This window comes from Homalodisca vitripennis, chromosome 6 (genome assembly GCF_021130785.1).
Source record: "Homalodisca vitripennis isolate AUS2020 chromosome 6, UT_GWSS_2.1, whole genome shotgun sequence".
Lineage (NCBI taxonomy): Eukaryota > Metazoa > Arthropoda > Insecta > Hemiptera > Cicadellidae > Homalodisca > Homalodisca vitripennis.
The window spans coordinates 100961377-101192984 of NC_060212.1; the positions used below are offsets into that span (position 1 = coordinate 100961377).

At 34.3% G+C, this 231608-nt stretch overlaps 3 protein-coding genes across 5 annotated transcripts; 2 read left to right on the forward strand and 1 right to left on the reverse strand.

Moving 5' to 3' along the window:
* Positions 1 to 13415: 13415 nt before the first annotated feature.
* LOC124364651 (transmembrane 9 superfamily member 2) lies at positions 13416 to 75575 on the reverse strand. Its single transcript, XM_046820280.1, has 15 exons — positions 75160 to 75575; positions 67883 to 67950; positions 62965 to 63058; positions 49091 to 49226; positions 48255 to 48376; positions 46437 to 46560; positions 45576 to 45730; positions 44584 to 44760; positions 38092 to 38236; positions 36376 to 36553; positions 33388 to 33547; positions 31556 to 31707; positions 31272 to 31383; positions 17269 to 17440; positions 13416 to 16037 (listed from the first exon to the last, which is right to left on the reverse strand). Exons 1-15 carry the CDS (start codon positions 75304 to 75306, stop codon positions 15970 to 15972), a joined length of 2010 nt encoding a protein of 669 aa, XP_046676236.1. The 5' UTR covers positions 75307 to 75575; the 3' UTR covers positions 13416 to 15969.
* A 7639-nt stretch (positions 75576 to 83214) lies between these two features.
* LOC124364652 (probable cytochrome P450 28a5) lies at positions 83215 to 163152 on the forward strand. Of its 3 annotated transcripts, none has more exons than XM_046820282.1 (10): positions 83215 to 83352; positions 126611 to 126799; positions 140644 to 140832; positions 143470 to 143602; positions 145197 to 145393; positions 148516 to 148634; positions 151256 to 151474; positions 152083 to 152189; positions 153183 to 153333; positions 162003 to 163152. In XM_046820282.1, exons 2-10 carry the CDS (start codon positions 126615 to 126617, stop codon positions 162182 to 162184), a joined length of 1482 nt encoding a protein of 493 aa, XP_046676238.1. In that variant the 5' UTR covers positions 83215 to 83352; positions 126611 to 126614; the 3' UTR covers positions 162185 to 163152. The 3 variants fall into 3 exon arrangements, with proteins under 3 accessions (XP_046676238.1, XP_046676237.1, XP_046676239.1); XM_046820281.1 differs by lacking the exon at positions 83215 to 83352 and adding an exon at positions 95924 to 96027; XM_046820283.1 differs by lacking the exon at positions 83215 to 83352 and adding an exon at positions 120915 to 120931.
* An 18186-nt stretch (positions 163153 to 181338) lies between these two features.
* On the forward strand, positions 181339 to 214538 carry LOC124364654 (probable cytochrome P450 6a13). Its single transcript, XM_046820284.1, has 10 exons — positions 181339 to 181480; positions 189683 to 189871; positions 194019 to 194207; positions 197805 to 197937; positions 200255 to 200451; positions 201879 to 201997; positions 207174 to 207392; positions 207989 to 208095; positions 212568 to 212718; positions 213351 to 214538. Exons 1-10 carry the CDS (start codon positions 181407 to 181409, stop codon positions 213530 to 213532), a joined length of 1560 nt encoding a protein of 519 aa, XP_046676240.1. The 5' UTR covers positions 181339 to 181406; the 3' UTR covers positions 213533 to 214538.
* Positions 214539 to 231608: the final 17070 nt, after the last annotated feature.

Here is a 231608-nt window from a genome sequence, read left to right on the forward strand (position 1 = left end):
GTTTTTTATGATACTTTGTCTAAGAAAGTTATGTGTTTTAAACTTGATTCTAATGTTGCACTTCCAACCTACCTACTGTTTTAATTTTCACAGATAAACCCAGCACATAAGATATTGACATAAACGCATATTTATCTCTGTTTTGATATACTGTCTAAAGAATGATTCTTCTTCTTTAGTACAATACGTATTTAATTTTTTTTAACTAGTGTATGTACGTAAATCAACATTATTAAGGAAACCGATACGACCTTCTTAACATCGCGTCGCTGTACGTCTATCTGTAATCCCTTGATGGGCTAGAAGGGTTCTAGAGTTCTAAAGACTTGAAACTTTCAATAGTTTCCCGATGATCTAAGGAAAACTTCTACTGATTTTGGATTGAAGAAATAAAAGGCAGAATGACCGTCTGCACAATTACTGTTGTTATCCCGATAGTAAAAGTTATATCTTGAATGACGATACTTTTCTGTCAAATCACATTTTAAAATACACAACCAATATCTTATGTATAGAATGTAAAGGCCCTTTCGGTTCTGTCGGGTTCTTCAATATTCTGTATTTCTAAAACGCAAGCAAACGTTATTTCCCATTATAGATTCAAGATGTCTTTATTAGTCTTAAGCAGCTAAACACGTTCCAATAAACTTCGACAAATTATTAGGCAGTAACGAGTCATCACAATTTAAGCACTATATTGTGGAATTTTTAAAATTAACAAGAAAGTTGAAAAAGACACGAGAAATCACACTAACCCACCATAACTGTGACAGTAACCACGTACCGATGTAAGACATCTAGAGCAGTTGTCTAGAGTAGGTTGTGTCCACCATAGTAAATGTGTTGAAAGACTTAATATCTTCAAACTATAAAACAAAACTTAAAATTTAATAGCGATCCAGACTTAACTATTATGAAAAAATTACAAACTTATAAGGATCCAAAGGCGTATCTAGGATGTCCTAAGAGGGGGGGGTTACCACTAGAAATGTTCCGTACCTCCCGGGCAAGCTGGGTATGGGAGCCCCCCCCCCCCCGAATATGTTAAATGCTATTAATGTTAAATATTGTGAGTTTGACAACCGTCTAAGAGCATTATTATTATTATTATTATTTTATGCAAAAATGTACCATTTTGGAGACTGCCTGATAACACAAAAGAAATTCAGGAGCATGACGCTGTATTAATGAGAATAACAGAGGCTCAGGAAAATGGCTATATGTTAAGAACTAAAAGAAACATCCTCCACATTTTACCTAGAATTTATACGTTCTAATATGGGCTTTCAAGATACATATCTTTTACATATATATTACATATACTTCACTTGAAAATATGGGCGTGTATTTGTATTACTTTAAATAATATGTATTTGACATTTAATTTTTTTTTTATTTCAGACCATGTTATACTAATAAAAAAATTATGGTTGCCTGTAAAGTCGGTTTTACGGGCGAAGATTTTACGTGACAACATCTTTTTCTCGGTAGAATATTTATTGATATGAATATTATTAAATTGCACAATAGGAACAAGGAATTGAATGAAAATAAGAATTGCACAAATTTTAACTATAGAAATATATTTTGTTTACTAAAACATTGTACATAATTTGAAATTAATTAAAATTTGTTATTGTAAATGGTAAAGTTGAATAAAACATTTACTAAAATTGGAATTTGAAATTCTTGCTAAACACAGTTAAATTCTAACTCCGCGCGTGGTGATTGGTCGGTTTAGTTCGTTTGTTTGGTCGCACTGTTATGACAGGTTAGAGGATATAATTTGTTATTTTAAATGTTTGACTAGCAATACGCGCTGTTTCTTCTCAATCGACTGAATTACGATTGATTGCAGAGTGATTTAAACTAATAATTTACTTAACACTATCAACATTTGTCAATAGTATGACATAACCTATAAACTCAGTTTCTCAACTTTTGTGTCAATCTAACAATTAATCAATCAATCATAGTTTACGATAATGAAATATCAGTGTACAATTATTTACCTTTATTGTTGTAGTTGTTGTAAATGACGAATCTAAGCACTCCACATTTTCACGAATAAACATAGTTATCTGCTTTATCCCGTGCGGCGGACTCGCAGTTATCTGCTTTATCCCGTGCGGATCCCGTGCGGCGGACCCACTGGACGGGCATCGTAACGTTACCGGGCGTTACACTTTTTCATGAGTGACTCCGAGCCGCAACCTAATTTAAGACGTTGTCACGTCAAAAATATTGGAATATAAAATAGATGTACTAAAAATTATATATTTACTATGTATACTACACAAATTTCAAGGTATTAAATTATTAATTGTGTGTTTTTCACCGCGGCTGAGCGGTTGACGTCCACTGCGTGCATTGCACATAGTCGCAGCAGACGCTCGGCGATGAACAAATATAGACATAAAAAATATGAACTTCAAGTTAAATATTATTTACAGAGCACGATATTTCGTTATTTTGTTTGTGTGAGTTTGGGTTTTCATGCACAAACTGTGGCAGAAATACGTTATAGCGATCGGTTAATAACTATCGTTATAATTAATGGACGTACACGTATATAAATCAACGAAAGAGAGAGAGAGAACATCTTTTATTCACAATCATCAAGATTTGATAAGCGTCAATACAGTCTTCAAATTTCAAATACATGTTGAGTTAGACTAGACTTGCAAAAGCTAGGTCATTGTCCTTCCAAGAGAGAAACTCATTCACTGCGTAGAATGGCCGCTGCACAAACCACCTCCTCAAGTGTCGTTTGAAGGTGAACTCCCTTAAGTTCTTCAGCTCATCCGGAAGGAGATTGAAGAATCTGGAACCTGCGTAGGAAGGTTTCTTCGCAAACAGCGCTGTGCGATGGGAAAGAAGGTTGAAATTGTTCGCATTCCTGGTTCGGTGCTGGTGGATAGATGAATTTATCGGTGAGTTACTATTGCAGGCTTCCATTATAGTTGCCAAGATGTAAGCTGATGCCACGGTTAGGATTTCCCACTTACGGAAGGTTTCCCTACAGCTTTCACGGAATCCCAGTCCAGCCATTGCTCTAATCGCCCTCTTCTGGATAAGTAGGATTCTCTCCAAATTGAAGCAGGACGATCCACCCCACAAAGCGATCCCATAGGTCATATGGCTATCAAACAAGGCAAAGTAAGTCGCTCTGACTGCCTCCTCAGTTCCCACAGCTACAATTCTTTTAATGGCAAATAAGGCAGTGCTAAGTCTCCTGCAAAGACAATCTATATGATTCTTCCAAGAGAGGTCAACATCCACAACAACACCCAGGTGTTTGGTGTTGTTTGTGATCAGAAGATTTGGGATACCACATATTAGCTTTTTCTTTGGTCCAAACAGCAACTGCTTTGTTTTTTCCTCGTTTAGAACCAAGTCATTCCTGGAGCAGTAGTCAGAGGCCACACTCAAAGCAATGAAGGAATTGACCTCAACTGAATCCACATTCTTCCCTGATGATAAGATGACGGTATCATCGGCATACATATAGCAATTGCCATAGGGGTTGACATAAGATGGTAAGTCATTAGTAAACAATATAAACATAACAGGACCCAACACTGATCCTTGAGGCACACCTCTGCGTACAGGCAGAGGACAGGATCTTGACCTGCACAACTTCCCCCCAGTGACGTGAGAAATTTCCACAATTTGTGACCTGTCTTCCAGATAGTCAGAGAACCAGCAGAGAGCCCTTCCATCTATTCCCAGGAAGCTCAGTTTTGATAGAATCAATTCGTGGCCTAGGCAATCAAAAGCCTTACTCATGTCGACGAAGATCCCGGAGACGGAGTAGCCATTCTCTATGTTGTTGATGATGTCCTCTAGAAGTTCCACCCAACCTGTCAGTGTCGACCTACCCTTCATGAAACCATGCTGACATTTGGTAAGAAGGCCATTTATATTGAGGTGTTGAAATAGTCTTGTTACGACAATCTTCTCGACGATCTTTGAGAAAGTTGGAACCAACGATATTGGCCTATAGTTGCCCATGTCCTCTTGTTTCCCTCGTTTATGGAGAGGAAAAACCTTAGCCACTTTTAGTTTAGAAGGGAAGCGTCCCTGCTGAAAGGAGAGATTGCATATGTGTACAAGTGGCACCAGAAGCTCCTCCTTGCAGAACTTAACCATTCTGGAAGAGATCTCGTCCAAACCAGCAGAGGGTTTTTGCTTTATAGAGTCGATCGTCCTAATCAATTCCGCCTCGTTTGTAGCTGTAAACTCATTCAGTCTTACTAGGCCGTTGTAGACTTCCTCGACAGTTGGATTAGGAGGTGAGTGACCTGAGGCAACAGCCGAAGACTGAAGAGTTTTTTCCGCAATATCGACAAAAAACTGGTTAAAACAGGAAGCAATTTCATTAGGATCCGTGATGTTCACTTCGTCAACAGACAAGGATTTTACTTCAGTTTGTGGGACTTTGTTAGGGTTTCGCTCGCGGTTAATCACATCCCAGATGGCCTTGCTTTTATTATCGGATGTGCTGATGTGGTTGGAGTTAAAGGTGCGACGAAACTCTTTTAATTTTAGGTCATATGACTTTTTTAAGGTGTTCGCTCTTATTTTATCTCCATGACCTCCACTGAGAAGATATTGATTGTTGGCTTCCAAGAACCTTCTCTTCAATTCTCTGACCTCTTCACTGCAGAAAATTTCTCTTGTTTTGTTTCTCCCACTCCTAGATTTTCTCGGAGGACAAGTAAGGTCAAGGATCAGTGTGACTGTTGCAATGAAATTGTTGTATGCATCGTTCGTGTCACTGCAGCCTAATACAAGATCCCAAGATTCCAGAGCCAAACGATTTTTTAACTGGGTCAAGTTGGTGAGATTGGTGATTCTTCTGGATACAATGGTGGGTTTCTTGAGAGAGATCGGTAGCTGCAGTGAGCCCATATTGACCGCTGAAAGATAAATCTATTTTGTTTTAATGTCATCATACTAGAGATAACAAGGACTCTATTGCCATATTAGACATTCTTTTGGGTTACAGTCTTAAACAAACAATTACAGGCGTCAAACTGAGATCTGACAGAGGAGGTACGGTATAGACCACTTTTGTTAATCTTTCACATAACAAATTTGGCTCTTATTTAGCAGTTTCTTAGAAGCAAGCACGTTGATCCTGAAAAAAATAAACTGGTAATTTTTAGTATTAAAATTATCGAAAAACATTGCAACACAAAAATTGGAATAAAGTATTCAATGAAATAGATGTTGAAATACAAATAATTATTTTTTTTTTACTAGCAGTTACCCGCGGCTTCGCACGCAATTTTCTGTTGAAAAACTGGACAACATAACTATGTATTCTTTTTCTATGACATAATAAACAGTCTAGAGATAATCGATAATCACTCAAAGCTATTCCAATCTCCTGATCCAATTTAGATTTAAGTGTAAAGAACAGAGGTTTGGGTCCTGAAGTCGTAAAGTGAAACAGTTTTTATAAGATTAGTATTTCCCTCCCACATTCCATGATAATTTATTGAAGTTCTTCGATGGCTTCAGTAACAAGAAGAGTTAGCCTTTTTATCCCAATGACGAAAGTGTATCGACAACTAAAAAATTGCTGCGGTCAATATGGGTATGTTCTGGTCGTTTAAATTCACCCCCGGTGTTTTGGCATAAGTCGCCCGCCATTATATTTTTATTTTCATTAGTAATGTAAACAGATGTTTCAGAAAGTTTGTCGAATTATAGCTGTCAACAGCTGTTTAGTGCCAGTTTAATTTGAATTATGAAACGTTATTACATCTCGTTCTTATTATAACATTCGAATGTAAACAAACTAATTTTTCAATTTTAATTCGGCTTTATTTGGTGAAATGAATGTGTTATGGGTGGTAAAAAGCACTCTAAATGTTAATTCAGACCAAAAGCTATACCTGTTCTAAATTTCAGCACAATCCGTTTAGCAGTTTCAGCGTGATTCGAGGACAAACCTCCAAACATCCAAACATTCAAACTTTCGCATTTATAATATTAGTGGGATAGCCAAAGTTTCTTGGCCAGAAAATTAGAAATTAACAGACGAGAACTTCAAGATGCTTATAGTTTACTTATCAATGGCCCACAAGAATTAATACTTATTATAAATTAAAGAAGTATGAACATAAAACTTATTGCTAGAGTACAATTTGACCATGCCACGGGCTTCATTGTTGCTGTTGGAAATCTAGAAAACTATCACTAATTCTGTTTATTAGTATTATTTGTTTTTATTTTGTTACTGAAATTATGTAAAAAAAATGTCTTTGAGTGTGTAAAATAAAAATAACAAACTTAAAGCCAGTTAGTATTTAAGTTACCACGATATTTCTTTACTTTGATTATGGACTTACAGTTATTGTGAACATTTGATTAAAATAGGTTAAAATAAAAAAAAATTAAATGGGTAATTTCATAACCTCAGATATGTCATCTAAGTTATATACATTACACCAAAAGGTTGAACATTCATTATTTTATTTTTATAGTTAGGTCAATTATAAAACACGTTTAGACAAGCATCTAATTTTGTATGCGTCTTACACAATTTTGGATGAAACAATACCGCAGATATGCATAACAATAACAGCAAGTAAAATTTAATCACTTTTAAGAATTGTAATATTTCTAAATGGTAAAATCAGCAATCTAGAGGTTTTTTTTACTTATATTCTATTTTTGTTAGTACTACCACTAACTGTACGAGCACGAGTCACTAATAAACGACTAGCGCCAACAACGAAAGCGATGAGAACTACGTTAAGCTGTAGGCGTTCATGGCCTCTGCCCGCTGTCTCTCTCGCCCGAAGCGCGGGAAGTGAGGTCTGTATTATATTTTTTAACCTCGATTGGTCGCAGACGGACTCGTCATTCTTATGACGGACTCGCCTTATGAAGCACGAATCTTGTGGTTTACTATAGGCTATGTCAGCTGTTATACAATGTTGATATAATTAAAATATCAAACGAATTAAAACAAAACTGAACTATGTTACATTGTTTGACTAGAAGTACACTTTCAGTTTAACACTAGTTCAAATAAACCTTGAATATTTGTATCAATGGGGGAGGGGTTACAATCCCCAATCCTCCCCCTCCTTGATATGCATATGAAGGTATCAGAATGGTTTAATAGTGTTGTAATAGTTAAATTATAGAAATGGAACAGTACAAATAAATTCAATCAATTTTTCCTTTCATCAGGGTGAAAGAAGGGGGAGGGTGCATGAAGAGGTAGTAGAAAAATGTGAATCTATGTCAAATTTCATTTTTCTAAGATATTGGGAAGTTAAAAACTAAAATATAGTTCTGATGATTGCTACCCCATTTCATCAATGTTTGATCATGTAACATTAAGTCATGAGGCATACATGTACCAGATTTCAACATTCTGAGATATTGGGAAATTAGAGAATTAGTGATTCGTGAGTGAGTTGGGGCTTTGGCTTTCATGTATAGAGACACAAATACATTTTCTAGAAATTCTTGCATAAAGACGAATGAATGCAATGGTAAGAATTCTATAAAATATACCTTCAAATCTATTTTTATTACAGAAAGTTACATGTTAGTATTTTACCTTTTTACTTGTAAAATCTTTATTCCATCCAAAACAACGATGTATGAATTGTTCCTGCATTTTTCCATTATGGTCTTTCCACGTAAGTTCATAATCAATATAATTCCAAAGTATTCAACATTTTAAATCTGAAAGTGTAATTAATTTATAAAAGTTTAAACCCAGAAATTTAGAGAAAGTACAGATTTTAACTCTCCATTTTAAAGCATATCTTAGAATGTCTATGTAAGTGTACACACAATTGAAGCCTTAGTAAAATATTATTATTATGCAATTAGAGTACCGTCTTGTAAACAGACATGACATGGAATTGAACAACCTCTTACACAATATCAGAGTATAGAAGCAAATATAGAAATTGTAATAGAGGTTACTACAAACTTTAGGGGCTTCTCCTCAATTGGTTGTTGAGAGCACAATAGCTTCAATCATTTTGCTGTGTTACTTCGCAGCAGTTGCAGTAACAACGGATGTGAGTCAACTTGCTAATGGATCAGTCAAAGTAACAGTTGTAAATAACACTTTACTTGTTGCGATTTATGAACTGTTGAGAGCTTGGTACTAAATGTAAACAGACAACAAGCACAGGCTGGACCACCAGTGCCACGTGCACAAACACAAACACGCAACATTGAACGCATGACAGGCTTGCCAACTTTGCCATTATCATTGGGAAAGACCCAAGAACGAATGAAATCATTGGATATAAGATTCGTGGAACTGTGTTTATGGAGTTGGAAACTTTTCATTCTCCTACATTGAGTATTCACTATACGCCCATTAACTACAAAGTGGCTTTCTTTCAAGTGGCAAATTTGTTCAATATTTCACTTAGTAAACTATTTATAAATTACCAGTAGTTACCCGCTGTTTTACACACAATTTTGTAGGCTTTGCACCTGTATGAGAACTTTCACTTCAAATGAATGATATTTACATCGTCAATGTTGAATTTGCCTTGTTACTAGGATCAGCTACTCCAAACATAACACTTGATAGTAAACAGACTGAAAATTCAAACTACTACAAACTTTTTGATTTGCACATAGACCAACAGTTAACTTGGAATGACCATGTTTGCAGGACATATATAGAATACCATTCTTCTGAAATATTCAAATATTGAAAACAATTTATCACACATACAGGTATATTTCTTTTAGAATTTGTCTGTATGGTTCAACTAGTAAACAAAATCTTGATCTTATAGTTAAACAAAAAAAGAGTTAAAGGAATTATAAACAAATTACGAACTGATCAGTCAGCTAGGGTATATTTCAAGAATATACAATTCTGGACAGTATATGGACTATAAATGATACAATTTTGTATATAAAGACAAATGTAATAGAATCTGATGAGCTTCTTGAAATACATCTGTAAAACACTAAGAATAAAAGTCACATCATAATCTAGAGTTTTACAAAATGAAGGCAATATATACAGGATATTTCTAATATACTTCCTTGGTGTGTTGTCCATAGTATAATGTTCTAATAATTAAAACCTTTAAAATAATATTTCCAATACAGGTGTGTGATGATTACTGTATACAAGTACAGTAAAAGCCTCTAACCAGCACCCAATGGTTCAGTCCAGTATCAATCTTGGGAAAATATGCTACATTAAAAAGTATTTGGTTGCAAATGACAGCACCTACGCGTTTAGTTTTGTATCAAAGTGAGTAAGAATACTCTGAAGAGTTCGGAGTAAGAAGAGATCGTACCAAAGGTTACTGACAACGAGCACCCGCCATTTTGTGTAAGTCTGGTGTTTGCCTTAGTCCTTGCTAGACAGCTTTTTAATTCAAAGCAAATCTTTTTTATTGCAATGACAATATTTACATTGTATGGCAAATGTCATGGCTTTTTTTTGGATTTATAACATTCATACAACAATACACACTCACACATACAATTTTACAGTTACGCCTCTTTCATCCATCGCCAATGCTATCTACTTAGTACAGTGGAGTCAGTCTTCTAATTGGGCGGTCTCCCAGTCGAACGCCAAAAACTCACTTGCATTATAGAATGCTTATGACACCAAGAGGCGTTTAAGGCGAATCTTTAACGCTTTAGGCGTTGGGACATCTTTGATTGAATTGGGCAGTCTGTTGAGGAAATGAACACCCACCTGCGAGGGCAGGCGTTCATAAACCATCGTTCTGTGTCTCCCAGTTCAGTAGTTACCTCTCCCACGTGTCTCATACGTGTGTATGTCTCGGCCTCTGGTTAAGGCATATTTACTCATACAAAACAAAGTTGTTTCCAAAATGTAGAGGCACGGCAGAGTCAACAGCTGCAATTTCTTGAAAGCTTCCCTGTACAAATCTCTAAATTTGATTTTGGCGATTATTCTAATTACTTTTTTTTGAAGTCTGAATGCTCTTTGAAACTGTGTGTGTGCGCGCAAGCTCCCCAAAGGACCACACCGTAGGCCAGATGGGGGTAAATCAGTCCATAATACGCCGTAATCAGTACCTGATTCGGGCAGTATTTGGCTAAAGATCTCAGAACAAAAATTCCAGTGGAGACTTTGGTGCAAACACAGTCAATATGCTCATTACAAGTCGGCCCTCAATCAAGGCGCATTCCTAGGAATTTTGAAGAGTTGACTTCTTCCAGTGTGGAGTCATCTATCAAAATGGCAGGCCCACACTGGTTGCCTGCAGTGTGCAAGGCAAAATTGTGTGTAAGTGGTGTAAAGTGCAAAAGTGCACGTTATCACATGGTTAATTGTGACTTACTGTGCTATGATTTCTATACCGTACGTTTCTAAAAGTAAAGTTATGAATAAACGTAAGCAAAAGTTGTAATCATGAAACATTTATAAAAAGGTGAGAATAGGAATATGACAATGGAAGAATATAATATTGGTTCTCCGAAGTTACAGTTAAAATTTCTTTATTCATATATATATATATATATATATACTTAATGTACAATTGAATATTGTCATTGCCTAATTCTAAGTGAATCTTAAAATTATATAAATTTTATTACATATTTAATATTACCATTTTTGTTTTTACAAAACCCTTACAGTACTATTTTTTAAATTAAAATTTTACAATTATTCGTTTATTTCACATAGCATTAAACAAACTTTTTTATGTAGTGTTCGTCTAATGTTTAACAACTAGTAATTATTTTCAATTTTTGAGGTGAATAAAATCATCCAGTAAGTACAGTGTTGCACCTAAAAGGTAATCTTTCAGTCTTTTTTTGAATTTTCAATGATTTCACATTTTATTGCATCTGTTGTATATATTAAAAAAATGTCATACCCATGTACATTAGTTTTTTTCAAAAACATTTATTTTAAAATGATCTGTACTTATATATTTTTTATTTCTCTTGTAAGGATGAACAAAATCAGAATTAGGATTTATAACTTTATTTCCTGTGAGGATAATGGTATTAAAAAATATATTGTCCATAGATTGCAAGCATTTTAAGTCTGGCAAAATGTTATAGGTGAGTTACTTTTTTTATTCAAGCATTATTTTTATTGCTTTCTTTTGTTGTACTAAAATACTGTCTTATTACTTTTTTTTAGTGGAACCAAAAAGACAGATCCCAAAGGATATATGAGAATGAATGTAAGCAAAATATATCTGTTTTAAGGTTTTGATGTTGCAGATAAATGCCATTTTCTTCAATGTGTAAATACCAGAGTTAATTTTTGCTAAAACTTTGCTAATGTGCTCATTCCAACTCAGATGTTGATCTATTGTCAGCCCAAGAAAGCCTGCGCTACTTTTCTTTTATATGTTTTGTGAATTTAGAGTAATCATTGGGCCCTGAATCCTTGTATTTCATGGGGTTTTGAAAGAGATAATTTTTTTATATTTTCTAATTAATATAAGAAAACATTTCATTATGTTCTAGCGTATTTTATGTTATTTTTAGATTAGAGTTGTCAGCACATAGATAGAGCTTTCTGTTATTTTTACATGCTAATGAATTATTTATATCTTACAAATAACATAAAAAAAGTAAAGGCCTCAATATTGACCCTTGTGGTACACCAAATTTTACAGGTAGCATGTTAGAGGATATTTTAATTAGTCTATTGTTGGGAGTTAAACTTGTTTCTACATACTGATACCTGTCATTTAAAAATTAATTCAACCAATCCAAGGGCCCTAAGTTTCTCTTTTAAAATGGGATATTTTACGCTATCACTATTTATGCGTAACAAAGAATAAAGATCACAAAAATTTTTCTTCTCAAACCACTAGTGTAAAATACACTCAGTCTCGGCAAACTTTAAAAAAGACTATGCTACATGAAATTTTGTTGGTGGTTTGAAGGAAAACATGACCCCATGATCATGGAATAAGTTCCGTGAGGATTAGGGAACTGATTGTATGTTTTATGACGGTTATATCACTGATATAAAATTCGTCATGGCATACGTAAGCTTAAAGTAGATGGGGAGGCGGGATCGGCTGACCAAGAAGCTGCTGATAAATACAAAGGTATTTTTGACAGTCTAGTTGAAGATAACAACTGTCAGCATGCCAAATATACAATGATGATGAAACTGCCCTACTTTGGTGTTGTTTGTCGAACTCTACTTTGCCAGCTGGAGGTGAAAAATGTGCAAAAGCTTTAAAAAGAACAAGGACCGTTTTGACAGTTCTATTTTGTGGTAATGCTTCTGGTAGCCACATTTGACTCCTTTTGTCATCGGAAAAGTAGTTTATTGGGGCTCAGGCCAATGCATGGATGAGCTCAGATTTATTCAAGGATCGGTTTTATCACCAATGTGTTCCATCTGTTAGAGATAATCTTAAAAAAACATTGTTCATCTTAAAACACTAAAGTTGTGTTGTTGCTACACATTGTAGAAAATCAGAATTGAGGTACGTGGGAATATTTTTCCACGTACCTCCCAGCAAATGTTACATATATACTCCAACAAATGGATCAGGGAGTTATACAAAACTTCAAAAGTTATTACAGAGCTTCATTACTTCAAAGTTTAATAACTTCAGACTGTATGGTGATGGACTTTCAAAAGAAATTCAACATAAAAAACACAATTTTTGGCATTGCTTTGGCATGGAATAAAGAAAAGCCTACAACTCTTCAGAAGACTTGACAAAAACTATGGCCCAAAGCATATGGAGGGGAAGACTACTACTGTTTTAGCCCATAAGGAAGCAATAGTGAATTTGGTAAAGAACTGTTCTCAGGATGAAATAAGGAATTCACCACAAGAGAAATTTTTAGTTTCGATAGATGTTGATCGTGGAGAGCCTATTGAAGAAGAAATTACTCATGAACTGCTCATAGAACGTGTTAGGGTCCCAGTTGGAGCCTCAAGATATGGAGATGACAAAGATGAAACTGACGATAAATCTATACTACAGCCTATGTGAAGTGAAGCAAGTGCCACTTCATAAATATAAATATTGAAACCAAATACTCATTACAAACTACGTGCAATCAACATGTTTTAGTTTTTCAAGTGTCTAAAACATTTAGCGCTATTTTTGTACTAAATTCTGTAATTCGGCACGTTCTGATCCCCAAAGATACCAGATTATCGTGCTTTTACTGTACTTCAGATAGCCATATAACATAGTAGTGTGCAAATTTTGTAAATTTTATCTACAATGTTTAAAAAAATGTATAATGATTCAAGACATTAAGCCTTGGCAGAAATGTAGCACTGATATTTATCTCACTTCCTGATAACTTAATAAAAGCTCACATCACAAAACTACAGAAATCTCGGCTTCTGGAAAAAGTTACTGTTAATGTAATGATAAATTACAGCATTCAAGTAGTAGGAGTTAGTGAAAACACTTGTAATTATTGTAAAATGTATATTTGTTTTGTTTTTACAAAATCAGTTACATAATCGTGTAACTATTATCACACAACTTCCAGTCACACAGAAGCCAAGTTTAAATCTATAAGTAATATTATTCTATATAAATCAAATGATTTGCACATACAAGTGACTAAATTTAATCCTACTAAACAATGCACAACTGTATTTTAACATTAATTTATCAAATTTTTTCAATAAAAAAAACTGAAGAATTACATAAAATTGCTACTTTACGAGATAAAAACACAAATAAATAATGTGAATAGTGTATTAGGGTTTGTACTCTGTATACATATCATCGAGTACTACATGGCATTTAGTGACACAATTGAAATACCTTTGTTTACAAATGTACCCCCTATATATCTTTTAATTGCTAAACAATACAAATTATATTAATACTACTAAAATGGCTTTGACTGCATACAAATCAAGACTCGCTCACCAAAATTTAGTGAAAAGCAATGTAGTACTGTGGTGGAAAACACTTGTCACTAAAATGTAGGTACATCTCTCAAAATAAAAGTTTAAATAGTAGAAAGATTAAAACATGTATGTATAAGTAAAATTAATTTTTTATGTTTTTAAGTTAGTGCCATTGACACAATTACCCACCGATATTACATTCTCTCAAGTTAGATTTACAGAAAATGATACTGTTAGCATGTATAAATCTATCACAAACACATTTAAATAATGTTTACGTATCAAAAAGAGAATATATATTTCAATACTGAGTTTCTATTTCCCAATGTCCTGAAGTGTGTCATGAAGTATTTGAAACTGAGGAGGTAAAGCTCAGGTGAGCATGGGGCTGCAGTCCCCCCCCACACATCAACTGATAATGTGAATAAAGCGTACATATAAATATTTGCAAAGTAAGTGCACAAAGGTCAATGGAACAGTTTAGGGTAGGGGTTACATTACCAGGAAATGAAAACTTGGAGCTGCTTGGAGGTAAGTCATTACGCAATACAATAGCTCAGGTACTTTCCTCCCGACCATCCGCCACACAGTTTACCCCACCCTTCAGATGTGTCTTCACGTAACACAACAGCCAGGGGCATATCTGATCGGTACTTTCCGACCTCAGATCATGTCCCTGATGTAACACCTTTTTATTTTTGCTTTTGTTACTTAAATTTGATAATAATGTTGAATTAATAAAATAGAACTAACAGATTTTACGTGAACAACTGATGAAACCAAAAATGTACCTGACTACACGATGTTCTAGAACAATACTGATGTTGTTAGGAGGTATACAGGAACTCCAAATTACACAAAATAGCGCAGTCATTATTTTATCAAATTCAAACTTAACAGTGATTTAACTTCTACAGAATGCGACAGTGTATTAACCTTATTTCCGGAAATAGCCCCCAGAAATTTGTCTGCAAAAGATGTCCCTGCATGTGAGTAAGGGAACTTTCTTGTAGTTCTGTAGTTTATAAACGGAAATGTGTTCATTCAATGATCTTGCTCTTAACTTTTCTGAGCCAACAAGAAAAATCAATGTTTACCAGTGTGTAGTGGTAGAGACAGAGGATATCACATTAATCTTGTATGTATGTAAATAGATATATTCATGACACACATCCGGAGGTAAAAATAAATACTGCTATGTTGTGTAATCGATCTTAACTTCGTAGGGAGCATTGTGCTGATAAGGATTGGGAACTAAGGCGTCGTACATCATTGGCACTCTTCTGTTAGAATGCAGTAGTTCACCATTTGGAAGTTAATAATTAGGAGAATGTTTTATCAGTTTCTCAAATTCTTTTAAACAATGAAAAAATGTATCCCAAATTTCGGCCATATAAATCGGTGCCAGGCACACTATAAACCCTCATTAGTGTAATGATATAAACTCAGTCGTGACAGTTAATATATAGATTAGTGCCATTTCCTAAAATCAATTTATTATGAACTGTATCTTCTGAATGGATCTAATCAACACTTTAATCATTTTATTATTTATCCAATTTTATCGAATTTAACAAATCAGCAAGAAAAGAAATTTTGGTTGATGTGACAATAACATTGTGTGCTGTGTTCATATATGTTTTAAGCAACATACAATTAACAATAAATAAATAATACGAAGTACACTTTTACAGTTAAAAAATTAAATGAAATTTTAACTACAACTGAAATTCCTATTTATTATTATTAATTGCTATTTTAAATATAATACTTTTTCTAAACTTTAAATATAAAACGTTTATAAGAAGTCAGTATTATAAATATTATGAAACGTACAAATAAACCACGCAATCAATGTTTTCGTACAATTTTTCTATTATCGCTTTATTGAGAAATAAACTATTTGGAATAGTGAACTGTAGAAGACTACACGACACAATAGCTACGGTTCAGTAACAAATGTGGATACTGATTCGTTGGTAGCCAAATATTTACAGCCATACCTTACAAAAGTTGTGATTTCATCTTTACAGGAATATGTACAGAGAAAGTTCCAAGAATGTTATTACAAATATTTCCTAAGTTAGGCACTTTGGTCAGCCTTTTTAATCCACCTTCACCACACTGTAGATCTTGCGCACAAACCAGAAGCAAGCAAAAAATCCAATTGTACCTGGAACAAAAAAGTTAAATAAGACTAATTTGCCACGCAAAGTACTATCTCGAACATTGTTTACACAATTACTTTCTTGAGATATTTCGGCCTCGTTGAGAGCAATCTTCAGTCAACAGATGTTTCAGTATAAATGAGATTCCACTCTACAAATACCTGTTATTAATTGTTCAAGGTGCGTGAGGGGTGTGGAAATGGCGAGGTCTTCATACTCCAACACATGTCCCAAGACACATGTCCATGAAGCACATGACAGCCATCTACTCTCTTTTTAAGTGCTGTATTTTCGTGCACGTGCACCTGGAAACTGTCGGATCCAATTCTTGTCTTTGATTATTCCGATCAGGCTGAGCTGATCTGGCGGGCTTCTTTCTGACTATCCTTACCACACTCATTTTTCATTTTGTACTACCCTCACTTATCGGGAAAACTTCCCAAAAATCTGGCTCCAACTATACTTTACTATACTAAACCTAAATTTCTTTCTTTATCCAAGCCAAGGAGGAACAGCATATGCAGAGGGCTGCGAGATCAAGGGTGTGCTTGGTCGTTAATATGCGTTTGTGAATAATGATGAATTGAATTTTTTTTAAGTTAAACTGTGTATACATACATAAAAATATGGTCCATTTCCATAGCCATATTTTATATGGTATGTTACAAGGAGGCTTTACTTTTAAGTGAACACCAATGTTTTGGAATCTGTAACTATGTTTTTTATATATCTAATATAAGTGGAATTGTATCATATAAATTATATTTGGATATTTATAACATTGTTCCTCATGTAATTTTCACTCTAATATTAATCTGTTTACCTACATGAATATGTACTGGACTGCCCTAACTTGTTACGCACAGACAGCGGTCACAGTCACTCTAAGTACTGTTCCAAACCAAACCAGTGCTGGGATGTGCCATGTGAGGGAGAAGACATCATTACAATAAGTTACGCACAATACTCTTTTTTTTATCTCTCCACAAATCCCATTTCTTAATCATGTAACTCTCTCGAACCTAGCCCTCTCAGTTTAATATTTACAAGTATTAATTGCTGTAGCTTGCTCCCTATGAACCTCTTTCTATTGTCTTATATTTCTTATCTATTGCTTTGTACAAATTATCGCTCTAACTGAATCTGAAATAACTGATAACTTGAATAATTTACATAAAATTCATCATAATTTGTTATAGAAAGAATACCAGAACACATACACATAAAGCAATTTACCTGTTAAAAGGAAAAACAGAAAGACCATGATGAATGTGTATCCGAAGTAGAGGAAAGTGGAAGCAGCGTCTTCAATGTTCAGCTTGGTGACGAAGTAGTGGATGCAGTACAGGAAGAGATACACTGCAGTGAACCCACTGGTCAGGAAACTCCTCCACCACCAATGGTAGTCCTGAACCAGAGGTTAAATTTAAGGCACTCTCTTTTGTACTTTGTGTAAATGTTCTATAATGCACAAGAGTTACTTTTCTTCCTACTTGGTGACTTCAAATCTATTTGTTAACTCCCTGGTCGATGGACCCTCTCCCTTTTCAGATGACCTTGAGACACTAATATTGTGCGAGAAGATTTAATATCAATTGAATTCAATTCAAATATTCTTTATTCATATAGTGTACATAGCATATAACTTGATATAGTATGTACAAGAATGGTGTCAATCAATAAGTGTATGTTAAAGAATATAAATATAAATAAATCAAACTAGGTCATAAATATTAAACTAGAATAAACTCAAATTTAAAGAATTCAAATGATATCGGAAACAGAACCCACAATATCTACTAAAAATTATTAGTTATTAAAATTGTTAATATTCAAAATATTCATCAAGGCTATATAGTGATCTTTCATTTAAACATTCTTTTAAAATGTAGTTTTACTTTTTTTGTGTACTGGGGTAATTGTTATGAAATTTACCACCTTGATCAGATGGTTTCTTTTTAAAAAGTTCTAAATTATGCTGAACAGAAGCAATTTTTCCTCTATGTCTAGTGTTATAGGAATGACACTTCTGAACTTCATCAGTGAATCAAGTGATTGACTGACAAGCATTATATTTTCAAATATATATATATATATATATATATATATATATATATATATATATATATTTTTTTTTTGAAAATATAAAAACTGCTTTATAGCAAGTACACAATAATTATTTTTTGCTGTCTGAAATGTGATTTGACGGATGTACAATAGTTCAAGTTTAACATTATTCAAATTGCAAGTTTTAGTAATAATAATATTCTATCTAAATTTTCTTTTAAGGTTGCTCTATAAATACTTATACCAAATGTAATAGTTGAATGAATAAATGCAAAATATACCATTCTTAAAATATTTGGTGAACATAATTTAAAGCCTGCAGAGGGCGTAAATACCTGAAGTGATCTACATGTTTATCCCAGCTGAGAATTTCATCAACAAGTAAACCTAAAAACTTAGATTCAGCCAATAAAAATTACCATCTGATCAATGTGTATTATGGGACAATGATTATATTTATTTTGTTTAGTTTTCTCTTGTTAGGATTCAATAGCAGTTGACAGTTACATAGGAATTCATTAATTTTGTTCAAATGTAAGGAAGATTTAAATTCAAGATCACAAATAAAAGGATCAGTAAGCTTTATATTAGCATCGTCAGCATATAGTTACATTGTTGGTACTACTTCCATTAAAAACCTGTGAGACACCATTCTTAACCCTTTGAGTGCCGTAGTGTTTTGCTATATGGTATGCATAAAATGCCGAGTGAAAATGCCTGATTCTGCAAGGGTCTGGTTCGAAATTCATAACAAATTTATTTATTGGTATAATGTCTTGGGTTTTTGTTTTTTTAGATAAATATATTTTCTTTATACATATAATACATTTATCACTTATTTAACATATTTATACAAATAAAAAAAATGATTAACAAAAACTTTATGAGCAAAAACATTTAGTTTTTTATTTTGACACAGCTTAGTGTTATTGAAATATTTTATTTTTTCACTTTTAGTTATTCTATCTTATACTCCATTTAATTCTTTACAAAAAGACATATAAACATTTTTTTCTACTTATAAATAAAGTTTGGAAAATAAATATGAAAATATGAACCACTACAAAACTAGAAATTTTCTAATCTAACCTAACAGTCTGTTATTGTCTACACTGATAATGCTTAAATCTAATGCCTGCAATACTAGGTCTTCAATGTCAGCAATATTTTTACTACTCATTGTTTATAAATATCACTGAACAAACACAAAAACATAAAAACTATACAAACGTATTTAGTAAAGTACTAGATGCTTACGATCACCGTAACTCGCGGCCAAGTCATTGTTCTACTTACACACAGACTAGAACAACATACACAACGGAAAAATTTGAAGATACTAACACTACAAACCCATTTACACTTAAAAACTTTCAATATCATTTGTGAAATAAACAGCAGCGCAAACAAACATGTGCTGGCTCGTCCCCGCCGATTCTAAACACGACTGACAACCGCTCACTTTACAACCGCCGTAAAAATCAGAATCTAACCAAAATGCAACAAAAGTTACGTTGAAGCCTTTGGAATGCGTATGTATAGTCATTGAGCCAGTTTACATAAATACTATATAAAATATAAGCGTTACTGCAGAAGTCGCTAACAGCGATTCTGGCATTTCTTGCATATAATGCGGGATCGCTGACAGCGATGCTCCGGCACTCAAAGGGTTAATAGACAAAAGATTGAGTTGCATTCTGAATATTTATTATTATTATTTAAATAGGGTATTTGGAAAACTGTTTTCTATTAGATAGATACGACTTAAACCATTGCTCCTGGGCATGAGGTTAAACTGCCTAAGAGGACATCTTCTCTAATCCTCAGGTAATAGAGAGGCTAACACAAGTCTCTCCTATTGCAAGACCTTGGTGCATGGTGAAGAGCCATAACTGCCAAGAGCAGAACACCATGGATCTAGACTGGGAAGTCAATAAATATCCCTGGGTGGGTGAAAGTGCGTGGGCCCACTCAGTACAGGGCTGGAGCTGAAGAGGAGTTCTCTAGAAGGGTCCAGTACCGGATGGCGGTCGGCGAGTCAACGTCTGCAAGGCAACGATTTCGGCAGGGCGTTCCCACAAACAGGTTGATGAGTTCATGGTGAAATGTTACAGAATCAAAACACATTACCCCAGGAGGGTAGCCAATCTGGTGAATCCCTCTCTGGTGTCTTGACACCAGGCTGTCTCAAGGATTCTGGGGGAGACAAATTCTGTGATGGGAGGGGTAGTGAGAAGCTGGTGGTAGGCAACCAGGCCCCCGCTTCTCAAAGCACTACTGGAAGAAAAAAATTAGATGAAAGACCAATCAAGGGGGAGGAGAAGGCGTTCGCCAGGAGCGCTAAGCTGCAGCGTTCACCAATTCAGCGGAAGAACTCCTTGCCGGACTTTTTTCCATTGGTGAGCCACACACCTAAGAGGTCTCGAGAAGAATCTCCTACAGAAGAAGACCTAAAACAGCTCTGGAGAGCCAGAGAAGCCTGGGGGCGGGTTATAAAATGGACACAGGAACTGCAGGAACTTACTAGAACAGATGAGAGAATGGAAATAAGAGATGCAGTTAAAGCTCTTGGAAAAGTGGTCAGCTCCCTGGACATGGAATTACTGTTATCACCGCAGCGAAAAAATGTGCCTAGGGAGATGTACAACGAGAAGGAAGTCCAAGTGGGATGCCCACAGGTGGAAGAAAGGGCATCGCAGACCATTTCCATACAGAAAATAGACAAGAGTACTGAGATCCAGAACACAGGAAAGAGGCAGGCTGGTCACACCAAGGGAAAGGAGGTTCGGCGGAAGACTGATGGTAGTAAGCAGGCAGTGAATGATATGCCTGGACGCAAACCCAAATTTAAGCAGTCTGCTCCTAGGAATGCTGGCGTTCCACATGGTACAGAAAATACAGGATCTCAAGATAAGCCAAAACCGTCAGAAGAAAGGCAGGGGTTTCAAAATGATAAAACCCAGGAAGGAACAGACAAAGAAGGCTATCGCACAGTGACCAGGAGAAGGCAGAGACGCCAACAAGACGAAGAGATAGTTGTGGTGAGGACTGAAACCCACAGGACCTATGCAGACCTTGTCAAACTTGTAAAAGACAAGGTGGACCTGGATGAGACGGGTGCTAAAGTAATGTCACTTCGAAAAGCAAATAACGGAGGACTGGTCATCAGGCTGAAAAAAGAAACAGGCAAAGCTGAAGCACTGCGAGAAGCCATTGTAAAACAGGGCATCGAGGGAATCTCTGCAGTAGCTCCCAAGAAGAGGGCAGTTCTGCACATCAAAGATCTGGAGGTAGACGCTACTGAGGAGGACATATTGGCTGCACTTGCAAAAGCTTTGCAGGTCGGTGTCTCGACTCTGGATGCAAAGGTGTCTTCACTAAGACCAGCATATGGGGAAACCCAGAATGCAACAGTAATCCTCCCAAAACCTACAGCAAACAAGCTGGCCCAGGCCGGTAGACTCAAGATAGGCTGGGTACTGTGCAGAGTAAGATTTCGCGAAGAGCGGATACGTTGTTATCGTTGTCTTGAGGAAGGACACATTGCACGTTACTGCAGGGGTACTGACCGGAGCACAGTGTGTTTCTTTTGCAAGAAGGAAGGCCACAAGAGGAAGGAATGCCCAGAAGGGAAACGTAATGATTAGCTTTGTCCAACTAAATGGAATGAAGAGCCAAGCTACAATAGATTTATTGCAAGCCACGGCCAGGAGGAAGAGGTTGGATGTCATCATGCTTAGTGAACCTAATATTGGGACAGCAAATGATCAATCTTGGTCTGTTGATGCTCGCCAAGGGTCCTGTGTAAAAAGCTTAAGTCAGGTTCATATGGTAAAAGGAAGAGGACACGGAAACAATTTTGCATGGATTGAATACGAGCGGTGTATCGTGTGTAGTTGCTACTTCCCTCCTGGCAAACCAATCATGGAGTTTGAAGAAAGCCTAGAAGAACTTGCGGCTTTTAGAAGGAACTGTAGAAAAGGAATAATCATTGGTGGTGATTTTAATGCCAAGGCTGAAGAATGGGGAGAAACGTGCTCAGGAAGAAGAGGAAGGTTAGTTGTTGACTGGGCTGCAGGAAACAACTTGGTCCTGCTAAATGAGGGGAAAGTGCCAACATTTAGAAGAGGAGAGTATCGCTCCATACTCGACCTTACTTTCGTTACAGAAGATTTGGCAGAGAAAGTAAGGTGCTGGCATGTCAGTGAGGAGGAAACCCTAAGCGACCATGAGCAGATATTTTTTGAGCTGTGCATGGACCATGAGGAGCAGACTGCACCGTTACTGCCAAAAGGGTGGAGAGTACGGCCGAGTGACATGGAACCTTTGGAGGAGGCTCTGAGGCGTCACCTTGATGAGATAGATGGCAGATCAGCGCATGAACTGACTCAAGCATTGGATGAAGTGTGTGGGGAAGTATTGCAACCAAGGAAGCCTGGTGCTAGGAGATCAGTATACTGGTGGACCGCGGAGGTGGCAGCCTTAAGATCATCATGTAAGTCTTTGCGGAGGCGACTTACCAGGGCGAGAGGAAGATCGCGACCAGATGCAGCTGAAGTGGATGTGTTGGTGGTGCTGCTCAGACAAGAACGCCAAAGATACAGGAAAGAGATCTTGGAAACCAAGAGACGCAAATGGCAAGACCTATGTGACCTACTTGAGGCAGATCCGTGGGGAAATGCCTACAAAATTGTCATGAAGAGATTTGGACGCAACCTACCAGTGCTAGATAGAGAAACAATTGAACAGTGCGTAGATGTACTTTTCCCTGAGCACCCACCTGTAGTGCATGAGGAAATTGTTGCTCTGGAGATTCCACCTTTCACCAAAAATGAGCTTATCGTGGCGGGAAAAAAGATCAAGTCTAACAAGAGCCCGGGACCTGATGGCATTCCCCCAGAGGTAGTAAAGGTGGCAGTGAGTGTAGTCCCAGACAAGGTCCTTAAAGTGTTAAATATGGCCCTGAGAGAGGAGAGCTTCCTTGCAGGCTGGAAGATGGCAAGACTGGTCCTCATCCCAAAATTGGGTAAGCCAGAAGGCAGACCAGACTCATACAGGCCACTGTGTCTGCTGAGTACTGTGGGGAAGCTGTTTGAGCAACTGCTGGTAGGAAGACTACAAGAAGAACTTGAGAAAACCAATGCTTTGTCTGACAACCAGTTTGGCTTTAGACCTGGACGCTCAACAGTAGATGCTGTGGACATGGTCATCAAGTTGGTACGACGTGCTGTGGGTGGAGGCCGACAATACCGGGAAATACCAGCGGTGGTCCTTTTGGATGTGAAAAATGCCTTCAATAGTGCTTCTTGGCAGAAGATATTGCAGCGGCTGAAAGCGATTGGAGTATCTCCATATCTTAGGCGCATGATTCAGGCGTATTTAGGGGAGAGAACACTGGACCTGGGAAATGGAATGAGGAGGCAAGTTACCAGTGGAGTTCCACAGGGATCAGTGCTTGGCCCAACCCTTTGGAATGTCCTGTACGACACTGTGTTTCGCTTGGCTCTCCCGCCTGGGGTACGAATTGTCGGGTATGCTGATGACTTGGCCCTGGTGGCCAAGGGAAGCACGGAACATGTGCTAATGGAGAGATCCAATGAAGCCATTGCACGAGTTGGGGATCATCTGCAGGAACTGGGACTTGAGCTGGCCCCACAAAAGACTGAGGCAATTATCATGGCTGGAGGGAGGAGACTTCGACCGATCACTTTTCGGGTACAGGGTACGACTGTCACACCGAAGACTAAGGTCAAGTACTTAGGCATTTGGCTGGATAAGTCAAGAACTTTCGTTCCCCATGTTATGGAAACAGCAAGAAAGGCCTCAGTAACGGCAATGGCAATAAGTGGGACTATGAAGAATGTTCGGGGGGCCCCAAGGAGTCAAAGAGGCGGCTGATTTTCTCAGCAACACAGTCCATACTCTTGTATGGTGCACCGGTGTGGGCGAGTGCAATGCAGTTTGGAAGAGCAAAGGAAGCTGCACTAAGGGTTCAACGGCTTGCTGCGATGAGAATCACATCAGCCTACAGGACGATATCTCTCGACGCTGTTTTGGTGCTCGCTAGGACTCCTCCTATCCATCTTCTGGTGAAAGAGAGAACTGACAGCTACCTGGGAGAACGAGACAGGGCGGAGCTGCAGGAAAGACTGAGGGATGCTTGGCAACGAGAGTGGGAGGTCTCAAGTAAGGGCTCCTGGACCAGAAGGCTCATACCAGACATTAGAGTATGGCTTCAAAGGACACATGGGGAGGTAAATTTCCATGTGACTCAGATCCTCTCAGGTCATGGGTGTTTCCGCCGTTACTTGGAGAGGATTGGCAGAAGTAACTCAAGTATATGCCACTACTGCAGAGAGGAAGATACTGCTGAGCACACTTTCTTTTTCTGTAAGAGGTGGACAGAGGAGAGAGCCAATTGCTGGGAAACAACCGGACAACTGATACCTGAGACTTTGGTCTCTCACATGGTGCAGTCGGAAGACATGTGGAACGCAGTCAGTAAGATGGCCTTTTCCATTATACGGAAGAAAATGGAAGATGAGCCGTGAGGACTTGAGGTGAAGAAGGAAAGCATTTAGTGCAAGACACTCACCCAGCTGAAGAAATGCTAAAAGTGGTCCCGGCTTGGTGGGCAGGAAGGACGAGGGTGGGGTTTAGCGGGTCGGCGATCTTTATAACGTAGTCAACCCCGCATGCACTGGAGTGAAGGGAAGAAGAGAGAACCCTCCATGTATCTGATTGCAGATTCCCCATCCTCAGCCCAAAAAAAAAAAAAAAAAAAAAAAAAACTTAAACCATTTTATCACATGTTTTGTGTTCTAAATCAGTTTCATGGTGAACACAATCAAAAGCTCAGATCAGGCCCAAAAAAATATTCCTATTGTCTTTTATTATTTATCAATGAAATCTATAACAGATTCAATAAAATCAATCCTAGCACTCAATACTGATCTGTTGGTTAAAAACACATATTGTTCATTTCTATGAGTCTTCTTTCTAAAAACTCAATTAATTGATTGTACATAGCTTTCTCAAATATTTTTGAAAACACTGAAGTAATGCCAGAGGTTGATAACTACTCAGGTCACTGGTGCTACCCTGCTTGAACAAAGGAACTATTTTTGTGATGTAACTCATGCTATTTTGAATAAAATACACTGTGACCTGTGAGAGATCTCTTACAAGTCAGATAAATTAAACGTTGCTAAACATATTATTCAATAAAGTCAGATTTCATTATCATTTAAATCTTTCAAGTGTTTTGAACAATTGAATTGACTAGGATACGTTACAGCATTTATTGCACACCTTGTTATATGCCCTAGTCAATTTGGTCATTTAAAACAGGTTTCAACCCATTGGGGAACTTGCCTGAGCGTTACTCGTTGTGCTCTTTCTAGATGCTAACGATCACGTATTTGTTTGTTTTTCCGCTAGATCACAGTTTCATGCCCTCGAGCATCGTTATAAGCAATTACTCCGTTTTGATTCGTCATATTTGCACACTGGAACCACAACTAATAGCTTGTTTTGTTATTTGTTTACATTTTGCCAAATGCTCAATTTTCGTCACTTCAATGTTCTGCTTACATTCTTTGTATTGTGTTCTCAATGTCTAGTGTTTAACTGTTTATAGTTGTTGAATGAGTTTTTAGTTCTTCCGCTACTCCATGGAACAAGACAATTTGTCTACTTCAGAAGTAGACAGATACTTGGACAGAGATATTGAGATATCAAAGACTGACACAAAAGTGGTAATGTAAATAGTTTATTTTGATTATCATTTCAATAATAACAATTGAATGTAACAAACATTTTTATCTCATCTCCCAGACAACTAATTTAGAAACTTGTCATAAAATCATAAAAAAGTGAAAAAATGTAAGTTAATTTAGATTGTTTTGTTATTATGCTTTATTATTAACCCTTTGTGTGCCACATGTATTTTCCCAAGGCATATGCATAAAGTGTCAGGCTATTTTTTGCATATTTGTAAGCTTTTGGAAAACAAGCTGTTATAAAATAACTACTTTAGTAGTATGCATGCCTCTCGTAATTTAAAAAAAAATCTTAAGTTTGAGGTTCAAAAACACACTGAATAAGTAACTTGGGCTCAAATAACGTTTTTTAACCTAAAAGTACGTATTGTTTTGAGCATATACTAAAAGTTACAAATATATTCCACAGAAATTGCATAAAATAATTTAATTTAAGTAAAATTCAACAAATTTCAAAAATTCCGCTGTAGAATGAAGATACACTTGTTACTATAGAAACAAGTAAATATCAATATTTTATAGTTAAAATGAAGCAGAGCAATACAATTCAAAGTTGATTATAAATATATTTAAATGTATTTTATATACAGGGTGTATATTATGTCTGGAAACACCCAAATATATCCTTTAATAATTTAAATATAAATTTGAAACCTCTTACAATCGTGATAGAGATTGGGCATCTACTTTTTGGAACAATGTTTTGTTATGTCACACCAACGGGGGACGTCCTGCCGAGGGTATCGTGAATATTCTTAATGGAAGCCTATACCTTGTGATACATAATTTTAAAGGTAATAGCTTACTGAATTGAATGCCACAAACCGCATCTCAAGGGAATTATTCTATCAGAAAATAGAGCATTTTTAGTATTGAAAATTTACTGATGTTCAACAATGTAATTTTAACATGGTTCTTGCCACAAAATGTGTTACACTAATTTTTTAGCATTTTTTTAAATGTTCAATTAAATAAAACAAAAATTTCTTTTAAGCTGGTTCTATTAGCACAAATTTGCCAGTTTTTATTACAGTACAATTATGGAAATACTTATGTTATTGATTTCTTATTACAAATAAAAAATAATGTATGCTGTTAGAAAAGTCTTACAACAAACGTTTTACCTGCATTTGGTGTCAAAGCAATTGTTCGAACTGTGTTCCTTCTACGTTTGACAATGAGCCAATCTTGTGTAAAATGATTCGACAGAGTTGCCTAACATTTCTTCAGTTATCAAAGCAATCTCCTCTATAATCCTGTTTCTTAGGTCTTCCAAATTATGAGGCTTTCTTCTATAAACATTGGATTTTAAATGACCCCATAGGAAATAATCGATTGGTGACAAATCCGGAGATCTTGGAGGCCATTCGATTTCTCCTCTTCGGCCAATCCATTTATGAGGAAACCTTAAATCCAAATACTCTCTTACCTGTCTCCCATAATGGGGTGGAGCACCATCCTGCTGAAACCATACATTATCAAAGTATTCTCCTGATGCAATTTGAATAGCTGGGATTATTTCATTTTGGAGCATATTGTAGTAAAGTTCGGCATTTAAATTTCCATTGATGAAAAAGGGTCCAACAATTTTGTTACCTAAAATTCCACACCATACGTTCAGTTTTTGTGGTTACTGTGAATGGGACTCAGTAATCCAATGTGGGTTTTCACTAGCCCAGTAACGGCAATTGTGCCTGTTAACATTGCCATTTAGGAAAAAAGTTGCCTCATCAGAAAATAGTATGTCGGTCAGAAAATCTCTATTGTCATCACATTTGCGCATCACAAGTTCACAAAACTCAACTCTTCTGTCGTAATCATCCTCACTTAACTGTTGGACTAAATGAACTTTAAATGGTTTGTATTTATTAATTTTCAAAATCTTACTCACAGACATAGGGTGCATATCATGTTGCTGTGCAGCTTTTCTGAGCGATGTATGTGGGTCTTCAATAAATGTTTGCAAAACATCTAGTGCATGTTCTTCATCTGTTGCAGATTGTATCCTACCCGACTTTGGCCGATTACGTACACTCCCTGTCATTTCAAAACGCTCAATAGTTTTTGATATTGTTGAAACACTTATGGGATTCCTTTCTGGGAAAGTGTCATTAAACAAATTACAAACTTCCCGATAAGATCTTTGACGATCGCCATATCCTCGCATCATCAACAGAGTAATTCGTTCTCTTTCAGACAATTCCATTAAAATGCCAAATAAAAACTGAACTACTGTAATTAGATAACTTGTTGACAGCAATGCTTCAGAGACACTGATTAACTCGACAGGAATGATATGACCTTTGTCCATTTGTAATTCCCAAGCTTAGACCTGTCTAGTGAAAGCTCCATGCTCAACAAACTGAAACCTGTAGACCAGATGATTAATAACACAATAATGTTTCTCATAGGCTAGTGACCTTTGTCTCTTTAAACCTTCCTGCTGACTGGAAAACACCAAGTACAGATTCATAAGTAATCAGAGAAAGTGACTCATAAGTTTTATTCATTGTAATAAAAACTGGTAAATTTGTACTAATGAAACCAGCTTAAAAATAAATTGTTTATTTTATTTTAATTGAACATTTAAAAAATGCTAAAAAATTAGTGTAACACATTTTGTGGCAAGAACCATGTTAAAATTACATTGTTGAACATCAGTAAATTTTCAATACTAAAAATGCTCTATTTTCTGATAGAATAATTCCCTTGAGATGCGGTTTGTGGCATTCAATTCAGTAAGCTATTACCTTTAAAATTATGTATCACAAGGTATAGGCTTCCATTAAGAATATTCACGATACCCTCGGCAGGACGTCCCCCGTTGGTGTGACATAACAAAACATTGTTCCAAAAAGTAGATGCCCAATCTCTATCACGATTGTAAGAGGTTTCAAATTTATATTTAAATTATTAAAGGATATATTTGGGTGTTTCCAGACATAATATACACCCTGTATATTATGTTTAAACTATAAGGACAAAGGCGTAAAGTTCACAGAGCCACTATAGTGGCCCGCGGCGCTCAAGGTACCGCATACGGCGAGCCACTATAGTGGCCCATGGCGGTCAAGGTACCGTACATCTCGAGCCACTATAGTGGCTCACGGCGGTCAAAGGGTTAAATGCAGAATATGATACATATCGTTACAAACAAATTTTGATTTAAAAAAGTATAAAAATGTCAGTATTTATAAAAAAAGTTAAATTTCGACCTAATTTGAGTGTACACTGTATTTTTAAGATTTTTTTCTTTATACCATGATAAAGGCCATATAATTATAAATAAAACCCATGTATAATATACTATTTTAGAATTAAAAAAACATGGCATCGGTACGTATAAACAAAAAGCTGCACAGTACCGACATTGTATAAATTGTACTTCATTTTTTAGAGTTTAGAAATTACATATTAATAGTGTAGTTTTCACAAAAAATCTAATAAAGCATCAATATAACACAAATAAATGTGATTAGTAAATATAGAGACAAATATTTGGTAACGTATTTACATTAAAGTTTACATTTACTAAATAATAACCCTAATATATTTACACTGAAAATTCACGTTTTTTGCTTCGACAAAACTAATCACTACATTAATTTTGTAAAGAAATACAGTAAAATACTGTATAAGTTACTATTTTAGTTTGTATTTACTCAAATGCTTGGTTATTGGCACATATACAACAAGAATGGCCCTCACACAACACGGTACTCGTCCGCTACGTCGCGTGACTTGAAGACAAAATCATCGCAGCCCACTATTTTTGGACTAGTTATCCTTATCATGGACCAAAATAAACTTCATTATATGTTCCTTCTTCTATAGTTAATCGAAAAATACTCTATGAGTCATACTTCCTACCGCCAAATCGTCTCCAAATAGACACACGAATGACCTGACATTTTTGAATAATGAAACGTTCTTTAAGTTTTTGTTTTCATTGATTGTTGTAATAACTTGTAAATTCCAAAATAGGTTAAAGAAAGTCTGTCCTTTTTAATACTGTAATTTATTTTTTCCCCGATAAGGAAAACTCATCCCAAAATAGTGGCCTCTTGATAATACCTAAACAACATACGTTTCACAGATAAAATGGAAGAGAAACGACATAAAAGTCGCATTTATCAATAGTTTGCAACCAATTGAATACATCTGTCTGGATATTTGGCCAAAATAATCTTGTTCTATATAAAACATTATCGAAATACGAAACGTCAAAATTAGCGATGCTGGTACTTTATGCACTTTTTGTATCGTCAAAATTAGCGACGCTGTGGCACTCAAAGGGTTAAGTAATCCAATAAAAATTGGTTTTCAATGTAAAAAACATTGTGCTGTTTTGAATTAAAAAAACTATTGAAACAGATAAACAGAAAAGTAATAAAATAATGACAGTTGCTTTTGATTTTTTTTTTCATACTAAAAAACTTGTAAGTATATAGTAAAAAAATTAAATAAAACAATTATTTGGAGAAAGCAACAAACAATATTGTAATACAACCAAATAAGACTAAAATATCCTGAAAAAGTGACTGATTTATCTGTATCCAAGCTCATTTTATTAATATTTTAGTACACGCATGCATTTTTACAAAAATCAATTCATTCAGTCCTAAACCAGGCTAGGTTAATTGTTTCCACAATGGGTTAAAATAACAATAATAACAATGAATAATATGCTTTGCAATGCTTAATCTGACTTAGAACCATTTAATGTTGTTCCCAAGAGTTTAATTCCAAAGGCACAATGAGGGCTGATCAATCAACGTGACAACGTAATTGTTCACAGTGTACACAATATTGATACTAATGATGGTTGAATCCAAAATTATTGGCCTCAAAATTATTTTTAATTTTTTTAAATATGATTTGTGATCAGTTGCTGTCCTCAAATAGGCACAGCTGAATCACGACGATGCACATACACAAATATTGAAAATACGAACTGCAAGCAAAATATTATTTACAAAAATTTGTGAATTACATTAACTACCTACGGGTTTTTAAACCAAGTCTGGCAAAAACATGTTTTATAGATCAGTAATTTGCTCATCTACTGTTGCCTCCAAACAGAGCTCCAATTATTAAAATAAACATAAAACAGATGAATGTCTTGGGCACTTCCATCTCCCTTCATGACTTCGCAGGTATCAATCAACCATTAAAACAGTTGAGACAATGCACAATACTATTTTCTGGTTAAAATTATTCTTGTTTACCGGTTTGACATAATGAAGTTTCACCTGCTGTAGTTTTGCGAGAATCGGAGATGGAATATGAACATGACGTCCAATAATTAGTACCGTGGTAAATCTCAGCAGATTCAAGATTCGACTTCGACACGTCACAAATTTGATACAGGTTTCATAAAATTGTAATTACCTCAGCACACAAGTGGAAGTAACAGAGTAGAATGGTTGTCTCCGAACATGTTATCACCAAGATGACGAACACAAGGAATAGGAAGCCAAACATGTAATACATTTGGTTAGACCTGCACAAAACAGAGAGATCTTTAACTCTGCTAGCTCTAGAAAATAAAATACTCAAAACTAAATGTTCTAAAACAATATATTAAAACGATTAAAACACAGGTTTATACACTAACTTGCTTTTTCAACACATTTTACTTTGGTTAATAATCTGTAAAACTGTAATCAGTCTACCATAAGGAGTTAAGTATGAAGAAGAGTTGGATGAAGATACAGCCGAAGGGTAACACTCCACCCATGATGATGCCAGGGATGGGTTGTGTGTAGACGCTCTGGTCGGGGATCTGACGAGGGATCTGGTTCGTTCGTACTGGATGCTCGATAGCCTGCAATGTTAATCAATTCTATAAAATCTTAATATCTAAAAATACTTTTACAGTTATAGCGTGTATAATAAAACTACAAAACCTTGTAAGTCTATATTTTAAAATTAATAACCTGATTTATCCAAATAGATTAGAGTAACTGTGTGTACTTACTTAGTAATACTAACATAATGATAAGTGTTAACAACACTCGCTAACTTACCACAAAACGCTCGACCAAGCTCTGCAGCTGTTAAACTTTGGCCTACTCTTACCAATACTTACTTGAGGTTATTTTTTTGCACATTATTTTAAAACAGAAAATATTCTCTACAAGGTCTATTCAGACATTTTTCCTCTAAAAACACTAATTAAACTGTTACATAGTAAATATTTTTAAATTTTAACTGAAAAAACTAATATTTAGACTTTGGTAATGTATTTGAATTGATAGAGTTTAATTACATTATTTTTAGGAAAACTAATTGCCAATATAAATAAAATTGTTTTGTCCGATAGTTTACCATATATTTGTGATTTTCTAAATGCTTGTAAAATAATACTAAAAAAAGGGATGGGGAGGGGAGAGGCTCAAAGGGGGACTTCATTAAAAATACATCTCTAACATCTATGAAACACTCAGTTAGTAGGAAATCATTTCCAACATTTCAATTGTTTACTTCTGTTGCCTGAGCTATCCCTTATTCTCGCAACCAATTTCATCTTAAATTCGTTTATTTAAACCGTTTTTATAAATACGGTCTCCCTCTATTTTCCTTCTTTCGTTACTGTCATGACACGATTTAAATTATTGGTTCGTGAACACATCAATCGTACACAATGTAGTAACCACATACTGTCAACCTTCAGTCACAGTTTCACGGATCACGCCGCTTAGGATACGATGTTTGGGATTAATCAAATATTAACACAAGAAGTTGTCAAATTATTTCTCGATTTTATATGTTCTTAGAGACAGAAAGATTATTTCTAGAGGGAGATTCCCAGTCTGGTGGCCATCCTAGACTTACATTACAAATCAAACTTTGCACAATGTTTTCAGATACATAATACTCGTCACTTTCTTATGGAGGGCATTATAATTATTGTCATTATGGACCAGTTATATCATCGTAAATCAAAGATATCGCAATCCTGATTTTATAGGAATTTTTTTGCATAATATCATCATCAAACATTTAACTTTTCAGTGAAAAGAGACATCAGGATTAAAAAATCAGCCTTTAGTCAAACAACAGTTCAGAAAAACAGCTAGACTAAATTAGCCACAATTTTAGCTTAACACAAGACAATAAATAATTAAAACTAATGTGGATTTAGGATTTATAATTTAGTATTATTTTAAAGCTTCCAGATCTTCTTCTCCTTTGGTCTTTGGTTAAATGAACAAGAAAATTGTAAAACCGAAAATATAAAAAAAATCTTGACTTGTTACACCTTTAACAACTAGAAGTGAATGAAAACCTCATGTAAAAATTAAAACCCTACAGTAAACTGATGTTTTACCATGTCAACATAACAACCTATATACAACTATATAGGTAGAATTACATCTATATTTTTATGACAACTAAAGTTCTTGAAAACCACATTTATTTATAAAATCTGTATTACTTTTATATTACTGATCTGTAGCCTTTATTAGTACAAACTGGCATAATGAGAGACAGAGTAAGTTACCCGCTTCCTGAAGCCGAAGAAGGAGCCGATGAATGTGAGAGGGACGGAGACACAGAACCAGAGGGACAAGAGAGCGATGAGAGTGGAGAAGGGGACAGCGGCCGAGCTGTCCTTACCCCACAGCACCAGGTTCATCACAAAGAACAGCATGAACACAATTCTGCAACATCATAATCATTTCTCCCTTCACTATCTTACTATACGATGGCCATTACAAAATGGTTATAAATTAATTGTGACCATTTTATATAGATTTTACAAACCTTTACCCCTTTATCTGGAATAGAGATTGGGACAATTTTGAAATTTGAATAGCTGTTTTATTTATATCATGTGTTAATCAGTTTTTGCCATTTCATAACGAGAGGTTAGAGACAAGGTGTCATTAATATTGTCACATAAAACATTTATTGCTAATCAGCACTTATGGATCCCAACGCTGGTCCTGTAATCACTCATGTTGGAAGAGAATACATAACCACTCACTGTAAGATGTTTGTGAAAGAATTACCTCATTACACTCCTAGTTCTAGAGAAGCGCTCAATCTATCCATGTAATACTTTGATATTTTGTGTGTTAATCAGTTTTTGTCATTTCATATCGAGGGGTTAGAGACAAGATATACAGTTGTAGGAAATAGAATGACTGTATTTTTGTAGTTTAAACCGTGCAAGATAATACACTAAAGACAACAAAACACTGTTGCCCAGTTCACACAGTCATTTTAAAATATCTACACAACACAACTGCAAACTACGATACAATAGTCAAAGGACATGTTACGACAGGTTCGAAGACATAACAAACAAGTTTGGAGAATTACATAGTCTTATTTTTCTCAATTATTTTAAAAAGGTTTCTGACCTACACCATCAATTTATTCTCCTACTCTTGGAAAGGGATTTTTAATTCCATCAAAAGCAACCCTATGTAATTTTATAACCATTTTTTAACACTTTGCGCTCGAAAGATCAGCAGCACTGGCCTCACAAACGTTGCAGAAAGCTCGTGTTAGTTTGTCCTCGTAACTAACACAGGCTCTTGTGCTCTGTGATCTGAGCCGAGCATTCGATTGAGTGCCGCATAAGATACTACTTAGCAAGCTAAATTCCTATGGAATCGAAGGAACAGTTCACAAAACTATTTCCGGCTATCTCGAAAATAGACAAAAGAGGGTATCGCTTCAGGAAGTAGAGAAGTCATGCATGGAGTGCCACAAGGTTCCATCCTGGGACCTTTGCTCTTCTTAATTCTTGTGAATGATTTAAGACTGGGAGGCAGGGCAGTGCTGTTTGCAGATGACACTACGCTCCTGTCCAGAGGAAAGCTGATACACTCCCGTGTTTCAGGAAGCCGAGGACTTGTTAGCAGATGCCAAGAGGTGGTTCACCACAAACAAACTAAAATTAAACGAAGAAAAAACACAACTGATATTCTGTACTCTAAAAAATGGAGATGTCATAGAGGACTGTGATGAGGCCATTAAATTACTCGGTTTCTGGCTGGACCCGAAGTTAAATTGGAATTGCCACATAGACAAAGTCTGCACAAAACTCTCCAGGGTTATCTTCTTGCTGAGAAAACTGAGAAACGTGGTACCAGAGCGGTGCCTGGTAACGGTGTACCATGCACTTTTTCACAGCCACCTAGCCTATGGTATTCTGCTCTGGGGCCATGCATCAGCATGCAGCAGAATACTTGTTCTCCAAAAGAAGGCACTACGCATCATTACATCTTCAGACCATCTGGAGCATTGTAGGCCTATTTTCAAACGCCTCAGGGTATTAACGGTTCAAGGCCAATATGTAATGAACTCGCTTATATACATAAAGGAGAATGAATCACTGTTTGGGAGAAGACAAGATGTCCATGGCTACAACACCCGCCATGCAAAAGACCTAAACACCCTAAAATGTAGACTTTCAAAATCGTTGAACAGTTTTCCAATAGCAGCGGTCAAACTATACAACAGCCTACCGGAAAGCATCAGAAATATGAACACTATTAAGTTCAAGGAAGCCATATGGTCCAGACTTACAAGTAGGCCTATCTATGCACTCAAGGAACTTGAAGATGACCCACTGTTCTAGTCCTGCCACCATAAACCTTTGTAAATAGTGTGTATAGTTTTAAATACTTGACAAAATTGTTCTGAATAAATTGCAAACAGTTTTAAACAAAATTGACACAGTCTATCTGGTTTTATCAGTCAAAGACGAAGACAAAAAAAAAAAACTCGTACGGCCAGTACAGATTGCTGTGTTACTTTCATTGGCAGCTCGCGACCATATTTGTTATTTGTTTCTCCAGATCGGAATTTTTTTTCAATTTCCTCTGCTTTATTTGCATAGTAATTTAAAATGTTTAAAGAAGAAATGAAATATAATTTAAAATTTATTTTTAATGAATCTTTATTATACAAAGATAATCGCACACATTTGGGAAATTTAACTCTATTACGTATATCATTAACAAAGATATGTAAATAAAATGTTATAAAGTAGGATTTTACAGTTATGTTATACTCAGACATGAACTATTTTACACAAAAAATTTTCTCAGTTTTTACACTTTTTTAAGGAACAAAACTTCTAAAAATAAATACCTATGTGTAGTCAAGAATAGTTAGCACATGTCTTCTACTAAAATTTTCTAGGTTTCTATCCCTTCTATCACTTCAGTGTATAGGCCCACTACGTGTCATTCGTCTTATTTGCACAGTCAATGTTTAGAGAAGAATTATGGGCTAGTTAAAATTTACTGCTTTATTTAAAAATAAAGCTGCTCAATAGGTTACAACACTCACAATTCACTACAAAACAAAGAGAATATTATAAAATAACAGCTATGTTAAGTGGCGAGTGGTGCTGGCCTTAAAAGCTTCAAGGGAAAATTATAAATACTGCCTTCGAGTGCATAGGGTTAGAGGACAGTTGAAAATTCTGATTAATTCAAGTGTTAAGAGAAGAGAATGAGCAAAAACTTACCCGGGTGTGAGCATAGATGTGAGCAGGACATTTGATTTCCACTTCTCCCCTCCAAAACTCTTGTACACTCTGGCAGACACAAAGCCGGCCGGGGTCCCAAGGCATACGTAGAGTATCATGGCACAAGTCATCAGAGCTCCACGGTTGGCCGGTGACAGAAAACCGAGGCAAGCAAATACTGTTGACAAAGCAGACTCACCATCACAAACAAAACTGACCCACAAATCTAGCCATCAATTAAAACTGCAGTTATGTTCGTAGCATCTACCACTCTTCCATGTCTAATATATTTCACCAACCACTTACAAGAAAGCTATAACTAAAACGACAGAGAGTGTATTTTAAGTATTGTTTCATACTATTGTTCACACACTGCGACTACACTGCTAATAACCCAAAAAGAAAACTGAGATAGATTTAACAAAGGGTCCAACAGAAAGACCTCTCTTATCATGGAGTAAAACTACAAAAATAGGTAAAGAAAAAATATTTTTATTGGTAAACAATATATAACATGATATTTCATATTAGTTCATCAAAATACTTGAAAATTACTACATCTGACAACCAATACGTGACACTCAAGTTTCTAATAGCCTTTTGTATAATTTCAGGAAGAATGGTGGTGATTTTCCATGTGATTATATTTTAGATTGATTACTTTTTTACTTCAGAGTCTGTACTTTCTGTAGCTGTCGAGGGTAACCGCTGAGCGATCCTGTCCTTGCAAGCACCTGGTTCGGAAGTCACCTGTAAGCCCTTGGCCCCCAGGATAAGTGTTAGAGAGGGCTTCTAAGCCCTAACTTCACTTGGTAAAAACATGGACTAACAGTAACGGTTAACTCTGGGTGTTACTAAACAATAGTGAGACCTTTCTCCGGCCAATGTTAAACTAATCCATTGAAGACCCCGAAGGAGAAGTGTGGTTCTAACAAGACAGAGCTACATCCCACACTTCTTGTTGATGATTCACAATTTTGAAAGAAATGTTTCCTGAAAGTAGGGTTAACTTCTGGCTGTTTTATAACTGCCAGTAGAACCTATACTGGGTAGAGAAAAATGTGTAACTTTAATATGGGCACTTTGTGTAATGGATGTCCAGAAGCGGCACAACACTAACCACAAATGTCGAGATATTAGGGTATAAAGATAGGCCTAGTATACACTGTGAGGGATGACTGCTGGAATGGGTGGAGCTCTCTTAATGTTAAAGGGATGTTTAAAGCATAAATGTGAGTGAGTATTGTTTCCCTTTCCATGCTTTGATTAGAAAACACTAGAACAAAGCTAGCCTCACCTTCTCTCAAGATGACATGACTGAGATATAGAACCCACTATCTGTCCTCATGGGATCTTAACAGGAGGTGGCCCCAACCCCAACATTACCCATCCTGTAGTGAATATCCTGTTACTCCAAACCTTTTAGAACTAAGAGCAATGAGGCATATCCTTATCAGTTTGTCCTAACATAACATTCCTGGCTGCCTACTTTCATTGCGAAGTGACATTGTCTGGCCACAAAGGTTACCAGGCTTGACACTTTGTGTTTTTTCCTTTGGCATTAAATGAATGCCCAAGAAGTATAGAAACATTGTTCTACGACCTTAGAAGCTCTAACTGAAGCAATAAATCACAAGAATTTACAAGCATTCTTCAAAAAAATTACACAAAGTGCTATTACAAACGCTAATATGAAATAATACGTTTTATACATACCTAATGTGACGAGAGTCATAAAGAACACCTGGACCCCAGAGCCCAGAAAGACAGAGAGAAGCATTCCTTTACGAGGAGGCCTGAACACATCTCCGTGAACCAACTTCCATCCAAACTCTTCTTGAACATCTTCACCGGAGTCAATCTATAATTATATTCAACAAATTCAGCAAATCACGTATGTTTTACTTAAAATTTGATAAGTGAATAACGTAATGGAGAAACAATATTTTTAGAGAGAATCTATGAATTAAAAATTTGAAATCTCCAATTAATTTAAATTACTCATATAGAAAGACAGGAATGTTTGGGTGCAACATCGTGTACAGACTTGCCAATACGGAGATTTCCTGCTAATCAGTTCATTCTTTTACTTGCCCATAATGGAGCATAATTAGGTTTTTGTGCGATTAGGTTTAACAAAACAAAATATTGTTCACATTTTTTTTAACTATTACATATACTTTGCTTAAAGACAATTAGACAATTTCAAAGATTCTGGTTGGGGATAATACTGAGCATAAATTACTAGAAAAAGATATAGTCATAACATAACAACAACAAATAAAAATATATAATAAGTAATAACAAAGAATAAAACAAAAAAACTCAATAAATTTGTAACAGTGGCCTCAAAATGGACACAGGACAAATACTCATCAAAAGGCTTTGTCAAATGAGAAATAACAAATAAATTTTAACAGAAACAACAAATATAAAAATAGTACATTAAAATTGTATTTCACTAGTGCAACTAGACAAATATTCGTCAATTGAATAAGAGACTTTGTCCTTCAACCAAGTACTATTAGAGCTTTTAAACTTAACAATACTAACTGTCCGTACTTTATCAGGCAAGTTGTTGAAAAGTTTAATTTTCATACTTAAATGACTGTTCTTAGTTTTTTCTAGTCTAACATTTACCATATTTAGCTTGCCTTTGTTCCTTGTATTATAATTGTGTATATTTTGTCTGACCTGATATATTTCTAAATTTTCTTACCATTGACTAAACATGAATATATATACATACTTGGCAAAGTCATAATTTGTAATTCTTTGAAAAGGGGCTTGCAAGAAGTTCTGTCAGGTAAACCTTTAATCACTCTTAACGCCTTTTTTGCCATAAAAAAGCTTTTTGAGCAGCAGCACTACTATTTCCCCATGACAAAATTCCATACATTAAAAGTGAATGAAAGAAGGCATAATAGGCATAACCATGTTAACACAGAATCTTAATTTTCTAGATAACTCTTGCCAATATTTTACAGATCATTTGCCCTTGTACATTTCTTTGGAGTGTTATTTTGGGTACTGGAAGTAACAAAACCCTTTATTCTTTGAATAGTAAAAATATTATTTGATATGAGAAAGACGTCAATAACTTTTTATAGAGTATACTGAAAATTTTATACATCTTATATTAAAACAAGTAAGCAGTAAAAATAGAAGAACAATAAATCAGATCAAAGCTGCTTCTAGATCAATCTAGCAGATCATAAAGCACATGAAACCATAGTGCTGGAAGGGACCTTGACCAATCCACCACTCAGCAACACGGGAAAATCAAACCAAACCTCAACCAAAACTTATTGCAGAGGACAAACATATACGAACCAAGGGCAAAATTGGGTAGAAGGAATAGTTTGCTTCAACCCCCAGGAAAATCACAAACTGTAAAAGGACGAGAGTCAGCTTTAACTAATTCCTGACCGAAACCATTAGTGTTTTAAAATGTTAATCATAATATGAATTATATACTGATATTTTAAATGTAGATTAAAAAGGACTGATAAATTTGAAGATGAATATAAGTAGAATATCTAGTTACTGATAAACCCACTACGAGAATAAAAGGCATCAAAAACAGCTACCATGATATCTTGTTACAAGTCCTCTTTCATATCACTGGGGGTTACATACAAAGTAATACAAGTCATTTAGAATGTCAAAAATCCCTATTTACTGGGTATCTCTTCTTACAACACACTGCAGTTTAACATCTAAGTCTGTAATAAAAAATTGTACTTTTTTAAAATAGAAGATTGGTTGCCTGTTATGTTACTTATATAAATATATGTACACACTTTTAAATGAATATTTAAGAATCTTAAAGAAATTATGATCAAAAAAATTCCTCCAATTATTTTATTTCATACAAAGCATAAGTGTTTCTCCAAACTACAAGGTGGATGTACCAGTCATTTTGGTGTATTTTCGGCCATGTTAACTTAAGTACATTTTCTCATGAAAGATTAGGAATATAACTTTAAAATTTCAAGGAAAATTAAATTAAATTTGTAAAAAGACTTTATTTTGTTTCAAGGGTAATGGATTTTGTGTAATATGTTTTAGTACAAAATACTTGTAGGAATGATGGCAAAAACCAACAAAGTATTATTATTGACTTTTTGCATGTGATGAAGAGGGTAGCATACCAGTTGGAAATATTTACACCACCTGCAGTGCACCTGACTGCTATCTTCACAATCTGCGACATCCCGATGTCGGTGTGGAGCACCATGAAAGGAAACCTCATTTTTAACAATATGGATAAAAGTCTGACAGTAAAATCATTAAGTATACCTTAATGATCAGCAACAGAAGGAGCATGCAGAAGTTACATCAGAGATTTTAAACCAATTACAGAGGCAATGAGTGAATATAAATCACAAAAAGTAAAGCCAAGAACTGTTAACACAACTTCTTCCTCAAGAATAATATTCATAACAGCAATTTGAGAAGACCTTCAAAATAAGTTTAACTCTACAAATGAAAAGATTCAGTCTCATCTAATGGATACAGTTGTGAACCTATAAAAATCCCTTATTACATTTGTGTATAAACTAACAGATACATGTAATATCTTTAGGGTAGTTGGTAAAAAATTCAATTGTCCAAACTACTTGAGAAAGTGAAACTGAAATTGAATGTAGTGGAGACAAACACAGACCTAAACAATCAAGGCAAAGGAGAAATTCTTTGACAAATCAGAATCAGACTCATTGTTACATTGCAGTGAAGTAATTAACAAAAAAGAACAAATGTGATTCATCAGTCCCACTTTTCTTCCTCATTACTGAACTAATTAATTATTTTACCATCTCCTGAATCATCACTCCCCTTCCAGGTACCACAAAGGATGGCAAAAGAAGGCAGTGTTTGCTAATTGTTGGTACTATGGCCAGTAAATTACTCTCCAAGTCAAGATTTAATTACATCTTTTCTGATTTTAACCTACAGTACCAGTTCTTTTTTTATTCTATTTTTTAAGAATGAAGACACTCCCTTACACAAACCCCTCCCACTCCCCCCACCCCGTGATCCCCTTTTTCCCCTGTGGTGTAGAGGGCACCAGTGGTGAGAGAGACTTTTTATTTGCCATCATCTTCCATTTTTAACTTTAAAATCGTGAAAAAGAGTACTTTGAATGTTGATCAATTTGTTAAGATGAACAGAAATCCCTATGTTCGGCCATGTTAACTTAAGTACATTTTCTCATGAAAGATTAGGAATATAACTTTAAAATTGTTAATAGTTTTTATGTGACCCTTTGTACACATTCTACCCATGATATGAAGTACATTTAAAGCCATGTGACAACTGCCAGCTGATTGAACATATGTTTATTAAGAAATACTGATTTAATGTTATTCATTGTTACTTTTTGTTGTAGTTTGACATCTTAATATTATAAATGTGAAAGTAAGTTTGTTTGTTATGCTTTCACGCTAAAACTATTCAACCTGCTGTACTGAAATTGTATATAAACATTCCTAAGGTCCATAGGATGAACATAGGCCTCTTCTTATTTCGTAAATCCTTTCGGGCTACGTCCCACTGGTCTTTGAAGTAACAAAATATCCCATCTTGGTAATTTCTGCAGTATTAATTGAATGAGCCTGTCAAATGTAATCAGCTGTTCTGTGTAAACATTTTTTATTATTTTCAATTTGTTTACGTTTATAGTGAGTAAAGTTTTTAATATGTTTTTAATCATTTTAACGCTGTTTTAGGTTTTAGCGATTAGGTAAGTACTAATCTACCTCAGAATATGCCCTAAAACATAAGAAGGTCCGAAATTTAACTGTGAAACTCCCTTTAAAGCAGTTAGCAAGAACTATGCTAGATAAAAGTTCACTGCACTGTTCTTTTGAACTAATGTGCCAATTCCAGTTCTAAAATGTCTAAAATATTTAAAAAGTTTTTCTATAAATTTAAAGTCTGATATAAATAAAATCCGTCTTACTTTTCGTTTGACAGAAGTAGGCTTCTCTTATCTGTGTTATATAAATTTTCTTGATTGGAAAACAAACAAAATAAACAATGGAACAAAACTTACCAAAAACAAAGTAAATTACAATGGCCACAATTATAAACTGTTTAACGTATTTTCTTGATCGTGAAAACAAGGCATCAGAAATATAGTTCACTTCAACCAGCAGTGGTTATAAATGTGCAACGCCTACTAAATTGCATGCAAAGCAGCAGGCAACTGCTAGCAGTGCTATGTAAGAGAAAATGTTGTATAACTTTTACTAAACAATTATTAAAAACCATTATGAAACCTCTTTAAACTACCCTTGACATAAGAAGGCTTCTCAGAGCTGTGTATAACCCTTTAAAGGCTGACAGCACACAAATATGCACATGTTAACTGTTTTACTCTTCCAGAATAAAACAGTTCTTTCTGATTTCTGATTTGCATCTGACATTCTTACTAAGTAATCACATTGTAGGACGAACATCAAAGCTAGGTGTTGAGTAGGGTTCTCCTGGAACTTGAGCAGTAAAGGCAGGGTGAGATTTGGTGGTGTAGAATCGTTGAAAAGTTCAGGGAAGAGTACCCAAAGCACTTTCATTTCAGCGATAAAGAGATGAGTGGTTCCCTCGATGATCGTCACTGACTATCCTCTGGGATTATGGGAGGGATCCCACTATTTCTTTAAGGGATTTTCGATATACCGAATATGAAACCACAGACTTGTTGATTTGATGAAGTGATGTGGTATAGGACCAGACAAGACAGCTCATGATGTAGTCGACAAGCTTCACAACATGAATAATAATTTAGAATGTTAAAGTGTGATTATAAAACATTTTATTGATTGTCTAATATTAGTTTATACACAGTATAACAATAAAACAGTGCAGTTTATATTTATTCTGCACATGAAGTTAACAAACAGCAATATTGTAAGAAAAAGGCAATAGTTGTATGAAATGTTAAAGTAATTTTGTTTAGTTACAACTAATACCAAGTTCATGCCAAATATGTCACATTGGAGATGTGTCAGTTACTTGTTGTTCCTGGCTTGTGCTAGAGCATCTTTCATCAAGTGGTCATGCTCGCTTTAGCACTGACAGATTTCGTTAGCAAAAATTCCATTAGAATTGTAATAAAAATTTCAAAATAGTTATTATCTTTTAAAGTTGGTATAGGCTATTTAAAACAGCTGATACCTATAAAAAGACAAAATCTTAGTTGGTCCCGGCTTATATAGCTACAAAGTGATCACACTAGCTTATGCACTGATGGATTTCGGTACAAAAAGGTACCTTTGGAATGATAATAAATTTGTATAGTGCCATTTTTATAACTATACTAGTTTTTTGACTTTTAAAACATACACCACTTTGTTAGTACAAAAAATAATGTGTTAATAACACAATTATTTTTTTGAATTTATCTCTTGTATGTTTATATCTATGTACCAAATTTGGTTTCTTTACCTTTACTATTTTTAGAGACGGTAATTTTTTATACAAATAGGCAGCTAGTGGCTAAACAACACATTTCTCTGGTATGTTTATACAACATTTTTTGTTTGAATTAATGAGTACTACCAGCCACAGAAGTTTGCGACATTCTTTTTTAAACACACTGTATATATGATATTAAAGTAGTGTAGGAATTTCAACTTTGATATTTGACTCAAAGCAAAGTTAAGAATTTTCAAAAGTAAAGAATAAAACACATTTTCACCAATGTTAATATGAGACAAACTTGTTATGTATAATTGCTAGATGATGATAGAGATACCACAGGCCTTATTTGTTCAAAGTTTAGTATCACGCATTGCATTCATATACACTACATGACAGTTAATATAGTCAAGTTAATAACAGAACAAATTTTATGTTAAAACACTGAAGCATTTGACAAATCTGCGGTCCAGAGTTAATACACTACTCACCAACCATCACCCTGTCCAACACTTGCTTGTGTTTTTTTAAACAATTTGTTCAGTTTTCAACTTGACTGTTTAGTTAATTGCCATATATTGATTAGTTTTTTAATTTTATGTGCCCATTTAACCTTGTGCTTTAAGGTTTTTGATACATGATGAAGATAAACAGATTGCATTCCTCAAAAAACGTAATGTTCTAATTTTGTAAAATATAAGAATGGCAAATGTTTGAAATCTGCAATTCTCTATCATAAGCTACTTTGCTGACTAATGAACTATATGAGGTTGTAGTTATACCGACCTGGTTGTAGCGGGCAATGTCCTTGTGCAGTGTGCGCAGAATGATCATAGCCACCATGCCAGACAGGAATAGAACGATCATCAGGGAGTTTAGGATGCTGAACCAGTGTATGTTTGTGTGTGGCATGGACTCCAGGATATAATCCCACCGTGACGACCACTTCACTGTGTTGTTTTTCTGGTGAACATATGCAAGTTTATATTTCGTAAAGTTATTATGAGAACCTACTCCAATACAAGCTAATTCTGCCAAATCTGCACTTTATGGGTAAACTGATTAAAACAACCAATTTATGAGATGGTAGGAATAGTGAAGGTCAAAAATCGCCAAACATCGGAAATAATTCCCTACTGGCTGAATTTTTTACAGATTGTAACACATTATTAAACATGTATTTTTACAAAACTCTGCGCATTTCTCCTTTGTCACCATTTTATAGAACATTGTAGCTCAAAACTGTCTACAAGTTCTATTTAAACACTTTTCCTCTAAAACCGCTAATTAAAATGTTACATGCCAATACTTGTAAATTTTAACTGAACAAAACTAACATTTAGACTTTGTTAATTTAATACAAATAATGCACAAGTATTATCACAAAAATTTACAGGAAACTATTTGTAGTGCAACTAATAAGTAACAAAATTTAAAATAGTTTATTACATTTTGTCAAATAGTTTAGGAAATATTTGCTTTTTCAAAACGCTAGTGAAATGGTTCTAAAATGGTGGTCGAAGGAAAAGCTCTAGGGGGAAACCAGGGACTTTTATAAAAATACATGTCCAAGTGCTCTAATATCTGAGAAAAATTCACCTAGCAGGGAATTATTTTTGACATAAAACCTTTCTTGACTGGGCTAGGAAGTGCAAGTGAACAAGTAGTACACAGTTATACTTGACTAAGCTCTGACTACTAGTATATGTCTTTGACACACTGACTGACAAAATGCAACTTTTATTGTTTAGTAACAGAAATTTATATTGACAACCTACCTCGAATGTGATGCTGTAAGAGTAAGTGATTTCAATGGTCTCGCCCTCCTTGAGCTTGCGGTCAGGAATAGCCATCGGAGTGAGGGTGTCATGAGGGTTACAGCTGAGATGGTCAGGATCAGGGTGTTTGATACTGCGAGGTGTAACTTTCACGGCTGGAACAGACGCAGCACCTCACTACTATCACCTACTACTGGTGTTGTACACCCAGATACTTGTGAGGACTGTCTCGAGAATGAAATGAGCTATGGACTTGAAATTTTCCATTTTACTTCAGAGAAGCCTGTTGAGTGTCATGTAGTGTTGTGTACTCCTCACTAATTTATATACCTGTGCTATGTAAATAGAATGTACCTTAATAAATTCAAGGCAAGAGAAGATCTTGTGGCAATCTGGTACTCCACACCTGAATACCTCGATACTGCGGCTCTTTTCACTAGTTTCCTATACTAATATTTTAAAATTATTTTAATACAATATTATTAGTATCATCAGGAGTGTTTAAAATACATGTGGAAAGTCACAATATTTTATTTGTATACCTTCAGTCTCTAATAAATGAAGAGTTTAAACACCAAATAACCTACTAAGAGAAGAATAATCATTAAAAGAAGTCTGTATTCAAGTTGAGCTCCATATTACTATTAGTTTGTACAAAGTTGTTGTCTCAGTCCTTTTCGTAGTATCAATACTTTTAGTTTATGTCGGCCGCGATGTTGTGTCAAGCTAAAAACTCGAGAGTGAGAGGCTTATCCAAGTGGTATTTATTTGTTCGTTGTGTTTTGTTCTGTGTTTTTACTAAGAAACTATAGTAGTGTTTAGGTGTACTATTTGAACTGTTTAATGAAGGTATGCACTCACAGACGATGCGGCCTCCGTTGCTACGGAACGAGCTGCCCCACTCCTCCCCCTCACCGCTGTGGTAAGTGATCACCAGGTCCACATGGTTGAAGATGTAGTACGTGTTTGGCTGATTGTACATTTTCTGTTGACAACATCACAACTAGTATAACGGTCAATACCAACAAGTCAAATAATCTTAGCATATTAAACAACATCTTTAATAAAGTTACCTACCATAGCAAATTTTATTCCATTTTCTTGTTTAAATAGGTATTTGACACCATAGTATGCTTGTAAAATGATGTTATGGTGACATATAAATGATATGATATGATATGTAAATGACATTTTGTATATCTATTTTCAATTATTACATGTGTTGATTAACAACTTATTAGCAATTATTTCATAACATATTGCAATGCTGAACTTTAATACAAAATTTCCCAGAATTACACAACTTTCATCGTTTCAATTATAGGTTAACATAACTAACTTCTATATCTCACACAGACGGATATGTTGCAAAGTGAATACTTTTGCATTATCCCTGTACACACTTAAATTCTTCTTTTGTTCATCTCAAGTTTTTGAATGTGTTAGTTTGTACAAAGGAACTTATTGTAGGGTAAGTATACTTTCATTTATAAATCATCAGTCGGACAAAAGAAATATATAATTATTTTATTATTATTAGCTCAAAGCTTAAGTTTAGCTTGGGAGACTGTAGTATAATGAGTTTAGAGAACATCAACATGCCTGGCCAAACTGTTATCGATTCGGGTCCTGAGATAATCGGGAGACTACAGTAATATTAAGCACTTTGGTCACATTCACTCCAGCACACAACAGAAACTTATTCACAGCATTCAACAATGCCATCTAGCAGTTAAACTTTCAACAACATTGCATAAATCATTAGATAGACGACCACTTGTTTCATAAAAAGATAGTAACATGTCTAGAAATCCGCTAGTACCAAGCAAACGGAATGATCTCGTTGGCCCCTGGATTAATAATTTTGGTAATCGATAACTTATTTTATTTACTGTATTACTGAATAATTTTCATAACCGTAGACTCGAGCTGGTACAGCGGCAGTGGACAAGACAATGAGGCAGGGGGATTATGAAGGGTTTCTGCACAATGGAAACATTTGTTTTGAAGGTAACTCCAGGGAAAAAACAGAAGCTGCTTTTAATATAGATATTACTACAGATACGACATGTGGTATCAATCACACTTAAATTCAAAATTATTGTTCATGATAACTAATAAAATAAATATAAATTAAATTTTCTTACATAAATACGCTATTAGTACACTGATGCACCAACTTTGTTCTCTGAATAAACATTCCCATAACTTATAACTTCTACAGCTCCTACAAACTAAAATAACTGTCCTAGACAGTCTAGCGGTTTGAGTGTTCAAGCGAGCAGGTTCGGGCAGCGGTAAAGTAAATTAACAAAATCTGATCAATTATACTGGTGTTAAATAATAAATATTTTAAATAGGGGGATGAAAAATTATGCACCCAAGACAATGACTCCTTAACAAGACCAACGTCAAGTTTATTACAACTCGGCCAAGAAAAAAGTTAATATAATAATTTAATAACAATTATTTTTTAAATAAAGCTAAAATTTTAAAATATAAAACTTAATACACTTGTAACTATTATGTAAAAAATGTAGCCTTAATCAAATTACTAGTTTTAGAGTTATGAATTTTGAATGTTTGTTTCATGAACAAGGTAAATTTGTATGTAATTCTCGTTATTATGGCTATATAGAGTGAGTTCACAACTATTTGGACAAATATCTCTGAACATACACTGATCATGCAGATGTCCTCCGGGTTACGGTGGTCCCGTACATAGCATCCCATGGGAAACCCTGTACTACAGTACTGCCTGCCATCCTCCAGATGATAACACCATGTCACAGGCATATTATCTGCACATTCAAGTTTACATATAAACTTTTGTGTATAAAACAGACAACGTATTCTTTGCTTAAAGATATTTATTACAGATAATACGATTTCAGACATTTGACATTATTATATGTTACAAAAAAATAGAACACTACGTCTCAAGGATTGGAATCTATCCTCTTCATCATGAGGAAACAATTAATTATTCTAAAAATAGGATTTGTTCTTGTAGAACAATTTACTTTTACTCATTACTAGTAATCTACTATTATCAATGTGGTCAAAACACTATACTAATGTTCTGTGTCCACTCTTTTGGGCTACACATAAAATAAGAAACATTATGTCAAAGCTCACTTTCAAAATCTGTTATACACCCCTTAACACCTTCACTGCAGCTCTACACTGATTGAGACCAACTAATGTGAACATGATGTGTGCTGTAAAGCATCTTGGTGCAATCAACTTGTTAAACGATTAATGAAACTATAAAGCAAAATATTCATAAACAACATTACATTCTTACTTTCATACTTCAAAAATGTAGTTTATATACAATATAGTTATATAAGTTAGTAACAGAACTGACTAATTTGATCACCATAACCGTTCAATCAATACAAAGACAATCAGTCAACTACATTTTTATTCAGTACAATAAATGTAGTTTGCTAATTTCAGAAAGGTTCTTTGAATACTGTATTTCTCGACCACATATAAGCTTATTTCCTTACCCACAATCCAATGGTGCTGGTAGTTCAGAAGCATGCCTTTCTTCAAAAGATTCATCTTTGCATCAACGTCGCTGTCGCCGTACTTGTAAGTCCTTGAGCACAGGAACTTGCAAGATTCATTCTTTAGAAATGACAACTGTAACGAAGAAAACAGTTGATACATAAGACATATTATTTACATATCATGGAAATATAAATATGTAATTTAAATAGCTAATTAGTACATATGTTACTTAAAAACGTCACAATAAAGTACCTAATGAAATAATATTATTTACGGAAGACTTATAACAAGATGTTCTTGTCATGATATACTTTGGCCTTTTTCATGCACATCTGAGCTATGGTATACGTCTTTGGGGTGGTTCTAGTTCAGCAAAAAGAGCCTTTATTTGGCAGAAGAAGGCTCTTAGAATAATAAACGGACTAGCCATGTCGGCTTCATGTAGAAACACTTTTCAACAACTTAATATTATGACTCTTGCATGTATCTACATTAGCTGTAACCTGATTTATGTTAAGAAAAACATTAGTAATTTTAATCAAGCAAATTCAATACATGATTACAATACTAGACAAAAGAAAGATCTTGTTAAACCTAATGTTAGGCTTAATAAGTGTTTAGATAGTTTTAAGTATCAACAAATCTTGTTATACAATAAACTGCCGATGTCCATCAGGTCACTTCCTTGTAATAAATTTAGTTGTACTATTGCTAAGTGGCTTAAGAAGAAAGCATTTTATACTGCAGAAGAGTATATGAACTGTGATATGTTGGACTTGACACCTTAATTTTGTTTATAACTTCTTGACGATGCCTATTGTGACTTGTTTACTTAATGGAAAATAAAGTTCTTGATTCTTGATTGAAAGAGTATTGACCATTACATAATTCTACATTAATTTCATGAAACCAATATAATTTTAATATTTCAAACTTTTTTGTATACGAGAGGGTACACAAAAGTTCCCGGAATAGCTCTGCTGAAGGCGGAGCTTGCATAGTACAAATTCTCCCCGCTTGGTTCTTGTAGCACTGCTCTTTGCCAGCTCAGTGCCACCTGTTGCGTTGACCTGACGTGTTCTGTCATCGTGCAGTGATAGTTTTTGCTAGTGCTGTTTTGTGATCGTGCCGTTTTTTGCGATGGAAAGTTTGAGTGAACAGCGTGCAGCTGTGAAATTTTGTTTTCTGCTTGGCAAAAACGCCGCTGAAACAGTTGAAATGTTGAAGACAACTTACAAAGACGACACTATGGGGAAAATCCAAGTGTACGAATGGTTTTTTCGGTTTAAAAATTGTGACACGTCAATTCAGGAAAAACCTCATTCTGAACGACCATTGACTTCCCGAACAGACGAAAATCTTGTGACAGTGAAAGAAATTGTGCTTGCAGACCGACGACATACTATCGAGCAAATATCAGAGGCTAGTGAGCTGTCATGGAGCTCAGTTCAACGGATTTTAACCAAAGACTTAAACATTAAAAGGGTTGCCGCCAAGTTTGTGCCCCGTGCTCTCACTGACTTACAAAAGGAACATAGAATTGAAGCCTGCCGTGATTTGAAGCAGCAACTTGAAGCCGATACAGATTTCTTGTCAAAAATAATTACAGGTGACGAATCTTGGTGCTATGTGTACGACCCAGAAACCAAACAACAATCCAGCCAGTGGAAGACGGCATCATCACCCAGACCAAAAAAATGCTGTCAAGTCAGATCGAGTGTCAAAACAATGGTCATTTGTATTTTTAATGTAAAGGGGATTGTCCATTCAGAATTCGTTCCACCAGGCCAGACAGTAAATCAAGTGTTTTATCTTGAAATCTTAAGAAGACTACGGAACATCATTCGTCGCAAAATACCTGATTTGTGGCAAATAGGGGACTGGTTTTTTTCACCACGACAACGCGCCTGCGCACACACCAATCTCCGTCACCCAAAAATGGCATGGTTTCGCTACCACACGCACCTTACTCACCAGATCTGGCTCCGTGCAACTTCTTTTTATTTCCACGATTGAAAAGGGGCATGAAAGGTCTCCGATTTGACAGCATGGATGACGTTACGAAAAAAACAACAGAGGAACTGGCAGCCATCACTGACGAGGGGTACAAAATATGTTTCGAACAGTGGAAAAAACAATTGGATAAGTGTATAAAGTGCAATGGAGAATACTTTGAAGGTGGTAAGTTTGTTTTGTAAAAAAATATATATATGTATATTTAAAACAAAATTTCGGTTTTTTTGGGTACCCCCTCGTACATAATAGTTGAAAATTATGTAATAGCTTGTTTCAACTAAATAAACTGTGCAAATTGTATTAATAATAAAATCACTTATGCCTTATTAACATAATGAACAAAATTTACTTTCTGTATTTTTGTGGGTGATGAAAAAGTTAACCCTACAAGTGGCAATGCTAAACTTCCACAGTGGCAAGCTCTTTTTGGCCACTTTGCAGACTATTTTTTTTTAATTCACCAAAAATATATTTTTTTACTCTAACCTAGTCATGTGGCATACTGAATTCTTCAGAAAAAGTTGAATTTTCATATTATGACAAAATAAAACGATTCTTGAAACCCGAATTGGACTTATCATGTGAAAAACCAAAAAATTGTGATTGACCGAACTAAAATTGTTACTTTGACACTTTGTAAAAAATAATAAAAACATAGTTACAGAAAATCCATTATATACAAAAGGTAGAAACAATAATTACCTACAAATACCAAAGGGAAAAAAATTAAAATTATAAAAAAATAAATAAAACAATTTTGAAAAATAGCAAAAAAAGTTATTTTGTTGAAACTATTTTGTAAAACACAACCTAAATGCTGTAGAATCTTTGCATACTATATTTTACTTTGAAGAGAAAGAGTTTTTCTACAGATCTACCATCAATTTATTACAGTAAATTATGATTTTTAGTTTTTTGTTTGTGATCAAACTTGAAAATGAAATTTGTTACCAGAAAACAGTGAATAAACAAACTAACACAAGATCGTAAAAACAATGCAAAATTTATTACAAACCAAAAAGATAGACAATGTTATAATAATAAAGAAAGTATATAGTCTACATGTACATGTTTTGACAGAGAAACTTGACAGAACTTGCAAAGTTTTAGTTCTTCAAAAAACCAAAAGTTCTCACTCTTATAAAAAATGCCACTCAAACTATTTATTGATTTTTATTGAATCATCTTGTTTCAAATTTCACTGGCTATTCACTGGTATAAAAAACAAGCTAATAATGTTCCAAAGTTTATTATAACACCACGAAAACCAAAGAGCTCTTTTACGAGTCTTTTGCCATTTTGAGAAATAGCAACGCGTACACTACAAAGAAATTCAATAAATGGGTCCACAACGCAATAACAACGACATACAGATGTCTAAACTGTAGCTAAGAAGACGTAGAACACAGTGGTGCCAACATCAAGCTTCAGAAACGAAATAGTCAATTAGATAATGAAGCCAGTAAATAGGGTAATATATGAAATGTAGGCCGTATTCATGGCGGCGGTGAGTGATCGTAAATTTTTGTCGAAAGTTTATAATTGTTTTGAATGTAAACAAAATTGATATAAACCTAAAGTATTATATATCAAAATGTTCAGCATATATTTCCGCGTTTATTGATACACAATAACACGTGTTACGATAGATCAATTACGAAAAATATTAGTTATACAAAACCTTTGTTCGAAAGACTCGAAACGAGTCTTTTGCCACTGGGGAAACATTTTTAAAAAACTCGAAACGAGTCTTTTGCCACGTCTAGGGTTAAAAGGCCTAAAACAATAAAGTGTTTAAGCAATGGCTTCTGTAATATTTTTGAGTTTAGTAGTTATGTCTAAAATACTTTTTGATTGGTCTCCTTTAAGGATTTATCACCACTAGAATACTTTTACCTCTCACTAGTCATCAATGTCAGCAATGCACCACTTTTATTAATAATATGTTTTAGAATAAACAAACTACTTGCACTACAATAAAGTACACAAGGAATACAACTCCTATCTGTAATTTTAGATATTCAGAAACATAACATGATGTTTGAGTCGTATACTTCAGCAACTGAATCATGTTTCTAGTGAAATATATTACAGGTTATGTCAATTGTAAGGATTGTTCTTGCCATCCACATCAGCAGTTTTATACATATGTTGTTATTTTACACTTCATGTTCTTGTCAATCATATGTAGTAACTTAAACCTTCAATGAGGAATGATTTCTAGGAACACTATCATGAGCTGGTGATCTACAGTCTTAACATAAAAATGGTTCCTAAGAAAAAAAATTATTGCAAACATATATATTTAATATAACACATAATGAAGAATTTATAATTTTTAGTTACTTAGAGGTAAGTTCAAACCTTTTTTCATGTGAGAATTCTCAAAACAAGGATGTATACACTGTGCTACATAATAGTCTGTGCATTTAAAATGATGTGTATATTCTATTCAATTCATGAGTTTCCTTTATTGATCTTGGGGAGTTCAGAAAGTGTATGTATCAGGGGAGTATGTACATGGGTCAATCTAGCTGCAACATTAACACCTAATCTAATAACACTAAGATTACTTGATTGCTGACCATGAGTACAGTCTTAGAAGTTTTGATAAGGTACATTCTAGTGGGAGAGCAGATTATTGTATGCACATGGGTCAATCTAGCTGCAACATTAACACCTAATCTAATAACACTAAGATTACTTGATTGCTGACCATGAGTACAGTCTTAGAAGTTTTGATAAGGTACATTCTAGTGGGAGAGCAGATTATTGTATGCACATGGGTCAATCTAGCTGCAACATTAACACCTAATCTAATAACACTAAGATTACTTGATTGCTGACCATGAGTACAGTCTTAGAAGTTTTGATAAGGTACATTCTAGTGGGAGAGCAGATTATTGTATGCACATGGGTCAATCTAGCTGCAACATTAACACCTAATCTAATAACACTAAGATTACTTGATTGTTGACCATGAGTTCAGTCTTAGAAGTTTTGATAAGATACATTCTAGTGGGAGAGCAGAATAGTGTATGTACATGGGTCAATCTAGCTGCAACATTAACACTTGGTTGTGCCAATCTAATAACACTAAGATTACTTGATTGTTGACCATGAGTTCAGTCTTAGAAGTTTTGATAAGATACATTCTAGTGGGAGAGCAGAATATTTTATGCATATGAGTCAATCTGGCTACAAGATTAACATTTGGTTGTGGCAATCTATTACACTCCAAATTCAAGGTTACATCATTGTAAGTTATTCTTTTATAAACTTTGATGAGATATATTGTAGTAAGAGGAAGCATTAAACATATGGTTCAATCTACAGGCGAGGCTAATTATTTATTAAACATACAAAGAAAATACGTGTGTATAAAATCTTAAACAAATTGTTTGAATTTAATATGAGACATTTTATTTAACTGTGGATTTTGTTCAGCTCTGTAAATTAGATTATATAATAAAACTGGTAGTTAAAATCAAGTCTGAGGTAGTGTAACTAATTGTTGTAAATAATCTGTTGACTATTAACTTCAAATTATTCTTACAAACTTGATTTGTTCAACTTCTTCCAAAATATTAAATGTTACAATAAATCTCTCTAATTAATTATTAATTAATATAATATACAGGGTGCGGCAAAATAACCTCCCTATTTTCATTGCTTTATTGTGAGTAGAGGGAGGCACTCAGAATGGTGGGGATAGCCGCAATCGACGCAGGAGAGGGGGAAGTTTAAGTGACGCTCCGCCCGTAGGCACCAGTCGTCAGTCGCCATCTTGGTGTGGAAGAGTGCACAGAGAGCTTTTGCGGTCAAAGTGTTCATTCGTAACAATGAATCAGTTATCATGGCTCAACGCGAATTCCGAACGCGGTTTCAAATTCCTCCTCGTGATTCAGTACCGGACCGCAAGTCTTTTGTGCTGTGGGTGAAAAACTTCAGAGAAACTGGTTCTGTTGTGAAAAAACGAGGTGGAAGACCTCGTAGTGCTCGTACACCAGAAAACATTAATGCGGTTAGGCAATCAGTTTTGCAGTCTCCTCAACGATCAGCTCGCAAACATGCAGCCGCCCTTCGAATGTCCGACAGTAGTGTTCGTCGAATTCTACACATGGATCTTCATTTCCATCCTTACAAGATGGTTGTCGTCCAAGAGCTGCCTCAACGTGATTGGCAGAGTCGTATGGAAGCGTGTCAAATAATCTTGGAAAGTCTCCCACCAGACGCTGTAGTTTTTTCAGTGACGAAGTGCATTTCCATCTGTCTGAAAGTGTGAATAAACAGAATTTTCGCTATTCGAGTGAAAACAACCCGAAGGAAATCCATGAGAGGCCTCTTCATAGTGAACGTGTGACTTTTTGGTGCACGTTATCACGATGTGGAATCATTCGCCCTCATTTTTTTGAAGAGGATGGCAATGTTGTTACTGTGAACTCAAACAGGTATGCCAACATGCTAGCAGAATTTTTTGAACGTGCTCTACAACAGAGGGCTTTCGAGAATGTGTGGTTCCAGCAGGACGGTGCCACAGCACATACTGCCCGAATAGCAATGAACATTTTGAGGCAAATGTTTCCCGGCCGGTTGATTTCTCGGGGAGGGGACATTGTGTGGCCAGCGCGATCACCCGATTTAACCCCTTGTGACTTTTTTCTGTGGGGTTACTTAAAGGCCGAAGTGTTCAAACATAGCCCCAGAAACCTGCAAGATCTGAAGCAAGCTATACGGGAGGAAGTTCTGCGCATACCTCAAGCCATGCTCGAGAGAGTCCACGACAGTTTCAGAATTCGCTTGCAACAATGTATTGATAACCACGGCCACCACTTATCTGATATTCTTTTTAAAAGAAAGTAGAAAAAACTTCCCATGTCATAGAATAAGTTAAAATGAATACATTTGTTTTTTGGGAAACACTATGGTTTTTATTAGCATTTAAAAATAGGGAGGTTATTTTGCCGCACCCTGTATAATGTAGACCACTATTTTAATAATTAAGCACTGCATTATGTTTGGTCGTACTTTTATTTGTTTATAAAATTCATCTTACTTTTATATGTTTTAGATCAAATACAAGAGTGTTTAATATATGAAAGTTGCCATTTTAAGATCAAATTCAATGACAATACATTAAAAATTCATTTCAGAACAATCCTAACAAAATCTTGTTGTTGTTAGATAAATTATTTTCCATTTATACTGAATAAAATATTTATTAAACATTACAAACATGCACTCCTAGTTTGTTTCAAAAATAAATTTGTTTGACCTAATTTATATTTATGTACACAGTAGTGTAATATTGTTACATTGTGATACATGCAAACAATCACTTATTTTAGATCCACTCATTATACTAAGTTGAGTATTTAGTAAAATATGCGTTTAAATTTATCTGACTTTTTGATGGATGTGCTGAATAAAATATACAACAAAATTAAACATTTATTGTTACCTAGCTAAACAAGATCCACAATGCATGCCAAACTAACAATAATATAATAACTCTCAAAGTTTTTCTGTAAAACAAACTTTACACATCTTTTAGTAACATTTCCCCGGACATATGACATAAATCTATACATATTCCCCCATACCCATTGGAGATATAACTCTTTCAACGATACCATGAACTGGGAACATCCTTCAATAGATATTCCGCTAATACTAAACCATAATTAATATTTATTTGTCAAAAACTGCAGTCTGTAGTTTTGGTGAGAAACAAGACATTTTAAGACTTGAATTGGAAACAACAAAAGTCAAAACTTTAACAAATAGTTGGTTTTAAATTGTAATAAAGCACACAGATACAATAAAGATTATTTGATACAGTATGATATGCCACTTAAATCTGAGGTGGTAGAGTTAATGTACTGTATTATTATACAAACTCTAGTTCTGTGTTATTGATTTATCACCAAGCAATACAACATTTTATATACAACAGTAAAAGTTTCTGTGCAATATGTAAAGGCATTGAATTGATGAGAAAACGTTAGTTTCCATCTCAGTTGCTGTAAAGAATCAAGTGCATTATCAGTCCAAGGTCTCTCAATTTATTGTATTATGGTAGTGCCCCACCATTAATAGATAACACATTATTGACAAGTCTATCGTACACAGGAGTTAGACAGATAATAATCTGTTGGGTTTTTCATAAATCAAGTTAAGTCCACATTTATTTATCCACTTGAATACTATATTTAGTCCTTTCTGACTGTACACATGAATTTCCAACAGTAAAATGAGGGTGAATTTTAAATGTTAAGTAATGTTTATATCATATGTAAGTGAAAAAGAAAACAGTATCAATTATATTACACTCATTTTTATAGGTACCAAAAGGTAGGTACCAAAAGGTAACACTACAGAACCCGACAACTGAGCCTAGTATTGTCTCTGGTACGTAAACATTCTGCTGGTTATAGGAATGATCATCTCAGAAACTTATCAACCTCTTTTTATAACATTGCAAAGAAATTGAATGACTTGACATATGTAAATTTAGTACACAGGGCAAACCAACCGTCTACGATGTATAGCGGCTGAACCGAGAAACCTATTTTCTTCATTTTGACCCTAAAGAATAGGGGAAAATAGTTTTTAACACCGATAAATACCTTAAAATTGCACTTTTAGGACGGTAGAGGTCATTTTGAAAGATTTTCAAATGTAAAGGTAGGTTGAGCCATACCCTATTTTAAAGCTCTATTCACTGATCATTTTGAAAACTTTAAATTTATTTCACTGCTTGTATGCAGGTGATCCAAAATGCCAAAGTTGTACAGTTTCACAATTTTTTTTTACTGTTACATCATTAGTTATTTTAACAAATCCAAATTTTTATTCAAGGTTACCAAAGAAGTACTCTTTCTTAACCAAAAAAAGAGATTAAATGGTTGGTTGTTGCAATTTCTCAACCATCCAAGATAAAGCCATACTTTATATAGAAAACATTTTTAGTGTTTAAGTGAGCTAATGATTCAAGTCATACCTTGCTATTTGAATTTTTTAAGTTTTACAAGTTTAAAATATCCTACATTTAAACTATTTAAAAAGAAAATTGGAAATGTGCTGAAAATTAACAACTGTAACATATTTTTAACGACCCGTGATAATGGAAACGTCAGATGATGAACATATTTTTAGAAAGAGTACTTCTTTTGTACTCTTTGATTATACGTAATCTTGGATAAAAGTTTGGATTTACTCAAATTTTTAACAAGGTAACAGCAAAAGAACTGTAAAACTGAACAACTTTGACATTTTGGCCTCCTTTGTATACAAGAAGCGAAATACATTAAAGCTTTTTATAAAAATAATCAATAAATAGACCTTTAAAATGAGGTATGGTTCAACCTACCTTTACATTTGAAAACTTTCAAAAATTATCCCTTCCTTTCCAAAAGTGCAATTTTGGGTTATTTTTAGGCGTTAAAAACTATTTTTGCGAATTTTTTGGGGTTAGAATATGGGGGTTTCCTTAAAAGAAGAAGGTAGGTTTCTCAGTTTAGTCCCTATACATTGTGGACAGGTGGTCTGCTTCACTCTGTACAGCAATGTTAAGAATTTATCAGAAGATTGTAGATAATGAATACGAGGTGTGTTCAAAAAGTATCGCGAATTTTGAATTTTCGCGGGTTACGTACATTCGAATTTCGATTTTTTTGGGCGTTATGTTGGTACATATGTCTCTCACTTATGTTGACAATTTCCGCCATTTTGAATGTTCAGTCAATTGTTGACAGCTGCTTTGCTTGCACGTGTTTTGGTTCGTCTTCGATTTTTACCTATTCAAAAAAATGGAACAAAGATCCTGTATCAAATTTTGTGTGAAAAACTAAATTAAGTGCGCGGATGCATTCCCAATGTTGAGACTGTGGCATACGGAGAAGCTACTTTGGACAAAAGCAACGTTTATCGGTGGTACAAAATGTTTTCAGAAGGGCGAGAAGATGTGAACGACGAAGAGCGTGCCGGACGCCCGAGCACTTCAACAACAGACGAAAAAATTTATGAAGTGAAGAAAATGGTATTGGCCAATCGTCGAATCACCGTTAGAGAAATTGCCGAGGATCTAGGCATATCGATTGGATCATGCCATTCGATTTTAATCAATAATTTTGGCATGAGACGGGTCGCCGCAAAATTTGTACCAAAATTGCTCAATTTCGATCAAAAACAACATTGCATGAACATTGCTAATGAGATGTTGGAATCTGTCCACGACGACCCGAATTTGCTCCACAGGTTCATAACTGGTGACGAATCGTGGGTTTATGGTTATGACGTGGAAACCAAAGCTCAATCATCTCAATGGAAGCTGCCGTACAAACCAAGACCAAAAAAAGCACGCCAAGTTTGGTTGAATGTGAAAGTTTTGCTTACAGTTTTCTTTGATTGCAGGGGCGTGGTGCATCATGAGTTCTTGCCACAAGGTAGAACGGTGAATAAGGAATATTACCTGCAAGTTATGCGCAATTTGCGCGAAGCAAACCGCCAGAAACGCCCGAATATGTGGAAAAACAAAAATTGGCTTTTGCACCACGATAACGCCCTTGCTCACACATCGCTGCTTGTACGAGACTTCTTGGCCAAAAACAACACACTAATGATACCGCAGCCACCGTATTCCCTAGATCTGGCCCCCTGTGACTTTTTCTTGTTCCCGAAACAGAAGAGGCCCATGAAAGGACGACGCTACGCCACGATTGACGAGATAGAGACGACATCGAAGGAGGAGCTGAACAAGATACAAAAAAATGATTTTTTGAAGTGCTTCGAAGATTGGAAAAAGCGTTGGCACAAGTGTATAATATCCCAGGGGGATTACTTTGAAGTAGACAAAATAGATATTCACGAATAAATAAATAATTTTTGAAAATTCACAAAATTCACAATACTTTTTGAACACACCTTGTATACCTAATTGCAAGCAGCAATGTAATTAACCCTTTGACTGGTGGTTTTTTTTCAGTAAGAGTGCTCTAAAACAGTTTTACAATTTTAGATTTTGATTTTTTTAGGTGATTTGGGTTTACTGTAGTAGATGTGTTATGAAAAACACTCAATGTAAATGTTTTTCAAGTTCTGTTTTGTATTTATACAGAAATTTAACTAATTATGCACAAAAGCTATTATACTTACAAATATTATGAGAATAAAATAAAATATTCAGTATTTTCTCATAAACATGTTAAGGTACAAGTTAGGAACACTACACAAGTCTCTTTAGAAATATTTAATGAAATGCACGAAAACAGTCGGACACATGTTACAATCGCAGCACATCCAAGTCATGACCCTACGCCGCTGCTCGCTGATGCTGGTCTCTCTGTACAAATGCCATACTCGGCTCGGCTTGTCATTCTTATCTGTAGCAGGAATGGTGGTGGGAAAATACTGAGCAGTGAGTCTCAGGGGAGCATCATAGCAAAAATTCGTCTTTTATGCATCATTTTACATAATCAGTAATTGGACAAACACCCACGTTCATTTACTATTTACTCACGGTAACCATAACAAAACATTTACAATCAAGGTAACCGGTAACATTAAAGTGAGGTTGTAATAGATAATAATAATCATGCAAAAGCAACATTTTAGATGACAATTTTCCTCAGCACTTGTTTTGGACAGCTTTGCAATTTTTGACAGCAAAGAGTTTTTGAATGGCCCTACAAGAAAATAAAGTTGTACTAACTTCTAATTATTCAAAACAAAATATATGAATCAAACATTATCTGTGAAAATTCAACAACTATCAATAATAGATCAGGAACTAATTTCTTTTTATTGCAACTTGAACAGTGTTGTCAATGAGATAACTATACACATGAGGTAATTGTTTCATGTTTGCTTAGCAAGAAATGAAAACAAGAAAAGTAAAAGCCGGATTGTATGGTAAAAAATTCAATGAAAGTTCAACTGACAAGCTTATACAGAACAATATATAACAGTACTGAAGTTCTACTATATTTAATTAATGTTTTATAAAAATTAATAACAGTTACCCACAGCCTCACACATTATTTCCTACTGAAAAACTGGAACATCAGAGGCATATTTCTTTTGAATGTTGTTATTACTCTCCTGACATAAATTATAGTCACTGAAATATATTCCAAGCTCATGATCCATTTAAGATTTAAATTTTAATCTGTCTTTATACGCACTTGTGAAATAATTCTAATTTATCTCCAATATTCTATGATTTTTTTATACAATTGAACTATATTAAATCCCAGGAAGACAGAAGTCATAAAGTCAAAGTCATTAGCTTTCAATTAACGTACATACAATGTAATAAATGATGGTGCTCAATGTAATTTTGAAAAGGAGTAAGGCATATTTTAGGTACATATTATTACAGTGTCTATGGTTAAGAACTTCAGATGTTAAGGGAAGTTGGGTATGGTTTTTAATTTAGGCTTAGCGCGCGTGTCAGCACTTCTGGATCGAATTTAATTATACTTCCGATGCTATGATTGAGCTTGTTTGTTGTCCCGATCAAGAAAATATGTACGCAGTTCTGAGAACCACACTTCAGTCAAAAACAAGTAACGTGGGTTTTATAACATTCTTTATATTTGTAGCCAACTTAAGATAGTAACTTTGATGTCTGCATTACTCTACTGATCCAGCATAGGCATAGTAAAGTCTTTGCTCAATAGTGATTGCATAAACAGTTTAAATAAAATGTATTGCTACTTTCAAGCTTACTCTATGCTTTCAAACTATAAATGTACAAATATTTAAAATGGTAATTAAATGGCGTAAACATATAATTGTTTGGGCACATTATATATGTTTACAAAGAACAGTCTTGTTCAAGAAGTCAATTTAGTAAGGTAAATATTATTTGATTATTGAGAAACAAATTACAAATATTTTAATGAGATGTATAGAAATACATATCTTACAACACTTTATACCTATCACAATGAAGATGATCCAGTCAGAACCAACAACCTGAAGATAACTTTACAACACCAATCTACACACATCCAAGTGACAAGTCAATTCAATTATTCAAGAGAATGTGACTATGTTTAAAATCAATTACTACCCTTATAATAGATTTATAGTTTTATTCCATAAGCCACGGTTGCCAATGTGCAGTTTCTGCCTGCATCCATGAGCAAATATCACCATAAGTAGATAATTATATTTGTAAATATTAATTATTTACATAAATATAATTATTTCATGGCTTTGGTGCCATTTCAACAGTGTGCTAATTTGAAAAAATATGACAAACCACCTGAGTTGGATATTTTTCTTGTCATTTAAGGCAAATCGGGTCTCTTAAACATAGAAGTGGCACACAAGCTTACTGTAGTGGCACAGTGTTTTAAAGTATCCGTTAATGTATTTTTTTTAAGCTTATTTTAACTACAACCAATGCTCCACATGTAAATATTATATATAAAATTTCTAACAAAAAAACAGCTTTTGTTGATTTACTAAACAAATGTTTACTTATATTCTTTCATGCTTTAAAAACTATGTGAAATATTTGTTTTTTATTCATCTCTGGATTCCGTTTAATACCTAACTTTTAGCAAAAAAAGAAAATACACATTTGACCCAAAATGTTATGCCATTTTCAGAAATCTATAGTTTATATTACTTAAATATTATGTACATTTTCATAACAATTCAGGTATCTTGAAAACAAACAAATAGTGTAAGTCACCAGTTTTTGCTTTGTAAACTAGCTGATGTAATACACTGCATGCGTTCTGGTGGAGAACTGTGTTACTAATAACATAACAGATGTCAAACAACTCTACCATAACTTTTTAACAGATAATGTTGCTACCACCACAATGTAGGCACTTACCTTATAAGGAGATGGTCTGATTCTCTCACCAAACACGACCTGACCAAGATTTTCTGCTGGGGAATGACTTTCGTCGGTCACACAGAAGTCGAAACTGTAAATAAATTATATTCTGGTGTTAATATTCAATTTTAGAAGTAGGCATTAAAGCTTGGGACTACTTTCTTCACTAACTCTGCACAAATGACTTTAAATTATTTGATGTTATGTAAACTGTGTTGTAATGAGTCTTCACAATAATTGTATTTTTGCATTGTAGCGAGTAGCTGGTAGAGAGCTTTCACTGTTTCGTACCTCATTATGTGGAATTCTCTCCCATATTATCTAGAAATAAGTTATTGATAAGCGCAATTGCTTTGTGGGTGATGTCAGGGTATAGCTGCTACGGTCTTGGCAGGAGTGAAGGTTGGTGGTTCTTGTGGTCACACTTGGGGTAACTGTATATAAGTTGAGTGAATAGAGAATGGAATCTTATAGGGTTAGGATAATTATTAGTAGTCTATTTGTATTAAAAACAAAAGTTTTATAATCTTAATATATTTACTTCATTTTAATATTAAAATGTAAATTTTCATATTAGCCCAACTAGGTAATGTATTATTATAAGTAATATTAGTTTATATGTCAGTTAAATTTTGTAAATAGGAATAATTATATTTTACTTCCTATGTTTGTTTTTAGATTATAAATCAATGAGAGGAAAAGGACCTTTAAGTCTTACCATCGCTTCTATAATAAAGGCAATTTTTTAAATTTCAATTGCCATGTTGCTTTTTTAGTTGTTATTACGCAAGTGTCTTGTTTGCTAATCATTTATAGATGAAGTTGGAGATCGGTTTGTAGTAGAAGAGGGAGAAAGAACACCATAGAGATGAAAGATAAAATATGTAATACACAGCAAGGGAGGGTATTAGCAAGTGAGCATTTTTTCCAAAAAGAAAAGACGTCAGTGTTCAGGAACTTAGTGACCTATCTTCCAGGGCTTTTACGTCAAGCTTGACTGGTAAACACACCTATAGAAGCATGACAATTATTTCCAGTAATCATTAGGATAGATCTTATATAAATATATTATAACTATTAGACCAAACTTCCCTAGGGAAAGGGATGCCAAGGATATAGATTTGATTGAACTAAAAGCTTTACTAGGTCTTCTCTAATTGGCTAGAACCTTGAAATGTAACTATACTAATCTTGAGCCTTGTGGGCAAGTGGTGGTACATGAGTGAAGGGATATAGAATGTCTATGTTATTGACTCGATTTAAATTTTTAATTCAAGCATTTTGATTTGGTGACATCACAGACCATCCAATAAGAAAGGACCAGGACAAGTTGGCATCAGCAAGAGAGGTTTTTGAAGAATTTTAGTTAGGTGCAGAGAAAGTTACTCACCCAGTAAATAGTTGACAACTGATGAATCATTGGAAGCTTTCCAGGCAAGTTCCGGGAGTATATTCAATCCAAACAACCCCTCCCCTCTCCCCAATACAGGTTAAAGTTGTTTGTACTTGCTTACATTTAGTATACTTATAACATGGAAGTTTATCCTGGCAAGTAACCACATGGTCTATCTGATGTTGACATTAGTGCTAGCAGTGTAGATACTGGACGAAACATTACAAAATATAATTGGTGCACATCTAACCCACTTTTAGAATCACTTTTACAGAATCACAACCTAACTTTGGTGGGTACACTACACAAAAATAAGAAGGGAATACTACCTTTGTTTTTAGATGCCAAAGTTAGTATCATCACCAGCCAGTATCATGTTTGGATTTCAAGATGACACGATTCTTGTTCCATATATACAGAAAGAGAACAAAGTCATGCTGCCGTTGTCAACCATGCATAAGACAGAAAGTATTCATGCCAGCTCAGGAGAGGCTAATCAAAACCAGGCATCTCGATGTTTTACAACTTTACTAAAGGAGGTGTAGATGTTCTCAATAAAATGAAGGGAACTACTTGAGTTAGTAACTGATGAAGTAGTATGATACTGTTCCACTATCTGCTAAACACTGCAGCTAAAAATGCTTACATAATTTTATCTACTAAAGTTGACTTTGATTGCAGAGATCTTGAGAGAAGTATCTTTGGAATAATGCAGACACTACCTGAATATGTGCGTAACAACTCACATACTTTGGCAAGAATCTAGTTAGGCTTACTGAGAAAATCTGATAATGACAACGGAATATTGAACTAGGAAGATGTGTCTTCTATCATTATCGTCGTCTTCATTAAAAACCTAATTCTGTTTGTATTGAACAAATAAGTCGTAAGGCCATACAATATAAAATTGTTTCTTTGTTTGTTCGAATTGTTATGTACATTTTTATGGGATGGCACTGTTTTCCTCCTACCCATCTCTCTCCATCAGACACAATCAGTAATATATTTTAAGATATATATTAAGTATGAACACTGTTTAACCCTTCTAGTGCCAACATTCGTGTACACGGACGTTTAAAAAACTACTGAGAAACGCCAACATCCGTACGTACGCATACTGGATTCTACGGAGATAATTTTTTTACATATTATAAATTTGGTGCATTGTACATAATAAACAATCAGAACAAAGCACATTACAAGCAAAAAATATTTATAGCAAAATATTAAGATTAATAAGATGTTTAGTGTAACAACACAAAGTGAAAATGCAGCTTTCTAAAATAACAACATAACTTTTACAGTTTTTAAATATTAATAAAAACTGCTTATGTTTGTATTTTGTTTTATTTTCTCTTTCAATTGATATTATTTTATAGGGGAATTACTTTCTTAAAGTGTTATTTATCACGTGAAACTGAAAAAATATATACTGTCAGCAAATATTTGTATTACTTTTTTAATTAAATTACATTTAAATATAAGATTTATTAATTATTTACCATTGAACTTAACAGTTTTATTTCTAAATAATTTTTTTTCAAGTGATCACTTATTCAGAACTTACTGATAGTGTGAGTAATAAAAATAATAATTTTTTGTGTATGTGTAAAATTTTAGTTGAACGTTGTATATATTGGTATCAGTTAGTTTGAGGAAATATCTTTTTAAGTGCTATTTATTATAAAAACTATAATATTTTTCAAAAATTTGGTAAGTAAGTACCATTTGTGTGTTTTTTATATATAAAATATTACCAATATATGCATGTTTTATGTGTTGTTAAATTGAACATTTATCTTTAAAGACATTTTTAAATTTTTTAATTAAGAGCTTATCGAAAACCGTTTTAATTTTGTGGATATTTTAGTCAAATGTTTTTTTAAAATCACTGAAATTGGCTCGGCATTTTTCAGCAGTACCTTGAGAGAAATCCCTGGCATTTTTCGCATGAATATTTTTACAATGCTTCAGCACTAAAAAGATTAATTGGAATTATGCAATTAGGTGGGGAATAAAATAAAAATTAACCCAATTCATTCATATTAATGACTGTCCGTGTATACAGACACTGGTAGCAAAACTTCTACCACAGTAATTTGTAACAAATTACTTGTTGGTTTAACACAAATTTGTTGGTATATAAACAACTTAATGTAAAACAACACCAAAAAGTAAAAAATGTAGCTTTTTATGCTCGTGTTCAGTTTAATTTTCCCATTCCAGTTATATTATGTTTTATAGTAAAATAGTTTTTTCTCATGTGCTCTTTCCTATGTGAAACTGAAAAAAATATATATCATAAATCAACATTTTTGAAATGATAACTTAATAGGATTTTGGACATTTGCCATCATTATATGTTACCATAAAGAATAACACTACGTTTCAAGGATTAAAGTCTACCCTCTACTTCAGGTGTAAAAGACATAAAGACATTAAAAATTACAAATTTTTGTGGCAATGGTCTGCCACTCCTAAAGTTCAAATAATTAAGTGATACCTGACAAAGTATGAAGTCCAGAATGGAGAGAATGAACCCAAGTCATATCACTACACACTAGTCAAGAAGAGCATAAAAACATCACACCCGAACTAACGAAAGTGAATTAACGTGTATGTTTTTTGTAACATATAATGACGGTGAACGTCTGCAATCTTATTGTTCTTCCAAACCTTCCATCGTTATTTACAAACTTTAAATAGACTATTTTTTCTTTTTTTAATTTAAGAAGTTCATTACATTTTAAAATAGAATTTGTTTTACAGTTTTTAAAAGATAAATTTATGTTTCTTCTAACAATTTAAAAATTAGGAAAATATGCTATTTCAATATTTGTGATTTTAACAGAATTTTTAGTAAAGCATTGCAAAACAGCTAAAATAGGCTTGGTGGCCTTTAGTAGTAGCCCACAGGGTGGAAACCCCCAACGTTCTTGGAAATGACTTGGAAAGTATTTGGCCAGGCACTATAATCTATATTTATTTATTTATTTACGGTAACACCATTAGTACATGGAAAAAACAATAAGATATTCTTATATCCAACAATAAGCTAATGAAAATGATCCACATTATAAATTATTAACAATGCCAAAATAAATTGCTACAACATAACAATAACATATAAAATAGACTATATAGAAAATAACAATAATAGCATAGCAACAATAATAAATAGTAACAGTAATTATACAATCAATTATACATCCATCTGCACTTACACATATACTACATAGGAATAATTTATTACAATAAAAGGGGAAAAAAAGAATCAAATGTATGCATGTAGAAAAGAGTAGAGGAAAAAATAGAAAGAAATAAATATATACACATATTACTATGAGCCAGGTGTCAATGTCTACAACAAAAGAAAATGTTTTTTCAGGTGCATAACACTATCACTGAAAAAGTCATGCTGGGAGGAGATGAGGTTTCCAAGTCTGTGAAGTCTCGGGATAGTGAGACTTATCTATATACGTTATGGTAATTTACAAAATTATATTTGTGAATTCTACTTACTGGTGATATTCATAAGGTATTACTGACTCTTCTGTGTTCAGTCGATTGACATAAAGGACAACATCAGACTGTAACATACAAGTCAGAAAATGAAACATTGAAGTTAGAATAAGACAATACTTTTAGCAGCCATTTCAATGACTGACTTAAAGTGTTTCTTGAAATATCCTATAGTTATAAAAGTATATGAATAAGGCATTTTGTACAGAATGTGTTAAAAATTCCACAGTAATCCTAGCATTTTTTAGACTACATCATGGAATCACTCAACAGCGATACTGTAGCACTATAAGAATAAGGTAAAAATTTGTTATCTTGAAAAGAATTATTGCCAAATACAGCATAGAATTGCCCTTTCAATGTTGTCTTAAGAAATCACAATTCTCATTGCCTTAGACTGCAGTATGATAAACGCCTAACACTCTAATAGAATTAAATATTGATTGGTACACTTTAATTGCTGTCTGATATGTTTAACCTGTAAAGTAATTGTAAGAACTGCGCTGCTCAATCTTAGTATAAATAAAGTTGTATTATTTTCTATGATCTAAAATGCTCATATTTCTCTTACATAAAAAAATATAGCTTCGCTTTAATAAAACTTAAGGCTATAACGTAATTTAGTTCAAGATTACTGTTCCAAATTAGTTCAAACAAAGTTAAATTGTGTATGTGGTATTTGAGTACTGAGCGCTAGAGATGGGAAATACTGTTATTTGTCAATAACCTATTACATAATAAAGTGTTGAGGTATTATGTTCATGTAACCTGTTATTGTGGTAACATGTTACTAGCGGATCTATTCTCAGTATTAGCATCATGCTATTACTGAAATAACATTATACATTAATAATACTAAGTTGCAAGTAAACTATGAGTAAATCTACTTGCGTGTGAACATTTACATGTCTGAGCTTGAATTTAGGTACTACTAGCGGACCCGGCGCGCTTCGCTGCGCATTTCAATAAGTTTCCCGCGGCTTCGCACGCAATTTCCCGTTGAAAACAGTACACTATATTCACTTATTCATTTTCTATCACATTCTAAACATTGCTGAGATAATTGATAGTCGTTCCTTCGTGAGCTTCTTGGGCGCATTATGAAGGTATGTACCACATTCCTGATACTTCTGTCAAAAAAAAAACAACTAAGGTTGATTTTATAACATTCTTTATATTTGTAGCCAACGTAAGATAGTAATTATGATATCTGCATTGCTCTTCTGATCAAGCATGAGCATGGTTTATATTAAATAAATATTGCAGTTAAAGGTGAATTTTTACGTCAAATTTGAATTGTATTATCTGGGATAGTAAAGTCTATGTTTAACAGTGATTGCAGAAACAGTTTAAACAAAATTTGTCGTTTCTCTTAAGCTTACTCTATGCTTTAAAACTATAAGTGTAGTAATTAAATTATATATAAATATATTTTTTGTCGCATTATATATGTTTACAAAGAACAGCTGATTAAAAATTTGAAAAGACTCTTTCACTTAATAACATATGTTTGCTGCAATGCATTTCTTACGGGTATTTCTGTAACCAGTGGGGCGGAATCCTGAATCGGGAAAGGGATAAAAAGTATCCTATAACCTTCTACAGATCAAGACGAACAAATTAAAAAAAAAATTAGGCGAATCCGTCCAGCCGTTTGTGAGTGATGCTGTTACACACGAACAGTTTCATTTTTATATATATAGATCTCAAGGGATGTTTTTTGTTTTTAGCCAAAAGTGCGGGAAGGCCCTACCAAAGTCCGCACTGGTGGATAGGGACATTTCAGATCGGTACTGTACCGACTTCAGATCACGTCCCAGATTGTTGCAACTTCTCCAATGTCATATCATGTTGAAAATGCCCCTGACCATCCTCACACCCCACTTCTGGCGGAAAAAGAAATACATCCTGCGAGATAGTATCCAAATTCAAGCTCAGATCGTGCGAGCACTTGTAAAGGTTACCTTTAACTTTGGTAAACTGCTAGGCTAGTAACTTATTAATGATAACTTAAACTAAACCTACTTTTACCACGTAATAACATTTTATGATGTAATATTTCCATTTCTAGCCTCAAGGAATCACTGGCTGTTACTAGTTATTGAGTAACCTAATATCAGAAAGTTGTTATGAGAATGTCAAATCATTTCGCCCAGCTGTTACTTTAGTAACAGTATCCTACCAGTAATATATTACCTGATTAATTTGTTATAAGCACTAATACTGCCCGTCTGTAATGGTCGCAAGTATAATGGATATGAAATGTTTTATTTGTGTCAGAAACGTTTATCCTTAAAAATAATAAAGTAGGTAAATGTTACACTGTTTTATTTGTTACATTTCATAAATTCATATACCGTATCTAAATATTTGTTTATTTATCATTAAATTATTACTTTTTAAGATATAAAATCAGCCAAACTATACTTTAATTTTAAATACACATAACATAATCGGTTTAAGTAGGCTAGTTATATCGAGGATTCCATACTCATGAATATCGATGATTCGATAAACATGAATATCGTTAATTTTAGTGTTGGACTCTTATTATACTGCTGCCATGCCTTAACCCTTCAAAGCGAGTCACAAATAAATAACCAAAACTACTCCTAAGAGCCATACACCTTAAAAATAAAAAAATTCCCACTTACCAAAACCAATTTTTTTTTATAATTCTTATAACACAAGAGGTAAAAAAAAACGACAAAATATTTGGTACTTTGGGATTATACCGACCACACCCAGACATGAATCGTTATTTCACATTTCGTTTCTACTGATTACTAGATTAGCGTAGAACAATATTTCGTCAATATAAAACAGGAATTGTCTTATCGCAAACCCCTCCCCATCCTCAGACAGAGGTCAAAGTCGAGCGTCTAGTAGATAACGTGATTGCAGAGTCTCGCCGCCCGTTCAGCTGGTGCATCGCTTTGTTGTACTTCCGTGTTTTACCTCTACATTTCTCCAAACACAAAAATTCAACAAAAACAAAGGTACTTTGGGATTATACCGACCACACCAGTATGAAGAACACAAAAATAGAAATTTATAGAAACAAACATGATAGAACGAAAAAAACAACTCTTCAATTACAAAATTACAAACTTACAAGCATTTCCAGGTATTGTGATCGGTATTGTTGTCGCTGTTATCTTATCTTTCTCGAGAATCCTGATTACGGCAGGCCGCGCGGCATCACGTGATTTGCACGGTACATAATTGCCTTTCCATTTCAATTCAATTTATATTTCTGATTAGCCCCTCTAGAATTTGATATTTTACTGATAGGTACTATCTCGAGGGATGTTTTTCTTTCGTCGACATCAGCGCGGGGCAGCACCGAAGGTGCTGTCGAAGCCCGCGCTGATGGCCGGAGGCACTCGCATTTTGGGTGGCGGAATGTGATCAAGAATAAAAACAAGTTTTGAGTGTTTTTTAATAAAGAGTTTAGTTTGGTAAATGTTTGTTTTTGTTAAATTTTTGTGTTTGGAGAAATATAGAGGTAAAACACGAAAGTACAACAAAGCGATGCACCAGCTGAACGGGCGGCGAGGCTCTGCAATCACGTTATCTACTAGACGCTCGACTTTGACCTCTGTCTGAGGATGGGGAGGGGTTTGCGATAAGACAATTCCTGTTTTATACTGACGAAATAGTCTTCTACGCTAATCTAGTAATCAGTAGAAGCAAAATGTTAAATAACGATTCATGTCTGGGTGTGGTCGGTATAATCCCAAAGTACCAAAACAAACATTTACCAAACTAAACTCTTTATTTAAAAAACACTCAAAACTTGTTTTTATTCTTGATCACATTCCGCCACCCAAAATGCGAGTGCCTCCGGCCATCAGCGCGGGCTTCGGCAGCACCTTCGGTGCTGCCCCGTGCTGATGTCGACGAAAAGAAAAACATCCCTCGAGATAGTACCTATCAGTAAAATATCAAATTCTAGAGGGGCTAATCAGAAATATAAATTGAATTGTAATGGAAAGGTAATTATGTACCGTGCAAATCACGTGATGCCGCGCGGCCTGCCGTAATCAGGATTCTCGAGAAAGATAAGATAAAAGCGACAACAATACCGATCACAATACCTGGAAATGCTTGTAAGTTTGTAATTTTGTAATTGAAGAGTTGTTTTTTCGTTCTATCATGTTTGTTTCTATAAATTTCTATTTTTGTGTTCTTCATACTGGTGTGGTCGGTATAATCCCAAAGTACCAAATATTTTTCTTTCGCTCTTTATTGTTAATTTACAGCCAAAAAATGGTAAAATCATAATTTCACTAAAAAAATATAATTTTGACATTCTATGTGTTCATATAAAAAAATTAACAATAGTTGAACACAATTATTGTAATATTTTACAAAAGACAAGCATATAGTAATTTTTATTTAGAGAAATTATATAAAGATTATAGTAAAAATTTATATATAGAAATTAAATCAAAGCAATGAAACTAAAAAAAACTTGAAATTAAAGCCCTACATCACGATAATAATACATAAACTACACTGTACATTGATTAACATCAAAATTGAAAAGATAAATACGCGGATCGAAAATGGAAGGGCGAATAAACATCTAACCTCACGGAAGGCTACAGGCAGACTGAGCGCGCGTCAGTATACGTCGTTGGCTCTGCGGAAGCCTATGAACATCTGGCCGCCCGCTATTTTGTCGCTCGAACAAGAGCCGTGACCTTCAAAGTAGACACGAACGGTTGTGCCTTGTTTAACAGTTTTTACTAAGTTTGTTACCCAGAAATGCTTTTAAATAATATATATATTATATAAAGAAAAAATTGATTTTACATCAGTGGACGTCGTTGGCTTTTAGTGCTAGTTTAGGCATGACGTTTAGTAACGTCATTGGCTCAGAAAGGGTTAATAGCTAATATCCTGAGGGATGTTTGTTTGCAGGCCAGAGACAATATCTTCAGCTGGTTAAACTAACCTAAGTAGGCCTATCTTACAAAAGGTTTTTAAAATATTTTTTTCCTCTTGTTTTTAAATATACTTTTTATGCATTTTCTTTTATAAAAAACAAATCGGTATCAATTTACAATAACGTGACCATGGAAAGGTATGTTCATTTTTTTTTCCTGAAAACTACAATTTTTCCTGAAAACAATAGTGAAGAAAAAGGGTAGGGTCCAATAAGCGGACCCGGTTTTTTTATATCGAAATTGGCAAATCATATTACTTAATCATGTAACCATCGATATAATCAATCGATACTGATTAATTATTTTTAACAATTAACTCAAATAATCTATATGAACAGCTGTAAACACTTTCAAATAATACAATTAACCCTCCAAGTGATACTCATATTACTCTACAGTGATAGGCCTTTTTATGATGATGCGCAGTGTTTTTTGTTTTAATTCATAAAACATATCAAATATACCTGAAATATAACATATTATATATTAAAATGTTCACTATAATATGTACTAAATGGTAATGATACAGAAAAACTTACCAAGAAAATTTTTTCATTGTATTATTTACTAATGACCTTGAAAAACAAATTTTTCCAATAAAAATTATATTTTTGAGGCTATTTTTCACAATTTCCATAGTAACATATTTGAAATTCATTATATACAAAAGATTCACAATTTAAGTTTGAACACAAAGATGTATAACACTTGTAGTTTATATTTACATGAAAATTGATCTTGAATATGTTTTTCACCAGCATAAACAAATCGAAAACTGCCAAAAAAATGTACTTTTCATCAACAAGTTCCATATAATGTTTATTTGTATCTGCTTGAAAATATACGACATAGAGTATCAAGTAAAGGAACTCTTTCTAAACCGTTTAGTATAAAATATAGCTGAATTCCGATACTAGTTATTATTTTACGTCGTTTTTCACGAACGGCTCGGACCGAGCCGTTATCGATTGAGACGGGGTCCCTAACGGCTCGGTCTGAGCCGCTATCACTTGGAGGGTTAAGGTAATATTTTAAATTTCACATAAGTAACATTGTGTATTAAAAATGGCTGTCAATCTTAGGAAGCTTCACGAAATTGCTTTAAAAGACGATAAAACATGTTTTTATGGCTTCAGAATGTTGGGTTAGGACCTAAGAATCCATTATGTGATATTTGTGGAAAGGTAACAAATGTAACTGTCAGAGGAGCTAACATGGTCGTCTTCAGATGCAAAAAAGAAGGTAATGGTGGACACAACTTTAGTAAAAACGATTTTGTTCTGTTTCATTTAGTTAAAGTTATGAGTTTCCCTGATTTTGGTTATGTTCATTTATTATTTGTTACATCATTAAATTCACATTTTAATTTAAAACATATGATTGTTATTAGATTGATAGTCTATGATTCGATATGCGAATATTAGGTATCGATGATTATATTCTTCGATATAAAAAACCGGGTCCGCTTATTGGACTCTACCCAAGAAAAAATTCGTCGGCAACAAAAATCAAAGGAGTTACGATTTTTTGAAATCCTCTGAAAACTCTTGTTTTTGACAGTACCTCTGGCAATTTTACTGAAATGATGCTGACTAGTACGTTAATCCTGTCAACGATGCCTGCCCGCTGCGCAGTGCTGCGCACTGCTTGCTCTTTTAGAAAAAAAATTAACTCGAGCTTGCAAAAGTCGAATCCCAGATCACGTGATGCCCCTGATCCTTAACCCTCCAAGTGTTGTTCGACAAAATTTTGTCGGTTATTTTCCATCCTTAACGCAATAATGCCCGAAAGGCATCAATATAATACAATAATATACTTTCCCCCCAGTTTATATGCACCTGTGATAATAATACTTGGCTATAAATGCCCAACCCATGAAAAAAAGTCCATTTTTCATGGTCACGGTATTGTAAATAAATACCAACAAATAATGTTAAGAAGCTAAAGTAAATATTTACCTAGCCTAGCCTATAGGTTGTGCTAATGACACAGTCAAGAATATTATAAGGATCATTATGGGTGGTGAGTCAAACCCAATCATTTACCATGAATTTTACGAAAGTTATTAATTACTATTTTTTCAGTAATTTACATCTTTTAACAAGTTGTAATTAAAAGATTGGACTCATTAACTAGAAACTTGAGAAACCAAGACAATTCAAATTGTAATGACATGCAGGTAAATCTAAATTAATATGAGATATTGCACCAATTATTACAGTTAGTAACTTATTAAGCATTTCAACGTAAATGCTAATATAGGGAGGAAATGGTGTAAATGGCATACCAGCACTACTGTACTTAAAACTTAGTGTCACTTACTTTGCACGTTTGTGATGATTCCCCAACTTTACAATAATTTACAGGAGCCAATCCTGGTAAATAAAATGATTGAGACAATTGAATATTTGAAATTATTAAAATTAATGCACAGACATTTAGCCTGAATCTGGAATCAATCCTTTTCATCTTGATTGAGTCCCTCTATGCAACGCACACCACTATCTATAGAAGTAACAAGACCACTTTCATCAATTTCCCAATAACACTGAACATAAGTTTCAAAATTACAAATAAATCGCTTCTAAAACATAAATTCACTTGTAAACTACTTATCTACTTAACGCTGAATTTGATCCTCAGGAGTACACAGTTTTAATATTTACAAATTTCGTCCACTGCCGACATCCAGTGCCAACAACACATTCTCATTCTGATTTTCATCGGGCTAATTTTTTGCCAGCAGACAGACAAGGAAAAGTCACAGTTCATACGCACGACAAACCTTACAAATAATGCAGCAAAGTAAAGAGGTAAAGATCTGGATTTACTAAAATCTGCTATTACTAAAAAACAAGCTTATCAGAGATTGATTAATTAACAAGCCAGAAGAAGATATTTCATCGATTACTAAATTATGTTGTTACTTGAAATATTGAGGTTGTGCACTATCTTGCAGTGATACTATACTTTCATATTGAATTACAAGTACGGGATTGTAAAAAAGTATTGAACATCCTATATATTGCATAAATTAATTGTAATAATAATGAAAAATCACAAAATATGTCACACCTGTGTGAGGTCATTACTGTAATAAAGAGAAGACCCAAAATCAATTCTTGTGGAACGCAACATTTGATCAATGTTTTATTTGATCTGATGTCTTAATTTTAAATTTAGACTTGTGTTCAACCAGCTCAAAAATAATTATATTTTAAGGGATGAAAAAATTTTAATCAGACATATTTTACACCTAATACAGGATTCCACCTAACAGCGAAAACCGTGAAACTGTGTTTAAGCAATGACTTAATTTAAGTACCATTAGAGAGGTTTGATTGGTGCTGTTATCTATGTGATTTTAAGGACAATGTCGCTTTTTTAATTATGGAAAGAAAGTGCTGGTGTGTGATAGTGTATCCGGCCCAAATCACGTGAAGTCTGTCGTGGGCGGTGCTAATAAAATAAAAAGTTTGGAAGGTGTGTGTGTGTGTGTGTGTGTGTGTGTGTGTGTGTGTGTGTGTGTGTGTGTGTGTGTGTGTGTGTGTGTGTGTGTGTGTGTGTGTGTGTGTCGGTGCGTTAAAATAAATCAAGATGTGAAAATAAAACTACTGTGAGCTATAAAGTTACAAAAGTGTTATATATTTTGTAGGAACATCTTCATTTTCTAAGGGCCGGCCTGTTGCCATGTACTTAAGTTTTAAGGGCCTTTTGAGAACAATAATTATACCATGAGGCCAGCCAGTTAACAGTTTCAGCAGTTCTACAAACCGAAAACAACAACCAATCACAACTGATCCGTAGAGGTCCTCCTGGGGAAATTCACCGCCCTTGTCGTGACTACCAAAGAAGGCGTAGTGCCGGTAGCGCTTCTAAGATACTTCCTCAGATGACCATGTTCCGTAACTGCGAGAGAAGGAGCTGAAAGGCGTTTAAGTCCTTAGCCTAGATTTGACCCATAACAACAAATAGTGTAATGTACTCGTTTTGTGCAAGACTCCCGCAGTAACTTAAACAACGTTACTAACGCATTAAAATCAATAACTACTCTAATACTGATTAAAGCGAAACTAACATTCTTATCGCTGACTTAAATGCAAACCTAATTAAAACGGACAAAAAAACTAACCGTTACTTGGACGTGTTACATGAGACTGGTTTTACATGCAGTATTTCGGATCCGACTAAAGTCGTAGGGGACTGGGAGACTTCTGTAGACTACATTTTTGTAAAGTACAATAACTGTGATCAGTTTAAAATTTATGTCATAACTAATAATATTATATTATCGTGTTAATTATTGAAATAAATTATCCTCGGTCTAATCTAAACTATTCAAAACTGCATATTAGACTAATATAAATTGCAACATAACATAAACGAGTGTGACTGGACTATTGTTATTGACACAGTTGATCTGAACATTAGTGTTAATCTGTTTTAGCCACTACAAAAGACTTTGAACATAATGGTTTTACAATATTACTAATCCCAAACCGAGACAAAATAAACTGAATTTTTGATTGCAGAAAGCTAAGTACGGTATATAAGAAAAAGAGATAAATTGAGTAAGTAAGCTTATGTGTAAATAACCATTTAATACTTACCTGAAACTTTATTTCTTGACATCCAGGAACAGAATAGAGAGACAAATAAGGACTACAAAGAAGAGCTACTTTAAGACAAAAATTTAAAATAATTCATTGTAATGACGTTAAAATGTTTTGGCAAAGCGTCAAAGAAGTGACTCGAAGGAATAATAAAAATTACGTATTCCGAGTGTGAACCCACTTTGAGGCAGCCCCAAGATTCACACATAGGAATACTACAGATTGGTTGAAGCCCCACCATGTTGGATGTTGAGCCTAAGTTGGCAAGGACATCCAGCTCTTTCTTTCCCAGAGACCTCCTGTTTACCAGTAACCCAACAAGAAGTCAACATGATTCTGCCAAAGGAAGAAACAATTTGATAACAATCCCAGACAAGTTTGGAGTTGAACACACAAGAATCAAACGCCATTAATGCTGCTTGACTATCTGTAAAAATACTAGTCGTCTTACTCTTATACCACGTATAATTATTCTAACGAGCACAATCCATAATGGCTGTGACTTATGGAAAACCCGTGGGATAAGGACCTATAGGGTCCACCAGTTCCCCGCATGGTCTTACTCCCACAATCCCAGCGCCTCTGTCACTTTTTGTTTTAGTGCCATCTATAAACCATGCAAGTCCCGTTGGTGGAAAGAGGTTTATTTCCATCCATCCCACTTTTGTAGCCCGATGCTGACCAAAGCCTCGCCTGCAGAAGACAGTTGTCACTCCTAATGACTATAACCTTGCGATTGTACATTGTAAGAGTCATGGTATGTCTCCCAGGTACCCCAAGACTGTCAGTGAATTTGTATAGTTAGACTGTATTGTAAATATATTTCCGGTTGCCGCCATAAGATTCTGGCCCTAGATTTTCCTTGTATGTAATTCAGTCTGTAATTCTCGGATTCCTATACTGTACTTTTCAAGTTCTAGATCTCCGATCTTGAAGCAGATGTGAGCATGATCAGAGCGGGAAGGTACATCTTCCTTCGAGTACGCGTGGGAAATGTAAAATAACATTTCAGCCCCTAGACTACGGGATATTATATATTTCCGAAGTGACTTACATCTGATATTTGTTTTGGTGCTGCCCCAGGCCTCATTATGCGCGTTTGCATTGCAACCAATCAAAAATTTTACACCACTCCTCCTAGAGTGATCCATCAAAGCAGCCATATCTCTGAAGGGTGTATAATCCACTTTGGAGAATATTTACTTCATTAGTTAAGTATATTTTAATTTACCACTGTTTCACTAAATTAGAAAGATTATAATTGATTTAATTCACGTAATTTATTTAGCGTTAATCTAAGTTAACATACATTAATTTCAGGGTATAGTATCGTTTCCCATAGTATGAAGACATATTGAGAGAGAGAGAGAGAGAAAGATCATCAGGCAATGCATATCCCTATATGAGCAATACCTTACCACTAAAGCCTGTCGGGCAGCGCTCACTCGATTTGTGTTTCGGTGCGGTCTTTGAATTCAAATTCAAATAATTATTTATATCTGAATAGATACATTGTTTACATGTATATCTCAGACGTCAACTTTAAAGCTATGATACAAGCTAATTATCTTTCCTAATACAATTCAAACAGCTAGTGAATACCTAACAAATAAAACTATATGGCGCTTAAAAATTCTTCTAAGGAGTAAAACTCACTGTTTACTAGATATTTGTTTCGTTTTCATATGATTTATCTTGGCATGTTTTTACTTCAGAAGGTAATTTGTTAGAGAACAATAATCCCGCATGACATCTGACCCTCGGAGAGAGTAAGACGATGTCTGAGAATACGGAGATAATCGTCGTGCCTGGTTCTAAACCTGTGCTCCGCATTAATTTTATAACGGTCCGGTGAATTTCTCAGTACATAAAAATGTGCTTAAAAATGTAAGCCCAGTAAAGGTAAACATTTTAAGTGTTCAGAAAACACCCCTGCATGAAGTCAATGGGGGCAAACCTAAAATTGCACGGACTACTCTTTTTGCTCAATAAAAACCCTAAATACGTGAGATTATCCAGCCCAAAATTCTATTCCATAGGACATAAGGGAAAAGAAACAAACATGATACACAACCACCAATGCTTTCTGGTCCATGTATGAATGTAATATCGTGAGAGAAATATGAGTTCGACTTAACTTGCTACAAAGATCTGAGACAAGTTGACACCAAGACACTTCACTATCAACTGTTAACCCAAGGAATTTAACTAAAGAGCATTTCTTAACTCCAAATGTATCTAGAGAAGTTGGTTGAGAAATTTTGTTACGTGTTAGGAATTGAACAAAACCGTTTATCACAGCTAAGCTATAAGTTGTTATTTGATAGCCATTTATAGGTTGTATAAAATTGTTATAGAAATGGAAATTGTGACCTGTACCAGGACTTCCAAACAGCAACGTCTGTGTTTAGGAAAGACTTTACCACAGGAAGGCCTAAAACTATACCATTTATATAATTGATAAACAATACAGGTCCAAGGATACTCCCCCGTTTAGTTTTCATCATCTGAGAACGAGTCCCTGATACCTCTACAAACTGCTGACGATTCGATGGGTACGAACTGAATCATGACAGACATATTTCCCTCGCGCCATAACTTTCCAGCTTGTTGCACAGAATATCGTGATCCACCCTATCAAATTCATTTGATAAGTTGCAAAAAACTCCCAAGAGCATGTTTCCAATTATCCAACAGTTTCAGCACCTCCTCAACAAAATTACCCACTGCCAGCGTTGTGGATCGATTCGCTCTAAACCCGTATTGATGGGATTTTATTTTATTTATTTATTCATTTTTTTTATTATTTCAACGGCATAACCATTTTAACAAGTAAGTTTCAATTTTGTGTTAATATGTTATTCCTATTTAAATGGTCTAGCAACCTATGATAAACTACAAATACTTTCGAATGAGTAAAAAAGAGGGAAACAGGCCGGTAGTTTTTAACATTGCTTCTATCACCTTTTTTGAAAAGGGGGCAATTTTAGCGGTTTTGAAGATATACCTGCAGACATGGATCCATTAAAGAGATTAGAAACGGGTTTAACAATGGGTTTGTATACTTGTCTAAAAAGAATACCAGACATTTCGTCATTACCAGCTGTTTTGATTGGTTTTGATTTCGTTACTACATTATTAAGAAGGGAACTACTGCTACAAGTGACCCTGGTCGGCTGGTGTACCAGCTCACGTAAGTTATATGAATAAAAAATATATTTCTAAGCGACTTTACGTTACTATTATTAAATTTAAGACAATTCATGATCCAAACGCCACATATTAGCAAGCAGCAATTTTCCTTCATAACATGAAAGATAACTTCTGTAATCTGTCTTACCTTTTTTACATGGAGGTATGTACGCACATATGACATAACGTTTTAAATAATTGCCCCTTACCAACATTTTACAATATTGTAATTTTACCGATACAATACAACATTCAAAAATATCCCCATTACAAAAGACATCTACTAAGTCATTTCTATTTTCTACACACTTACCATCAAAACTATAGTCACTAGAGTAAATCGCCACTCCTCCACTCAAAACTGCATTTATAAAATTTTGCAACGCAAGTGAAATTTGGTATGACAAGAGGCTCTTCTCTTTTTAGCCATTGTTCTGAGGAACACAATAAATTTGAAATGTTTGTCCATGAAGAACAAAGCTCATCAATTTTACGACGAACACTTCTGATGTTTAAATGGTACAAAGTGTAGGAACTCTTGTAATTTTAATCAAGGAGTTTAGGTTTAGATTCGGGCGACTAACCTGTGATTCTACATGTATGATCTCATGGTCCGGCTCAATAGTAGAAAATACAGAAAATCTACATTGTGTGTCTACTGTGAAGTTTAGCGCTTCCATTTGGGGTTTTGAGTAATTTTTGGCTTTACAAATTCTAGTTGGTTTTTAAAAATTTGTTTTGCACAAGTTCCATATCCGGTCTAAGTCAATGAATTATTTTATTTTTTGCTTCTATTTCCTCTAATAATTGCTTCCCACTCGTTTCCAGATTCTTAACTGTTATTTTAACTATTTTGATTTCTTCATCCACACGTTCTTTATAAGCTAAAGAGTCTTCAAATACTCGTTTTATTTTATTTGATTTTGTTCGGTTTCTAGGAGGGTTTAAATAAATAATAAATACCCTCGAAGTTATTTCATGCTTTTTTTCAAGCTGTTGTTAGTTTTAGTCGAAGCGTTTCATTAATTTAGTACAGCCATTATTTCTGGGATAAGGTTAACTAAAGCATCATTGGAATATTTTTTGGAAGTTGTCGTCAAAACCCCACGAAGATTTAGTACCAAGTAAATTACTTCTTCATTTATTAACTAATCTTTTAAACCTTCAATATTATTTTCTGCACATCTAATTAATTGCTCTCTGGCGCTTCGAGTTCTCATTTTATTAAGTTCAAACAACTAGTATAATAATATTACAGTTGATACTGAACTTAAATAATAAATAGTATTAGTTAGGACATATTCCTCAAAAATATTACATTTATGCAAGATAGCCAAACGTATAGTTTTACTCAGTGCAACTTCGCAGCCGCCACAGGGACTCAGCCAGAGACCTAGTTCACTTATCTGGCGGTGGCTCAATTAAATTGTCGCTAATCTCATAGATAGCGCAGACAGCCGCTTGCTGTGGCTGCAGTGCTCAATTCCCGCAGCTCTCTGAGGCTGGCAGCCTGTACATGCGCTACAGCGTTGCGCACAATACTGATTAGTTCATATTACCAACCTCGTCAGGTGCTCGACGAAAAAATCTCCTTCTTAATATCGGCCAATAACCTCCAAGATATAATAACATTTAAACGGCGATAGCCACCCATCCGACCCAATCAATCGAAATCTAGCAATCATGCCACTTAGCAGAAATGATATTTGAAATTGTCACTTACTGTACTTTGTAAACCAACAATGTTATGACAATCACTGTTTGTGGATAAAATCACAGACGCGATTTACAATAACATGTCCGGTATGTTTGTTCGGTTGCCAACCCGGACTTGTGCGGGCATATACTCTGATGGTAACACAAACTTTGTAGGTGCTGATGCCGTACTTCGCAAGCTCAGTGGGGTCCCTCTGTGCTCGTCGGAGGCTCAGGACAAGATTCTTAAGTTTACCACATCTAAAGGTGTTACTTTTCGTTTCAATCCCCCTGCGTCTCCTCACCAAGTAAAGTTTATTAATTTACCAATACAGACACAATATTAAAGTTTTTTAATACACATTAATATTACGTAAAAATTGACATTGGAGTTTTATTACACTTACACTTTTCGACAACTTACGCTTTAAAGTTGACAGCCATTATGTATTATTTATGTATGTATGGTTATATATAAGTTTTATTCATGTTTTATTCTAAAACCCAATTTTAGCAATATTTTGCCATTACAGATTGTTTTGCCAAACCTGAAGTTTTTGTTTACAAATATTACATTTGTATGTTCATCCTCGTAAAATTAATATATTTATAGGTACATAAATAAACTTCATAATTCTATAAAGCCATTAATATCATTTTCTTGATGTATTGGGTATAAAAGTATTTCTTATGAGTTTCTAAAAGAACGCATGCAAAACATGAAATAGTATGCTGCAACTTTAGTAACTGCCAGATCTAGGAATCAGGGTTCAGGAGGATTGAGACAGAGAAAGATGTGTAGGTGGGACAGATAACTAATTCCTGGTACTTTAGGCCAGCGGGACTGCGTTATGTCGCAGGGGCGGTATAAACACGAAACCATGTTGCTCATGCGATCTAGCGGCCAGAGTTTGCGATATTGACAAACTTAACGGGCGGGCGACAACGCAATTATAGCGTCGCAGTTGTCAACTGTGTGGATAGTTCGACCACTACAGCTTTCATTGTCAGTATAGTGAGTACCATTGTATTTTTATCAATAAAATGGCACACCTAGAGAAAGTAATCTAATGCAAAACCAATTTTAATAGCACTAATTCCAATAAACAAAACGTTTTTACATGAATTACAAGGAAAAATATTCCACTTTTTTCATTCTAAGAATAATAATAATATTATGTACGCATTATGTACAAGAATATAGGTACAGATCAAAGTAAGGAAGAGAAGACATTAGAGAACCAGTATAGTCAATTTAAATTTCAAATACAGCTTCAAAATATATTCTTTACATAGTTAAGGATTCTACAAATAACTTTTGTGAAATAAAGATTTATTGGAAACATAGGGTCTACAAACACTTGATAAGTTTCTTTCAGAAAATTAATATACAATTTAAATATTTGTTAGTTCAGTTCAACAAGTTGGTATAATATACACTTACTTCCAGAATTTAAAATTGGTTTCTACACAAAAGCTTGAACTTTCGTGACATAAAAGTGATTATTTTTCATCAAAACTTTGGTTGTTTTTGTGTCAACTATCACATTATGAAGTTTTGACACAACTCTCGCAAAACACCCTGTATATAAAATTCACCTCACATGTTTCTAATTGTAACTAAAGATGTTTGATATTTGTACTATAATTAATATAGATATATATTTATTTAAGTAAATACGATATATTTTGAAAGCCCATCTCATAAGCTACCATTTATATTATTTAAAAATAGAAGGATATCCTACAGACTTTTATTTTTATAAATGTATCCGTTTCGTTGAACCACTCCAAATTCCTGTGAAATTGTTTGGTATTTGGCTCGGCAAACTGATTGTAGGACTGTAGGCCCACGCTTAGATTTGACCAGGGCGGCGGACATCACTTTACTGCAGGATAGGACAGTTAATCCACGCCAACACTCGTGGACTAACTGTCCGACTTTTCAAAACCGACCTGGCCGTGCATTGGTTTTTCTACCTGCACTCATTCTTCATTCTGATCAGTGGTGCTTCCACTATATTCGCACAGCGTACTGTTAAGGCGGCAAATATTAACAACATTTTACTCAAATCAAAACTCAAGGTAACTTATCACACATGAATTAATAATTGGAATTTTATTTAAACAAAGTTGAAACAGCACTATATTACTATCTGAGTAACTCTGAATTATCCTAATGAATCATAAGCATATACGAGTATAGTAAGTTTGTATTAATTATTCCTCCTCTTTGTCCACCTTGAGTATAATACTGTGTACGCGACACTTACTTGGCACTAGTACACGTTAATTGAAATGGGCAGTTTATTGTTTTATTAACAACGTTAACTATTAAAACAACCATTTAGTTTACATCTAATATTTATAATTGTATCAAATTACTTTTAATGGCTTACTATATACTAGACTATATAGTACTGCCGGCTAAGGCTGTGTTGTGATTATTTATTCACTCAAGTACTCAAGTGATCATACAACTGCTTGTGATGTGTCCGATACTTCTATGTATATTCATGCAAGTATAGAATAAATAAACTACATTTTTAATGAGCAAAATTCAATACTTACGATAGTTAAACATTTTTTCACAAGATAACCTAGAAACTTTTAATGATATTTATATTCTGTTTATATCCAATATTAATGCAAAAAAATGTTAAAACTCTGCTAGGTTTTTGTTTAAAAAGTTGGTTGAAATATTTTAAACTAAAATAGAATTATATATATATATATATATATATATATATATATATATATATATATATATATATATATATATATATATATATATATATTAATGTAATGGAAGTAACTAAAACCTTTTAAAAATCTCTTTATTAACATACACGTGTTTTGGTTTTTAACCATCTTCAGTGTACATTAACCTTTAAATAAATAGATAATAAACAATTAGATATACACATGTGGACCTTTTAAACATATTATGTTAAATTTAAATGACACAGTTGCAATTTTCTTATTAGTAAAATTTATATTTAATATTTTAATTTGTTCAAGAACTGGATTTGTCTTATTTTTCAGATTACTATTTAAAATGTTATGAGGATCTTTATTATAACTTAGATAGATATGTGATTCTTCTATTGTGTTTAATTTCTCTCCTTTCCTTTCGATATCTAAAATTTTCATGTTCTTTACAATATTTGTGTAGTTATGGTCAGTTTCCAATAAGTGTTCAGAAAAATTCGATTTTATTGTAGACATGTTATTTGTTTTCAAAGCTTGTATGTGTTCTTTAAACATTTTATTTAAATTTCTTCCAGTTTGCCCAATATAATAGCTTTCACAGTCACTACAGTTAGTTTTGTATACTCTAGATTGTTTGTATAATTCTTGTTTGTCATCATTTTGGTTCACTTTGTTTTCAATAAGTTTAAATGTATTATTTCTTGTTTGGTGACTGATGGAGAATTTTGAATTTTCAAAGGTTTTTCGAACAGCTTTGTTTAATTTAGTATTGAATGGTACACATATATTTCTGAATTTCTGTAGTGTTAGGATTAACTAGTATTTTGTTGGTTTTATTGATTTTTCTTGTTTTCTTCTTAATCATTTTGTCTACAATTTAGGGTTGATATCCATTTTTGACAGCTAGGTATTTTATTATTTTAATTTCTTACTTTTATTCTTATCACTCATTGGTATATTTAACATTCTGTTTACCATGAGTGAAATGCTGCTAATTTGTATTTCCAGGGATGGTTAGAGGATGATGTTATTAGAAAATCTGTTTGGGTTGTTTTTCTATAAGTTTTAAATGAGTGATTTCCATTATGATTAGAAATACTTATATCAAGAAAGTTAATTTTGACTTTTTTTATTTCTTTAGAAAACTTAATTGTTGGTGATATAGAATTGAGGAATGGTAAAAAGTGTTCTGCTTGGTTCTCATCTCCATTGAAAAGACATTATATATCATCCACATATCTAAACCAATAAATTATTTTGTCTCTAAATGGATTAGTGTCACTCATTATTTTGTTCTTTTCTAAATGTTGCATTATATATTTGCAAGAAGGCCTGAAAGAGGAGATCCCATTGTCAACCCATCTTCTTGTTTGTAAAAGTCCTAATTGTATTGAAAATAATTTTGATTAACACTTGATTTGGTCAATGATAACATATCGTCAATTTCATTCATATCTAGTTTACTGTATTTTATTTGATTATCTTTTAGGATTTGAATAAAAAGGTATGTCTATAAATAATATATATATATATATATATATATATATATATATATATACATATATATGTAGGCTTTAAATATATATACACATATACATATATATTAGATTTTTTATTCTGTATATGTTTTAAAAGTGTACCTACTTGAAACAGTTGTTAATTACAACGAAATATTGTACGAAAAAATTGTAGTATATATATATATATATATATATATATATATATATATATATATTTATATATAGTCTCTTAGAACAGTTTCAAAAGAAAACTACAATTTTTTCGTACAATATTTCGTTGTAATTAACAACTTTTTCAAGTAGGTACACTTTTAAAACATACACAGAATAAAAAATCAGAATAAATACCGTATATATACTTTTTGTGATTCAATGTTTATTGAAATTAAATAAGGCTATTGCCATTAATACAGTTTAATGTAAATAAAAGTCGTTTGACAGGTATTTGGTCTTCCGATCATATGTTAGTTTGCTTATTTAAACGCATATGTGACAGATACGGCCAAATACAAAATAATTGAATCGGAAAAAAGTAAACGCTCTGTGGTGTAATGGTAGCACATTGACCCGGCAAGTGAGAGATCCGGGTTCGACTCCCGGCGGAGCAAGTACTTTTTGCGATTCAATGTTTATTGAAATTAAATAAAGCTATTGCCATTTATACAATTTAATGTAAATATAAATTAAAACAGACCATAATAAGCTATTCACATAACTTTATGTGATACTTATTACCAATAAAAGTAAGAAAATTGAAATTTCTTTTAAAATAAAAAAAATTAAACCGATATTCTGAGCAAATTTAAGTATGATTCAATTGTCAAATTTCACAAAAACTTGTCCATTTAATAAGCTACTATTTAACATAAAAAAGTATTTATTTCTGTTTCAAATAGCTGGAGAAAAGTGAAGTTGAATGTGGAAAAACATAGAGGTCTGGCAGACCTGGTCTGCTGAAGTTTGACTGTGTATATATAACTGCGTCTAATTTATTTTGTTTCTCCGTTATTACCGGTGTTGTCTGGTAGTTTTATCGAGATCCAGAGCGTTAATTTTGTTTATCGACAGCGCTGGACATTTGTACGTAGTTGAATGTGACGCTCTGTAACTAACCAGATTGAACATAGCAGGCCGCAGTGGACTCGTTATCTGTCAACGCATCCTACGCGCAGGCCAACCGCAGCCGCCGCCGCTCGATTGTCCCCGCTTTTGATTAACTGCTGTACGGTTAGACTAGCTCGGCTGCACCTATCCGCTGCGAAGGTTTATTGTTGCGCCTTCAATTTCTACGCTGCAACTACATATCTTACGTGTATTTTGGGCTTGCAGTTATTTATGTGTAGGCGTTTGACATTTTGTCACCTAAAGTGATTATCTTAGTGAGTCTGCGTAGAAGCAATAAAATGGTGATAATACGTGGAATGTCAAATTGCACTGTCAATTTGATTGAGGATACATTTTCTAGCACGGATGGCTTTGACGTGGAAACGGAGACAGTAATTACAAATCTCTGTCTGGATTTAAAAGAAGTTAGAGGCCAATCATCCTGACATTATATAAACAGATGTATAGTTAAACATAACTAAATTACTCCAGCGTTTGGATGAGGTGATGACTTCTAATAATAATTCTGGAACAGTAATTAAAGATCTTCAGTGTAGCATTTTAACTCTTGAATCTCGGCTTGAACGGGAAAAACAGCAAAGACAATGTGACCTGAATGCTTCATTTAATGAACTGGACGCCGTCCGTGAAGAGAAAGACATTGCAATGAAAGAAAAGTCTATCATGACATCTAATCTAGTTAATGTTAAGTCAAAGTTGGAAAGTTTTTAAGTAATGAATGTTCGTCTTTGCGATTTTCATGATAAAGATAAAATTATAGCTAGTATTAGATTAGAACTAGACGCTAGTAATAAACCAATAGTAGATTGAGTTGACCGACTTAGTAACTAATTTAAAATCCTCAGTTAAGAAAGCAGAGGAAAATTCCTGGCAAGTAGATGGGTCGATGACACCTTGCTTATTTTAAGGATTTTGACAGCAATTCTGAAGATAAATCTTCCAAAGTATTTTTATGGGTCCCTCACTAAGAAACATAACTGGTAAAGCATGCTACTTTCGACGATGTAAAAAAACTCTTAGGAGACTTAAGGTTCTCTGAGAACATTTATGCTTTTTATATGTATTAGTGACAATCCAGTTACATTCAAGCAAGATAATGGGTCACACTGGAGCTTAATGTTTGTTGACATAGCTAGTAAGTTGGTTTACCACTTTGACTCGCTCCAGGGCACAAATTTATCATCTGCAAAAACTGTTGCAACCAAGCTGGGATTTAATATGAGTAATTTCAACGAGCTGAGTTGTACTAAACAGAGTAACAATTATGAGTGTGGACTAAGTGTTCTGGTCAATGCCAAATTTGTTAATGAGGGATTTTGTAAGAGGTTCATACCAGAAAAAGGCTTTTCCTTCTGTGACTGGTATAAACTGTTTATCGAGGGGCCTTATAGTCTCTTAGTTACCAACTATCATGAGTCGTTACTTGTACATCCTACTGCAACTACAGAGCTCTCTGCTGATGGCTCTAATTGTTCAAAAACCAATATAAATATTAGTGATATTGACAATTACTCGTTAAATAGGCATAACAATGTTGAATGTAAAGAGGTATCAGTGAATCATTCTGAAACTTGGAAAAGGGTCAAATGTAAGAGCAAGCGTAGTATTAAGAACAGAGAATGTAAGTTTTCTCTACAGAACAACAAAACAGTACAATGTACAAATCGATTTCATGTACTTTAGTTGGAAGGTAATGATGTAAATGAAACAATTCATCAGGAAAATGGAAAGTTAAGTCCTTAAAACACAAAATGAAAAACCTAAACCATCTGCTAACATTCTAACCAATGTTATTCAAATGCAGTCAACGAAGCTTTTTCTCACTGCAGTGCCTTGCACTCAGATGTAAGAGGGAATGTTTCCAATAGGGTAGATAGTTCAAAGTGTTTAAATAAATCAGAAAACAAAGCACAAACGAGGTCAATGTCAAATGTTTTATTGATCGGAGATTCTCTTTTGCGTTTCTCGGGGAAAAGGTGTGCAGAGGAGGGAGCTATCGTGGATGTAAATCCGGGGTCGAGAATTAGTCATATAAAGGGCAAGCTTGAAAAATATAAGTCTGCACAACCTGAAATAATATATCTCTTGGTAGGCACTAACAACCTTGGTCGTGGCTACAATGGTAGTCCTGGGTATGACGGTGGCTGGGGTAAGCGTGAGGCACTCCATTCGATGGCTGACTTGTTGAGTACGGCTAAACGGACCTTCCAAAACTCTGTTATAATATTGAATAGCGTTCTCACGAGGAAGGATATCAGTCAGAGAGCCCTCTTCTATTACAATGATCAACTGATGTTGATGTGTAATAATTTTAATGTCGAATTCTTTGATGTCACTGAAGAGATAAGGCCCTATCATCTTGCACGTGATGGAACACATCTGAATAGAAGGGGTAATGAGTGTTTTGGTAACCTCATTTTTCTCTCACTGAGAACGATTCATGAAGCAATGTCTAGTGTGTCAAGTGTGTGTCACAACTTTCAGGTATCAGCGGAGACTAATGATGTGTGCCCCAGTATTCAGTCGCCATCCGAGTCAAATCTGTGCCTTGGTCTTCAGTCATCTGCTGATGTGAGCGTAGCACTTTCCAGTCCTCGGTTATCACATGACAAAATAAAGTGATTCCCAGTGCTTCTCATTTTGCTCAACTAAATGATTCAATTCTGTGCTCTTCGAATATTGACCAGTCAGGAAACGACACAGACGTGTTGCCGGCAGTTGTAGGGTAGCACATCCCCCGGAGACTCTGCAGTGGCAGATCCTGGACATCTCGATAGCCCGCCTGATACTGTAAAGATTCTTCACCAAAATGTTCGGGGTCTCAATAACAAGATTGATAATTTTCAACTTTTTATTGACGCCGAAAATGTAGACATAATTTGTTTATCTGAACACCACCTGGGAGATTTTGAGTTTGAGGTTTTGTCACTGCATGGTTACACTGGTGTTACAGCTTTCTGTAGGACAATTTACCAAAAGAGGGGAGTTTGCATCTTTAGTAAATCTTCAATAAAGCACAATGTTTTAGATGCCTCCCGATTTTGTCAGGAGGGTAGGTGTGAGCTTTCGGCAGCGATCTTTCAGTTCAGACAGTGTCCTCTTCTTGTTGTTACCGCTTATAAGCCGGAATCTTTTTCAGCGTCAGTGCAAGAACATGAGATGTTTTATGAATGTTTATCCGATTGCCTTCACACTATTACAAATCCAGCAGTTAGAACTGTTGTTGTGGGTGATTTCAATGTTAATCTCTCTGTTCCTGACATAAAAGTAGATAAGCTTTTATCCATGATGGTATCTCACGATTTAAGCAATAAAGTAAATTCATTTACGAGGTAATTTAAAAACTCCCGGTCCCTAATCGATCACGTATATACTGATCTTTCTGAAGACATTTTCAGTTGCTCTGTCGTGATAAATGCCTTGTCCGATCACCATGCCCAAATTTCACATGCCAGGTGTTTATCTAGTCCTGGTTGCCCCAAGTTTATGCTTAAGCAATTATTTGTAGAGGATAATCTTCGTATTTTTAGACATCTTCTGGGTGGGGAAACATGGCATGATGTTTATGCGGCTAGAACAATGGATGATAAAATGAGCTTATTTATGCCCTCTATAGAGTTTTATTTTATTCAGGCGTTTCCTGAGAAAAGAGTTCGGATTCGTGGGTGTTCTCCAAGTGCCAAAGTGTCTTTAACCCAGGAGTAAATTGAGCTACGTGATTTGGTTGTGCATTGGTATTATAAAACTAAAGACCTGAGTTCTTCTGATGAGAGAAGAAAACACTACCTTTCTTTGAATAGGCAATTTAGGGCTAGTGTGAGGGAAGCTAAGTCATCTAGAGTTAAAAATTTACTACAGACTTCCTCAAATAAAGTAAAGACTGTGTGGGACATAGTGAACGAGCATAGAGGTAAGGCAAGAGTTTCCGCAGATATCCCTCGAACCATCAAGGATAGTAATGAAGTCATTGTTAGGGATCCGAAAGATGTTTCCAACTTGTTCAATGATTTCTTTATTAATGTGTCGAATGCAAGTTCATCTTCCACATCGTTGTCTCTTCGTCAACAACAATAAAGTGCAGGGGTGTCTTCATTTTTCTTTTCACCTGCTTCTGAAGTGGAAGTATCTGGCATCATCAGATCTATAAAATCAAAGGCTTCTTCTGGCTTCGACAATATCATCGAAGCTTCTTAAATCATGCACGGAGTATTTTGTTAGGCCACTTGCCCATTTGATAAATGTTTCGTTTGAAAATGGCGTGTTACCCGTGTTTCCTGACATTTTAAAGTTGTCTATAGTGAAGCCATTGCATAAAAGGGGACTGGTTGATGAACTTGATAATTTCAGGCCTATTTCGATCGGATCGACATTTTCTAAGGTGTTTGAGAAGGCAGTTTTGATAAGGTTAACAGCTTTCCTGAAGAGGAATAACGTTTTGTTTGACAAACAGTTTGGTTTTGTCAAGGAAGGCTCAACTCTGAAGGCAATGTTTACTCTCTTGGATAAAGTTGATAAACCCCTTGATGAGGGAAAGTGTTCTGCTGGTATCTATTTTGATTTAAGAAAAGCATTTTACATGGTTTCGCATGAACTTCTTTTGCAAAAGCTTGACAGAATGGGTGTGCGTGGCTTGGCAAATCATTGGCTGTCATCTTTCTTGAGTCAGCGTAGATAAGTTGTGGAAATTCCATACGTTAACGTAAATACTAGGAAAAGATGCTTTTCTGATGAGCAGATTGTCAAGACGGGTGTGCCACAGGGCTCCATACTAGGACCCTTCCTCTTTATTTTGTATGTGAACGACCTCAGCAGTTGTGTTTCGAGGGGCTTATTGTGTTTGTTTGCTGACGACACATCACTTGTAATTGATGAGTCTTGCCGTTTCAATATGGAGATGAATACGTTTGTTCAGTGTAATTCAATAGTCCAGTGGTTTCAGAGTAATGGTTTGGCCGTGAATGCTGATAAAACTACATTGGTGGACTTTTCGATTTCATCAAGACGCAATGACTCTTTGAGTGTTTGGTTTGGCGATACAGAGGTTTGTTCTGAGCAAATGGTCAAGTTTTTAGGCCTAACTGTCGATAGGAATCTTAGCTTCTCCTTTCACGTACATCATGTCGCACGTAAAGTCTGTGCTTGTATTTGTGTTCTTCGTAGACTTTCATCTTGCACGGGAACCGATGCGCTTCTGACTTCATATTTTGCATTGGTTTATCCCTACCTTTCATACGCTGTTGAAATTTGGGGTTTTGAAAATTGCAGAACAAACCATGTCTTTCTTTTGCAGAAGACAGCGGTGAGAGCTATTGCTGGTATCCGTCAATCAGAATACTGCAAATCACATTTTAAGAAGTTCAATCTGCTTACTTTTCCAAGTATCTGTATTTACCACACATTGGTATTTTTTAAGCAAAACCATTTTCGAGTCACTAATTCCACAGTCCAGACGCTACCTCAGAAATAGTAACAAATTAAATATTCCCCCCCATGCAAACTCTTTTTTCAAACATAACTGTTTTTATAATGCCGTAATTTTTTATAATTCTCTTCCTGTGGACCTAAAGAATGTAAATGATGTAATGGTCTTTAAGAGAACACTGAAGGCTTTTTTAATAGAAAAATATTTCTACACCCTCAGTGAATTTATTGGAAGTAAATAATCTGTATGTATAAGATATAAACTGTACTTGTATTTTTGTAATATTTATGACGCAATCCAATGCATGTTATATGTCTGTTGGAAATAAAGGATATTTGATTTGATTTGTAACAAACAAACAACACTAATACAAGTTGGTAATAATGTTTTAAATACACTAAAAACCACACATTTTTATGAGTAAAATGGAGAAACATTTGTTGTTCAGCTAGTAATGATAAAAGAGAAAATCCTCACACAGTTTTAAAATTTCACATATCATTTTCAAACTGCCTGCTATGTTTCCTAATACATGCTTTTGCTCTTTTCCTCATCGCTCTAACTGTAATTTTTAAAGATAAGGTTTGGCGAAGTTTCTCAAATGCTGCTAATATTCTTCCTCTTAGTTCTGGTTCTGAGTTTACTGGCGTGGAGTATAGGTACTTCATCTCTCATGAATCCCCAGACAAAATATATGATGTAATGTGTATAAGTAAGGTTTGACAATAAGTTGGTACTTAATAACAGAACAAGTTTGACATTTGCCCACTCTTATCAAGCTACAACAATGTACAACTACGAGTATCATACAGAGTTGCCCAATAGCAGAATTTTTCCTGATTTGAACGTAAGTAGAGCATTATCGAGCTTTCCTATCAGTCCAAGCATTTGTTTGGTGTGTGTGTGTGTGTGTGTGTGTGTGTGTGTGTGTGTGTGTGTGTGTGTGTGTGTGTGTGTGTGTTTGCACTACACACACATATGCGCGCGGGCGTTACATCCTTGTACACTACTTATCTTTATTATTTCATTTTAGCTAAACTTTTAAAACATTTTATACGCAATTCATGGATATAAAAACGTTTTGTTAAATCGTTTCTGTTATTGGTGGATTTCTCCCAGCAACATCCTAACTTCCACAATATTTTTGTCAGTACCCACTGATTTCTCTTGGAATCAATTTTCTCTCTTTTTACATTCAATAAGGATTTCAAAATAGGCAGTTCTCATTCTAGTCAATGAAAATCATTTAGTGTTCCCCGAACCATACCCAAATCTAAATTGTTAGATCAAATCAAATCAAAATTGTCTTTTAGTGTATTGACGTTTCCTTACTTTGTTTGGCGTACTATAAGAAGTGCCCACTGGACTTATTTGATTTTACTCCTTTAGAAATCTCTTAACATGCTTTCTGAAATTACCTAACCTTTCTACCTCCTAAATATCGCCCCATTCCCTTATCACTTTATTCGACTCCTTGCCTTCTGCGCATGTCGAGGCCACCGGTCATGCTATACCTGAGGCACAGCAACATGAAACACTCCTCTATCACTACGAGGTAAAAGTGAGATTGTATTCGAGTTCTGAAACCTCTACTGTACAAAAAACTTTGTTGTTAAAATTTATAATAAATATGACGATTAACCAAAATATTTGTGACTGTATTGTGGTTAAAAGAAAATGCTTTCTAAGAGAAAATTCAAATGCAATATTTGAAAAGAAATAATGAATTATTTATCTGGTGTAGGCTGATAAAAATCATATTAAACTACTTTTAATAAAGGCTATTATTTTTCTTAATTAAATTAAATATTTTTAAAACTGAACGAATATGTCTATGATGAGACAGGTTTTTATCCATTCGAATAATGAGGTAAGCTCCATTTCACTTTCCACTTAGTCTAGCGCCTGAAATCTGAAACTCCTGGAGTCTGGAGTCCACGTCTGCCTGAAGACCATATAAAGTCGTAATTCGGCGACGAAGTTCTCTTAATAATAAACTCCTTGCGTAGTGTCTACTTCAGAGACAACTAGTCTACAAAGGAGCTCAGTCTGGTGGCCCAGCAGCTATCCAGCGAAGTCTAGATAAGAGGTATTCTCATTGCCCCATCAGATGCAAAATTGGGTATACTACGATGTTATAGACAGGATCTCTATACACAACAGGGCAACCGATTTTCTACACGTAGCCTACGTAGCTATGTTAAGAATGGTTCTTTCATGCGAATGAGTTGAGTTTGGCTCCTTTATTAAAATACTATCCTGATAAAATACGTTGAAATATCATGATTAACTGGTATATAACCTATAACATTTCTTCTGATTGGGAATTTAATACAGCATTACAATAAAGAGATTTTTATTGCTGGGTTTAAGCATACTTAAATAATATTTTATAGAGGAAAAAATCAAAAAGTGTAAATTCTTGATTCCTATAATCTTATTTTTTCCAACAACAGTAAATCTAATGAGTGTTCTCTATTAAATTTACTTTAAGCACTAAATTCGTACAGAGTGCAATATACAAATTTCTATGAAAAGTATCTAAAATTTATTGCGAAAAAAATTTGAATTGTATTCAATACATTTAATTTGAGCAATTACTGCAAATATTTTTCATTTTAGTACATTAAAAATTAAGAAAACTAATTTAACCAATACTTAAAGTGGTCAAAATAAATTGGCCACTTAAAAAAGTAAAGCAATAATATCGTGCTCAATGACATAAGATCAAAATATACATGTGGCTGTACCATGTGTTAAAATCTGCAAGTCACTTGACGTACTTAACTGACAAATGTGGAGGTAGTTAAACTAAATTGAATGAAGGACGACGATGACAAACAAGGTTAGACTTCACTCACACTGCATTCAACACTGAGAGCTCGTCTGATACAAGCACATCGCATCACTTGTGAGTGGTTTTATTTGTTCAATTCTTTTTGGATAAGTTTATATATGATTTACAATATTTATTTGGAACAATCCCATAGCATTTTCGTTGTTTTTCAATATTTTACAAATAATATTGATTTTTTAATGTAGTCCCGATGTAGAGTACAGTTCAACAAAAACTAATCTTATTTATAAACATTACAAGTAATTGAATGTTGCCACTGTTCTTAAGTCATTGTATGGTATTGTGTAAAAGGTACAGTATTAGCCATAATGAACAGTATTGAAACTGAATTAGCTGTAGTTGCCTTCTCGATCAGCTGATTCAATTGTCGATTGTTGCCACGGCTTCGTGTTCATTACATCTTTCTTATTTGAGGTTAGTTTTTGCTAACATAGTGCTAACAACGGTAGAGAAAGTTTTAATCGTAGAGCATTATTTTTGCTCATACGGAATTGGACTTGCGGGTGGGCCAAGCTTGTCATACACTGCATTACATTTTCAGGAACGTTTCCACAAAAACCCGCTTAGTAATGCTGTGACTCTTAAGTGTTGTTGAAATACTTTAAAGAACAGCTAGTGATTTGACACAGCAAAAGGGCTTTTCCGGTCGCCCAACTACTGTCTGCACAAATGAAAACCACGGAAGTGTTACAAGTGTTACAGTCACCGAAAAGAAGTCAAATGTGAGCTTCTATTAAACTGAATATTAGCAATACGTCAATGCGAAGAATGTTCAAAAACATTGGTGACTATCCCTACAGGATACAAACTGGACAACATTTAAACTGTAGAAAAAACTAACCAGAGTTCAGTGCTGTGCTTCAATGTTCATGTGCTTCATATCAATATGCTATGAAGAACCTAAGTTTCTGAGTGATGTATGGTTTACAGATGAATGCCATGTGCACCTAATGGTTTCATAAACAAGCAGACAACACTTTTCCTTGGATTTGAACGTCCTGACATTGTTGTAGAGAGGCCACAGCACAGTAAGCGTGTAACCGTTTGGTGCGCTGTGTCTGGGGAGAGTGTATTAATAGTGTGACCACACTTTTATGAAGGCAACAATAGAGATACTTTTACTGTAAATCAGTATCGATATAGGGCCATTCTTGATTGTTTTGTGAGAGACCTCAGGAGATTTTGTAGTGCACAAAACCTGCCGTTAAATTCACAGTGGTTCCAGCAAGATGGCGTAACCAATCACACTGCCGTTAACAACATTGCTTTCCACCAACAAACCCTTGGCAACCGTCTCATCTCTATTAGAACAATCTTTCCTTACCCAGCCCACTACCCCGATCTTACAACACCGGAAGACTACGTCTGGGGAATGTTGAAAAACCATCTTTTAACTCAAAGCAAAATAACCATGTGTAGCCTATTAGGAGAATGGAACAACCCCTATTCATAAAAATTATGCAAAATCTACAAGAACGGTACGAGTGTTGCCTCAAACTGAACGGGGATCATATTGAACATTTTAATACCCGAGTTTAACCGATTTTGCTTCCTTTAACTTGTATTTATTGTAAAATCTATCTGTAATGTTGCTGTGTTTACCATAATAAAATATTACCATTTCAGTACTGTTTATTTTGGCTAATACTGTAAATATAACATTTTGGCAGTATATGTTGGCAGTATGATTGAATGATGAGAGTAATTAACAATAGTCTGAGATGAAGTAGGTGTATTTTAATGGATATTTTGACCACATAACGTAGCTATGGTGGGAAGAGTTCAGTTACCGTGAATGTTGAGTTTAGATCCAGTTAACCTTCCGCTTAGTGCAGTGTTTGGAACTTTATGTTGCAACAGATTTGACTCTTGGAATCAACATCAGAAAGAACTATACTACAAAATATAGTATAAACTAGTTGAAGAGGTATTATTTTTATCTTTTCATACATACATGACTCCAGGTTCCAGGAATCAAATCTGTGAAAGCACCACACTGTGCATAAGTGTGCAATAATGTGTATAAGTAAGGTTTAACCATCAGCTGGTATTTTATAACAGAACAAGTTTGACATCTGCCCACTCTTATCAAGCTACAACAATGTACAACTACGAGTATCATACAGAGTTGCTCAATAGGTAGAGTGCCTGCTTTGTGATGTGAAGATAGCAGGAGGAATTTGGGTTAAAGCCGTCTGTGAGAACTTACTGTTTACTTCACGTTACACAACATTTATTAAATTAATGAACATAATTAACTGAATGTTGGTATTGCGGTTTAGATTTTTGTGGATTTATTTTAAATATTAGTGAACAATATAATAAACTGTGTACTTTTATTTATTACTGATTTATTGCACTACTTGGTATTATCTATTCATGATGTTTTATTATTTTAATGGCTAGTTTTTATAATCAAGAATTATCATTTTATCTTTATAAATAGGTATACCTTAAGGTTTTTATCGATTAGCATAAGTTAGTGTAGTTTTAAATTTAAACACATAGAAAAAATAGCTTGTTTAGAACCGTCGTTAAAAAAACTTAACTGCAGAAAACGATTCAAAATTTACAAATTTACCATCTGAATGACAACATAAACATATTAAGTTTTGATATGGAAAATCTTCGAGTAAAAAACAAAAACCTTTGTAATGAATATGGCCCAGATGCAGCTTCTTCTTGACGACAAGGGTTCGTGGAACCTTCCTCCACAACTGTCGGCTTCCATGGGTAGTGATGTTGCTCCTACCTGTAACAGCTTTGAGACTTAATCACTCTTAGATGAGCTTGATAAGAATTGTCCAACATCCGTCTTAGAAATTAATGATTTTAGTAAACTCTCACACAAAAACAGACAAAAAGGAAAAGTTACAAAAAGAAACAATTTAAAAATATATCGATTAGTCTGTGTAGTGATAGCCATGGCCGTGACCTGTATCACCTCTTTGAAAAAGAATTTTGCTCTAAATTGTGCACAATAAAACCATCAACAATTAAACCTGGTGCACCTTTAAGTGAGGTAGTGAATGTAGTAAAAAACGAAACGTCTACATTTAAGGACAATGACTATATTGTTATTATAGGAGGTACAAACGATGTGTCTAGTAGTTGTAGTAATGAGAGCGACATAGTGGCTGTATAGTCTGATCTGCTGGTCTCTGTACCTAACGTGAGGTTTACCATAGCAAGCAGATTTGAAATTAGGCCTTTTTGAAGAGAAAATATTTTCATTAGACGGGGCAATACTAAAATTATAAAGTTTTCCAAATCACACAAAATGTCTAAGTTCTAGACTTGGCTAAAAATGAGCCTAGAAGGTTTAACAAAAGCGGGATTCATTTCAACACAAAAGGGAAATTCATAATTTGTAGAGAGATTAGGTGCATGGCCAATTCATGGGTGAATCGAGAGTTTGAGGAGCTGTCTCGGGACAGGAGACTGTTCCTGGAGAATCCCATACCCCCTTTTACCTGCACAGAGTGGTGGTCCGTTAGGACACCCCGTGGAAAGCATTGCATTGCCCCCAACTACTTGCATATAAAAGGACTCTACTTTAGGAGACGTAATTTAAACTGATAACCTTCCCAACAACCAAATCCTTTCTAATTCTATGTGAAGTTTTTATGATAATAATTTTTTAGGTCATTTGACCATAGTTTAGATCAGTCTGTTATAGTTTATTGCAAGAAAGGTAGTATGGATCAGTATTTTGCATGCAATCCTGATATACAATCTACAAATATCGATTATTTTCAAACACACAGCTTTCCAAACAACTATACTTCAAATGTTCGGTTATTTCATCAAAATATAAGAGGTATAGCAAACAAAGTAGGGGAACTTGGGGCTGTATTGCATGCCAAGAGGGTGGACTTTGTCTGTCTAAGTGAGCACTGGATGACGATTGATCAGGCAGCTTATCTTTCAGTCAGTGGCTACCGTCTTATATCATCCTTCTGTAGGCAGGATCTTATCCGTGGCGGTACTGCTATTCTTACAAAGGAAAACGTTCCCTGGCTTGTGAAACCTCGAGATGACCTAGTACAGCACAGTCAGTGGCTACCATCTTATATCATCCTTCTGTAGGCAGGATCTTATCCGTGGCGGTACTGCTATTCTTACAAAGGAAAACGTTCCCTGGCTTGTGAAACCTCGAGATGACCTAGTACAGCACAGTCAGTGGCTACCATCTTATATCATCCTTCTGTAGGCAGGTTCTTATCCGTGGCGGTACTGCTATTCTTACAAAGGAAAACGTTCCCTGGCTTGTGAAACCTCGAGATGACCTAGTACAGTAAATCTTTCACTGTTTCCGCATGTCGATTGTGGAACGCTCTCCCCGACAACATCAGAAGTATTGACAAGAGCGATCGCTTTGGGGCGGAGGTTAGGGCCTTTCTGCTGCGGGCTCGGCGGGAGTGACGGTTGGTGGTTCTTGTGGTCACACTTGGGGTAACTGTATGTAAGTTGCGTGGATGGGGAATGAATGCTGTTAGGATAGGATAGTTTTATTAGTTGCCTGTTGCATTAAGAGATTTTTGTTAGAGTTTAATCGACATGGTTTATTTTAATTATAATTGGTATATATACATTATTATGTTAAATCCAATATGTAAGTAACTATTAAAGTGATTTAGTTTACGTGTCACTTACAATGTATGATGATGTGTGTATAGGTATGATTATATTTTACTTTGTTTGTTTTGTTTGGAGGTTAAGTGGTAGAGAGGACTTTTAAGTCCTAACTTCGCCTCTGTAAATAAAGTCATTTTTCATTTCATTTCATTTCATTTTTACAGCACACAGTCAGTGGCTACCATCTTATATCATCCTTCTGTAGGCAGGATCTTATCCGTGGCGGTACTGCTATTCTTACAAAGGAAAACGTTCCCTGGCTGGTGAAACCTCGAGATGACCTAGTACAGCACAGTCAGTGGCTACCATCTTATATCATCCTTCTGTAGGCAGGATCTTATCCGTGGCGGTACTGCTATTCTTACAAAGGAAAACGTTCCCTGGCTTGTGAAACCTCGAGATGACCTAGTACAGCACAGTCAGTGGCTACCATCTTATATCATCCTTCTGTAGGCAGGATCTTATCCGTGGCGGTACTGCTATTCTTACAAAGGAAAACGTTCCCTGGCTTGTGAAACCTCGAGATGACCTAGTACAGCACAGTCAGGAACTTCATTTTGAGGTGGCGGCGGTCTCTGTCCCGGAACTGCGAACCCCGATTGTATGTCTATATAGATCCCCAGACGGACAATTGGATACCTTCCTGGACAAGCTTTCTAATATGTTATCTAAACTTTCGAAAGAAAAGAACAGAATTCTTCTCTCAGGAGACTTTAACATTAATATTCTTTAATCGTCCCGGGACACCTTCTCATTCCTGGACCTCCTTAATAGCTTTGATCTTAACACACGATACATGAAATTACGAGAAAATCTAAAAAAGGATGGTCGTGTCTGGATAATATTATCACCAATTTTCATTGCTCTTACTTCAAATCTATTGTTGTTCTTACATGTTTGTCTGACCATGATGGTCAAATCATAATTTTTTCACAGAGGTGCTGCTTACTTCTACTGAAAAGAAAAATGTTCATACGAGAACATTCACAAATCATAACAAAGCGATTTTCAGAAGATTTCTTCAAAGAGAAACTTGGGATAGTGTATTACTGGAACCATCAGTTAAGACCACATTTTCTAAATTCAATGATATGCTCAGAAACTTCTTTGATATGTCATTTCCTATTGTAAATAAAGGTCTGACTAATCCTGGGAGGCCACGGTGGTTGACTGGGGAGGTGATGGAGAGCCGGCGGCGGCTGCAGGATGCATATATTTTGCAGCGTTGCGGTCTCCTCCTGAGCTACAGAATTACTACAGACTTCTAAGGGGCAGTAATCGTAATATTATCGCTGAAAGTAAATCCAAACAGGCCTTGCAATTTATTTCTAATCTGTAAAGGCAACTTGGGAGGTCATTAACGTAATAAGACGTTTTCAAAAGGGGTGTATGAACTGGAAATTGAGAGAGAGATAATTACCGATCCTCTCCTAATTGCTTCATCTCTTAATGATACTTTCGCCAATGTGGCCGATAGATTGGCTCATTCTTTACCCCACCCCCTGCACTAAGCGCTCTCAAAATGAACCCTCTGTCATTTTAAATACCTGCCAATCTTTCTTTTTTTATGTAAGCTACAATGAAATCACACAAGCATTTATTTCAAATCAAACGTAATTTTCAAGTTCTCTTCTACAGGGGTTTGTTTCTGAACTCTCTTTTATTCTCACTCATCTTTAATTGAAGGGATATTTCCATATGATCTAAAGGTAACCAAAATTATACCTTTACCATAAAGTCGGATTAAGTTGGATCCTGATTCCTTTAGACCAATATTTGCAAAGGTATTTGAAAAAATCATGTATCGAAGAATTTATTATTTCCTGAAAATAAATAAATTCCTACCCAAATTCAATATGGCTTTAAACCTTGATCAAACACCGAACTCGCCATAGACAACTCTATAAAACGAATTATATAATCCCTTGATTCTAGACAGCACACCCTCGGTCTTTTTTTGTGATCTCAGCAGGGCATTTGATGTTGTAGATCATCATATATTTCTTGATAAACTTGAAAGATATGGATTTCGAGGTATGGTACTTCAGTGGTTTAAAACTTACTTATTGAGGCGCGTTCAATGCGTTGAAATCTGCAATAATTCCCAGCAGTATTATCAGGATTGTTCTGTTATCAAGACAGAAGTGCCTCAGGAATCTATCCTTGGACCTCTACTTTTCCTTATATATTAATGATCTTCAAAAACACATTGAAAGTTATTTCAACAGAACTATAAAACCTGCTGTCACTCTTTTCGCGGATGACGCTAGCGTTGTTCTAAATAACTGTCACTTTAGAACCCTGTTGTAACATTATACAGCCATATCATCTTTGATTTCTGACTGGTTCTGCACCAATAACCTGTTCATTTTAAAAATTTATGCAAGCTTTTCTATTTTGTATCTCTCCCGGTAACTAAATATACGAACCAGCATTCGAAGAATTATGTTTGTTTAGTCTTAAAATTGTTTGATTGCATCTCATAAATGTCTATCTAGCATTTGGTTGATTATTTCTTTCACGTAATATAATTTTTTCAAATTGGTTCGAAATAATATCATTAACATTAAAGACATTTTCAGTTTTCAATTAAAAATACATTGGAGTAGTTTGTGTTTCTTCATTTACTAATTTTCTTTCTCATTGACACTAAACAATTGGCCCTTAATATTTTATTATCTTTCAACATGTTGTTAATCAAATTTTGTTAATGAAATTTTTAATCTCATCTCTTTCAGATTCCAAATATGAAGAAATATTAACAATTGTTTCATTTAAATTAGATATAATAAATTCTTTAAAATATCCATTAACGGATGATGATGCTTCAACATTAATAATATTTCCCTTTCGTTGTGCAAAGATCTTTTCAAATTGAAAATGATCATATAACTCATCAATCAATTGCAAGGATGTTTCAAAAGCTTTCGAAGATATAGTAAAAAGATGCGATAAAGATCAGTTATAAACCTCCAAATCTACTTCATACAGATAAGGGTTTAGAGTTTAAAAATACAGAATTTAATGATGTTTTGAGGAAATACGTTTAACATTAAGATTTATCATACTGAAAACGAAGAGAAATCAAGTATTGTAGAGAGATATAACAGGACTCAAAATGAGAGAATGAAAGTTAATTTTGAGATTAATAAAAACTTTAAATGGATTGATATTCTTTAAAAAATAGTCACAAATTATAATAATAATGTTCACAGCACAATAAAAATGAAGCCTAAAGACGTAGATAAAGATGCAGAAAAGGAGTTATTAGAGACCGTTTTCAAGTATGTTCATCCAGAAATTCACACGAAAACTAAATTGAAAATTAATGATCATGTAAGAATTATTATTAAAAAACAAACATTTTCGAACAAATATAAGAACAATTGGTCGAGAGAAATCTTTGTGATTTATCAAATTAATAACACAGATCCTGTAACTTATAGCATAAAAGATCTAATTAATGAAGAAATAACTGGAAGTTTTTACGAATATGAATTGAGAAAGTCAAAGCTATAAGTTTTTCTATATAAATGGAGGCCCAAAATAAGTGTTCAATGTGTAAGGAAATAAAAGGTCTTCAAGAATTTTATAAAAAAAGATAACCAAAAATGGATTTGACTATAATTGTAAAGATTGTCATAATAAATATCATAAAGAATTATACAATAAAATGGAAAAATTAACTTTAGAAGAGAATGAATGTCATAGATGCAAAAATGTTAAAGATATTTCAGAATTTCATAATCACCATTATAGTAAGGATAGAAAACAAGCATATTGTAAAGAATGTATGTATGAGAGAAATCTTTTCTAGACCAGTTACACCAGTTCATTGCGTATGTGGAAGAGAAATTAAACAATTCTATAATCTTAAACGTGGTGTTTTTTTTATCAAAATCATTACAAACAAGGTCTGGTTTCATTAAGTCAATTTTTACACTTTGTTTTGTAATTATTTCCGTTTTTATTTAATCTTTAATTTGAAAGTATTTAACTTTATCCTCTAAATATTTCATCTTGTTTTCAAGTTTGTACTCACCAAATTACAAAAAACTTGGTAAAACATTTTCTAAAACCCAATCCTGAAAAATATCTACTTTCTTCATTTTAGATTTCAAAATTAAAGAATATATACCTGGTTCATTAATGAAAATGGCGTTTTTTTTAAGTTTGAAGATAGTAACGATTCGTTACCCCATTTGTTTGTAATTTTTTTCTATACTTTTCTTTAACATGATCAATAATAGCTTTATTTGTATTTTTAAATTCTAATATTTCTGCAACATCTTTCACCTTAAACAAAATTCATTACTTTCGTCAACAATCGTAAAGATAGGTTTGTTATCAAATCTAAGTTGGTTATTAAGTAGATCCACAACTGACTTCATTTAGATAGGGGAAAAAATTAACTAGCAACTTGTAATCTTAAATAAATTGTTGTTTTACTCTCATTATTCAATAAATTTCCTTCAAAGTCTTGTATAGTCAGAACGATTTTTTGAATTATTTTAATATTTTTTCTAATTGGAATCAATTTCATTCGGTTTTTCACTGATTTTAGATACATAAGCAACATTTGGGTAAAATGTGTACAATATTTCCGATTCTTTGTGTAGATATGTTCGGTATGATTTTCGAAACTAGGTTCAACGAGATTACAATGTACTTCACTTACATCGAACGATCTAAATTTTGGCGTTTTATTTCCTAAATATATCTGATTTGGTTCAATAATTTCTTGAACAAACCCTAATAAATCTACTATAATTGCTGAAAACATTATTCTTACTGGTGATTTTATTCGAATTTTGTTAAAGAGATAATTTTGTTGCATTTCAAATTTGTTTTCGTCAAAGTTTAAAGATTAATCTGATTGTTTGAATGTTTTCAGATAATTTTTAAAGGAATTTTTTATTTGATCGAAGGTATAATATCCTTTGTTTAAACCATAATATTTTGTTATGTTCTTTTCACTAAATCCTACACAATAAGGAGAACTTTCACTAATATTTATTACAAAATTATCAGAATAAAACCAGTTAAATCAATAAAATACTTTGATTCTTCCTGTAAATGAATAGGATGTTCTAAGTTTAAAACTAATTTAGAGCTTTCTGAAGTAAATTTTAACAGTTTCATTTTCGCTATTTAAATGGAGAAATTTTTAAAGCAAAAAGATCATATAAAACTAAAAACTTTTGAAGAAAATAAGAAAGATCAACCAATCAGATTGTTAATTATTGGTTCAAGTGGATGTGGAAAGACAACTTTATTATTGAATTTCATCTACAATAGGTTCCTTATTTCCTTCCTTATAGGTCCCTTATCTACAAATTCCTTATTCAAATTTGTATGTTTTTGGTAAATCTTTGGAACAAGACACATGTAAAAAATTGCAAGAAGGATTTAAAAAAATATTGAAAAGAACAGAAAAAATATCACGTTTTTATAATGCTTCTGAGGATATAATTTAGTTAAGCGAATGTAAACCCAATTCTTTAATAGTTTTTGATGATTGTATTTTAGAAAATCTAGATGTTATTAAGGAATATTTCGTAATGTCTCGTCATAAAAATATATCTCGTATCTATCTTTCTCAATGCTTTTCAAAGGATGATAAACAAGTTATAAGAAATAGTTTGAATATCAGTGGCGTAACTAGTTTGATTGCGCCCCAATGCAAGTCTTCCTGGATACTGCTTCGCTACATACGGCATTGTACAATCTCTATCCAATTAGAGAAAGATATATGATATACTAGGTTATTTAGGTTATCATCCTGTCAAAAATGACGGTATTTCTAATTTTTTTTTAATGTTTTATAATCAATGATTATTAAAACTTATGATGTTATGACTTTTTAATGTTTGTATTTCTTGGTTCATATTAGTTTCAAACTTAGTAAAATTTAAATCAATCATTCAATCACCTGGTAATTGGTAAACGTAAACACTAATGTTAAATTTGGCAAAACACCTGGTAAATGTTAACACCAATGATGAATCTTTTGTTTACATTTACATGTTTTGATTGTCAAAGATTATGTACAAACATTTCAATTAGGGCTAACTACAAGACTAGGATCACATTACATACAGTACTTTCAATTCATTATTGTACTTTTTAGAACGATAAAATAAGACTACTTCTTTTTACTTTTTTACATTTATTTTACATTTATCCAGTGACATATAAATGATGTAAGAAGCTCCAACATTATCTTAATGTTAATTTTATGCTAAACATGAAACATAGACATTTTAATTGAGGGTGTTAATTCCTACTCCCACTCCCTGACAAAGCCCCTACGGCTCTTTGTTTCTAGGAACCGTCTAGCTAACCTTTTTACATCTAAAGACCGAGCTCTCTCATGTTCAATACTAATTACACTAAGGTCACACAGTCTAGTATTGGACATAGAATTTCTTAAGTAGTTCTTAATTATTTTTAGTTTGGAAAAAGACCTTTCACTACTTGCCACAGTCACGGGTAATGTAAGAAACATTATGAATGCAGTACATACGTTTGGCACACTTGATGAAATAAACTTATTTTCAATCAATAGATAATCAGCCAGCTGGCTGATTTTGCTTATTTTATTACTTCTGATGTCGTCCTTTGACTATATTTCTAAAGCAAATGACTTCGTTAACTAAAGCATGAGTCACATCAGATTCATATTTTTTTACAAAAGTCAGAGGCTGACTGTACGAGTTGTTCGTCAGAAAACCGTAACAAATTATCTGGGTTTAAAAAACTGAACGTGTCAGTTATACATAACATAGATTTAAACCTTTCGTTTAAACTGTGAAATTAAAATATCAACAGCTCTCACAAATACCCTAACTTTAAAGCAATGCACAGGATCACTAAACTCATAGTCACTAGAAAGTTCGTCAAAAAAAGTCTTTACTTTTCTTTTACGTTTGGAGGTCATTGACGAATCCAATATTCCACTTAGCAGCTAACCTCCTGGCTTGATCTAGGACATCGTCGAATTCTCCTCGCAGTTGGCTCACAGTATTTAAACACTTCTGAAGGAGATTCTTTGCATCGTCTAGATTAACGTCGGACCTCTGTAGGGTTTTTCGACGTGATCTGGATTCTTTCTAAAATTCGACTTTGAAACACTAACATCAAAACAAACTCAAAAGAAGACATTTCCTTTATAAGACCAGTTGCTTCTGCGACTTCATTGTTCTTGCTTGAAGTCAAAATTATTTTCGATAGACACTTCAGCACAGCGACAAAATTTACATTGATTGATAGTAAAGCGTCGTACCTTGACGACCACCTAGTAGGACAGAGTTTTTTCAAGGTTAACTTGATAACACAGGAGTCGGTCAACTCTTTTAAAACATTGCCATCTTGGTAGGCTTTGGCCGAAAAAATACATAAATACTGTTTATTGTATCATAGAATGATGAAATCTCTGAAATCGATTTCACACTGTCGTTTAAAAACTAAATTTAAATTGTGACTAGCACACATGGACATACTCAGCGTTAGGAGACTTTGATTTTATTCTGGTCTGCAGTCCTGTGTAAATTCCATTCATGACAGAAGCGCCATCATATCCTTGACCTCGGCACTTATCAAAAGATATTTTCTTTTCTTCTATAAATTCAACTACAAGATCCTCTAGTCCTTCGGCTGACTGGTCTAGTAACTTGCACAAAGCCTAAAAAGGATTCCATTATCTCAAGCTGATTTAGGTCTGGTTTGTATAAAACATATCTTAAGATTATTGATAAACTGATCAATTTTCGAAATGTCTTGTGTAGTATCTAAAATGAGAGAAAAAAATGGAGACTGTTGAACATCAGTCAATATTTCACTCAAAATCTGATGAGATGTCAAATGAATAAGCTCGGTTTGAATTGAAGGGCTTAAGTATTTTACCCTACTACTATCTTCGTTTTCCAGGTGATTCTTTAAAATAGGGTCGTATCTAGGAAGGAGATCAATAATATTCAGAAAATTTCCTGACTCACTCTTAACATTTTTTATGCTCTCAGATCGATGACCTCTAAGAGCTAGATTACAGGTTGACATTGTTATGATAACATCCAAAATTCTCTTTATTACTTCAACCAGTTTATCTTCTTTGTCATAGAAAAGAGTTTTGATATCTCTATTATTTTTTTCTTATTCCAAATGCGATACATGCATAATATGGCACTTACTCAATTCGTGGTCTTTAATTTTTGTTGACAGATTTTCTCCAATCATTAATTTTCCCAGTAGACCATGCATTGTTAAAGTTTTTATCAAGTCTGTTAGCAAACAGCCAACATGGTTCACAATACACGCCATTTAAAGACGGAGAGTAACAAAGCCAAAAGCGCTCAATTTTTTTGACCAGTTTTCGTTTCGGAAAAATAATAATCTTTCGAAAAGGATCTATTTGTTTTAATGTCTTTAGGGAATGGCCCTTGAGGTCTACACGGTTCGGAGTTCAAAAATCCGAGATTTCAATTCATCATTGTTAATATCTTCTGAGAAAAGAGCTATGTCTGTACTCTCTACTCCACCATCATTGCAGATTATACCAAAGACATCAGTATTTTCTTGTACTGAAATACTTCCGCCAGTTGCTGATGTAGAAGGAGCAGTATATGTAATATTTAAATCAGCAGACTTACTCACATTTTGGTGGACTTCTGAAGTTTGGTTATCGGCAAGAACATTCAATTCGACGATATCTTCTGACGTGGATATTTTACCACCCAAGCCCACATTCATTCTCACCAACACCATCGTCACCTGATTGACTTTGAGAGGTATCAGCAAAATCCCGTTTTTTAAAAAACGTGTCAATCTTTGGTAGTTTCTTCACTTTTTTCTTCTTCTTGTTTTTTCCTTTTTCGGAACTCGGCACCACTAGGTCTTTTGTTTGGTATTTATTTTACAATACAATCCTGACCATGAAAAATGGACTTTTTTATGTTGGGCATTTATAGCCAAGTATTATTATCACAGTGCATATAAACTGGGGGGAAAGTATATCATTGTATTATATTGATGCCTTTCGGGCATTATTGCATTAAGGATGGTAAATAACCGACAAAATTTTGTCGAACAACACACTTGGAGGTTAAGGATCAGGGGCATCACGTGATCTGGGATTCGACTTTTGCAAGCTCGAGTTAATATTTTTTCTAAAAGATAGCAAGCCCTGCGCAGCGGCCGAGGCATCGTTGAAGGACTTAACGTCATCATTCAAGTAAAATTGCCAGAGGTACTGTCAAAAACAGAGTTTTTCAGAGGATTTCAAAAAATTGTAACTCCTATGGATTTTCGTTTGCCGACGAATTTTTTCTTCACTATTGTTTTCAGGAAAAATTGTAGTTTTCAGGAAAAAAAAATTAACATACCTTACCATGGTCACGATTTTGTAAATTGATACCGTCCTTTTGTTTCCGTCCATTTCGTTCAATCACAAACAATCATAACGAAATCCATTAAAAACGCACAAAAATATACGGTAAAAACGGTCCACTGATTTAAATTGTATAACAAATACACAGACAAAATATTGTAATAAAACTCAATAAAACGCAATCGTATCGTAATAACACAACCGACTGACAGGACAGGTGACTATTGTTCCTGTGAGTGCGCAGCGGCCACCCCGCCCCCCGAGACCCCCTCCTCGTATGGACTCGCCCAGGCACCCCGCAAACTCGAGAGGGAGGGGCGGCGGCCTACTACATGCCGCATGACCTTGAGATGCGCAGAAGTTTACGGAAAAAACTGAGTGTGGGGACAGCGCGCGGCTCAGTAGTGTCCCAACATTCAAACTGAACGTATCAGTCCGCATAGTAACATCGCAGATAACCTAGACTTGAGTGGACTAGTTATCATATTTCATTTCAAATATACTTCATGAGAATATTTTAAATAGTGTATTAATAGTTCATACTATGTACTGTTAGAATAACGAATACAACTCGGTGGTCAAATGTTTTGTTACCCACAAATTTAGCTTCATTAAAAAAAAACACACTTTTGCGCCCCCTAGAGCCTGCGCCCCCAATGCACCGCATTGGTTGCATTGGCGTTAGTTACGCCACCGTGAATATGTTGTGTGTTTTTAAACAAGATGATCACTATACTAGAAAAACGTACAATAATTATGTTGGTTCTGATATGCGTTTTGATCAATTTAATGAGTTATGTTATGAAATTTGGAAAGAAGACTATGGATTTTTAACAATTAATCTAACTTTGAAACCTAAAAATTGTAAATATTTTAATACATTTTTTAATATGTCACATGTCACAGTTTGGCGAATTACTAAGTGTTTATTGAATGCTAGACTGAAATAACTATTATGTAAAAAGAATGTATATTTCCCTTTGTACAACTGATCACACTACTGGACAAAGTGATCAGTTCAGATTTCTCGACCTTTTTATTGTATACTTTGTGAATTACAATATGAGAAATAAATTCATTTATTCATATAAACGTGTAATAATCTCGTGCGTTTTTATGTTCGACGTTCACGTTTTCACGTTCCACGTTCCACGTTCACGTTTTTACGTTCCACGTTACACGTTACAAAATCTTCCTAAATAAATGGCGAACGTAACTTCTGAAGAAGCAAAAAACTTGAACAAATCGACAAGAAATTAATCAAAGAATTTAAAGAACAGATTCAAATTGATGAAAAAGAACAAGAATTTATTCAAAAAATTAATCAACCTGTAACATCTGCAATAAAAAATGTTGAGGGCAAAATTGAAAATGTTTTAAATCAAAATAAAAATATGATGGATTTAGTTTCAGTTGTACGACAATTTGCTGATATTTCGATTCCAGAATCTGAAGTAGAAGAATTTGAATTACCAAAATTACCATCTTCAACACCATTTAGACCCCGAATCATTGAAGATTCTACAATAGTTGATCCAATAAGTCCTGGGACAACGGATATAATAATTGGTGAAATTGGTTAAAAAAATTCCTTCCTAGAGCAAAGGATGATAAATTTGGTTTGTATTGGGACAGAAAATAGAAAAGTTTTATGATTGAAAATTTGTCCGTGAATTTTGTTCATAATGATATAATTATTAATGAAAAATGTATGAAAGTACTCAAGGATTGTGAAGATTATTAACACACAATGATGTTCCAAAAGATGATTTATATTCTGTAGAAGATTTGAAAAAGTATACTGAAATTTTATGGAAATGTGATTCAATTTACAAAAATAATGATCCATCAACTAAAAAACCTAAATCAAGTAGAGGTAAAAAATATATGAATTTAATTAAACCAATTTGGGAAAAACAAATCGAAGGATCTGGTGTAAGAAAATACAGTGATAATAAGATTGAATACAGATATATCGATGATTTGACAAAACTTGATGGAATTATTAATTATATTTATGCTCAAGAAAAGGCTGAAAATAACAATTTTTTGAATGAAAAGAAAGGGATTAAAGATTTTATTTCGAACAAACTTGATGAAATGATTGAAAAACCTGATGGAATTAAATATTTAAAACAAATTACCAGCAATAAGTTCATCTATGATTGAAGGTAGTGGGCTTTTGAATGATTTTATCAACAATTTACCTTTTGAATTACACGTAGCCTACCAGGCTATCAATATCTGGGGCCTGGGACAAAGCTTGAAAAAAGACTAAAACGAGGAGATCCCGGTATAAATAAATTAGATCAAGCTGCAATGGAACACGATATTTTTTATGCAAAACATAGAGACACAAATTCTAGGCATATTGCAGATAAAAGTTTACAAGATAAGGCAATGGATCGATTTTTTTAAAATATGCTACGTAGTTTAAGTGAGAGATTTGTTGCTCTTCCAACAGCTGGAGCAATGTTTTTAAAAAGAAAACTAGGAAAGGGAATCAAAGAGAACTTGAAATTTTAGCTATATAAATGGAGAAACAATCTGTGAACGTAAATTTTAGTACAAATCAGAAAGAAAAAATAAAATCTGCCTTTAAAAAGAAAATACCTGTTAGTAGGGGAGAGCGGGGCTATACCGTACAGTGAGGCTAAACCGTACACCCAGATTTTGCGTCTTCATTTCAAGATAGAAGTGTCTGACAAGTGCTGCTGCATCCTAGCGGCAGACAGCGCAAATTTGCACAGGACTGAATTTGGTTGCTAGGTACCTGATAACAAAACTGTGTCGTTGAAAAAACATGTTTTTACTGTTTTTCTTATAGTTTTGGAGCATTACAAAATAAGAGGTAGGTGAAGAACCTTATCTAATATTCTAGTAACTGTAGGATTATAAGAAACTACTTATCTTAAGCTGTCTTTTAATATTTAACAATGGTTGGTTAGTTGTCGGAATTTGAGGTTAGGTTACTAACATTACTCGTGGTACAAGATGGGGCTAAACCGTACACCCCTGTAAGGTCTAGCCCCGTAACTGTACGAGTTAGCCCCTAACGGTTTTTTATGGCAATATTAATAGATTGTAGTTTATGGAGAAAATTCACAAATTTTATAGTTTTGTATTCTTTTTCAAAATGTAAGCTTAACTAAATATATTTAACTTGTTAGCCATAAAAAAAGCTTTATTTGCAGATGGTTCGAAAATATCAAAGGACAGCCCAAAGAGCCAAATGGACGGAGGAAGCAATGAGGGCAGCTATTGATGATGTAGTAAATAACACCAAAAAATTAAGAGAGGCAGCCAGAGCTTACGGCATTCCAGTTATGACATTGAGCGATAGACTTAAGACTCGTGACTCAACAAAGTTACCTTTAGGGCATAAACCTGTATTCACAAAGGAACAAGAACATGAAATTGCAGAACAAGTTTTACTTTTGGCTAAAATGTTTTATGGTATTTCATCTGTTGAGCTCCGTCGTTTAGTATTTGAATATGCTAAGAATAATGAAATTCCAAACAAATTTGACAAATCTTTTAAATTAGCAGGACAAGATTGGCTCACGGGATTTTTGATGCGAAATCCAGCAACCAGTATTCTAAAACCAGAGGCCACAAGTATGAGTCGAATAACCACATTCAATAAAGAAGAAGTTGATCTTTTTTACGCCAACCTGAAACTTGAAATGGATAAACACAAGTTTATAGCCAGTAGGATATACAATTTTGACGAGACAGGGATCTCTACAGTCCAAAAACCAGGAAAAATTCTTGGTCCTAAAGGTGCTAAGCAGTTGGGTGCTGTTACTTACTGGGAACATGGGAAAAATATTTCTCTGTGCTGTGCAATGAGCGCTGCAGGAGAATACATTCCATCGATGTTCATCTTCCCTCGCAAAAGAATGAGCCCTAATTTGACAAAAGGAGGACCCCACCAAATTTACCACTGTAGTAACAACGGATGGATAACTGAAGAATTGTTTACCATCTGGTTACACCATTTTATTCTCCATGCCAAGCCAACTAAAGAGCAGCCTGTTCTCCCTGTAATGGACAATCACAAAACCCATACTACTTTATCAGCGTACAATGTTTGCAAAGAGAATGGAATAATCATAGTAACACTACTACCACCACACTCATCACATCGCCTTCAGCCATTAGACATTACTTTCTACAGCAGTCTGAAAGCGGCATTCAATAAGGAATGTGATAATTTTCTTAGGTCACATCATCATGAGAAAATAACCCCTTATGATATAGCTGCTGTTTTCAATAATGCATATGTTAAGGTTGCCAATATAGCAAAAGGTGTAAGTGGATTTGCGTCGGCTGGAATATTTCCTCTTGATCCAGAAGAGGATTTTGCAGTGCGATTAGAGGTTGAACTGGGAATGCCAGTTATAGAAGATAGAGATATTCCTAGTGGCATGGGTTCAAGGGATACTTCAGTCTCTGGAGTCGAGAACAGTCCAACTTCAGCCCACATAGATATGGATATAGACGAAGACTTAACTTTAAATAAAGAAAAAGATGTATCTCTGCAGAATGCACCAACAGTGCTTTTGCCTACTCCACCTCAATCGAATGCAGTATCATTTAAATCTATATGTCCCACACCTCTTTACTAAGTCCCCAAATAAATCACAACTGGAAGAGTCTGCAAAAATAAAAGAACTTAAGAAAACAATTCAATAACTGCAAGAAAAATTAAGAGCTAAAGTGAAAGAGCATAAAACATCAAAACAAAGCAAGACTAAACCTAAAAGACTTCGGCCTACATCCAAGAAAACAGAATCTGGGAAATATAACAGCTGAAGAAAAATTAAATTTGAGGACTCGTCATCAGATGACAATCTTCCTGACATGAAAGATATTTGCCAAGACGATGAGTTAGATGACAAGGACCCAAAAATGTCATTAATTGAAAAAGGATCCTTAAGACAAGCTTCCGGCTCAAAGGATGTCTGCATGTTGTGTGGAGACAAAGACAACGAGCTCTGGTTTAGGTGCTGCTCATGTGCAGGGTGGATCTATGCGGCTTGCAGTGCATCAGAGTCTGCTGACAACTTTTTTTGTGATTTATGTACCTCGCTTAATGTGTAAAATCATGTCTGTTCTCTTTTAAGTTTTTGATACAACTCATTCCCTTACATGAAATAATAATAATATAATAAACAGTCTTTTGTACAATATTATATTGCACTAATACTATTACCACCCTAAACTGATGCTATTCAACTGTACAGTATAGCCCCACCTACTGTACGAAATAGCCCCGACTCTAGGGGCTATTTCGTACAATGGCACTTTTTTTTATTTCTAATTTTAAATTGTAAAAAGTGAAGTAATTCCAAAATGTTTGTGTGCTTTTAGAACCCAATGAATCAAATTATATGTTGTTTATAGTAATATAATTTCAATTCAATCAATAGCTGAGTAATACAAACTCTCCCTTAAAATAGCCCCGCTCTCCCGTATTCAATTTAAAATAGACCAGCTAAAAAATGGTGAAGATAAAATATTTTTAACGAATAGACAATACAATAAACTCGAAAAACATAAGAAAATCAAAAAAGGAATCAGAATAGAATTTTCTTATAATTAGTTAAAAGAACTTAAAAATGGTGGACTTTTGATGATTTATTAGATTTTGGAGATAATATTCCAGTTGTTAAAAATGTTGTTCCATATGTTTGAAAAGCTGCTCCAATTGTTAAAAAGACGTGATTCCTATTGTTCGAAACATTTTAAATTGGTTAGATAAAGAGTTGGAAGATGTTACAGGATCTGGAAGATGAAAAAGCTTTGAATTACGTGAAATCAAACAAAAAAAAAATTGAAATGAAACCATTAACATTCGGGGAATTTGAAGAAATCTGCAAAAACGTTAAACATTTTAGAGGAATTTTCGTGCGTGATACATTACCTGAAAAAGTTAAGAAGTTTGAATGTTGAATTGTGAATTTAGACTAGATTATGGGAAGTGGAACGCATTGGATTTGTTATTATAAAATTGATAAGAATGCATATTATTTTGATTCGTATGGAAGAATTGAGGACAAACCACCGAGAGCATTGATCCAATATTTGAAAAAAATCAAAACGTTTATTATAATGATTCTCAAATTCAAGACTATAAAGATCCCCCAATTTGTGGTCATTTATGTTTTTTTGTTTTGAATGAGTTGACTGATGGTAAAGATTTTAAAGAAGTTGTTAACAAATTTTACAAAAATATGGATTCACAAAATATTTTTGATGTATTTGAAACACAAATTACAATGTAAGTATTCAAAATGTAGATGAAATTATTCGAAATAAAGTTAATAGTTTGAATTTTGATAGTTTCAGAAATGAGTTTGAAAACAAGTTAGAAATTTTATTGCAAATCCTTCCAGATTCGGGTGTCATTGATATAAAAATTGAAGATTTTAAAGCAGAATATGATAACAAAATTGCAAATTTCATGATTTCAAATGAAGGTGCTGATAAAATAAAAAAATTGAAAAACAATTTGAAAACGGTGCAGAAAAAATATTTACCAATTTAATGTCTCATTTTGAAAAAGCTGATAAAATTACTGATGCGATCAAAGTTGAAAAGAGTTATGTTAGTTTAGCTAATAAGAAAAGAATTGTTGGTGTCCGACCTGGTATTGACAAACATGATGTTGTTGTTAAAGAACAAATTTTAAAACCTCTAAAATTATCAGAAAACATTGATATTGTTGATTTAAATGATCCGAATGTTAAAAATGCCTTAGATTTTAAAGGAAAAAGACTTAGCAGCGTTAGTAGGGGAATTTATTTGTTTGATGTTATTGTAAAAGACCAATTCAAATATCATATTAAAATGTTTGCTTAACTAAGCCAAAATTATGAGAATCATAAACAACATGTTAAAGATTTTACAACAGAAGTCTATGAAAAACTTGAAGAAAGAAGTAAAAGATCTATAGAACATTGACAAAATTAATGAAAAAGTTATAAAAATTGAGCATGATTTTCAAGCATTTCAAGATGATATTCATGAAACCTTCGAAATAAATGGTGAAACGCTTAATAGAATATGTGCTACTCATCAATATAATTTTGATAAATTAACGGATAACTTCAATAAATTTAAATAAGATTTTAATAACACTTTTGAAAACATAGACAACAGATTTAATAGATTAGACGGTTATGATGATTCATTTTAAATTTTTCTGGAAATGATATGCCAGTTGATGGAAAAATTACAATTAACGAGTTTTTCATTAGAGTTCCCATGATTGATTATAAAACCACGAGTAAAATTAGGTTGATTGATGAAATTAAAAAAAGTCAAAACATTAAGTTTAATTTTCTAGATTGGCAATGTATTGAGCAAAAAGATATTTCCGGAACAACTTATTCGTTCAATATTACAAATATTTATAGAAATACGGTATATTCAATTCTAAGTTCATTATTGTTGGTTTTCAAACAGATAGACAGAACAATCAAGAAAAAAATTCTTCAAAGTTCTATAGTTTGAATGTAAAAAATATTAGAGTAAAATTGAATGGTTCTTATTATCCAGATGAATTACAAAATTTAAACATTTCCAGAGGTCTTTTCAGAATTATGTATCAGATGTATCAAGATTTTAATAAAGTTTACTACAAAAATATGGAAATGTATTACAATCCCAAAGAATTTATAGCAAATAGACCCTTTATGTCATTGATACAACAAAGAGTTTGACAAATATTTCTGGTTCAAAGAACGATATAATTATCAAAATGGATTTTCAAAATGCTGTTACAAATGTGATTTGTTATGTTGTTGTTGTCTCTGAAAAATTGCTTGAATATGACATAATTAAGAATGACATTAGAGAAATCCAGTAAATTGTTTGAAAAAATCGTCTTATTCTCTATATTATTCATCGGATAATTTAAAAACTTTATTGAATTGTTAAAGACATTGATAAAAGTATTGATTTTAAATTATATAAAAATTTTTTGAAAAATAGGGACGATATTAGGAAAGAACTACTCCAAGGTCATCTTAAGGGTTGGACCAGAAGTGATGATATAAAAAAAATTACTTTAATATTTATTGATCTATATACCAAATTTCATCAAAAAACCTCCAATAGTTCTCAAGATATAAGAGTATTAAGATAAGGGATGATTGAGGTTTATTTTTAAAATTTTGTTATTTTCATGAAATTTTAAGTAGAACTCGCTTGTTTTTGAATTTTAGGATTTTTCCGATAATTTTTATATTTTTCTCTGAATATTAAGAAATAGGGGATGATATCACCCTTATGGATAAGTTAAATCGAAAGAGTTAAGTATTTACTTTATGTGTACCAAATTTCATTAAAATCGGATAAGTAGTTTTGGAAATATAAAATTATTAATGAATTTATAAACTAGCGCTCCTTGTTGTAAAAGTGAGAACAACTTATATAGCAGAGATTTAGCTTATAGACTTCGAGACTCTCGTAGCTCAGTTGGTAAGACGTTTGCCTTCATAGCCTGAGGTTCTGGGATCAAATCCCAGAGCCTCGGGCGTGCTATTTATTGAGGACATAGTTGTTGTTCAGTGGTTGGGGACAAGGCTTTACACCAGTGGTCATAGTGTAATGACTATAGAACAAGCCGAGTAATAACAACTGTGGTTGGTGCACCATTTGCCAAACCATTACCCTATTCCTTAATTCCTTGATTCCTTCTATTCCTTAATTCGTTCATTACATTCATTATCATTGAACATCATTCATTAATTATTACTAAATGTTAATAAAAACACTACTTTTTTCCAAATTGTTTATTTTTTGGACGAGGCCTTTCGAAACCAAAGGTTTCATCTTCAGGCAGCTCCACAAATGAAGATGAAACCTTTGGTTTCGAAAGGCCTCGTCCAAAAAATAAAAAAATTTGGAAAAAAGTAGTGTTTTTATTAACATTTAGTAATATTTAAAGAATTTTCCAATTGCTCCAAGAGTTTACAATCATTCATTAATACATCATTACACTTACAAACACCTGACATTGTTCCCCAGATTGCTTCTCTCACTCAAAATCTACACAAAATAAAAAAAAAAATATCGAAGACCCGAAGAATGCTCCTAACTATAAACGTTGGACAGTAGCAGTGCAGGGCAATAAATAAGTAGAAGTAGATATGAGAATCCAAAGTGCAAAAACACGCATACTAACAACACTACACCAAAGATACAATCATTCTTTTTGTCTTTAACAATAATTGATGATGTTCATGTTATTCTCTTTCATTCCTTCTACAACTTCAAAAATATACTCTTTCGCTGATGAAAAATTACGATTTCTTCCGTAATAATCTTTACAATCGTAAACATAATATCCTAAATAGTGGAATAATAAAATAAAATCATTTCTTTTTATCTCAGTAGTTGAAATAAACATAAACATTTGCGCTGAAAAATTTATATCTCGGCAGAGTTAGTTCCATAATTTCCATTTATAATAAAAAATCTTTTAAATAAATGAATGAAGTGTATATTGCCAACTGTTACAAATGTCATAATAAGGGAGAAGTTATTGATAAAAGATATTTTGTTTGTAATGATTGTCATCTGATATTGTATGAAAAACCTAAACCTAAGAAAAGAAAAAACAAATTAACACATTTAAATAATCTGATTAGAAAATTGGAAAATGGAAGTGCAAAACAAACAAATTTGTTACAGAACTTAGAAAAAAGAATCAAAATTTTTACTTACCTCTTAGAACCATTGAACACATTAATGTGCTTTTCGAAGAATACATTTGGTTTGTAGATATCAATACACACATTTATTATGAAAAGATATTACCTGTATTTTTTCATTATCTGGATGTTGAGTTTGTCTACGAATTTAAGCCAGAAATCCTCAATGATTTTATAGTACACTTGGAAAAGATAAATAATGAACCTCGTGAAGTGAAGAAATTTGCCCACTTTCGTTCGACTTCTCCAGCTAAAGTTAGCAAATTTCATTATTTCCATATATACATTTTATTCTATGTAAATGGAGTTTTTGAAAGATTTGAATATAGTAGGCGATCTACTATATAAAGAATATAAGAAGATGAATGAATTAGAAGAAAATAAGAAATACAGAATTTTGAAATTGGAGAAAATTAAAGATAAATTCGGGTTTACAATCATTGCAGAATTGGAAGAATTCAAAGTACATTTGCCTAATAGATTTTTAAATCATTTAGGTGAAAAAAAGATTAAAGAATTGAATAAAAATGATAAATTACACTTGATTGTTACTGGAAAGAAGACAATAAAAGATAAAGAATGTGTTACAATTAACTTTGTAGAATAAAGATTTTTCATCAAGATTTCGAAGATTTTCATTAAAACAGTTTAAGAAATTAGAAGCAAACCGCTATAGATACGGTTATTTTTCATTCGTGATTTGCAGATTCATTTATGGTACATTGAACAAGAATTTATATTGAATTTCTGTTGCACCCAAAAGTGGTCTAGAAACCCCATATTTATATCTACTCATACAGGTATACACACATACATACAGGGTGTAACAAAAAGGCTGGACTGTGCAACTCATCTGAAATAAAAAAATCTGAATGCAACTCAATGAATTTAATTTGAAAAAGTTAATAAAACCTTTTTAACCAACACTTAAAATCGTTAAAATAGAGTGGCCACTAAAAAAAAAAAATCATATTCAATCTCATACAATCAAAATATATAAGTAAGACATGTGATTAAGACAATATGGTACATGTATCTCTCTCTATTGAAGTCATATATTTGGATGTACCATATTTTGTAATCTGCAACTCACTTGACTTACTTAACAATCTAAATTGATTGAAGGACGATGACATTAGACGTTAGACTTTACTTGCACTGCATTCTACACTGAAAGAACTTCATCTGATACGAGCAGACCGCAGAACTAGTAAGTAGTTTTTTTCTTAAATTCTTTCTGGATAAGTTTATGTATGATTTTTAATATTTATCTGGAACAATCTCAAAGCATTTTAGTTGTATTTCAATACTTTACAAATAATAATATTGATTTTTAATGCAGCCAATGTAGAGTAAAGTTCAACAAAAACTAATCTTATTTATAAACATTACAAATTAACTGAATGTTGCCACTGTTCTTAAGTCATTGTATTGTATTGTGTAAAAGGTAATATAACATTTTGACAGTATATGTTGGCAGTATGATTGGATGATAAGAGTAATTGACAATAGTCTGAGATGAAGTAGGTGTATTTTAATGGATATTTTGACCACATAACGTAGCTATGGTGGGAAGAGTTCAGTCACCGTGAATGTTGAGTTTAGATCCAGTTAACCTTCCGCCTAGTGCAGTGTTTGGAACTTGATGTTGTCACAGACTTGACTCCTGGAATCTGGAGTCATGTTTGTCTGAAAATATCCAAAAATGTCTGTGCGAGAACCAAAATTGTGCATCTGATGAGACAATGAGAATAGCTCTTAACTTAGATTACATTATATTTTGTAGTCTATTTATCTCTGATGTTGAAACAAAGTAATTATGTCAATTTGAGCTACTTAATCACCAACTTTTTGTGGATATTTTCAGATGAACATTGCTCCCTTCCAATTCCCAAATCTAAGTGGTGCTGTTTTGAACGCTTTCCACTAGGTGTAGAAAAAGCTTTCACACCTTTCATGAAAAAGAAAAAGCTTTCATGAAAATTGGAAGATAGGAGTAAGACACACCACATGTCGCATAACTGCTTCACTGAGTTTTCTTGCAAACTTTCAAATCTATAGCTTATTACATTCTTGCGATGTTCTGCGGACAGGGAGATGGACAGACAATTATTCACAAGAACAAAACAAGAAGAGAGATATAGAATATAGAACTCATTATTTTCTATGTAACAAACTAAGTTTCATGCACATTTTAAAATAATCTATAGATGAAATCTTTCTTGAAATATCTTGCCACTGACACATTCACATTTATGTTCATTAAGACAGGTTTCATAGCAGTGTTAAATAGTATCAGTCCGGTGAGTCATGGAGGGTATACAAGAGTGCTCTGAAAACAAATCTTGTCACTGACACATTCACATTTATGTTCATTAAGACAGGTTTCATAGCAGTGTTAAATAGTATCAGTCCGGTGAGTCATGGAGGGTACACAAGAGTGCTCTGAAAACAAATCTTATCACTGACTTCAAACAATAAACTTTTTTCTCTTTACTCTATGAATAAGATGTCACAAGTAAAATCTCATATGCTTATTCTCAGTTTGTTTATAATTTATTTATACTGATATTTTCTTGTTATCATAGTTACTGATTAAAACAGAGTAAAATATATTTGCTAATATATAATTCAGTGTTGCTAATATATAAATGAAGCATCATGCAATATTTTAAGCTCAGGGTCAGTTTGTTTCTAGATATCATATGAACAGACAGAAATAAAATTTTCCTGTCCCTCAGACTTTGTCAATTAATCAAAGAGTGATGTGTGCCTTCATCCTTTAACACACACACACACACACACACACACACACACACACACACACACACACACACACACACACACACACACACACACACACACACACACGCACGCACGCATGCACACACACACACACACACACACACACACACACACACACACACACACACACACTGTAGTACTTACAATTTGTAATGGAAAGTTTTGTATTTATAAAATCATGGTTCAGATTCAGCTGACTCTGCACACTTTTTTGGTTCAGATTCAGCTGACTCTGCACACTTTTTAATGGTGTGTCTTAAATATAATTTCTTGTTTGTTCCCCAAAAATCCTTAAAATCTCATACACCCCCTGGATTCAGGCACACCGAGCCAATTTACAAATGAGACCCTGATTAAGGTGAAAGAATAGATCTTGTGAATGTGTGACGGATATGTCTGTGTGTACTACAAACAATACCAATCATATGATTTTAGTGCCATGCATGTTGATGTACTTTTTTAATCTATTATATAAAAATGAAACTGTTCGTGTGTAACAGCATCACTCACAAACGGCTGGACGGATTCGCCTAATTTTTTTTTTAATTTGTTCGTCTTGATCTGTAGAAGGTTATAGGATACTTTTTATCCCTTTCCCGATTCAGGATTCCGCCCCACTGGTTACAGAAATACCCGTAAGAAATGCATTGCAGCAAACATATGTTATTAAGTGAAAGAGTCTTTTCAAATTTTTAATCAGCTGTTCTTTGTAAACATATATAATGCGACAAAAAATATATTTATATATAATTTAATTACTACACTTATAGTTTTAAAGCATAGAGTAAGCTTAAGAGAAACGACAAATTTTGTTTAAACTGTTTCTGCAATCACTGTTAAACATAGACTTTACTATCCAGATAATACAATTCAAATTTGACGTAAAAATTCACCTTTAACTGCAATATTTATTTAATATAAACCATGCTCATGCTTGATCAGAAGAGCAATGCAGATATCATAAATACTATCTTACGTTGGCTACAAATATAAAGAATGTTATAAAATCAACCTTAGTTGTTTTTTTTTTGACAGAAGTATCAGGAATGTGGTACATACCTTCATAATGCGCCCAAGAAGCTCACGAAGGAACGACTATCAATTATCTCAGCAATGTTTAGAATGTGATAGAAAATGAATAAGTGAATATAGTGTACTGTTTTCAACGGGAAATTGCGTGCGAAGCCGCGGGAAACTTATTGAAATGCGCAGCGAAGCGCACCGGGTCCGCTAGTATTATCTGAAATGTTAAATATTACTCATGTATGCTCTACTTAAGTTCTTGATGCAATTAATTTATTTAGTATAAATCAAATCACATCATTAATATAATTACACAATTTTAAATATCTGCTATATTTAAAACACATACTATAATATCTAGTAGGTATTATATTATATTATATATATATATATATATATATATAAATTATGTAATGATGTATTCTTTAAAACATACTTTTAAAGAAGGGCATTTGCATTAATTGATAAATTGTTCAGAACTAAAAATACCAAAAACCAAATTTTCAAGAAATTTTCATTTAAAGGTTACAAAATATGTAGTTAAAATGGCAAATACGGATACTTTCAATAATTGTTTAATCCAGAATGGTAGGATTGTGATGGAAACAGGATTTTTCTGGACATTTGCCATTGTTCAGTGACACAAAAAATCAGTAACGTTACGTTTTGAGATCTACTATCTGATCTTTTCTTTAGGTAAATAAGTAAAAAAATCATACCAATGCTTTGTGACATGCATAAGTCAGGAATCACAACCACCATGTTGTGTTTCGACTTCACTTACTCTAAAACATGCACTTAATAAAAACTAAACACAACACTAATTATTGAAACTGAACTACAGAATAAAGGTCACAATATGCTGCATTTGTCGACCAACCACCTACGACTGACTAGAGGCCAATAGTAAATGGCAAGTCACAGTGGAAACAAGATGGTGGCAAAAAAGGAGGGAATAGGAGTGGGCCTTTCTTCATTGTTAGTTCATGCTAGATGAGCATAAAACCATACTGTGACTACAAATTGGTTTATTACAAATATCTAATCTGTTTGATACTTTTGGTTTTCTTTTAAATTCATCTTCAGAATTGGCAACTAAAGCGGCCTAATCTCGACTGATGGCTGACTGATTGGTTGGTCTGCCAATTTAATGTATGTAGCCTCGATAAACTTCCTTTTAAAGAAATGAGGTTCCCGAAGTATTATGTTGACTTCATCCCAATTCATATGATGGCCTTTAGACCAACAATGGTGTGCAATTTTTTACTTTTCTGTGAGACCCTTTCTCATGTTTCTTTGTGTTGTTGTATCCTTACGTGTAATTGTCTTTTTGTCTTGCCTATATATTTCCTATTGCAACTACATTTTATACTGTAAACACGATTTTTGGAATCTTATGTGCCATTTTTGGGTTTTTGTTTTTACGAGACTTTTTCTAAGAGTATTGTAAAAACACACAGTGAATATAGCCTATAGGTGAAAAAATCGGTTTCCATAAAAATCATATATCACCATGCCATAAAATACAATAATACATTTCTTTAAGATATGCTCAGAATGAACAAATTTGTTGAAATAACTTAGTTTTAAACAAATGTCTGTTGTTATAACAAATATGTTATTTATCCTTTTCTTATTTTTGAAAATTTTAGAGCTATATACAGTAACAAAATTTCAAGGATTACTAATGAAACAACACTACGAACTGACCTACAATAATCATGATCATTACCGGTACAATAAGCAATAAAACAAAGACAGACCAATTAAAACTGTGACATTTTGAAACTTAAGAATTTTAATAATGGGTTTTTAACAAAACCTCAAGAATTGGATTATATACTGTTCTTTTAATAATCAGAATCAAGAAAGTTATTAATTTAATGTTTTTATAGTGGTGTTGAGCTATCAATGAAGATGGAAAGTACATCAAACTGTAATAATGTTAATTTTTTTATAATAATACACTTTTTATACTTTGCAAATGTTAAAACAGTAAAGACATAAACTGACCCTAATAATTTGTATTACAAACTTTGTTAAATGAAAGCTGAAATGTTGTTAACCATCTACAAAACCAATTAATTTACTATACACAATAGCTTCAGTGTTATAGACAAATTAAATTGGTGCAAGCTGTTTTGTTCTCATTAAGAACAGAAAAATTTGACATTTGCATTTTTTTTATCAAAAAAGGGTATGATCCACACTGAAACTGTTTACCTAGATTCTAACAAACTAGCAACCTAACACATCTATATGAATACATATATTAATATTATTTGTAATAAGAAATAAAAAACTCTTTATTACAATATCTTTGAGAAATGTATCTTGTCAATTTACAATAATTTCATGTCTGTAATATGTACAATAATACTGTTTACACAAGAGTATATAAATATAGTTGTTTATAAAGTTAAAATGCAAGGTTTTTTAATCTTTCCAGTGCAGGTATTCAGTGCAAAAGGGCCTTAAAGTCAGCCATTCAGTCAGCAATTTCTTTAATCTCTTTCTTGTGATAATCTTCATTTCTGCTGTAGGTTGAACAGCTTCTGCCCTGCATATGACGGTTTCTTTTGGTACAGTGTGACATGGTGTGCCAGTAGACGGTAGTCTGCAGTATGTCTGGTGCGGTAGTCATGGAGGTCGGCTGCTCGAGGAAAGTTTTCCCCATCAATATGTAATATAACTTCCTGGATATAAAGGAATATCACGGTCATAATTCTGAGGTCTGTAAAAGATCCTATGCAGGTGTCTCTTGGTCCCAGGCAATTTAGGATCCTCATCACTTGCTTCTGAAGACACAGAATTCTTTGCAGGTACCCTTGAGATGTTCCTCCCAAGATAGCTATGCCATATCGTATGTGTGTTTCAAATAGAGCAAAGTATGTTGATTTTGTTGTTGCAGTGTTGCTGACAGCTTTTATTCTATTTTATATTGTTATTCTTCTTCTGTTTTATTTATTGGTAACAATAGTAACAATTTATTCAGTAGTATACGGTATAAGTAATATAAAACTAGAAATATATTTTAATATCCTCAACTGATGCCCTGCAGACAGATGGAGACAGTGTTGTTGGTGTTGGTGACCATCCTCACCATGGTCTATCTGTGGTTCAAATACAAGTACAGCTACTGGAGCAGTCGAGGACTACCTCAACCACCAACTGTTCTTGGTTGTGGCAACATCCTCGACTCTCTTCTCATGAGGAAAAACATCGGTCTTGTTTATGATCAGATTTACAGGTGATAATATGAAAATGTTATATCAGGTCTTACTAAAATGTAATTACATCCTATTAAAATTTGATGAAATTTGATGTCAACCCATATATTTTGATAAAGATAAGTTAAAATTATTCAAGAAATATCAAACTCAATAAGATTTTATTTGATCAGGGTTAATGAAGTTTGATGACTGATTAATCAAATTTAATCTGGCAATATAATGAGCTTTTAATCAAACCATTTGTTTTTTAATCAAATTACACTAAATATTTATTATATGACTAATATCTTATCAAGTTTAATCTGGAAATGTATGAGATCTTAACTGAATGTAACAAATTTGTTTTCATCCAAATCAGATTAAATATTTATATTGTACAGTAATTAATAGCTTATCAAGTTTAATCACATGAAATTAAACTCCATTACTTTATGCTTCTATCCAACCAGAATATATCATATTGCTCTAGATTAAAACTGTCCTCTGCTGCAAAGAATCAGAATCTTATTATAAACATAATACATTGAAATGTATACTAAATATCCATGTGGCATCGGTGCTATTGGCGTCAAATATTAAGGGATAAATGTACAGTCACATGTAATAAGTGGTTCTATGCTGACTGCCAAATTGTACCAGTCAGACAAAAGTTGTAGAAGCTTAAATCATCATGTGAAGGACTGGAAATGGGCAAAATGTAAGTTAACTTTTCAAGATATCTCTAAACTTAAAATTAACTTTTCCATAAACACATCACAATGTATAACCGTTAATGATCCTGATTCTGCAAACAACTTGTTAAAAGAATTGGAACAAAGTCTCTTTGAAAATAATCCTTTGTTAACACAGACAGTGAAGCAGAAAAGCTAGGAATGGCTGCCAAAATAAGCTTTGTTTTACTTGATGACAATGGTGCTTTAAAGAAATAAATCATTATACTGAAAGCTGGCCAGTTGAAGAAAAAATCAAAGATAAGAATTAATGAAGCAAAATACTCGAAACCTTACAAAATAAACTTGCAGAAACCTATGCTCAGCTTGATACAGAAACATAGTTATGAATAAATAACCAAAACATTTTTGAAGAACATGACAGTAAACGTGGCAAAATATTTAGAGATTATATTAAAATTAATTATAATAATAAATTATAGAAAATTTGATAATAGGTAAAATCAGACTACTCCATCATCTGAACTTCATTCCCAATATCTGTTGCTTGAAGTCCTAAATATAAATCTTTCTTACTTGTTTAAATAAAAAACAAGATAATTCGATAAATATGTTAAAGATTTTGTTATTGCAACTTCAAACGCTTCCAGTGATAATAAGGAAGCAGGTATTAGCTCAAACATGAAAATCTTCACTGTGAAATCAAAAAATTTGTACACCAAGAAGGAAGGAACCATTCTTGAGAGAACAACATCTGAACCCAGATAAATTTCTCTAAAAAACTAAGAAAGGATTTGGCTGACCTGGTGATCAAACCCAGAAAACCCCTCTCTGAAGCAAATAGACAAAGCTGAACTCAAAAACTGGCTGGTTAATAAGCAAACACTGAACAAAACCCCACTAGGAAAACACACCTCAGTCAATAAAAATTGACAGACCTGGTAAACATGTTTTCAGCATATCCCTTCAGTTTACAGAGTGCAGCAAATCTTACCATCCAGGAATCAGACCTAGTCGCTATCCAACACCAGCCAAAAATGAATCAAGTAAAGGACCCCTGATAATGCAAAATTAAAGAACAAGCAAGAAAATGGAAATTGCAGAGTGAAGGAACTAATTTAATGACATTTAACCACAAGAAAAAGACAAGCTCCTGATGATGCTGATTTGATGACATGTTATCACTCTTATTGTAATAGAGGATGATTGGTACCTCCAACAGCTAATCTCAATTTAATGATGTATGATTCTTCAACCATCAACAATTTTTAAGTGATTCGCACTATGGGTGATGGTAAATGTTAATTTCGGGCAATCTCTCATTGTTTATTCGGTGAAGATAGACACTATGAGGTCCGTTTGACTGCTATTGACCACATTGCTAAGAAGTGGCATGCATTTAAAAATTTTACTGTTGGGGATGAAACATATGGGCAAAGTATTAAAAATGTGACTGATTATAAACATATAATGAGTGCCAATGGCCAGTATGCAGGACATACTGAACTTCAGATTGTGAGTGAGCTATTTTCAAATTGTTTGTTTAGAGTTTTTCAGAAAAATGGTGACATAATTGATAATTATGGTTTTGGAGGAACTATTCATGACTTGCTATTCTCTGGAAACTGAGATAATGGGCATTGCAGTGTCCTGAAGGATAGTTCTAGAACACCTATGAGGAAAACACTTGATATAAGTTCTGTAGTTGTTGATCCTAACATTAAGAGGACTAACGGTAAGGCCGCTCTGACTGGCAGCCGTGAGGTAAAGGCCAAAGCCCAAAAAGAGTGAGAGAGCAGAGTATTTAGTTGTGATAAGAAGTGTAAATGTACTCCAAGGTGTACAGGGTCTGATGCTAATCCAGATGTCAGTCCTTACTCTGTAGGTCGTCTTATGGGAGTTTGTCAGAATTGCTCAGCATTGTATTTCAAACCTGATAAGAATACAGCTGGAAAGTTCACTCTCTGTTGCTATGATGGAAAAATGAAACTTCCATCTTCTACTACTCTTAAAGATATGAAAGAGTTGTTCTCTGGTAATAATGAAAGATCTACAAATTTCAGAGACAATATACACCAATATAATAATGCAATTTCATTTGGTTCTAAAGTTGATTTACTTCTTAACTATGGTCCTCATCCCTTTAGAATCAATGGCATGGTTTATCATCCATTATATCCTGATGATTCCCAAAGTATTTCATATGGTCTGTTATATATTCTTGATTTTGCCAAAGCTAATTAAATGAGAATGTCACATGATACTTACAAACATTTGGCCAAACAGACACTTACCAACTTGAATGATCTGCTTAGTAAATTCAATCCTTATGTCCATTCATACAAAACCATGCATCAGAAAATTGTAGAGGAAAAAGCCCTAAAGCCCTTATACTTATAGAAAATTGTTCACCATTAAATTTTGCTATGCGATTCTACCATAATCCATTTGGATATCAGCAGCTTTATAATGATCCTACTATTTCTGGAATGCTGCGGTCAGTGCAGTGTTTGAAACAGCTGATGGAGCACCTCCTTCTCATAGACACATAACTGTTTATGAAAGAGCAGGTGATTTACAAAAGATAGATAATGGTATGCATTGTGATCCTATGTGCTGCACTTTGATTTGGCCATGTGGCGAAACTGGTTAGCACAGAAATATGCCAATTCAAGGTGTGCGTCAAACTAAAATTCAAAAGACATTTACTATATTATGAGAATATGTTTGATATAGAATTGCAGTAAGAGAAAATGGTCCTGCAGGTGAATTTAATCCAATAATAAATGCTGCAGAACTTACTCAACAACTTTTTGTGGACTATTACTGCTGTATTGAATGGGATAGACTGAAGTACACCTGAATGAAACAAACTAAATTGCATGTAGAAACATACATACGCTTAACAGATGCTTTATGTGTGAGGGCTGAGCATGAAAAGTTGAAAGTATGTCAGATTGTAGTTCTGCCTTCAGCTTTTTTGGGAGTCCAAGAAATATGATGCAGAATTACCAAGATGCTAAGGCATTAGTGAGAAAGTTTGGCAATCCAGACATCATCATAACATTTACTTGCAATCCTAAATGGTCTGAAATGACTGATAGTATTCATTCTTTGGAGACACCAAATAATAGGCCAGACATTGTGGTACAAGTTTTACAAGCTAAAATGGAAGAATTGATATAGTGCAGTCATTGAAGCATTGTTGGTCCGAATTTTTTTACTGTGAACCGAATTGCATAAAATTTTGGAATTAGGTTTCATCTTACCCTTAACTTCAAAAGTGAAAATGATTTGAACTCCGCAACCACCCTGGGGGTGGTTGCCACCCCTTCTCGGGAGTGAATTTATTTTTTTCAAAATAACCTCGGATATCTATAGAAGGCCTAATTTTTAAGCAAAAAATCATCTATAACGTTTTTCGAAAAATCCAATACTTTTCAAGTTTATTGGCAATTGAAAATTCGCAATTGTTACACGTTTTTCATCGGTTTTTTGCAAATATCTCCAAAAATATACGTTTTATCGAAAAGTTTATAAGGAACACAATTGTAGCAGGTAAAACAATGAACAATTTTGTTTTTTATAAAGTATTTTGCAATATTAAGCTAGATATTAAAATCAAAGTTTTTTATTTTGTCTGAAATTTAATCGATGTGGTCAATGCCATCTAGCGGCGAGCAGTGCTTAGGCTTTCTAAATAGTGCTTGAAATAAGCTTTAAAATGAGCACTATTAAAAGTCTTTTTGCACGTAAAATAAGTGAGCTGTATTGCAAATAAGAGGAGCATCTAATGTTTTTTTCTTTTTCAATGGGTTTCATAAGTGCCATTTCCACCAAAATTAAAATTAATCGTATTCCACCTAGAATCAACTTATTATGAAGATTTTAATAGATTGTATCAGTTTGGCTGCTTCAGGACACATATTTTTCAAAAAAGTCACGATTAAAAAAAATTTCAAATTTTTTAAAACACCACCTTTTTTCATAATATCTCAAAAATGACGACACATACGAATAAAAGTGTAGGTATGAAAAATGTAGGTATATTTCTGAAAAACAATTTGGATTTTTTGATTTTTTCTGTAAAACAAAAATTGACGGAAATATGATTGTTTAAAGAGAGCGTGGCAGCGCAATCACAGCCTCTCTTAAGCCCTCTAACCCTTCACTGTTTGAGAAAATGGTTTTTTACTATATATTGCAATGAAGGATGTTGTAGCTCTCTTAATTAACTTTACAATGGTTTTTTATAAATTGTGATAGCATAAAAATTAAAGGAGTTATGGGTCAAAAAACTTATCATAATTTTTTGCTACTTAGTAACTGAAAATTTCGGGACTGTGATATTTGGAGCAATGTGAAAGTACGCAGTATAATAGAGACCCAAAACTATTGTAATGTGTATATATATACATAATATGGCTCATATATTTTGGAAACGTAGGCATGAATACATACCAACTTTCTTATACGTATATATAACATATTTGAGTAAATTTTTGTATAATTTGTAAATATTTTATCCAATAAATGGCAATTTTTTACTCTAAATTAAATTATTTTTAAATAATATGTAATCATATATACAGGGTGATTCATGAAGTTCTCCCCCAACTTCTACAGCACATTGTACTAGTAAAAATAATGAAAAAATGTTATACAAACATAGGTCCGAAAACGCTTCGTTAGCGAGTTACAGCTAGCGAAAGATTTCGCCTGAATTCCTGGGTAAAGAGTAAAATAAAAAGCCATACTGAACTTTTGGAAAAGTTAATTAAGTAAGAAATATCGTGGATTTCTTATGTATTTTTACCTGATAAAGCTAATAAAACAGGTTTTCAGAACTGTACCTGTAGTAGTTTTTTGAGGTATTCAGGGTTAAATGCAAAAAATTGAGGCACGAACCAATGTTTCTTTAAGTTTGATGTACAATAACTTTGTTAAATTGGTAATAAATACATTAAAATCAACAAACATTAATTGTAGAGAATTTAATTTTGAGAAAATTGATATAATGAAGTCTAAAATAAAACAGAAATAAGTACCGAAAAATCGATTTTATTCAGTATAATACATTACTAGTTTTAAGCAAAATTAATCAGGTTGGGCCAACCGTACGCACCTTTTTTATAATAGATGTTTCGAAAATGAGGCCATCATTATCAATACATTTTGCAGCAAGTTTTTGTATTGCTTTTGTTGCGTTTTCTTAATTTTTCAGGACTTCCCTGTATCTGCACAGCCGAATCCATAATACGGGCAATTAATTCATCACGAGAATTCACTTTTGTCTTGTATACAATGTCTTTCATCCATCCTCAGATGCAATAATCCAATGGAGATAGATCTGGTGATCTTGGTGGCCAAGGGTGAGGCCCTCCACGACCAATCCAGTGTCCAGGAAATTGATGATTTAAGTTAGCAGAAACGGCACGTGAAAAGTGGGGAGGTGCTCCGTCATGCTGGAAGTACAAATTTTGTCTGAGATGTAAAGGAACATTCTCTAACAGCTGCGGCAACTCTTCTTGAAGGAAATGCAAATAGAACTCAGCATTTAGGCGTCCAGGTAATATGAAAGGTCCAATCAGCCGATTGTGTGCAAAAGGTCACACCAGACATTGACGCTAAATCGGTGTTGAAAGTTCTGTTCCACTACCTCATGTGGATTTTTCTTCTGCCCATGAGTGTTCATTGTGCAAGTTATTGACACCATCTCGAGTGAATTGTGCCTCATCCGTAAACAAAATACGCTTGTAGAGTTGATTATTAATATTCAAAAAGTTGCAAAACTCCAAGCGAAGCGGACCATCCCCTAGCTGTAGATGTTGAACCTTTTGTTTATGAAACGGATAAAATTTGTTTCGATTAAGTGACCTCCACACCGTTGACTGCGAAACTCCTATCCGCCTAGAAATACGTCGTGTACTTACACCTGGACTGCGATGAACAACATTAATAACAACATCATCATCAAGTTGGACAGCTCGTTCATAATTGGTTCTAGTACTTGGTAGTGATCCTGTTTCCCGAAGAGTACGAAAAGTTCCTGAAATTGTTTTGGTATCTGGAATCCTCCTATTAGGGTAACGTAGTTCATATTCTTCTACAGCAGCTCTAGAATTACCATTACAGTAACCCAAAATAAAAACCATATCAGCGTATTCCTCTGATGTAAATAAGTAAGGCATTTTTTCCGCTGAATAAACAATCGAATTATAACTCACAGAAAAATTGTATTTAATAACACGATTCACAGAAACCCGATCTCCTGCTGTAGCTTGCAAAACACCACTAATACACAGTTCTAACGTAACAGTACAGAATACCATTGTTGATCAGCTGTTATTCGTGCGTTGCCAACTTAGAAATTAATAAAACAAAAAACTGCATTTCGATGATTAGTAAACAATAATGGGAAAAATGTTTGCTCCATTTATTTTCGAACATTTGATGTAAATTTTTATAAAAAAATACAACGTAATAAAACATGATATTTTTATTTACAAACAAATTTATTTAACAGTTAATCTTGTTTTTCTCAATTTATCTCTTCATTAAGGAACAAACATTTTGTTTTTGTTTTATTTTAACTAAATACCGTACGGTATTTCTTTACAGCTAGTAATGTATTATACTGAATAAAATCGATTTTTTGGTACTTATTTCTGTTTTATTTTAGGACTTTGATTATGTCAATTTTCTCAGAATTAAATTCTCTACAATTAATGTTCGTTGATGTTATGTATTTATTACCAATTTAACAAAGTTATTGTACATCAAACTTAAAAAAAACATTGTTTCGTGCCCCAATTTTTTTGCATTTAACCCTGAATCCCTCAAAAACTACTACAGGTACAGTTCTGAAACCTATTTTATTAGCTTCATCAGGTAAAAATACATAAGAATCCACGATATTTCTTACTTAATTAACCTTTCCAAAAGTTCAGTATGGCTTTATTTTACTCTTTACCCAGGAATTCAGGCGAAATCTTTCGCTAGCTGTAACTCGCTAACGAAGCGTTTTCGGACCTATGTTTTATATAACATTTTTTCATTATTTTTACTAGTACAATGTGCTGTAGAAGTTGGGGGAGAACTTCATGAATCACCCTGTATTTACTGTTTTAATTTAGGGGTAGTTTTAAGGGTAGAAAAGCCTAAGAATATGATAATCATTTTCGAGAGTGTGGAATAAATATTTAAATCCTTTTCATTTTATCAAAAAAAATTTAACAATTTTTTTATCAAGGGGTAGTTTTCAAGGGTTTGAAAGGGGGTTAAAAATTTGATAATTATTATAGAAAATATAAAATATTACTAACTCTATACTTACATCTTTTTATATCATACCAAAGTATTTTTTTGTGATTTTTTTTTCAATTTAGGGGTTGTTTGCAAGGGTTGTAAGATGTTCAAGGGTTGAAAATGATTGTAATATGAGGTTACTTGTGTTATATAAAACACTTTAAAAATTTCACCACTTACTATTACACATGTTTTCTAGCGATAAAATGGCTCAATGTCGATTTTTCCATTAAGGGGTTGTTTACACTCCTTAAAAATAATAGGCGGAGTTCAGATCATTTTCACTTTTGAAGTTAAGGGTAAGATGAGCCTAATTCCAAAATTTCATGCAAATCGGTTTCACAGTATAAAAAAATTCGGAGTTAAGACCGTATTTTTTCGCTTCAATGACTGCACTAATATGACTAATTTGTAAAGTGGAGATCTTTGGACAATGAAAAGCGTTTTTGTACACTATGGAATTCCAAAAACCTGGACTGCTAAACATTCACCTACTTTTAATCTTGGAAGATAAATTTTAAGGTTATGAACCCAGAGGACATTGACAAAGTTTTATTTGCTGAAATTCCCAACCTTTCCAATAAAGAACTTCATGAGTTATTAAAAACTCATATGGTACATGAACCCTGTGGTCATCTCAATCCTTTCTGTGTTTGCATGAAAAAAGAAAAATGTAAGAAAGATTTTCCAATTGAAGAAACAAAAGAAAATGAAATAAGCTATCCACTTTATAGGCGAAGAGATAATGGCAAGACCATAACTAAACACATTTAGTGCAGTCATTGAAGCATTATTGCTCCGAATTTTTTTACTGTGAACCGAATTGCATACAATTTTGGAATTAGGTTCATCTTACCCTTAACTTTAAAAGTGAAAATGATTTGAACTCCGCAACCACCCGTTGCCAATCCTTTCTCGGAGGTGAATTTTTCTTTTTCCAAATAACCTCGGATATCGATAGAAGGCCTAATTTTAAGCAAAAAAGTTTTTCAAAAATTCCAATACTTTTCAAGTTATTGGCAATTGAAAATTCGCAATCTTTTCACGTTTTTCATCGGTTTTTTGCAAATATCTCCAAAAATATACGTTTTATCCAAAATTTTATAAAGAATAAAATTGTAGCAGGTAAAACAATGAACAATTCGGTTTTTTATAAAGTATTCTAAGTGCAATATTAAGCTAGATATTAAAGATCAAAGCCGTTTTTTATTTTGTCTGAAATTTAATCGATGTGGTCAATGCCATCTAGCGGCGAGCAGATGCATTTTAGGCATTCTAATAAAAAAGGGTTTTCTGGTGCTTGAAATAAGCTTTAAAATGAGCACTATTAAAAGTCTTTTGCACGTAAAATAAGTGAGCTGTATTGCAAATAAGAGGAGCATCTAATGTTTTTTTCTTTTAAATCAATGGGTTTCATAAGTGCGATTTCCACCAAAACTAAAATTAATCGTATTCCGCCTAGAATTAACTTTATTATGAAGAGTTTGATAGATTGTATCAGTTTGGCTGCTTCACGACACATATGTTTCAAAAAAAGTCACGATAAAAAAAAATTCAAATTAAAAAAAAACCACCTTTTTTCATGATATCTCAAAAATGACAACAGATACGTATAAAAGTGTAGGGATGAACAATTAAGGTATTTTTCTGACAAACAATTTAGTTTTTTTTTCTGTCAAAACAAAAATTGACGGAGATATGATGGTTTAAAGAGCGCGTGGCAGCTCAATCACAGCCTCTCTTAAGCCCTTTAACCCTTCACCGTTTTAGAAAATGGTTTTTTACTATATATTGCAATAAATGATGTTGTAGCTCTCTTAATTACCTTTACAATGGTTTTTTTATAAATTGTGATAGCATGAAAATTGAAGGAGTTATGGTCCAAAAACTTATCATATTTTTTTCTACTTAGTAACTGAAAATTTCGGAGTGTGAATATTTGGTGCAATGTGAAAGTACGCAGTATAATAGAGACCCAAACTATTGTGATGTGTATACATATATATATATAATATGGCTCATATATTTTGGAAACGTAGGCATGAATATATACCAACGTTCTTATATGTATATATAACACATATGAGTGAATTTTATATAATTTGTAAATATTTTATTCAATAAATGGCAAATTTTTACTCTAAATTAAATTATTTTTAAATATATATAATATATATATATATATATATATATATATATATATATATATGTTTTAATTTAGGGGTAGTTTTAAGGGTAGAAAAGTTTAAGATTATGATAATCATTTTTGAGAGTGTGGAATAATATTTCAATCCTTTTCATTTTATAGAAACAATTTTAACAATTTTTTATTATGGGGTAGTTTTCAAGGGTTGAAAGGGGGTTAAAAATTTGATACTTATTATAGAGAATATAAAATATTACTTACTCTATACTTACATCTTTTTATGTCATACCAAAGTATTTTTTTTGTGATTTTTTCACTTAAGGGGTTGTTTGCAAGGGTTTTAAGATTTTAGCTCATACAGCTATTATTAAGACACATACAGAGCTCAATTAAATTTTCAACTCCATTGTCTCTTTTCAAAGTTTACAAACTAAAAGAAAATATGAGGGCTAATGCTGATAAATGTGAATTTGCTAACTTCCTGCTTGAAATTGGTAATGGTCAATACCCTACCAATGGTAACGGTTTAGTGGAGTTGCCTTTGTCCTCGATTTCAGACTCAGATATAGTGAGTGAAATATATGGTCAAATTTCATCATTCTCTCTTGATGCTTCCTTCATACCTTTCAAGCAGTAACATTATGACACCTAAGAATGAGCACTGTGATGAGGTCAATAAAAGGATTTGAGACCTCCTTTCAGGTCATGCAGAACTTATATGAGTGTAAATACTTTAACAACTGAAGATAACAATGAAATGCTACAATTTCCTGCTGAACTCTTAGATAGGGTTGAAATGACTGGCTTACCATCCCATGAGTTTGAGAACCATTTGAGAACTGTTTGTATATGGAAATTATTACTGATAGACAGGTTGGACAACAGAAAATGATTACCTCTCATTGACCATCACCATCTGACACTACTGTTCCATTTTCATTAAAGCGAAGACAACTCCCTATCAAAGAGACAATTCTGCATGACAGTTAACAAGGCGCAGGGACAAACAATCGACCGAGTCAGAGTATACTTACCTAAACCAGTGTTTAGTCATGGTCAGTTGCATGTGGCCCTATCGCACGGGAAATTATTCAAAAATGTTAGGATAGATATTAAACTTCAAGGTCAGCTCGCATCCAATGTGGTTTGGAAGGATGTATTGTAAAATTAGAACGATTGTAGAATTAGTGGAACGAAATGTCAATTGCATTTTTTTATGATGTGTGATTTTTCATGCAACATTACAAATATGAGAAATGATTTCTTGACTAAGTATGTTACTCCTCATACACTATTTTCTCCTTTGACGAGATAAACAATTACTAAAGTGTGCCCCCCTCCTCCACTAATTACAATATCGAGTAATACTGCGGAACAGCACGGGTCCACTAGTAAACAATGAAAGAAGGGAAAGAATAGAGAAAACTCAACTAAAGAAAAATCCCATTTACATGAATAACATTTTTGCTAACACATACAATAGAACCAAACCACGTACTTCAAATACAAAAATCATTATAAATATCTTAAAACAGAAAATATCAACAAGAGAGGATGACATCTCTTCCAAATTGGTCAAACGTAAACTTGAAATCTGCACTCCACTGATTGTTATAAATAAATCACAGCTACAGTGAACTTTTTCCATCAGGCTGAAACCTGTAAAACTACTCAAAATATAAAAATGGGGCATGTGTTGAAGCCACCAGTTATCAGCCAATTTCTCTGATTTTCAAGTTTTCTAAAATCCAAGAGCTAACCAGAATGCTGCACTACCTCAAACGGTACCATCTCCTCATTCCGAGACAACATAGTTTTACATTAGATCACCGACAACTGGAATAGTCCAACAAATTGAAACCATAATTGACAAACTAGAAGGATACATTCAAGTACAAGTATACAAGTATATTCTTGAGCATAAGAAACGTGTTTTAATGTTTAGATAGTATCATCATAAAAGAGCTGCAAATTATGGGAATCATGGATAAAGAAATATACTGATTCAAAAGCTATTTAAGCAACAGAAAACAGATAGTAGAACTTAATCATGCTACAAATAACACTGTAACAAAAGTACAATTCAAACTACTAGAGAGCAGAGGCATGCCACAAGGCTATGTTCAGTCTGTATATACTCTTAACTAATGACTTCCCAAAGTACATTCAGAACCACTGTGAAATAGTGATGTAGGCTGGTGATACAGCCCTTGTTCTAGCGGAAAAGTACAAAGACCAACTAGACATTGTCTCTGTTGCTGTCAACATTGATGAACAATACTACTTCCTCAAGGATTTGGTTTAAAATAAATAAAAAATCCAACAGTAATTGTAACTACTACTCAAAACCAGGCCCGTACTCAGATCGGTTTTTTTTGGACCATTTTACGGGAGCCGGGCCTTCAAGGGCCCCGGGATGGGCTTCATAACATACCTATTTTACAGCCCCTGGCCAAACATCATTTCTGGGGCCTGCCAAAGCTGAATACGGCCCTGCTCAAAACCATTACCACTGCCTCCATACCACTAATTTTGGAATAAAAATTATCCTGGGAAGCTGATATTAATCAATTCGGTTGTGAATTCAACAGCAGCCTTAATACAGAAAAAAATGACACCAATTAGCAGCACTGAAGCATCTATGACAGCACAATACTCTTTGAGTCCCACTTGAGAATTGCCTTAAATAGTCTGGGAAGGGACTACTAGAGCTCTAAGACCATTGGACATATGCCGAGAAGCCATTAAGGAACTAATAGTCCTGACTCTTGTAGAAATCAACATTGAAGAGACAGTTCTCTTTACAATAAAAACAGGGCAAGCGAGGACTAGTGATAGTCACACCTGCATCATCAGACAAGAGCAACTTCCTCCTACATCAACATCATCTCAGCCTATTTCTCAAGGAAACCTTCATATCAAGGAGAAATGTTATTCAACATTCTACCCCAATCCGTAACAGGATTTCCAGAGAAGACTGCCATAAAATCCTTGAGAAACTGGCTGCTGGAGCATCCATCCTATATTATCAGAGTTTGTTCAATGGAGGACACACAACTTTTGCCAAATACTGACACATACACAAATTGTAAAATTATCTTTACTCTGCTATCTAAGAGAGAACGCAATATATATATATATATATATATATATATATATATATATATTTTATAGTCTATTCGACTTTGGAAATGTTCAAGATTTTGTTAGATTAAATATTTATAATGTTATAGCTTACCAGATTTAATCTGAGAATGCAGTGAGCTCTCAATCAAACAATTTGTTTTTTTAATCCAAATGAGATGAAATCACAATGTTCTATCTACTTGTGATCCTACAAAGTAATTAAAGTTGTTCCCTAATAAACTATTTTCCTAACAGTCACATGTGCTTGAAACTTCATTTGACAAACTATATTTTGCAAAATGTTTGAGCCCCTGTTTACATTTTAAAATAATATATTGTATAACCTGTTTAAACTTAAGAATTCTCACATTTAAAATGTCTTAACCCTTTGCAGTTGTAAATTTATGTCAACAGAGTTCCTAACCATGAAGTCAGAGTCAAACACATCTGAGTTGTTAACTTAAGGGTTGACAATGTTTAAAATGGTTAGTGAGATAATATAGTGAGTATTGTTAGAGATAGGTATTATCACATAGTGCACTATTTCCATGATCGTATTATTTAAATACAATAATTACAGTTATTAAGAGAATGTTGTGGTGTGCGACAGAGACTATCCGGACTGTGAGGCGGTCGGAGTGTACAGCATCTACACACCTCGTATGCTACTCCGCAGCCCACAGCTAATTCAGAAAGTCATGGCCAGCAACTTTTCTCATTTCCACGATAACGAGTTTACCGTCTCAAAAAAGCTTGAGCCTTACTTCTATGAAGATCCATTTTGCCTCAAAGGAGAGGAGTAAGTTTAACAAGAGTTATATCCATACTCATAATACTTCATTTAATTTTATCACGAAATGAAATGATATACATAGAAATTAATGTAATTAGTATTAATCGATTTGGTGTTCACCTTTAATTTATAGTTACCTTTAAGTTCAAGAGTTGTCCCAATATATTTACTACTAAACTGTGGTGTACAGTGTGAATGTAAATTTTTAGGTAAAATTTTGATTAGTTATCAATCATTCCAAAGACTTTATATGTATGTCTATTTTCTTATATATTTATTTATATTTCTTTAAAATTCTATTATTATATTGTCTCACATGTAATTTACAACTGAGCAATATTTATTATTATTAATACGTAGTGGTATGTATAAGTAGTGATACTTGCAATAAATTTCATCTGAATAAGTATTCGATAACTAATACTGAATTAGATGTAGATTTTGTGCATACATCGCTAATTTTTCATACATAATATTTAGTAATGTCATACGTCTATTGTGTGCTCTTAAAATTTAATTTAAAAGTTTTCAATAATCCTTACAATATTTTTAATTTGTTCCGCAATTCAAAACTAATGAAATGGTTGAACAAAGTCCCTATAGAAAAGCAAGGTAAGCACTATTACCTGTAGCTTCTCACTCCATTTCTTGTAGTACCTATAGAAAAGGGCATACCTGGCAGATGATTTCATAAAAATGTTTCTATTTTGGAAATACAATATATTTGAAGATACTTCAATTTGGTCTTGTCAACATTAGCATACCGAATCACTGAACCACAATCTCCAGCACTGAACCAGACTTTTACATAATAAATGACTGACAGGAACCTAAGATGGATCACTGTATGTTACAGAGTATTTTTTTTTTTTTTTTTTTTTTTTTTTTTTTTTTTTTTTTTTGAGGGAGAGGCAGGAAAAATGCAATTACGCATGCAGGTGGCCAGTCTGTAGTGTGGGACTCCCTCTAAAAACGGGTTTACCCACTAAAAAACCTCATCTACTCTTTAGGATTCTAACCTGGTATTGTTTATCACATTACTTCAGGCTAGGCCTAAATGTGGCTTAAGCCCGTGGGGCTCGCTCCTTATCCAGCCGCTCGGTCAAGGGATCTGGGCCACTTCGCGGTCCAGATCGGGTTTCTTTTCCAGGAGAATGCCCCGGACGAACTGTGACAAACAATCCCAGTTCCCCTCATCCTCCATAATCTTTTCGCAGACCGTATCCACCGAAAAAACACTGATTTTTCTTGTGGCCTCTAGGCGGGGCCTTTCCCAACGTGGACAGCGGAAGAAGATGTGTTCCGCGTCGTCGGGAACGCCCGGGCAGTAGATGCAATCAGGTGAACCGGTCTTGCCCATCCGGTTCAGGTACGACTTGAAATAGCCGTGACCTGTCAGGAACTGTGTGAGGTAGTAGTCCACCTCGCCATGCCACCTTTCGACCCATGATTTAACCTGCTCGATGAGTCGCGCAGTCCATCGTCCTCGGGTTTCGTGCTCCCAGCTGTGTTGCCACTGCTGGAAGGTTCGGGCACGCTCTACGGATCTTGCTGCGTCCTTGCCGATCTCGCCTTGTCTCTGATAAATCGCCTTCCTCTCCCCTGACAAGAGCTTGACAGGGATGACTCCGGCAACCACCAGGACTCGGATACTGTCCGATAGGCGGAACACACCCGGAGCGCAGCTTGACGCTGAACCCGGGCGAGTCGCAACCTATAAAATTCCTTGGTAAGAGTGTCTGCCCACACCTCTGCCCCATAAAGGAGCACGGACTGGACTGCGGACATCAATAACCGTCCTTTGCTGGACCTAGGACCCCCGACATTGGCAATCAGTTTACTAAGATAAGAGACCACCTTAGCAGCCTTGTCCGCCGAGCGGAAGATCTGATCTCTCCAGCTTAACTTGTTGTCCACCATGACTCCGAGGTGGCGGCACGCGTTGACTGGACCACTTCCCTTCCCACTCGCAGCGGGACGACGGTGTGAATTCTCTTCTTTGTGAGAATCACGATCTCCGTCTTGTTCAGAGCAAGCGGAAAGACCGTGATCGGACATCCAGGCGTTGACCACTCGCATGAACTGGTTCAACGTTAGCTGGGCCAGCTCAACGTTGCGTGCGGCCATGAGAGCCGCAACGTCATCGGCGTACCCAACTAAGACGGTTTCCTCTGGCATCTCGAATCTCATGAGGCTGTCATAAGCGATATTCCAGAGATCCGGGCCGAGTATTGAACCCTGCGCGGCACCAGAGGTGACTCCACCGTCCGCGCTCCGTCTCGTTGGAAGTCACACCAATTGAGTATAAACACTTATGAAAACTAGCTATGAAGAAACTAGATAAAAAGGTTTATAGTAAAGTAACATTTCCAATTTTTTTTGTACCCGTAATTTAAAATAGGGTATAACTGAATATGAACTGAACTGAATATCTGGGGAAGTTAATATTGCAATAAGCAATAGTTAAACACAGTATGAACTGGAAGCCTTTGATGTTGCTCTTGATTCTGTCATCATTGATAATAGTAACTTAAGATAAATAAAATACTCATAGTTTTAGCTAAGACAGCAGGAATTTACCTTAAATGCGTTAACTAACCCCATTTTTTCTTTGGAGACAATTTTCGTGATTTTTATTTTCAGATGGAAACACAATCGAGCCAAGATTGTATCAACAATGACTTCAAGCAGGATGAAGGAGATTTTCCCTTTCATGAAAGAAATCATTCCTCGATTAGATGCTTATCTTCAAAAACACTTTGGGAAAGATTTAGAGGTACATGTAACTATTCTAAGTTATTAGTTTTGTCTACTCTCTCAACTACAATGTCTTTCAATTTTGTTTCACAAAAGGTTTAAATATCTAGATAAAGGAAGTTTATGTGATATTTAAAATTTGTTTTAAATGATAATTCATAATCACATTGTCATTTTGTGGCGAGGGTGAAATCTGAGGCATTCACTTCAACAAAAGGAGGGTTATAAGTTATAGTTGTGATGATAGCATTGGCTATGTCTTTTTTTATTGTTTGGAAGTCTTTTATCCCATTAGGAGATAACGGAAAAGTATTGCAGGAAGTGAAACTGTAAATTTTATCAGAGAAATGGGGAACTTAGTTAGAGTATTAAGCAAAACATGCAAGAACAAGTTTTTTGAGTGAGGCTTGGTCTTTGGGAGTAAGCAATAGGTTTCATCCTCTCTGGGTCAGGTTTGTTAGTTCTGTAGTTCATATGGTGTCCAAGAATACACACAGTTTCTTTGGAAAATACAGACCTTTATTCATTGAATTAGACCATACTTATTAGCACATTCCAGAAATTTTAAAAGGTTTGCACATTCCATAAATTCACGGTCGGATTGGGTTTCTTCACCGACTGCAATGGTGCTGAGGCAAACAAAGTTCCTTTGATGTGCTCTTTATCAATAATAGAATCAATGACTCGTTGAAAACATGAACACCATTTTTAACACCAGAAGGGATTCTGGTGAATGCATACAGGTTTCTATAAACTTCAAAAGCTGTGAATTTCCTCTCCTCCAAAGAAATAGGGATTAGTGATTATTTGTTTGTAAATCAATAATTGAAAAACTTTGAAATTTTTTGAACAAGAGTATCAATTTTTGGTAGATAATTCGCGGTTAACAAGGTGAATTTATTAATTTTTAGAAATAGTCAGTAACCATCCTTTTCTTTTAATTTCCACTCTTGGTAACTAATACTTGTGCACGCCATACAGAGTTACATTGTACAATTTGTAATTTCAATATTCTTGTGCTCTTTCAGAAGATATTGGCCAGTCAGCACTAATTCATCTAAGACAGACAACTTAATTTTTTAGTGTAGTAAAAATTTAACGACTTTAAAACTGCAATAAGAAAATCTTTAAGCTGGGAAGTTACACCATTGGAGGCCATTGCGACATGAGGGACTTCAGAATGGATTTTGTGGTGTCAAAATTGTATGTTAACGTAACTGTGGGAACTTCCTGGGTTAATGGGACAGGTAGCTGTGGTGTTATTTGACAAACTAAAGGTCTTGATATCTCAGAGGATCACTTTGTTGAGAAACAATAGGGGCTTTATAATTAGGTTTTTTTGAAATACAATGGTAAAAGATATCTAGTCATGTAGTAAGTTGAATTTTAATATAGTGTTGAATGTTAACATATTTTTACACAGCATTTTTATTTTAGTTATTTGATGTTAATAAACGTAACACTATTCTGTATATTGTACAAAATGAATAAAGGATACTTTTACTGATTGATAGGTATAGATTTACAGACTTTTGAATGGTTTTAATGGCATTTGGTTGTTAAAACAGGTTGGTTTAGAACTTATTTTATTAATAACACATCGGCACTTCTAGGCAAAGGAATTGGCAACACTGTTTACTATGGACAATGTATCCAATAGTGTGTTTGGCATGAATAGTGACTGCTTCACAGACCCCAATGCTGTGTTCCGCAAGGTTGGCTATTTGTTTACTAAGGAAACATTACAAGTCTGGTGGAAGACCACCATTCTACGTCTCATGCCAAGGCTTCGAAACTTGATCGGATTGAGGTAAGTATTTGTTGATATAGTGAAAGAAAGGTGGATGTGATTAAGTAATAATGTTCATAACCCTGACAGTGCGTAAAATTTAGTTTGCTGATGATTTATATACTTTGTTTCCTACAATAAATACTTGAACATTTTTTGCGGATAGATTTTTTAAACAAACTCAGCAATTGTCCTCATGGTACCACTTACCGAAAATTTCAGCAAAACCTCACTCAATATGACATTCAGAGCCCAAAATCCAAAATCATCCCTGTTCAAATCACCCTCTTTATATATATAAAGTAAAGTATAGATAATGTAACGAAAAGTAAAAAGTGTTATAGACTGCTAATTCATAAAACCTTTTGTAATACGCAATGTTTCTATAAAGTTAAATTGCAACAGTTAAAAGCTTATATTATATACATTAGTTACTGATAGATTTTTACGTATTGAGTGCAAAATGTTTGTAAGTAAATCTATCAACTTTTGATATTCTTCCCATGTTTTCATTATCTTATTAAATATTATGTGTTTATAAATTGACATTGTTCTTATGGAGTAAATCTCAAGGTCGTTTAACTATAGCTGAGGTAAAATCTTTAGTTAAGATCATGACCTTGAGATATAACAAAAATTAACTTTGACAAGTTTTGTAAAGAATACCTAAGAAATTAAGCTCCCAGAAAAGTTAATTGAAAATCTTTTGTAATAAAGTTGTAATTGATAAACCTTATAGCTAGACTTAAAATATATTTGTTATCACTTCTGAATGAAGAAGTAAGTAAGTAGTGTCCATTATCAATAATCATGGTTTAGTAATGATAGGCCCAGGCAAGTTGCTTTATTCATAACTATTATCCAAGGTCTTATCCCTTTAAATAAAATTGTGCCATGACTTAGGGATTAACCAATAAATTTAATATGTCAAGTTCTGTAAGTTGTTCTTATAAATAAATAAAAATACTTTTTTTATATAGACTGTCTCTCAATATACACTGACTGCTTTTCAGAGTAACTCGAGTTAGTCTTAATTCTAGTACTTATTCTATGCTTGACTTAATGTATTGAATCTATAAATAATGTATCTAAATCTAATTGGTAAAAATAAAGAAATCAACAGGCACTTACTACTACATATCACAAAATCCTTAACTTTAGATCTAAAAGTAGACGACTATGTGCTTCTAAGCTATAGGGTAGTTCTTTGTACATTTTGAGGCCAAAATAGGAAAAACTTCTCCTACCGATTGAAATGAAGTTGGCTCTCCTAGTGGCTGCTACATTGTGAGACCAGTTTTGCTTCTTTGCACAAGTTTCTCAAAAAGAAAAATAGGTTCTCCAAATGTTAGGCTCTTTTGGATCATGCAGACTATAATCACTATGCATACCTGCTCTATAGACAAAACATTAGCCGCATCTTAATGAGAGGACACGTGGTCAAATCGTCACAGACAGAATACAAAACAGATGGCTGAGTGTTGTATCCTTGAATCCTGCCAATGTCCTCTCTCAAGACGCTTTCTATAAGCAGGATAGCAATAATAAAGCACAGAGAAAATTAAAAACCACATGAGATGTAGCTTTTCGGGTTCTGACAGTAAATTTCTAAATTCATATAGGTCCCTCTACCCAATGGCGCACCCAGAAATCATCTCTGGGGTGGTGGTGTCCGAATCAGTGGAGAGTCGGTATGGAATTCCTCCAATACCAGTTTTTCTCTATATTTTTGTAATCACAATCTAAAAAACACAAAAAATATTTTTATTTTGCTCTAATACATGGGTGAGTACTAACCAAACTGTAAACAATTTTTAACAATGTAATATAGGTGTATATTTTAATGTGGTAGACATTTGAAGTATATGAGCCAAGTTTATTGTGTGAGAGAGGTCGATGGAACCCGGCTCCGCCAGGGATCTTCTTTAGAAAAAGAAACTATAACACAGTACAGAACAGTACAGAACACAGTACAGTGCTCAGAATCACTCACTACTTTGACAACTGATCACGTCGGGACTACTACAAAAGATATTTTTTGTACCGGTTACTGTACCGGTCTGTAGAGACAGTACAAGTTACAGCAAACGGATAATACCCGGTGCTGGTTACTGATACAGATACCTTTATGATACAAATACTGTACATGCTTACCGCCATTCCTGATAAGTTCTTGGACTAGTTTAGCAGTAGCAGTAGCTGGAACTTGTACCTTACCATTTAGGGAGCACTCTGTAACATATGATATAATATATGAGTCTAAATCAGGGTGAGTACATATTGACTTGGTTACTGAAGTACTGGGTACAGGTAGAAGCCAGTAGAAATAGTAAGAATTAACCTTAATTTTGTGATTGAAGCGTTTGATTGTGATTTATTTGAAAGTTCCAACATTAATGTAATTTTTACTCGAAAATAGACTACTTATAATCGTTCGCCTAAGCGATTTTTGTGATTGTCGGTGATTGATTGATTTGTCAAGAGTCAGTGTAAATAGATCACATCATTGGACGATTTTGGTAGTAAATTGATGTTTGTATCTCCCAAAACCATAACTGAGTTCACTTCAAGGGTGTGCCACCCTCTGTGTCCTTTGACTGGAGAGGCTGGTTCAGAGTTGCCTCCTCCTTCTTCCTATGGGGCATGACTTGGGATTAGTGCCCTAAATGTTTCCTCATCAATTTCAATAGGTGGCCCCTACTCCCAACCTTACCCATCCAAAATATCCTGTCACTCCGGTGGCAGCGCAAAGTTCCCTATAGGGCTAGGTGCAATTTTCTAAGCTTCTTGTCCTAAAAGAAGCCTAAGCCCGGACCCTCCATTCGTCCCCCCCCAATGTCTTGATGCTGATGACACGGATGCATTCAACACATAGACTACATAACTGTTACTTGTTTTTTTAACATCTAATAAACCCAATAAAATTTGGTTCAACATTTATAAACTCGATAATGTATTCTTCTACAGTAGCATCACTAAGTCAAAATGCGCATAAATATGGGACTAAAAACTTACTTTTAATAATTCACAAACTAATGGCATGTCAAACATCACCTTACAGAAACAAATGAAACAATTTGCAACAAATAAAAATTATATTTGTACCTTTTGTGCAAATGTATCTGGAATAATGTATGTTGCAGGTTTGTACCAACTGTAGTTAATGATTATATAGAATCAGTTGTGAAAGAAATGGTCCAATACAGGCTGAAAAACAATGTAAACAGAAATGATCTATTTCAGTACTTCATGAAGAAATCAGGTTTGTTGAAATACTACTACCTCTGTAAATAGATTGTTTTGTTAAATGATACTTTTGTAAGGGTAAATATTACATGGTAATTGGTCATACATGGTCACATTGAAAACACATTGTTGTACAACACAATGTTCAGAACAATGCAATGCTTCAGTTTGTCCACGCTTTCTAAAAGAAGTAATAAATTAAATTAAATACATTTTGGAATACTGATAAAAAGTTCCATAATATTAAAAATCATTGTTTCATTTATTACTAATATCAAAAGGCCATCTACTTCATAAAATAGATGATACAAGACGAAAAAGCCAATTTGTCTTTTGAATATAGTATACTGCAGGATCTATTTAGCAGGGTATTCCATAATTTTGACCCAAGAGATAATGTTGTCAATGAATATTGTTAGGAAGTCAGCTTTTTGGTTACAATACTGTATGCAACCCTCGTGTTTTATTGGTGGATGTTTTGATGTGTTATTTTGTTTGATGTGGCCATATAACGCAACAGTTTAAACACAATTAAACAAGAGTTATATCATATTTCATAATAAAGTTCTTTAAATTTTTGTTTACATGAATCTTTTTAACCAGTACCAGATGTATAATGTAGGTACTATTTCATTTTTCTGTTACTGTACAATCTTCAATTATGCAAGAAAACTTGATACATCATTACTGCACGTATTAAACTGATTTTTTAAGTAACTACCATTTTTTGTCGTGTCAGGAGGATGGCCAGCAAGGAGTCAGAAGAAAATCTTAAATAAGAGCATAGGTCGAGTAGTACATCAAATTAAAGGTCTTTATTATTATAGTACAATACCACAAATACAACCTCAAAGGGTTCACTGTATAACAAATTATGCTGGTTTAAAGTTTGAAATATTTACAATGTAGGTCCTGTTCTAGAGGGTTTAATACTCTTGTCTTGGCTCAAATTGTGAAATTTAAACTTAGTAAATGAATACTGGACTTAAGAAAATGTTTTTAAGGTAGTTAGTGACTTCAGATCCAATGGAGGATGGTCTACAAGGAGTTTAGCAAAAAATGTACATCTTGAGCTATGCTTACGTGCTTTTACCAAACTCCTTATAGACCATACTCCATTTGATATATGGTAGTCATTAACTACCTTAAAAACTATTTCTTAAGTCCAGCATTATCTAATAAAAAAATTAGATAAGCATCAGAGTGGTTTAAAAAATCTAATTATTAATCAATAATAGTAAAACTGAACATATACATAACTGTTATTTAATCCATCAATATATTAATAGCCTAATAACTAATCTGTTAAAGTATTGGGAATATATTTAGACAGCAAATTAAGTGTGTTATTGTAATGTACAAATTTATATTTTTGTATATTACTATTTTTGTATTCTAAATACAGTATTTGATTATGATTTAAAATTGTTTTTGAATGCCCTCACTAGTGTGAACATGTTCATGATATAGTCTGTTATTGCTACTAGTTGCTTTATATATGTTGGATTGTGATATTTATTAGTTTAATATCCTTACTAGTATAAAGATATTGTAGACATACTACTAAAAGACTGTAGTAAAATAAAATAGTATTCTGACTTAGTCTATTGCATGAATAATTTTATGCTCAACTGTAATAAAATAGTATTGATTATTGAAATCGACAATTAAGGCAGCTCTAAATAAATTAATGTAAACGTGTTTCATCAACTCAGTTGTTTATGGAATCAGATCATCTGACGATCCTTCCATTATATACCTGTATATTAGAAATGTAATGGTGTACACCTACAGTCACAGAAAGGCGGTATTCAATCGAACCACTCACAACTACTCTATCGGAGCCCCTGTGAGGGGTGGCGTGCTGGACCATGTCATTAGGATGAATGTGAACCTGACGAACTCATACTAGTGGTGAATACATTTTACAGGCGTATGTTTCCCCTGATGAACGACTTGTGGGCCAAACCGCCCTGTTAGTTCAAATGGCTGATTATTACCTGGCTGTGATGGGGTCGGTTCTGTTAAACTTTGAATCAATCCTAATTACAATCCTCAATTACATTTCACTGTAACTACTTTCAGCTGCCTTGCCATTGTGTCAGCATTTAATATCTGTGCAAGCGCTAGCTCAGCTATTTCTTTCTTTTATTCATAACTATTATGTTATTTTGTGCAACTTGATTCATCAGTTAAATTATGTTTGTTATATAGATATATAAATACTGAGTTTAGTTCCAGTTCACCTCTTAGTGCAGTGTCTGGAATTTGATGCTGTCACACACCTGACTCTTGGAATCTGGAGCCATTTTCATCTGAAAAGATCCCACAAAAGTCGGCGGCAAAGAAGCTCAAAAATGAACTCTTTACATCGTTAGAATAAAAAATTAGCAAGTTCCTAGTTAAATCGCACAATTTAGATTGTACAGACAATTTTTCATAGTTGCGGGAGCATTCTTCAAAGAACCGAATAGTGCAAGTAAAAGTATTAAACTACTTTTAGTTATAACAATGCTCACGCTTAAAATCATAGTTATGAGACTATAAACTTTGAAGCACCACACCTTCTTATCCTCTCAGTGTTTGTACAAAAGAATGGTAGATTAAACAACCAACAATTTCCAATTTGGTTTCCAGGGGATGATTATAAAGAAATGATGTTCTACTCAATGACATTTTACCTGGAAGCATCAGAAACTTCATCAATGCTTGCAAGTCATACACTGTACGAGTTAGCTATGAATTCTCACGTACAGGACAGACTGTTCGAGGAACTTCATGGAGCTTTTGGCGATAAGGAAGATATCGACTATGAAACTCTCAACAATTTGTCATATCTGGATAAAGTTCTTCTAGGTAACTATAAAGTGTTATTCAAGTCAGATATTGTTCTTTTATTTAAAAACTAATGGAAGTGGGGTAACAAAGATATCAATACAAACATAGTCATATAATAGTACTTAGCCTTTCAATGCTAAGTTTCCTTATTATAAATTAAATGCCAACGTTTTGTTGAATTGCTAGTACAATTTTGATCTCTTTAGGATGAGCCTGTATTTGTATTTTTATAACTACAATGGAAGACATCAAAAGTTACAGTTAGAAAAATATTTTAGTGCTTGATTTACTGCAAAAAGTTGACTCATCCTAAAGATGTCCATTATAAAATGGATGGAGCGTTGGAATCTACTTTAAAACAAATGCAGCTTGAACTCTAAATGTACTTATAATAAAAGTTGTAAGAGTGTAACTAAATCTCTATTCATTATAACCTTATACAGTACTGTCTGTGGCACATGTGCTTCCCACTACGCTGCTTAAATTTACCTAGAATTCTGTTGCATTTCTTGTCAAGGTGTAACCTAATCTATGTTCTAGTGTACCTAATGTAAACCATTGACAGTAAATTTGTTGTTTATCGTGCTCTATGTTAAATCTTACAATAAATTATTTCTGTCCAACAGAGAGTCACAGAAAATATCCAGCTATATTTAACTTGATTCGTGTATGTACTAGAACAATTGATCTTGATATTAACGGAAAAACACTGACAGTGGAAAATGGAACTCCGGTACGTATGAGATAGTAATAGTATAATAAATTCTTTGTTTAAAGTTTATTATTGACGATGGATGGTTTGAAAGGATAGTAATATCTGCCATTGTTATGTGTTACAAAAAGTATAACTCTACATTTCGAGGATTGATTATATGAAGTGAGATTAAGCTAACGTAATACTTTCAGTGGAGAATTCTTGAAATGCAAACTTATTGAAGCTTTTGAACACAAAACTAGCAGACAAACTGCTAAGTCAATCGTATTTTGAGGTTAGGTCACTTTGGCTACTAATATTAAAGGATTAAATAGAAAACCTAAAATAATTTAACAATCAGACAATTATAGCATATTATATTACGTAATAAACAAAATAGATGTGCATGAAATCCAATACCCTGTCATAACAGGAAAGAAAACTTTCATCTTAACAAATGAAATTGATGAAGAAGAAATAATATATAAATTGCCAACGCCCTCAACTACAGGTTAACCAGAGCGTTTGAAGCGATCACTTAAGTTTCCTGTAAAATCCTGTAAACTAATGTGGTAGATAAAGAAGCCTTTTTTATCTTTGTTAAAATGAGCATTAAATTAGATTTGTTTTGTTAAATTGATTTTGTTGTAAGCACTCTTTCACCTAGTTTCAAGATACAACACCCTGCATACCAAGGTACTAAATAGTGTTGTACTTCAGGATGGTCTGCAAGGGTGTAGATTATAATTTATTACACCCTTATTAAATAGCATAAGTTCATTTTCATAGTATTGATAGATTCCTTAAAATTTATTATACACTTATTAAATATCATACGTTCATTTTCAAGTTATTGGTAGATTCCTTAAATGATAAGCTTTTAGATAATATTAATATTAGTATTGTAATATTTACTTAATTAAAAATAAAAATAATTTTTTGTCAACTGGGGCCAAGGTACAACGTTCTCCCCTACATCTATTTATGGCATAACACATACAGAAGGCGTAATACTCTGTGTGGTCTATGTAGATGGTAATTCCTGTGTTATCTCTACAACGTGATGCCAAGTATTATCCGGAACCGGATGTGTTTGACCCGGAGAGGTTCAGTGACGAAGTCAAGCAGACGAGACCCCAGTACACATACTTGCCGTTTGGAGAGGGGCCAAGAATTTGTCCTGGTATGTATCTACTTGTGTAATTACATAGAAACACGGTGTTACTTGGAGTAACTACCAGTTTAGTTCTTAAACTACATGATGGTTACGCCTTGAAACCCGTTTAAAATGTGATTACAGGCGATGACTTAAAAAAACTCACAATGTACAGACCATAATCTGCCACAATAACAAAATATTCTATAGCTCATTGCTCAGATATTCGTAGTTTGCATGGAATGTAGGACTTTTAGGTAGGTTTCATAGAATTCTGCCTATTGTAAACGGCTTCACAACGGGATTTCCTAGAAATGTTTGGAATTTTATCTGAATCCATATTCGGAAACCCAAAACCCTCCCAGAAATTTAAAACTATCATAATCAGATCATATGTATGTACATGCATATATAAAGTGATCGTTCTCGCTTGTGTGTAATAGATCTCGTTGTTCAAAGTACTGTAGGAACTGTTATAAAAATTGCAAAATAGTTCTCATCTTGTTTTATACTGTTTTGTTTGTTATTCGGCTTAAAAAATGTTCTACGCCATTTTGTTCATATTAAAGCAAATCATACAATTAGTTTTTCATTGATTTATTATTTGCAATAAGCTATTTACAAAGCTTGGTATTTATAGCTTTACCTAGTTCTACAGATAATTTTTTTATACAAAATAAAAAACGGCGGTTAACAGCTAAAAGGCCACTTGCTCGACTTCAGACTTTTATTGAACAATTTTTCTTTGAAATCATTAGTAGTGTCACTCTTTTGTAAACACCCTGTAAATGGGCTGTTACAAAATAATGATAGCGCACGTTAACTGCCGTAATTGTTAAATTACTCAAACTAAACTTGGTAGGCACACAGGTTGGATGATTTCGTTAGCACTATTAGTCTTACCACTAATCAAGATAGTGGCCATTTTCATTCGATCAGAAATTTTAACTCAACCAATGCCCAACATACACGTAAATCGTGCATTTTTCTATATACTAGGTAATTATAAACTACTTTTATTTTTTAACTTTTTTCGATTTCTTTTAAGGTTTAAAGATGGCATACATAAAAAGTTTGGAATATGATTGGTTATATATAAGTTATTATGCATTGTAACCGAAACAAAGCTGCGTTTTTAAATTCTGACATCAATTATAATATTTGTTTTAAGTGTGTTTTTTTTTAATTTTCGTAAGATTTCTAGATAGCGAGCAAACAAGTTTCAAGTAGGCTACAGTAGTTCTTGTTTTTTTTTTTTTTTTTTTCCTTCTGAGGGAAGAGGACACTTTGTCCCCGCACTTAGTTCTAAAAGGACCTTTGCGCCTCCCTTACTTTAATTTGTGCCCTCAAAAACCGAGGCTTTTGCAAAACCCAATCAGATTTAAGGGCTCCTGTTCTCTGATGTCCTTGGGGCTGAGGAGATATGCTCCCAAGTATCTTTTCCTAGTCTCTACGATGGCAGGACAATCCAACCAAATGTGCTCTGCTGACTCCTCCTCTTCTCCACAGAGTCTACATTCGCTGCTCCGACTAAGGCCTACCTTCAAAAGGTGCTTCCTCAGAGGGCCATGTCCTGTCAACATTCCCAATATCAGTCTTATATCCTCCTTATTCTGGTCTAGGAGAGCTGTCCACCCTTTTGCATAAGGAGAGATAAACATTTTAGATATTCTTAAACCCGAGGCTCTGCTCCAATTCTTGTATCTTGTCCTCTTTTCCCAATCGTTAACCAGAGCTTTAATGTTGGAGAAGGCTATCCCACAACCTGGCTCAGGCCCCACCAATGTGGATCTGCTCCCTTTTTGGCGAGGATGTCCGCTTTTTCATTCCCATGAATTCCTTCATGACCCGGCACCCAACCGAGTGTTACTCTGTTATTTGTTGCTAGCTCTGCTAGAGCATTTCTGCATTCCCAGACCGCTCTCGAATCAATCGAACAGGTATCCAGTGCCTTCAGTGCAGCCTGACTATCAGAGAGTATTAGGTATGATAATCCTTTTGTCCTCAACTGTGTGAGTCTTCTGGAACACGAATCTATTGCCACGACCTCCGCCTGAAAAACTGAGGCATGTCTTCCTAGGGGCACAGCCATGTCAACTCCAGGTCCATGTATTCCATATCCTGCCCTAGAGTCTAGGAGTGAACCATCAGTGAAAAACTTCAGGACTCCTTTTTTAGGGTAGGCCTCCCTTTTAATCCATTCCTCCCTATTTCCGATAGAGACCGTATATGGGTTTTCAAAGGAGTATTTCTTAACCATAGTATCAGATACTTTGGTTAGCATTTCAGCCTCAGGAAAATTTTCCAATATCTTCATGTGGCCTTCTAGGGAGGTAGCATTTCATTGCCTTTGTTCCTAGTAGCTTCATTGCGCTCATCGCAGCTGTTCTCATCACTTCCTGGCCAAGAGGAGTGTAACCCAGAACCGCTTCCATTGCAAGTGTTGGGCAGGAGCTCATTGCTCCCGTGATGCTTAAGCAAGCTAACCTTTGAAGACTCTGTAGCCTTTTTGCAGCTGTTGTTTGTTCGACCTTCGGCCACCACACTAGAGCAGCATATGTGACCATTGGTTTTACTATGGTTTCGTAAATCCAATTTATCATTTTGGGTTTAAGTCCCCATTTAAATCCAAAGAGTCTCTTACAGGCCCCGAGGGCCATTATTGCTTTGGATGTCTTGTTTCTAATATGGGAGTTCCAAGTGAGCTTCTCATCCAGGATTAAACCCAGATACTTCACTTCCTTTGTTTGGTTAATGCTGATTCCCTCCAGGACCGGTTTTGCTAGCTGGAATTTCTTTTTCCTGGTAAAGGTAATCATATTAGTTTTTGATGGGTTGATCCGCAGACCTTCCCCATGACACCAGTTGCTTATGAAGTTCAGTTATGTTTGTATTAGGCGTTCCAGCCTGCCTATGTTTTTCCCTTTAATCATAAGCACTAGGTCGTCCGCATAACATAGTAGCCTTATTCCCCTCTTCTCTGCTTTTCTTAGGAGATCATCCACTACCATCGCCCACAGGAGAGGAGATAAGACTCCCCCTGGGGGCAGCCTCTTTGGGCCGTGATCGCAGCCGATTCGTCCCCGTACTTGGCTTTCACCTATCTGCTTTTTAGGAGGGCTACTATCCATTTGACTACGTCTGGGGAAACTCCAAAACGTTCCATCACAGTCTTCATGGATTGATATGCTACTCGGTCGAAAGCTCCTTCAATGTCCATAAAGACGCTGACTAGGGCTCCCTTTTTTTCTAAGGTATTCTCCACCTCTCTCACTAAACTGTGGAGAGCAGTGGTGGTTGATTTTCCTTCTATGTATGCGTGTTGTGTGGGACTAAGTGGGTGTTCCAGTAATATTACGTCCCTTATGTGTCTATTTATTATTTTTTCCATAGTTTTCACCATGAAGGAGGTTAGGCTTATGGGTCTGTACGAACTGGGTTTTGTTGGATCCCTGTCATTTTTTCGCAAGAACACCACTAGTGCTATCCTCCAGTTCTTTGGTATATATCCTAAGGCGAAACTGCTTCTGAATAGAATGCTAAGGGTATTTAATAAAATATCCAGCCCCTCTTGAAGGGCTGGAAAAACTCCATCCGCCCCAGGAGATTTAAATGGCTTAAACGATCTTATCGCCCATTTAATTCTTTCGTGTGTGAATAGTCTGTTAGACAACTGTCTGGCTTTTGCCACCTCCCGACTGGATCCCCCCCCATATAGAGAATAAGTATCCTCATTACGAGTTAGCTGACCCCCCGGGAAGTGTGTCTCCAGAAGTAGTTCTAAGGTCTCCTTCCTGTTCATTGTTAGGTCTCCATTGTCCTTTACTAGAGTCCCCATTGGATTAGTATGCTCCGTTTGGAGAGTTTTTTGAAGCCTGGATGCCTCGGGAAGGCTGTTAATATTTTTACAGAAATTCCTCCAGGTTCTTCTTTTATTCGTTCTAAGTTCTTTTTTATATTCATTTTGGGCCTGTAGATAAGGGAGACAATCGTCTGTCCTTTTAGCCCATTTTAATAGTTTCCTCGTTTTGTTTCTTAATGTTTCCAACCTCCCAGTCCACCACGGCACATCCCTCTTCAACCGGTTTTGCCTGGGAGGACAGTTTTTCTCGTAGGCCTTTATTATAGCTTGCTCTACTATTTGTGCTGACCTTTCTAATTCAAATTCATTTTTCTGAAAGGGTCCTATTTCTTCCAACTCTTCTGCTAGGGACTCTCTGTAACCTCTCCAGTTGGTAGATTTAGGAACCCTGTGGGTCACGTATCTTTCCCCTATCTCCTCTATGTCGAACCTAATTGGACAGTGGTCCGATAGTGAGGCCTCCTTGGAGACGTGCCACCTTACAATATTTATGTTTTTGAGTCCTGTAGATAGGGTTATATCTAGGACTTCTTTCCTATTTCTAGTTATAAAGGTTGGGCTTGACCCTCTATTCTCTAACACTAGGTCATTGCTGAACATAAACTGTAGAAGTTCCTCACCTCTCTTGTTTATGTTTGTGTTTCCCCAATACGTATGGTGAGCATTGCAGTCGCAGCTGAAAATGAGGGCCGAGCCTCTGTCTCTGCAGCTCTGCAATAGTCTTTCTATTTCTTTCGGTGGGCAGCTTGTTGACGGGTTGGGGAAGTAGGCTGAGGCTATAGTAACCTCTCTGTCCCCTTGCAGTGAAGCCACCTTCACTGTAGCCGCCACCAGATCTCTTGTTATTAGATCTGTAATCGGAAAGGCTGTTATTAGTTTTGAAGTTAGAATACAAGTTCTTGAGTTTTCAATTGTTCGATCATAAATGAGATTACCTACCTGAGTTGTCAGTCCTCTGATGCAACCTCTATTGATCCAAGGCTCCTGGATTAGGGCGATATCCAGGCCTGTTGAGATAAACCTTCTTCCCAAGATGTCAGTTGCGCCCTTTGCATGGTGTAGGTTTATCTGTATTAGGCGCATACTTACGCCTTTTTCCCACCTCCCCCAGGTGGTCCATCCCCATCTCTTCTTTTGGATTGCTTGGAGACTTTGTCCCCTTTTCTTCCTCGAGCCGAGACGGATGGTCCTTTGAGAGAAGGTCCTCTCTTCAAGAAGAGAGAACAGGTTGGTCTTTCATGTTCGACCGCTGCACTGGCTTGTGGAGTAGACCTTTCTGGTAAGGTATGTACAGATTGCTCTGACACCTTCGTGGCCTCCTCCACTTCCATCTCTTCAGCGGTGCTTTTTCCTGTGGTGACCGTCTCAGATTTCTCTGAAGTCCCCTCTTCCCTTGTGGGTTGTTCTGTGTTTCCTTGGTGTTTCTTTTTCAGTCTAAGCTGAACTTTTCCAAACTTGTAGCCGATCTATGGACCTTCCTTCTCAAGCTTGTTCGCTGTAGCGCAGTCGACTGCCAGGGTGAGTAGGACAGACTTCCCCTCGTCGCTTCGCCGCAGAACGTTCCATTCTCCGACAGATAGCTCTTTGTTTTGTCCTTTTAGGAGCTTCATCATCTTGTCGGTAGTATCGTGTGTACTATCAGGAAGATAGACAGTCGCAATTCTCGCACGAGGGAATTTCTTCCTCTGGTACAATCCTTAGACTGGCCTCTTCCCAAGGCTTGAGGGAGTCTTGCTTTCCTTTAAGCCATTCAGCTGTTTCGGTATTTTCGCAGGTGAAGATTAGAACCCCTTGTCTCCTGTTGATACCGTAGAATCTTGGAGAGTAGGGACCCTCCTGTTCTTCCACGATAGCTTCCAGGATGAAGCTCTGGATCTTCTCCATCTGTTCTGTTGTGAGTAGGGTCTCGGGAAAGTTGGAGTGCAAAACCCCCACCCTTATACCAGCTACCGCTTGTTTGTAGGAAGGTTTCTGGGGTTTTCCAGATTGCTCCTTGTGTTCCCCTTGATTTCCTTCGTTCTTTATTTTCTTCCTCTGATGGGCCTCCGGAGTGGATCCATCAGAGTGAGGTCTTTTCGGTTTCTTTCCCTCCTTTTTTTGTTTAATTTTTTATTTCTTTCTTCTGGGATTGGTTTTAAGGCCAATTCCCTGGCTTCTTTTTGGGAGTACCCCCTTTTTCGAAACCAGACCATGCGTTTCCTAGCGGCTCCACATAGCTTAGGCAGTACTGGGAGCTGTCTCTCGACTTTTGCTCCCTCTTCCTTCTGGTGATCGCCCTCCAATATAGCATCTTCTTCATCAGTTTCGACTCTGACCGAGTCGGAGGCTTATGGACTTCTACTAGGAAGTCCGCCTGTTTTTTGGGTTTGTTCAGGATTGCTAGGGTCAGAGCCCATCATCAATCCCTCTGTGTTTCGTGAATTTTCATTCACTTTTTGAGTGCTACAAGAGCTCTCTGGTTTTGTTTGATTGTCTTTAAATTCTGTACTCATTGTGTTCCCACGAGTAGCGGAGATCTAAAGGTCACCCCAAGCATTGTCCCGCTCTACTTGGGGAAGGCTAGGTTTAAACTGGAGGCCGCCAGGTATCCAGAGTTTGCATATTTACGACCAAGCTCTCCCTTGATCACGCAGCCCTCGGCATATGCTGTTCCACCTTGGCTTGGATACAGAAGGAAACTAGAATTAGAATAGTTTAAGATAGATTGTTGGGAAGATTACCCGACAGGTGAGAGTAGTAGGAAAAGAAAATTAAAAATTGTGGGATAGTTTATAGAAAGCCCGCCAGATCAGCTCAGCCTGATCGGAATTGTAAAAAGAAGACAAGAGTTGGATCAGGCAGTTCCCAGGTGCACGCGCACGAAAAGTACAGCACTTAAGAAGAGAGTAGGTGGCTGTGCGTGTGCTTCGTGGACACTCTGGCTTGGCACATGTGTTGGGGTATGAAGACCCCGCCACTTCGCACCCAGTAAGTTCTTGTTAGATTTATAATAAACGTGGCGCAGAGACAATAGTTTTAGATAGCGCGGATGAGTTTGTTAGCCGGTCTTAACCAATAAATCGTTTGAAGACGGCGGTCATTCGAATTAAAGCAAAATTTCATAACATAAGTCAAAATTGATACTTTTCTTCAAATAGTCAAGCAACTGCAAGCAGCAACATATAAGTTATTAAAGTTTCAAGATGGTAAAAGGTGTAAGGACAGACATAATTTGTAATTGATTGTAACTAAATCAAGACCTTGATGTTATAAACATATTTATGTGCGTATAACATTTTTTGTCTAAGGTTTCATAATTATGGAGGTTCTAAATGTTTGAAAGTGTTACGATTATATTGACATACCAACATTGAGAGTTAAGGGTACAAATACACAGTTAATGACGCTACACATATTTGTATGTATCTTAGTTAAATATTAATACAATCATAATTATTGTTCTATTTTTGCTAGCGGCTTTATTATGTAAGATACTACGCATAGATGTGTTTGAAATATTTATCCACTTTTGTTTTCATTCTTAGGTATCATAATATATGTAATTATTAATTAATTACTATACACAGCAATTTTAATTCAATTAAAGTGCAATTGTAATGAAGAAATTAAATTTAACATTAATGTCAATTGAGAAAACTTGGAATATTTTATGTTCAGTTAAGAAAACCAAGGATACACAGTTCATGCAATTCTTCTTGTTTTGAATATAAAATTTATTCACACACAAAAATTGAATAACATGTCTGGCTATCTTCAAAAATTAAATTTTCTTCGTGTAATAAAATGTAACTAAGAATTCTTAAAAATACGTTTTAATCTTCTTTGCAAATCTTGATAAACTGTAATTACTATATAACTTCACTTAAAAAAATTAATATTAAAATTAAATACTTGTAAAAATTGCAACAAATATTAAACTTGATACAAATATAAGGTTTACTCAAAAGGTCAAAATGTGCAAGTCAAGAAATCCTAAAAGTTAAAAATTACTCCAAAAGTCTCATGAAACTAAAGAGTACGTTACACATTGGCCATGACTTTAAAAAAGAAAACTTTAAGATCAACAATTTTCCAAATTATCAGGACAATATATATTTACTATAGACACTGCAAATATTACAGTCAAATTATTTAATGGAATCAGACGACGACTTGATAACAATTGTAGTTGCGGCCCAAACGAGTTGCGCACTTTTTAAGAGAAAGGCAGACGCTTCACTGGTCTATCGTACACGGAGACAGTTCATCAGTTTGTGCCATGAGCGAGTATCGGGCGTCTTCAGTTTGTGGCATGAGCGAGCGAGTATCGGGTGTCCTCAGGTTGTGCCATGAGCGAGTATCGGGCGTCATCAGTTTGTGCCATGAGCGAGTATCGGGCGTCATCAGTTTGTGCCAAGTGCGAGTATCAGGCGTCATCAGGTTGTGCCATGAGCGAGTATCGGGCGTCATCAGTTTGTGCCATGAGCGAGTATCGGGCGCCATCAGTTTGTGCCAAGTGCGAGTATCAGGCGTCATCAGGTTGTGCCATGAGCGAGTATCGGGCGTCATCAGTTTTTGCCAAGTGCGAGTATCAGGCGTCATCAGGTTGTGCCATGAGCGAGTATCGGGCGTCCTTAGGTTGTACCATGAGCGAGTATCGGGCGTCATCAGTTTGTACCATGAGCGAGTATCGGGCGAATGAGAATAGGGAGGGACAGGCCGTCCGTAGCCATCGTTATCTACATGTCCATGTCAATCATATGTCACTCCACTGCCGATAAATCGGCAAAGCTACATTCTATTAATGTTAGTAGCACAGATAAACTGAATTGATTTGCATTTTTTTCTATTCCAGGTATGAGGTTTGCGCTGACACAGATAAAGCTGTTTATTGCCCACGTTGTGTACAACTACAGGGTACTGCGCTGCGAGAAAACACCCGAGAAGTTGACTTTCGCAAAGGGAGCTTCCCTGGTAATCGCTAATGAAAAAGAGTGGATTCGAATTGAAAAGAGGAGACGGGATTTATTGAAATAAAACAAAAATGTATTGGTTTTACAAACTGTTGTATTGGTTGTGGTTGGAATGCTAAGATACAATGTAAGGATGGAAACCTTGTTTGCAGTTTACAAGGTGGTTTCTGTCAGAAACATTACACATACAGAAATACTGTCCAGTGCTACTCAGGTTTTGTATCTTTTCTTAATAGTTCTTAAGATTTAGCAATTCGGCAGAAATGTCATTCGTTTTAATAAGAATTTGTTTGAGCTCATCCTATTCCTTTTTATATTGGAAGATTTTTGGGATTACTAATTCTGGTAATCAGTAAAACGGAAACATTTTTGCAAAATGTTTTGATCAGATTAACTGAATATGGATGGACTGTCCATTCGACTATTTACTGTTTGCCCTAGTTCGAGAAGTAGAGGTCCCTTATTTTATCCATTGATAATGCAAACCCTCTTGGTTGTACTGAAGTAGTTGGAAACCGTTATTAAAACACATGCATGATATAAACTAATAAAAAATACACCATAATATCGAATATGGGTTAAAATGTATTACCCCAAGAGATCTTCATTCGCACTAGTGCTGCTACCTCTCTGACCTTGCAATAGAGTTGGGATCATATGTTTACAGTAGACCTGACAGAAGTAAGGAATAGGCCCGGAGTATTTTTGTAACGTTTAAAATGTTTCATAATGATAATCATCCAAAAAGTGTATTTCTTCGTGTTCACTGGTATACGGTATTATTCTAAAATAGACTATAGCAGGTTATTATTAAATTAAAGTGATTATATAGATGTGTAGTAAACATGCAATTAGACGTAAAATTATTATATTAATATGATTGTATTATAATTTACGAATGATAGATTTTATTGTTTATACGAGAGAGTACAACAATAAAAAGTACAATGAGTGTATTAATTTATGATATTTCCCAGATAAGTTTACTTGAGAATGTTTTGCTATTATTGTTAATATTAGTATTATGATTTATTGTTGTTTTGTTTATTTAACCCTTATAGCGCCAAGAGCATATACATAGGCTCAACTTGTTAAGTCATAAAACACCAAGAGCCTTTATTTAGGCTCTCAACATTTTCATGCAGTACACAACCATTCATTGACTAATATCAATAAAATTAGTAGTACTGATTAATGCATTTTATGTAAAATGTACTATAGCAAGTAGCACTGCATAGACATTCATATAATACTCAAACAAAATAACAATACACACTAAAATGTTTTATCTAAAGACACATGCGTTTCTATGGTAAAAGTCAGTTTTGTACTTTGTTTACTAATAAATATATAAATGGTTAGTATTATTTTACCGAGTTTTCACAGGAATTTCTCAGTTAAATATATTACACTATAATACAGAGGTTTGTTGGGTAAATTATTTTTTCAGGCATTTATTGAGCTCTTAATTTACACACAAAAATGGCAAAAGTATCTAACGATTAAAAGGTATACAATTTTGACAGATCAACATTTCATAAATTCCATAACCTGTAATTGTTCTCCTATCAATAACGAAAAAATGAGGTCAACATCAGTTTATCATAAAATTTAGCGAAATGATAACGATTTATATCTGTGTATCATAATTCGTAAAATTGCATTGGCGCCACAGCGACATACCGCGCGGCTTAGGCCGCGGCGCCCGGCGGGACAACCCGCACCAGTAATTCTTGCGTTACGTGACGCGACCTGCCCAATATGCTTGGCGCTCAAAGGGTAAAATCACCTCTTATGTTTTGCATATCACTATAGGTTATATGAACCATCCGATTTTAATTCACGTAACTTTAATTTCATTTATATACTAGTATATGTATACGATTTATCTGAACCCTCCATCTGTACACTCCTGTAAGAATGTTATAATCTGTTTTTTTACATTTCATTATACCTCACTTTAGGCTGATATATATTCTTTCATTTATTAAACAGTTAATTCATGTATTTCATACATTACAATTATACACGAAAGAATAAAGATTCGGTTCAAAAGTTTGTTATTTTTACGGACAGGTTTATGTAGCTACTTATTTATAAACCAAGATTAATTTACTAACATAACTGAAACTTGTTTTATGGTATTTCTATAAAAATAAAAATCCATACATTAATTAAATTTGTATATGAAACACAATAGAATATGTTATGCCAAAAATGTAGGTACTGATCACTTTCCAGTAATTCTTTACGTCATTGCTCCCTCCACTCAGAGGACAGCTGTTTTCTTCCCAAAAGGCGAAAAACATTTTTATACGATAATTCTGCTTTTTTTATTGGTTTACATACGGGAAGGTTGCGTTTTGAGCGTTAAAGAAATTCTTTACACTGATTTGCATTCCAGATGATGCCAATCTTCCCTAATTACAATGTTTGGCAAGAGTTTTAAAAAAATCCACTTCTGGTGTTCGTGGAATTTTATTTCAACTTTGAATTGGCCATTGATAGCAATACCGAAGCGTTATTGGTACTTGCTTTATCGAACATAGTTACCAGAAGTGCGTGTGCCATTTCTGGGTAGTCCCTATATGCTGTATTAGTACTGCAAACTTTGCCAAAGGTACTAGTTCTGTCTTCGGTATTTTATAAGTAAGAACTTCAGTTTACTTGTTTCTAGATAAATTTTGTCGTCCCTATACGTTAATAAGTGTAACAGTACTACTTTGATTTCTATTGACAGCTTCTTTTACCGCCAAAAAAGGAACAGTAGTCTCCCTTCTCTAAACATACTGATGGGATTTCCCTTTTGTTTTTATCAGGATGCCAATTGTTGTAAGTTTGTAATCTGTCAACATTCTGTCTACCAGAGGAACCGCATAGATGTATTCTATTATACATCGATGAGGAACCGTTGTAAAAGTAAAGGCATAATATTCTGGCACTAATTCATTGGGTTGTTTGTATACAATTCCTGCTTAAGGCTCAAGCGTTTAATATGTCAAATGCCTTACTGTCGTTGAGAATTTCAATTTCCGTTCCGTATTTAGCTGGTTTATTGGACAAGGTAAACGGACTGTAGGTCCACGTCGTAAAACTGTCGGGGTAATATCTTACCTGCTTCTGAAGGGGTGGACAGTGGGTCCCAGGCCGGGACCGTGGACCTACTGTCCGACTCACGGTTTTCTTTTGTCGAGGGTTTGACAGGGGATCTCCGTACTCACTCTGCTGCCCTTGGAACGGATGTTTCGAGATCCATACTCTATATCTGTTAACTATTATTCATTAGGCTACTGTGTCTTTACTAGTTCTTTCTAACTAGCTGCAGTAGACAGCTACTACAGAAAGAATGAAACAAAAAGCTAAATGCATAAATGAAAGTCAGGTTTATTTTCTTAAGTATATTGTTATAAGTAATACACCATTTATAACCTAAGAATTGCTGTAACGATTATAATAGTCTTTTAAAAATACTATTAAAGTATCGTAAAATGCACGGAAAAATCTGGTAATTAGAACAAGAATTTTATATAATACGAGTCTGTTAACTTTTGTTAACAATTTTGTTAAACTGTTCTGTTTAAATGTTAATTTATGATAGCACAATCATATGTGTAATTATTTTACCACTATTTTCAATTTATTTATATTTGGTTTTCAAGGCATAGAATTAGCTTGATAGTAACCACTACTTATTTAACCTTTTCTGCAACCACTGTTGAACACATAGTAAAAAAATATTCAGATAAGAAAATTAAAAGTTTTGGTAATAAAAAACTACTTTTAATTGTACACTTTACCAAATATTGAGTATGCAGTGTTTGGTGAGTACTGTAAAGCTGGTATCAACGAAGCATTTACTATATAACTTTTACTATAAATTTAAAGACTGTTCTAAAACGCAAACTTGATCGAGCAAACAAACAAAGCCAACTAAGGCACAAAATATATTAAATAATTAAACATATAAATTACAATCGTTATAAGTATACACTTTTAGACATATTTCCTAGATCGTAAGAACAAAGAAATCTCAACGTTGGTGTCGGAAATATAAATTAGGCGAACCAGAAGTGCTCATACGACAGCCATCTAAATTGCGTATGAAACCGCGGGAACTGCTAGTTTTAATATGAATTGTAATCGTGACCTTTCAAAACTTTTACATCATTTGCATTTTTTATTAACTAAGATATTCCAAATTTTTAACGGTTTGATTTATTTTAAAGAGGGATAAAACTAATAGGGTTTAAGAAGCTATTAAATAGTTTGTTGTGGGCGAAGTCGCTGGTAACTTGCTAGTAACTAAAAATATTATATACTGTCTTTCCGGGATTTGAACGAACTTAAAATTATGTCGTAGCGGCATACAGGTGTATAGCCATGAATAGCAACTGTAAGTTTGAATGGAACTTAAAAATCTCTTGTGTCCGGTGCAAGTACGTTTATTTTATGCGTCAATGCTTAAAGGACTTCCTTCTTTAGAAATTAATTTACTTTAAGTGGATCTAATGTCCACATAAACATTTCCCATGTAATATGAAAGGGGCATGTCATCTCATCTATGTATCATCAACTAAAATATAATAGGTCAAATGCCTTTAAATACTGTCTTCGTTGTAAATGTAATGATACAATTGTTTAAATCCTAAATTTGCTAAAATATGATGTCAGTTTTGTAAGATAACACTTGGATTCTCATACATGTTTGTGGTTTAGCACTTGTATTATGACAGGATTAAACTTGTCATAGCAAAACCGTGAATACCAAATAACATAGCAATTCACTAAGCAGAACATGTTACATAAAAAAGGTATACAGGTATTTATTTTTATCAGCTAGATTTATAACTTTGTAAATGTACAGTTTAACTTAAAATATAGATATAATATTTACTGTAAGGCTAACATATAAATCTCTAGCGCTAAACAATAATAAAACACACAAAGATGCAATAAACCTTATGTTCATAACATTTCTGTTGAAAAATATTATTTTATTGTTAATCGTCCTTTTAAAATTGTACTTATAATATATAATACATAAATACATATATGAGTAATATACGTTGTTTTAATTTATCACATACCTGGACTTTGGGCAATAGTCCCACTTATTAAATTTGTATAAGTTATTATTTTCTTCAATAGCAGTATCCGTCGGTAAAGTAATTTTCTTCCAGAATTATATTCAATTTGTAAGTCGAAAGTTAACTTATATTTTAGGTTAATCTAGCGTTTCTATTCAATTCAGCATTTGTTTATAAATTGTAATTAATCATGTATTGGTAATTCAAAAATAAGAATTGTTAATATGATATCATAATTAGTTTTCATAACCTTTTGCAAAATTGTCCATACTGCAAGTTGTTTTTAATATACATAAAGTTCGTTGTTAGTACAAATAATCAACAAATTTCCCTAATTGAGTTATACCTATTTTAAAAGTTTAATTTTTAATAATATCTTACCTCCAGATGATACATGGTAGTAATCGGATATACTCGCACTCGTTTGTGTAAGCTAATATGTCTCTGTAGGCAGATTCATTGAATTTTTGGTTTATAGACCAAGAGCCACTATTTAAGGTAATGCAATATTTTGTCTATCTATAATAAATGATCTATTTAAAGTAATTTGATACAATTATAAATGTGATATATTAAATATGATCTAAAGTGTTGTTTTAATTAATAACAGTAATAATAAAACAATCAACTATCCATTTCAATTAACGTGTACTATGAGTGACGTGTCTACTCGCATATACAGTATTACACTAACTATGGATCAATATAAGGTATAATTAAAACAAACTGACTGTAGATGTTTATCATTCATTAGGATATTGCGGAATTACTCAGATAGTAATGTAGTGATGTATGGAATTTGTTCAAATTTGACCCAATTAGCAACCCACTTCATATGTGATACCTTGAGTTTTGGTTTGAGTACTAAGCTGTTGTTTATATTTACTGACTAAGCAGTACGCTATGCGTGTGAGTAGTGGAAGTATCTATATTGAGCGCAGGTAGAAAAATTATTGCACGGCCAAGTCAGTTTTGAAAAGTAACATCAGCCACCCTCGTCAAAACTAGGCATGGACCTACAGTCCTACAATCATTGGACATATATACTTTAAAAGAAAATCCACCGCTGAAACCTACAAGCTGCTTATAAATTGAGGCATTAGTTTGGGCTGTAGTATTTTTTGCAGATTTCAATAGTGGTCCTAAATGTTTCGTACATGCTTAAGCTTATCAACCCGTTACCTTTCTGCTCGCCTTGTATTGTCAAACATTAGACAAGAAAACAGATATTGGAAACGTCTCTTGTTCCTAAAATATTTTGTGAGACATCAGACGAGCCTTCCATCGCTACAGCCGTTGTACATCCCTCATTCTTATCTCAGACTAAAGATAGAAACATCTCTAATCTGTGCTCATATCCAGCCTTCCATCGCTACAGCCGTTGTACATCCCTCATTCTTATCTCAGACTAAAGATAGAAATATCTATAATCTGTGCTCATATCCAGCCTTCCATCACTACAACCGTTGTACATCCCTCATTCTTATCTCAGACTAAAGATAGAAATATCTATAATCTGTGCTCATATCCAGCCTTCCATCACTACAGCCGTTGTACATCCCCCATTCTTATCTCAGACTACAGATATAAATATCTATAATCTGTGCTCATGTCCAGCCTTCCATCACTACAGCCGTTGTACATCCCTCATTCTTATCTCAGACTAAAGATAGAAATATATCTAATCTGTGCTCATATCCAGCCTTCTATCACTAAAGCCGTTGTACATCCCTCATTCTTATCTCAGACTAAAGATAGAAATATCTATAATCTGTGCTCATATCCAGCCTTCCATCACTACAGCCGGTGTACATCCCCCATTCTTATCTCAGGCTACAGATAGAAATATCTATAATCTGTGCTCATATCCAGCCTTCCATCACTACAGCCGTTGTACATATTCCTCTTCTCAGACTACAGATAGATAGAAATATCTATAATCTGTGCTCATATCCAGCCTTCCATCACTACAGCCGTTGTACATCCCTCATTCTTATCTCAGACTAAAGATAGAAATATCTATAATCTGTGCTCATATCCAGCCTTCCATCACTACAGCCGTTGTACATCCCCCATTCTTATCTCAGACTACAGATAGAAATATCTATAATCTGTGCTCATATCCAGCCTTCCATCGTTACAGCCGTTGTACATCCCTCATTCTTATCTCAGACTAAAGATAGAAATATATCTAATCTGTGCTCATATCCAGCCTTCCATCACTACAGCCGTTGTACATCCCCCATTCTTATCTCAGACTACAGATAGAAATATCTATAATCTGTGCTCATATCCAGCCTTCCATCACTACAGCCGTTGTACATCCCTCATTCTTATCTCAGACTAAAGATAGAAATATCTATAATCTGTTCTATGTGCATACTCCATGGATCACTCGTCACTGCTGATTGATCGCACTCTGTCATGTCACATTTATAGTTTATAATATTTTCTTGTTTCATCGAATCATGCACACTTAGTGCGTTTCGTACGACTGTGTGAACAGAGAAATAATGTAAGGAAGCATATACAACGGGCTATTTAATTATATTTACTACATACATCTCATCATTGATAAATCAATGTATAAAGTGAAATTATGACGAAGTTAAATAATGAATGGTTTATTTTGCTTTCGTATTTTAATTGCCTACGGGTCAAAAATATTACGTTGTCATAATATTACCTACATGCTAATATTATTAAAGCGAAGCTAACGTAATATACTTTCTTTACAAACAACAAACAAAAACTAGGTTACTCCATTCAGTATAGCTTACATGGTACAGCTATACTGAACACACTGTTTTAAACCATGTAGAGTATGCATAACAATATCAAAATTGCGATTCGTAATGTTTTGAAAGTAAATTGTACATTATGGCCCTTACAAATTAAACATAGTATAACCAATTTCCAGTTTGAATAACTTTATTAGAAGAAACAACATAAATACTAATCTTACAATGGAGGAGATAAAATAATAAACTTTTTCCACGATAAGCTGAGAACTCTATGGGCAACAGAGTTTATAGTACTAATCTAACTACATGGCCAGTGATGGGGATAGCTCATTATATATTAATTTTAGTGCTACTGCCATTTCTCCAAGTTATGTGCGTAAATTGTGGGACCATTTCTCACAGTTCCAAGTGTTGCTGCAAAGCGTCTGGAAGGAGAGAGATTGGATGTATAAAAAACTTACCAATCAAATTTTATAAACGTTTTTATTTGTTTGTAACGAAATGAGGTAATTGTAATTAATTGTGGTACATGCAAAAGTGGTTTCCTCTTATTATAAAAACAATGTTTCTTCTTATTTTTTCGTAAAGAAAATTTGAATTAATTAAATTGTAAAAAGATTTTTAAATCCAAGTTTGAAACATATATTGTAAATACAGTATTTTATAAATTTTTTCAATTACATCATTAGATAAAGCGTGTAAAATGTAATATATGAAATAATAATAAAATACGGATCGTCCACTATGTAGATGCCGGCAATTTATGCATATTCCATAACATCGACTATGTAGATGCTACTCGCCTTCAGATTCACCTCCAGGCCCCTAAGTGGGTTGTTTGCTAATTACATGTATAAGTAAAAGATGAATTAGGTGATTAGTTGAATTCAGAGATAAGCTGATTCTTATTAGTTAAATAAGTTGATCATGGGGAGCCATTCACCTAGAGTATAATCTGGACAAACCAGAAACGTTCCGGGGGGGGGGGGAGATTACCGGGGGTTGAAAGAGCAGAGGGTTCTTTCCTGGAATGAGTTGAGTTTGTTATGAGCATAAATACACCAAGCGGACAGGTGTACCAACAGTGTTGTAAAGGTTGACCGGGGGGGGGGGGAGATAACATTACCGGGGAGGAGCAGAGGGTTCTTTCCTGGAAGGAGTTGTCTGTTATGAGTATAAATACACCAAGCGGACAGATGTGCCAACTGTTTTTTCATGCCAAGTGTTGTTAAGGGTAACCAGGGGCTTAAATCTATGCAGTTAAAAAATCTACCAGAGGTACAATTATGTTAGAAGTTGACAAATTATTATATTGTACATGTGAACATGTTAAAAAGGAACCTTTATGCATTTAATATGTTCCATCATCTACTAATGTCTTATCTATTAATTACATTTTGACCACAGTGTTAAGATCATAAGGCGATTTTAATTACGAGTATGTTTGATCAATCAAACTGCATCTTTTTTTTCCTTATAAATAAGTAATTCTTTTATTGCGTTGGTATTTACACATAAATACATTGCAATCCTCATTCTTAAGATTATTCTTAAAATACATAACTTCATAATATTATAAAACTATACCTGTACTCAACAAAATTCGCAAGTAGTTCCTAATACTTCAATAATGTTAAGAGTCAGCAACGAATTCCCCTATTGAATAATAGATTTTTCATATTAAGTATTGCCTCAGTTTCATCTATATCTATATATATATAAAAGAAAGTCGTGTTAGTTACACTATTTATAAGTCAAGAACGGCTGATCCGATTTGGCTGAAAATTGGTAGGGAGGTAGCTGTAAGAACTGGGAGAAGGACATAGGATACTTTTTATCCCGTTCCCGATTCAGGATTCCGCCCCATTGGTCTCTAAAAGTTACAGAAATATCCGTAAGAAATGCATTACAGCAAACATATGTTATTAAGTGAAAGAGCCTTTTCAAATTTAATCAGCTGTTCTTTGTAAACATATATAATGCGACAAAAGAAATATATGTTTATATCATTTAATTACTATTTTAAATTTCTTTACACTTATACTTTGAAAGGATAGAGTAAGCTTAAGAGAAACAGCAAATTTTGTTTAAACTGTTTCTGCAATCATCACTGTTAATCATAGACTTTACTATCCAGATAATACAATTCAAATTTGACGTAACAATTCACCTTTAACTGCAATATTTATCTAATATAAACCATGTTCGTGCTTGATCAGAAGAACAATGCAGATATAAAAATTACTATCTTACGTTGGCAACAAATATAAAGAATATTATAAAACCAACCTTAGTTGTTTTTTTTTTATAGAAGTATGGTTCTCAAAACTCCGTGCGTACATATTCTCTCGATCGAGACAACAAAGCAAGCTCAATCATGGCATCGGAGATATAACTAATTCGATCCAGAAGTGATACACGCACAAAGCCTAAAATAAAAACCATACGCAATTTCGCTTTAAAAAATCTGAAGCTTATAATCATTAGACTGTAATAATATGTACCTAAAATATGCCTATTTTCGTTTCAAAATTACATTGAGCGCCATCATTTATTACATTGTATGTGCGCTAATGAATTCTGACTTTTTGACTCCTGTCCACAATGGTCTAATATAGTTCAATTGTATAAAAAAAAAATAGAATATTGGAGAAAAATTCCAGTTATTTCACAGGTGCATATTGAGACTGTTTTAAAATTTAAATCTTAAATAGATCATGAGTATATTTTCAGTGACTATCATTTTATCTCAGAAGGGTAATAACGACGTTCAAAAGAATTATGCCTCCTATGTACAAATTTTTCTGTAGGAAATCGTGTGCGAAGCCGTGGGTGAAAATCAAGAGTTTTCGTTATAAAATACTAGGAATTTATTGATGAACTAGCTGTTACCCGCAGCCAATCGCGCATTAATTGCTTTTACTAAGTGATATAAGGACTTCGGTTCTTAAGATTTGCGTGCGAAGCCGTGGGTAACAGCTAGTTTTCAATAATAGTTCACTGCCGACCGCCTTGGTGTCAGCCGGGATTTTTTTTAACATAGCACCCGCAGATTGAGGCATAATGAAGCCCACAGCCAATCTTGAGGACGGCGGACGAAGTTGGGTATTGTGTCGGGTAAAGTGTTTGTGGATCTGTTATCAGGGATCTCGCAGTGAAAGCGAGCATAGCAAATAACCTCCAGGAGATATAGCCCAGTTACCGTTAACACACCCAGCTGCCTGTCTGCATCCCAGCAAGAGTCGCGCTTTTTAACCCGGCCATGATGTGAATGGCTCTCTTTAGAAGAATGAAGAGTCGTTCTAAGACTGAGGATAATGCTGCTCCCCACAGTGGTTAAGTCTTTTCTCGAAGGCTCCAAATTTTGTGCAAGGAGCATGTCCAGAAAGAGATGTTATCATAAACTAGATTGAGTCATAGTTCAAGATTGAGGCAGAAGATATATTTAAACAATTATTTTGACCTTTGGCCACATTCATAGATATTAAATTCAGGGTTTGTCCGAATACAAGTACAATGAATAAGAGGTAGTAAGTGAATTAAATTCAGAAGATAGATTTGTCTGATACATTATTAAATAACAGGGTTAGTATATAAATCAACACGAATTTGAAATTAGCCTAGTATGTTTTACTACAGATTTAGAGTTTAAGTACATTTTGCATCTCAACCGTTAGAGATACGACAGAAAGCAACAAATTTATTTGTAGAAAATTCCACTTCGGTATATCTTTCTGGCGTCAGTTAAAATTACGAACTGCGTAATTAAACGGTATTAAAAATATACATTAGGTTTTAAAGTAGAAAATTTAGTTTCGCTACAACTTCCCAAAGAATGTGAAATATTATTAAAGAAACTTTAATACATTTTGACGCAATTTTTGACTTTGCTGTGAGAAATATAGCAAAATACAGGGTGAGGCAAACCACCCGTACAGTACGTATAGCGGCCAAACCAAACGAGATAGATTATTCGTAACAACTTAAACCCCCCTATTTCCACCCCAAAGAATTCGGAGAAATTATTTTGAAATCTCTAAAACTCCCAAAAAGGGTAGTTTTTGGGGGGTAGGGGTGGTTTTTGGAAAATTTTCAAATGTAAAGGTATGTTGAGTTATACCTCATTTTAAAGGTATTTCCTTACTGATTATTTTGATGCAAACATTTTGAACCTATCTTGCCGCTTATGTACAGGGTACACCAAAACGTTAAAAAATCAGAGGTTTGTGGGTAAATTTATTGCAACCACCTGCACAAATGTAGAGAGACGATATTTTTATTGAAACATAATAATGAGATGGCTTATCGAAAAATATCATCAAATGCCACCCAACCCCAAAATTTACACATTTTAAAAATATACATAGAATTTTGAAATACTTAACAGCCCCAATCTAAAAAAAATCAAATAGCAACCTAGATGGTGTTATACATCATTAGAAAGGTCTTTAAAAAATAAACATTTTCTACATTTAAAGTTTGTGTCTATCTCCAATGATTTCAAAACTGTAGTACAAAAATAGATCTTTTAATATTTTTACTAAGTTAGTTTGTATTAATATCAAAATCTAATGAAACAAATGGAAAACAAGTTGGACTTTTAAGTTTAATTTGTTTTAAATAATGTAGTAAAAAACACATCAGGATTTCTATCAGTGTAACATGTTTCAAAAGCAATATAACCGTGGTGTTCATGTTTTAACAATCCCAAATACACGAGTTGCCCCTGGAAGAACTTTGGAACCAATTCCTTAGTCTCTTATCTAATCTCTGTTATTATCGTCTCTCTATTCAGTTGTTCTTGTGGCCACGTGGTATGAGGTAGATATTAATTTAAAGTTTTTTAAAGTACGTAGTGTAATTTTTTCTATTTATTTTACAAAAGAAAACTCACAATTCTCCAATAATTTGTGTATTTTACCACGAGGCCTTTCGACATCGAAGATGCCATCATCAGGTGTGAATCAACAATTTAAAAACAAATATCAGCTGAGTAGTTTTACTCAGCTGATATTTGTTTTTAAATTGTTACTCAGCTGATATTTGTTTTTAAATTGTTGATTCACATACATAATTAGAAAGGTCTTTAAAAAATAAACATTTTCTAAATTTAAAGTTTGTGTCTATCTCCAATGGTTTCAAAACTGTATTACAAAAATAGATTTTTTAATAATTTTACTCAATGTATTTATTAAAAAAGTCAGTGCAATGTGCAAGTAAAAAAAAGTTCCAACAGTAAACTCGTCTCTTTCGTTTATGATTGAAAAAATACTGTATCCAATTTTTAAAAGAGTTTTTTTAATTTAAAAAGGTACTGGAAGACTGTAAACTACAATGTATTACGATAAGTGCTGAGTTCTCTCATTAAACAGGAAAATTACCCAGTTATTAAATTAGTACATTTTCAATTATAAAAAGTTTTACACTTAAATTACACAAAATGTATAGGAGAAAACCTGTTGTTATTTAATCATTGATGTGAATGCCATGGAAGGAAGGAATATCCTGTCATTATTAAAAAAAAGTAAACACTTCAAACTGGCTTTGAAAATAAATCTACCATGTTACAGCAGCATCATGGTAAATTATCAATATGATAATTATCAATTATCAAACTAAAACCAACAATAACCTAGTAACTGACTGAGGTCAGTTAAGTGAAGAGTTAAAACCGGTGCTCAAACTGCAACCCATTGTTTTCCAGACAGAGTTTAATCCTTGAGGTGAAGCTATCTACAGCTCTAATTATCTCTTCTCTACTGATCGTGTTTATAGCCTCCCTTATCCGCTGCATCATGTCCTCTCTAGTTGTTGGTCTTGATTTATACACTAGTTCTTTTAGTCTACCCCACAAGTAAAAGTCCATACACGTTAAATCAGGAGATCTCGCTGGGTAGTTCACAGGGCCGCCTCTTCCAATCCATCTGTCAGGGTATTGCTCGTTTAGAATTAATCGAGAATCTTCGGCGTAGTGTGCTGGTGCCCCATCGTGCATAAACCACATACGTTGTAAGATTTCCTCAGGGATTTCAATCAATAAATTAGGCAAGTGACCGATGAGAAAGTTGATATAAACTACTCGGTCTAGGCGATCGTCAAAGAAGAATGGCCCTACAATTCTGTCACCGATAATACCGCACCAGGTATTTAGTGTCCAGTGCCTTTGGTTGTCCACTTCTCGCATCCAGTGTGGGTTTTCAAACGCCCAGTATCTCATATTGTGACGGTTCACTTCTCCATTACTCCTTAACGTGGCCTCATCACACCACAGAATGTTACGGTGAAAGTTTTGATTTTGTTGTAGTTTTTCTCGAGCCCACAAACAAAAGTTCATTCTATGAAGGTAATCATCTCCATGGAGTTCTTGATGTAATGACATCCTATATGGGTGCATTTTATGATCATGAACGATTCTTAAAACAGATCTTTGACTCATACCAGAATCAAGAGCTACTCTTCGTGTAGAATCATGCGGATTCAGTTCAAAGGCTGCCAAAACTTCGGGTGCCCTATCACTTCTCACGGGTCTAGCGAGTCCCTTTCCTTTGTTGTGGTCAGGTTGAACATGACCTGTTTCACGAACTCGACTAGCAAGTCTTTGAAAAACGTTCCTGGAGTGATGTTCGTGGTCTGGGTAACGTTGGGCATAAAGAAGAGCGGCAGCTGAGTAATTTTGGAAACATTCCCCTAACACCATAAGCATCTGGAATGCCTCCTCATTTGAGAACGGCATTTTAGAACAAACAAAACTTACACTACGTAATGAAGGAGGAGGAGCTCTTCTTATTGGAATATCAATTTTCTATTTATTTTACAAAAGAAAACTCACAATTATCCAATAATTTGTGTATTTTACCACGAGGGCTTTCGACATCGAAGATGCCATCATCAGGTGTGAATCAACAATTTAAAAACAAATATCAGCTGAGTAACAATTTAAAAAACAAATATCAGCTGAGTAAAACTACTCAGCTGATATTTGTTTTTAAATTGTTGATTCACACCTGATGATGGCATCTTCGATGTCGAAAGGCCTCGTGGTAAAATACACAAATTATTGGAGAATTGTGAGTTTTCTTTTGTAAAATAAATAAAAAAAATTACACTACATACTTTAAAAAACTTATTCCTTATTAAAACTTATTAAAAAGGATATTCCTTCCTTCCATGGCATTCACATCAATGATTAAATAACAACAGGTTTTCTCCTATACATTTTGTGTAATTTAAGTGTAAAACTTTTTATAATTGAAAATGTACTAATTTAATAACTGGGTAATTTTCCTGTTTAATGAGAGAACTCAGCACTTATCGTAATACATTGTAGTTTACAGTCTTCCAGTACCTTTTTAAATTAAAAAAACTCTTTTAAAAATTGGATACAGTATTTTTTCAATCATAAACGAAAGAGACGAGTTTACTGTTGGAACTTTTTTTTACTTGCACATTGCACTGACTTTTTTAATAAATACATTGAGTAAAATTATTAAAAAATCTATTTTTGTAATACAGTTTTGAAACCATTGGAGATAGACACAAACTTTAAATTTAGAAAATGTTTATTTTTTAAAGACCTTTCTAATTATGTATGTGAATCAACAATTTAAAAACAAATATCAGCTGAGTAACAATTTAAAAACAAATATCAGCTGAGTAAAACTACTCAGCTGATATTTGTTTTTAAATTGTTGATTCACACCTGATGATGGCATCTTCGATGTCGAAAGGCCTCGTGGTAAAATACACAAATTATTGGAGAATTGTGAGTTTTCTTTTGTAAAATAAATAGAAAAAATTACACTACGTACTTTAAAAAACTTTAAATTAATATCTACCTCATACCACGTGGCCACAAGAACAACTGAATAGAGAGACGATAATAACAGAGATTAGATAAGAGACTAAGGAATTGGTTCCAAAGTTCTTCCAGGGGCAACTCGTGTATTTGGGATTGTTAAAACATGAACACCACGGTTATATTGCTTTTGAAACATGTTACACTGATAGAAATCCTGATGTGTTTTTTACTACATTATTTAAAACAAATTAAACTTAAAAGTCCAACTTGTTTTCCATTTGTTTCATTAGATTTTGATATTAATACAAACTAACTTAGTAAAAATATTAAAAGATCTATTTTTGTACTACAGTTTTGAAATCATTGGAGATAGACACAAACTTTAAATGTAGAAAATGTTTATTTTTTAAAGACCTTTCTAATGATGTATAACACCATCTAGGTTGCTATTTGATTTTTTTTTAGATTGGGGCTGTTAAGTATTTCAAAATTCTATGTATTTTTAAAATGTGTAAATTTTGGGGTTGGGTGGCATTTGATGATATTTTTCGATAAGCCATGTCATTATTATGTTTCAATAAAAATATCGTCTCTCTACATTTGTGCAGGTAGTTGCAATAAATTTACCCACAAACCTCTGATTTTTTAACGTTTTGGTGTACCCTGTACATAAGCGGCAAGATAGGTTCAAAATGTTTGCATCAAAATAATCAGTAAGGAAATACCTTTAAAATGAGGTATAACTCAACATACCTTTACATTTGAAAATTTTCCAAAAACCACCCCTACCCCCCAAAAACTACCCTTTTTGGGAGTTTTAGAGATTTCAAAATAATTTCTCCGAATTCTTTGGGGTGGAAATAAGTGGGTTTAAGTTGTTACGAATAATCTACCTCGTTTGGTTTGGCCGCTATACGTACTGTACGGGTGGTCTGCCTCACCCTGTATATGTTAGCTAATTGTAGAGAATATAGTTCCTGATTTGATTCTGGAGTAGGATTTAAACTATGACCTGTAGTTCGGCCGCTATCGGTCTTTAAGTCTGCAGGGAAAAATTGGTAAAATGTGTTACACATTTGACTTTGTGAGCGTTTTTCGGATCAATCAATGGGTATATTCAATCAATCAGGAAACCATTTTTAAGATACGATAATTTGCTGAAACTAGTTAAAAATTAGATTTGACCAACCAACCAACTGTTCGAACGTGAAATTCACTGGAATTTCAATTATGCGAGCGTTTTGTCGCCTAACTATAAAAGGTATAGCAAAAAGTTACTCGACCTTTTTATGTTGTTCACTTTATTCCTCACCAACGATTTTTTCATCAAATTCGAGCTATCTCTAACGATTTGTCAAATGTCAAGTTTGTAGTACTTCTACAAGTGTGTTAGCATTTGTGTCTATATATCAGTCAGTCGGTCAAACTCAAACTCAATCTCAAATTTGTTTTCAATATATTTCCAACAGTTGTACACATGCGAGTCAGTTACACATACAACTGTATAAGTATTTAGATTTAATATGAATACAATTATAGCGAGTTCAGTATTTGAAATGTTCAAACTATAGTCTACAGCTCTATGCTACTCTCCGGGCGTCTGTTCGAACACAAACCAAAATACATATCAAAAGACATTTCATGTCCTTACTCCTAAAAAAAATCTTGGCTGTCCTTGCATTAATCCAATTATTATTATTATTATTATTTATAAGATACTCCAGCAGTAAATGGCAACCCTGTTACTTAAGAAAACCGGCAACGTCGGAAACCCCAAATACAATTATCAAATAAGATAAGTTACCGAATCAGTCCAATACTCAGTAGAGTAAATTTGTCCCAGCATACGAGACGGCAGTATCTAGTTCAGTGCCACAAGTGAGTTCTGTTATACTTGTGTAGCATAAGTGTTTTGTGAATGATATCCCTGCAAAGCATTGGAATTGAAGTTGTGTCAGTGAGTTGGATAACGTTGGTATATCCCTGATATATAGACATACCTGACACTGATCAGATAACGGTAAGCATGTCAGTATGCGTGTATTCCTGTGCAATAATAAGAAACAATAATACAACGCTGTTTATTGCCTAGATGTTGCTAAATTTAAATAAACAATTAAATTTAAAACAATTAGTATATTATCAAAGTACGATTTGGAATATGAATAATAGAATATATAACAATCAATATATAACAAATAAACAAACTATAAAATCAAGTCTAACAATGATATATTATATCGTTATTTTATTATTTCTTAAATTTATATTTAGATACACGCACACGCAAACCCATATACACTCATGCATACATACTCATGTATTTAAATAAGTCATAATGCTGTTTATTCTATTATTATAGCTTACTCTTTGATTGTTCCTATAATTAGTAAACAATAATACACACAAGAGAATTACTACAAAGTACATCCTTATAAATATGTTAAATTATAACACCAGTAACATAATAGTACTAACAATACTATTATCTGGAATGGGCAGTTTCTGGGAAATAATCCAAATGGCTGTACGACAGACAATGCTTCTAGCTCACAGAGGAGCTTTTGTGCAGTGGCGCAGGTGAGGAAGACTAACTTCTCGAATATTTATTTGTTCGGAGAAAGGAGTTCAATAAAGAGCGTAATCGTTGGGTCAGTGATGATCGGGTAGTGACGTTGCGTAGGGCGGGCCGTCCAACAGTGTACCCTAGGTCTCTGCAGTTTCTGGGGTGAGGCAAGGGTAAGGGCAAGGGCATTCATCGAGGAAACCCAATCCTTTATGTTTCCCGTACAGACTGTTCAGATACTCTCGTGCATATGTATGTCACGGCCTCTGGTTAAGGCACACTTGTACATACAAAACAAAGTGGTTTTCAAAATGTACAGACACAGGAGAGTTAACAGCTGCAATTCCTTGAAAGCTTGCCTGCACGACCCTGAATTTTACTTTTGTGATTATTCGAATAGCTTTTTTTGGAGTTTGAATGCTCTCTGAAACTGAGAGCTTGCGCACGCTCCCCACAGGACCACTCTGTAGAACAAATGGGGGTAAATTAAGCCATAATACGCCGTTATCAGTTCCTGACTTGGGCAGTATTTTGCTGAGGATCTCAAAACTTAAATTCCTGAGGAAATTTTGGCGCACACATGGTTGATGTGCTCACCCCGAGTCAACCCTCGATCAAGATGCGTACAATTTTTATTGCTGGGTAAAGCATACTTAAATAATATTTTCATGATCAAAATATCAAAAGTGTAAATTTTTGATTCCTATACTCTTATTTTTTTTCTAACAGTAATTCTAACGAGTGTTCTCTATTAAATTTACTTTAAGCACTAAATTCATACAGAGTGCAATATACAAATTTCTATGAAAAGTATCTAAAAAATCGTGAAGAAATTTGAATATTACTCAATACATTTAATTTGAGCAATTACAGGAAATATTTTTCATTTTAGTACATTAAAAATTAAGAAAACTAATTTAAAGTGGTCAAAATAGATTGGCCACTTAAAAAAGTAAAGCAATAATATCCTGATCAATGACATAGATCAAAATATACATGTGGCTGTACCATGTGTTAAAATCTGCAAGTCACTTGACTTACTTAACTGTCAAATGTGGAGGTAGTTAAACTAAATTGAATGAAGGACGACGATGACAAGGTTAGACTTCACTCACACTGCATTCAACACTGAGAGCTCGTCTGATACAAGCACATCGCATCACTTGTAAGTGGTTTTGTTTGTTCAATTCTTTTTGGATAAGTTTATATATGATTTACAATATTTATTTGGAACAATCCCATAGCATTTTCGTTGTTTTTCAATATTTTACAAACAATATTGATTTTTTAATGTAGTCCCGATGTAGAGTACAATTCAACAAAAACTAATCTTATTTATAAACATTACAAGTAATTGAATGTTGCCACAGTTCTTAAGCCATTGTATTGTATCGTGTAAAAGGTAAATATAACATTTTGACAGTATATGTTGGCAGTATGGTTGGATGATGAGAGTAATTGACAATAGTCTGAGATGAAGTAGATGTATTTTAATGGATATTTTTACCACATAACGTAGCTATGGTGGACAGGGTTGATTCACTGTGAATGTCGAGTTTAGCTCCAGTTAACCTTCGGATTAGTGCAGCGTCTGGAACTTTATGTTGTCACAGACATGACTCCTGGAATCGCCATCAGAAAGAACTATACTACAAAATATAGTATAAAATAGTTGAAGAGGTATTATTTTTTTCTCTTCATACATACATCACTCCAGGTTCCAGGAATCAAACCTGTGAAAGCACCAGTTCCTAGTCTGCACTAAGAGGAAGGTAAACTCGGGCTGAACTCAACATTCACATATTTTCTCCAATTAAATATAAAGGCTTATTCTATTTATATTTAGGTTAGTATTATAATTTATTGTATTTTATTTTATCCATTTAGTGGTCATGTCTTATTTTTTAATTTATGTTATTTTTCTTTATATCTGTTTTTAATTGCTCTTCAACAGTTGAATTTGTTCTTCGATTAATATATTAGTATTATTAACCACCTGACAACTAAATTAATGTTCTTTTCACTCCTTATTCTCAAATTTCAAGGTGAATGCTGCAAAATGGTTGTTTAAATTAATGGGCAATCTCCTTTATTCTTCGTCAACCTATGCTCCAATAATGAACAAGATGTAATACACTCTGAAATTGAGTTGTTACAGTATCAGTGTTAAATAATGTATTACAACTATAATTACCAAATTATAATTTTCAGATTTTATCTTCACTTTAATTCAAACCTAAGCAAAAAAATTGTTCACTTCTCATACATGGAGACGGTCCAGGTCCAATCTCATTTGTAGCTAAATCCCAAAATTTATGAAAACATGTGAAGAATACGAAATTTTTATTGTTTTTGTCAACAAGTTTCATATTGAAAAAAATGCTAGACCAAATAAAAAACTCTTCTTACAAAAGTATTTTATAGCCAAATGTTTTCTTACTTAAGAAAAGTTTAGCTACTGATGTTTATAGTCAGTCATGTATTATCATAAAAATAAAAAATCTAAATTTTATAAAATCCTTGTTTTCAATATCAATATAATGCTGCACAAGAATTCAAAGATTCAGACCTTCGTTAGAACTGTAACTATGCTTTACAGCAGTGCTAATGAAACGCGGAAATTTAAAGCTGAGTGCCAAGTTAGACATGAGCTCATTAACAAAGAGGTTATATGTTAATTGGCCGCTATATAAGAATGGGCAATCAATCTCTTGCTTGCTTCAGTCCGAGATTATTACAAAGTTAGTAACATTGTCACACGTATGTTTGATTCAGATAGATTGCATGTTTATTATCAATGAGGCTTAACGGTTGAATGAGCCATGAGCGAGGACCATGAGAATGCTTTAATTTGTAAAAATTACGATTTTAAATCCCATGGCCGAAATGAACAATAAAGTATTCTATTCTATGTATGATTCAGATACACTGCATGTTTATTATCAAGGAGGCATAACGGTTGAATGAGCCATGAGCGAGGACCATGAGAATGCTTTAATTTGTAAAAATTACGATTTTAAATTCCATGACCGATAAGTGGTGCTTACTGTCTTGAACGATGCACGCAAGGAGTAGAAAAAAGCGTTCACACAAATATGAATACTACACACGTCGTGTAACAGGCTTAGCTGACGTTGTTTATAAAATTTCAGGTCTATAGCTCATTTAATTCTCGAGATGTCCTACAAAGAGACAGACAGACAATCATACAGTAAAACAAATTTCAAATTACCTCGGCAGACAAAAGAGAAATTGTGCTACCCTTTAATGACGCTTAGACAAATTCAATGTTTGGACATGAGCCATTATAGAACTCATCTTTACATTCTACATATATTGCGACATGAAACGTTCAATGGTTTTCCTTAAAATATGTTACATAGCAGTGTTAAATTAATTACAGTTTCTGTGAGCTAGCGGTGGTACTACAACATAACAGTGATATGAAATCTCATCTTCTCACTGACTTTGAACATTAAACTCTATCATTTTGTTCTCGTTACTTTATGAATTAAAATATCACAGATAAAATGTCATATGCTTGTACTCAGTTTGTTTTCAAATTTACTTATTCTGCTATTTTCTTGTTGCTACCCTGGTTAACCAAAACACCAATGTAAAAATATTTACTAATAAGAATAAGAATAAGAATAAAAATATTTATTTGCCATTCGGCCATAGTAGCAATAGACATCGTCAGGTGTTTAATTTACTTAAAACTAAAAAAAAAATACGGTTTGCCCAGGCACTGGAAATTGACAAACTTAACAGTTTAAAAATATTTTAACAACAACAACAATAAAAACAAGTTAAAAATAGCAAAAATAACAAATATATAGCAACAGCCTTGTCACACAACAATAAAGCAAGAGCTTACGTCATCAAACCAGCAAGGTGCGTCAAAAAGCAAAACTCAACAATTCTAAAATGAATATAAACAGTAACAAAAAAAGACAAAATAAATTCAAAAATAATAACAGCCATGTGATTAACAGCAAGTCAGAACAATAACAATAAAAGATACTCGGCCAAACCCCATGGAGTGACTTGCACCATCATCGAGCTACTGAGCACTGGTTGCAAATATTTAAATGAAGCTTCAAGCAATATTTCAAATGTAGAGGTCAGTTCGTTTTCGAGATATCATGTGGACAGACAAACAGAAACGATCTTTCCCAGACACCCGAGTGACAGGCTATGCTAACGCTCAGCCAATTAGTTAAAGAGTGATGTGTGTCAGTGGCGTACTTCAAGTTTGCCGCCAGCGGCCACCTGCCGCCCCTTGTCTGTTTCATGGCCTAAGTTGTATTAAAATCGTAGAAGGTTGAAACCTTTATAACAAACTTTATAAGTTGAAACCAATTTAATCTTGTTATCTTTGTTATACCTGTAATTTATCAACGTTAGTAAAGAATTTTAGCATACCAACGCTTTAATATGAATAGTTTGGATGAACTAAGAATATTTAACAACAATAATCCAACTAATATATTTTAGTCGTAAGTATGCAGGCTGGCAAGTAAAATGAATATTTTTACTCAGGAAAAAGTAAATCAGAACTTTGTATCATTTATAACTTTATGATGCAACTTTCTTCTCGATTAAATTTTTTTGGTTTTAACCATCTCAGACTCGATGGTTAAAACATTTCCCATACGTCTCTTCAATCATCGTCGATTTCGTTTAGGTTTTTTTTATCAGTTTGAGAACAGAAAATAATGACTTTGCTGAACAGTTTGGATGCAGGGATCGCCAAAAGAAGTTTCAATGTTATGTCAACAGCTTATAGACATTAAAATTACATTTCGACGGGCTTGCTCTTTAAGTTACTTCAAGATACAAAATAAATGTGAATATTCTGTAGCAAAATTTTCGGGTGAAGGGATGCTTTTGTTATAAAAAATTTAGTAATTTTTACAGTGATCAGTTCATGTCTCTTTTTCAGGTTATTATTTTTCGCTAAAAATTGGACATCCAAATATCGGCTTAGCTCATAGCATACAGCTTTTATCTTTTCCATTTCACTTTTTGGAGTCTAATAAGGTTGGAGCTTTCGTGGCCTCTTTCTTTCAACTTCATCTCTATATGTACATACCTCCGACTTTAACAGAGCTCCATTCTCACAAATATCGAACTCTTTTCTTATATTATTAATATACTCTGATAATGATCCAAGTGCTACTGTTGACAAGTAGGTTTCAGATTATTGCAGATTTTTACTAGTAATATAAAATCTGTGAGTAGATCTATCTCCCCACAGAATTGACAAAGTGCAGTTTCCAATCTTCATCCTATTTCTTCCAATCTTCATCCTTTCAAGCGTCATCTCTCGCTGACCAACGTGTGTCCATGCTAAACTACACAGCGACTCTTTGAGAAATTGTATGTTGTTTAGGAATCTTTGTACATTTTACTTTTTATTTACGCAAACATACAAACCCAAAGTATCAATTCTACTTCTTTGAAAAAGATATTATAAGTATAACTTTGAAATCAGCATAAATTTAAATAAACTAGTATAGTTTTATCTATGTAAATACTGTGTATATTCTTTACTAGCATTAAATCAATCTTTGTTCCTTTCACGGTTAAGGATATTTGACGTAACCAACTGATTATTATATTTATGTGGACAAAATCATGTATAATACATGCTGGATTAACTACTTTAGTTTGTTTTCTTTAAATGTGTACAAAACGCTTGTATTAAAAAACCCCGTTTACAGGACGGGGAAGATTGTCACGATTGCCAGTTCTATTGTTTTAGACGAAACAAAATAGTCTTTACGAAGGATTTTAATTAAATAATAATAGGTAGTGAAGTCCACATAATAATTAGCTTAAAAACGCCTAATTGAAGACTAACAATATATTCAGTATAAGGTATAATTAACATAAAAGCAAAGAAGCCTTTCCGAACTGTAAACTAGATGTATCTCATGATGGTACGCTAATAGAGCGGTCTAATTTGGCCGAACTCAGGAGCGCCCTCTATGCCAGAATAAAGGCTGGTGAACGGAATCTCACTATTAAGTACCAAAATGGGTCCCCAAGTATTGTCAGGAGTCAAAAAACTAGCTTCGTCTCATCGGCATATCTCAGCCTACTACCAAAATGCAAATGGTTTAAGGAGCAAACTAGATGAACTAAAACTATAGCCATGTCTACACATGATATAATTATTATTACTGAAACCAATCTTTCTACTGATGTAAACGATGCTGAACTATATTTTGGCAACTGTACTATTTATAGATGTGACAGATCACAATTAACCAGTTCCAAATCGAGCAAGGGTGGGGTGATGGTTGCTGTAAAAAACAATGTTCAGTCATCTCGGTTGATATCTGGTGGTGATCACATTGAGCACCTATTGATCAGAATTGAGCCCTCCAAAGGCACTGCCTGGATCCTTTATACCACCTCAATAGCACGTCTCCAATTACAGTAGTCTTCTTTGTTCTATTGAGGAGGTGATAACAGACCGTGACTTTGAAGAAATTATAGTAATTAGGGATTTCAATCTACCCGATGTTTGATTGGGTGAATCCCTATAATTGTCGCCACACTCCTGCCTCTATAGTAATGCTCTCTCTAATGGATACTTATGACCTTCAGCAAGTTAATCATATATTTAATGGAAGGAGTGTCTTATTGGATCTAGTCTTGTGTTCTAATAAAAGAGCTAGCGTCTCCATGGAAACGGATGCTCTTCTGTCCGTAGAGGAGAGTCATCATTCATCCCTCTCTATTTTTCTACCTTATCATTTTAAAATACCAGAGGAATACTCCACTAACTACAAGTTTGAGTTTAAGAGATGCAACTTTCAGAATATCCACAACGCCCTTTCAGGTGTGGACTTAACATCCATATTGAAGAATCCTAATCTCAACGAAGCAACTGACAACTTTCTCTCTACGATTTCCGATGCAGTTCGGCTCAACTCGCCTATTAGAAGAGTTGGTGTATCAAAATTCCCTAGGTGGTTTCCAAAGGTTTCTAGAAATCTAGTGATCACTAAAAATATTATACATAATCAGTACAGGGAACAACCAATTTCCTGCAACTACCTTCGTTTCTCTAGAGCAAGAGCATCTTGCAAGATTTCTGCGAATAGAGACTATCATCAGCATTTGAGAAGAGTAGAGCAAGGTGTACCAGGGAACCTTCGTTTCTCCTGGAGCCATGTAAATGCGATCAGAAACACTTCCACTGTACCCTCACGCATGATTTATAACGGCACCGACACAAGTGTACCGCAAGAGATATGTGAAATGTTCAAGGGATTCTTTTCCTCAGTCTTCTCGAAGCCAAGGTAGCTTTCACTCCGGCTAGTGGTGATCACCTTGGAAATTCCTCATGTCTAAGTTTCAGTCCACAAGAGGTATTCGCTAAGTTAAAAAAAATTGATGAGACCAAAGATTGGGGACCTGATGAGATTCCTCCTACGATTTTAAAATATTGCCGAAGTTTATTAGCTAGGCCAGTTTGTGACCTTTTCAACGCATCACTGGCTACAGGTGTTTTCCCGGAAGCGTTCAAGTCTGCCTATGTTGTTCCAATCCACAAAACGGGACCTGTCGATGATGTCACAAATTATAGACCAATTTCAATTCTAACGTCATTGTCTAAGGTATTTGAGGCATTTTTCCTGGACCGTATTAAGCTAAAGCTAGCTGGCATAATCTGTTCTCAGCAACATGGTTTCGTGAGAGGAAGGTCTACCGTGTCAAATCTAGCACTTTTTCAATCAAGAATCCATGAAGCCTTTGTCTCTAACACTCAGCTGGACGCAATATACTTAGATTTCCCTAAGGAATTTGACACGGTGGATCATACTTGTCTCTTGAGGAAGATGCTTGTCCAGGGATTTTGGAACATGGAAGTTAGGTGGTTGGCAAGCTACCTCTCAAATAGACGACTATTTATAAAATTTGCATCGGCCACCTCTTCGGAATTTGTTTCTTGTTCTGGAGTTCCTCAGGGTTCGTTGTTTGGACCTTAACTCTTCTCACTTTTTATAAATGATCTGCCTGTGGCACTTCAGGGGGATTCCCTCCTTTTTGCAGACGATGTAAACATTTTTTTAATCATATCGTCAGAAGACGACTGCTTGCGGATCCAGGATGATCTACTTATGATCGACAGTTGGTGTGAGACCAATAGAATGGGCTCAATATTAAGAAATGTCAAGCAGTAACATTTCATCGTTGTCACTCATATATAACCTTTGAGTACTTTGTAAGTGGCGAACCCATAACTCGTGTCCAAGAGGTAAAATATCTTGGTGTTTTATTGACACCTTCATTGAACCCTGAGCCCCATATACTGAACATCTGCGGCAGGGCAAACAGGATGCTTGGTTTTGTTCTCCGCTTCTCTAGACACCCGATCCCGATGGTCCGTCTTCAGAGATACGGAAGTGTTGCCGATGTTAAGGACATTTTCCAGGACAGTACAACACTCAAGACGAAGTCTTCAAATTGGAATAGAAATGCATGAATGACTTTTTCTATTTACTTTGTTACCTTTATATTGTTATTTTATGTTGCATATTTATATTGTTATATGCGTATAGTTGTAATATTTGTATAGTTATTTATATTGTTATATTTATCTTGTTATATTTGAATATTACTTTTATTAGAAGTTTATTTATCTCTTTTTTACTACCTCTAATTGCTAAAAAGTAGTCTAAGGTATGGTATTTCATAAATCTTTCACTTGCTATCAAAGATTAGGGTAGGTACCTGCATGTCTTAAGTTATTATCATCAGTTTCTGTTTTTGGCTTTTTCATACTTAGTTTAGTCTGGATTTCGACCATTTAATTTATTAGGATGAATGACTTATTTTTCTTGTTTTGCTTGAATGGGCTCTATATGTCTACTGTTTTTTAATGGTTGCTGTTGTATTGATATATTGTATCTTTTTGTAGGCCTATCTCATTTTTATATTTATATTGTTATACTTGTTATTGCTGGATGTATCTTTAAATTTATATCCTTATACTTGCATGTTACATTTATTTAAGTTTTTATTCATTTCGCACTACTAATTATCAATTGCCGAATAATGATGCCTTCCACTTAAATCAGTCTTTTGCTACCATTGATCAGGGTGTACTTGCAAATATTGTTCATAATATATCAGTCACTATTTTTTATTTACAACTAGGATACAGATTAGCAATGGTTTACATGGTCTAACTATTTCATAATTTTAGTTTAGAATCTTGAGTAGAATTATCTCATTCTTTATCTAATATTTGTAAAAATATTAGATATGTCCGGAGATATGTCCGTTGATATGTAAAATAAAATAAAAATATAAATGTATTTTAATATCTTCAACTGATGCCCTGCAGACAGATGGAGACAGTGTTGTTGTTGTTGGTGACCATCCTCACCATGGTCTATCTGTGGTTCAAACACAAGTACAGCTACTGGAGCAGTCGAGGACTAACTCAACCACCAACTGTTCTCGGTTGTGGCAACATCGTCGACTCTCTTCTCATGAGGAAAAACATCGGTCTTGTCTATGATCAGATTTACAGGTGATAATATGAAAATATTATATCAGGTCTTACTAAAATGTAATTACTTCCTATTTAAATCTGATCTGATAACCTTTGATGTCAACCCGTATATTTTTATAAAGCGACTTTATTAAAATTATTCGAGAAATATAAAACTTAATAAGCATTAATTTGATAAGGGTTAATCAAGCTTGATAATATGATTAATCCAGTTTAATCGGGCAATATAATGAGCTTGTAATCAGACAATTTGTTTTTTTATAAAATTATATTAAATATTTAATATGTTCAAGTTCAAAAAATCTTTATTTATTTAGGAATTTACATGTATTACTACATTTCATATGCCAACATGGCACGTGCGAAATTAAAAAACATAAACAATTTTATACAATTATATTTATCAGAGTCCTTCAGCTAGTTACTAATATATTATCAAGTTTAAACTTGCAATATAATGAGAACTTAATCAAACAACTTGTTTTTTTTGTCAAATTAAATTAAATATTTATAAGTGATTAAGAACACTATAATCGCTTAAAGCGTGTTTTTATTTTAATCACATGAAATTAAATACCATCACGTTCCGCTTCATATCCAAACAGTCTATGCCATATTACTCCATATTTTTGACAATTTTAGTACTAAGCTAGAAAAACTATGACATTTCCTATTTTATAAAAACGAATGATTATAAACAGTCAAACCTGGTTTGTGCTCTGTTGTAAATAAAATAAAATCTTATTAATGAATATATATTGAAATGTCTACTAAATATCCACCTGTACTATTGTAGTCAAACATACAGGGATAAATGTACAGGCCCATGTAATATATGCTTTCATGGTGGCTGGAAAAATGTACCAGAGTAAAGTCTAAAAAAATTGAATCGTCATATTAAGGACTGGAAATGGGCAAAATATAAGTTAACTTTTCAGGATACCTCTAACCTTAAAATGAACTTTTCCATAATCACATCACAATGTATAGTCTTGAATGATTCTGATTCTCCAATCAACTTGATACATGTCTCTTTGGGAATAATTCTTTGTAAACACAGACCTTGAAGAAAAAAAGTTGGAAATGGCTGCCAAAATAGTCTCTGTGTTTCTTAATGACAACGGTGCTTTAAAGAAACACAGAAAGCTGGACTTGCCAGTTGAAGAAAAAATTAAAGATGAGAATTAATGAAGCAAAATACTTGAAACCCTACAATACAAACCCATGCTCAACTTGACAAAGAAACATTGTTACGAATAAATAATCAAAACATTTTTGAAGAACGTGACAGTAAACTTGGTCAAATAAAGTGCTGAGAATCTCAAACAGACATTGCCAATTGTTTGAATAACATTTTTTGTATTATTGCTGATAGGACACTTTTTAACATTGTAAATGAAGAATGGCTAACACATGCAATAGAAACAACCTACATACCTCAAATACCAAAACTAATTTTGCATGAAGCAATCGAGCAAAAATTTTAAACATTATACATATCTTACTAGAGAAAATATCTTCCAAATTAATCAAACAGTACAAGCATGAAATCACCACTCCATTAAGAAGCATTATAAACAAATCACAGCTACAATGAACTTTTTCCACCAGGCGGAAACCTGAATAAATGTACCCAACGTATATAAATGGAGCATGTGATGAAGCCACCACTTATCGACCAACGTCCCTCATTTCCACATTTTCTAAAATCTTAGAGCAAGTAGTGCTAACGAGATTGCTGGATCACCTCAAAGGGTACCATCCTCTCGCTCCGGACAACATGGTCAGAACAAAGAAACTAAAAAAATCAAGAGGAATAATCAAATCCTGCATATCAACCTTTTTCAGTAATGTCAAAAGCATTCTTACACCTGATATTTCATTACATAACACCCTGAACCATAGTCTTCCAATAAACAACTGATAGACGGTGTAGAAGAAGACTTATTATTAAATAGGAGCACGTTATTTACTATACAAACATTCATTGACACTGACGGAACAAACTAACAGGAGAGACAGCAAAACTCCTGCTAAAAAAACTGAACCAGGATATGACTAGGAGAGACAGCAAAAGTGTTGCCCAAAATCTGAGCCAGGGCATGACCAGGAAAGATAGCCTAACTCCTACCAAAAAACTGAACCAGGGCATGACCAGGAGAGACAGCAAAACTCTTGCCCAAAAAACTAAGCCAGGGCATAACCAGGAATGACAGCAAAACTCTTACCCAAAAACTGAGCCAGGGCATGACCAGGAGAGACAGCAAAACTCTTGCCAAAAAACTGAGCAAGAACATGACTAGAAGAGATAGTCAAACTCCTACTAAAAAGCTTACCCCAAAAGAAAGATTTTACACCTGTGGCAACAAAGTTCGAGGCAACCAAGAAACTCTGGAAGAAATTTTCATGAATCACACAGACTACTTTAACAATACTTGCATGTACATGATTTTATGGCTATATGAACATTGTATTAATCAAGTGTCAAATAAACTTGGATTGTAACGATTCATGTAAAATGTCTTGACGCAATTACTGTTATTAAAGAATAAATAAAATACAGAAGTTTGTTTATTGTATAAGACAGATTAATGACAACTGCTTCAACTAATGGGAACAATCATTGAAAAACTGAAAGTAGGATATATAACTACAAGTATATTCCTGGACTACAACAAGGCTTCTGATTGTTTAGATCGTAACCTCATAATAAAAAGGTCCAAAGTTTTGGGATCACTGACAAGTAAAAAATAATTATTCAAAAGCTGTTTAAAGCAACAGAAAACAGATAGTACAACTTACTCATACTACAAATAAGACCGTGACAATTGTAATATCAGAACAACTACCAGTGAGTAGAGGAGTTCCGCTAGTCTCCGTTCTTGGTATATACTCTTAACTAATGAATTCCCACCACTGTGAAATGATGATATTTCCTGATTATACAGCCCTTATTCTAGCAAACTAATACAAAACCCACCTATACACTGATTTGTTTGCTGTTTTAAACATTTGTAAACAGTACTGATAGCTCAATAATTTGGTTTTTCACTACTCCTAAATACAACAGCTAATTTTCATTATTACTCAAAACCATTAACATGGCCTTCCAGAAACAACTACAACAGAATCAGGAAAATACGTAAAACTATCTTTGAACAAATACTTATCTTGGGAACTTGATATTGAATAAGTTCGTGTTAAACTCAACTCAGTCCTTATGCAGTAAACATAATGACAAAAATGTTAGTCACCTACAACACCAGACACAAGAGCAACTTCCTCCTTCATCAACATCATCTAAGCCTGAGAAGAAACCTTCATACCAAGAAGCAATGCTATTCTACCCGAATCCCTAAAAGGATTGCCAGAGAAGATCTTCATAAAATTCTTGAGAAACTGGCTGCTGGAGCGTTCATCCTATATTATCAGAGTTTCTTCACTGGAGGACACACAACTTTGGACAAACACCTAACACATACACAAATTGTAACATTACCTTTACTCTGTTATCTAAGAGTATGCGAAATAAAGATTTATTCCATTTTAGGCTATTATAATTGAGAAATGTACGAGATTTTGTTAGATTAAATATTTTAATGTAATTAAAAGCTCATTAGGTTTAATCTGAGAACACAGTGAGCTCTCAATCAAATCATTTATTTTTTTATTCTATATTTATAAATGAGATAAAATAATTATAATGCAATAACAATAATGAATGGCTTTTAAAGTTTTGTACTGAGTTGTAGTACAACTCATACATATAAGTAAATATAATATTATATTTACTCATAATCCTAAGAAGTAATTATTAAAAGGTGATTCCTAATAAACCATTTTCCCTAACAGTCACGCGTGCTTGAAATTTCATTTCACAAACTATATTTTGCAAGATGTTTGAGCCCCTGTTTACATCTTTGAATAATATAGAGTATAATCTGTTTAAACTTAAGAACCAAACAGTATAATAGTGTGTTTTCGCCTTTAAATGTTTTAACAATTTGCAGGTTAAAAGAATTCTTACTTTAAGGGTTGACAATGTTTAAAATGGTTAGTGAGATAGTATATTATTGTTAGAGATAGGTATTATCACTATTTCCGTGATCATATTCTTTAAATACAATAATTACAGTTATTAAGAGATTATTGTGTTGTGTGACAGAGACTATCCGGACTGTGAGGCGGTTGGAGTATACGGCATCTACACACCTAGTCTGCTGGTCCGCTGCCCGCAGCTAATTCAGAAAGTCATGGCCAGTAACTTTTCTAATTTCCATGACAACGAGTTTACCGTCTCCAAAAAACTTGACCCTTACTTCCATGAAGATCCATTCTGCCTCAAAGGAGAGGAGTAAGTATAACAAGAGTTATATCGTTTACTTAATTTAATTTGATCACAAAATGAAGTGATATACATAAAACATAACGTAATGAGGTGCATAAATTGGTAAATTATATTACTTATTAACAATGAATGCACCTTTATAGTCAAACGTTTTAAGCTCTTCGTGGGACACCCGGCATATAAGCTCCTAACCTAGCACTCTAAGGTTCTTAAGGTGTTTAAAGAGAAGTACATGTGTAAGAAACACTACCAAAAGCTTTTCTGAGCTACTTAAGCTTCATACTTTCACCTCGAAACGATGCGGAAGGTTTCGTTCTGATCTTTTTCGTTTTTTCTTAGCCGACGGTTTTTGGATCCCTTCAGACGAACATGACTCCAGATTTCAGGAGTCAAATCTGCAACAGCATCAGATTTCAGATGCTGCACGTAAGAGGAAGGTGAACTGGAGCTAATCTCAACATTCGCATTGAATCAACCTTTCCCACCACAGTTGCATTATGTGTAAAAGACTCGGTTGCTCCACCGTGCTTTGGGATCGTCATCGTAGTTGCACTCAAATTGTGTACCTGATGAGACAATGAGAATACCTTTTCACCTAGATTGCATTACTTTTTGTAGTCTGAGAAACGATGCGAGGGTTTCGTTTTGAGCTTCTTCGTTCTGTTTTGGATCCCTTCAGACGAACATGACTTAAGGGGAGATGGACGTCCCTATCTCGCCTATGTTAAATTGGTAATATAAATGCCCCATTATCTCAGGAAGTATATAAGGTAGACAGCTAAGATTTTAACCTAGTATTGTAGGCCTAATTATCCATACACCCTACCGATTTTATCTAAATCACTCAAAAACTTACTGTAAAAAAATTCAAATTTTTTAAAGAAATAATTTTATATTTTCAAAGTTTATTATTATATTTCAATAAAAGTGGTAGAGGTTGTGTATTACATCATAAACTACATGCTGTAAAAATTTCATTACTGTAGCTCTACTAGTTTCTGAGATAATGGGTAATTTATAACAAAAATTGCGTTTTTCGGGAAACTCACGGAAACTGTAAAAATTCAACAAAAAAAACAAGCTGATTATGAAAAATGAGTTTAATTTACCTTAAAACATCCCAGGGTTGTAGTCTGTGTCATCCTGGTTTACTTCTTCATCTTGCTTTTTCTTCTTTAACATCCTAGCATGTTTTCTCGCCATTTTCTTGACGGGCTCGTTTGCTTTCTCTGCTTTTAAAACACGCTGGAAATCTAGCTTACTAAGGATGTCAGTGCAGTTTTTTCCCAGGATTTATACCCATTTTCTCCAACACCTTAACCCTAGCCTTATTTCCTTCATTGTAAGTCATCACAGCATCATATGTGCCACACTCTAGAGTTTTCAACCCTACAAAATTTGCCTTCGGAATTCTCGTCCATAAAACTGAATTGAAACTCTCGTTGACATTTTGAGTCTTCCCATGAAGACATTTCTTCAGAAGTTGAGGGTTAGCTAGATGCTGATAAGTTTGCTTGATTACATAAATCACTGCTGGGTCCAAGGAATTGTTGTGGTCATAGGTTAGGTTAGGTACATCAAGTGCTTGCAAATACTTACACCACGATTTATCACAGAGGTTGTGTTGCGGTTTTGCATTTGTAGAAGATTTATGGAAGAATGTCGCCCACACATCTCTTTTCATGCTATCTAAATTGTTTTTATTCCTTCTTATTGCTTGTCCATAGTAATTTTGTAAAGATTCAATTGCAGAATCATTCAACCTACCTTTCCTTCCACCCAAAGCTTTGCCATCTTCAAGTTTTTTTCCCCGATAATCACGTCGCAATTTTCTCAGCCAAGACCCCATCCTCTTTTGGACATGGCCAACGCATTCCAATTTTCCAATTATAAAATCATCACCATAAGGCTTTGATTCTAAGACTTTATGAAACCCCTTCGAATCACCGTCCCCCAAGTAATATTTATATCGGACATTCCTCGAGGCCTCAGATCGGGCGAAAACTTTGAGGGCACCTGCTACTTCCATGCTTCCACTCGCTCCAGTAAAATTCTTACATTTATGGGGAGATTTACTTTTTGTAGCACATGAATGACAGTATTTTGTAAGTACTTCTACATCTATTATCTTACTGGTATCTATACTTGAAACAGAAATAACTCCATTGAGTGACGTATGCCCCCTTTTTTGCCACGTTCCGTCAATCCCTACGCTAAGATCACGACTAGGTAGGCCTACTTCATCTTCATTTTATGTGCAAAGATTTAGGCTTACAGACTCCTCAGTTGCTGAAACCATCGTTTCAGTGGCTACTTCTTTTAGAGGTTTCAGTAGTACATCATTGTATCTTGAAAATTTTTCTGGTGGGTTAGGTAGATTTAGCAGCCCGAACAACGGTTCACCACTAAAACTCCCTTTGCCTATGGCTCTGAGGCCGTATACACATCTAATGTTTATGTCAAAGAATTTATTTGTGTACTGTCTGAAGTGTAAAAAGGAAACTTAGAGCCACAAAAATTACAAGAGATAACTAAATTGCATGCCAGACCCTTCCTAAGAGAAACATTTTCTTCCACGTAAAGTGTTTCTGAATTTTTACAATTTTTGCAGACACAACATTGCATTATAGCAGAAGACAAAAGGTTTATACTTACTATAACATTACTATCACCCTCACTATCATCTAAAACAGTCTCTGCAAGTTTCCGTTTAGATACTGAAATAGGATTGCTAACTAGGCCTACTTCACTGTCTAATTTAGAGCAATTAGCATCTGCAGAAACTCTGTCACTGTCACTAGTACTAGGCCTAGGATTATCACTTGTGTGTGCTACACAATCTAAGCCTACAACACGGTTTGATTTTGAAAACTGGTTGCCACGGAAACTTCGTTTTCTCCACAGTTTCTTACTTTTGGTAATCTTGAATGAGCTATAACTTACTAACTTTCAAAAATAATCAAAACAAACAAACAATGTAAATGAATCACCAAAACAAAGTTTATTTGGTCTGCTAATAACAGCTGTCAATAACAACTACAGAAAAAAGTCACAGACCTACAAAATATAAATGCTGTTACAACAGAATTGTGTACTATAACCAGTGAATCAACTTTGGTTTGCAAGGACCAAGATCCAATAAAATTGTCTTGTAGTGAGTTATGTTATGCACGATTTTGGATTCAAAATAAATACATACCTACATACACAATTAGCATACCAAATTGTTCAGAAAACTCCAAATAATAATAATATGCAATAAAAAAAATTATAATTTTTTTTATTTTTGACGTCCATCTCTCCTTAAGATTTCTGGAGGTGAGTCTGCAAAAGCATCGGATTTCAGATGCTGCACGTAAGAGGAAGGTGAACTGGAGCTAAACTCAACATTCGCATTAAACTGAAACATCTTAAGAATATAATTGTGTAAACAATATATTTAAACTCGTTTTGAACTGGAAGTCTTTGATATTATTTTTGATTTTGTCATTCTTACTAATATTGTGAACATAAATAAAATAGTTTTAGGTAAGGAAGGAGAAATATGCGTTTAGATCAAAACTATCTTCGTGTTTTCTTTAGAACAGTTATTCATTTTTTCAGATGGAAACAAAATCGAGCCAAGATTGCATCAACAATGACTTCAAGCAGGACTAAAGAGATTTTCCCTCTCATGAAAGAAGTCGTTTCTCGATTAGAGGCTTATCTTCAGAAACACTGTGGGGAAGATATAGAGGTACATTGATAATAACTATTAGAGGTACTAATAATTATTCTAAGTTATCGGTTTTGTCTATTCTCTCAACTATACTGTCCTTGTAATTTGTTTCACCTTATGTTTAAATATCCAGTCAAAACAGTTTGTGTGATTTCTAAAATTTGATTTTAAACGATAATTCATAATCACAGTGTCATTTCAAATGCCAATTTACCTGATATTATTTATAGTACCATTCTATTCACCATTGATTGAATCAGATTCTAACTAGTAATTCACCATACTCATTGCATTCAAAATGTCACTTATATTTACAGTATAAATTATTTGGGCCACTATATACATAAGTAATAGGTTAACCATCCTAAAAATCAATTTCAAATGACAAAGAAGCAAATTTAAAATATGCTTCTTCACATTTTCCTTCCATTCCTGAAGTCGTTAATAGAGTTTTATCCTTACAGATGTAATAAACATTTAGAGGAATTTTAAACCCTTCTAAGTAATTACTGCAAACTATACTAATGTGCTAAGTCGACTAAGTTGAGAATACGTAGTGATATCTTTCTTCCAATCATTATAAGTAAATTACACTGAAGACAATATAATTTTACATTTCACTAAATAGTGTATTGTATTTTTAAAATGCCATTCTTTTAACTTACCTTTGTAACGTATTGTTTAAAATGGTGACATAGTCTAGTAGCACAGAAATGTTTGGTCTGCTGATCTATCACCAAAATCATGGTTTCAAACTCATGGAAGACAATTAAATCACTGTCTCTACAAAGTACCAGTGGAACCTTGACCTGAATTAATTACACAGTTCATACAATTGTTCTACTATGTAATTACTGCAGCTTAAAAATGGGTTCTCTGTGAGGTATCACCTGTCTTGTCGATCTGTGCTCTCTCCCTGTATTCTCTTGCTGCCCACACATCTTATACACAGGTTCTCCATTGATGACACCCATCATGTGCGAGTGCTTTCACAGATAACACAACCCCTGTAACAAGCCCGATCACAAAACACCTCTCTCCAGCTTCATGCCTCTAGGGCAACCTCTCTGGAAGAAGGTAGCAATCCTAAAATCCGGTGTGGTGGCCCATCTACTATGATGCTTGTCCTTTGTCCAGGAGTTGATTACTTGACACTCGTCTTCTGGATAGCCTAAAGGGTATCTGAGGCCAGTGAACTTCTCTGATGATGTAATATTTGCCATTGTGTACCAGCGGTCTCATTGCCTCTAATTTCTGTATGTACTGGGTGGGAACCACCACACAGTAAGAATGTTGAGTCGACTCACTGGACCAATGGGCCTTAAGGACCGCCTGGATGTCTGTAAAGGTGCAGATTTTCGAAGGAATCATTACACCTGTGACTTCTGCTTTAAATGCATTGTGGTATTTACCCATAGAAAGATATAACCCCGTACCAGAGCTTTCCTTGTGTATCACCGCACCAGTTCCCATTTCAGTCCATCTGTATATCATACCATATGGAATGAGGGACGTATCTCCTTCCATTGAGCCAATCAGCTTTAGGGGGGAATTCTCACCTCAAATGATCTGCTGGAGTATCTGGTTCTCATACGGTCCAATGGCATATCATGTATACAATTACCAATTACTTAAAGAGTGATTCTGGTGTGACCAAGAGCTCCTGTAGCACACACTAGAGCATCTGTTATTGTAATTTATATGTAGTCTTCCCTTTTATATGGAGATATATTGGCCGTAGATCCAACAGGTAGTCCAGGACACCTCCTGAAATGAATAGACATACGTCCTTTGGAGAATCGCAAGTTATTTACATCTCAGGCTGATCTCCATTTTAGACCACCATACTACATCCCCATACATCTACCTGGTCTAACCACAGAAGTACAGGCACTTCAGGATCTTAGAACATTGAGTTTAGTGTGACAGATTGAACAGTGTACTTATTTAAGATGGTATCATGTCGGTCAGTGGGAGTGGTGGCAGGGGCTACAGTAACAGAGGGTATGTGTTCGACTCTTGATTTGAGTTTAGTGTGCCAGACTTGAACAGTGTACTGAGCCGCTTGCTTTTGAGGAGACTCTAAGGAGTTTTATTGCATCAATAAGGCCTATAGTTTGATTTTCTAACAGTCTTTGCGTAATGCAAGATGATTGAAGGGATTTTCAAAGGAATCTCTAAAAGATGTGCGATCGACTACTATACACACCACGGTCCTGCCACCTGTCTGGCCATTGACTTGAGATCGGACGTTAAAAACGTTCCTAGTTTAAACTCATATAATAAATGGGTTGGTTTGTAACTTATTTTATTAATAACATGTTGGTACTTCTAGGCAAAGGATTTGGCAACACTGTTTACTATGGACAATGTATCGAATACAGCACTTGGTATCAACAGCGACTGCTTCTCTGACCCCAATGCTGTCTTCCGCAAGGTTTGCATCATGCTCACTAAGGAACAATTACAGGTCTGGTGGAAGACAACTATTCTACTTCTCATGCCGAGACTTCGAAACTTTATCAGAATGAGGTAAGTATTTGTTGGTATAGAGAAAAAGATGGATGTGATTAAGTAATGTTCATAACAGTCACAGCCCGCAATATTTAGTTTCTTTTGCTGACGATAATGTTTATACTCTATGTACTGCAGTGAATATTTGAATATATTTATGTAGATTTCCTTATACAAACTGTCTGTTACAATTGTCCTCGTAGTATCACTTAACAATACTTTCAGCAAAACTTCACCGAATATGACCTCCAGAACCCAATGCCACCACCTGTTCAAAAGCTTTGATGTTATATACTATATAGTATATAATGGGGCTTTTAGAAGCAATAAATGTTCTCAAAAAAGACCGTGGTTTTGGTGAAAACCCATAAAAGTATGACATTAAATCACGTTCAGACTGCTTTAATGTCAGAACCTAATCAACTGAAAACAAAAGTTTACATTCATCTACAATATCATTACCCCTTCAAAATTGTACTCGTCATCAAAATTGGGTGTATAAAGTTCACTAGATGTGAAATTGTTATTAATAAATATACAAAATTTCCTATATTAATATTTGGTACAATCCCGACCAGAGGAGAGCGAACCACAATGCGATAAGCAAGACTGTGGGGTAAAAACAGCAATGAAATAAATGATCTTTGTTGAATTGTGAATTGTCACATTTTGGAGAATATGTTGGAATTGTGGCATTTCTCACTAGTAATTCCATTTTGTTATGATACTATAACTACAACATTTTCACGTTTTTGTTTAAAAATAACTTGTATAATAATGAAGGGTGCAACTTCAAGCTTGCACTGTACATCTCTGGTGAACATGCAGTATAGCCTGATAGTCTAAATAGCACCTGAGCACCTGACAATTCATATAAATAGTCCAACACTGGAGTAGAACAATAGTCTGTTCTACTGCACGGACATATGCATTATTTGTAGTACAAAAAAAGAAACATGAATGATTTAAAACTATATTTGTAAAAACTTTCTAAGTACCCAGAAGGCAGGTGATTCACGAATACTAAATCATCTGTATACATTATACGTCTGATTCAACCACATTTGATGGTTATAAAAACTTTATTACAAATTAATACCATAAAGCATACTTATGCTGTTAAAGCATTCAATACATAGTCGTTATGACTATTGCTTGTTTTCTTAATATCTAATAAATCCAATAAAATTAGTTTTCAACATTTTATAAACCCGATAATATAAAAACCTGATTTTATAAACCTCAGTAGCACAAGAATATTAAAATGCACATAAATATGGGACTAAAAATTTGCTGTTAACAATTTACGAACTAAAGGCCATTCCAAAAATTACCTTACAGAAACAAATACAATGCCAGACAGTTTGAAACAAATGACAAATGAAACAAAAAATGATTCTTGTATCTTTTGTGCCAAAATGAATCTAAAATAATGTATATTGCAGGTTTGTTCCACCTGTAGTCAATGATTATGTAGAATCAGTTGTGCAAGATATGGTCCAATACAGGCGGAAAAACAATGTAAACAGAAATGATTTGTTTCAATACTTCATGAAGAAATCAGGTTTGTTGGAATATTACTAATTCTGTAAATAGGTTATTTTGCTCTCGTTGTTAAGGGGTAAGATTGTGATAAAGTATAACTAGATGTGTTGATTTTGCGTTAAGATTATTTTTAATCTTTAGTATGTAAAAGGCTAATCACACACTCACGCACTAACTAAATTTACCAACTTTCCGATGTCTGAGAAATTTCACACATTTATTCCTGATGAGATAAGTAAAAAAAATATAACCTTTTACATGAAGATCAAACAATAGTAGCGGCAACCCCTAGAATAATTATAATTTTAGTCATACATTTCTGATATCCTAGGAAGATAAAATTTGGTATAGCTAATATAACAAAAATGTCATGAATATCTACCATCCATAAGGGGTTTAAATGGGTTGCAACCTCAATATTTTTGTTTTTCCAACTTTCTAATGGCCTAGAAAGTTAAATTTGACAAATATGTGTCTCATTAGCTCAAAACACAGAGTAGAAGTTTTTCATAAAGGCCAATGACATCTAAGTATTAAAATATAATTGTAACCTCTGAAAGAACTACACTTTTTCCTCTTCCTGATGTCCTAGAAAGTTAAATTTGACAAATATGTGTCTCATTAGCTCAAAACACAGAGTAGACGTTTTTTCATAAAGGCCAATGACATCTAAGTATTAAAATATAATTGTAACCTCTGAAAGAACTACACTTTTTCCTCTTCCTGATGTCCTAGAAAGTTAAATTTGACAAATATGTGTCTCATTAGCTCAAAACACAGAGTAGAAGTTTTTCATAAAGGCCAATGACATCTAAGTATTAAAATAGAATTGTAACCTCTGAAAGAACTACACTTTTTCCTCTTCCTGATGTCCTAGAAAGTTAAAATTTGACAAATATGTGTCTCATTAGCTCAAAACACAGAGTAGAAGTTTTTCATAAAGGCCAATGACATCTAAGTATTAAAATATAATTGTAACCTCTGAAAGAACTACACTTTTTCCTCTTCCTGATGTCCTAGAAAGTTAAATTTGACAAATATGTGTCTCATTAGCTCAAAACACAGAGTAGAAGTTTTTCATAAAGGCCAATGACATCTAAGTATTAAAATAGAATTGTAACCTCTGAAAGAACTACACTTTTTCCTCTTCCTGATGTCCTAGAAAGTTAAATTTGACAAATATGTGTCTCATTAGCTCAAAACACAGAGTAGAAGTTTTTCATAAAGGCCAATGACATCTAAGTATTAAAATAGAATTGTAACCTCTGAAAGAACTACACTTTTTTCCTCTTCCTGATGTCCTAGAAAGTTAAAATTTGACACACACATGCCTTATGTTCAACAGACAAAGCAAAGATTTTTCACTTACAGTGGTTAAAATAGGGTTGCAATCTAGAGAATCAAAGAGAAAAATATAGTTCTTCTAGGGAAGAACTATATTTTTCTTTTTTCAACTTCCTAATATCCTATTAAGATACAATGTGACACACACATGTCGTATGCTCTAATCAAACAAAGTTAAAATTTTTCATGAATATTAATCACCCTTAGAGGTTATCATGGGGTGCAACCCCTATAAAACTATAATTTTGCTTCTCTCGAATGAGGCAAATGTTACTACGCCACCAGAGACACCTTTAATCGTAAGTACACCATGAAGATCGGAGTTAAACGCTACTGACCGAAGTAACTTTCAGATTCATATATGTACTGGTATATATTATTTTATCTTATAGTGGCAATAAAACAAACTGTACTTTGGCATTTGAAACATAATTATTCATTCAAAAGAGAAGTACTTTTATATGAGCAAAACCTGAAATAAGTGCCATTTGCAATGTTGTCTAAGTTTTAAATCTCTTAACCGTGCACACTAGAATAATGCGTACCATAAATATACTTACTAAGAAAACTAAGGATTTCGACTTTAGGTTTCCTTCATACTGACTTTAAATAATACACAATATTAGTTCTAATTTTGATGTAAATGATGCCCATTTTCAAACTTATTTGGGATTATATTGCATAACTTGTAAAGATGTGTGTTCTAGTGTATCTTATAGAAACCACTATCAGTAAATTTGCTGTTTGTTGTGCAATGTTTATAAACCTTCACAGTTTTATCACTATACGAGATACAACATTGTTCAAGGTACTTTTCAGTAAAATGGAAAAAGGGGAAAGTGATAGTAGAGGAATGGAATGATAGAAAGGAAACAGGTAAGGACAATATCGACTTATGTTAATTTACCTAGAAATCCCCTGTGTTCCATCTCCACATCTGGGACGTTGTATCCTAACTGACCGTTCAGTGATTACTAAGCTAATTGTAGGGTTATAGAGCATGACGATATATTACTGCCATTAATTTTGTATTTTAGAGATAGGGTTTGTCTCAAAGTCCGCTATCCTGATATTTAGGCACCAATCATCAGCAGGAATCGTACTTACTTCCATCGCCACCTCTTCTGACCATGTCACATATACTACGGTGCTCCTCCTCAGTGTGGAACAACTTTACCTTTGGTCAAGATAAACTTATGTACCAAGTTACAAGTTTGTAGAACCTTTCTATCAAGAGTTACCGCACAGCGGACAGTTAATGGCACGATATTGTGAAGGACTTGTCTTTTATATAGTGTTAATTTAATATCTGTGTTATTTAAAATTTCACATACGTATCTGGTTAGATAATGGTGATATAACTGAACGGTGACTTTAATAACTGTGTTATATGAGAGATATTTAATACTTAGCCGCACATAAAGATTCACAATATCCATATTTACACTTACTGTAGAATAATATAGACGCCTGGGCAGAGAGTGTCTATTTGTACTTGTATTACGTTGTAAGGTATTTTGCATTATGTTTCCCACATTTTGCAAACTATTTAATACTTACTGCAAGTACGTTCTACAAACTTATGACACATCTGAATTGTCGTCCATGATCCATTTATGGTAGGTAGCCTGGTCTATTTCAACGATGGAAAATAAAGTAGAATCGTTATCTCAATCTTATTGCCGAGCACTCCCAGTATCTCTGCTACCTAGATTATTATATTAGGCACTTATGCACTATACGCACCCCACCTATGTTTTTACAAATTGGGCACAGTTGTGAGGGAAAAACATGTGTAGATGAATATGAATATATTTATAACAATGAACAGAGAGGAAAATGGTTACTGTGTATTGGCGTCATCCCAGAAGGCCACGATGTCCGCTAGCAACGCATCAAACCTATCGCCTCCGGTCTCCTCTACTGCCCCCGCCACATGTATTCCGCCAAGTAGGTATGCAGATGATATCGAGCAGTTCCCCTTTGGACCTTATTGCGCCACTTCTCACAACCCCACATTCTTTCTACCCGCTGCGTGTTGGCCCCAGTTTCGGGATCTACGAAATTGTAGCTGTGGTAATAATACAGCACTTTCCAGTTCGCCGGTTTTGTATCCTTTCCAGCAGACAGACATAATCGTACTACCTGGTTCAATATGCTCCAGAATAGCAGCCATAAGTTGTGGAGCTGCACAACGGTTCGGTACCTTAACCAAAAATCTAGCATTGGTTTCCTTGCAGAGTCCGCCAAACACCCATTGTTCAGGCAGAACACGACCACAACATTGTTCTTACGTCTGGTAAACAAGCTCTCGTCTATTTCAACAATTTCCCCAACATTCTTTCTTAAAACAGATTCAACACGTACCTCTTCATGTAATTGTTCCAGTCCACTGTTGTGTGAATAGACAGACATTCCCAACTGTCGACCATACCACTTAACTGAACTTATTAACTGAAATATATTATTATTAAATTTTACATCGGAACAATCTAAGTACCAGATCCAATTTAGATTTAAGTTTAAAGAACAGAGGTTTGGGATCCTGAAGTCGTAAAGTGAAACAATTTTTATAAAATTAGTATTTCTCTCCCACACTCCATGATAATTTATTGAATTTCTTCGATGGCTTCAGTAACAATAAGAGTTAACCTTTTTATCCCAATGACGAAAGTGTATCGTACAACTAAAAAGTTGCTGCGGTCAATATGGGTCTTGTTTTGGTCGTTTAAATTCACCCCCGGTGTAATCTATTTACAGTTCCACAATTGATTTATGCTGTTGCACTAACCAAAACAATGGTGTCATATGTTGGTTTCGGAATCTAATTTAGGTTAAATTTTGATGATTAAAGTGATTTTGATTTTTTACCGATCACTAAATATGTATTAGGGTATATGCTCCAAGTATTAGGGCAATGTCATCTCCATTTGCTTTTCAATAACTACAGTAAAAAGGCCATACACAATGTTAAAGGAACTAACTAGATTAGATTAAGTTATGTGCAAACGTGGATTATACAATAAGGTAGTTGTTATAACAGCGTATAAATAGCATTTCTATTAGTTGGATTATTGATCATTGGCACAATCTAAATTTAAAATTAAATAACTTCGTATTTGCAATCTGCATTACACTACTGAATAAGCCCTTTACAATAATTCAATATTTACTAAAATTTAAATGTAAACACATGTTTCTGCCTCTTTGATGAACTTCAGCTGAAAGTGTTAACAGCTGTTAAGTATCAGTTCAATTTATATTACGTGTTGTAGCGCAATCTGCCGAATCCAATGTAAAACACTCCAATATCTTAACATTCGAATGTAAACAAACTAATTTTTCAGTTTGAATTCGACTTTATTTGGCTAAATGAATGTGTTATGGATGGTAAAAAGCACTCTAAGTGTTAATTCAGGCCAAAAGCTATACCTGTTCCGAATTTCAGCACAATCCGTTTCCTCGAGGATGTTTCCTCGAGGACAAACCTCCAAACATCTAAACATACAAACATCCAAACATTCAAACTTTCGCATTTATAATATTAGTGGGATATGTACACGTAATCACAAGAACACAGATTAACAAGTTGCTACTTAAATATCACAATTTAAATAGAACATACAAGTTTTTATAGTTGCGGGAAAACTGTACAGAAGAACCCAATTGAGCACTTAAAAGTATTTAACCACTTTTAGTTATAACAATGTTCACGTTTGAAATCATAGTTATGAGACTATAACCTTTGAAGCACCGCTCCTTGTTATGCTCTTAGAGTTTGTACCACAAATTCCAACTAAACTCCTTCCAAATGAGATAAATAATACAGCCATTTATATTTTTGTTTCCAGGGGATGATTATAAAGAATTAATGTTCTATGCAATGACATTTTTCCTGGAAGCATTTGAAACATCATCAATAGTTGCAAGTTATACCTTGTTAGAGTTAGCCATTAACTCTCATGTACAAGACCGACTGTTCGAGGAACTTCACGGAGCTTTTGGCGATAAGGAAGATATCGACTATGATACTCTCAACAATTTGTCGTATCTGGATAAAGTTCTTCTAGGTAACTATAAAGAATGTTCTTTTATTAGAAAACAAATGGAAGTGGAGTAAAAAGAATATCATTACAAATACTTTAATACAATACTTTACGTTTTGATAGCAAGTTTTCCTATTATAAATTAAATGCCAACGTTTCGTTGAATTGCAAGTACAATTTGGACCTCTTTAGGACAAGTCTGTGTTTGGAAAGCAAACTAAAATAGAAGACATATAAAGTTACATTTATAATAAACTAATATTTTAGTGCTTGATTTACTGCAGAAAGTTGACTCATCCTAAAGACGTCCATTGTAAAATGAATGGAGCGTTGGAATCTACTTTACAGCAAATGCAGCCCGAACTTTAAATGTACGTATAATAAAAGTTGTAAATGTGTAACTAAATCTCTATTCATTATAGCCTTATACAGTTCTGTCTGTGGCGCATGTGCTTCCCACTCAGCTGTTTACATGACTTAGAATTCTGTTGCATTTCTTGTCAAGGTGTAACCTAATCTATGTTCTAGTGTAGGTACCTAATGTAAACCATTGACAGTAAATTTGTAATTTATCGTGCTCTGTGAATCAGTCTTAATAATAAATTATTTCTGTTCAACAGAGAGTCAAAGAAAGTATCCAGCTGTATATCACATGATTCGTGAATGTACAAAAACAATTGATCTTGATATTAACGGAAAAACACTGACAGTGGAAACAGGCACTCCGGTACGTATGATATAGTAATAGTAAACTATTTAAACTTTGTTTAAAGTTTATTATTGACGCCGGATGATTTGAAAGGATAGTAACATTTGCACTATTTTTAAGGATTTGATGAGGAATATATCAAGTGGGATAAAGCCAACATTATACTTCCAGAGGAGAAATAATTAATTGTTTCTAAACGCAAAATTATTGAGGCTTCAAATACAAATTTAGCAGACCAATCTCTAAGTCAGCCCTCTGTTCAGGTTAAGCCACGTTAGCAACAATATTAACGAAATAATTAACTAGGAAACCTAAAAAATTACAATAAAACAATAAAATTCAAACAGACACCATGCATGATAAGGCTGGAGGCGGCTGCACTCTACCCCCTCCCCCTCAAACTCATGACCATTACCTCTTTCTTTCCTATGTCCTGCCATGATACCACAGGAAATGTCGACATTTGTTTCCTTGTCGATGTTTCACCTTCGTTAGTTCAGTTGTGACGTGTTATTAATTGTGCTCTTGGGTCCTGTGCAGTGACATCGCTTGGGTTCATTCTCTCCAATCTGGAATTCTTGTTGTTGGTCTACAGGACAGGTATCATTTAAACGTACCCTTGAGTGATAGTTATTATCGCACTTTTAGAAGTTTGGTCTATTAGTGTTTTTGACACACGAAGATGTTGGTAAATTTCAATCCTCAAAACGTAGTGTTATCCTTTTTATAACACACACACGCACACACACACACACACACACACACACACACACACACACACACACACACACACACACACACACACACACACACCACACACACAAAAGACAAAAATATCCTCAAATCCCCCTTGGGAAACATGTAAAGAACTCAATTTTGTCTGCATATTGGATTTAACTTAATTACATTTGTGATGTGTCTGACGAATATAGCCTTGCTGACGAAAGGGCCTCACAAAAATAAAAGTTTTATATATTGGTTTTATGTGTTTAAATGTAATTAAGTTTAACAGTAGCCAATATAAGGTACGTCTTCAACATATTGGATTTATATTAAAAATCCATAACCTTAGAACAGTTTGTGATAACATGAATGTTTAATAACGTGTGTGTTTTGTGGAATTAATTTAATTACTGATTTATTTCTTCTGATAATTAATTAACTGACCTCTATTTTTTACTTGAGTAGTGAGAATCATAGACGAGTAAACTGAGAATAGTTTGAAACATACATAATCATAATTAACGAAGTGATTATTATTAATTAAACTAAGAAAGCTATAAACATAGGATTTTTTCTTTTTATAATATAGTTTTTTATAAGTCAAAGCCTAAACAAACTTCTTTATTCCAAGTTACTATAGAATTACTATTTTACTAAATTCTATTTATATAAATAAATAAGAAACAAAATAAGAAAGTGTTATGAAATCGATTATTTTTTAGTGCAATAATAAGACAATTTGGACTGAGGAACATGCCAAGATAAATGTGTTTTCTCCACAAGATCTTACTAAGTACCCTATTTGCAGCAAAACATGGACTTGTATTATTGGATCATACGATTATTGAATTAAGCAAACTAAGAATATATGGAATTTATCCTGCACTCCAAGATCAAAGGAGTGTTTGTTGAGTTACATGCAACGTGTTGAAAAATAACAGAAAACTCTCATTTAATGACATCAGTTCCACTGAGACAAACTTCTAGCACAAACTCGTTTGATTTTTGGAATTAGCTGTTTCTTCTACTGTGGTTAATGTTTCAGTATATCATTTAAAAAAAGAAACATCGCAACTTTAGAAGGGACAAAATGAGAGATACTATGTACTCTGCAATACTCAATGATCTGTATATCCCTAATCACAATACCCGAAACTGTGGATGGTTTTATAGCACATGGCATGTGATAGAGGGGACAAAATGAGAGATACTATGTACTGCAATACTTAATGATCTGTACATCCCTAATCACAATACCCGAACTGTGGATGGTTGTATGGCATGTAATAGAGGGGACAAAATGAGAGATACTATGTACTCCAATGCTTAATGATCTGCATACCCTAATCACTATACTGAGTAATTAGTTTACACTGAACATTATGGATGAAAAGAGAAAATATGGTCAATCCCATTGTTGCCTTGTTGCCTTAAGCGTACAAAATGAATACTGGATTAAAACCGGATACAGTTTCAAAACGTTTCTTTTATCTTTTAGCACAGATAAATCTTATAATAATTATGTTTGAAATTGGCTACAGTAGTTTTTATGGGTGTAATGTTTGGAAATAGAAAATCTTCTGAGACCTCAGTTGTTTTTGCAACAGTACTCAGTACAGTGTACAGTCTCAGGGTTTAACATTCTGCCAACAACAAATATATATGTTCTAATGCTAACATAAACCCCCTCCAGAATCCTTCAAATTGTTCACTGCAAAATTATAAAAAGGGCCTCGAAGCATAAACCGAGGGTTTCCAGTGTTCAAGAATGTGCAGTGACTGTTTGGGGAAATCCTGTAGTAACAAACGTTATATTAAGGCTAACATGGAATCCACACATTGAAAACATTTTATTCAAAGCAACGAAGATTCTTGAGGCCTAAAAAGTACTCTTTGGGTTTAAATGAGGACTGAAATTTCAGAAATGATACATTGAAAGTTCAAAGGTCTTCAAAGGTTAGCTTGCGTAAGCATCACAGGGGTATTGAGCTCCTGTCCAACTTTGGCTCTTGAAGCAGTTCTGGGATATACTCTCTGGGACAAGAGATGGGGATTACAGCCGCATAGAGGTGATGTCCATAAGTGTTTTTATACATATGGATCACGCCTAAACTCAAAGGCAGGGTTTGGTATATATAGACCAGGAGTAAATTTAGCAGTGTCTCTGGAAAAATCACACGCCACAAGTCTTACAAGCCAAAGTCACGGCAATAGAATCATCAAGCCCTACATTAACAACACTGGACGCCTGCTCATTTGACTCAAAAGCAGTATCAGAATGTAAGAATGTACTAGCGGCAAGGAACAAAGTTACCCTTGGTTGGGTGCAGGGCCACGAGGCATTCAGGGCAATGAAAAGGCCAAAATAAGTGCAGAAACCCTTTTGGCATGGTCAAGCCAGGCTGTGGAATAGCGTTTTCTTACAGTAAATTTATAGTAAAAGATTGAGAAAAGTGGATTAGAGCCTTAATCTAGAGAAAGGCCTGTGGACTGTTTTATCGCTTCCTTATGCAAAATGGTGGTCAGCCCTCTTTGAACAAAGTAAGGAGGATATACGACTGGTACTAGTGATGTTGACATCTGATGAAGGTTGGTATAAGCTAGATTGATGAATGCAGACTGCGGAAAAGCAGAACATATTATGGCTAACCTTGTTCTGCAAAATGTAAAATTAGGAAAATATAAATCTTATGGGCGTAGCTTATAGCCCTAAGAATATAAAAGTACGGGAGCCTTCAAATCTGATAGGCTTCTGTAAAAGTCTCATATTCTGAGGGCCTGAAACAGAATCTGTATCGAAAGAGAATGGCTTCGGTTTAGAGAAAAGCCGCTTTGAAGGTCTCTGGCTCAGAGACTGTCCAGTACTAGCTAGCGATACAGGTCATCGCAATTATAATGTCCATCGATTTAAAGGGACAAGAACGAAAGTACGTTTTTGACAGCAAGGAAGAGCTCGGAGTTGACGATGCAGACATGGCAAGTTGGCTGTGATAACGAATCCCGCGGAAGTTAGACGAAAACGTTGATTGCTAACATCAGTGAGTGGCTGGGAGATAGTACGGTGAGGTGAGCTTCTCCCCCATTCAGTTCTTGTCGGGCCACGGTTATTTTAAATCGTACCTGCACATAGTGGGTAAACGGGAGTTGCCAGCTTGCGTTTTTTGAGATTCACCTCGAGATGATGCGGATCATACCTTCTTTAGGTGCAGACGATGGACAGAAGAAAGGTGGTTGGAGAGAGGGAGCGGAAGATCTTCAACTGCAGACTATCATTAGAATAATGCTCCCAGGACAGGAATGCTGGAATATCGTGGCCAAATACGTGGAAAAAGTCCTAAGGACGTGACTGTAGATCGTGAAGAACCAATCCAGGAAAAAAGGAAACCAGATGAGAGCTTCAATAAGGCTCAAACAAAAGTCCTAGCCCGAAGTATTGGGAACACCATTTCGAGGCTATTCCAATAAGAGGAGGGGGTGTTGCCTTACTGAAGGCAACACCCCCTTCGCTTGGGGGTGTTGCCTTGTTCGCTTGGTAACGGTAAGGTCAAGCGTTCGTGCAGTAACGTTTCGTGCAGTTATACATTTTTCACACTCCCTTCGGAAAAGAAATCTTTTAAGTTGGACCAAACAATAGCCTACATATTTATAAGACTGTATTGAAATCAAATCAGTGGTGTCGTAGATTAGTGTAAACAAACATTTTGACACGATGATTGTGTGTAAAGAATAAATGACATAAAACGTAACACTCTGTGTGGTCTATGTAGGTAATAATTCCTGTGTTGTCCCTACATCGTGATGCCAAGTACTATCCGGAACCGGATGTGTTTGACCCGGAGAGGTTCAGTGACGAAGTGAAACAGACGAGACCCCAGTACACGTACATGCCGTTTGGAGAGGGGCCAAGAATTTGTCCTGGTATGTATCTGCTTGTGTAATTACATAGAAACACGGTGTTACTTGGAGTAACTACCAATTTAGTTCCTAAACTACATGATGAAACCCATGTCATGTTTCACCATGTCATGATGTTACACCTTGAAACCCATGTCATTATCAGATGAATATTGAAATAATCGTGTTTTGCTGTCGATTGCCAAAATTATGCGAAGTGAGATGAGAGAAAACTGTAATTCCTAATGGACGTAAGAATTTAGATGAAATTTAAGTATTTCTTTGACGGATTTCGTGGGAATTTATATTATAAATATACGCCCCCAATTAAGTCGCTATTTTGAATGGAAAAAACTAATTGAGAGAGCATAATATGAGATGTTAAAATATTCCAACCCAGCGCTCTTATTAAAGTTGCTCTCTGTGAAATATTTATAAAATCATGTTTTTGTTTTATTTTTGCCAGCGGCTTTATTATTTAGGCTGCGCGTAATGTTTATTTTCAATATTTATTTACTGTTTTATTCATTCTCTCTTGGAGTATTACGTCTATCTACTTGTTCATATCAATAAATAACGTGTCTCTCCACTGCCGATAAATCGGCAAAGCTACATTCTATTCATTATGGCAGTGCATTTGTTTGTTGTTATTCCAGGTATACGGTTTGGGATGGTACAGATAAAGCTGTTTATTGCCCACGTTGTGTACAACTACAGGATACTACGCTGCGAGAAAACACCCGAGAAGTTGACTTTCGCAACGGGAGCTTTCTTGGCGATCCCTAATGAACAGGAGTGGATTCGAATTGAAAAGAGGAAACGTGATGTAATGAAATAAACACAATTAGTTTAGTTTCAAAAATGGTATATTGGTTATGATTGGAATACTATGATAACTGGTGCCAATATCAAACTATTTGTTTAAATGATGTAACATTTAATAATGTGATTTGACAAAACAAGGATGAAAACTGTGTTTGCAGTTATGAATGTGGTTCCTCTTGGGATTGTATCTTTTGAAAATAATTTGTAACATTTATCAAATTCGGCAGAGAAGTCAATTCCGTTCAACAATGAGATTTTGTTTCAGCAACATCTTATTCCTTTTTGTGTTTGGGGACTTTTATTTCTGGTAATTAGTAAACGGAAAGAACTTTGCACAATGTTTTGATCAAATTAACTGATTAAAGATGGACTGTCCGCCCCAACTATAATCGATTCCTTCAGTTTTATTTGACATGTGCGAGATGTAGGGGTTCCATATATTTTCCACTGATAGTGCCCTCTTGGTACGACTGAAATAATTGGAAATCGATATTAAAACACATGCATGATTTAAACTAGTAAAAATAAATAATAATATCGAATACGAGTTAAAATGTGTTTACCCAAGAGATGGAACTAAATGAATGCCACATTCATTCCAACTAGTACTGCTTTCTCCCTGACTTTGCAAGATATTTGAGATCATATGTTTACAGTAGACCTGTAAGAAATAAGGAATATACTTACAGAGTAATTTTGTAATGTTTAAAAATGCTTCATGGTGATAATCATCCAACACGTTCATTTCTTAATATTGACCGGTATACTGTATTACCCAAAATAGGCTATAGAAGATTTATAATTAAGTTATAATAATTTCATTATAAGGAAATGTAGTAAATATTTAATTAAATGGCCCAAAACTATTAAGTTAATCTGATTGTGTACTGTATCTTTTAATGAGAAGTTTCAGTCGTTGATACGGCAGTGTCACTATTCATGTAGGTTTATTTCCTAGGTAAGTTTATTTGAAAATGATGTGCTATTATTGCTAACATTATAAATATGTTTTATTATTGCAATGTTTTGTTTATTTCAATCACCTCTTATGCTTTGTATGTCATTAAATTTTATGTGTACTACAAATTGAAATGACGTAACTTAAATTTCATTTGGTAGAATTTATAATTTATCTAAAACTATAATGTGTTAAAATATAACAAATGAAACTTTTATATTTTAGTATTGAAGCTTAATTAATCCCTTAGATAAATGTGAGTGTTTGTCTGTGGGCAGTCAAAGAGGAGTAAACATATAAAATACGCAACAACACGACGGGTTGTTATGAATATTATCCTCTTATTAGGAAATTCTGTGAGTTTAGGTAATGCTGAACAGCAAGTGGCGAACGAATACATTACGAAGTGTTAACGAATAACCGTAGCGAATGCGTCGTGTTCATAAATGACAGATAACATGAATTTAAAACATATATGTATGTATGTGTATATGTGCAGATCCGTTCATAAAAACAACATAATCTATAACTTTGGTTTTTATTGACGAGAAACTTAAAAGCTTTTGAAAACCTTTACAACTTCATATTCTTAACCACTTGCACATGAAAAGTAAGGAGTTCAGTTCTTGTCAGTCAGTCCATGAGGACAGTCATAAAGATAAGCCGCTAGTGATTGTGCCATCAGGGCGGCCTGCCCGTCTTATCCTGCGCGGTACCGTTTCTTAAAGTAATTATCCTTAAATACAGTTATTTTTTGACAGTTTTTTTGTGTGTGTGTAAATTTTCGTGATTTATTAATAAAGTTTGTTTTTAGTTTGGACCTAATGATATTAATTTGTCATTTTAAATCAGGCACTCCATTTTTTTAGTTTTTTTCATAGTTTTTGCTGTACATTAGTTTAACTCACAATTACTTACAATTTTACCATGAATTGCGGTAAATGTAACCGAGACATTACTATTGCTAAGGATGTAGCAAAGTGTGTGGAGTTCATCCTCAATGGCAAGGCATAAGTCGGACTCGGTCGATCCAAATATTTCAAACATTCTTTTGGCAATACAGAACGAAGTTGCTGTACGCCGAGCTGCAAATAGAGACGGTTTTAGCGCGATGGAACAGCGTGTACTGGGTTACAGGCATATTTTGACGAATTTCATCAGAATGTTTTTTTAGATGCGGAAATGTACTAGAGAGGTTGACGTATGGTTTATGCTACACGGTCAACTACTAGAGAGGATTGTGGAAAGGATGAAGAATGAAATAGTTTCCATTTCTCCAGAAAAAATGTAGCGTTCAGTAGACAACTTCAGAAGGCGGATGGAGCTTCGTATTTCCAACGGAGAAACAGTTCCTGTAAGGTGTTGGTTGCCTTGATGAAGGACCTTTTAAAGTACTAGTAGTGTTTAACTGTCATATTATAACTTTTCGCACTAATAAAATGCTTTCAATAATTTGAAATTGTTAATTTTGCTACAGATCCGAAATCCCTTGAGTTCAAGCCAAAGTTAAAAACACACAATGTTGGTTTTTTACTACCTTTAATTTGGTGTGATGCAAGCCATACGGTTGTACTTAATACTTTTAAGTTATTAACATTTTTTAAAATCGACATTTTTTGAGAACAGAACTTTTATAGTTATCCTTTTGGAAGGGTAGGTACTCAACTATTGTGGGTAACATTTGGTGTTTCATAAGTTGTTCAATAAAGTAACAAAGAACCCTTTTAAAGCAATTTTTATGTATGTTTAACGTCCTGTACATTTACAGCAAGATAAATTGAAAACAATTTTTAATGATCCGTGTCAAGATACCTTTAAAATAAAGTATTAAACGACCCAACTTTAAATCTTTCCGAAAAGTTTCCGAAAACAAACCCCACACTTCCCAAAAATACCCCTTATAGATTGTTTTGGAGGGTTCAAAATAATCTTATCAAATTCTTTGGCCAAAAGATGGGGGTTCAGTTGAAGTGTAGTTTGTGTCTTCACTTGTCATACCGCTACAATCAGTGGCCCAGTTGGTCTGGTTTAGCCTGTATAATATATGAAGGCGATTTTCGTGAACAATCCACCACCCTTAATGTATAACAAAATCGACAATCAACATGTCAATATAAAGAGCTCTGGTTGTAGATGCGCAAAAAGGTTTTAGATTAACAAATTTTGTTTAGAGGCAGTTTAGTAAACTGAGGACTGTTGTGTGCTGTAATGTCAATACTGTGCTGTAGTATTCGCTCATCGGTCTTCTTCATTCATAATCTTCACTCTCAGGAATTGTTGCACATACACCACTCGATACCATTTCATCTGATATGAACTCACCCAGCAACATTGAAGACATTATCAGTGAATATCTCGTGCGCCATCAGAATGGCAATATCTGGCTTGAGTAAAGAAGCAATGAAATTCGTGTATAATGCCCAGTTTAAGTCAATATGGGAATATGTCAGCACTGCTTGGTTCCAGATAGCCACAAACAGCGTATCCAGAAGATTCGATACCGGTTCTTGCTTGCGTGCTGTTGAATGAAACTTAGCTAATATGGATTTTCATTGACAAAGATTGGAACTACTATTCATTTGGACTCTTTACGTGCCAGAAAGCTTGACCTGATGTCATTTCTCCACGAATTACCTACAGGTGAAGTTACCTGCCCGGAGCTACTCAACTTGGGAGTTTTGGATGAGTCGCAGTGTGTCGGTGCTATACACTGTGATTTATCCAAGGTTTTCGATTGTGTCAACCATTCCGTTTTTTTTGGGCAACTGGAAAGATATGGTTTAAACGGTGTAACTCTTTCAATTTTTTCCATACCTCTCTGAAAGGAATCAGGCAGTTTCCACTAAGAAATAAAAGACAATTTTAAAGGGGTTGGAGACAGTCAGGCCAGGCGTACCTCAAGGCTCCATATTTGGCCCTTTCCTATTTTCTACTTACATAAATGACCTTCCTTCCAGTCTGAATGCAAACATTGTTTGCTATGCAGATGACACAACTGTTATGTCAATACCGTGATTCCTATTGCTAGAGTTTTAGCGTTAATGGTATCGGCCCATCAAGGTCTGCTCCTCCCTATGGCTTTATTTTGAATGATAAACTCAACTGGTATAAATATATTGATACCCTATGCACAAAGATGTCTTCAATTATTTTCACATTTCGAGTATTAATACCTGTAGTTGGTAAAGAAACTATCCTTCAAATATACTCAGCTAATCTGTACAGTATGTTACAATATGCTGTGGGATTCTGGGTGTCATCTAGTGAAATTATAAGAGTATTCAGACTCTAAAGAGGATTTTTCGCATTATGTAAGGATCTGGTTATAAGCTTTTTTCACCAACTAAATCTCCTAAGGCTTCCAAGTATCTACATACTTGAAGCTATAACGTTCTTTGAAAATAACACCAATTTTTGCATAAGATAGTTTTAAAATCAGTACAATACCCGCCACTAGGGTATCATGGTCTACCCGATTCACAGATTGACACATGTTGATATGGACATGCACTATTCAGCTCTGCGGCTCTATAACGCGCTGCCTCGACACCTGATAAACCTATCCTGCTCGAAACTTTTTTTTATAAAAAGTTAAAATCATTTTGATAGAAATATGTAAATATACTGTACAAGAATTTCTGTCAGAATTACCAATATGTAAATTATATCAAGCGACCTTCTTTAAGTGTTATTATTTTACCACGTGACTTATAAAAACTGACTTAGCGAAATAAATTGACTTCTGATTCTGATGCTAAGGTTCTGTATTAATTTCTTATATTTTGAATCATTACCATTTAATTGTATTTGTTTATCTGTCTCATAATTACTACTGGTTTCGATATAATCCCGTGGTTATATTGTTAACTTTTTAAGTATTCGTAATAATCATTTTTCAAAGTTTTTTTTTAAATAATGGTAATTATAAAACGGTAATTTTTAAAGATGTAACTAATTAATTAGCAGATGTGTATTTACTAATGTTATTTTTATTCTTTATTACTGTATTATTTTACCTGACGTTGGTGAATGTAAAAAATTAGGTTGGAAAGTTCGAATTGAACAGTTTTAAACGGGTAATTTGATGTAGGTGGTACAGAGAGAGTACGGCGGTTATTGACTCAACCGTTCATCGAGAGTAGGTTAGCAAGTTACAGGCAATCCTGTTCCTATCACAATTGCTGTTACATGTCAGTACTATCCAGTACGTGCCCGCCGCCCGCCGGTTCGCTTGAGCGGGAGAGTTCAACAACTGTCCCCGGCAGAAACAAGGTAAAAATTGTTGAGTTCCTGGAAAATAATACAGTACCTAACGTAATACGTTCGAGAGATAAATAAGATTATTCTTTATATATGGTTTATAATTTTAACAATACAGTTTTTGGTTCCTATCAACGAGGGGTTTAGTCCAATCAAAGGTATTATGAAAGCCTAGTGAAATACTAGATTTTAACACGTTCACGACGACGTAGCCCATCGGGTACACGCGATCTTTTACAACTGCCATCGTGTACTATGCCGGGTACACATTGGCTTCCGTAAAACGAGTCGTGCACCCGATGCTGTGCATTTAATTATTGCGTTTTTTGTTTGCCTGTCTAGAGGTTTTGTTAAATTTGACCCCGTGCGTAAATAAATACCCCAGACTATCGTGTACTCCGTTTTTAGGAAAATTAATTTTTTTAGGTACCCCTTGGGGTACGGAAAACTTTAAAAACATACTAAAATACTTTTTTTTGCTGAATCGCGAAGCCTATTGTACGTACTATTCTTTGTTTGAAATTTATCTTTTACGTTGGAAGGATTGTGAAGGAAACCGGATTTTTCCGGATATTTGCCATCGTTCAGTGAAACAAAAATAAAACCAGTAAACACTACGTATCGAGATCTGCAATCTGATCTCGTCTTCAGGTAAATGTCCGGAAAAATCCTGTTTCCTTCACATAGGTACTATTCTCGTTGTATTTATAGGTTTAACGTAAAAATAACGATTACGGGTTTTTGCCATTATTGTCACAGTAAATGTGACAATTCTACTTGGTTTCGAACACCTGGAAGTTGCAAGTAAGGTTGTAATAATTACTAAAGGCATATAAAGAGGATTTTATGTAGGCAATTCCACTTCGATGTCATTAGTTCTGACGCAAGAATTGTAAGTTTGTCTGACGCTTTACAGCATTTCGAAAATACTTCAAGATCGAGGTTTACGGAATGCAACTGCAAATAGTTGTTGCTTAGGACCTATTTACAGCACTTTACGATTTACCGTTTTCCTTCGATTGTGTTCAATTTGTTTTAAAAGAATTACGAAACTTCTTTCTGGATATTCGGTTTGTCGTGTGTATGTGCGGCCATTGTTTACATTATACCAGTGATCGTCCAAACTTTAATTCAATTCATTAGGCCCGTTAAATATGTTTTCAGATTTAATTGTTTAAAACATTTTACATAAAACTATATGAAAATATTTAAACGTAATTACAGAAGATTACAAATGAAAAATGTTTTAATTATTTTTCCACGATTATCAAATCGTAGAAAGTATTTTCATTGAACGAGTTAATTTTGTACAAACCAAATTGTCTTAACATATCCGTGGTAACTTAACTGAACAACTGTCAATCCACATCACAATCAATCAAGGTCAGGTACTTTTAATTTGATAATCTTCTAAAGACAATGATAGCACATAATTACTAATCGTAGGGTGTAATTAAACGCGCTGTTGATATGTAAAGCTACTTGACCCGGCGTCACTGAAACATTATTTTAAGCCAGATAATTATAACTAATTAAAGATGATAATGGTTCTTCAATTTATGAGCTAAGTAACTGATCCAGTGATAAATTATATTTCTAAGCGGCGCGACGTTTGATTCGATAGCTCAATTTATTAAAATATATTAAGTACGTAGTAGCTTAACGATGTTCGCAATTTCTCATTTAGATAACCATTCCTATATTTAATTTCCAAATGAAAACATGGTTAAAATGGAGTTTAAGTTATGTTTGGCAATGCTGGCATCCAGAGGGAAACTGGAGTACAAATAATCTCTGGCTCACATGCCCCACACATTCACCTTGCACCAACTCTGCAACTTAATGATAGAAGCAAGTTACTCTAACCAAGAAGACCGTGAGTAGTTTAATGATACTACAAGGAGGAGTACACCACAACTCGTGTCGCGTCACAGGCATCTCTGGGGTTCAATGGGAAATTTCGTCCTTAGCTAATTTAATTGTTGACAGATTGGGTGACAAACAATCGTATGGAATATATTTTTGCGTCCTCCGCCAAACAAAACAAAAATCGTGTTAACATAATGTGTATTAGGCTTCAACAACGCTAAGCCAAATTCCATGGTTGAACTTGCAACATCATTGAACGTGGTCTTGTCTATATATATATATATATATATATATATATATATATATATATATATATATATATATATATATATATATATATATATGTAATATATATATACATGAAGTTTTATGCAAAATTTCAAATCTATAAATGAAATCTTCTGATAGATGTCTTACCACATGGTACAATCGCAATTTTGTTCATTAAATTGGGTTTTATTTCGGTGTTTAATATTAAAAGAATGTGTCCACTTTCCGACAAGATTATCTGATACTTGAAGGATTATATAACATTACCTCGCTACCTATAGTTGTCGATGTGATATAACATAACATGGCTACCTACTATATTTGTCGATGTTATATAACATTACCTGGCTACTTATATTAATTTTGATGATGAAATATAGCATTGCCTCACTACCTATAGTTGTCGATGTGATATAACATAACATGGCTACCTATATTTGTCGATGTTATATAACATTACCTGGCTACTTATATTAATTTTGATGATGAAATATAGCATTGCCTTACTACCTATAGTTGTCGATGTTATATAGGTAACATTACCTGTCTATATATTTGTCGATGTTATATAACATTACCTGGCTACTTATATTAATCTTGATGATGAAATATAGCATTGCCTCACTACCTATAGTTGTCGATGTTATATAGGTAACATTACCTGTCTATATAATTGTCGCTGTTATATAACATTAACTGGCTACATATAGTGGTCGGTATTAATAACATTATCTGACTTCCTATATTTGACAACGAAATATAGCATTGACTCGCTACCTATAGTTGTCGATGTTATATAACATTACTAAAAATTATTTAACGATATTTCCTTTAACACAATTTCTTTGTTACCTTTTTTTCTTGCATCTACTTACGTAATTTATAGCAAGGACGTGTAATACCGGATCAATTTGATAGTAAATTAAAACTAATTGTATGTACACTGATTACTAAAATTTGAAAAAAAATAGCAGAGAGCTTCGTAAAAATGCGAAGACATTATAAAATTTAATCTTGAGTAAGAATTTAATCGACGTAAAGCATGAGTGCAAATGTGTTGTATTCGTGTCCTTGCTTTAGCATGATGTAAAGCACGAGTGCATATGTGTTGTCTTCGTGTCTTTGCTTCCGCAGGACGTAAAGCACGAGTGCAGATGGGGTGATTCGTGTCTATGTAAGGCCTAGTCTCGTTTCCTGTTTTGCCACATTCTTGTTTCTGCCGTGACGATCGCCATTTACCATCTGGTACTTTTAAATATTATAGGCCTCTGGTTGGTTCTAAATTTTAGGTCGTTGTGTCCTATCGACGTTGGACCTATAGGTCGTTAGGTCACCTATTGTGGCCGGTATTCTTTAGTTCGATTTTAATACTTAGAGTTTTGGTTTTATTAAAAGCGTGCTTTAGAGGAAATGTGTATAGATTTGGCACATAATTTTTTGTTGTGATTTACATTTCTGATATGATTTGTTATCTTGAACCTAGATTGTAGTTATGTTTTAGGTTAGTTATTATCTGAGGGAGATATGAGATTGCAGATCTCGAAATGTAGTGTTAATGGAATCTCGTATTGTCTTCTGACATAAAATTAAAATATTCGCATTTAAATAATTTTTTGTCAAAGGAAGTAGGAGTTAAGTCAGCACAGATTTTCCTTGAATTATACAAGGGATTTGGCTCTTTTCCGTCGTAGAATTGAGATTTAGAACCACTTTCACATATCACAAGCTTTATTTACTGTCAATTGATTATTCAATTTTAGAAGCTCCGTATGTTATCGATTATGTAAGTGGTTCATCTGTCGATGAAAAGTTTATCTTCCACTAATAACTAAATGTGTGATTAACAGTCAACCCCTTTGGCAAATCGATTCAGGATTCTGGTAACTTGCACCTATCTATATAGTCTACGTAAGTTTTTACGCATATGATTGGGCAGTTGTAGCCCTACTTCAACAATGTGACGAGAATAAGTTTAACATTTTAAGATTAAAAGATTAAAGATTTAATGATATAAGAGTAAAATAGAATAATAGAATAGAAACATTTTTTATTTCGAAAAACATATACACCAAGATATTATATTTATTTGCATTTAATAAATAGTAAATTACCCTTTTACTATACTTACTAAGTGACGATAAAATAAAACAATTTAATTTTAAGCACAGTAGTTGGATAAATATTATTTATATAATTTAAGTAAACTATATATTACATATTAACATATATTCTACAATGGAAATTAGCCTACATGGGCAAACAGCCTGTGCGTAGGCTAGAGTCGTACTAAAAGTTTTAAGTTATCTATATGTCGAAAAAAGTGTTACTGTTACGTGTCGGTGTGTTTTAAGGCATAAAATGTAGAAATTTAGTTGTGTGATGAAGGAGATAAGAGATAATACTGTCGTATTAGACAAAACCATCAATAGAATAAGACCACATACACAAGACCTGATATGACGAGCGCCGGGGGATAAGGAGGGGTCAAGGTCAGGTTGGTCCCCAGTCTGAGTGAATGAAAGTCTCGAATCCTTGGACTCCAATTTGTAACAACAGTTCTGTGACATTATATTTAAATTTTGTAATACTACCTGATTCAAATGAATTTAAATTCTGAAATTTGTTACATATGTTTCTAAATAGAATATGTGAAATATAGTAAGAATTGGTTTTTGAAAATGATTAATCTAATCCAATTACATGAATACCAACATGTTCTGAATATCTTGTTTGGTAAGAGTGCAAAATTTGTGGTAATATTGTATTAGCATTTTTGTAGGTGTGAATTAGTAAATGTTTTATATATAACTGTCGTAGTGAAAGTAGGGAGGATTCCTGAAAGAGAGACTCAGTTGGATAACGCACATTTTTCCTCAACCCTGCCTTTAGTATACTCTTTTGCGTAATGAAAAGAGGTTCAAAAAGCGTTTTACACGCACCGCCCCACGCAATGTTACCGAAGGAAAGAAGTGACTGGACGTAAGCATAATACGCTAATTTTATCTCGTTTCCGTCTAAAATTTCACTTAGTTTTCTAAATGCATAAATATACTTTTTAATTTTGTTAAGGACATAATCAACGTGCTCAGACCATTTTAAGCGAGAGTCAAAAACAACTCCCAGGTATTTGTAGCGCTTTACGAGCTCTATTTCTTTGCACCCACATGTCGAATTCGAGTAACTACCGCACTGATGAATTATTAGGTCTGTCAAATTATATTCTGTACTAGAATGCAGAGAAATAGGTATACATTTTGTTTTGGAAATATTAAATGAAAGAATATTTTGGTCAAACCATTTTTTTAACGTCTTTAAGTCACTCATTGCATTTAATTTAACATCTCGCCAGTTTGTACCTGAAATGAAAATCAAACTGTCGTCGGCAAACAAATAAAGCTTCCCAAATAAATTAATCCTGGAAATATTTAGGGGCAATTATCAGCGAAAATTCCTGTTGAAATACTGGTATTAATTAAATGTGTCAATGGTTTTAAGATAAAGTTAATATTATTTGTAAGAAGGTTAGCCGATACCCCATCCAGTCCCGGGGCAGACCCTTTCCTAAGTGCAGTCACCTGTCGTAGTACATCTTGTTCCGAAACAGTACACAGTGTGAAGTGCGTGCCCAGTGTGTAGTCAGAGTCCCTCACTACTAGCTCCCCTCCTGTGTCTATCTCTGTTGCCAGGTTACTCCAACAGCGGAACAAATTTATTAAAATCATTGGAAACTTTTTTTTGAGCATTGGATTCATGATGGCTCCTGGAATATGCTTTGTAATTGGAAACGAGTCCTTGGTGCTGACTCTTCCAGCTAACTCATTTATAATACCCCAGAATAATTTTGGATCCCTTTTTGTCTCATTTAATTTTGTTTCATATTTTCGCTTTGCAAATTTTACAGAGTTGGTTAAGTGTTGTCTAAGATCAATGTATTGTTTTTTAAATTCACGGTTAAATGGTTGCCTTTTCAAAATTTTACTCATTTTATCCCGTTTACGTATCAGGTTTATTAAATCAGTAGAAATCCAGCTTTTTCTTTCGGATGGTCACGTTTTTTTTATTTCTTTTTATGCTTGTGAAATTTAATTATTTATAATAGCATAAAAATTAGTAGCGCACTCATTGACATTAGTATTCAAATATTAGTATATAGTAGTATATTCAAAGATTGAAGATTAGTATCTTTAAGCATCTGTGGTACGGACGAAACTTGTGAATCTTAACTGTCAGGAGAGATACGTACGGGTGTGGAAACAGACACTCCTTGGATGCGCCCACTTCCACCACTCGGTCGAGAGAGGACTTATATCTTCAGTCTCAATATCAGTAATAAGTTTTACCTACACAAAATAGTCTGTACATCCATTTTTAGTGAATATATGTACAGAGTGTCCCACGAAGAGGTTTAAACGTTTGATTTTATATTATTTGCTCATTTATGCACCGAACGTTTTCAAATTCTACACAATTAATAAAGTAGGTTTTAAAAATATTCTGTAAAATTTAAAGCTGTCTAACAATTTTATTGTAGAAACAGAATGGTGACATATTAAAAATTTTACCATTTTTCTTGCTATAAAAATTCATTTCTTGAATTACCTGATTTGGTTACTACGTTGCAGTTTTAAAGAACGCTCATTGTTGAAAACAGCTGTTTGATTGAATAATATTGTTTGTGCTATAAAAACATAACCTAACCTCCTTCATTACAGTTTTACTGATATTGAAGTTCGAGAAATGGCTTTTAATGTTGAACAAAATTGAAGTGTTGTGCGTGGGATATTGCTTTGGCAACATTACAGAAGCAATTAGACAATTTCAGGTTGCCTACCCAGGAGTTGAACCACCTAGCAATCCAATAATAGCTAAGTGGAAAATCTTTTGTTAGAAATTGGAAGTGTCGTAAAATAGTACTATACAGGATCAAATGAGGAAAGGGAAGTACTAGTATGCGCATCAATGCTCCGCTCTCCAGGTACCCGAAATCACTAAGGAGATTGAACTTGAAATTCATTATAGAGAATAATTAATAAAAACAAAATTAAATTTTACAAAAGTCCCATAGTACATAATCTTCTTGAAGATGATCCGAACAGGAGAGTGGAATTTTGTTCTCGTATAATTGAGTTTTATGAGCTAGATCATAAATGGAATACTCAAATTGTTTTTTTTTTTTTTTTTTTTTTTTTTTTTTTCAGGCGTGTCCACTTTCTACCGCAATGGTGCTGTAAATAGGCATAATTGTAATTATTACAACACAGGTAATCCACATATTCTTGAACAGACTCTACTCAAATCAAAAGGAATAACAGTTTGGGCAGCTGTCAGTTGTAATTGGGTGTTATCTTACGACATTTCAGACAATACAATAACTGGGAATAAATATGAACAGGTTTTAAATGAGCAAGTTGTGCCTCATTTTACGGTTCCAGAAATGTAACAAGCAATCTTCCAACAAGATGGTGTTCCTCCTCATTTCGCAAATCCTGTCAAGCGATTACTAAATGACAACATTCATGGCCGTTGGATCGATCGTGGAAGTGATTTTTTGCCACCCCGATCCCCAGATTTAACTGTGTGTGATTTTTTTCTATGCGGTTACTTAAAGGAACAATTTTATATTCGTATCTTCAAAAACAATCAATTGAAGAGGAACTTCTCCGGATACCGCAAATTTTCTCTGTAAGAGCTTATGATTCATTAGTTAAGCGCTGTTATCAGTGTGTCGCTGTGGATAAATTACAGTTCGAATAACTGTGGACTGTAATATTGTAGGTTTTTTAATAGGCTATGTTCTAATTTTCTGATTGAAATGCTTTATCTTTCTTGAGTATGCCAATAAATAATTTTACAAAACCAAAAATACTGTTTTTAAAGTACAGTTTTTCAAAATAACACCATTTTGTTTCAACAATTGTTAGAGAGCTGAAATTTGTACAGAATATTTTTAAGCCCTATTTAATGAATTATGTACAGTTTGAAAATGTTCGTTGCATAAATGGGCAAGTAATATAAAATCAAACTTTAATCCTTTTCTTGGGACATCCGGTATATATAATTATATATCAGCTGGGAACTGGAAAGTCAATTTGTTCTCAATGTAATATTTTCTTCGTCAGATGAGATTTTATTCAATGATGAGATATCTTAATTAAGTAACTATGTGATTAGAATCCGGTTTTATAAATCGGTCCGTGTTACTTATAATCTACAATGTAATAGAGCAACGTTATAGATGACTCAGTTGATATAATAAAAGAACCCAAGCTACTATAGAAATGCACAAAAGGGATTTTAATCGTTTAAATTTAAACATGCAATACCATTGATTTATACTGTACAAACAAAGCAGTTATGTTTATAAATTATTGATATTGTATAATAGAAAGTGTAGTAGTTCATATGTTTTATTCAAACGTTTACGTGAACTGTTCTAAATACTTGGTATCTCTATTTGTACAACACATAAAAAGTAGAAAATAATTACAATTTAGAGTTACGACATACATTACATTATTTTCCTAGTGATGTTACATAACGAAGAGCAACTAAATACTGTATATCATGTAGTAAAACGTTCCGTGCCCGCTATGTTAAACAATATTGATTAACTTTGCATATCACTGTACGTAAAGCAATTAACGTAACATGCGTAACATAACGTAACATAATAATAATCTAGCCTAAGCAACACTTAATAATTTTAATTGAACTAAACATGCAGACTACTAGCTGTCTAGTTTGAATTATGATTAAATACAATAGTTAGTACAGTAAATATTAACGATTTAATCGACAACCATATCATTCCTTTTGGTCTCGATCCCTGTATAGGACTCAGTTTCGGTGGTCCTTGAGGGAGAGACGTTGATAACCTCTGTCCTAAGATATGCTCCCAGGAAAGGTACATAGGTTCGGAAACAACATAGAAGCAACCTTCTAATGTAGATTTTACTGTACCACATGGAATACATTATAATATGTACATTGTAATATGTCACGAACCCTTCTGTTTCACGTGGCCGAGTTAAACACCCACTTTCGGTGTAAGTGTGAAGATATAAATGAGACAAACTGTACTTGTACATATTAACATAAGCGTAATAGAATATAGTCTCCTACATATGCTGAGTTGGTACTCGAACAGATAGTAAAGCTCTCAATCTACAACGGAGTACGCTCTCTCTTCGAGTACCGTCTCAGCCAATGGTGCGAGACCAAACTCTGCTATTCAGATTTTCCTGGCTAAGATTTGTTGTAGACTACGATTTGCTCTCCATGAGTATTAACGTATTGTATACTGAGTAACAAGAATAACTGTATCCTTACCTTTTTGTTTTTGATGATTCAAACCAGTAGGGAAGTTGCACGTGTTTAATCCTTCCAGTGAAGCAGTTTTTTTTTATTTATTTATTAATGTTTCAGCCTAAAGCTAATTAGTTTGGGGCTGTTTTAGGCGGGTTCGTGGATTACGTGGGCAACCTTCGTGGGCAAAATTCGTGCCAGTATCATTTCGCGGCCATCAACACTTCGAGGTTACCGGCTTGCATGATCTGTCACCATGCTATGGAGTCTAGGAAGTATTTTAGGAAATGTATTTTGGAAACCTTGCGTTGGTGTAAGGGAAGTTTTCAGAGCTATAAGACTATGTTTTGTTTTTAAAGGCTGTGTAATTATTGTCAGAGTTTCGTCTTTGTATAGGGTTTTTTCATAATTTACTAATTGATGTGTTAATAACTTAATTTTTATCAATTTGAGGCCCACCAATTGAGTGTACTACATAAATTTCCACAGCCTACAAAATGACCAGCCTAAAGATAGACTACTTGTCCAAGGACGAGCTGAACTTTGAACTCATAACCAAAGACATTAGCCTTTATAAGGACGTCACAGTGAACCAACTACTAAAACTTTTAAGGCCTTATATAAGGAACAATGTGTGTTATAGTGTTTAATAGTTTAATTGAAAATGTTAATTTGTCAGAAGAATTGCCTTTATATTAAAATAACAATTAGCTGTAAAGATGTTCAGAACTTGATGTCGATAAATCGGTTTCTCAAAGTGATATGAAAATTCAAATACATAAAAAACTGGTTACAATTCGTATCAGAATCGGGGACATCGGAAAATTAACTATGAAACCATATCAGCGTTTATACTTAGATTGGATAGCCAACAGGATAAAATTAGTGCAGTACTTCCAAGAGTAAATAAGGAACATCTAATTAATTGAATTCATTCATTCAATGGATTCATTCACTCATCAATTCATTCATGTCATATCAGTACAACCTGTATCCAGCGCACATTAGAGCAATAGGCCATTACTCAGAGTGAGTACGGTCAAAAATTATGTTTTATTTGTATTAAATCTGCTCACATAGCTAGAGGTTGTTATAGCAACACAAAAAGCTTGCAAGTGAGGGAGCAATAAATCCTGTTGACACGAGAGTTATTACCTCCGGAAACAAAAACCTAAGGCTATACAAATTTATGTATACATTAGAATTTGTATTCTGAATTATATGTATTTGTGTATCATTAGTTGTATGTTTTCATAATCATCACTAAAAACGGAGTTAGCAACCTATAAACCGATACGTAAGAGTTGATAGTAGAGTGAAACATATTTAATAAGTAAAACACCGACACCAAACAAAAATGAACGTAACTGAGATACTGACAAAGAAAACTATTACCCACCAACGGATTGTCATAAAATAGGTAACATAGTAAAATGCGTTCTGCACTAGAAGTTGTGGCCTGTATTATTTATTGGTTGTTTGGACCTGTTTTGGGTCAGACTCGAGGCTCACTCCGTAATTAGAGTAAATTAGAAAAAGGAATATAAAGACAATTTTGTGTAATTGCCACTTGCATTCTCCTCAGCGTTTTTCCTTATTCACACCGATTGCAGTAGGCAACTCATTTAAAAGTATAATTAAATCTACCTTGACTGTCTCGTGGCGACAAGAAACAGGCACCAGACTTGTCTCGGGCTATATAAAGGTAAACTTAATGATCTAAATCATTTAGACTCCACCAAAAAGTTGACTTATTTATTATACATTACATTGGCATGTAAGAATGACGTTTTCATTGGTTTCGTCTGCTTGGATTTGCTTTTTTCTGACGTTTGTAACACGTGTCATGAGTATGACACACCGTTTTTTGGGCCCTTCATTCTTAACATGAAAATGCCTCTGAAAGAACAAAAAATTACCAAATCCCTCTCTCTCTCTCTCTCTCTCTCGACTCAATAGGACTTGCCATTTAATGTTAATGGTTTTAAATGTCCAGAACCCTTCTTGTTTTGAGAAACAGAGTAGTTTTTTAGTTCACAAAATCAGCACCAGACTGTTACTGTTTACTACCATACTTGGAAAGTCTAATTCATTCCACTGTCTAATTCATTCACTAATGTGAAATGGAATGGAGTGATGGAATCAATCAAATCCATTCCGTATAAAAAAGTAGCTTTATGTTGTTTGGGCTAATTTCTTGAAATGTTAAACAAATTAGTCAGTCAGAAATACATCATTAATTAAGCACAGAAACATGGTTGTTTCAGATAGCGAATCCACAGAGTAAAGATTGTTCTGGATTATTTACCCACACATAAACTCGTCAAACCCGTTTTTACAAAGTTAGTAACAATAAAACTTAACTGAACTTATCACTTAACTTAACGTTCTTTATCCTATAAATAGTACCCTGCATTCACTATATTTAATCATGTATTTGGTATTTTATGGTTACGCTTAGTCTAAGAACTGTCAACCGACCTTCAGGTTCTTGTGGATTAGCTTTAAAATCCAGGAAGAAAGTAATAGTTTAATCCTTTATATTTTGAGATAGTTATTTTTATTTCTAAAGAAAAGTTGGATTCCAACCCCTAAGAGCAAACTTTGGAACGCGCCGGAGAAAATCTATCTTCCGCAGTAGTTGGTGGAAAGGTAGATTTCACGAGCCTCTCATCTCTAAATAAAAAACTGAAGGTGCGTTATTATTTAAGAAGCGTAATTTACACAACACTGAGGCCCGACGTCTCCAGTAGGTACATGTTAATATACTCATACCGTATTCAAAAATGTTGAAACTCCAACATCCTGAAACCTACATAACCTTTATAATACAACGGTTAGTAAAAACGTAAATTCTGTTTATAACGTAATATTTCGATGTCCTGGTATAATAGTCTGGTACTAAAACTTGTCCTACTGATGTTATCACGAAATCTTACGAATTATCAAAATCCATGTAGTTAGCAACGTTAGTTTAATGACCTAAGCATTCTTGAAAACTCCTCTATTCTAGATAACCCCTCTTACATAATAACTAAGGTATAACAACAAATTTTCCAAACTTGAAACGGCTGCTAGCTTGAATTCTTAATAGCTATAGACAAATGTGCAAGAGTCATTTTGGGTATGTGCACGAAAATAGTAATGTTGTTGAAATATTTGGCAAAATGTGAATGAATGAAAATATTTCTTTATTGGGGAGAAAATTTGGACCACTTAAGTGGTCCAGTCTTACATTTACCCTCACAATGAAATACATAGGGAACCTCATTTCAAGAAAATTGATTGAGGCTACATACATTAAATTGGGAGATCAACCATTCAGTCGAGATTAGGCCGCTTTGGTTGCCAATTCTGAATAATGAACTAAAAAGAAAACCAAAAGTATCAAACAGATTAGATATTTGTAATAAATCAATGCGGAGTC

Bases quoted from the DNA above. Each gene is read 5' to 3' on its own strand.
- LOC124364651 (XM_046820280.1), bottom strand. From the start codon at position 75,306: ATGAAAAGGATTGATTCCAGATTCAGGCTAAATGTCTGTGCATTAATT. The intron at 45,731-46,436 runs GTGAGTGCATAC...CGTCTGTTCCAG, and splicing joins CAACGGAGGCCGCATCGTCT to CCGTGAAAGTTACACCTCGC. The intron at 16,038-17,268 runs GTAAATTGCTTT...TTTTTGTTCCAG, and splicing joins TCTGTTTTTCCTTTTAACAG to GTACAATTGGATTTTTTGCT.
- LOC124364652 (XM_046820282.1), top strand. From the start codon at position 126,615: ATGGAGACAGTGTTGTTGGTGTTGGTGACCATCCTCACCATGGTCTAT. The intron at 140,833-143,469 runs GTAAGTTTAACA...TTTTATTTTCAG, and splicing joins TTTTGCCTCAAAGGAGAGGA to ATGGAAACACAATCGAGCCA. The intron at 143,603-145,196 runs GTACATGTAACT...CGGCACTTCTAG, and splicing joins ACTTTGGGAAAGATTTAGAG to GCAAAGGAATTGGCAACACT.
- LOC124364654 (XM_046820284.1), top strand. From the start codon at position 181,407: ATGACAAGGTTAGACTTCACTCACACTGCATTCAACACTGAGAGCTCG. The intron at 197,938-200,254 runs GTACATTGATAA...TGGTACTTCTAG, and splicing joins ACTGTGGGGAAGATATAGAG to GCAAAGGATTTGGCAACACT. The intron at 200,452-201,878 runs GTAAGTATTTGT...TGTATATTGCAG, and splicing joins CGAAACTTTATCAGAATGAG to GTTTGTTCCACCTGTAGTCA.